The sequence below is a fragment of the Nycticebus coucang genome, chromosome X (assembly GCF_027406575.1).
Source record: "Nycticebus coucang isolate mNycCou1 chromosome X, mNycCou1.pri, whole genome shotgun sequence".
In the NCBI taxonomy this organism is placed as follows: domain Eukaryota; kingdom Metazoa; phylum Chordata; class Mammalia; order Primates; family Lorisidae; genus Nycticebus; species Nycticebus coucang.
The window spans coordinates 148,888,787-149,177,144 of record NC_069804.1 but is presented as its reverse complement, the minus strand read 5'-3'; the positions used below and the strand labels follow the sequence as shown (position 1 = coordinate 149,177,144).

General features: G+C 39.1%; 3 protein-coding genes and 1 pseudogene across 8 annotated transcripts; 1 reads left to right on the top strand and 3 right to left on the bottom strand.

The window, feature by feature from the left end:
- Positions 1–39,816: 39,816 nt before the first annotated feature.
- LOC128578407 (transcription initiation factor IIA subunit 2) lies at positions 39,817–40,594 on the bottom strand. Its single transcript, XM_053581032.1, has 2 exons — positions 40,579–40,594; positions 39,817–40,467 (listed from the first exon to the last, which is right to left on the bottom strand). The coding sequence occupies exon 2, from the start codon at positions 40,415–40,417 to the stop codon at positions 40,088–40,090; it is 330 nt and encodes a 109-aa protein (XP_053437007.1). The 5' UTR covers positions 40,418–40,467; positions 40,579–40,594; the 3' UTR covers positions 39,817–40,087.
- Positions 40,595–75,590: 34,996 nt separating this feature from the next.
- LOC128577448 (protein SPT2 homolog) lies at positions 75,591–78,180 on the bottom strand. Its single transcript, XM_053579679.1, has one exon. It carries the CDS (start codon positions 78,129–78,131, stop codon positions 76,053–76,055), a length of 2,079 nt encoding a protein of 692 aa, XP_053435654.1. The 5' UTR covers positions 78,132–78,180; the 3' UTR covers positions 75,591–76,052.
- A 13,080-nt stretch (positions 78,181–91,260) lies between these two features.
- Positions 91,261–226,593, top strand: THOC2 (THO complex subunit 2). 6 transcript variants are annotated; one of them, XM_053579580.1, is made up of 39 exons: positions 91,261–91,361; positions 114,721–114,779; positions 120,568–120,659; positions 123,489–123,540; positions 128,709–128,779; positions 129,638–129,759; positions 130,411–130,544; positions 140,920–141,086; positions 155,121–155,213; positions 159,184–159,339; positions 159,941–160,113; positions 161,852–162,047; positions 182,067–182,108; positions 182,524–182,654; positions 182,752–182,853; positions 186,693–186,777; positions 187,786–187,879; positions 188,323–188,403; positions 192,018–192,114; positions 193,856–193,973; positions 194,941–195,120; positions 195,988–196,152; positions 200,823–201,098; positions 202,456–202,597; positions 203,038–203,195; positions 204,099–204,227; positions 204,560–204,691; positions 204,771–204,955; positions 205,465–205,643; positions 205,853–205,955; positions 206,567–206,997; positions 207,191–207,249; positions 209,018–209,053; positions 214,193–214,330; positions 214,654–214,723; positions 214,806–214,963; positions 217,237–217,313; positions 217,930–217,975; positions 225,792–226,593. In XM_053579580.1, the coding sequence occupies exons 1-38, from the start codon at positions 91,291–91,293 to the stop codon at positions 217,955–217,957; spliced, it is 4,782 nt and encodes a 1,593-aa protein (XP_053435555.1). In that variant the 5' UTR covers positions 91,261–91,290; the 3' UTR covers positions 217,958–217,975; positions 225,792–226,593. The 6 variants fall into 6 exon arrangements, 5 of the variants coding, with proteins under 5 accessions (XP_053435555.1, XP_053435556.1, XP_053435554.1 ...); XM_053579581.1 differs by lacking the exon at positions 225,792–226,593 and adding an exon at positions 223,469–225,035 and having other exon boundaries at positions 91,271–91,361; positions 206,570–206,997; XM_053579579.1 differs by lacking the exon at positions 225,792–226,593 and adding an exon at positions 223,469–225,035 and having other exon boundaries at positions 91,271–91,361.
- Positions 223,380–225,151, bottom strand: LOC128577036 (tyrosine-protein kinase Fer-like; annotated as a pseudogene).
- Positions 226,594–288,358: the final 61,765 nt, after the last annotated feature.

Here is a 288,358-nt window from a genome sequence, read left to right as displayed (position 1 = left end):
CTACTCACTGAGCCACAGGTGCTGCCAACTCATGATTTCTGAAATATGTACATGTGTATATACACATGGATGTATACATGCGTGCATCCATTTCCTAGCTCTGTCTACTGAAAGAGCCCAGAGGCAAAGAAAACCCAGTAGCAATGAGCACACGTGATATTCAGATCTTAGTCTCTAATACTATTTCCCCACTAAAAGGAAAAGGATCCTCAGAGTAATAGCCAGTTCTAGGCCTGGGGCACAGTAGGGACAAAATAAACATGGATCATCTTTGCATGTCATAAAGTGCTCTAAACAGCCAGAACATGTTATAAGTAGGTAAGAGCCAGCTTAAAGGAGCCTCCCATTGGCCAAATCAGGGAACATTTGAGTGCCAAAAGAGTTAAGTAAAATGATAAATTCCAAATCAATGGAAAAATAGGAATTCATTACTACATACGGACAGTCCACCAATCAATAAAGGAGGAATGAGATTTATTGCTTAAAGTATGATGTCAAGTGCCAACTGATTAATGTAGAGGGAATTCTGGAGTAGGAAAATCAGTGTTCTATAAGTATCATAGTAAAAATTGGATCAGGCAGGGCGGTGCCTGTGGCTCAGTGTGTAGGGCGCCGGCCCCATATGCCGAGGGTGGCGGGTTCAAACCCAGCCCCGGCCAAACTGCAACAAAAAAATAGCCGGGCGTTGTGGCGGGTGCCTGTAGTCCCAGCTACTCGGGAGGCTGAGGCAAGAGAATCACGTAAGCCCAAGAGCTGGAGGTTGCTGTGAGTCCTGTGACGTCATGGCACTCTAACGAGGGCAGTAAAGTGAGACTCTGTCTCTACAAAAGAAAAAAAAAATTGGATCAGGCAAGAATTATCAAAGGATATTATACTTAGAGAGAATTTTCTATGAGGAGAAGGATATTTGCATTATATCTCCCACAAAAGAGAGAGAAGTAGTAATTATACAGCAGACAAATCCAACAAACCCTTGACCAGGTGATCAAAATTAAAATTGCCAATGAAGGACAGATGAACATGATATGCCTCTACATGTGATACCCTAAGGACATAACATCATGTGTGGAAGACTCCAATCAAGAATACATAACTTCGGTCAGGCACAGTGGCTCACGCCTATAATCCTAGCACTCTGGGAGCCCGAGGCAGGTGGATTGCCTGAGCTCACTGGTTCGAGACCAGCATGAGCAAGAGAGAGACCCTGTCTCTAAAAAATAGCGGGTGTTGTGGTGGGCGCCTGTAGTCCCAGCTACTTGGGAGGCTGAGGCAAGAGAATCACTTGAGCCCAAGAGTTTGAGGCTGTTGTGAGCTGTGACGCCATGGCACTCTACCAAGGGTAGCAAAGCAAGACTCTGTCTCAAAAAATACATATACGTGGGCGTCGCCTGTGGCTCAGTGAGTAGGGCGCCGGCCCCATGTGCCGAGGGTGGCGGGTTCGAACCCAGCCCCGGCCAAACTGCAACAGAAAAATGGCCGGGCGTTGTGGCGGGCGCCTGTAGTCCCAGCTGCTCGGGAGGCTGAGGCAAGAGAATCACGGAGGCCCAGGAGTTGGAGGTTGCTGTGAGCCGTGTGACGCCACGGCACTCTACCCGAGGGCGGTACAGTGAGACTCTGTCTCTACAAAAAAAAAAAAAAAAATACATATACATAACTTTGAATTCACATAATGGAATATTATTTGGCCTTTAAAAGTAAGGAAATTGGCTCGACACCTGTGACTCAGGCCGCTAAGCTGCCAGCCACATACACCTGAGCTGGCGGCTTCGCATCCAGCCCGGCCGCCAAACAACAATGACGGCTGCAACCAAAAAATAGCCGGGCATTGTAGCGGGTGCCAGTAGTCTCAGCTACTTGGGAGGTGGAGGGAGGAGGCTTGCTTGAGTCCAGGAGTTGGAGGTTGCTGTGAACTGTGATGCTACGGCACTCTACCCAGAGCAACAGCTTGAGGCTCTGTCTCAAAAAAAAAGTAAAGTAATTATGGCTTGGTGCCTGTAGCTCAGTGGCTACGGCACCAGCCACATGCACCGGGGATGGCAGTTTGAACTGGCCTAGGCCTGCCAAACAACAATGACAACAACAACAACAATAAAAATAGCCAGGCATTGTGGCAGGCACCTGTAGTCCCAGCTACTTGGGAGGCTGAGGCAAAAGAATCTCTTAAACCCAAGAGTTTGAGGTTGCTGTGAGCTGTGATGGCATAGCACTCTACTGAGGGTGACATAGTGAGACTCTGTCTCAAAAAAAAAAAGTAAGGAAATTATGACACATGCCAAAAAATGGATGAAGCTTGAAGACATTATGCTAAGTGAAATAAGCCAGACACGAACAGACAAATATTATAAGATTCCACTTACCTAAAATAGCCAATTCATGGAGAAAGAAAGAATGGTGGTAACTAGGGACTAGGAGTTGGAGATAATGAAGAGCTATTATCTAAATGTACAGAGTTTCAGTTTGGGAAGATGAAGAGGTTCTGGAGACAGATAATGGTGACAGGTTGCTGGTCACTGTCAAAAAAAAAAAAAAACAAAGCCTGTGGATGTGTTCCAGATTAAAGGAGGGTAAAGAGACATGATAATTCAATGTAGCACCTGACCTTGGACCCTTCCTGTATAGGAAGGGAAGAATGCTGTAAAGAACATTATTAGCTCAACTAATAAAACTGGAACATAGGATTATAGGTCAGAAGAATTGTATCAATGTAAAAAATTTCTGAAGTTGATAACTGGGCTGTGATTGTGTAAAAGACCATTGCCATATTCTTTAGAAATATGCACTGAAATACCCTGTTTCCCTGAAAATAAGACAGTGTCTTAGGTGTGCTCCCAAAGATGCGCTAGGTCTTATTTTCAGGGGACGTTTTATTGTTCCTGTAAGTAGGTCTTATTTTCGGAGGATGTCTTATTTTCGGGGAAACAGGGTATTTAGAGGGGAAGAACCGTGATATATAATACTCTCAAATAGTTTAGGAGAAATACATATAAATCTATATCTATACACATACAGATATAGAGAAAGAAAGAGCACAAATAAATGATAAAGCACATGGGGTAAAAAGTTAACACTAAATAAATCTGGGACTCCGGCCTGTTGTTGCATGCCTGTAATTCTAGCGCTCTAGGAGTCTGAGGCAGGTGGATTACCTGAGCTCAGGAGTTCAAGACCAGCCTGAGTAAGAGTGAGACCCACCCCCTACTAAAAATAGAAAAACCAACTGGGCATTGTGGCAGGAGCCTATAGTTCCAACTACATAGCAGGTTGAGACAAGAGCCTTGCTTAGGCCCAAGAGTTTGAGGTTGCTGTGAACTATGACCCCATGGCACTCTACCCAGGGTGATAGAGTGAGATTCTGTCTCAAAAAAAAAAAAAAAACAAAAAAAACAAACAAACAAACAAACAAAAGAAGCAATAAGTGAATCTGGGTAATGTATATACAAGTTTCCTTTATTTTTTATTTTTTTAGAGACAGGGTCTTGCTATATTACCCACAGTAGTCTCAAACTCCTGGCCTCAAACAAACCTCCTGCCTCAGACTCCTAAGTTGCCAGATTTACAGGCCTGAGTCACTACACCCAGCCACAAGTGTCCTTTGCACTATTCTTTTTCTGGGACTCTTTCTATAAGTTTGGGATTATCTCCAAATAAAAAGTTAAAAAATAAAACAAAACAATATGTTCATTAGGTTACTTATATTGCAACTATGGTTCCACTAGTCAGTGAGCAATCACAGACATGGACCGTGTCTTATCCTTACCAGGGACTGAGGTGGGAAGGTGCCATTACAGGACAGGACGAATAGTAGATACACTCTGAATATTTGTTGATTGATTGACTAGAAACATCCACAAATGAATATCCCACAAAGGGTGTGTTGATGGGGATTATTTCTTGAGTGATGTGTTAGATAAGAGTTCAAGGTCAGGTATGCTGGTTTCTGTTTATAATCCCAGCACTTTGGGAGGCCAAGATGAGAGGATTGCTTGAGGCCCAGAATTTGAGATCAGCCTGGCCAACACAGCATGTTTGTCTTTATAAAAAAATTTTTTAATTAGCTGGAAGTGGTGGTATGTGTCTGTAATCCTAGCTACTCTGGAGGCTGAGGCAGTTGGATTGCTTGAGCCCAGGAGTTTGAGGCTGAGGTGAGCTATGATCACATCACTGCACTTCAACCTAGATGATAGAGCAAGATCTTGTCTCTAAAAAATCAAAAAGGGTTCAATAAGAGTTCAAATAAGTTAAGGAATCTCTGCTGGTGCTCCCATCAAAAGCATTTATAGGTTTCTTGATGTTATTTCCTCTTCCCTTTAGGGATTCATTTGTTATTATAGGCACACCCCTGCAAAGCATGTGTTATGGATTCCTCAGCTCTGAGTATGTTAGGGCTTTCCTAAAGTAAAGTCCAAACGATTTTGTGCAGGCTGTGTTGAAATTTACCATATCCTGCTATCTCTATAATTGAGCAGACACCCTGAAAAATTTATGAACACTCCCACAGCACCTTCACGATATGATTGTAAACCACAAAGAGGTCACATGTTTGACTAAGGAGGATATTCAAACAAGTGTCTGCCTCATTATATCTGCCTGTAATTAAGAGAATGACTCATCAGTAATTCATGATGGTTAATTGTTGTTACAACTGCTTCTTCTTTTTTCACTCATTCATTAAATCAAAAGAATATTTGTTGAGTATCTATATTTGAGGGGTACTGCCCTGATCACTGAGGATACAACAATGAGCAAAACAGATAAAGCCCTCTTCTCATGGAGTCTAGTAGGGGAGATAGACATTAGAAAAGTAAGTGCATCAGGGGCGGCGCCTGTGGCTCAGTGAGCAGGGCGCCGGCCCCATATACCGAGGGTGGCGGGTTCAAACCCAGCCCCGGCCAAACTGCAACCAAAAAATAGCCGGGCGTTGTGGCGGGCGCCTGTAGTCCCAGCTACTCGGGAGGCTGAGGCAGGAGAATCGCCTAAGCCCAGGAGTTGGAGGTTTCTGTGAGCTGTGTGACGCCACGGCACTCTACTGAGGGCAATAAAGTGAAACTCTGTCTCTACAAAAAAAAAAAAAAAAGTAAGTGCATCAGAGTTTACCTTTGCAAAACTCAACATTTTAAAAAAGACATTATAGATTCCTCAGTTTCAAATTCAACTGAAGACTCAATGTTCTTGCATAGGATATCTTCATGAAGTTTGGGTATAAACATTTCGTGATTTCACAACATCACACATACACACATATATATGTACATATATAATATAATCGAGGAGCTCTCTCTATAAGCTTTCATTTTTTTTTTTTTTTTTAGCCGGGGCTGGGTTTGAACCTGTCACGTCCAGTATATGGGGCCAGCGCCCTACTTCTTGAGCCACAGGTGCTGCCCCTCTATAAGCTTTCTTGAATTGAATGTTAATGCCTTGTCATTAATAGAAGTAATAGAATTAATTCATCCAGAGTTTTCTCAGTAGGCTCGGCACCTATAGCTCAGCGGCTAGGGTGCCAGCCACATACACCAGAGCTGGTGGGTTCGAATCCAGCCCAGGACTGTCAAACAACAATGACTACTACAACCAAAAATTAGCTGGGCATTGTGGCAGGCACCTGTAGTCCCACCTACTTGGGAGGCTGAGGCAAGAGAATCGCTTAAACCCAAGAGTTTGAGGTTGCCGTGAGCTGTGATGCCATGGCATTCTACCAAGGGTGACAAAGTGAGACTCTGTCTCCAAAAAAAAAGTTTTCTCAGTAATACAAAAACAAGCTCTATATCAGTTAGCATCCGATAGAAAGAGACCACAGGCTCAGCGCCTGTGGCTCAAGTGGCTAAGGCGCAAGCCACATGCACCTGAGCTGGCGAGTTCAAATCCAGCCCTGGTCTGCCAAACAACAATGATGGCTGCAACCAAAAAATAGAAGGGCGTTGTGGCGAGTGCCTGTAGTTCCAGCTACTTGGGAGGCAGAGGCAGGAGAATGGCTTGAGCCCAGGAGTTAGAGGTTGCTGTGAGCTGTGATGCCACCGTACTCGACCCAGGGCAATAGCTTGAGGCTCTGTCTCAAAAAAAAAAAAAAGAAAGAAAGAAAGAAAAAGAAAGAGACCATGCACTTAGTTGTTTCTGGAAGAAGCATTGAATAAAACAACTATATTTTCAACCCTTGGTTAGGACACAGAGTCCACAAGTGATGCCGCAGAACCTGAGTCTAACAAAGTAGGAGGCTGTTTTGTTGTTGTTGTTGTTGTTGCTTCTAAGGAGCAAAACAAGGGAGTGGTTTCTTGCATGTGGGTTGAGGGGGAGCAGGTACCATGTGGAAAGGGCTCCCTGACTGGAGGAACTACAACCTTCTTTAAAGTGAGAGAAAGAGGCTCAGCACCCGTAGTTCAGTGGTTAGGGCTGGTATGTTTGAACCTGGTCCGGGCCTACTACACAACAATGACAACTGCAACAAAAAAATACCTGGGCATTGTGGTGGGCACCTGTATAGTCCCAGCTACTTGGGAGGCTGAGGCAAGAGAATCGCTTAAGCCCAAGAGTCTGAGGTTGCTGTGAGCTGTGATGCCACAGCACTCTATTAAGGATGACATAGTGAGACTCTGTCTCAAAATAAATAAATGAATAAATAAATAAATAAAGTGAGAGAAAGAGCCAGAAAGCTTAAAGAAACCCCTCAGGTGACTGGGCACCCGTAGCTCAATGGTTAGAGTACTGACCCTGTTTACCAGGTGTGGCAGGTTTGGACATGGCCAGGGCCTGCTAAACATAAACCCCTCAAGGAATAAAGTAGGCAATTAATACCCTAACTTCATTTTCCATCATCTCTGCAATTTTTTCCCAGTCCTCCCTATTGGTCAAACCCCATGGGAAGTCAGAGGCAGTGAAGCTCATTGATGCAGTGAATGTGGGTCACACACAGAGCAGGGTAGACAGGGGATTTAGAGAAGCAAATCAATAAAGGCCATGCAGTCCAGGTACCTATTACTCTTTCCTTATTTTTCAATTCTGCCTAGGTCCTAAACTATTTGATTCAATCTATCTTACATTTTATTTTCTGACCAGCTTCTGACTTCACCACCTCATAATCCCTTAACTAGTTTTGTTTTGTTTTGTTTATGTAAAACCAAAGATCACCCTCGGAAACCAATGCTTGTCACTGCTTCTTACTTGTGACTTCTGGCTGCCTTCCTCCCTTATACCTTTGACCAGGATGTATTCTTCTGCTCTGGATAACCTTGCCCAGTATAGCATGTACTCTTTGAGCAAAAGCCCTTATAGCAAGTGCCCCTGCTATACCTGTTTTGATTTTCTGAGTGGCAACTGGATATCACCGAGTGAGATGGGAAGCACTTATCTGTAGCAGACTAATAACTCAATCCCAGTTCCATTTCTGTTTATTTTCATCCCCCTCTCTTGTCTAGCACACCCAGGATTGAGATCACTAAGAACAAAGACTTTGGACTCCAGACAACCAGGTTCAAAGGATACCTCATCAGAGGAGGGACAAAAATGATTGCAGAGACTATAATGAACTTGAAGAGCAAGTATTTCTTGCCCATCCTGGATGATGAAATTTTAAAAAGAAAAAACAAAGCAGGCTAGTTAATAGTTCTGGCATGCATGGAAAAAAGAAACTCCAATTTCAGAATAGTGGTTACCTTTGGAGAGAGAAGAAAAAGAGATCTGGGATAAGTAAGAGGGATATATTCAACCGGGGCTATATTTTCTTTTCTTTCTTTTCTTTCTTTCCTTCCTTCCTTCCTTTCTTCCTTTTTTCTTTCTTTCCTTTTTTTTTTTTTTTTTTTCAGAGCCTCAAGCTGTTGACCTGCGTAGAATACTGTGGCATCACAGCTCACAGCAACCTCCAACTCCTGGGCTTAAGCAATTCTCTTGCCTCTGCCTCCTACGTAGCTGGGACTACAGGCGCCTGCCACAACACCCGGCTATTTTTTTGGTTGTAGTTGTCATTGTTGTTTGGCAGGCCTGGGCTGGATTCGAACCCACCAGCTCTGGTGTATGTGGCTGGTGCCTTAGCCGCTTGAGCTACAGGCGCCGAGCCTATTTTATTTCTTTTTTCTTGTAGAGACAGAGTCTCACTTTATGGCCCTCGGTAGAGTGCTGTGGCCTCACACAGCTCACAGCAACCTCCAACTCCTGGGCTTAAGCGATTCTCTTGCCTCAGCCTCCCGAGTAGCTGGGACTACAGGCGCCCGCCACAACGCCCGGCTATTATTTCTTAATAAATGGAATTCTAAAGCAGATGTAAGAAAATGCTAAGAGTTTAATAATAGTAGTGGGGTATTCCTTGTGAAATTCTTCATCCTTTTCCATGTATGGAGATTACTATTAAGAGGAGAATAGGAAGTCCTATATCACAGATATAACCAAAAAAAGCAGACAGGATGTAAAAAGTAGTGTAATTATTTGTCTGCAGTGTCAGAACGGTGTTCTGGGAGCATATTGCTCCAGTCCAGCCACAGGCTGAGGCCTCAAGGGAGTCTGAAGTCATGATGACAACAGCAGTGTGGAGGCTACTTCAAGTTGGCATTTCTAGCCTTGCTCTACAAAGGAGACAGTTCCCTGTAGTAGACAGGTGCCAGTCCATAGAGCCAGCCTGCCTAGAGTCAAATCTTACTGGCATTTACTGGCTGTGTCACTTCACCCTTCTGTATCTCAGTTTCCTTATCTGTCAATATGATGAGGTTGTCAAGCCATGTCAAAGGATTGCTGTGAGGATTATGACTACAGAGTGACTATATACTATATTTTTGACTATACTGTTTTTATTATATTACTCTCCAAGACAAGATGAACTAATAAGAACAATGCTCTACCACAGGGATGTCCAATCTTTTTTCTTTTCTGTTGTACTTTGTTTTTTATTTTTTTTCCATCCTCAGTAGACTGCCATGGCGTCACAGCTCACAGCAACCTCCAGCTCTTGGGTTAGGGTGATTCTCTTGCCTCAGACTCACGAGTACCTGGGACTACAGGCGCCCGCCACAATGCCTGGCTATTTTTGTTGCAGTTGCCACTGCTGTTTTAGCTGGCCGGGGGGCTGGGTTCGAACCTGCCACCCTTGGTATAGGGGGCTGGCGACCTCCCACTGAGTCACAGGCGCCGCCCATTTTCTGTTGTACTTTTTTTTTTTTCCTTTTTTTAATTAAATCATAGCTGTGTACATTAATGTGATCATGGGGCACCACACACTAGTTTCGTAGACCGTTTGACACATTTTCATCACACTGGTTAACATAGCCTTCCTGGCATTTTTTTAGTTATTGTGGTAAGACATTTACATTCCACATTTACTAAGTTTCACATATACACTTGTAAGATGCACCGCAGGTGTAATCCAACCAATCCCCCTCACTCTTGCCACCTCCCCCCTCCCTCCCCTCCCTTTCCCCCTTCCCCCTATTCTTAGGTTGTATCTGGGTTATAGCTTTCATGTGAAAGCCATAAATTAGTTTCATAGTAGGGCTGAGTACATTGGATACTTTTTCTTCCATTCTTGAGATACTTTACTAAGAAGAATATGTTCCAGCTCCATCCACGTAAACATGAAAGAGGTAAAGTCTCCATCTTTCTTTAAGGCTGCATAATATTCCATGGTGTACATATACCACAATTTATTAATCCATTCATGGATCTATGGGCACTTGGGCTTTTTCCATGATTTAGCAATTATGAATAGGGCTGCAATAAACATTCTGGTACAAATATCTTTCTTATGATGTGATTTTTGGTCTTCTGTGTATATGCCTAGTAGAGAAATTATAGGATTGAATGGCAGATCTATTTTGTTGTCTCAATAATTTAACGAATTTAAAGGCATAACTGTTGTACTTTGAAAGAATAATGGTTGTCTTGAGCCACACATTAAACACACAAACCCTAAATAAAGCTGATTAGTAAAAAGACAAACAAAAAGGACCCTGTATACTTTTTGTGATATTTGATACCACAGATAAGCAAAAATATCTTCACAAAATCAGCATGCAGCGCACGAGCCCCAGGTTGGACACGCCTGCTCCAGCACAAGAGAATTAGCAAACTTTTTTTTTTTTTTTCATTTTTTATTTTTTTTTGTAGAGACAGAGTCTCACTTTATGGCCCTCGGTAGAGTGCTGTGGCCTCACACAGCTCACAGCAACCTCCAACTCCTGGGCTTAAGGGATTCTCTTGCCTCAGCCTCCCGAGTAGCTGGGACTACAGGCGCCCGCCACAACGCCCGGCTAGAGAATTAGCAAACTTTTAAAGGGCCAGGTAATGAACATTTGACACTTTGCAGGCTATACAGTCCCTTCCCCAACTACTCAAAACTGGTGCTGTAGTGAGAGAGCAGCCATGGACAATGCATAAACAAATAGGCATGTCTATGTTCCAGTAAAACTTTTTTTTTTTCTAAGACAGAGCCTCAAGCCGTTGCCCTGGGTAGAGTGCCGTGGCATCATAGCACACAGCAACCTGCAACTTTTGGGCTCAAGTGATCCTCTTGCCTCAGTTTTTCTATTTTTAGTAGAGATGGGGTCTCACTCTTGCTCAGGCTGGTCTCAAACTCGTGAGCTCAAGCAATCCACCGGCCTTGGCCTCCCAGAGTGCTAGGATTGCAGGTATGAGCCACTGCGCCCGTCTCAGTAAAATTTATTGACAAAAATAGGAAACAGGCACATGAGGCTGTAGTGTGCAATGCTTTCTCTAGCATTTCAAATGCTTCAATGTCGAACTTATCTCTTAGAATGGTAGATAGCCTAGACTATTTGGGGTGACTGGTACACATTGCTAGGCCCTGTTTGGACTCTTACAAGACGGTGTACTCTGCCTGCCTTCCAAAAAGGAAGCAATTTCTGTCATGGTGGTTCAAGCCTGTAATTCTAGCACTCTGGGAGGCCGAGGTGGGTGGATCGCCTGAGCTCAGGAGTTTGAGACCAGCCTGAGCAAGAGCAAGAGCCACCTCTACTAAAAATAGAAAAACTAGCCAGACATTGTGGTGGGTACCTGAAGTCCCAGCTACTCAGGAGGCTGAGACAAGAGGATCGCTTCAGCCCAAGAGTTTGATGTTGCTGTGAGCTATGATGCCTCAGCATTCTACCCAGGGTGACAGAGCGAGACTCTATCACAAAACAAACAGAAAAGGAGGCATTTTGTTTCCATGACACAAGCTGGAGACCACATTTCCACCACTGCTACCTTCCCTAAGCAGATTCTGCTTGTATCTCTCCAGTCAAACGGGCTTTCTTCAGTCACACTATTATTGCTTGTGAAAATGCTCCATCCCTGTTGAGGACACATGGGGAGCCTCTAACTGGGGTACTTACAACCTGCCTAGAACTCAGGATACACACAATACTCAAACAAATTCTGTCATATATAATAGTATGAATCCACCATTAGCTAGGTAGAGGCCAGACACAGACCATGAGACAGATATACGCACAGTATAGAAAAGGGCCAGTACAAAAACCACCCCTTCCTAGTGTGTCAGAGAATGGCCAAGACCTGTACCTTCATTTCTAGCATATATCTCAGAATATACACCAGCCAGGATGACATCACGACACAACATCAGTGCCAAGGACATGAGCCACGTACATGCTCACACAGAACACTTTCCAGATCAGCTCATGGCCAAGCCATAGTTTATGGCCAATCCTCAGCTAGACATAGTGAGATACCTGCTCCTGCTTACATTGAGGGGGCAAGATTTGCTGAAAGAAAGATATGGACATTTCCCCACTCAACAAACCATGATACTGGCTTGACACAGGCATGAGCGCACATCCATGCTTAACCCAGTCCATAGTGTATAACTGTAACAAGACGAGGGACTCCCCAAGGCAAACTTGAGCCACATATAGACCCCAGCTCAGGACCAACAGGTTCGTCTCAGCTCATTCTCAGGTCCTTAGGAGTACACCTGCCAAACACAGTGTCCCTATACCAGGGCTGAGACCAAACCCTCCAGAAGAGGGCCCAACCCACGCCACCTCCACCTCCAGGCAGCACCCCCCCATTAGAACCAAATCCAAGCCCATACTCCCACTGGGTACTTCCTGACGGGGCTACAAGTCAGACCAAGACCTCATTAATTTCCTCCACACTGAACAGCAGAAGGGAAGTGTTAGAGGTGAGAGTTCAGGTCTGGGTTGTTCAGTGGACCTGGTTCGGTTCACCCAGCAGAATTATCAAGTTCAGCTGAGTTAAAGGGACATCGAGAAACTGGCGCAGTGGAAAATCAGATAGCTGGGGCTCTAATATAACAGAATAGAAGCAACATTTTTATTTACAGTAAAGAAAAAGAGTAAAGGAAAGCAGAGATAAGAATAGGCTTTTCCAGAGTGAAAAAGGGGTCCCGGTCGTGAGTGAGAGGAGACACCACACAAAGGCAGTACACCAGTACAAGCACTTTCATCCTAATTGCTCCTACATTCATGTACAAGAAGTCCCATTGGTTCCCCTTAGGCCTTCAGGCATGTCGTCTCGGTTTTATTGGTTGTGGATTAGCTCAGTTGTCATAGAAATCCAATTTTCTATACTCTGTATTAATAATATTATTGGTTTTCTTTGAGACAGAGTCTCAAGCTGTTGCCCTGGGTAGAGTGCCATGGTGTCACAGCTCACAGCAACCTCAAACTCTTGGGCTGAAGCGATTCTCTTGCCTCAGCCTCCCAAGTAGCTGGGACTACAGGTGCCCACCACAACAGCTATTTTGTTGTTGTTGTTGTTGTTGTTGTTGTTGCAGTTGTCATTGTTGTTTGGCTGGCTCGGGTTGGGTTCAAACCCGGCAGCCTGGGTGTATGTGGCCGGCGCCATAAGCACTGAGCTTCGGGTTTTTACTAGTGATGGTATGGTGTCTGTTAGTCGCATGATGTTTGTGGCAACCGTGGTGTGCCTTATCTTTGTTTTATGGAGGGATCACGCCTGGGCTAGAGGTCAGGTGTCACAGGTTAGAAGTTACATTTTGTAGGAACAGCATGTAGTTGGTTAACTAGATCACACACACACCAAAAATTGCTTGTTTTGCTTCAAGGCCCTTTCTAACTTTCTTGTCTAGAAGGCCATAATTTTCTGCCACCTCCCTGTAGCCCATTTAACATCCTTCTACCCCTAAACAGGAAAAGAGCCCTCCAGTGCCACCCAGGGTGACCGTGACCAATGGTCCTGGTTTGCTCAGGACTCTCCTAATTTTAAATTGGAAAGTCTGCCTTCCCAAGGAAATGCCCAGTCCCAGCACAACTGGGCCAATTGATGCTAGTCCTCATCCCCGAGAGAGCGTGTGTGTCATCGGCTCCTGTGGAGAGTGCTCCAGTGCTGCCTACAGGGTGGGCGCCCCCCCTCAGTGTCCAGAAGCCATTATGGTCCTGAGATTGGGAGGCCACCACTGCCCTTCTGCTGCAGCTGAGGGCTTCTTTTTACAAGGCGCCGATGCAGCCTCCCTCTCTTCTGCCTGCCAAAGCATCTTCACTAACAGCAGGAATTAAGGGCTCTTCACGCCTCTCATGATGGCTAAGTCTGCAGAGACGCCTCTCAGCTGATTCAACACACATTTACCGAGCCCTTATGAGGCTATTAGAGGTGGCCCTTGCTGCCACTTGCTCAGAGCGGGTCTGATTTGACAGCCGCTCTTGCCTTCTGCAAAGGCTTTTCCCGCAGCAACGTGCAGGCCTGTGTCTCCCCTCCTGCAGTTCATGGGAGCGCAGGAGTTCCACGTGCAGGTGCCAACTGCTGCCTGTGCTTCCAAACCAACAAGGCCTCCAGCTCAAGAGGCGCCCAGTTTGCTGGAGCCCTGGCTCAGAGTCGGGCAGCACGCTTAGTCCTGGGGACCTGAAGAGCCTAAGATCATGAGGGGGCAAGATGGGCACATCCTGTTACACTGTGACAGAGGCAAGTGCCATGGATGGGACCAGCCAAGGCTTCTTTGGGAGTGATACGGGACAGGTGGCTCCCCAGCCAGCTGAGCTGAGCTGAGCTGGAGGACCTGCCACCTTAGCCCTGGCGGTGTTGGTGCAGTGGCATCCGGCAGCGGTACCAGCGGGCTGGAGGGTGGGGTGGGAGGCCTAGGAGGCTCCAGTAGCCAGAGGGGCCAGAGAACTGCTGGGGAGACACCAGCACCTTAGGTCTCCCTCCCCTTGCACTCCAGGCTGAATGGGGAACCCCACCTTTTCTAGGCCTGGTGAATTTCATGTAAGTTTCCTAGGCCCCAGTGAAAGGGATTGTAGCCATTCTTTAAGGGAGTTCCTGCCCCTTGCCGCTAAATGTAACAACTGAGTTCTGGCTGAAGGTAACTTTAGAGGACCCAGCCCCGTTAAATGCAGCAACTGAGTTCCAGATACACAACCCCAAGCGACTATATACACCCCTGAGCAAAGAGACAGAGAGAGGCAGAGGGAACGAGAGAGCTTCCCCCCCCACACACTCCCCACCTGGGTTCTCTCTGCTAGGAACTTGGTGTTTTTGTATTCTTTTTTTTTTTTTTTTTCTGTAAATAAATCCTGTTTTACTACGGAGCTAAGGTCCGTGGATTTATTCTCTGTATCACCGAGACCGAGTACCTACAGAAGACTAAACTCTGGTATATTTGGTGGCCCGTAAAGGGAAAGAAGATTATCTGTGGTAAGTAATGGGACCACTTACCTCTATCCTGCTTTTCTCTATAGTTATAATAATGGAGACTAATAATTTTGATGCCCATCAGCCAGTAAATGTGCAGAGTGTGGCTGCAGACCTCCAGGTCACAGGCAAGAGGCTATTGGGTAATGATCTTTCTTTTCTTTTCTTTCTTTCTTTCTTTTTTGAGACAGAGCCTCAAGCTGTTGCCCTTGGTAGAGTGCTGTAGCATCACAGCTCACAGCAACTTCCAACTCCTGGGCTCAAGTGATTCTCCTGCCTCTGCCTTCCAAGTAGCTGGGACTACAGGCACCTGCCACAACGCCCGGCTATTTTTTGGTCATTGTTGTTTGGCAAGTCTGGGCTGGATTCGAACCCTCCACTCAGGTGTATGTGGCTGGCGCCTTAGCCACTTGAGCCACAGGTGCTGAGCCGGGGAACTATCTTTCTAATTCCCCTTGGCTCCCAAGAGGTGCTGAAGGGAATATTAGAATACTTTTGAACAAAAAAAAAAAAAAGAAAGAAAGAAAAGACTTTTGAACTGTTCTGTGTTTATTCCTTTTCACTGGTTGAGAGCCGAGCAAGGAGTTAGCACCCAAAGGCTCTGGGGTCCCCAGCAATGGTTCTGACCCCAGAACATGGGAGGGCCTTTGGAAAATCGTGCTCTCCCAGCTTTTACTATCTTCTCTTCTCTTCCATGGTCCCAAATTTTTCCTATTTATTCTATAGACCTCTTCTGGTTCTCGCTCTCCTTGATAGTATATATGCTTTGTTTGAAAGTTGGTAAAGGATTGCTTATGTATTTAGTTAATTTTGTACTGGTTTGTTTTGGTATTTTTCAGATGTTTTAAGTGTGTTTCAAATGTAATGTTGTAGGTGTGTTGTAAGGTTTTGTTTATTACTTTTCATTGCAAACCTAAATTCAATTGGCATTTTTATGTGTCTGAGAAAAAAAGGCTTAACCATGTTAACTACAAGTCAGCTCCAAACAAAGGGCAAAAATGACTCCCCTCCACAGCTTGTCTGGGCAACCAGAGGCCTGTGAAGGGAAGACAAGGGCAACTCCCCAAGGCAAGAATGGCCCTAAACCCCTAGCTACAGGTCAGTCTCTTGAAAATAAAGAAAAGCAATGAAGATGACCCTGGGTATTTGATTTCTTCTGGTTTATTGGTGTAAACGGGGAAGTTTAAAATAATTCCAGGTTTCTTTATGATTTTTTCTAATTGTAACTAATTGTAATGCAAAAGTTTCAAGTGTTTCTCAGCTCTGATTTGTCCTTGAGTTTAACTATTGTTGCCTTGCTAACCTTTAGGAATGAAAGGGAGGTTAGATAAACATTTAAGACCTGCTCCTGACAGAAAACCTATTTTCCTTTGTTCCTGGGGATTTGGAAAAAGCTTGTAGAAATTATAAAAGGTTAAATGTGCAAGCACCCCCCACAGCTGTTTTCTCCAGGGTGGGGCTCATCCCCACTTTGATGGATAATCTGGGGCAGGCGCAGAAAGAGGCAGAACTTCCATCAGGTGGGATCAGGCTCCCTGATACCTGATTTCTCAGGCTGTGCTGCCGGCAAGTAATAAGCACAGGAGAACCAGTGGGTACTAAGCGCTACATTGGTAAGAGTGGCTAAATCCAGACAAGCAAAGGAGCTGAGGAGGCCACTCTCCTCAGGGATTCTTTCCCAAGCATTGGAAGGATGCCTTCTTTTGTTTAACCAGAAGGCTTCTTGGGTTGGTCAGAGGATGCTTTGACAACCTAGGAATACAGGGTGGGATTGATTAAGATGCTGGACATTTGTTCTTTCCCACAGATGGGTAACATTTTCTCTCTAAGAGAACACCCAGTTAATGTTCTCTTGCCGAGAGAACTGTCATCAGGTGGCACCGGGCTCCCGGGTACCGGATTTTTGGCCTATACTGCTGAAACACTCTGCTGGGCTATGTTAGGACATGTTTGATCCCCAGACACTGAAAAAAGAATGTATGGTCTTCTTCTGCACCCAGGCCTGGTCTCAGTATCAACTCTCCACTGGTGAACAATGGCCCCCAGAGGGTACTTTAAATTATGATACCGTTTTTCAATTAGATATTTTTGGTAAACAAGAAAGGAAATGGTCTGAATTACATATGTGCAAGCTTTCTCGTATCATATGTAATTTCTCGGGGATGACCCCCAACTGTGTAAAGCCTGTCAGATAGATTCAGCTCTCTTGGCTGTAGTAACTTCCCCAAATGGTCAGGGATTCCCGAGAGAGACACTATCACCACCTAGTTCAAACCCACCACCTACTTCTCCCGCACCTTCCTCCATGCGTTCAGAAAACCCCAGGAAGGATACTGTCCCAAGAGTTTTTTCTAGTCCTACTGGGACCCCCAGAAGGCAACTATATTCTTCTTTGTGTTCCTTGTTTGAGACTGCGGGTGGTGACAGGGGAACTGCGGGAGTATACACTCCATTTTGTCTGACCGATTTAAAGCAAATTAAGGTTGATTTAGGAAAATTCTCTGATGACCCCATAGGTACACAAATGTTCTCCAAAGATTAGGACAAAGCTTTGACCTCTCTTGGAAAGATGTAATGTTACTACTAGATCAAAATTTAACTTTTAATGAAAAAAAAAGAAGTCTTACGTGGGTCAGTATGTCTTCTGAGGAAAGGGACAGATACCCCACGGAAAACAGGCAGTTCCTTTTGAGGATCCTGAATGGGACCTTGAGAAACAAGGTGACTGGTGGCATAAACATTTTCTAACACGTATTCTGGAAGGTTTATGTTGATCCAATAAAAAGCCTATGAATTATTCCAAGTTGTCTACTATTTGCAAGGAGCAAGATGAGAGTCCCTCAGCCTTTCTTGAGCAGCTTAGGGAGGTGATGAGAAAACACCCAGTTAACACCTGACTCCTTAGAGGGTCTAATTATTTATTTATTTTTTTCAGTGGTAAGATAGGACTTTTATTAGAAGTTAGAAAGGAATACAGAAAAGCACCAGAGCTTCTGGAACAGGGAAAGAACTGAAGAACTCCCTCAGGCGTCTCCACGTGGGCTCTTTTACCTAGGGGTCTTAAGTCTAGAGGATTATACATGGCTGGCAGTTGGTCTTTACAGTCTGTCCCTGAGAAGGGATTAGGATGTGTGCTCCTACCCAAGGTGGAACCACCCAAAAATCCATCACAAGGCTGCATTGTTCATGATCTTATCAGAGCCCAGAGGGTGTGTCCTGAAAAAGGCAGTTTGCTTGTTCCTGGAAATGGGAGTCTGACCTCTGAGCTCACTTGGGCCTAGAGAATGGGGGCTCCCTGTCTAGCCCTGAGTGGTAGAATCCTGTATCAATCCTCCCTCTCCGAATAGAAGCTGTTACTGCTGTTACAGAAAAGGGGCGCTGACCGCTCCAAACTGCTTCCTGCTGAAGATGCACAGTGATATGGGGAAGCAGTTAGAGGGTCCTCAGAGGAAGTTGATCCAGGGTTCACAGTAAATAAAAATTGAGGTTGATTCTTCTAGCTTGGGGTAAAATGTTAGTATATTCTCTTCATGAAATTGCCCAGGCCCAGAAAATTGGAGTCCCTTGTCCAGGCTGGAATAAGGGAACCCTGTATCAATAGAAGGGGTCAGTTAGGGTCTCTACAGTTGAGCGGTGATCCAGGGGTCCACAATAGAGTCAGGTCTGGGCTGGAACCCTGTTCTCTGTGGTTTGATGATATTATCTCTGAAAGACATCAATCTGATTAGTACATTCAAAGGCAAGGTTAGAACAGTGAGAGGAGGGGGTTGATTGAGAGAAAACTGCATTAACACTTTCCTTGTTGTCTTCTAAATAATAATTTCACAAGTGTAGGTGGACTGTAGTTGATTCTCTTCTTGGTCTGCTTCCATAGAAGGTGGTGGGTTCCAGGATTTTACTCATGAATGATGTATTCAGGAATCTATTCCCATAACTTTAACAGCTATAGAAGATAAGATAACAGAAAAGGGACCTTTCCAAGTTGGGGTTAGGGAAGGTGAATTAGAGGAAAGAGTCGTGCGAGCCCCAGACTTGCACACATGTTAGACTTCTAACACGTGTGCTCCTGCTCCACCTCCCTGGCATGACGGGCAAGACGGTGGTGTGGCCTTGGCAGACTAGAGAGGCCTCGGGATCCCCCCTCAGCTGGCATGAGCTCCAGCCTTCATCTTCATTGCGCCACAGTGGCTTTCCAGAGTCTGTAAAATCCTGTAATTCCTAAGAAGCCTCAAAGTTGTCTGAGAGTTCAAGGTTTAGGGTGAGTCAATATTGGTTCTATTCTTTCTTTGCCCAAGAGGGTCAAATTATTTTAAAGGACCAATTTATCATTCAGACAACCCCAGACATTCGAAGAAAACTCCAGAAATTGGCTCTAGGCCCAGATCACAACCTGGAGAATCTGCTTACAATGGCCACTGTGGTCTTTTATAACCAAGATCAGGATAAAAAAAGAATGACAGTTTTAGTAATGGCACTCCGACAAACGAGCACCATTCAGGGGCAGAGGGAAGCCAGAGGAGCTAAGAACAAGTGCTTCCAGTGTGGTCAGACTGGCTGCTTCAGGAAGGACTGCCCCCAGCAGCACCACCAGCTGGGCATGCCACCCTGCCCCTGTCCAGAATGCCAGGGTAACCACTGAAGGGTGGCCTGTCCTCAGAGGTGAAGGCCTCTGGTGACAGTGATCCCATCAGCACCCAAACTGGACTGAGAGTGCCCCAGGCAAATTCTCATGGCTCTAGCTTGTGTCATCACTCCTCAAGAGCCCCTGGTCTGCCTCACAGTGGAGGGCCAGGAGACAGAATTTCTTGTGGACACTAGAGCAACCTTTTCTGTACTTCTCTCTAATCCTGGTCTTTTATCCCCCAAATCTTTAACTATACAGGGGGTGTCTGGAAAGCCAGTTACCAAATTTTTCTCTCAGCCTTTCAGCTGCAATTGCAGTGATTGGCTGTTCTTTCACGCCTTCCTAATCATGCCTGAAAGTCCTGCTCCCCTTTTGGGGAGGGATATATTAACTAAAAGCAGGAACAACCGTTTACAGGAATATGGGACAAGAACTTATAATATGCCTTCCCTTATGAGAAACAGAAATTAACCCAGAAGCGTGGGCTACCAAGGGACAGGTGGGAAGAGCAAGACCCAATCCAGACATGATTTATATACAGATGGAAGTTCTTTCATAGAACAATGAACTCGCAAAGCAGGCTATGCTGTAGTTACTCGGTATGCTGTAATTGAGAGTGGGTCGCTCCCTTTAGGAACCAGTGCTCAATTGGCTGAGCTAATAGCTTTAACCCATGCTTTAGACATTGGCAGAAACAAATGAGTCAATATATACACTGACTCAAAATATGCCTTCCTCATTTTACATGCCCACGCTACTGTTTGGAAGGAAAGATAATACTTAACTTCCAATGGCTCCCCCATAAAATATCATCATAAAATAGGTTGTTAGAATCCATTTATGCTCCACAAGAAGCAGCAATTATTCATTGTAAGGGACACCAAAAGAGAGATTTCTGAAGGTAACCAACTTGCTGAAAAGAGACTAAAATGGCAGCATAGAAAGGAATAATCCCCCTTGTGGCACCCCTTGTTTGGGAGGAATCACTTGAGAATCATGCACCTCAATATACCCAAAAAGAAAAGGAATGGGCTTTATCTAGAGACTATTCACTACTTCCATCAGGCTGGTTACAAAACAGAAGGGGACTTTTGCTATTACCTGGTGCAAGTCAGTGGAAAATACTTAAAACTTTACTTCAGTCTTTTCATTTTGGCAATGAAAGTACCTATCAAATAATTAAAGATCTCTTTAATGGAAAAAACTTATTTAAAAACATAAAACAGATAACAAGGACTTATGAAATATGTCAGAGAAACAATCCTTTAAATCACTATCTAGTTCCCCCAGGTATACAGAAATAAGGTAAATATCCAGGTGAAGATTGGCAAATGGATTTCACGTACCTCCCTAAGGTACATGGTATACAATATTTACTGGTATTTGTGGATACTTTTAGTAATTGGTTTGAAGCATTCCCTTGCAGGACAGAAAAGGCCCAGGAAGTTATAAAGGCTTTAGTACATGAGATAATCTCCAGGTTTGGACTCCCTCAGAGTTTGCAAAGTGATAATGGGCCAGCCTTCAAAGCAGCTGTTACACAGGGAATATCTAAAACCCTAGGCATAAAATATCATCTACACTGCTCTTGGAGGCCCCAATCCTCTGGGAAGGTAGAAAAAAAAGAATGATAAAATCAAAGGACAGTTATGAAAACTAACTCAAGAGACTCATCTCCTTTGGACTAAATTACTTTCTATTGTTCTTCTTAGAATAAGAAATTTACCTCGGAAACTCAGTTGTAGCCCATTTGAATTATTATATGGAAGACTTTTTAAATTAACGATTTATTACTAAATCAAGAAACTACTAAATTAGTAAAACCTATTACTTCTTTAGCTAAATTTCAACAAATGCTTAAAAACCTCCCAACTACATTTTCACATTCAACACTAAAAGAGCTTTTCTGTCCTGGAGATCTAGTCATGATCAAAACTCTTCCCTCCAATTCACCTTCCCTAACCTCAACGTGGGAAGGTCCCTTTTCTGTTATCTTGTCTTCTTCTACAGCTGTTAAAGTTATGGGAATAGATTCCTAGATGATATATCATTCATGAGTAAAATCCTAGAACCCATTACCTTCTACAGAAGCAGACCATGAAGAGAATCAATCACAGTCCACCTACACTTATGAGCCTAAAAAAAGTTTAAATTTATTGTTTAGAAGACAGCAAGGAAAGTGTTAATATAGTTTTCTTTTAGCATTACTGACTTTGTTCTTCTAACCTGCCACTGTAATTAACCCCCTCCTCTCACTGTCCTACCCTTGCCTTTTAATGTGCTAATCAGATTTGTGTTTTCCAGAATTGTCATCAAGCCACACACAGTAAAGATGGTTCCAGTCCAAGACCTAATGCTATCGTGGACCCCTGGATTGCTCTCCTTCAGGAGAAACCCTAACTGCACCCTTCTATCATTCAGCAGGAAGCAGTTAGACCTAGTCTTTGCCTTTTTTCCCTAACAGCAGTTAGAGTTTCTACTTGGAGAGGGAGAATTGACAGGTGGTGCCCCAGCCAGCTGAGCTGAGCTGGAGGACCTGCTGCCTTAGCCCTGGTGATGTTGGTGCAGCGGCAGCCAGCAGGCTGGACGATGGGATGGGAGGCCTAGGAGGCTCCAGTAGCCAGAGGGGCCAGACAACTGCTGGGGAGACACCAGCAATTTAAGTCTCCCTCCCCTTGCACTTCCCCTGAGTGGGTAACCCCACCTTTTCTAGGCCTGGTGAATTTCACGTAAGTTTCCTAGGCCTGAGTGAAAGGGATTGTAGCCATTTTTTAACTGGGTTTGCTGCTAAATGTAACAACTGAGTTCTGGCTGAATGGAACTTTAGAGGACCCAGCCCCCCTAAATGCAGCAACTGAGTTCCAGATAAACAACCCCAAGCGGCTATGTACACCCCTGAGCAAAGAGCCCAGAGAGAGGCAGAGGGAACGAGAGAGCTTCCCCCACCCCCACACTCCCGACCTGGGTTCTCTCTGCTAGGAACTTGGTGTTTTTGTACTTTTTATTTATTTATTTATTTATTTATTTATTTATTTATTTATTTATTTTTTGCAGTTTTTGGTCAGGGCTGGGCTTGAACCCACCACCTCGGCATATGGGGCCAGAGCCCTACTCTTCTGAGCCACAGGCGCCACCCTCTTTTTTTTTTTCTGTAAATAAATCCTGTCCTACCACTGATCTGGGAATTCATTCACCAAATCTCCAAGACCAAGAACCTACAGAAGATGAAACTGTAGTATCAGGAGGGGCACCCAAGCAGGGAGGGACTCACAGGTCACCTAGGAGTTGTATGAAGAACGGGGTCTTTGGGGAAGTCTTTGAGGGCCCAGAGAACAGCATCCAGGAGAGCACAGGCCAGCAGGAGGGATGCTCAGAAAAGGGGTGAGGCAGGGGTAGGGTCCAGGGACCTGAAGCACGAGAGTGTTCTAAGTGTCCCATCCCTATCAGGGCCAGCTGGCAGCAGCTGGAAAAGCAACCTTGGGTGCTGAATAATGGACATTATAGAGGAGAAGCCTCGATCCCAGTGAGGATTTCCTATAAGATCAAGGATGGCATGATGGGTCTGCCTGGAGGCTGTCACATCCTTCTGGTCCTTGGCCTGTGAGTGTTTCCTCTGTGGAGCATGGGCTGCGTTTGGATTGTACATGGGCTCTGTTCTCGGTGTGGGCCGTCCCCTAGTCTGCAATGTGACAGCAAGTGATGTGTGTTTAGGCCCCAGGCCTGGCCTTCCCATGATGTGCTTGGCATATATAGAGGCCTAACCCCAGTCTGAGTGGGAGACTGTCTGCTGATGGTACGCCTGTATTGGCCCTGATGTAGACCATGGCCTGCTGGTCTTGGCAGAATCATGGGGCAAGTACAGGATTTAACCTGGGCATGTGGCGTCCCTTTGTGTACTGAGTATTCTGTGGGCGTGGGCTCACGTCTGAGTGGGGTCTGTCCCCTACCTCACCATGTGTGATTGAGTGTGATGTGAGTGAGATTGTGTGTGTGTGTGTGATTGTGAGCTCTGTTACAGGCAGAAGCTGCATAGGCATTTGCTGCTATAACTATAGCTGCTGATAGATATAGACCCTCAGCTGAGAGATCCCCTGTTAGTTTGCTGAAGGTGGCTGTGCTCCAAAGCCTGTCTTTGAAGCAGCACAGAGGTGTGTTTGTTAGGTGCTTTCAGAGAACAAGCAAAAACCAGCTTTGACACAAACCAAGCACAGTGTCTCTAGTTTCATTAGTGGGACAAGAGTCTCTCCTCCCACCCCCTGCATTGCCAAGAGAAGCCTGGCAATGTCTCTCCTCCCACCCCCTGCATTGCCAAGAGAAGCAGTTGATGTTGTAGGACTCTATAAAGGATGGGGAGAGTGAGGACTTGGTTGTCCTTTGGGGAGAGGCACACATCCAAGAAGTGTGAGGCTGGGTGTGACGGAATGACCCTTGAATGGGAACAGCCTCAAAGGGGAGAACTAAGCACTCAAGAGGCGGAAGAAGAGAGAGCTGGGAAGTTTCCCAGATGGGGCGCAGTGTGGGTTATGGAGTTCCTGAGGTAGTGACCTCCTCATTCCTCAGGAGTGCCCTGCAGGGCCTGGTATGCCAGAGCCCCCACGCTGATTATTTCTGGCCAGGAGCTGCCTGTCCATCTACCACAGCATGCCCCCCCACCCCAAGATCCATTTCTATAAGCACCATGGGAAGAAAAAGCCTGGGCGGCTCTGCACTAGGACATGTGTGCCTGAGGCACCACTCCTTATCTTTCCAGCAGCCTGCCTTTGTACAGCTTTGAAACTCAGAAACTTTAACTCCAGCACTGCAGAAGGTCTAGATCAGATAAAACATGTAGGGTAATTCAGAGCAACCCTTTTTCTAAAGATAACTAAAAAAAAAAAAAAGATGGACAAACATGGGGAAAGATATGCTTAAAACCATCAATTAGCTACTTATGTAGTGAGGAATTTATTAGCTCAAGATCCAGGAGATAAGGCTGGCCATAGTGGCTCACTGCCTGTCATTTCAGCACTTTGGGAAGCCTAGGTCAGAGAATTGCTTATTGAAGCCAGGAGTTCAAGACCAATCTGATCAAGAGAGAGCCACTCTCCCAGTTGCCTCCCCCACAGTCTCCACAAAAAAAAAAAAAAAAAAAAAAGAAAGAAATTATCTGGAGTGTTGGTGTATACTGGTAGTTGTAGGTATTTGGGAGGCTGAGGCAGGAGGATCACTTGAACCCAGGAGTTTGAGGTTACATTGAACTATGATCAGACCACTGCACTGCAGCCTCAGTGACAGAGGCAGACCCTGCCTAAAAAAAAAAAAATCAGGAGATAATTAGCTAATAAGGATATTATGAGCAACTTTATTGCTCAGACATTGTCAGACATTTCATTTAAATAAAATGGATAGGCTGGGCCTGGTGGCTCATGCCTGTAATCTTTGCACTCTGGTATGCTGAAGTGGGTCAATTGCTTGAGCTCAAGGGTTCATGACCAGTCTGAGGAGGCGTGAGAACTCATCCATACAAAAACTAGGAAAACTACCCTGGGGTGGTGGTGTATGCTTGTAGTTCTAGCTGTTTGGGAGGCTGAGGTAAGAGGATCACTTAAGCCCAAGGGTTATAGTTGAGTTCTCCTTAACTTAAGAAGAAATAGTTCCAATCTCTTCCGGAGACGAGAAATAGATATAATATCCTCTGATCCCTTTTTTGTGGCACACTGGTTGAAAATCACTGGCCTAGATGTTTCTACTGATGACTCCCTTCTCTGAGCCTTCCCACCTGAGGGGTGGAGGAGGGGAGTTCCCCATGTGCTTTCAAATATAACTTCTTTTTTTTTTTTTTTGTAGAGACAGAGTCTCACTTTATGGCCCTCGGTAGAGTGCCGTGGCATCACACAGCTCACAGCAACCTCCAGCTCCTGGGCTTCAGCGATTCTCTTGCCTTAGCGATTCTCTTGCCTCAGCCTCCCGAGTAGCTGGGACTACAGGCGCCTGCCACAACGCCCGGCTATTTTTTTTTTTTTTTGGTTGCAGTTCAGCCTGGGCCAGGTTTGAACCCGCCACCCTCGGTATATGGGGCCGGCGCCCTACCAACTTCTTCACTGAATTAAGAGGAAGAGTCTGAGAATTCTCTTAGAGAATTCAGCACCAACCAAGCTTCAGGCCACTTTCACACCCACTGAGTAATAAAACATTTCCATTCCCCTAGCTGGGGAAGGTGGGGATGGTTAAACTTAGCCATCCCTATCCTCAGCAAGGCAACTACTGGCCTTTCAGAGATACAGTACTTTGAAACTCATGTTGAAATTTTACCCTCTCCTCCACCACTTTGTGAAAAATTTATGGACTGGATCTCCTCAGAAATTGTTTTTTTTTTTTTTTTCTGGAAGAAAATTTCCCTACCTTATCCCCATCCTTACTTTGTAACCTGGTTATAAGAGGCCATCTGTTTTGTAGCACATTTTTCAAAAACAATTATATAACCTGGTCCCATCTTTCTAGGGCTGGATCTGCTTACACAGCAGGAAGAATAAAGCAGCCAATTTTTACATAGCTCAGCTAATCATGGAAGTATGTCCAGGCTTCAAATAACTTGATTTTTAATATTTTTTTTTCTTGGCAGAGTAATATAAAATTAAATAAGGAAAGATATTCAATACTAAGCTTTTTTTAAAAAGTTGCTCTCGGCTTGGCGCCTGTAGCTCAAGCGGCTAAGGCGCCAGCCACATACACCTGAGCTGGCAGGTTCAAATCCAGCCCAGGCCCCCCGAACAACAATGACGGCTGCAACCACAAGATAGCTGGGCGTTGTGGTGGGCGCCTGTTGTCCCAGCTACTTGGGAGGCTGAGGCAGGAGAATCGCTTGAGCCCAGGAGTTGGAGGTTGCTGTGAGCTGTGATGCCACAGAACTCTACCTAGGGCGACAGCTTGAGGCTTTGTCTCAAAAAAAAAAAAAAAAATTAAATTAAATTAAAAAAAGCTGCTCTCATTGGTATGTGTCTTGATGTAAATACTATGATGATTAATAAAATAAAGTACAGAAGACATTTGACATTCAAAGAGAAAAGTGAATAAAAGTTTGAGTGAAATGGTATATATTATATGAACCTTATTCTTGGTACATGCTGTTTCTTTTTTTTTTTCTTTTTTTTTGCAGTTTTTGGCTGGGGCTGGGTTTGAACTGAGTAAGTTCCTTCCAGTGGGTTTCATTTGAGGGCTGTTCACTATGAGTTTCTTTTTCTTTCTTCAATTTACCTTTTCTGGAGTGTTTTCTTTTTTTCCTTCTGAACCTTGATGTTGAGCTTTTCTGTTCGGAATGTTTTTTATGCAATTCTTGAAATTTATTCCACATATTTAAGGGAATTCCAGAAGGGCATTCTTCATACGTATTTACATTTGCCTCTGTTTCAGTTTTTGATCCATCTGTTGGAAAATCCAAGGTTTCTGTTTTTCTAATGTTTCCATCCTCTTTATTTTCGTGCAAGTTAAGTCCAGAGTCCTCTAATGTGGCTTCATCTTCAGAATTCGACTCAATATCACCTTCATTTAGGCCAGGAGGTAGCAGCCCACTCCACATCCTTTCTTAAGGTTGAAGATTGCAAGAAGGTGACTCGAGAAAGGTACACCTTTTCCTGCTTGGCTGCACCTTTTCCTCAAGTACCACACTCGAATCTCCAAACCGGGAGACTCCCCTCCCGGACACAGAACCAGGCGCCGCAGATCCCGGTGTAGGCTGTCTAGCCTGCTGACATTCCCAGTAACTGGAGCGGGCAGGAAGCGGCGGCCTGGCAGCCATCTTATGACTCCGCTAACATCGTGCTTTCTCCAATATATTCTCTTTTTGAACTGTTTTTTTTGATCAATATAATTTAAGTGTGTTGGGGAAGTTTAACTATAGGTTCAAGTGTGCCGTGAGATGAAAAAGGGCAAGAAACACTGTTACAGGTCATGGTTTAGACTTGAATTTTAATATGCTTTACTGTGGTTTTGAAATAGCTGTGGTCTGGTGGAAATCATGACATAGGTTTAGGCTTTCTGGTTAATTTCTGGCTCATGAGTGAGGCATATATGGTTTGGGCCTGTTATGAGGAGGGACTATCCTTTGCTGAATTGTGGTATGGATACAGACCTTAATCTGGACAGGAGAAACATCCAGTAAGATTTGAGCTTACTTGTGGTCCTGGGTTGAGAGAAGCTGCTTCATGTTGTGTTTGCATTTTTCTAGTCAAAAATTGAGGAATGGCTTTGATGAACAAATCCTCTCTGCTGACCTGCATTGGATGTGTATTGTGAGCAAAACAATAATAATAAAAAAAATACTATGTAGTTTTAAACCACTAAGATTTTTTAACCTCAGTATATTCTAGCCTAAAGATGGTGAATTCTCAAAAGTAGTCCCATAGGAGAATGCCCTGCAAAGATCAAGGGCTATGTACAAATTATAGCTTTGAGTGTAGTGCATCATGAACAAATGCTCAGAAAAGGGTCTGTATGCATACCAGCACTCAGCCTACCTAAAGATAAATTTATAGATTCAGACCAGAGCCCATTCTCATACTGTCCCTCAGCTTAGTGTGAAATAGTCATCAGTGAAACCAGTGCTGGTATCCATACCATAGTTAAGTAAATAAGGGTAAGATGCGATGATTCTGGATTTATATATACTGAACTATAAAGGGCCTATCTTCACACACTTAAAAAAACGAGTTGTCTAGTATAGATATCACATGTAGTGAATAGGTAGGATGAATATAGGTTCCGGTTTTGTGAGTCTTATCTTCTGATTTGCCAAATTGTGGCATGTTTATGAATCATGGTCTAGGAAGATCTTGATTCAGAGCCTACAGAGCAATAGGTTAGGGATATCTGTATAACCACCATTTGTGGGAGTACTGTTTTTTTTTTTTTTTGCAGTGTAGGTATAGAGTTAGGCCTGTATCTTTCTGAGAGGGGGCTTCATAGCCATATTCTTGGAGTTGACTGTCTCATATTTGCTGAGCAGCAGGAATTACTAACTCAGATGATAGCAGATAAATGAATGAATACTGTAGGCTGAATATTTACACATTTGACTGCAAAAGAATGTTATTTCCATAAAGAAATTAGTTTTCTCTGACTTTTCCTGGAAATGTCAGTTCAGAAAATGTCCTTTTCTCATAAATGTCCTCTTTAATATGAGAGAAAAATAAACAGTCTAAGTACAATGATAAATGTTAACTAGCCCCAGGGTTATTCTGGAATTGGAAGGGAATAAAGGCAGCTGCTCCTCTGCTCTAGCTGTACAGGAAAGCAGTCTAGTGTTGCCAGATCTTCTGATTTTCAAGAGACATTTAAAAACACCTAGATGGTGATGATTATTATTATTATTTTAGAGACAGGGTCTGACTATATTGCCCAGGCTGGTTGTGACCTCTTGGGTTCAAGGGATCCTCCTGCCTTAGTCTTTAAGAAGCTGAGATTACAGCTACACACCACTATGTTCCCAACCCCCCAAAATACAGATTATGTTTTTAAAGATGAAATATTCAAATTTTTAAGTCTTGGCTTATTTCTTTTCTTTCTTTTCTTTTTTTTTTTTTTTGAGACAGAACCTCAAGCTGTCGCCCTGGCTGGGGTGCTGTGGCATCACAGCTCATAGCAACCTCGAGCTCCTGAGCTTAAGCGATTCTCTTGCCTCGGCCTCCCAAGTAGCTGGGACTACAAGCACCTGCCACAATGTCTGGCTATTTTTTGCTTATAGTTGTCATTGTTGTTTGGCAGGGCTGGATTCGAACCCGCCATCTCTTGTGTATGTGGCTGGCACCTTAGCTGCTTGAGCTACAGGCACCAAGCCAAGTCTTGGCTTATTTCAAAAAGAAGGGAAGGAGGGGAAAAGGAGAAAGGAAAGAAGGAATGAAAGAAGGAAGGATACAGAAAGAAAACATTGTGTATGGGGAAAAGTGTGCAAGGTGGACCAAGAATCCACCTGAAGATGCCACTTTGCAATTTCTGATATAGACCCTGAATAAGGTCAGTCTCCTATGTACTGAACTATATTAGAGGTTTGGACATTGGCTGATTTTGTATTGTCTGCTTGGAGGATTTTCTGCTTAACAATTTGGGGAGCAAAGATCTGTATAAGGGCCCTGAACTAGACAGGAGGCTGTCTCCCCCTTTTCTGCCTTACTATAGTTAAGAATTGTGGTTTATGTGAGCGTTACTTTGTGTTGGTATGTGAAGGAATCTTGCACTGAGCAGGGACCATGCTTGGCTGTGTTATGTCGATAGTGATGATTTTGTAGGAAAATATCAGTCAAGAAGAAGGGATTGTTCAAAATAAATTTGATGAAATCACTTAAAAATATAACTGCAAAACCTTTAATAAGATACTTAACAAAGAGAATACAGTGGTGCATTGACCATGGCTAACGGGATTTATTCCAGAAATGTGAGGGATGGTTCAATATGATAAACTATATTAATATTATAATATTTATTGTATTAATGGATGAAAGGTAGAAAACCATATTGCTCTTGATATATGACAAAAAGGCATCTGAGAAATTCATGATATTTTTCATAAATAAAAAATATTTTTTAACCTTAGTAAAACAGGGGCATAGATTGCCTTAATGTGATTTAAAAAAAATAGACCTCAAACAAAAAACCAGCATCATCTTTTAGTGTATTTTTTTTCTGAACTACCTCCTATGTGCTCTTTTGTGGCTTGAATAGCAAGTAACTGAGTAAGCCCTAAAGCAAACTGTTAACAATTTAGAATTAAAACCAAATCTTTAAATTTCAGTAATCTCCTGGAGTAGAGAATAACCTTTCAATACCTGGCTCTAACTCAAGGCAGGGATGCTGTCTCTACAGACAAATGTGTGTGTAAATAAAGCCGCTCTGGAAGCCCTCTGGCTGCTGAAGAGGAGCTGGATTTCCTGGCTGGAAGTGGGGCAGCTGGCCCAGCAGGAAGGTGAGGTATTTTTTTGTGGACTGAGCATGTGCGAGGCAGTGTCACCATTAGATTACAAAAGAGAATCAGGAGGTGTTATGTAATGAATAGCCTGTGGTGTGTGTGTGTGTGTGTGTGTGTGTATATGTGCTGGGGTTCATGTACAAGACAGAGTCATCTAGCATAAAGCCAATCTGAAACATGAAATATTTAAAAAATACCACAAGATTCAGAGCATGAGGGAGCTTAAGTGAAGCCATCAACTAGGATAAATGGGGTGGTCTATACTGCAGTAGCTCTTAGTCCTCATCTTCCTTATCTAGGTTTGTACTGTTTAGTTTGCTATTTTATTGTATTTTGGGGAGACAGAGTCTCACTTTGTCACTCTCAGTAGAGTGTCATGAATCATGGCTCACAGCAACCTCCAACTCTTGGGCTCAAGTGATTCTCTTTCCTCAGCCTACCAAGTAGCTGGGACTATAGGTGCCTGTCACAACGCCCAGCTATTTTTTAGAGATGGGATCTCACTCTTGCTCAGACTGGTATCAAACTCCTGAGCTCAGGCAATCCACCCACCATGGCCTCCCAAAGTTCTAGGATTACAGGCGTGGGTCACCGCACCCAGCCAAAATTGTCGTGAGTTCTTTTTTTTTTTTTGTAGAGACAGAGTCTCACTTTATGGCCCTCGGTAACATGCCATGGCATCACACGGCTCACAGCAACCTCCAACTCCTGGGCTTAAGCGATTCTCTTGCCTCAGCCTCCCAAATAGCTGGGACTACAGGCGCCGGCCACAACGCCCGGCTATTTTTTTTTTTTTTTGTCTTTTTTTGTAGAGACAGAGTCTCACTTTATGGCCCTCGGTAGAGTGCCATGGCCTCACACAGCTCACAGCAACCTCCAACTCCTGGGCTTAAGCGATTCTCTTGCCACAGCCTCCCTAGTAGCTGGGACTACAGGCACCCGCCACAACGCCCGGCTATTTTTTGGTTGCAGTTTGGCCGGGGCCGGGTTTGAACCCGCCACCCTCGGTATATGGGGCCGGCGCCTTACCGACTGAGCCACAGGCGCCGCCCCTTGTCGTGAGTTCTTGAAAATTTAAAACTACAGTCTTTGGCTCACACTTTTTCTTTTTCTATTTGAATTTCCTGAAAATGTTTTTTCGCTGTTATCTTACTTGCTATAATTCTGTCAAGTAGTTTGATGGCGCCTGATTTTCTTTTCCTGTATGTAGGTCACTTGGATTTTTTATTTACCTGTAAAACCAAAGGAGTGTGTGTGTGTGTGTGTGCGCGCGCGCGTGCACTTGACAATCTTGCTTTATTTTCCAGGCTAGAGAGTAGTGCCATCATTCCAGCTCTAGTTTGAAACTCAAACTCCTGGGCTGAAGGGATCCTCCTGTTTTAGCCTCCTCAGTAGCTGGTGTGTGTTACCACACACAGCTAAGTTTTCTACTATTTTTTTTCTTTAGAGAGTAGGGTCTTGCTATGTTGCTCAAGCTGGTCATGTACTTCCAGCCTCAGTAACTAATTCTCCCACCTTGGTCTCCCAGCATGCTAGGATTATAGGTAGGTTGACTTGCTGCACCTGGGACCCTGAAGGATTTTTTTTTTTTTTTTAAATCACTGATGTTTCTTTCACTATGCTATCTGTCAGAGGTAATGTCAATATTCTCAAATATACAACAGGGCCTTTAAATATGTAGAATTAGGTGTTCCTTTATTTCTAGAAAGCTTTGTTCAACTTCATCCTCTTGGGTTCAAGTGATCCTCTTGCTTCAGCCTCCAGAGTAGCTGGCGCTATAGGTGCTCCCCTTGTGATTTTAAATATTAGTTCTATTTCATTGTTTGCTTTTCTCTATACCTCTTTATTTTGTTTTGGTTCTCTTAGCTCTTTCTCCTTCCCATTCTTTCTTTCTCTTTTCAACATCTTTTTCAGTCATATCAATTCTCCCTTGGGTAACTTGTAAAATTCTCCCTTGGGTAACTTGTAAAATTCTCCCTTGGGTAACTTGTAATTTACTCTTCTCCTCTGAGAGGATTTTTCCTTTCCTTTCTTTCTTTCCTTTCTTTTTTTTTTTTTTAACACAGTTTCACTATGTCACCCTCAGTAGAGTGCTGTGGTATCACAGCTCACAGCAACTTCAAACTCTTGGGCTTAAGCGATTCTCTTGCCTCAGCCTCCCAAATAGCTGGGACTACAGGTGCCTACCACAATGCCCGGCTAGTTTGTTGTTGTTGTTGTTGCAGTTGTCATTGTTATTTTAGCAGGGCCAGGCTGGGTTCGAACCCATCAGCCTCAGTGTATGTGGCTGGCACCCTACCCCCTGAGCTACGGGTGCTGTTTAATTATTTTTTATTTTTTATTTTTTTTGAGACAGAGTCTTACTTGGTTGCCCTGGTTAGATTGTTGTGGTGTCAGCCCATCTCATAGCAACTTCATCCTCTTGGGTTCAAGTGATCCTCTTGCTTCAGCCTCCAGAATAGCTAGGACTACAGGTGCTCCCCATATGTCCTGCTAATTTTTTTTATTTTTAGTAGAGACAAAATCTTGCTCTTGCTTATTAGGCTGGTCTGAAACTCCTGAGCTCAAGGGATCCTCCTGCCTCAGCTTCTGAGAGAGCTAGGATTACTGGCATGAACAACCATTCTCGGGCCTTGTTTAATTATATTTATGTTTCTCTTTCCTTTGGGATTCTTTTCATTGTAGGGTGTTTCTTTTTATCAGCTGAAAAGTATTAATTTTTCTGTTTAATTCTTACTCCCCTCATCATAGTATCTTTGTGCAGATGTTGGTTCCTTTTTCTAATCATTATAAAGTGTCCTGGATTTTCCTGGTTCAGCAATAACATTCTTATTTATTATATTATGAAGACACCAAACCTTATTTGGTTTATTGATTCAAGAGCACCCTCTTCTGTTGATACAATAAAGTACAGTTTCTTCGATAAATGGTGCTTTTGGAGGAAGGTGTCGTTTGATCTTCTGATTCTGTGATGCTATTCTTCTAGTGGATACTTCTGTCTTTAGGCCCCTTCTGATTGATTCTTAGGCAGTGCTCTGATCCCCCAGGTCTCAAACCTGTTTTTAGTATTTACTTAGGGAGGGATTTTGTCCTTCTGAGTGTGAACTCCATGTAGTGTTATCCTTTTTTACTACTGCCAGCACCCTACAGAAGTCCCTTCTCACAATTCCTGCCTGACATTTCATCTAAATGGAATGATGTAATATGGGTCCTTTGTGACTGGTTTCTGTCGCTTAGCATAATTTCTTCAAGGTTCATCTATGTGGCAGTATGTATCAGTACTTCATTCCTTTTATGGCTGAACAGTTTTCCATTGTATAAATATAACACATTTTGTTTATTCATCAGTTGATGGACATGTGGGTTGTTTCCACTTTTTTGGCTATTGTGAATAATATGAAGATTTGTGTATAATTTTTGTGTGACATATGTTTCTATTTCTCCTGGGCATATACCTAGTAGTGGAATTATTGGGTTATATGGAAACTCTATGTTTAGCATTTTGAAGAACAGTCAAATTGTTCTTCAAAGTAGCTGAATCATTTCAAATTCCTACCAGCAATGTGTGAGGGCTCCTATTTATTCACATTCTGAGCAACACTTGTATTGTCTTTTTGTGGGAATTTTTGGTGCTGAAACCCTCAATCTGTCTTTTTTATTTTTTATTATTATATCATAGCTGTGTACATTAATGCAGTCATGGGGCACAATGTGCTGGTTTTATATACAATTTGAAATATTTTCATTAAACTGGTTAACATAGCCTTCATGGCATTTTCTTTCTTTCTTTTTTTTTTTTTTTTTGTAGAGACAGAGTCTCACTTTATGGCCCTCGGTAGAGTGCCATGGCATCACACAGCTCACAGCAACCTCCAACTCCTGGGCTTAGGCGATTCTCTTGCCTCAGCCTCCCGAGTAGCTGGGACTACAGGCGCCCCCCACAACACCCGGCTATTTTTTGGTTGCAGTTTGGCCGGGGCCGGGTTTGAACCCGCCACCCTCAGTATATGGGGCTGGCGCCTTACCAACTGAGCCACAGGAGCCACCCCATGGCATTTTCTTAGTTACTGTGTGAAGACATTTATATTCTACACTTAGTAATTTTCATATGTACTCTTATAAGATGCACCATAGGTGTGGTACTGTCTTTTTTTTTTTTTTTTTAATTATAGCCATCTTCATGGATATGGAGTGGTATTGATACCAGAATTTCTTCTTCAGTAGGTCCTTGGTCTTGGTGATTCGAAGAAAGAATCCACAGACCACAGATCAGTGGTAAGGCAGGATTTATTTTACAGAAAAGAATACAGAGAAAAAACACCAAAGCTCCTGGCAGAGAGAAAAACCCAAGTGGGAAGAAAGCTCTGTCTCTTTCTCTTTGCCTGGGTTCTTTGTCCAGGGGTATACATAGTGGCATGGGTCCTCTGTAGTTACATTTGGCCAGGACTTGGTAACAAATGAATGAATACAATCCCTTTTGTTCCCAGGCCTAGGAAACTTATATGAAAATTGATCGGGCCTAGGAAATGGGGGGGGGTCCCTGTTCAGCCAAGTGCAAGGGGAGGGAGACACTAAGGCGCTGGTGTCTCCCCAGCAGTTGTCCAGCCCCTCTGGCTATTGGGCCTCCTGTAGGCACCCCCACCCTCCAACCTACTGGTTCCTCTGTCAGCTACCTCTGCACCAACACTGCCAGGGCGGAGGTGGCAGGTACTCCCTTCATTTCAGCTGAGCTGGCTGGGGAGTCATCTGCTCTGTATCAATTCTCCTTTTCTGAGTAGAAACTCTTAACTACTGTTAGGGAAAAAGGGCAAAGATTTGATCTGACTGCTTCCTGCTGAATTGGGCCATGAGAGAAGAGGGAAGTTGGGGTTTCTCTGGAGGGAGAGACATCCAGGGTCCGCAGTAGAATCAGGTCTTGGACTGGAACCATTTTTACTGTGTGTGGCTTGCTGACATCATTTCCGGAAGACACAAATCTGATTAGCACATTAAAAGGCAAGGGCAGAACAGTGAGAGGAGGGGATTAATTACAGTGTCAGTGGTGTCAGGTTGGAAAAACAAAGTCAGTGATATTCAAAGGAAAACTGTATTAACACTTTCCTTGCTGTCTTCTAAATAATAGCTTCAAATTTTCTTTAGGCTCACAAGTGTAGGTGGACTGTGGTTGATTTCCCTTCATGGTCTGCTTCTGTAGGAGGTGGTGGGTTCCAGGATTTTACTTGTGAATGATGTATCCAGGAATCTATTCCCATAACATTAACAGCTATAGAAGACAAGATAACAGAAAAGGGACCCTCCCAACTTGGGGTCAGAAGAGGTTTTTTTGTTTTGAGACAGAGCCTCAAGCTGTCGCCCTGGGTAGAGTACTATAGCATCACAGCTCACAGCAACCTCCAACTCCTGGGCTCAAGCAAGTCTCCTGTCTCCGCCTCTCAAGTAGCTGGGACTACAGGAGCCTGCCAGAATGCCCGGCTATTTTTTGGTTGCAGCCGTCATTGTTGTTTGGTGGGCCTGGGCTGGATTTGAACCTGTCAGCTCAGGTGTATGTGGCTGGCGCCTTAGCCGCTTGAGCCACAGGCACCGAGCCTTTTCGTTCTTTCTTTCTTTTTTTTTTTTTAAAGACAGAGTCTCTTTTTTGTCATCCTTGGTAGAGTGCTGTGGCGCCTTGGGCTTAGGTGATTTTCTTGCCTCAGCCTCCCAAGTAGCTGGAGCTACAGGCACCCGCCACAACGCCTGGCTATTTTTTTGATGCAGTTTGGCCGGGGCCAGGGTTCAAACCCCTCAATATATGGGGCCAGTGCCATACTCAGTGAGCCACAGGCTCTGCCCTGTTCAGGGCATCTTAATAATCTGACCTAACTGCTAAGGAGTCAAACTCATGAATAAGCAAAGGGAAATAACTCATTTAAGGAAGTGTATTAACTAATTGGAGGAAGATTAACTCACACAACTAGATAGGTGGTTTTCATTGATGTGGAGCCACAGGAAAGGCTTGGCGCCTGTAGCACAGTGGTTATGGCCTCGGCCACATACATTGAGGCTGGCGGGTTGGAACCCAGCCTGGGCCAGCTAAACAATAATGGTAACTGCAACAAAAATATGGTCAGGCATTTTGGTGGGTGCCTGTAGTCCCAGCTACTTGGGAGGCCGAGATAAGAGGATCACTTAAGCCTAGGAGTTTCAGGTTGCTGTGAGTTGTGACACCCTCTATGGAGGGTGGCATCCTGAGACTCTGTCTCAAAATAAATAAATACATACATAAATAAAAATTAAAAAAAGATCCACAGGAAAACTCAGTGAGATTTATTAAATGATTGAACAAGTTGATCATTGTAAAATGTTTAAAACACATACTATGTGTCATATACATATTTGTTAAATAACAAATTGTAACAAAAAAGTAACGAGGGCTCTCAAGGATGTGCAATTAGACCATCATAGAACCAGAAAACATGATTTTAGAATAACAAAAATTTAGTAACCAGTTGAAAAAGAGGACAACCAATAACTGAGAATCAAATTGGACGGTAAAGTGGAAGGAATATCTTTCAACAGAAAACAAAAATAGAAATAGGTAAAAATCATGAGGGTCAAAGGATTTGGAGAACAGATCTAGGAGAGTCTAGAAGGACGAAATGAACATAAGGAAGGGAAGAACTAAATACATAAACAATAGAAGAAAAATTCCCCGTGTTGAAGAAAAATTTGGGTTTGCAGATTTATAGTGTTCATTGAATGATAATGAAAAAAAGATACACATCAAAACCCATCTTTGTGAAATCCTTGAATTCTAAGGATAAAGAGAAAGCTTTCAAGCTTTCAGACAGAATACATTCTGTCTTCTGCCTGGCTTTGGCCAATGGGAGGCACTGGTGGAAGACTGAAGACAGGGGACAGGGACAAGCCAGGATATTTCTCCACCTTCCTCTCTGCCTCAAGTAAAATGTCTGGTAGTGATTTGTTTGATATGTTGCTGGATTCTGTTTGTTAGAATCTTGTTGAATATTTTTGCATCTATATTCATTAGTGATATTGGTCTATAATTTTCTTTTCTTGTTGGGTCTTTTCCTGGTTTGGGGATCAGGGTGATGTTTGCTTCATAGAATGTGTTGGGTAGTCTTCCTTCTTTTTCTACCTTTTGGAACAGGTTGAGTAGTATAGGTACTAATTCCTCTTTAAAGGTTTGGTAGAATTCAGACGTGAAACCATCTGGTCCCGGGCTTTTCTTTTTGGGGAGATTTTGTATGGTTGATGATATTTCTGAACTTGATATGGGCCTGTTCAACATTTCCACTTGTTTTTGATTAAGTCTTGGAAGGTGACGTGCTTCCAAGTAACGGTCGATTTCCTTCAGATTTTCGTATTTCTGAGAGTAAAGTTGTTAAAATGTCCATACTACCCAAAGCAATATATAATTTCAACGCAATCCCCATTAAGGCTCCACTGTCATACTTTAAAGATCTTGAAAAAATAATACTTCGTTTTATATGGAATCAGAAAAAACCTCGAATAGCCAAGACATTACTCAAAAATAAAAACAAAGCAGGAGGAATCACGCTACCAGACCTCAGACTATACTACAAATTGATAGTGATCAAAACAGCATGGTACTGGCACAAAAACAGAGAAGTAGATGTCTGGAACAGAATAGAGAACCAAGAGATGAATCCAGCTACTTACCATTATTTAATCTTTGACAAGCCAATTAAAAACATTCAGTGGGGAAAAGATTCCCTATTTAACAAATGGTGCTGGGTGAACAGGCTGGCAACCTGTAGAAGACTGAAATTGGACCCACACCTCTCACCATTAACCAAGATAGACTCTCACTGGATTAAAGATTTAAACCTAAGACATGAAACTATAAAAATACTAGAAGAGAGTGTAGGGAAAACCCTTGAAGAAATTGGGTTGGGCGAGTTTTTTATGAGAAGGACCCCCCAGGCAATTGAAGCTGCTTCAAAAATACACTATTGGGACTTGATCAAACTAAAAAGCTTCTGCACAGCCAAGAACACAGTAAGTAAAGCAAGCAAACAGCCCTCAGAATGGGAGAAGATATTTGCAGGTTATGTCTCTGACAAAGGTTTAATAACCAGAATCCACAGAGAACTCAAACGCATTAGCAAGAAAAGAACAAAGGATCCCATTGCAGGCTGGGCAAGGGACTTGAAGAGAAACTTCTCTGAAGAAGACAGGCACATGGCCTTCAGACATATGAAAAAATGCTCATCATCCTTAATCATCAGAGAAATGCAAATCAAAACTACTTTGAGATATCATCTAACTCCAGTGAGACTAGCCTATATCACAAAATCCCAAGACCAGAAATGTTGGCGCGGATGTGGGGAAAAGGGAACACTTTTGCACTGCTGGTGGGAATGCAAATTAATACATTCCTTTTGGAAAGAGATATGGAGAACACTTAGAGATCTAAAAATAGATCTGCCATTCAATCTTGTAATCCCCCTTCTGGGCATATACCCAGAAGACCAAAAATCACACCATAACAAAGATATTTGTATCAGAATATTTATTGCAGCCCAATTCATAATTGCTAAGTCATGGAAAAAGCCCAAGTGCCCCTCGATCCACGAATGGATCAATAAATTGTGGTACATGTACACCATGGAATATTATGCAGCCTTAAAGAAAGATGGAGACTTTACCTCTTTCATATTTACATGGATGGAGCTGGAACATATTCTTCTTAGTAAAGTGTCTCAAGAATGGAAGAAAAAGTACCCAATGTACTCACCCTTATTATGAAACTAATGTAGGACCTTCACATGAAAGCTATAACCCAGTTATAACCTAAGAATAGGGAGAAAGGGGAAAGGGAGGGGAGGGAGGGGGGAGGGAGGGGGAAGGAGGGGGATTAATGGGATTACACCTGCGGTGCATCTTACAAGGGTATATGTGAATCCTAGTAAATGTGGAATGTAAAGGTCTTAGCAAAATAACTAAGAAAATGCTACAAAAGCTATGTTAACTAATGTGATGAAAATGTGTCAAATGATCTATGAACCAAGTGTATGGTGCCCCACGATCATACTAATGTACACAGCTATGGTTTAATAAAAAACAAACAAACAAACAAAAATGTCTGGTAGTGGTTGCAGCTCCTCTGTAAACCCAGATCCTGCCAGGCTCCCACTGAATAACCCTGACTCCTCAGTAACACCACCTCCTTCCTTTGACCCTCCAGTCTAGGGGCAGTAGTAGATCTCTGCTGTTGTTCATTGCCCTCATTTAGTTTATCAGTTCTTCCATTGTTTGTGTCATTCCCCGGATTCTTCTTCTTCTTCTTCTTTTTTTTTTTTGAGACATAGCTTCACTCTGTTGCCCTGGGTAGAGTGCCATGGCATCACAGCTCACAGCAACCTCCAACTCTTGGGCTTAAGCAATTCTCTTGCCTCAGCCTCCCAAGTGGCTGGGAGTACAGGCACCTGCCACAATGCCCAGCTATTTTTGTTGTTGTTGTCATTGTTGTTTAGCAGGCCTGGGCTGGGTTTGAACCCGCCAGCCCCGGTGTATGTGGCTGGCGCCCTAACCACTGAGCTATGGACACCGAGCCATATTATATTCTATTTTAAATACTCAGAGCATTTTCTATTTTTTGGTTGGATTCTAACTGATATACTTTTTTTTTTCACAGAGTTTTAAAATGAGTTTATTAAAGAATGTTCTTAAGAAGGCAACAATTTTTGATTTGTCATTTAAAAAATGTTATGGTTTTTCATGCTGTATAATAATGGTAAGAGGCTACAGAGTCATAAGCTTCTTTCTACTGGAATTTTCTGATATAACACAGTGTAGTCATTTCAGCAATGCTAGAATAAATTAAAAAAAAGTCTTTTCTATGCTTCTTTTCAAAAAATGATGAATAATAACAAAGGTGGCATAAAAAAGCCATTGCTTTCTATTCATTCTGTAGTACTGGAGCCAGTATTTTTACCATCACAGGCTACAATTTTCACTTTATCCACTTTAATAAGTTCTGTCACCTCTCTGAATTCAACATCATTCAATACAAAAGTCCACACATTATCGCAGAATCTGTACGTATTTAGAGAGCCCCTGAAATTGACTCTGTTCCTGACTCTCTGAGCCAATGCTGAATTTATAGCCTTATCAAACTGAAGTAGAACTTGAAGGGCAAGTTGAGGGGTGATCTGTTGAGACTGTATAAGCTCATCTAGGCTCTCCTGTAGACTGTTTCCCAAAGTGGTATTTCTGTATAACTGATATGCCATGGCTTTAGGAAGAAGAAATTGTTTTTCTTATTCAGGCTTGCATTGATGTCCTGACATTCAATCTGTTAGCCAATCTTTTCAGCTCTTCCTTCTAAATAGAGCCAGAATCTGACTTCTATCATCTTCAATGCTATCATTCTTAAGTCACCATCATCTGTGACTGTGAGAAAGGCACCTCCTGCCGCAGAGCAGACAGAAGCGGCCAGGAGCACAGCAGGACCTTCCTACTTCCCGACCGCCTCCTCACTCGCTGCACAGACGGCTCTAACTGATATACTTAACAAAGAAAAACAAACTAGAATTTGACTTTTCATCTAAAACACAAAAAGGTAGAAGACAGTGGAATACCTTCTATAGAATGTTGGGAGAAAAGAACTGTTAGCTAAAAAACCTACAACCAGCTGTGGTAGGATGCTTCTGAAATGACCTCCACCTCTCAGTATTTACCCCCTGTGTAAACATTTCCCCTTGTGTGTGCTGGATCTAGTGACTTGCTTGTAACAAAGGACTTCGGCAAAAGTGAAGGGATGCCACATCCATAATTATGTTACAAAAGACTGCAACTTCTGTGTCTTGCTTACATTCTCTCTCTGTCTCTTCTTGTTTGATTGCTCTGATGTTGAGGGCCACCTGGTAAGGAACTGAGGCCCTCAGTCCAACAGCCAGCAAATGTGTGAGTGAGCTTGAAAATGCATACTGTCCCAGTGAGCCTCGAAATGAAACCACAGCCCTGCCTGACACCTTGATTCCACCTTGTGAAAGCCCCCAAGAGAACACCTTGATTGCAATATTCTGAGAAATTCTGAAGCAGAAGACCCAGTTATGTCATGCTGGATTCCTAATCCACGGAGAATGTGAGATTATACACATGTGTTGTTTAGGCTACTAAGTTTCATTAGAAAAAAAATGGAATTTAAGATCAAATGCATTAAACGAGACAAAAAGAGGTATAAATAATTCAATCTTTGATGAAGAAATGAATCATAAACCTTTATGTACTAAATTATTTTAGCACCTTAATATTTATTTTGAGACAGAGTCTTACTCTGTTCCCAGTATAGAGTGCTTTGGCATCATGATAGCTCATAGCAACCTCAAACTCCTGGGTTCAAGTGATCCTTCTGCCTCAGCCTCCTGAGTAGCTTGACTATAGGCCTGTATCACAACACCCAGCTAATTTTTCTATTTTAGAAGAGATGGGGTCTTGCTCTTGCTCAGGTTGGTCTTGAACTCCTAAGTTCAAATGATCCTCTTGCCTTGGCCTTCTGGAGTGCTAGGATTATAGGCGTGAGCCACTGCACTAGGCTGTACCTTAATATTTAAAGCAAACTATTAGAAATCCAAGATTTTGATAAGAAACCACCACCATAATGGGAGATTATAATATATCTCCTTTAGATCGTGAATGATCAAGTAGAAAAAATAAGCTAGAGCAGGCATCCTCAAACTTTTTAAACAGGGGGCCAATTCACTGTCCCTCAGACCGTCGGAGGGCCGAACTATAGTTTAAAAAAAAAAAAAAACTATGAACAAATTCCTATGCACACTGTACATATCTTATTTTGAAGTAAAAAACAAAGGGGAACAAATATAATTCACACCGCTTCATGTGGCCCACGGGCTGCAGTTTGAGGACGCCTGAGCTAGAGGATGGATGGTTTGAATAATATAACCAACAAACTCAATGTATAACCACGTGTATGTCCATGCACATTTAAAAATGTAAATCGTTTTCTAATGCCCATCAATTGTGTGCTTCTTTACAGAACAAAACTTCATAATTTTTTTTTTTTATTAAATCATAGCTGTGTACATCAATATGATCATGGGGCACCATACACTTGGTTCATAGAATATTTGACACATTTTCATCTCATTAGTTGACATAGCCCTCCTGGCATTTTCCTAGTTACTGTGCCAAGACATTTACATTCCACATTTGCCAAGGCTCACATGTACCCTTGTAAGATGCACCACAGGTGTGATCTTTTCATAAAAACTTCATAAATTTAAAGAAGCAGAGATACTTAGAAGGTATACATTCTCATTATAATCCAGTAAAAGTAGACTTCAAGTCCAGCAGTTTGCTCCATTGGAGATGCTTTTGTTATTATAGAAGAAAAAAACTGAAAATATGAAAAATAAGTAATATACTAAAAACATAGTAGCTGCAAAGACACAAAATTATCCAAAAGAAAATATAAACAGGGAATTAATGAAAGACAAAGCTCAAAGGAGTGAAATAGAAACTCGTCACAGGTTGGGTTCTTCAGGAAACATATGCTGAGGAGTTAAGGGTGCAAAAGTTTACAGAGAAGTAATGCCTGTGAAGAAAAGAGGGGGGTGGGAGTATTGTTAGACTGTAATGCAGACTTACAAAGTGTCTGCCAGCCCACTGGGGGCTGTGGAGCAAAGACTGTCCATTGGAGGAGTCCTTCATTGCGCAGAAAAGGCTATATCCCAGTACCTCCCTTTGCTTTTCTGTCATAAGTTGTGGACATTCTAAGGGCATGACCTCAGCCCAAAACTTGAGGTGGACCCTGGAGGTACTAACAGCAGATGGCACTAACAGTTAACCACATTCCTTGCAGCTGTAGCTAGACAGTCAAACCTTTCTTGAAGTGGGATCTGAATGGTGCTACACTATTTCTGCTACAAAAACAAACAAAAATGGTTATAGCCCAAAACCAAAATCTGGCTTTATAAGTAAATTCAATCCATTAAAGCTGCCACCATTTTTTGTCTGTGTGCAATTTGCAAAATTGTTCTCCAAGGGGAGTATGTGTGTACGAATTTGCAAAGAGTGGGCATGCACAATCTGTTAAATTGTATATTTAATATTAGACAAAGCAAGTTGCATTCAAAGGGCTGTCTGCCCTAATGGGGTCTTTAAGTCAAAATATTTTGATGCTAGCCTTTTTTCCACTGCTATAATCAAGGAAGAAATTTGTAATAAATTGAAATTTAAAAAGGGATACTCCTACTAGAAAAGAAGAACATTCTATTAGTTTGAGGTTTCAGTGTCCTTCAAGATCAGGAACAATATTTTGGGAAGGGCAGGGCTAGGTTGGGACTGTCAACAGAGTATGAGGACATGCAGTGGCATCTCTGAGGATCCCGAGCTTCAGTGGACTGAGGATGCTTCAGCTACCCAACTCACTGGGCTTCCCTGCCAATTTTCACACTAGTTTGATTAGACATAAGTGAAACAGGAAAAGCTCACAGTTGTTCCAATATTCTGGAACTCCATGAGAGCATTTAGTAATACCTAATGGGATATATTCTACACATTGTATTACAGTATTTCTCCAAATAATTGCTAAAATACATGTGGTCCAATTGCTCTGTAGTTCTGCTACATATTTTTTTTTATCTAGATTAGATTCTAGATAGTCAATAGATTTATAAATCTTTCCTGTAGATTTAGCAGAGTAACTGTTCAGAACCTTTGACCTCAGTGACAGAGAAGAAACTGCACTGTCCAAAATGCTGGCCACCACTGAGCACCTGAAATGTGGTCAGTTCTATTGGAAATGTACTGGAAGGGTAAATGCACAAAAGGTTTCAAAAATTTAGAATAATAAAAAAGATGTAAAATATCCTATACTTTTCACATTGATTATGATATATTTTAGATACACTGTATATATTAAGATTTATTTTACCTATTTAACTCTTAATAATGTAGCTTCTAGAGCATTTAAAATTACACTTGTATGTTACAGTAAGCTATGGTTGAGCCACTGCATTCCAGTGTGGGTGACAGAGCCAGACTCTGTTTCTAAAATATAATAAATAAAATAAAATTACACTCATAGCTCACATTTGTGGCTTATGTTATATTTCTATTAGTGCTACACTAGATATTTACTACAGACCATGGCTTTAACAGTGTAAGGCCAATGCATGTCATACTGTGTTCATCTTCAGTTCTCCATAAATCTTTTGATCAATAGAGAGGTCATACAGAGGTGTCCTGTGTCTATTCACACTGCAAAGTGCACATCGACGGGGGCACTCATGGGAAGGCCATAAATAACAGCAAACAAAAAGACCCAGAATTTAAGTATATCCTGCACTGGGTGTGATAATGGCTCCAGCGTTTTGTTAACTGATCCTGTGAAAGCCACCCCTCTAGCTGTGCTTTCAGCTGAGGTCCTGAGGCTGAGTACCACTGTGTACCGCCTGATCGCTCGGTTAGTCATCTGGCGCAGGAGGATGAACCAAGAGGCGGTGGCGGAAGGAGCGGCTATAGGAGGGACCAGGCACCGGGAGCCCGGCGCGGGAAGGGGAGGAGGAGGCGGCGACAAAGGAGGACGAAATGGCATCCGGGGCGGCGACGCCTGAAAACGGGGCCAGTGGCTGCTTCTCCAAGCCCGGAAAATCCCAGTTCTGGCCTATGGATTCCTCCCTGCTCGAGCTGAGTCCCGGAATCCGTTCCTGCCGCTCCCTTTCCCTGGGCTCAGAGCGACCCCGCCCTAGGAACTCTGTGACAGCTCAGCTCCGGACTTCTGTCTGGTCACTGCCACCCATCCCCCAAAGCCAGTTTTTTGGAAAAGATCAATAAAATAGATAAATTCCTGGCTGGCCTGACTAAGGTAGGAAGAAAGAAAAGGAAGAAGGGAGGGGAAAAGAGGGGAAATGTTAGTAATAATAAAGTAGATAAAAACACAGATATATGATATTTAAAGACTTTTACGCAACTATTATATACTACAAATGTGACTATGTAGAAAGAATAATTGAATTCCTAGCAAACTATAAACTACCAAAATTGACCCAAGAAGTAGGAAACCTGAAGAAACCAGTAAGTGTAGATAAGAATACAAAGTCCAGTTAGGTTTGCAAGTAATTCTAGATGGCCGTTACAGAATAATTTTAAGGTTATTTAGTCCTTTCTAGAGCATTGTCTTTCAAAGTATCTGTAGTGAAGGACGAGTTTATTTATTATTATATTTTATTTTCACATATACATGTGTTCATTAGGCTTCCACTTTTTACCTTCACAAAATTAAAAAGGCTCAAAATTTAACAACAATAACAATGTTTAAGATAGGGACCAGAAACAAAAACCTCACAAAGAACAAACAAAGACAACTTTTTTAAAATTTACAATTACTATAGACATAAACTGTTGTAAATTTCAATAAAAATGACTAGAAAAATTAAATACTAAGCAAAGTGCAAGCCCAATTTAAACATTTTTAGAATCATCAAGAATAAAATTAGATTTTATTAAATATAATCAAAACATTTTTAACATAGGGACAAAGAAGATAATTACAAAAACTGAATACATTATTCATTGCTAAGTACACTGATGACTGCTTGTGTGTCATAACAATGTCAAATTGATATAAAGGTTTCTAAACCCTCTCAATTTCTATATTTATCTCATCATAAATGGTAACAAACCGTTTAGACTGGCACCAGTCCCCACACTACAGAAAAAGATGAAGAGATCCCGAATTTATTTTGTAAAGCTAGAATAGCCTTAAATATGGTGATATATTAAAATATGATAATATTTGTACAAAAGGTACATGTACAAATTCCAAATAAAATATTAATAAACTGAATCTAGCATTGTGGCAGTGAATAACACACCATGACCAAGTGGGGTTTATTTTTTATTTATTTATTTTTTGTAGAGACAGAGTTTCACTTTATGGCCCTTGGTAGAGTGCCATGGCATCACATGGCTCACAGCAACCTCCAACTCCTGGGCTTAAGCGATTCTCCTGCCTCAGTCTCCCTAGTAGCTGGGACTACAAGCACCCGCCACAACACCCGGCTATTTTTTTGTTGCAGTTTGGCCGGGGCTGGGTTTGAACCTGCCACCCTTGGTATATGGGGCCGGCGCCTTACCGACTGAGCCACAGGTGCCGCCCACCAAGTGGGGTTTATTTCTTTTTCTTTTTTGAGACAGAGTCTCACTATGTCACCCTCGGTAGTGCTGTGGTGTCACAGCTCACAGCAACCTTAAACTCTTGGGTTTAAGCAGTTCTCTTGCCTCAGCCTCCCAAGTAGCTGAGACAACAGGCACCTGCCACAATGCCCGGTTATTTTTGTGGTGGTTGTTGTTGTTTTTGTCATTGTTGTTTAGCAGGCCCAGGCCGGGTTCAAACCTGCCAGCCCTAGTGCATGTGGCCAGCACCCTAACCACTTAGCACTGGTGCCAAGCCAAGTAGGGTTTATTTAAAAAATGCAAAAATAATTCAACATTAAGAAATCTATTGTAAATAGCCGGGTGTTGTGGCGGGCGCCTGTAGTCCCAGCTACTCGGGAGGCTGAGGCAAGAGGATCGCTTAAGCCCCAGGAGTTGGAGGTTGCTGTGAGCTGTGTGAGGCCACGGCACTCTACCGAGGGTCATAAAGTGAGACTCTGTCTCTACAAACAAACAAACAAAAAAAAAAAAAGAAAGAAATCTATTGTAAAGTATCACAAGAATGGAAAAGCAAGTATCCAATGTACTCAATACTAATATGAAGCCAGTAGATGATCTAATACACACCCTCATAAAAGAAAAACTCAATTCAATTCAAGTTGGCAGGAGAGGGAATGGGGGGGGAGAAGGGAGAAGGGAGGAGGAGTGGTGTGCTTCCACTTAATGGGCACAATATGGCACACCTCTTGGGTGTGGAACACAACTACAAGAGGGTCTCTACCTAACAAATGTGAACATTGTAACCTAATTGTACTCTCATGTTAACCTGAAATAAAAAAATAAAGAAGTCTGTTAACATAGCTGTGCAGAATGACATAAGAATATTGGAGACTCAAAGGGGAGAGGATGGGAAGAGGGTGAGAAAGAAAGAATTTTACCTATTGGGTACAATGTACACTGTTTGGGTAATGAGTACACTAAAAGCCCAGACTTCACCACTGTACAATTCTTTTTATTTTATTTAATTAATTTTTTTTTTTTTTATGCAGAGCCTCAAGCTATCATCCTGGGTAGAGTGCCGTGGCGTCACAGCTCACAGGCAACCTCCAACTCCTGGGCATAAGCAATTCTCTTGCCTCAGCCTCCCAAGTAGCTGGGACTACAGGCGCCCGCCACAACACCCCGCTATTTTTGGTTGTAATTGTCATTGTTTGGCAGGCCCAGGCTGGATTTGAACTCTCCAGCTCTGGTGTATGTAACTGGTGCCTTAGCCACTTGAGCTACAGGCGCCACCCTCACCACTGTACAATTCATCCATGTAACAAAAAACCATTTATACCTTCTAAATCTATTAGAAAATAAAACAGATTGTAAAAGAAAAGAAAAAAAAGACACCAAAAACCCCCCACATAACTGGTGAGGTGGTACATGTCTGTAGGCTCAGCTACACTGGAAGCTAAGGATAGTTTGAGCCCAGGAATTCAAGGCTATAGTATGCTATGATGACCCATGAGAGTGGCCAGCCTGGGCAACAGAGCAAGACCCTCATATCTACAAAAAAAAAAAAAAAAAAAGTAGTCATGTGTGTAGGCTCAGGTCTGTATTCCTAGCCACTAGGGAGGCTGAGAGAGGAGGATCACTTGAACCTGGAGTTTGACACAGCAGTGAGTTATGATGGAGCTACTTCACTCCAGTCTGGGTGACAGAGTGAGATGTGGTCTCTGAGAAAAACAAGCAAAAAAGAAACCAAAGATAAAAAAATCAAAAATTGGCTCGGTGCCTGTGGCTCAAGTGGCTAAGGCACCAGCCACATACACCTGAGCCGGCAGGTTGGAATCCAGCTGGAGCCCACCAAACAGCAATGATGGCTGCAACCAAAAAATAGCCGGGTATTGTGGCGGGTGCCTGTGATCCTAGCTACTTGGGAGGCGGAGGCAGGAGAATCGCTTGAGCCCAGGAGTTGGAGGTTGCTGTGAGCTGTGATGCCACTGCACTCTACCCAGGGCGACAGCTTGATGCTCTGTCTCAAAAAAAAAAAAAATGAAAAATTTCCCTACTTTTACTTGTACTCACAAAAAACCTTAATAGACTCTAGTTTTATAAAAACTACCAGAATTTAAGTGGCACCTGTGGCTCAGTGGGTAGGGCACCAGCTCCATATACCGAGGGTAGCGGGTTCAAACCTGGCCCCAGCCAAACTGCAACAAATAAATAGCCAGGCATTGTGGTGGGCACCTGTAGTCCCAGCTACACGGGAGGCTGAGGCGAGAGAATCGCCTAAGCCCAGGAGTTGGCAGTTGCTGTGAGCTGTGATGCCACTGCACTCTACCGAGGACCATAAAGTGAGACTTTGTCTCTAGAAAAAAAAAATAGAATGTGATGAAAATGTGTCAAACGATCTCTAAAACCAGTGTATGGTGCCCCATGATCACATTGATGTACACAGCTATGATTTAATAAAAAAAAAAACCCAGAATTAATACAAATTTTTGATAAGGTGGTTAGTTACATGATGATAAAAAATAATTGAATGTCTTTGTATTACCGATAACCAGCTAGAAATAGTAATGGGAACACATTGTATTCACAAAGTTGACAAAAATGTGAAATACCCAGGAATGAATGGAACAGTAGACGTATGTACAGGATTTATATGATGAACATAAAACAAGATTTGAGCAAATTGAAAGGCATTGTAAAAACATTAATCTTTTCCTCAAATAATAAATATAATGAAATTTAAATAAGAATCTCTGTGAAAATCCTGCTTACTATTGAACTGGACAAAATAATTTTATATTATAATTATTATAGAAATAAAAATTTTATTCTTTTGAATGAGTAAAATTCATATGGTTCAAATTTATCCATGTGCAGTGGTACACACTGGTAATCCCATCTACTTGGGTCACTGAGGCAGGAGGATCTCTGGAGCTTAGGAGTTTCAGAGAAGCCTGTGCAAAATAGCAAGGTCTCTATCTCAAAGGAAAAAATTCAAAAGTTACCAAAAGGCATGCAGTGACAAAGCTCTTTTCTGCCCCTCCCCTCACCCACTCAGTTCTCTTCCACATAAGTAAACTAGGTCACTAAATTCTCACATATACTTTCAGAGATATTTGAATTATACTTTTTTTTCACACAAGTTGTAGCACAATATGCATCTGCATATTGCTTTGTCTTAATTCAACTTTGAGGCCAAGCGTGGTGGCTCACACATGTATTTGCAGCGCTTTGGGAGGCTGAGGCAGGTGGATCACTTGAGCCCAGGAATGTAAGGCTGCAAAGAGCTATGGTGGCACCACAACTTTCCAGGCAAGGTAACAGAGCAAGACCCTGTCTCTTAAGAAAAAAAGAATCACAACAATATAACTTTAATAAGTACAGAGCTTGCTTATTGTTTTACTGTGTCCACACATTATTTCATTTTATGGATGCTCCACATGGTTTATTTAACCAGTCCCCTGTTGATGGACAAAATACTCTTTTGCCAATATCCTGCTATTAGAAATAATGTTCAGGGCGGCGCCTGTGGCTCAGTGAGTAGGGCGCCGGCCCCATATGCCGAGGGTGGCGGGTTCAAATCCAGCCCCGGCCAAACTGCAACAACAACAACAAAAAAATAGCTGGGTGTTGTGGCGGGCGCTTGTAGTCCCAGCTGCTCGAGAGGCTGAGGCCAGAGAATGGCGTAAGCCCAAGAGTTAGAGGTTGCTGTGAGCCGTGTGACGCCACAGCACTCTACCCGAGGGCGGTACAGTGAGACTCTGTCTCTACAAAAAAAAATAAATAAAATAAAAAAAAAAAAAAAAAAAGTTCAGTGAATGACATTGTACATACAATTTGGATACCCTAAATATATATATGTAGGATAAGTTTTTAGGTATAGGATTATATTTCTGGGTCAAACAGCATGCACAAACATTTAAAAATGTGATGGCTATTTTCAAATTGTTCTCCATGAATTGTACCAATTTATACTTCCACCAACAGTGTATGAAAGTGCCTATTTCCCTGCACTTCCACAAAAATAGTGTTTCATCAAACTTTTTCTTGTCTTTTCTTACTTGTGAGGTGAAAAGGGTATTTCAGGGTAGTTTAAACAAAATTTTTTTTTTCTTCGAGACAGAGCCTCAAGCTGTCGCCCTGGGTAGAGTGCTGTGGCATCACAGCTCACAGCAACCTCCAACTCCTGGGCTTAAGCGATTCTCTTGCCTCAGCCTCCCCAGTAGCTGGGACTACAGGCACCTGCCACAACACCTGGCTATTTTTTAGTTGTAGTTGTCATTGTTGTTTGGCAGGCCCAGGCTGGATTCGAACCTGCCCACTCTGGTGTATGTGACTGGTGCCTCAGCCGCTTGAGCTACAGGCGCCAAGCTTAAAAATTTTTCTTATGAGTGAGTTTGAATATATTTTCTTTCTTTTTTTTTTTTTTTTGTAGAGACAGAGTCTCACTTTATGGCCCTCGGTAGAGTGCTGTGGCCTTACACAGCTCACAGCAACCTCCAACTCCTGGGCTTAAGCGATTCTCCCGCCTCAGCCTCCCGAGTAGCTGGGACCACAGGCGCCCGCCACAACGCCCGGCTATTTTTGGTTGCAGTTTGGCCGGGGCCGGGTTTGAACCCGTCACCCTCGGTATATGGGGCCGGTGCCTTACCGACTGAGCCACAGGCGCCGCCCCAAGTTTGAATATATTTTCATACATCTAAGAGCCATTTGTATTTAGTTTTATGGCCTGACCTGTATGTTCACATTCTTTCCTCATTGTTACCCATTATGTTTTTTATATTCTTATTGATTTTATTGTAACTCTTTCTAAGTTATGGAAATCTGGTCCTTTGTCATATTAGTTGTAAATTTATTTTACCAGATATTAAAAGTACTATAAAATCACAATAATCAAAACATTACAGTATCATCACATGAATAAAAATGGATTAGTGAAATAAAATTGTCCAGAAACAAAATCCAAATATGCATAGTAAGTTAATATATAACAAAAGCAGCATTTTAATTTGATGGTTTGATAAATAGATGTTGGCATAATTAGCTATTCACATGAAAGAAAACAGAACCAGGCCACTACATTATACCATATCAAAACTATTTAATATATTCTAATATGCTTTAAAAAGGGCTGATTGGAAAAAATATATACATTCTATGGAGGAAGTATTTTAAAAATATATTTATTTTATTTTATTTTATTTTATTTTGAGACAGAGCCTCAAGCTGTCACCCTGTGTAGAGAGCTCTGGCATCACAGCTCACAGCAACCTCAAACTCTTGGGCTTCAGCAATTCTCTTGCCTCAACCTCCCAAATAGCTGGGACTATAGGCACCTGCCACAATACCCGGCTATTTTTTTGTTGTTGTTGCAGTTGTCATTGTTGTTTTAGTTGGCCTGGGTCAGGTTCAAACCCTCCAACCTCCGTGTATGTGGCTGGCACCCTACCCACTGAGCTATGGGTACCGCCAAAAAATCTAATTTTAAAGCAATTTTAGATTTACAGAAAAATTGCAAAGATAGTATAGAGTTTCCATATACTGCACACCCGTTTTCTTTGTTAACACTTTATATTAAAATAAATGGTACATTTTTTGTAGTTTCTTTATAATTAATAAAACAATATTGATACATTTTTATTAACTGAAGTCAATACTTTATTCAGAATTCCCTAATATTCTTTTTCTGTTCTAGGATCCCATCCAGAATATCACATTATATTTAGTAGTCCTGTCTCCTTAGGCTTCTCTCAACTGTTTGATTTTGATGACTTTGACAGCTTTGATGAGGAGTAATGGTTATGTATTTTGTATAATGTCTCTCAATTTGGGCTTGTTTTTATCATAATTAGGCTGATACTTGGGGTTTTAGGGATGAAGGCTGCAGAGTTAATATGCCTTTTTATTACATATCAAGAGTACATATTAACATGACTTAGCATTGTTGATATTAAACTTGATCACTTGTTTGAAATGTTTGTCAAGTTTCTCCACTGTAAAATTACTCCTTTTTATGACTTTACATACTTTGCTTTTTGGAAAGATGTTACAATGTACAGTTTACATCTAAGTAGTAGGGAGTTATGATCCACATTCTTTTTGTTTTTGAGACAGAGTCTCACTTATTAACCCTTGGTAGAGTGCTGTGGTGTCACAGCTCACAGCAACCTCCAAATCCTTGGGTTTAGGAGATTCTCTTGCCTCAGCCTCCTGAGTAGCTGGGATTATAGGCGCCCACCACAACGCCCAGCTATTTTTTTGTTGCAGTTTGGCCAGGGCTGGATTTGAACTCACTACTCTCGGTATATGGGGCCGGTGACCTACCCACTGAGCCACAGGTACTGCCATGATCCACACGCTTGAGGGCAGAGTATATACATAAATTATTTGGAATTCTTCTGCACAGGAGATTTGACTTTTCGCTCTCATTTATTTATTTAATCATTTATCTACAACAATATGGATACATGGATGTTTATTTCATACTCTGGATTATAATCTAATACTACTTTATTTCTTTTGTCCCTTAAGTTGTTCCAACTTTGGCCATTGGGTGCTCTTCCAGTTGGCTCCTGTGACTTTTTTTTTTTTTTTTTTTTTACAGAGGCAATTACCTTTATTGATGACAGCACTGAGAACATCTATTCTTCACATAGCACTTCTTTTTTGTCCTGTGACTCTTTGACATACTTTTTTTTTTTTTTTTGAGACAAGGTCTTGCTCTATCACCCAGGCTAGAGTGCAGTGGCATGATCATATCTCACTGTAACCTTGAACTCCTGGGCTCAAGTGATCCTCCTGCCTCAGCTTCTTGAGTAATTAGGACTACAGGTGCACACCACCACATCACATCTGGTCTATTAAGAGATGGAATCTTGCTATGTTGCCTAGACTAGTCTCAAATTCCTTTCCTCAAGCAATCCTCTTGCTTTGGTGTCCCAAGGTTCTGTGATTATAGGTGTGAGTTGCTGCACCCTTAACTGATACACCGTCTTCTTCTTTTTTTTAGATTTCAGAATATTAGGGAGTACACATGTTTTTTGTACATACTGTATTCTTTACAGATTGAGTCAAGGTTATAAGTGTGCCCCTCACCCAGGTGGTGTCCACTGTACCTAATACTGACATATTTTCTTTATACTTAAAAAAAAAATCTCTTAATTGCAATCAGTGTAACCTGGCTTATTGTACCCTCAATGAATCTCCAACAATAAAAAAAAAAAATCTCTTTCTTACTTTGGGGCATTACAAAATACTCCAGGTTCATCTTGTATATGTCTTACCTAAGTTTCTAAAATCAGCCAATTCCCCAGGGAGTCCTGGTTTGTTTCATTGGAGAATGGCGTCAGAAATTAAGATCTGGGCATTAGGTGTGCTCATTGCTGCTGAGGTGTCATTGCTTTTAGGACATTTCAGCTGACAGAACAAGGAAATATATATGGGTATATTAACCAAAGTCTATATATGTATTTATAAATATGCCAGGCACGGTGGACCACGCCTGTAATCCTAGCACTCTGGGAGGCCGAGGCAGGTGGATTGCCTGGGAGACCAGCCTGAGCAAAAGTGGGATCCCCGTCTCTACTAAAAATAGAAAAACTGGGGCAAGAGGATCTCTTGAGCCCAAGAGTTGGAGGTTGCTGTGAGGTATGAAGCTGTGGCACTTTACCCAGGGTGAAAGCTTGAGACTTTGTCTCAAAATGTATACTTTGTCTCAAAATGTCTCTCTCTCTCTCTCTCTCTATATATATATATACATTTTGTATACATATATATACACAAACTATATATATATATATATACATTTTGAGACAAAGTGTATACATGTATACATATATACATTTTGAGACAATATATACATATACATGTATACATATATACATTTTGAGACAAAATATATATCTATCTCTATATATAGATACATAAGAGTTCATAGTAATGCTGTCACCTCTACTTCATTAGCACACAAATCATTCTAGCTCTCCCAAACTTGTACATCTGTAATGTTGGATGAACAATTTTACGGAAAAAAGAACTGTGAGAAAATTAATTTCTTTTGTTTAAGCTACCTGTCTGTGTTATTTGTTAAGGCAGAGCCCTAGCAAATTAATATAGCTTCCTATCTATTTTGTTTCTAGGAATGTCATAGTTTATTACCCATTTCTACAGACTACTGCATGTCAAAGTTCCATCTTTGACATTCCAGATTTGCTGTCCATTATGGTTATTACATTCACCTTGACTCTGATAGTTAACTACTGCCACCTAGCCTTTGCTGTTTTAGAATCCTATTATTCATGTCTGTCCATTGGCAGAGACCAAGGAGCCTAATTAGATAGCAGTCTCTCCTATCATGAACTCTGACCCATAGAAGAGAGCCACCATCACCAAGTTTTTCAACATTGCCAGTAAGACATTCCTTATTTCCTTAAAAAAAGACTGGGTCTCCCAGGGGTCATCATCAACTGGTGTGTTTTCTGCTTTTACATAAGTAAACACTTTAATTTGCCCACCGCTGTGAACCTTTGACCCTTTTCTCAGTCAAGGCAGTTCCAACAGCTCCATTTAATTTACTGTAGAGGTATTGTTGTTTTCAGTTTCAAGGAGTCATTGTAGCAGCATATTAGGACTGGCTCAAGATACCCTTGCCAGGATGTTAAATCTTGCGTCATAGAAGATTGTTCCAATATCTATAAACTCTCCCATAACCAGCTTTATATTCTTCCTTGGGCCATGCTAAGATTTGTCCTTTTTTTTTTTTTTATTTCAATGTAGAAGTAATGTGCTGAGTTTGAAGCAGATCTTGAGGAAGATAAGCATTGTTCTTCCATGTAACTATACCACTCTCACACTCAATCCTGGGGTCTGATTTTTAGCATGACTTCCCTTTTATAGAAGAGTTGAAAAAAGGTAAAAGTTCCCAGGAAGGCCTTTTTGTTTCACACCATTCCTTGAGTTAATAGTTAACTGATCAAATCAATCATTTTCTTCTTTTAGGTACCTATGGCCATTAATGACAGGAAACCAACTTCATGATTCTTTTTTTTTTTTTTATAAGATGTTTTTATTGCTTTTTTTTTTTTTAATTTTTTTATTAAATCATAAGTGTATACAATGATATGATTATGGGGCATCATACACTCACTTCATAAACCATTTGACACATTTTTATCCCAGTGGTTAACATAGCCTTTCCGGCGTTATCTCAGTTACTGTGCCAAAACATTTATATTCTACATTTACCAAGTTTCGCAAATACCCCTGTAATATGCACCACAGGTGTGATCCCACCGATTCCCCTCCCTCTACCCACCCCCCCCTTTCCCACTTCCCCCTATTGTTAAGTGATCAAAACAGCATGGTATTGGCACAAAAACAGAGAAGTAGATATCTGGAATAGAATAGAGAACCAAGAGATGAATCCAGCTACTTACCGCTATTTGATTTTTGACAAGCCAATTAAAAACATTCAGTGGGGAAAAGATTCCCTATTTAACAAATGGTGCTGGGTGAACTGGCTGGCAACCTGCAGAAGACTGAAATTAGACCCACACCTTTCACCATTAACTAAGATAGACTCTCATTGGATTAAAGATTTAAACTTAAGACATGAAACTATAAAAATACTAGAGGAGAATGCAGGGAAAACCCTTGAAGAAATTGGTCTGGGTGAGTATTTCATGAGGAGAACCCCCCGGGCAATTGAAGCAGCTTCAAAAATACACTACTGGGACTTGATCAAACTAAAAAGCTTCATGATTCTTAAAATCTCCATGTTTCAAGCACTACAGATATTGCATAAATTTTCCTTTCACTTGTACCTATCCCATCCCAATCTCAGCAATTGTGATGCTACAACATGCTGGGGATTACCAACACTCTACTTACCATCAACAATAAGGTTCTTATTTTCACATGTTCTACATGTGACCCAACTCCAGAATTTCATCCAGAGTGTCTACGTTGAAAGACCATTTGTCTTATTTTGGATGAAACAGACACTGAGATAAGTATTTGAGAGTAAGTGGTTTATTTGGGAGGTAATCCCTAGGAAGCAATGGAGAGAAGCCAGAGAAGAAATGGAAAATAATACAAAGCCTGTTAATGAGCAGGTTAGCACTGTGGACAACTGGGACTCTATTCCACTGGGACCTCAGGAAGTCTAAATAAAATATGCCTCAGAGTTTTCCACTTAGGGAACACGGAAGCCGGGGTATTTTCCCTCCATTTATGTCAATCATTGATTTAGGGTTGCTCTTATGGTCCTTAACTTCCTGGCACTTCTGCTCTGCCTTGTCCACTGGCTTTCTGATCTCCTGTGGTCAGAAAGTTCTTAGGCAGAGAGTCGCAGGTGTTTGCAGTAGCAATTCACAGCCCTGTACAGAAACAACAAGTGCCTAGGGGATACTGTTTAGAGCATCAACAGAGTCTACAGGGGTGAGAGGGAATTACTAACTTTTTCTTTATATACGTTTGTATTATTTTTATGGTTGGGGTGAGCATACGTTTATGCACTGGTTGCCAAAGGGCAGAGAGATGGAAGATTTTCTTTTTTAGATTTTTGAAGTAGGTTTGGTACTGCAGTCCACCAAAACTGTACATGATGGGAAATTTTCCCCCAAATAAGGAGGGAGATTGGAAGTTTATTGTTTTTTTTTTTTGCCGGGGCTTGGTTTGAACCCGCCACCCTTGGCATATGGGGCCGGCGCCCTACTCCTTGAGCCACAGGCACTGCCCTAGATTGGATGTTAATAGCAACAAAACAAATAAAAAGCCCACAAACAAAAGAACAAAAATGAAAAACAAGAAGAAGAAAGATAAATTTCATTATGCAATAACTCACACACCTTTCCTGATCTGTTCAAGTCTCTACTATATTCTTTCCTAGCCTTGTGGTACTCTTTTGCTTCTTTTCACTCAGAGATGCTCGCTCTTGCCTGCAACAGATGCTCTTGCCTACAATGGCTTAAAAATATGACCTTATGGGTTTATTTTTTCACAGAACTGGAAGGCTGGAAGTCAGGGGCTGCTGGCATTTGTTCAGCAGCTCAACAATTGCAGGGCTGATACCTTTGAAGTTCTCTTGGCCTTCCCTTCAATGTCACCAGATGTCTTTTTCAGCTTCATATTCAAGGTAAAAATAAGAAATAAGAGGAGGAGACAGCACTTGTATAAGGAAAAGCAAAGAAACCCTGCTTTAGTTTCCTAAACCTGCCATAAGAAATTACTACATGCTTAGTAACTTAAAAGAACACAGATGTAATATCTCATGGTTCTGGACATCAGAAGTCCCAATAACTAGCTGGGTGTGGTGGGTACTTGTAGTCTTAGCTACTTAGGAGGCTGAGGCAGGAGAATCACTTGAGGCCAGGAGTTTGAGGTTGCAGTAAGCCAGGCTGACACTGCTGCACTCTAACCCTGACAACAGAGACAGAACTTGTCTCAATTAAAAAGAAGAAGAAAAAGAAAGTCCAAAATGGGTCTCTCTGGGCTAAAATCATAGAGTCTGCAGGCTGTGTCCCTTCTGGAGGCTCTAGGAGAGCATTCGTTTCCTGCCTTTCCCAGCTTCAGAGGATACCCATATTCCTTGGTTGGTAGCTCCTTTCCATCTTCACAGCCAGCAAATCACATCACTCTGACTTTTGTTTGTGTCACATCTCCTTTTCTGACTCGTCTTCCCCCCATCTTCCACATTTAAGTATGCTTGTGATTATTTTGGGTTCACTTGAATAATCCAGAATAATCTCCCTATTTTAAGATCAGTTGATTGACAACCTTAATTCTATTTGTAGCCTTTGCCATGTAACCTAAAATATTCACAGGTTCTGAGGATTAGGACATGGCCATCTTTTTGGGGGGGCATTATATTACTTACCACAACCTACTATGTCTCATTGGCCAAAATACTAGTTGTAAGGAGGTTGGGGAGAATGGGATTAGGAGTGAGAGTTGGGCAAGTTAAACAATAGTGTCTGCCAATCCTTGCTAGTACTTTTGACATTTTGTAATTATATGTTTATTGTATGATTTTCTCCTCTAGTAGACCACATATTCCATGAAAGCAAGAACCATGTCTGTTTTGTTAGCCATTGTCTTTTTAGCAAATAGCGCAGTCCATAAGACATAGTAGCTGCTCACTAAATTTTACTGCATAAAGAGACAAGTATACACACATATACTAACTGCAGTATTTTGGGGAGTATAGCTAAGACCTGGAAACAATCTAACTGTTAATCTATAGTACACTGACAAAATAAATTGAAATTTTTTCCAAAATAAATCTCTAGTGCATTTAGACAATGAAATATTATACAGCCTTTCTAAATAAGGCAGATTTTTTTTTCAGAAAAAGAATTTAAAGAAATCTAACATTTTTATTATATTTCACATATAATTTTTTTTTAAATTTTAGATTAATAGAAGGGTACAAATGATTAGGTTACACTGTTTGCATTTGCTAAGTAAAGTTCAAGTTGTAGTTGAGCCCCTTGCCCGGGGGTGTGCTGTATATACCCATACAGTGTGCCCATTAGGTGAGCATTTACCAGTCCTCCTCACTTGAATTTAATTGTGTTTTCTTCTTGTGTAGGCATGCAGTTGTTTACCTGTTGGTCTCATATTAGTATTGAGTACATTGGATACTTGATTTTCTTTTCTTTTCTTTCTTTCTTTCTTTTTTTTTTTTTGAGGCAGAGTCTCACTCTGTGTCCTGGGTAGAGTGCTGTGGCATCATAGCTCACAGCAACCTTAGACTCTTGGGTTCAAATGATCCCTTGCTTCAGTTTCCTGAATGGCTGGACTATAGGTGCCCATCACAATGCCTGGTTAGTTTTTATATTTTTAGTTGAGATGGAATCTGGCTCTTGCTCTGTCTGGTCTCCAATTCCTGAGCTCAAGCAATCCATCCACCTTGGCCTCTCAGAGTACTAGAATTACAGGTGTGAGCCACCATACCTATCCTGGATACTTGCTTTTCCATTTCTGTGATACTTTACTAAGAAGAATGTTCTTTAGCCGGGTGTGGTGGCTCATGCCTGTAATCCTAGCACTTGGGAGGCTAAGGTGGGTGGATTGCCTGAGCTCAGAGGTTTGAGACCAGCCTGAACCAGAGTGAGACCTCATCTCTAAAAATATCTGGGCATTGTGGTGGGTGCCTGTAGTTCCAGCTATTGGGGAGGCTGAGGCAAGAGAATCGCTTAAGCCCAGGAATTTGAGGTTGCTGTGAGTTATGATGCCACGGCACTCTACGAAGGGTGACAAAGTGAGACTCTTGTAAAAAACTATGTTCTTCAACTTTCAACTCTATCCCCCAGGTAAACACAAAACATGTAAAGTCTCCATCTTTTTTATGGCTGAATAGTATTCAATGTTATACATGTACCACAGTTTACTAATCCATTCATGTGCTGATGGGCACTTGAGTTGATTCCATGACTTAGTGAGTGATTGTGAATTGAGCTGTAATGAACATTCTAGTGCAAATGTCTTTACAGTAAAATGATTTCTTTTCTTCTGGGTAGACACCTAGTAATGGGATTGCAGGATCAAATGGAAGGTCTACTTTCAGTTCTTTGAGAACTCTCCATACTTCTTTACATAGAGGCTGTATTAATTTGCAATCCAACCAACAATGTAAGAGTTCTCTCCATATCCACACCAGCTTCTGTAGCTTAAGGACTTTGTGATGTGGGCTATTCTTCCTGAAGTTAGGTGATATCTCAGGGTGGTTTTGATTTGCATTTCTCTGTAGATTAGGGATGACAAGCATTTTTTTAATATGTTTGTTGGTCATTATTTTGTCGTCAGAGAAGATTCTGTTCATGTCTATTGCCCACTTGTAAATGGAATTGTTTGCTCTTTTCTTGTTTATTAGTTTAAGTTCTCTGTAGACTGTAGTTATCAGCCCTTTGTCAGATTTGTAGCAGGAAAATATCTTCTCCCATTCTGAAGATTGTGTGGTTTCTCTAGTTGTTTTACCCTCAGCTGTGCAGAAGCTTTTTAGCTTGATCATGTCCCATTTATTTATCTTTAGAGTTGCTGCCATTACCAAGGGGGTTTTCTTCATAAAATCTTTTCCCAGGATGTTATTGGCAAGAGTTTTTTACACACTTTTCCTAGAATTTTTGTTGTTTCATGTATTAAATTTAAATCTTTAACCAGTGAAAATCAATTTTCATAAGTGGTAAGAGAAGTGGGTCCAGTTTCAGTCTTCTACATGTGGCTAACCAGTCCCCCCCCAACACCATTTATTTATTTATTATTACTTTCTTGCCCCCCAGTAGAGTGCTGTGGCATCATAGCTCACAGAAACCTCGAACTCCTGGGCTCAAGCAATGCTCTTGCCTCAGCCTGGCAAGTAGCCGGGACTATAGGTGCTCGCCACAACGCCTGGCTATTTTTTAGAGATGGGGTCTCACTCTTGCCCAGGCTGGTCTCGAAGTCCTGAGCTCAAGCGATCTACCCACCTCTGTCTCCTAGAGTGCAGGTATTAAAGAAATGAAACACCAAGCCAGGCCCCAGCACTATTTATTAAATAGGGATTCTTTTCCCCAGTGCATGCTTTTGTTTGGTTTATCCAAGATCAGATACATGGCTGGGTTCATCTCTAGGTTCTCTATTCTATTCCATGTATCTACGTCTCTATTTTTGTGCTAGTACCATGCTGTAGTGATCACTATAGACTTGTAGTATAACCTGAAGTCTCAAAATGTGATGCCTCCACATTTGTTGTTATTTATTAGAATTGCCTTGGCTATTTGAAATTTTTTCTGGTTCCATATGAAATGAAGTACTATTTTTTCATGTTCTTCAAAGTATGATGTTGGTATTTTGATAGAGATTGAATTAAATCTGTAGATTGCTTTGGGTAGTATAGACATTTTAACAATGTTGATTCTGTCTCAAAAAAACTAAAAGGAATCTATTGGGTTGGCATTTGAGACAGATTTTTTTTTTTTTTTTGAGACAGAGTCTTACTCTGTTGCTCAGGCTTGAGTGCCATGGCCTTAGCCTAATTCACAGCAACCTCAAACTTCTGGGCTCAAGTAATCCTCCTGCTTTAGCCTCCCAAGTAGCTAGGACTACAGATGTACATCAAAACACCTGGCTAAATTTTCTATTATTTTTTTTTTTTTTGATTTTGGCCAGGGCTAGGTTTGAACCCGCCACCTCTGGCATATGGGACTGGCGCCCTACTCCTTGAGCCACAGGCGCCGCCTATTTTTTTTTTTAGTAGAGCCAGAGTCTCACTCTTGCTCAGGATGGTTTCAAACTCCTGATTTCAAGGGATCCTACTTCCTTGGCCTCCTAGAGTGCTAAGAAGTGTGAGCTACTGCGTCTGGCTGAGGTAGTTCTTAAATGTAGTGACGCAAAAGAAAGGTAATAATTTATCATTAAGGGAAAATGCAAGTTGCAGAACTGCATGTATCTTATGATCCTATTTATGTGATAGAGAAGAAATGGAAGCTTTTTGCCTTGGGAAAGGAAGCACACAAAAATCTAGAAAGAACAGGGCGGTGCCCATGGCACTGGCCATATACACCCAGGCTGGCAGGTTTGAACCCAGCCTGGGCCAGCTAAACAACAATGACAACTGCAAAAAAAAAAAAAAAATGGCTGGGCGTTGTGTCAGGCGCCTGTAGTCCCAGCTACTTGGGAGGCTGAGGCGAGAGAACTGCTTAAGCCCATGAGTTTGAGGTTGCTGCGAGCTGTGACACAAAGGCACTCTACCAGGGGCAATATAGTTGAGACTCTGTCTCAAAAAAAAAAAAAAATCTCGAAAGAACAAAGAATCAAATTATTGGCTTTGGATTGCTCCAGGAACACATATCAAGCAAGTTCCTGACTCATGGTCTTTGCACTAATACCTTTTGCTCACATATTAACATATTGATATGTTATCATAATTAATTGCTTGCTCTCTCCATTCATTAATGTCTCTGTTCAACGTTGTCATCTCAGAGATGCCAGATTTGAACACCCTGTTTAAAATAGCAGGCCCTATCATTTTCTATCCTGTTATTTCATTTTACTTTTATGACACTGTATATCCATTTGTTTAATCATTTATTGTATCTCGTCTCCTCTCGAACTTAAGCCCCATAAGGTCAAGGATCTAGGTAATTCTGATGTGGGTTGCTGTAGTACTTCACTTTAGGAATCACTTCTAACATTTAGGGTAGCAGTACTCAAAATACGGTCTCCAGATCAACAGCCTCAGCCTCACTTGGGAACTTGTTAGAAATGCAAATTATCAAGCCCCACTCCAGACCTACTGAATCAGAAACCCTGGGAGTAGGGCCCAGCAGTCTGTTTTAACAAGCCCTCCAGGGGATTCTGATGCATACTAAAGTTTGAAAACAACTGATTTTAGCTTTCTCTGTTAGTTAGCATTTCCCTAGATCTCTTCCTAAGGTATCTAATTCAGGTAGAAAGATGTTGATTCCCACCCCAACCCTTCCATTTTCTCCTTTTTTTGTGCTTCTAAGAATGTTCTAAATAAGATAGGAATTGTTCTACTTAGTAAGACGAGTGAGACTGTCTCAAAAATATAAAAAAGAAATGTTGAAATCTTCTGTTTAACTTAACCTTAAATTTAGCTTAAAAATTTTCCTTCCTTCCTTCCTTCCTTCCTTCCTTCCTTCCTTCCTTCCTTCCTTCCTTCCTTCCTTCCTTCCTTCCTGCCTGCCTGCCTGCCTGCCTGCCAGCATCTCACTCTGTTGCCCATGGCATTAGCCTAGCTCATAGCAACCTTAAACTCCTAGGCTCAAGTGACTCTCCTGCTCCAGCCCCCTGAGTAGTTGGGACTACAGGCTCCCACTGCGACACCCAGCTAATTTTTATTTTTAGGGTCTTGCTATAAGAGGGTCTTGCTCTTACTCGGGTTTTTGCCTCAGTCTCCCAGAATGCTGGGATTACAGGCATGAACCACTGTGCTAGGCCCAACTTAAAATTTTCTTGAAACTTACTGTCTAGAAAAGTGGTTAACAAACTTTTTCTGTTAAGGTCAGACAGTAAGTATTCTTGACTTTGTAGGCCATGGTGTGTTGCAACTACACAACTCTGCCATTGTGGAATGAAAGCAGCCACAGACAATATGTCAATAGATGAGTGTGGCTGTATTTCCATAAAATTTCATTTATGGATACCGAAATTTGAATTGTTGGCAATCTGATGGGCATAATGTAATATGAGGTTATTTTGCATTTCCCTGATTACATTCATTTTTCCTCTCCTGCAAAATGCTTGCCCAGTTTTTTTGTCCTTTTTCCCCTATGCACTGAAGGGAAATCATTCCAAAGGGCAGTATTCTTCATCATTCACTTTGTATGGAGGGAGATGAATATAAAGTAAATTCTAGGTAGTAGCAAATATCTTGATTCACTGGACAGAGGCGTAGAAGGAGCAATGCTGGAATAACAATGGCAAGGAAGTCTGGGAAAGATATGTAGATAGACCCCTGGAAATGGGAAGGTCTCTGTATCTGAAATTAATACCCATAAGAGAGCATCAATTGCAGAGATTCTCAACATCCAGGTGTACAAGATGAACTATCCTGTGGATTTCAGCCAACATTTCTTGGCTACCCCATTACTTGTGCAGTGGGCCCATGAACAGGCAGGTGGTTATGTAGACAGGGATGGAGACTATGCATGGACCCAGAAGAATAGGTTTAATTTCTCTCTCCATGGCTGATTTAGCTATTGCTATTACTGAGTGCCCAAGAAACCAACCACAGAGACTAACGCTCAGTCTTTGATATAGTAACTGAAGGAACACTAGCCAGCCACCTTGTGGTAAGTTAATTACATTGGACCTCTTCCATCTTGGAGGGAACAGTGAATTGTCCTAAATGGAATCAATACATACTTCAGATTTGAGTTTGCCTTGCCTGCCTGTAGTGTGTAATTCTACTGTCTGCTCTTTTCCTTCCCAGGTTTCACTCTCCAGTAAACCCTTTGTGCCCCTAACTCAGTTTCAGCTCTGCTTCCTAAAGAATGCGATTTGCTTGACTTTTTTTTTTTCCTTTCTGCTGCAGGAGGAAATGGGACATTTGTAATGTGCAGCATGCATTGAATAGTGATTACTCAAATTATCACCCATGGTGGCTTGAAATGGGATGTAATTGGAGAACACGCTTTGGGAAATCAAGTGGCTAGAGCACTTAGGCCCTATGGTGACGATGATGAGCGTGAAGGATATGGCTAGGGCTAACTGTTTCTGATGACCCCAGAGAGATTATACAGAAAAGAGGACAAATTGAAAGCCTTGAATGCACAACTCAGATCACAGTGGAAAATCAAAGAGCCTCAATGTCAGTATTAAAGTAATCTTTATTCTCCTGAAGCTGCATGACACATGTGCCTGAAGATCATGCTCAGGGACTGATTATAAACGTTGCAGAGGTACAGCATCAATTAAAGGTACAGACTTGCAGAGGTACAGCATCAATTAAAGGTACAAGACCATTAGTGAAGTTAAGGGCACTCTTGGGGAAAGAACAGGACCCTAACACTTTGGATGGAAATATCTAGGCACAAACAGATGAGGCTGAGAAAAATTTAACTCCCAAATCCCCCTGAAACTTCCTTGCTAGTAGAAGCGGCCCTATATTTCTTATCTAAAGGCACCGGCCTTCCCAAGCATTCAAACCTTTTAGGGTCTTCCATTGAGGTGTTTACCTCAAATAGAATGCCCATTCTCCTCAGGACCAACCCTCCCAATACCTCATTGCCTCCACTTTCATAAGAATTGTTAGATCTCAGCATACATAGATGCCCAAATATCCAAGGAGAAGGGAATGTTGAAGTGTATCCATTATGTGTCACCTGCTCAGTGCTTACCTCCAACTATTCTCTTAGAATAGTAGTTCTCAACCTGTGGGTCGCGACCCCTGTTTAACAATGAAAATACATTGTGGCATTAGGAAGGTTGAGAACCAGTCTTACAAGAATGGGTGGTAGGGTGACACACTGTCTTGGTTTGCCCAGGACTTAAGGGTTTCCTGGGTTATATGATTTTCAGTTTTTAAACCAATTTTCCAGGAAAATTGAAGACAAGTTGATCATTCTACTGGGAGAACACTATTCACTAAGGCATACATTGTTGAGAAGAGTACCAGTATTATTGAAAAGCTCTGTGGAATATCTTCTGTAGGCCAGAGATGACAGTGGGATATGCTTCTGTGGAGCTTGGATCCCTGATTTCAGTTAGAACTGAAGGTAGGTGTAATTAACATGATAAAAGCCAGGGACAGAGTGGTAATCAGAATGTTTTCATCTTCATCTCTTGCTGTGGGTGATAGAAACAGAAAATTCTAGGTCTGGTGGGCAGAAACTTTGCAGAGTCCTGGAATCTTGCTCTGTTCCTAGTTATAGTAAGCCAGTTCACAGATCTGGAGCCCCTTGATTAAAAAGAGGCCAGATCTCTTTGCAAAAGGACCCTGCTGCAATGCTGTCACAGCTGTATACTGTCATCTTCCTCGTATATAGCACTGGGATCTGTGGCCATTTACTAGAGGACCATGACCAATGAAAAGGAAATATCCAGAACTTTCTTGGGTTATCAGATTCTGGCTCTGTATTGATGCTAATTCTTTTTTTTTTTTTTAAGATAAGAGTCTCAAACTGTCACCTGGGTAGAGTGCTGTGGCGTCACAGCTCACAGCAACCTCAAACTCTTGGGCTTAAGTGATTCTATTGCCTCAGCCTCCCAAGTAGCTGGAACTACAGGTGCCCACCAAAATGCCTGGCTATGTTTTGGTTGTGGTTGTCATAGTTGTTTGGCAGGCCTGGGCTGGATTTGAACCTGCCAGCTTTGGTGTATGTGGCTGGCGCCCTAGCTGCTTGAGCTACAGGCGTTGAGCCACTAATTCTTGCAGACCCAGTTCCCACAGTGGTTCATCACAAGAATGAGGACATACGGAGTCAAGTGGCAAGTGAAATGGTCTGAGTCCATTTCATGGGGAACTTGCAGCCATCTTTGCTGAATCACCACACATTGTTTATTTGACTCACAAATCCATGGAAGAGGGCTCTTGTTATAGAAAGTAACATCCCTTGGAACTGTACCTCCCTCTCCTCTTACCCCTTGCTACCAATAACCATTTCTACCAGCAATACCAAATCCCTGGGACAATTGAAGAGATTGGAACCAAAATCAAGAACTGGAAAAATGGAAGTGTGCTGACCACAACCGTATATCCCTCTAACTTTCTAGTTTGACCTATGGGAAAAGCCATGTAGGTTTTGAAGAATGATTGTGGGCTCTTGTTAATTTAAACAAGTGATGATGCCAATCACAACTGTGGTTCCCCAGGTAGAATCTTGTTTTTTTTTGAGACAGAGTCTCACTATGTCGCCCTAGGTAGAGTGCTGTGGTGTCACAGCTCATAGCAACCTCAAACTCTTAAGCTCATTTTAAGCTCAAGAGATTCTTTGCCTGATCCTCCCAAATGGCTGGGACTACAGGCCCCTACCACAACGCTCAGCTATTTTTTTTTTGTTGTTGTAGTTGTCATTGTTGTTTGGCAGGCCCAGGATGGATTCGAACCCACCAGCTCTGGTGCAAGTGGCTGGTGCCCTAGCTGCTGAGCTACAGGCATCGAGCCCCAGGTAGAATCTTTATTGGAGAATCTGTATGGTAGCCTCTGGCACCTACTGATCTAGCAAATGTTACCAGCAAAGATAATCAGAAACAGTTTGTCCCCACTCTCTTACCTCAGGCCTATCTTAAACTATTCTGTTTTCTGTCATAATCTGTTCCAGAAGGACATTAATTGCCTTTTTATCCCACGCAGTGCTGATCCATTACATTGATAACATTATGATAATGATCCCATGAGCAGGAAGAATCAAGCACTCCAGATGCCTTATGGTCAGAGGATAGGCGATAAATGACATGAAAGTTCTCATGCCTGGCACATGGATGACATTTTTGGGGTTTAGTGATCTGAAGCATGTCAGGATATCTCCTCTAAAATAAAAGACAAATTATTTTTCCTTGCATCACCCACCATAAAGAAATAAATCAATACTCGGTGGACCTCTTTACATTTAGAAGGCAACATATATCATATTCGGGCATGCTGCTCTGACCCATTTACTGAGTAACCTGTAAGGCTGCCAGTTTTGAATGGGATCTCAAGTAAGAAAAGGCTCTGCAGAAAATCTAGGCTACAATGTATCCTTCCCTGTTACTTGGGCCTTATGATTCAGCAGACTGATTTTTTTTTTTTTTTTTTTTTATGAGACAGAGTCTCACTCTGTCACCCTGGGTGGAGTGCCATGGTGTTATCATAGTTCACAGCAACCTCAAACTCTTGGGCTCAAGTGATCCCCTTTCCTTAGCCTCCCGAGTGGCTGGGACTATAGGTGTCTGCCACAACTCCTGGCTAGTTTTTATATTTTTAGTGGAGATGAAATCTGGCTCTTGTACAGGCTGATCTCCAACTCCTGAGCTCAAGCAATCCACCCACCTTGGCCTCCCAGAGTGCTGCCTGACAGAATGGTTTTGAATGAGGTGTTCTATGAAGGCCAATAGAAGTCTCAGAGCACAGACCATTATGGGGTTGAAGACTATGCTTTCCTTGTTTGATGATTTTTCACCATTTGAAAGGCAGCACCTGGTTTGCTACTAGGCTCTCGTAGTGACTGAATTTCTGACTATGGGACATTGAGAGACTATGTGACCTGAAGTGTCCATCATGAACTGGGTGTTATCTAATCCATTTGATCATCAAATGGTCATGTGTAGCAGCAATCATTTGTTAAATAGAAATTGTGTGGCTCATGCCTATTGTCCCAGAACTTTGGGAGGCTGAGGTGGAGGATTGCTTGAGGCCAAGAGGTTGATGCCTGCTGAGCAATGTTGTGAGACTTTGTCTATACGAAAACAATTTTTTTGTTTTTTTGAGACAGAGCCTCAAACTATCACCCTGGGTAGGGTGCTGTGGCATCACAACTCACAGGAACTTCCAACTCCTGGGCTTAAGCCATTCTCTTGCCTCCACCTCCAGAGTAGCTGAGACTATAGGCACCTGCCACAACGCCTGGCTATTTTTTGGTTGTAGTTGTCATTGTTTGGCAGGCCCGGGCCAGATTTGAACCTGCCAACTCTGGTGTATGTGGCTGGCGCCCTAGCCACTTGAGCTACAGTGCTAGCTGTAGCTTTAAAGCTAGCTGGGTGTGCTGGTACACACCCATAGTCCTAGCTATTCGAGGGGCTGAGGCAGGAGGATCACTTGAGTCCAGGAGCTTGAGGCTCCATCACCTAGAAACATCTGGCTTGAGAGAATGGTGACACTCAGTTATGGCACCAGTTGGGAGATAGCATCCAGAAAGTTTGGGGTGCTATCCTATTAAACCTAGCATGTGCTTTAAAGCATAGGCCGATATATTATACCATTTGCCTTACAGCCAGAACGTATGGGTCCAAGATTCAAAGGGTAGAGATAGGAGTAATCCTGTCACCGAATAAATATTTGGTTTCCATCCCTATGTGTTAGACTCAGTGGGTTAGGAAGTTCTAGTGCCCAAAGAGAAATTTTTTTCACAAAGAAACATATCAGGCTTCTGATATTTGACACTACTTTCTGGTCAATTTATGGTCCTTATGTTGTTGAACTAACAGGCAGTAAAATGGTCATTGTAATGACCACTATGGTATATCCGTATATCCTTTCTACTACACAATGAAGGCAACGAGGACTAAGTCTAGAACCCAGGAGCTTCAGTGCGGTTCCTCTTACTCTTCTCTTGTTCAATAGTATTGGTCAATGATGAGATGATAAGGACCAAGATCCAGTGGGGATAAAGGTTAGGAAACTTTATCAGGTAATGTATCCTGTCTTACCGAGATGCTGGAAGAGGTTAAGGGGAACATGATGGTAGAAAAAGGAAGCTATCATTATCAACTTAAGGCTTGCTTTCAGTTATGGAAGCAGGGACTGTAGCAACTATGTTTTATGTTAATAGCTTCCCCCTTTCCCTTCTTTATATGCAAGTCACTGGTTGTGGCTAATATTTTAGATTTCATGTGGGAATATGAAGGGATACCACCATGCAATGATGCAGTAGCTGTTGGGACTTGTACATTCTGTTTTGAGGACATGGGTTTTTCAACTGGACAAAAGGCAAGAGTGGATGTGGAGAAGTAAAAGGAATGGTCAGTGCTGAAAATTTCTGTTTTCTCTTTCAAGATCCTCTTTTCATCCTTCTCTATCCGATTCTGTCCTCTGACACATATTAACTGCATTTGCCAACTTCCCTTGCGCTATGGCTTCTAGTAGCCCTCACTAATGGGAGGTATCACTAGGAGATCAGATGGTGAAGGTGAGAAAGAGAAGGGTGGTTTGGCACCTGTATCTCAGCGGCTAGGGCATCAGCCACATACACTGGAGCTGGAGGGTTTGAATCCAGCCTAGAACTGCTGAACAACAATGACAACTACAGCAACAAAATAGCCAGGCATTGTGGCAAACGCCTGTGGTCCCAGCTACTTGGGAGGCTGAGGCAAAAGAATCACTTAAGGCCAAGTGTTTGAGGTTGCTGTGAGCTGTGTTGCCATTACACTCTACTCAGGGCAACAGCTTAAGACTCTGTCTAAAAAAAGAAAGAGAAGGGTATTTTCCAGATATGAGTTGGCAGTGACAATGCTCCTCTGCAGAAATGCGCAGTTCCTGTCTGCTGTCTTGCTAGGGCTCTCACTAGTTTTTGGTAAACACGCCCTTCCATTGTCCCTTAAGGTTTAGGAATGCTAATATCTTCTAGAGTTGTTTCCCTTAAACCTGCCCATACCCTTGCATATGGTTCTTTCATTAATTTTTTTTTGTTAAGCAATAATAATAATTATAATAATGCAAAGAAAGCAACATTCACATTGTCAAACAAGAGTATGTCTACTATAGAATGCTTTGAGATTCAGTATGGAGTCATCAGTTAACTTCTTATTTTTTTTAAGTCTCAAAAAGTAGACAACTAATATTTATAAATAAAATTAAAAGATAATTTCAAAAAACAGATCATGCCAAATCTTATAGACAATAGAAAAAGAAGAATTTTTTTTTTTTGCGGTTTCTGGCCGGGGCTGGGTTCCCGCCACCTCTGGCATATGGGGCCTGCGCCCTACTCCTTTGAGGCACAGGCACTGCCCCATTAAATGTTTTTTGTTGTTGTTGTTGTTGTTGAGACAGGGTCCCACCCTATGCCCCTGAGCAGAGTGCAGTGGGCGTGGTAGCTCACCACAACCTCAGACTCGGGCTGCGGGCACCCCGCTGCCTCAGCCTCCGGAAGCCGCTGGGATTACAGGCGCTCGCCTCGGCGCCCGGCTGGGTTTTTCCATTTTTTTCACGAGTCGGGGTCTCACTCTCGCTCAGGCTTGTCTCGGACTCCTGAGCTCAAGCGATTCTCTCTCCTCAGCCTCCCACAGTGCTGGGATTACAGGCGTGAGCCACCACGCCCGGCCATTAAATGTTTTTTAATTATTGCTTTTGAGTATGTTATCTGTTTCCTGTCATGAACCCATGATACAATTCCTTGTGCTGGTTTACAAGTACTTTCTCGCCTCTTTTCTCTGCTCTGTCTTACTTGAGGTTTGTCAGTTTTATTAGACTTTTTTTTTTTTTTTTTTTTTGTAGAGACAGAGTCTCACTTTATGGCCCTCGGTAGAGTGCTGTGACATCACACAGCTCACAGCAACCTCCAACTCCTGGACTTCTGCGATTCTCTTGCCTCAGCCTCCCGAGTAGCTGGGACTACAGGCGCCCGCCACAACGCCCAGCTATTTTTTTGTTGCAGTTTGGACGGGGCCGGGTCTGAACCCGCCACCCGCGGTATATGGGGCTGGCGCCCTACCGACTGAGCCACAGGCGCCGCCCAGTTTTATTAGACTTTTCAACCAACCAATTTTTGGTTATATTGATTCTTTATATTGGATATTTTCTTTTTCATTAATATTTGCTATTTTAGATTTTTCTTATTTCTATTTTGTTTCATTTGCTGTTATTGCTTTTGTAACTTTTTTAATTGGATGCTTACATAGTTCTTAAATTTCCACTCATTTTTCTTTAATAATATAAATGTTTAAGGGCATAAATTTCTTTCTAAATATTGCTATAGCTGCCACATATATTTTTTCATTAATTGTGATATGTAATATTTTCATTACTGTTTGATGCTAAATATTTTTATTATTTTTGACTTTTTATTTGACCTGTAATTCATTTCAAAGTTTTTTTTTTTTTTTTTCATGACAATTGACTCTCTATCATTTACTGACATGGGTACACGCATGTAATCCCAGGGAATGAAAGCTCTTTATAACCATACTTAGCAAATTTGTAAAGTTCATCTTAAACTCATTTAATTTTGCTTTATGGAATTTGGCATTAATATAAATGCTATTATATGGGAAACAATAAACAAAGTCAAGATTCAATCGTTTCAAGCTGCTAACAATCATCTCCTTTTCTTTTTTCTTTGATACAGAGTCTTACTTTGTCACTTTGGTAGTGTGCCGTGTCATCATAGCTCACAGCAACCTCAAACTCTTGGACTCAAGTCATCCTCTTGCCTCAGCCTCCCAAGTAGCTGGGACTACAGGTGCCTACCACAATGCCTGGCTATTTTTTTTTTTTTTAATATACAGAGTCTCACTCTTGCTCAGGCTGTTCTCGAACTCCTGAGCTCAGGCAATCCACCCGCCTCAGTCTCCCAGGGTACTAGGGGTACAGGTGTGAGCCTCTGCACCTGGCCACCTCATTTTCAAATACAGAAAAGTTTTATGACCTTGTTTTGTTTTCACTGTTAAATTCATTTAAATTTTATTTAAACTTTGTATCAATCCTTTGAGGTAGGTTATCTTAACTCCTTTGAGCAAACTGAGGCACAGTGTATGAATCCACTTGCCCAAGGGGATTCATAGCTTATAAGTAGCTAAGAATAAATTCCAACCACCACCCTATACTGCTCTTTACCCCCACCTCCCCGGCCCAAACATTAAGGTAATGCAAATGCTTTTGTTAACATGGCTTGAGTCAGGGCTGTAAGTGTGCCCAGCACCAAAATAGTGTTCATTGTACCCATTAGGTGGGTTTTGGCCCCACCCCTCTGCTTGATTTCCATTGACTTTTACATACTTTTTGCACTTATGCGCTCATTAGTTAGTTCCACTTTATTAGAGAGTACATGTGATATTTGTTTCTCCATTCTTATTTATTTATTTTTGAGACAGAGTCTCACTCTATTGCCCTGGTTAGAGTGCCATGGTGTCAGCCTAGCTCACAGCAACCTCAAACTCCTGGGCTCAAGTGATCATCCTGCCTCAGCCACCTGAATAGCTGGGACTATAGGTGCCTGCCACGGCACCCAGCTAACTTTTCTATTTTTTATAGAGATGGGGCTTGCTCTTGCTCAGGCTGGTCTCCAACTCCTAAGCTCAAGTGATCTTCCTGACTCAGCCTCCCAGATTGCTAGGATTACAGGTGTGAACCACTGAACCTAGCCTGTTTTTCTATTCTTGAGATACTTTGCTTAGAATAATGGTCTCCAATTCCTTCCAAATGGCTGCAAAAGGCATTAATTATCCCTTTTAAGGCTGAGTAGTACTCCAGCAAATACACATAACACATTTTGTTAATCCAGTCATGAATTGATTGCATTTGGATTGATTTCATATCTTTGCAATTGTGAATTATGTTGCAATAAACGTTCCAGTGCATGTGTCTTTTTGGTAAAATGACTTCTTTTTCTTTGAGTAGATACACAGTAATGGGATTGTTGGAGTGAATGGTATGTCTACTTTTAGTTCTTTGAGAAATCACCACACTGTTTTCTACAGAGATGTATTAATTTGTAGTTTCATCAACAATGTATATATGTTCCTTTGTCTCTACATCTGTACCAGCATCTATTTTTTTTTTCAAAATAAGTTTTTAAGTTTCCAAAGATGGGCATTTTCTTTTTTTGTTGTTATTTATTTCCGATTTAATTGCACTGTGGTCAGGAAACATGAACTGGATAAGACTGAGTTTCTGAAAATTTTTAACTTTTTCTTTTTTTTAAACTTAGTATTTGTTTAAGTTTTGTAAATATTCCATGTGCTGAAGCACCACTAGATGACACATTGCTTTTGTGTGAACTAAGAAAATGGGCCTTATCTTCTAGATTTAGCACTGCACTTGAGTATGTGGTTTGGCAAGTGGAGCATGGTATGAATATTGGCCGCCACTTTAGCTAGATGCCTTCGATTAGTGAATACCAATAGCTCTGTTCATGTGTTCTTGTAAAGGATATTTATTTTTCAGTTGCTAGGTACAGTGTTCTATGTATAGCTACCAGATCAGGCTTATTCATGTGCTGTTCAAATTTTGTATACCATCACTGATTATTTTGTCTCTGCCTTTCAATTTCTGAGAGATGAGTTAAAGATTACATTGTTGTGAATTTGTCCATTTTCCCTTGTAGTTCTATTAATTTTAGCTTCGCTTACTTTTTCTTTTGCTTTAACAAAAAAAAAAATTTGCTGAGGTGGAGCAAGATGGTGGACCAGAAGGATCGTTCAGCTGAGCTATCCTAAGAATGACTGGGGAAAAAGAGAGAACCCCGCCATACCTGGCGTGAGACCTTACCCAGAGTCATAGCTCAGGGAGTACAGTGAGGAGGTGGTGGTGGTGAGGTAGATACAGCATATGATCCAGAGCGGTGGAAATCTGATGAATTAGGCAAGTGATTGGAACTGACTGAGATCATTTGGCCTCCCACAGAGGTCTGGGACAGGAGAAAGCCTTTCTAGAGTTTTTTTTTTTTTTTTTTTTAGAAAAAAGCTCTTGGGCTTAGGTGATTTTCTTGCCTCAGCCTCCCGAGTAGCTGGGACTACAGGCATCTGCCACAATGCCCGGCTACTTTTTGTTGCAGTTTGGCTGAGGCTAGGTTTGAATCTGCCACCCTGGGTATATGAGGCCAGCACCCTACTCACTGAGCCATAGGCACTGCCCCGGAGTTTTCAGTTGTTGGGTGTAGCTGCACTTTGAGTGGAAAGCTTGGTACAGTGGGTAGATTCGAATAGTATACAGCAACTGTATTTGAATGCCAGTTAGAGGAGATTTGCCATAGGTTGGTGGCTGGTGAGGCAGCCATATTGAGAAGGTCTCAGTGGCCAGGGGGTTACCATTGTGAGAGGATCTTGAGAAGGTCTTAACCGGGGCCTAAAGCACAGCTGTCTTAATTCTGCCTGCTGGGATCAGAACTGCACTCTTAGGACAGGCTGAAGGACTCCTGCACCCCACAGGAACTGGAGTCAGTGGGTACTGTGAGACCTGCCCCTGAAGGATTCTTATGAGCTTTAAGATTCCAACTTGGCAGGGTATGAATGCTGAGGAAACAATCAGGCAATTGCCAAGGGCAACTAAGTTTGGAATAAGGTCCATAGAGGTTGCTGGCTATGCTCTCTGTCTGCTGAAAAAAACACAGTGCTATCTGGTGTCCCAGTGACACATGGCAACATATTATCATCAAGAGCAAGGACTTCTGTTTGAAACAAAGTAGGCAGTGAGAAGTGAAAAGGAGACCAAGGAGGTGAACAAGAAGCAAGTACACCTGAGGAGGAACCAACAGAAAAATTCAGGCAACATAAAAAAAAACAAAACAGAGGAACTCCCCCAAGGACATGAGGCAGCTATTGCAGAAGACTCCATCTATAAAGAATTAATGGACTAGTCAGAAAGGGAATTTAAAATATAGATGATAAGGACAATAAAAAGAAAGGATGAGAAAATGGAAAGACAGAACCAAAAGTCAGATGAGAGACATGTAGAATACAAAAATGATATGGTGGAGCTTAAGGAAATGAAGGAGACAAACAGGGAATGTAAGTGTGCAGTAGAAAATATCAAAAATAGGTTAGAACATGGAGAAGAAAGAACCTCAGAGCTAGAGGATAAAGTTTTTAAGTTAACCCAGGTAGTTAAAGAGGCAGAAAAGAAGAGAGAAAAAGCAGAACAGTGGCTTAGAGAACTACAAGACTCCATGAAGTGTTCAAACATATAAATAATAGGGATTTCTGAAGGGAAAGAAGATTGTCCCAAAGGAATGGAAGCCCTACTGGAGACTATCATAAACGAAAACTTCCCAAGTTTTTTTTTTTTTTTTTTTTTTTTTTTAATATAGAATATACTTTATTCTACTTTGCACTTCAAAGTCGCAGGGATGGCATCCATATGATAATTATAAATCCTACTCTACATTTTCTATCTAGAGTAATCCTACTCTAAGTTCTCAACCCAAACTTAGATCGGGACAAGTCACTTTGCCGGCAACATTCATGGGAGGGCCAGGTTCCTCATAAAAAGTTTGGGAGCCAGGCAGTATGCCCTACTCACATATTAGAATTATATTAGTCAAGGGACGATCTTTTTTCTCCTTTCAAAGAGTAAATGAACAACAAAAGATTGGTTGACTGGTGAGCAGTCCCATATTAGAGTGCATAGCTCATTAGGATCAAGGTTGGCATCTGTGAATAATCAACTTCATAAGAGCACGGTGGGCCTTGTATCATCTGCATTACAGATTTCACCCTGGAAAATATTTGAAAATACTTCATGCTCAAATGACAGCCTGCAAATAATAGTCTGCATGCCTTCTCCTTGAGTACCCAAGTATAAATCTACAATGGTAAGGGGGCATCTTCAAGCCTGAAGGAAGGAAATTCTTGCAGCAAAAGGTCTCTGGAATTTCACAAAAACAAAAGCAGCAGCTAAAACCTCTTGAGTTTCTTGGCCTTTCGACGTTGCATTTCTTCTTCTTCACGTCTCATTTCCTCTAAGTCCTCTTGCATACCTAGTCGTAAACTCTTTGCTTCTTCCTTCTGCTGCTCTTTCCAACTACTCTCCATGTAACGTAAGGCATAGTCACTTTCATCTTTGTATTTTTTTCGGTCATAGCCAAAGATTTCTCGAATGTGCTTGGATATTTCTTCCTGAGATTCTCCTTCATCTTCGATAAAATCTTCCATGTCAGAGTCGTATTCATCATCATCTTCCTCTTCATATTCTCGATGCCTTTTGTAACCGGTGGGGAAGGAAAGCCTTTGAGGACCTTGGACAGTTCTGTAGCCAGATAGGGGAGGCTTCATTCCATTCATCTGTCCATTGCTAGACCTGCTAATGATATTCTTGGAAGAAATTGTTTCTGAGACAACAGTGCACTTGGGCTTTATGAGGGGACCTGAGTTACCAGCTGTTCGTCCAGGTCCCAAGCTGCTCACTGGTCTTCCAGGGCCTGAACTATCAATAGTCCGTCCAGCTGGAACTGAGCCACTTACAGATCGCCCAGGGCCATTGACTGACCGCCCAAGAGGGCCTGAGCCACTCACTGGTCTTTGAAGGTCATGTGGACTGCTCACAGGCCGCCCAGGGCCTCCAGAGCTGCACACAGATCTCACAGAACTACCTGAACCACCGACGGGTCGCCCAGGGCTACTTAAGCTGCTTGTAGACCGCCTCAGGCCACCTGAGCTGCTTGTAGGTCGCCCAGGGCCACTAGCAGCACTGACTGTCCGACCAGAGGGATTTGAGTCACTGAATGGCTTTTTGGTCCCGCTGAGGGATCGCTCAGGTCCTAAGCTGGAGCTGCCATTCTGCCGCCTGGGCATAGGGCCAGAACTAACAGTGGGATGAGCAGTTGCTGGGCTGAGCCGACCAGAGGCTGAGTTAGAGCTGCTGCCTGGCTGCCTGACACCTGGACTCTTAATCTTATTGTGTGGAGTGATTACGGGCCTGGAATGGCTAGGATGGGAAAGAGATTTTTTGGCTTTGTGTTCAGTAACAGATTTCTGCATCCCACTAGCAGAAGTCTTTGGGACACTTGATGAATAGGTGCTAGAATGGGCCTTTCCAGCCCCATTGAAAACAGGTCTGTTATGGCCCTCGTGAAGTGAGGGTTGGGAGCTATTGCCAGATCCTGCCTTGGTCCTCTCTCCTGGCATGTATTTGGATGAAGACAAAGCTAAGTGTTTCTCATTGCCAATGCTGAGTCTGGATTTCTTCTCAGCATGAGGAAGGGGCATTCCCTTGGAAGAAGGATGCTTGTCTCCAGAAACTTTGCTAAGTTTGGTGCCCATGCTTTCTTTCTGAGAGGGTGCCTTTTTAGACACAGTTGGAGGTAGTTTTGTGTCTGTCTCAACCTTTTTTTTCCTATGCTTTCGTTCAAGGAATTCTCTCTCCCTAAGTTCTTCTGCAGTCATAGGCCGCTCTTCTGCTTTCTTCACTACCTTGATCTCCACTGGTTCAAACTGCTTTTTCTCAGCCAGCCTCAGTAGATCAGTGAAGTTCATGGGTGGTGGGGCACTTTTAAGGGGGGGAACCTTTGGTTTGCTTTCAACTTTGGGAGGTTCTTGCTCTTCCTCATATTCCTGTTCTGATTCTCCTTGATTGTTTTCATAGAATTCGTCCTCTTCTTCCATTTCATACTCTGGGTCTATTCCCTGGCTGGTGGGCCTTTCCATTGCCTGCCTCTTCTTTGACTTTTCCTCAATAGGAATCCCATCATAACCATGGAAATTATCCTTTGTCCTTTTGGCCATAGCTCTTGCTTTCTTGTCATGTTTGAGCTCAATTCGCTTTTTCACTAATTCTTCTTTTCTCCTTTTTTCCTCTAAGGCTTTTTTTCTGAGTTCTTCTTCTTTCCTTTTAAGAAAAGCTTGTACTGCTGCTGATTGGACACCTTTAACTTTTGGGTCTTTTTTTGGAGGCCCCACTGCCAAACTATACCTTTTCGGCACATTGTTGACACCTTGTCCTTTAGAAGCTATCAGAAGAATTTCCCTGAAGTCCATGTTTGGCCGAGGCGGAGGAGACGGTGCCAGGCACTCAGGAAGGCGTGAGAGCCCAAGTTTTACTAAAGATCCAGACAGACTCTTTTTAGATGGATATCAAAACCTGGGTCATCTCAACTCAAACAGAGCCTCTCTAAGACACACTGTGATGAACCTGTCCAAAATCAAGATGAAAGAAAAAATTCTGCAAGCAGCCAAGAGTAAGCACCAACTGACCTATAGGGGCAGAGAGTCATTAGGATGATAGCAGACTTTTGAACTGAAACCTTCCAAACCAGAAGAGCACAGTCATCCAACTTCAACATTCTTTTTTTTTTTTTTTGGCTGGGGCTCGGTTTGAACCTGCCACCTCTGGCATATGGTGCCGGTGCCCCACACCTTTGAGCCACAAGCACTGCCCCCCAACTTCAACATTCTTAAACAAAACAATTTTCAACCCAGAATTCTGTATCCCGCTAAACTAAGCTTCAAGATTGATGGAGAAATCAAATCTTTTGCAGATATGCAAGCACTGAGGAAGTTTGCCACAGCAAGGTCAGCTCTACAGGAAATATTTAGACCTATTCTTAATATTGACCACCACAATAGACCACAGGCTAAGTAAACACCCAGAAGCTAAAGGTCAAAACATAGCTTCCATAGTGGTGCAAAGGATAAAACTACGCAATGGACTTTCACAAAAGAAGATGATTAGAACTCCGCCACACTTACCAAGTCTCTCAATAAATGTCAAGGGACTGAATTCATCACTGAAGAGGCATAGGCTGGCTGATTTCCAAATGCTATCTCCAGGAGACACACCCAACCTTGAAGGACAAATCAAAACTCAGGGTTAAGGGATGGAAAACAGTATTTTAAGCAAATGGATATCAAAAGAAAGGAGGGGCTGCAATCTTATTTTCAGATACAAGTGGATATAAAGCAACTAAAGTTAAGAAAGGTAGATGGACACTTTATATTGGTCAAAGGGACAATACAACATGAGGACATTTCAATGTTAAATATTTATGCACCCAACTTATATGCTCCCAGATTTATGAAACAGACTTTGATGGGTCTGAGCAATATGCTATACCATAACACCATAATAGTTAGGGACTTTAACACTCCTCTGACAGACCTGGACAGAAACTGAACAAAGATATAAGGACTTAAATTTGACCCTGAACAAATGTGATTAATAGACATATACAGAACACACCATCCCAAAGCTAAGGAATATACATTTTTCTTTTTCTTTTTCTTTCTTTTTGGTAGGGACAGAGTCTTGCTTTATTGCCCTCAGTAGAGTGCCATGGCATCACACAGCTCACAGCAACCTCCAAATCCTGGCCTTAGGCAATTCTGTTCGCTCAGCCTCCTGAGTAGTTGGGACTACAGGTGCCCACTACAATGCCTGGCTATTTTTTAGTTGCAGTTTGGCCAGGGCTGAGTTTGAACCTGCCATCCTTGGTATATGGGGCCAGCCCTCTACCCACTGAGCAACAGCCACCACCTAGGAATACACATTTTTCTCATCAGCCCATGCTACATACTCCAAAATCAACCACATCCTGGGATACAAATCATACCTCAGCAAAATTAAAAGAATAGAAATTATACCTTGTATCGTCTCAGACCACAAGTCAATAAGATGGAACTCAACTCCTACAAAAATGTTCATCCCCACACAAAAACTTGGAAATTAAATAACTTTAGGCTGAATGATAGTTGGGTTCAGGAAGAGATAAAAGAGGAAATCATTAAATTCCTCAAACATAACAATGAAGACACAAGTTACCAAAACTTGCGGGATACAGCAAAAGCAGTCTTCAGAGGGAAATTTATCACATTAGATGTCTACATTTGAAAAACAGAAAGAGAGTCCATAACAAACTCATGAACCATCTTATGGAATTGAAACAAGAAGAACAATCTAATCCCAAACCCAACAGAAGAAAAGAAATAACCAAAATCAGTCAGATTAATGAAATTGAAAATGAAAGAATGATTTAGAAAATTAATGACACAAAAAGTTGGTTTTTTGAAAATAAATAAATAAAATCGATAAACCTTTGAACAGATTAACTAGAAACAGAAAAGTTAAATCTCTAATAACTACAATCAGAAATGATAAATGGGAAATAATAACAGATGCCACAGAGATACAAGAGATCATCTTGAGTACTGTAAGAAACTCTATGCCCAGAAATTTGACAATGTGGAGGAAATGTATCAATACCCCGATCACACTCTCTCCCTAGACTTAATCAAGAAGAAATAGATCTCTTGAACAGACCAATTTCAAGAACTGAGATTGAAGAAACAATAAAAAGTCTCTCTCTCTCTCAAAAAAAAAAAAAATGCCCTAGTCCAGATGGCTGCACACCAGAATTCTATCAAACCTTCAAAGAAGAGCTTATACCCATACTGCAGAAATTATTCCACAAAATGGAGAAGAAAGGAATCTTCCCCCAGCACGTTCAACAAAGCAAACATCACCCTGATACTAAAACCAGGAAAAGACCCAACTAAAACAGAGAACTTAAGACCAATTTCACTAATGCATATAGATGCAAAAATTCTCAATAAAATCCTAGCCAATAGATTATAGCTACACATTACAAAAATCATTCACCACAATTAAGTAGGTTTCATCCCAGGGGTACAAGGCTGGTTTAACATACGCAAGTCCATAAATGTAATTCACCATATCAACAGAAGCAAAAGCAGGACCAGATGATCCTCTCAATAGATGCAGAAAAAGCATTTGATAAAATTCAGCATCCTTTTCTAATTAGAACATTTAAGAATTTAGGCATAGGTGGCTCATTTCTTAACCTGATTGAAGTCATCTACAACAAATCCACACCCAATATTATATTGAAAGGAGTAAAACCAAAAGCTTTTCCACTTAGAACTTGAACCACACAAGGTTCTCCTTTATTGCCACTACTATTCAACATAGTGATGGAGGTTCTAGCCAATACAATCAGTCAAGGGAAGGAAATAAAGGGCATCCAACTGGGTAGAGAGGAGGCCAAACTCTTGCTCATTGCTGATGATATGTTCTTATACTTAGTGAACCCCAAAGACTCAACCACAAGACTCCTGGAAGTGATCAAAGAATACAGCAATGTCTCAGGTTAAAGCATCAGTGTCCACAAATCAGTAGCCTTTGTACATGCCAATAACAGCCAACTTGAGAAGCTAATCAAGGATACAGTTCCCTTCTTAGTAACTTCAAAAAATAAAAAAGAAATACCTAGGAATATACATAACAACAGAGGTGAAGGACTTCTACATAGAAAATTATGAAACCCTACGAAAATAAATAGCAGAAGATATTAACAAATGAAAGAACATACCATGCTTGTGGCTTGGAAGAATCAACATTGTTAAAATGTCTGTACTACCCAAAGCAATCTACAGATTCAATACAATCCCCATTAAAATACCATCATCATACTTTCAAGAATTGGAAAAAATAATTCTTTGTTTTGTATGGAATCAGAAGAAACCCCATATAGCCAAGGAAATTTTTAGCAATAAAAACAAAGCCGGGGGTATCACCCTACCAGACTTTCATCTATAATACAAAGCCATAGTGATCCAAACAACATGGTATTAGCACAAAAATAGAGACATAGACATTTGGAAATGAATAGAAAACAATGAGATGAAACTAACCTCTTACAGCCACTTGATCTTTGGTAAACCAAATAAGAACATACACTGGAGGAAAGAATCCCTATTCAATAAATGGTGCTGGGAGAAATGGATAACCACATATAAAAGACTGAAACTGGAACCGTACCTCTCACCACTTAGAAAAATTGATTCAAGATGGATAAAAGATTAAAATCTAAGGCATGAAACAATAAAAATCCTTGAAGAAAGTGTGGGGAAAACACTTGAAGACATTGGCTTGGGGAAAGATTTTTATGAAGAAGACTTCTGTGGCAATTGAAACAACAGCAAAGATAAGCAAATGGGACTTAATTAAATTGAAAAGCTTCTGTACAGCTCAGAAAACAACAACCAAAGCAAACAGATAACCTTCAGAATGGGAAAAGATATTTGCATATTATGAATCGGACAAACACTTGATAACTTGATAACTGGGTGTATAGAGAACCTAGTTATCAACCAAATTAATCAACCAATACAGAGCCAACAATTCCATCTATCACTGGGAAAGAGAGATGAATAGAACCTTTTCTAAAGAAGACAGACTAATGGCTAACAAACATATGAAAAAATACTCATCGGGTGGCGCCTGTGGCTCAGTGGGTAAGGCGCCGGCCCCATATACTGAGGGTGGCGGGTTCAAACCCGGCCCCGGCCAAACTGCAACCAAAAAATAGCTGGGCGTTGTGGCAGGCACCTGTAGTCCCAGCTACTCGGGAGGCTGAGGCAAGAGAATCGCTTAAGCCCAGGAGTTGGAGGTTGCTGTGAGCTGTGTGATGCCACGGCACTCTACCGAGGGCCATAAAGTGAGACTCTGTCTCTACAAAAAAAAAAAAAAAAAAAAATGCTCATCATCCCTAATCATCAGAGAAAGACAAATCAAAACTACCCTGAGATATCATCTAACCCCAGTGAGAATGGTCCACATCACAATGTCTCAGAGCTGCAGATGCTGGGGTGGATGTGGAGGGAAGGAAACACTTTTACACTGCTGGTGGGACTGCAAACTGATACAACCTTTTTGGAAGGAAGTATGGAGAACCCTCAAAGAACTCAAATTAGACCTCTCATTTGATTCTGCTATCCCATTACTAGGCATCTACCCAAAAGAAAAAAAATATTTTTATCACAAGGAAATTTGAACTAGACTGTTGATCACAGCTCAATTTACAATTGCCAAAATGTGGAAACAGCCTAAATGCCCACCAACCCAGGGATGGATTAACAAGCTGTGGTATATGTATACCATGGAATACTATTCAGCCACTAAAAAGATGAAGACTTTACATCTTTTGTATTAACCTGGATGGAGGTGGAACACATTCTTCTTAGTAAAGCATCACAAGAATGGAGAAGCAAGAATCCAATGTACTCTATTCTAATATGAAGGTAGTAGATGAGGTAATACAAGTGTGGGTAGGGGAATGAGCAAGTGGGGAGAGGGGAGGAGGGAGGGGCACACCTCCTGGGGGCGGGACACAATTATAAGAGGGACTTTATCTAACAAATGCAATCAGTGTAACCTAATTCTTTGTACCCTTAATGAATCCCGAACAATAAATAAAAAAAATTGCTTCACTTATTTTAAAAGTGTAACTGAGTATATTCAAGGTTAAGATTGTTATATTTTCCTGGTCAACTGAAACTTTTATGAATATACAGGGTGTCCATAAAGTTTGTGTGCAATTTCAAATTTCAAATTAAAAAATTAAAAATAAAATTTTGCACCACTGCACTCCAGACTGGGTGACAGAGCAAGACTAGACAGGGCCCTAACCAGTGAACTATGGGCACCGAGCCACTTCTAAATCTTTTGAATCCCTCTCACCAGGTAGTGTGCCCATCTCCTAGCTTTCATGATATTCTTTTTAACATCTTGTGCCACCAACCTTCTTTTTTTTTATTTTTTATTTTAGAGGCAGAGTCTCACTTTGTCACCCTTGGTAGAGTGCTGTGGCGTCACAGCTCACAGCAACCTCCATCTCTGTGCTTAGGTGATTCTCTTGCCTCAGCCTTCCGAGTAGCTGGGACTACAGGCATCCACCACATCGCCCGGCTATTTTTTGTTGCAGTTTGGCCGGGGCTGGGTTTGAACCCACCACCTTTGGTATATGGGGCCAGCGCTCTACTCACTGAGCCAGAGGCGCCGCCCGACCAACCTTCTTAAGTAGACTGCCATGGGACCACTAGAGCTACTTCTTGCTATAAATATGTGGGGAACAGAAGTATCTATGAGTTTTTGTTTCTCCTGGGGTGGCCTATAGCCACTGGCTGACTCATGTGGGAGTGTGAAAGCCCAGCTCCCTTGCCTCAAGCTGGACAAATTCTGGACAACCTATGTTCCAGATCTCCCTACAGGATCAGGCAGAGGCAGGTGCTTCATTTTGTACTCCTGTTTGGCCTTATCCCCTCTCCTTCCCCTTTTTTCTTCCCTCCACCTGTTTTTCCTGGAAGTGCTTCCTTAGTAAACTACTTATCCTCAAATCTTCATCTCAGGGTCTGCATCTCTGAAACTTAATCTGCGGTAGGTCCTATGCATATGACCAAGTTCAAGCTGTCTTATGGTATTAGACAGCCCCCACCCAAAGAAAGGCCTATACATAAGAGCTATACCAATAATTTCTGTACATCACACATAGAGAAAGGCCATATTAAATTATGATCCATGTTTACACCACTGCTCAGTGTTCTGCTAGATGTTACCTCCTATGATTAGGGTCCATATATATGAGAATAGTAATACAATAGTTTATGTATATTTTTGAGACTGAGTCTCACTCTGTCTCCTGGGCTAGAGTGCAGTGGCATCATCATAGCTCACTTCAACTCAAACTCCTTGGCTCAAGCAATCCTCCTGCCTCAGTTTCTTATCCACCATGCTTGAATAATTTTTCTATTTTTGGTAGAGAAGCAGTCTCACTTTTGCTCAGGCTGGTCTCAAACTTAACCTCAAGTGATCCTCCCACCTCGACCTCCCAGAGTGCTGGGATTACAGGAGTGAGCTACTGTGTGAAGCCAACAGTTAATGTTTATCGAGCTTTTACTTACGTGCTGGGGACCATTCTGAGCACACATTACCACATATTATCTCCTTTTACCTTCACAACAGCCATACAAATTAGGTACAGCTGAGGGAAGAATGCACTTCCTCAATCCTGATATATCCTTTTGGTGTACGTCAGAGGTTCTGCTTCATAGATTAATACTACTTGTCTCCCTCTCTTTACTCTCTGCCTCCTTAATTTCTCCACTCTTCCTCTAATTCCCCTCCTTCAGGAGGCATGAGTTACTTGATTGGTCCTTTTGGAAGAAGAAATTGAGCTTGTGTCTCTCAGCCTTCACTGCTGTACTTCATCTTGGGAAGAGAGTAGGTGTTCAGTTTTGTTCTGCTCTGGTCTAGTGCTTCATATGACTGGGTGGGTCGGTCTATTTTTGGAATTTAATATTAGGTGGCCCAATTAGTTGCAGATTTACCACATTTTCCTAGCTACTTCATCCTTTCTTTCAAAAAAAAAATAGTTTGAGGCCGTGTTTGGTGGCTCACGCCTGTAATCCTAGCACTCTGGGAGGCTGAGGCAGGTGGATTGCCTGAGCTCAGGAGTTCAAGACCACCCTGAGCAAGAGGGAGACCCCCGTCTCTAAAAATAGCTGGGTGTTGTGGCAGGGGCCTGCAGTCACAGATACTCAGGAGACTGAGGCAAGAGAATCACTTAAGCCCAAGAGTTTGAGGTTGCTGTGAACTATGACGCCATGGCACTCTACTGAGGGCAACAAAAGTGAGACTCTGTCTCAAAAAAAAAAATTAGTTTAAAATTTGGACAAGGAAGAGGAGTGAGTGATTTTGCCCCCTCCAATCCCAACAGATACTATTAGCCTCATTTTATAAATAAACAGAAGCATAGAGAAGTTAATTAACTTGCTCAAGGTCATGCAGCTAAATGGTAGAATCTGGGTTCAAATCCTGGCAGTGTAGAGTTGTGGACTCTAGGCCAGGCACAGTGGCTCATATCTGTAATCCTAGAACTCTGGGAGACTGAGGTAGAAGTTTGATTGAAGGCAGGAGTTTGAGATCAGCCTTAGCAACATAGCAAGACCTACATCTTTACTAAAATAACATATGTATATAGCCAGGCATGGTGGCACACCCCTACTGTCCCGGCTACTAGGAAAGCAGAGGCAGGAGGATTGCCTGAGCCCAGGAGTTTGGGGATGCAGTGAGCTATGATGACACCATTGCATTCTAGCGTGGGCAACACAGTGAGATACTGTCTTAAAAAAACAACGCTGCTTGAGTTTGAAGTGGGAGAGAAGAGGGAAATTAAATGGAAGGGGGAATAATGAAAAACTGAGAGGAGACAATGAGGGCTTTTATAATCTGGGCTCCATTTACATCTAGTGGACAGACAGGTAGTGCTAACACATCTCAGTTATCAAATTGTGTTTTTTTGGTTTTGTTGTTGTTGTTGTTGTTTGCATTTTTTGGCCGGGGCATGGTTTGAACCAACCACTTCTGGTGTATGGAGCCGGTGTCCTACTCCTTTGAACCACAGGTGCTGCCAATAAACTGTGGTCATTTCTGCCCTGTGACCACAGTTGACAAACCTCTTCCTCACAGGGATCTGGTTCAACTTTTCTGCTGCCTCCTCTTCCCACTCTGTCTCCCCTGTGGGATTCTAGTTCCAACCTGAAGATTTAATTCTGTAACCTGGTATAAATAAAGAAAAAGCCTTTTTCTCATTCAAGGAAGAGTTTGGATAGAATGGAGCCAAGTAACTAGGTTTGGTATAAATGGCCTCAGCATAAAATACAGAAGTTATCAGGTAGATTAGGAAGTTTCTTATTCCAAGGAACTTTTCTTCATTTTGGATCTCAGAAAATCTTTTGCATTCATTCTTTAATTACTTTCTTATTTTGTCTTATTTTACTTTTATTTGCTTCCTTTTTGGTATCATTATCTGTTTTCACTGAGATAGTAACGAGACAGCTTGACTTTACAATAATCTAAAATCAATCCATCACTCCACATATCAGGCTGTCAACAGTGAAACTACTCAATCCCTACCCTTCACCACTGACCTCGATCCCTGACTAGCACATTTGTACCCATGAACTAGTGACATCACCAGGGAAAAATACTCCCAGCTACTGAGACAATACCAGATGCTGATAGCAAAGAATAGCCACGGAGAAGCATGCAAAAGGTATGATAGCTTTGCAATCTCATAGAGCAAAAAGTCAACTAGCTTTGAGTAATTCCTTTTTTTTTTTTGTAGAGACAGAGTCTCACCCTATGGCCCTAGGTAGAGTGCCATGGCCTCACACAGCTCACAGCAACCTCCAACTCCTGGGCTTAAGCGATTCTCCTGCCTCAGCCTCCCGAGTAGCTGGGACCACAGGCGCCCGCCACAATGCCCGGCTATTTTTGATTGCAGTTTGGCCGGGGCCGGGTTTGAACCCGCCACCCTTGGTATATGGGGCCAGCGCCTTACCGACTGAGCCACAGGCGCCGCCCAACTTTGAGTAATTCCTAAAGAAATCATCATACCATGTAAAAATAGCTCTATAGGCTCTGGGAGAAGGGAAAACCAAGGCCTTGAAGGGCATCAGTATAGTCAAGTAATACTACAAGTGTGGGATAATAAGCAGGATGCATACTGAACATAGTTCAGTGTTTGGAAGGAGAAATTATGTGATACATGGTAAGGTAAACCCCAATATAAAAGAATACTGTAACTCAGTGGCTCTCAACAGGGAATGATTTTGTCCTCTATTTAGCATTGTTTGGAGACATGGCTGATTGTAACAACTAGTGTATGTGTGTAGGGGGCTGCTACTGATATATAGGGGGTTAAGGTCAAGAATGTTGCTAAATATCTTACAATGAAGTGACACCCTCTCTCCACAAAGAATTGTCTTGTCAAAAATGTAGATAGTGCCCAGATTGAGAGTTCTTGCTGAAGGTTATACAAAGAAGTATACATAAGTAGTTAGTGCTTTTTGTATCACAGAAGCCACCTTGGAATAATGATTTCAAAAATTTCCAGGAATGGCCATGTGTGGTGGCCCATGCCTATAATCCTCGCTCTCTGGGAGGCCGAGGTGGATGGATTGCTTGAGCTCAGGAGTTTGAGACCAACCGGAGCAAGAGTGAGACTCTGTCTCTACTAAAAATAGAAAAACTACCCAGGCATAGTGGCACATGCCTGTAGTCCCAGATACTTGGGAGGCTATGGCAAGAGGATTGCTTAAGCCCAAGAGTTTGAGTTTTCTGTGAGCTACAATAATGATGATGCCACCATGGTACTCTAATCAGGGTGACAGAGTGAGACTCTATCTAAAAAAAAAAAAAAAAAAAAAAAATTCCAGGAAGGAGAATGATACATGAAGAATCATGATATCATTCTGTTTACTTTGTATGTGCTTGAAATTTCCATAGTAATGAAAGATGAAAAGAACAGGGGGCACTCACTTCTTTGACTTTCCTTGAAATGGCAAAAGTTTTTTAAAAGTAGAAATATGTTTTCTAGTGGGTAGTTTAGAATTTCAAAGTCAGACAGGACATTGGGAGATTAGATATAAGTGGTGAAAACAATAATAAACAATGGAGCATTTTCCCTAGGATGCATTCTGAATGCTATCTCCTCAAGAGTTTTTCAGTGCAAATGAACCAGGGCCATTTGACAAACTTGCCAAATTTAGAAGTCACTAGTTCTAAAATTCATATAGTAATACATATATGGTAGGATTTCTTCATTTGGTTTGTCTATATTTTCCAAAATTTCTGCCAAACATGTATTTTTTTAACACTTTTTATTTCGAAAAGCTGTACCAATATAACAGAGAATCTCACTATGTCCTTCATTACATAGGGGAGGGAAAACATTCCCTCTAACCTCTGAGGATTTGCTAATTGAGACTATGAAATAAACTGAGAGTAGACACATTAACAGGTGAAAAGGTATAAAAATTAATTACATGCATGGGGGTATTACATGAAAGAAAAGTGAATACTCCAAACCACAGTGAGATCTAGAAGCTTACATATTATCTATAGGGGAGGAAGGGCATGTAGGCAATTTAGGGGAGAATAAATTATCTTGGGGAAAGATGAGCCTGTAGAAGAACAAGTGAAATTCTGTGACAAAGTCTGCATGGGTGTAATGTCAATCTCCAGTTTCCTCTCCTATTTAATCTTCTCTGGTTGATGAATTCCCCGGGAAGGGGGTTCATGACAGTGGAGTTAGTTTTGGAGGATCTGTCTTTAGTCAGATAAGGGAAGTTCAGAGAAAGTCCCTCCCAGCATTTGCTGTTTCCCCAAGTGTCCTCAGTTTGAAGTAATCAGCATACTAAAGTGGTATATGTTGGGGTGGTGGTGGTTATTTACAGAACTCTATCAATCCAGATTCCTAAAGAGTCAATATTTTACATTTGCTTAATCATCTTTAATATTAGTTTTTTACTGAAACATTTTAGAGTAATTTGCAAAATCATGCCCCGTTATCTCCAAATACTTCAGTGGGTATTTTCTATCATCTTCTTCATCTTCTTCTTCTTCTTCTTTTTTTTTTTTTTTTTGAGACAGATCCTCAAGTTGTCATCCTGGGTAGAGTGCTGTGGCATTACAGCTCACAGCAACCTCAAACTTCTGGGCTCAAGCGATTCTCCTGCCTCCACCTCCCAAGTAGCTAGGACTACAGGCGCCTGCCACAACGCCCGGCTATTTTTTTGGTTGCAGCTGTCATTGTTGTTTGGCGGGGCGGCCTGGATTTGAATCCTCCAGCTCAGGTGTAGGTGGCTGGCGCCTTAGCCACTTGAGCCACAGGCGCCGAGCTGTATTTTTTCATTTAAGGTTAATATGAGGGTACAAAAGATTAGGTTACACCGTTTGTGTTTCTAAGGTCAAGTTCAAGTTGTAGTTGAATCCTTCACCCAGGGGGTGTGCTGTATACCTTACGTTGTATCCATTACATGAGAGTTTACTAATCCCCCACCCTCCTCTCCTTTTTATTTATTTATTTTTTTTGAGACAGAGCCTCAAGCTGTCACCCTGGGTAGAGTGCCCTGGCATTACAGCTCACAGCAACCTCCAACTTCTGGGCTCAAGCGATTCTCCTGCCTCTGCCTCCCAGGTAGCTGGGATTACAGGCATCCACCACAACACACGGCTACTTTTTGGTGGCAGCCATCACTGTTGTTTGGCGGGCCTGGGCTGGATTTGAACCTGCCAGCCTCAGGTGTATGTGGCTGGCGCCTTAGCCGCTTGAGCCACGGGCACCAAACCCACCCTCCTCTCCTTTTCCCATTCCTCGTGGCTATTTTTTAAAACAAAGATTTTCTCTTACATAACAAGTATTTAAATAAAAAAATTAACAGGTACAATATTATTCCTTAATGTACAGAGATTCAAATTTGGTTAATTGTCCCTACAGTACACCTTATAGCAAAAGAAAAATGTTTTGTTTCTGGCTGGGAATCAGTTATCATGTCTCTTATATCCATTAATCTGGAAGAATTCCTTAGTCTTTCTGTCTTCCATGACCCTGACCATTTTGAAGAGTGAAAGCCAGTAATTTTGTAGACTGTCCCTCAATATGGGTTTGTTTGACGTTCCTTCATGATTAAACCTAAGTTATGCAAATTTTTGGCATGATTAATACTACAGAATTATTTTTCTTAGCACCTCATTACGAGTCACAAACGTTCCGTTTGTCTCATTTATGGGGGAGTTTATTTTCATCACATAGTTCGGATAGTGTCTTGCATATTTTCCTATTGTAAAGTTTCTATTTTGCCCTTTAAAATAACTAGTATCTTTGCGGTGAGATACTTTTGTGACTATGTATACAAACATTTTGTTTCTCATCGTTCTTGCGCCCCCTAGTTTAACTTAAAGTAACTGATAGCAGGCAGACCGACACAGTAAAGTGTCAGAACTCGTGGATCCGCGTGTTTCCCAGGGTTAGACTATCTCATACTAGAATAATGCTTAGCAAAAAGTCAGTGGCTACCCCCTCCCAGATTAATTTATTTCAGCAGTCAGCAGGGCGTACTGTAATTTATCTGCTTATATTTCTGTCTTTCCCACACTGTGAGCTCCTTGAAGGTGGGCATCTACGGCTTATTTCTCCATTCCAGTGTCTAGCACATATTAGATGCTTGGAAAATACATTTCAAATTAGTGGTTTGGGATAGATATCACGGAAGAAGATAAAGGCAACGAGTCGGCAAGGGTATGGCTTTTTGTTGTTGTTCTAAAGGGCGGTAAGAGGCAGGACCGAGGAGGGCGACCAGCATGCTCATATTGCGTACCCACGGCTCTTGTCCACCTAGTTGACTGCCGGGCCTCGGGCTTACGCGGAGTGGGGAGGAAGCTGGGGCGGGAAATCAAAAACCGAACTTGCAGCTCCCGGCATTCCCCGTGGGCGGTGCTCCCCTTTGACCCCTCGCTCGTGTGCTACACATCCGGGCCTCTGCTACTAGCGAGGGGAAGATGGCGTCCGCAACTGTGGTGGTTCCCGCAGAGTGGATAAAGAATTGGGAGAAATCAGGGAGAGGCGAATTGTGAGTGTTCGGGCCGGAGGCGGGCGCACGGCCAGGCAGGGCCAGGGCATAGCCCGTATTCTCCCGTATGGTGGGAGGTTGTGGGGAAAAGATGTGCCCCCTCCCCCACCCGGGCGGCGGGTGTGGATGGTTGGCTAGGAGTTTCGAACTCAGGGAGAAGAGGTGCTGTTAACCGCCCGCTGACCTCCTTTCCCTGGCCTCCCAGAAATCCCTGCTGCCCGTGGCAATTCAGCCTCCTTTAGTTTCTTAGCAGAACTCCTGCTTCACCCCTTTAGGTCCCCGCGCTTCCGCTCGGTTTCTTTTTGTCCCTCTCTTCGCTTGAGCTCACTTGGCTCCTTTCTCTTTATGGGGCTATGCCAGGGCAGTTCGGACTCTCAGTGTCTATGTCCCATTTCTTTACTTTGTATCCGTTCAACTCCGCAGTTTGGAGTCTGGCGCCTCCTCGCCCCCTTCCTCTGCCCGATGTCAAAGGAGGGCGAACCGTCCCAGACTCCCTTTCCTTCTCTGTGCCTGCTGCCGAGAAGCCCAGGGCGTCGCGAAGAGCCGGGCTTGGCGCCTCTCATCCTTCGGGGGAGCGGTCTCTGGGCTTTCCCGGCCTGTCGCGGCGCTGTGGGAAGTCTGGCAGAGATTGCCGCTTTCCCCGAAGACCTACCGGCATTTCTTTGCACTGTCTTTTCACCTTAGAGCTATGTCGGGTTGGATTCAACTTTCATCATTAAATGTTTCCTAAACCCCATTTTATCCTGGGACTGCAACTAATTCTGGCAACTCTCCAAGCTTCTCAAGTATCTAGGATAACGCGTTTCCTTTAGTCATAAAACTTACATTTTCTCAGTAATACAAAATACGGTAATTTGCCATACCCACGGTTTCTGTGTCCAACATTTCAGCCTCCCCTCCCGCCCTAGAAAAAAATCGTTTAAGTAGCAGAACGAACCACAGATTTAAATACAAGTAATTTATTTCTAATTTCTTTCTCTGAATCGCTGTGGAAGCTAAAACTCAACAACCCTGGATGAGATGAACTCGTGTTGGACGTTTTTGTCGTTATTCCCCGCTCCCCGTGCAGCTAGTTACGGTTGCTCGTGCGAAAGATAAAAATCGTTGGAAGTTTGTTGCTTGGAACGAAACGTTAAGAACGCGTTGCCGGATCTTGGGCTTGTAATGTTGCCAGCTTATTATATGGCTTCCTCCCCTGCACCCCTCCTGCCCACTGCTTTAGGGAGTCTTAACTGTGTGAGCTGTAGAATTGCAAAAATAAGCGGTCATCTTAGCTACTTAACTAGCTGAGTGACCTTGGGTAAGCCTTAACCACTTTGTTTCCCCTTGAGTAAATTGGGAATAATAAGCACTCTACTCAAAGGATTGTGAAGGCTGAATAATGCCTGTAAAGCACTTGGCTTATAGTAAGTGCTCAAGTGATAGCTATTAAAAGTAATATTATTCCAACCTTTAGATATTTAAACTTCTCAGGACAGCTCATGCACTTAAAGACTTTACCACTCAGGTTGGCAATTAATTGGTCTCTGACTTCATGTGTATTTACTCTTGCACTCTAATGAATTGAGAGGCTCTTGAAGAATAAGAACTATGGCTCATATTTCTTTTGGTGCAACCCCCTCTGTCAGCATATGCTTAGAATGTTTATTGGTTTATTAAATGACAGAGAAGAATATTTGATGAACATTCATTTTTAACTTTTGGGAACATTTTCCAAATCCTTGCAAGTTCTGGTTGACAAATAGCTGTCAAGTCCCTATTGTGTAGGGAAGACAGGATGGGAAGTTACACAACCAAACCATCATCTTCATCCAAGTTAGGGCAATCCCCCCAAAACTGACAAATTGTTTCACCTTCTTTGTAGTTTTGTTTCTGTTTACTTTTAAAGACAGTTCATTTATTTAGGGGCTCTTTTCTTTGTAGATTGGGAAGCTTTCTCATTTCAGCTGCCATTTTTGACAGTTTTACTATTATTGTTCCCACCTTAAAATCTTAGAATGAATGGTGTTAAGGCTACTAGGTGAAATTCTGCTTGCCTTCTGAATGGCAGTGGTTGGAGAAAAAGTGATAAAGGAGTTTGGAATACCTAGTTAAAATGGAATTTTGGGTTCACTTTATGTGTATTTATATGATCCATGCTACCCATGATTGTTCCTATGTTTCAAGAGATGCTTAAAAACTGTTATAAGGATGTACATTTATGCGCATGGCTTGTGGATTGTGGTTTGAATTATATTAGATTCATATTAGTATAGTCAGTTTTATAATTGTGTTCTGTGTAGAGAATTTAAAGTTGTGTGGAAAGAACTATTTTAAATATTCAAACACATTACCATCTAGTACTTAGTTTTAATATACTCTTTTCCTTCTATGAAAACTATGTAGCCTACTTTGAGAGTTTTCTATCTTTGCTAAAGATAGATGTTGTTTTCATTTTATTAGAACAAATGGTGTTGCAAATATGTTATCCAAAACTTTTCTTTGTCTGAAAACAGTCTCTTAAATATCAAATAATAACTGGAAATGTTAAAAATGAAAGTCATACCACCAAATTACTGGTGAATCTATTTTTAGAATATGACCAGTATTTAAAATTATACGTAAATTTTTCTTAACAAGATAAATTAGCAGATGAGTTTTAAATTGACTGAAAATTATCTTTTAAAAAATATGTGATGTATTTTACAAAGATGTTTGTTTCTTGTTCGACACTTCTTTTTATTTTATTTTATTTTTATTAAATCATAACCGTATACATTGATATGATCATGGGGCATCATACACTCGCTTCCTTCTTACCAGCGAGTAAGTCTTTCTGGGAATGGTAGTCTGCTTTAGTTTTTTTTTTTTTTTTTTTTTTGAGACAGAGTCTCACTATGTCGCCCTCAGTAGAGTGCTGTGGTGTCACAACTCACAGCAACCTCAAACTCTTGGGCTTAAGCAATTCTCTTGCCTCAGCCTCTCAAGTAGCTGGGACTTGTACAGGTGCCTGCCAAAATGCCCGGCTATGTTTTGGTTGCAGTTGTCATTGTTGTTTAGCAGGCCTGGGCTGGGCCCCGAACCCACCAGCCTCAGTGTATGTGGCTGGCGCCCTACCCACTGATCTATGGGTGCCGACCTGTCCAGTAATTCTTATGTCAATGCAGACTCATTCAAATTCTGCAGCATATACCAGATATGTATTTAATCACGTTAATTTTGGAATTAGAGTTTTAGTTTCTGGATGATTTCATGTTAGTATGGAACTTGAAATGATTAATACACTCACATGTACTGGTAGAACCAGTGGAGAATTCTATTTTTAGTAGAAATTATTAGCACAGTGGACTCAGCATTTCTTTGTTTCATGCGTTCTTAATAGAAGATTGATATTTGAAATTCTTAATCTGTACTTCTTTTTCTTTAAAATAATTAACATATCTCATGTAGAAATTTTTATTGTCTTACCTATTTTTTAAAGTTTAAAAAGTTTGTTTTAAAATTTAATTTCCAAATGTTTTGGTTGCCATTCTATTGTATTCTGCTGCTACTAAATAATTTGACGTTCCAAAACTTACCTAAGTAGATTTTAATGTTCAATAAATTTCACCTGACCTGAATTTCTTGGAGGGAATAGAGAGGGAAGGGTAATCATTTTTTTTTTTTTTTTTTTTGGTAGAGACAGAGTCTCACTTTATGGCCCTTGGTAGAGTGCCGTGGCATCACACAGCTCACAGCAACCTCCAACTCCTGGGCTTAAGCGATTCTCTTGCCTCAGCCTCTCGAGTAGCTGGGACTACAGGCGCCCGCCACAACGCCCAGCTATTTTTTGGTTGCAGTTCAGCCGGGGCCAGGTTTGAACCTGCCACCCTCGGTATATGGGGCCGGCGCCTTACCAACTGAGCCACAGGCGCCTCCCGGGAAGGGTAATCATTTTAAGACATTTTATTCTTGGTGGTTGAATCTCTTCCCACCCCTCTAAAACGTTGCTCTAAATTCAGCCTAACTTCTTGATGTCTTAGTTTTCATCTGGCATTTAATTTCTCATTTCAACCTGTATTCATGAGCTAAGTATAAGTCTTAGTCTCTTTTCCTGGGAAGAGAAATGCATTCTTTAGAAAATGTTGAAGCAGTATCAGATCATCAGGTAGGCTACTTCATGTTTTGTTTCTTACAATTATTCTCTAATGCTTAGATGTTAAGGTAGAGCGAGTGCTATTAATATACTTGTGCTTTTCCTACTGTAAGTGCAGGAACTTCTGTTATCTTTTTTAACATTTCCTTTTTTCACAAATGCATGTTTTCACGAGATAAAACTATATTGTTCCAAAATTCATTTCTTTCTTTTTCTTTTTTTTTTTTTTTTTTTGAGACATAGTCTCACTATGTTGCCCTCGGTAGAGTGATGTTGCATCACAGCTCACAGCAACCTCAAATTCTTGGGCTCAAGCGATTCTCTTGCCTCAGCCTCCCAAGTAGCTGAGACTACAGGCGCTTGCCACAACGCCCGGCTATTTTTTGGTTGTAGTTGTCATTGTTTGGCAGGCCTGGGCTGGATTCGAATTCTCCAGCTCTGGTGTATGTGGCTGGTGCCCTAGCTGCTGAGCTACAGGCGCCGAGCCCCCAAATTCATTTTTGTAGGTTATGTCTCTTTTAAAAATGATAATAGAAATAACACTTTGCTTAACTAAATTCAACTCTTTTTGTTGTCTTGTTTTTAAGATTAAGTGAAGCATAGGTGAACATGATCCTTTTATATGTGAAGCCAGCTTTTTTGATGTGAGCTTTATCAAACATTTTAGGCTTTTGTTGTGTTTCCTTTCTATTGGAAAATAAGAGCAAGTAAGATGAGAAGCTAAATACTCATAAGAAGTATTCACAATATACCCTTTAAGTTCTTGGAAGAAATTATGATATTTTATTCAATTTTTGATAGATCTTTGACAGAAAGTAGATTCTGTCCTTGTTCTCAGGACCTGAGACAGTATTTCCACAATAGCACTAACCTCTTTTAAAAGTGGAAAAATGATAAACTCATATTTGGATGTTATTAAGGGGCTAAAATAATAGTTTTAATTTTAACTGAGACAGAAAATATGATTTTTAAGCCATATTAAAATGTGCAACTGTTGGAGGTAGTTTTGTTTGGGCTCCCCTCTATAATTTAGGTTAGAGTACTAAAACTGTTTCACAGATGTATAAATAAGAGAAATGCAACATTTAGAAACAATTGTATATTTAAGGTTACTTTGTGGTCTTGTGTTGGTGGATTACTTAGGGCAGTGGTTCTCAACCTGTGGATCGTCACCCACATGAACTGTTTTAAAGGGCTGCAGTGGTCGTCACCCACATGAACTGTTTTAAAGGGCTGCAGTGGTTCTCAACCACAGGAACTGTTTTAAAGGGCCGCGGCGTTAGGAAGGTTGAGAACCACTGACTTAGGGAGAAGAGCGCAGGTAAGTAACTTACTGGGGGAAAATTCTAAGTGATTGCTTTTAGTTTCCTCCTATAACTAAGGAATACTGTGGAAATACAAGTATCTGTTATTTAAGCAAATTGCCTCATCCTAATAACCCTTCAATGATTCCTTATACTATTTGAGCAAATCTTTGAGATGCTTAATTGATAGTTCATAATGACATTGTCATCTATATTCTAATGAATGTTTTTGGCTTTGCAACTGATAATATAGAATTATATTTTAGTTATTTCTTAAAGTTATGTAATGATGACTGTACTATTAGATTAGGTAGGAGTTTGGGACATTAACAACTCCTCTGAATGGTTGGAAGACTTACCATAAAAGACATGGATTAAGATTGTTAGAACAAATGGAAAATGAAGCTATTGAAATTATGAGGAAGCAAATACATTTGCCATAAGAAGGGATTTTTTTTTTTTTTTTTTGTAGAGACAGAGTTTCACTTTATCGCCCTCGGTAGAGTTCTGTGGTGTCACACAGCTCACAGAAACCTCCAACTCCCGGGCTTAGGCAATTCTCCTGCCTCAGCCTCCCGAGTAGCCGGGACTACAGGCCCCCGCCACAACGCCCGGCCATTTTTTTGTTGCAGTTTGGCCGGGGCTGGGTTTGAACCCGCCACCCTCGGTATATGGGGCCGGCACCCCACCGACTGAGCCACAGGCACCGCCCAAGAAGGGATTTTTTTTTGTTTTTTGGAGACAGTCTCATTCTCTTGCCCAGGCTAGAGTTCGATGGTCACTGAGGAACCTCAGACAGAGCAACCTCAAACTACTGGGTTCAAGCAATCCTCTTGCCTTAGCTTCCAGGGTAGCTGGGACTATAGGGCCTGCCACAATGCATGGCTAATTTTTCTACTTTTTTTTTTTTTACTATGTTGGTCTTGGTAGAGTGCTATGGTGTCACAACTCACAGCAAACTCAAACTCTTGGGCTTAAGTGATTCTCTTGCCTCAGTCTGCCAAGTAGCTAGGACTACAGGTGCCCACCACAATGCCGGGCTATTTTTTTGTTGTAGTTGTCATTGTTGTTTTTTAGCAGGCCTAGGCTGGGTTTGAACCTGCTGGGTTTGAGCTTGCCAGCCCCTGTGTATATGGGTGGTGCCCTAACCACAGAGGTATGGGTGCCAAGCCTGCTTTTTTTTTTTTTTTTGGAGACAGAGCCTCACCCTGTCACCCTGGGTAGAGTGCTGTGGCATCATAGCTGACAGCAGTGTCAAACTCTTGGGCTCAAGTAATTTCTTGCATCTACCTCCTGAGTAGCGGGGCCTACAGGTGCCCTCCACAATGCCTGGCAAATTTTTCTAATTTTGGTAGAGATAGGGTCTTGCTTTTGCTCAGGCTAGTCTTGAACTCCCGAACTCAAGGGATTCTCTGGCTTCAGTCTCCCAGGCTGCTGGGATTACAAGATAAGAAGGGATTTTTAAAAATTATTATTTAGCTTTCTCTCTTTCCCTTTTTCTCTGTTCCTTTCCTTTTCCTTTCTTTTCCTGTTCTCTCCTCCTTTTTTTGTATACAAAAGAATATTTGACCTTGTATTTTGGTAGCCTGAGTACAAAGGGGAAGATGAGTTATTTTATTCTGTTAAATCCTTCTGTCAAAGACATGATGCTTCCTGCTATTACATTCTAAAGGGGATTGAACCTATAGGGGTAGCGAGAACTGCGGCACCTGTGGCTCAGTCGGTAAGGCGCCGGCCCCATATACCGAGGGTGATGGGTTCAAACCCAGCCCTGGCCAAACTGCAACCAAAAAATAGCCGGGCGTTGTGGCGGGCACCTGTAGTCCCAGCTACTTGGGAGGCTAAGGCAAGAGAATCGCTTAAGTCCAGGAGTTGGAGGTTGCTGTGAGCTGTGTGAGGCCACGGCACTCTACCGAGGGCCATAAAGTGAGACTCTGTCTCTACAAAAAAAAAAAAAAGATTGTTTTAATACTTCATAGTAAGTATGGAAGGTAGCAAGAACTGCAAGATTGTTTTAATACTTCATAGTAAGTATCGAAACAAATCTTGATACACTTTCTTGATACAGTTTCTTTTCTTCAGCAGAAAAACTAGATACATTTTTAGGTTATATTCTCTGATACTAGTCTGAAGCAGATGTTACTTCTGTTACCTAGTGGAAGGAAGGTTGATTTTGTTTTATATTCCAGATAGCCTTGTGGTAAGTTTAATATACAGGCTGGCCATAAAGTTCGTGTGCAATTATACTATTTTAAATTGCACACGAACTTTATGGCCACACTGTATTTTGTGAAATTAGAACACTTAATTTTACCATTTGTAAGTTATAGATTATTTTTTTTTCAGTTAGTTGTGGTTAAAAACTAATAACTAAATGGCATTTTCAAACTATGTACATTTAATTTAGTAATTGTTCTTCACTGGACTTTTTATGGTTTTGAAAATAATTTGGTGAGATTTACAAGAATTGTTTACCAGTAGAAGTTTACTCCGTTGACTTTTAACAACCTTACCTTGCTCATCCTGATGAGGGAGTATTGAAATAATCAGAAAACAGAGATAAGCTGAAAGGATATGTGTAATCTGCAAGAAGATAATCTCTCTGTGGATGATTGTAATGTAACATCATAATTAGCCTTAGATGGAATATGTAAGCAGATTTTTTACATCTTAAATGAATAACTAGATATGAGTAAGAAACTGTATATGAATTCATTTGTTCTTTCCATTTTCTTTAATAGCCTTGTGTAACTTGTAAGAAGAATTTTTTTCTAAATTGTGAAATGTAACAAAAATACAGAGAACTGTGTAAAGCCTAAATGTAGAGCTTAATCACTGTAGAATGTACCCCCACTTAATTATACCCCGACCAAGGCAACATAACCTCCCTTCTTAGCAAAATAACTAAGAAAATGCTACAAAAGCTATGTTAACTGATGTGATGAAAATGTGTCAAACGATCTATGAACCAAGTGTATTGTGCCCCATGATCATACTAATGTACACAGCTATGGTTTAATAAAAAAAAAGAAAAAAAACAAACCTTTCCTAGTCTCCCATCCCATGGTAAGTATTGTCTGACATTTATGACTTTTCTCTTCCTTGCTTTTCAGTTTTATTACCCAATGTTTGTTCTTGAACGTCATATAAATAAAATCATTGAGTATGTATTTTATTGTATCTGACTGCTTTTGCCCAGTAATTATATCTTTAGGATCATTAATGTTGTTGAATATTTGCAGTTAATTCATTTTCATATTGGTAAGATATTCTATTGTCTTATGCTGTTGATAAATATTTCTAGAGTTTTGCTATTGCCAACATTGCCAATAGAAACATTTTTTATGCTGTCTCCGTGTATATAAGCATGTGTTCTTGAGGGGTATACACTAAAGTGTAGAATCCCTGGATTATGGATGACACGTAACCTTCAGCACTCTATTAGATACTGCCAAAGTATTTCACAATAGTCTCTCCGTGTATGAGAATTGACTTTGTTTCACATTCTAACATTTACTATTGTCAGACTTAAATTTTTTTCTTAATATTCTATGTAAGTAATGTTATTTTACTGTGGCTTATATTTCATTAGCATCTTTGTATATGTTACTGATAATTTGGTGTTCTCATTTCTTGTGAAGGGCTTCTTTATCATCTCTTGGCCTATCCAGTTGTTTGTATTTCTTTCATTGATTTGTAGGGGTTCTATATGTAGTCTGTATTTGGGCACTTTGTGGGTTACACTGCATGTATTGTAACTAGCTTTTCTCATTCTCTGGCTTATATATCCACTCTTGTAAATGTTGACTTTCAGTGAATGGAAATGATTAATTTTAATGTAGTCAAATTTATCAATTATTTGCTTTATGATTAATACTTTTTGGTGTTTAAGCAGTCTTTCTTGACTCCACTTACTTCTGTAATCTTCTGGAAACTTAATTTTCTTTTCATTTTTAAGTCTTTATCTACCTGGTATTGCTTTTTGCTGTGAGGTAGAGGTTTCAACCTGTTGTTGGGGTTGAAGTATATGAAGGAAATTCAACCTCACACAGGTAAACAGTTGTCAGGAGGAGAATTTTATTAGCCTTTTTGGATAATTGTGCATGTTTTTCTTTGATGTCATGTTAGAATTCATTGAGTGGTAGTTTCTTGATGGTTTGTTGCAACATCGAATCTGAAACCATATCGATGAACTTTTTGTAATTTGTTAAATTAAAATCTATTTGTCTCTCTTTCACTTGGATAAGATCTTTTACCCATGAATTATTTTGCAATATTATGCGTTGGTCTCTTGAAAATCGTTGGTTCACTGAATCATGTAGCTCTTCTGAATACTGACACACTTCATTGTATAATATAAAAAAACACATTTTTTGTTTGTTTTGGCCAGGGCTGGGTTTGAACCCGCCATCTCAGGCATATGGGGCCGGCACCCTACCCCTTTGAGCCACAGGTGCCGCCCAAAAAACACATTTTTGTTATCATCACTGAACTAATCATGCAAGTCTGTCAATTGGGAAGTAGTCAATCCTGTGGTAGCAGAAACAAGTTTCCCAAAATTCTAGTTTTTATGTGAAGCTTAAATTTCATCATTGGCAACACATACTCTGTTTTGAAGTGACAGGCTCACTTGGTTCGTTTTTGAGAAAATGACTGCCAAAGACCCATGTGTAAATAACCATAGTTTATCTGTTAGTGGCCCTTTTAAGTGAAAAATGATGTTCTATAAAAACAAGTTAGGTCAGCTTATAATTCAAACAATTACACAAGTGCTTTGAACTTCTCATCTTGCCACATGAACTTTTTTTTTATTTGTTTTGAGTCTCTGAATCTCACTCTATTGCTCAGGCTAGAGTGTTGTGGCATCACCCTAGCTCACAGCAATTTCAAACTCCTGGGTTCACATGATCCTCCTACTTCAGCCTCCCGTAGCTGGGACTATAGGTACCTGCCACAACACCCAGCTAATTTTTCTATTTTTAGTAGAGACAGGTTCTTGTTCTTTCCTAGGCTGGTCTTGAATTCTTGAGCTCAAGCCATCCTCCTATGTCAGCCCTCAAGAGTGCTAGCATTAAGGTGTGAGCCACTGGGCCCAGTCTTATACTTTTTTTTTTTTTTAAGAGACAAGGGTCTTGGTTTGTTGCCTATGATGGAGTACATTGGCACAATTATAGCTCACTGTAACCTTGAACTCTTGGGCTCAAGTGATCAATCTCACCTCAGCCTCTCAAGGAGGTGGGATTACAGGTGTGTACCACCACACTTGGCTAATTTAAATTAAAAATTTAGGTGGTGCCCAAAGCTTAGTGGGTAGGGTGCCGGCCACATACACCCAGGCTGGTGGATTCAAACCCGGCCTGGGTCAGCTAAAACAACAATGACAACTACACCAAAATAAATAAATAAATAAATAGCCAGGTATTGTGGCAAGTGCCTGTGGTCCGGCTACTTGGGAGGCTGAGGCAAGAGAATTGCTTAAGCCCAAGAATTTGAGGTTGCTGTGAGCTGTGACACCATGGCACTATACCCAGGGTGACAGCTTAAGACTCTTGTCTCAAAAAAAAAAAAAATAAAACATTTAAATACGTTTTTAAAGTTTAATTAAATTTTTTTGTAGAGATTGGATCCCACTGTATTGCCCATGGTGGTCTCTAACTCCTGGCCTGATGTGATTCTCCTACCTTGATCTCCCAAAGTGCTGGGATTACAAGCATGAACTACCATACTCAGCATTCAGCACAGAGACTATTAAAAGGATGCGTTTATTAAAAAAAAAAAAAAAGAAAAAAAGAAAGAAAAAGGAAAGTAAAAAATGACATGCTCTCAGGGCTCAGGATTTAATAAAATTAATAATAGCTTTTAAAATAACTATTATGGTAAAAAACATCTACCTTCTTAACAATTGAACAGTACAGGATTGGTAAGTATAAGCAGAATAGTTACACAGTAGTTCTCTAAATCTTTTTCATATTCCATGCTAGTGTTTTTTATTTTTTATTTTTTTGAGGCCATGGTGCCAGCCTAGCTCACAGCAACCTAAACTCTTGGGTTCAGAGGATACTCCTGCTTCAGCCTCCTGAGTAGCTGGTACTACAGGTCCCTGCCACACCGCCTGGCTAATTTTTTTTATTTTTAGTAGATAATTTTTTCTATTTTTTATTTTTCACTGTTACTGAAGCTGATCTTGGACTCCAGAGTTCGAGGGATCTTCCTGTCTCAGCCTGACAGAGTAATAGGATTACAGGTGTGAGACATGGCGCTGGGCCTCCCTAGCTCAAACTTTATACCTATTAAATAACAACTCCCCATTTCCCCTCTCCCTTCAGCCTCTGGCAACTACCATGCTGCTTTTTGCTTCTATTAGTTTAATTACTTTTGATACTTCATGTAAATGGTATCACGTCGTGTTTGAAGCATTTTCGTTCTTTTTTTTTTTTTTTTGGCTGGGGCCGGGTTTGAACCTGCCACCTCTGGTATATGGGATGGGGCCAGTACCTTTACTCCTTTGAGCCACAGGTGCCACCCAAATCACGTTGTGTTTGTTTTTTTTTTTTTTTTTTTGTAGAGGCAGAGTCTCACTTTATGGCCCTCGGTAGAGTGCCGTGGCCTCACACAGCTCACAGCAACCTCCAACTCCTGGGCTTAAGTGATTCTCTTGCCTCGGCCTCCCGAGTAGCTGGGACTACAGGCGCCCGCCACAACGCCCGGCTATTTTTTTTTTTTTTTTGGTTTTGCAGTTTGGCCGGGGCCGGGTTTGAACCCGCCACCCTCCGTATATGGGGCCGGCACCTTACCGACTGAGCCACAGGCGCCGCCCGTGTTTGTTCTTCTATAACTGGCATATTTCACTTAGCATAATGTTCTCAAGGTTCAGCCATATTGTAGCACATGACAGGATTTCCTTCATTTTTTTTTTTTTTTTTGAGACAGAGTCTTACTTTGTCGCCCACAGTAGAGTACTCTGGCATCACAGCTCACAGCAACCTCAATCTCTTTTGGGCTCAAGCGCTTCTCTTGCCTCAGCCTCCCAAGTAGCTGGGACTACAAGCGCCAGCCACAGGGCCTGGCTAGTTTTAGAGATGAGGTCTCATTCTGGCTCAGGCTGGTCTGGAACTCATGAGCTCAGGTGATCCACCCACCTCAGCCTCCCAGAGTGCAAGGATTATAGGCGTGAACTACAGTGCTTGGCCTGATTTTCTTCATTTTTATGACTGAATGGTGTTTCATTTTAGATGTATGCACATTTTCTTTATTCATTCTTCCTTTGGGGGACATTTAAGATGTTTCTATCTTTTGGCTGTTATGAATAATGCTATAGTGAACAAGGGAATGCAGATGTCTCTTTGAGATTCTGATTTAAATTCTTTTATATATGGCTCAGTAGCCATAGCACAGTGGTTACGGCACTGGCTACATGCACTGAGGCTGGCGGGTTCAAACACAGCCAGTGCCAGATAAATAGCCAGAAGTGGGATTGCTAGATCATGTGATAGTTATATATATGTATTTTTTTTCTATTTTCACTAAAGTATGGCTTTATTTAATAAGTAAACATATTTTTAGTTTTTTTAAAATTAAATCATAGCTGTGTACATTTATGCAATCATGGGGTACCATACACTGGTTTTATATACCATTTGACATATTTTCATCACACTGGTTACATAGCCTTCCTGGCATTTTCTTAGTTATTGTGTTAAGACATTTATATTCTACATTTAGTAAGTTTCACATGTACCCTTGTAAGATGCATCATGAAACTAATTTATAGCTTTCATATGAAAGCTATAACCCAATTATAACCTAAGAATATGGGGGGGAGGATGGGCAGAGGGAGGGTGTTTTTGGCGGGACCACACCTATGATAGTTATATTTTTAATTTTTGAGGAATTTGCATGCTATTTTCCATAGCAGCTGCATCATTTTACATTCCCACCAGCAATGCACAAGAGTTCCAGTTTCTTCACATTCTATCCAACACTTATTTTATGTTTATTTTTTAATTAATATTGATGGTCATCCTGACAGGTGTGAGATAGTATCTTAACTGTGGTTTTACTGTGCCATTTCCCTGATGATTAGTGATATTGAGCACCTTTTCCATATACCTGTTGGCCCTTTGTATGTTATCTTTGGATAAATGTCTGTGCATATCCTTTGCCCATTTTTGATTTTTTGCGTTGAGTTGTTGGAATTTGTTATATGTTTTGGATATTAACCTCATGCCAGATAAGTATTTTCTCTTTTTCTGTTGGTTGCCTTTTCACTCCGTTGATTTCTTTCTTTGCTGTGCTTACTTTCCGGGTCTAGTCTGATGTAGTCCCACTTGTCTATTTCTCCTTTTGTTGCCTGTGCTTTTGATGTCATATTCAAGAAATCATTTCCAAGATTGATATCATGAACTTTACCCCCAAATTTTTCTTCTAGAAGTTTTACAGTTTCAGTCTTAATTCATGTCTTTAATGCATTTTGAGTTTATTTTTGTGTATGGTATAAGAGTTCAGTTTCATTCTTTAACTTGTGAGTATTCTGTTTTCTCAGCACTATTGTTGAAGAGACTATCATTTCCCCATTGTGTGTATTGGCATCTTTGTCAAAGATCAGTCAATTAGGTTTACTTCGGGGCTCTCCATTCTGTCCTGTTGGTCAGTATGTTTGTCTTCATATCAGTATTGTACTGTTTTGATTAGTGTAGCTTTGTAATACATTTTGAAATAAGGAAGTGTGGGTGGCGCCTGTGGCTCAGTGAGTAGGGCGCCAGCCCCATATACCGAGGGTGGCGGGTTCAAACCCAGCCCCGGCTGAACTGCAACCAAAAAATAGCCGGGCGTTGTGGCAGGCGCCGCCTGTAGTCCCAGGTGCTCGGGAGGCTGAGGCAGGAGAATCGCTGAAGCCCAAGAGCTAGAGGTTGATTTGAGTCCTGTGACATCATGGCACTCTACTGAAGGCTGTAAAGTGAGACAAAAAAAAAAAAAAAAAAGAGAAATAAGGAAGTGTAAGGCCTCCAGTTTTGTTCTTACTTCACAAAATCATTTTGGCCATTCAGGCTCTTTTGTGGTTTCAGATGTATTAGGATTGTTTTTTGTGTTTCTGAAAAGAAAATGCTATTGGGATTTCGTAGAGATAGCATGGCAATCTGTAGATTGCTTTGGAGTAGTGTAAAAATTTTAACAATATTAAGACTTATAATCCATGGACCTAGGATGCCTTTTCATTTATTTGTGTCTTCAATTACTTTTAAGAATGTTCTGTAGTTTTCAGGGTACAAGTCTTTTAACTCTTTGTGACATTTATTCTTAAGTACTTTATTCTTTTTGATGCTATTGTAAACGGGATCTTTTTCTTTTCCTTCCTTCCTTCTTTCCTTTTTTATTTTTTCTTTCTTCCTTTCTTTCCTTCCCTTCCTTCCCTTTCCTTCCTTTCTTTTTTTTTTTTTTTTTTGACAGTCTCACTTTTTTGCCCTTGGTGGAGTGCTGTGATGTTGTCATTCATAGTTTACAGTAACCTCAAACTCTTGGGCTCAAGTGATTCTCTTGCCACAGCCTCCCAAGTAGTTGGGAGTGCAGGATCCTGCCACAGTACCTGGCTGTTTTTAGAGACAGGGGTCTCACTCTTGCTCAGGCTTGTCTTGAACTCCTGAGCTCAGGCAATCCACCCACCTCAGCCTCCTAGAGTTTAGGATTACAGGCATGAGTCACTGTGCCTGACAGGGGATTATTGTCTTAATTTCCTCTTTGGTATGTTTATTTTTAGTGTATAGAAGGAAGCACAACTGAATTTTGCATGTTGATTTTGTATCCTACGTTTTTTTCTGAATTATTAGTTCCTACAGTTTATTTTTTTGGTGGAATCTTTAGGGTTTTCTACATAAAACATCATGTCATCTGTAAACAGAAATTATTTTTTCTTTTCTGATTTGGAGGTCTTTTATCTCCTTTTCTTTTCTAATTGCTCTGTCTTAGACTTCCAATATTGTGATGATGAATAAAAATGGCAGAAGTATGCATCTGTGCCATGTTCCTGATTTTAGAGGAAAAGCTTTTAGTTTTTTACCATTAAATATGTTGTTACCAGTGGGCTTTTTATATATGGCCTTTATTATGCTGAAGTAATTTCCTTCTGTTACTAGTTAGTTTAGTGTTTTTTTTAAAAATCATGAAATAGAGTTGAATTTTGTCAAATCCTCTTTCTGTGTCTGTTGAGATGATTGTATTTTTATCCTTTGTTCTATTAATGTGGTATATCACATGGATGGGTTTTCATATGTTGAACAATTCTGGATCCTGGGGATATATCTCATTTGGTCATGGTATATGATCCTTTCAATATGTTGTTGAATTTAATTTTCTAGTGTTTAGAATTTTTTTTTTTTTGTAGTTTTTGGCTGGGGCTGAGTTTGAACTGGCCACCTCCAGCATATGGGGCCAGCGCCTTTGAGTCACAGGTGCCGCCCCATGTTTAGAATTTTTACAATGATAGACATCAAGGATATTGGTCTGTTATTTTCTTGTAACATCTTTCTGGCTTTGATATCCTGGTAATGCTGGCTTCATAAAATAAGTTTGGAAGTGTTCTATCTTCTTCAGTATTTGGGAAGAGTTTGAGAGGATTGGCATTAATGCTTCTTTGAATGATTGGTAAAATTAAACTCACCAGTGAAGCCATTGGGTCCTGGGCTTTGCTTTGCTGGGAGATTTTTGATTATTGATTAAATATCCTTACTAGTTATAGGTCTGTTCCGATTTTCTATTCATGATTTCATCATGGTAGGTTGTATGTTTCTAGGAATTTATCCATTTGTTCTAGGTTATCCATTTTGTTGTCATGTAATTGTTCATAACAGTCTACTTTTTTTTTTGAGACAGAGCCTCAAGCTGTCGCCCTGGGTAGAGTGCTGTGGCATCACAGCTCACAGCAACCTCCAACTCCTGGGCGCAAGCAATTCTCTTGTCTCTGCCTCCCAAGTAGCTGGGACTACAGGCTCCTGCCACAACGCCCAGTTATTTTTTGGTTGCAGCTGTCAGTGTTGTTTGGCAGGCCTGGGCTGGATTCGAACCCACCAGCTCAGGTGTATATGGCTGGCGCCTTAGCCGCTTGAGCCACAGGTGCTGAGCCCAGTCTACTTTTTTTAAGCAACAGGGTCTTGCTCTGTTGCCCAGGTTGGAGTGCAATGGTGTGATTGCGGCTCACTGTAACCTTGAATTTGTGGGCTCAAGTGATCCGTCTCCCTCAGCCTCCCGAGTAGTTGGTATTAAGAGGCAAGCTTTGCTGCATATGGCCTTTTCAGCATTTATATACAAGTTGGGCATGTGCCACCATGCCTGGCTAATATTTTTATCTTTTGTAGAATCAGAGTTTCACTGTGTTGCCCAGGTCTGGAACTCCTGGGCTCAAGGGATCCTCCTGTCTGAGCCTCTCAAAGTGCTGGGGTTATAGATGTGAGCCACCATGCCATGTCTGTTTCTTTTCTTTCTTTCTTTCTTTTTTTTTTTTTTTTTTAAAAGAGATAGGGTATTGCTGTTGCCCAGGTTGGAGTACAGTGGTTATTTTCAGGCATGATTATAGTACACTGCACCCTTGAACTCTTGTCCTCAAGGATCCTCTCACCTCAGTCTTCTGAGTACTGGTGCATTCACTGCATCTGCCTCTTTCAGCTCTTGTATCTTCCCACTCACTCTGGCCTGCAGGATTTCTGCTGAGACATCCACTTACAGTTTTAGGCAGTTTCCCTTGTTTATGACGTGATACTTTTTCTTCTGCTGCTTTTGAAATTCTCTCCTTTGTCCTTGACTTTTGACTGTTGTAATGTATTTTGGTATGGATTTGTTTGGTTTGTCATATTTGGGAGTCTTTAGGCTTTTTTTTTTTTGAGACAGACTCTCACTATGTCATCCTCAGTAAAGTATCTTAGCATCACAGCTCACAGCAACCTCAAACTCTTGGGCTTAAGCGATTCCCTTGCCTCAGCCTCCCAAGTAGCTGGGACTGCAGGTGCCTGTCACAATGCCGGGCTATTTTTTGTTGCAGTTGTCATAGTTGTTTTAGCTGGCCTGGGCTGGATCTAAACCCGCCAGCCTCGGTGTATGTGGCCTGCGTTGTAACCACTGTGCCATGGGCGCCGAGCCTCTTTAGGCTTCTTGAATCTGGATATCTAGTTCCTTCCCCAGACTTGAGTAGTTTTAGGCCATTACTTCTTAAATAAGTAGTCTATGCCTCCTGAAAAACGAATTGAAAAATTCACTACAGTTCAACGGCAGATTTCATCAAGCAGAAGAAAGACTCCATAAACTCAAAAAGACAGGCCATTTGAAATTGTCCAGTCCGAAGAGTTAGCAACAAGTAAAAAGAATGAAAAGGAGTAAAGAAAGTCTAAGGGACTTCTGGGACATTATTAGGTGGGCCAATATATGCGTAATGGACATTTCGGGAAAGGTTTTTTTTTTTTGGGGGGGGGGGAAGACAGAGTGTTACTATGTCGCCCTCGGTAGAGTGCTCTGGTGTCATAGCTCACAGCAACCTCCAACTCTTGGGCTTAAGCGATTCTCTTGCCTCAGCCTCCCAAGTAGCTGGGACTACAGGCACCCGCACAATGCTTTGCTATTTTTTGGTTGTAGTTGTCATTTTTGTTTGGCAGGCTTGGGCTGGGTTCGAACCTGCCAGCCTTGGTGTATGTGGCCAATGCCCTAGCCACTGAGCTACAGGTACTGACCCTCTGGAAAGGTTTTGACAAAAAAGGTTTTGATAAAATTCAACACTATTTCTTGAATACAAGTGCTTGCCCCGAAATGTCCCTTACGCATATATTGGCTCACCTGATGATGTCCCAGAAGTCTCTTAGGCTTTCTTTACTCCTTTTCATTCTTTTTCCTTGTTGCTGCCTCTTTTGACTGGACAATTTCAAATGACCTATCTTTTGAGTTCATAGAGTCTTTCTTTTGCTTGATGAAATCTGCTGTTGAACTGAATTTTTTTTTTCTTTTGCAGTTTTTGGCTGGGGTTGGGTTTGAACTTGCCACCTCTGGCACATGGGGCCGGCGCCCTACTCCTTTGAACCATAGGTGCCGCTCTGAACTGTCTTGAATTTTTCAGTTCATTTTTTCAGCTCCAAAATTTCCATTTTTTTTTCTTTTTAAAAATCTTTGTAATGAAATTATCATTGTGTTCATGCATCATTTTCTTGAGCTTGTTGAGTGTCTTTATAATGGTTATTTTGAATTTTTTGTCAGGTAATTCATATCCTTTGCTTCTTTAGGGTTGGTCTCTTGCGATTTATTTTGATCCTTGTCTATGTTTTCCTGTTTTTTCATGTTCCTTATAACTTTGTGTTGGTATCTACACATTTGAAAAAACAGTATCTTGTGGTCTTTATGAACTGGCTTTATAGAAGAGAAGACCTTTGCCAGTCAGCCCAACTAGAGATTCTGGGTGCTTGAAACCTTTTCTGTGGGCCTTTCAAACCTTTTCTTTGGATGCTGCTTCTCTGGAGTCATGCATATAAATTTCTAATTAGAAGGATTTGCTGGTTTCTTTTTTTAGGAGTTTGTGGCCTCTTGCTCTCTCTGGTGTCGATCTGCTGTACCATAGGTCTTCTGAAGGAGCACCATGTCACTGAGTCAGTCTAGTCAGAAGGCAGTCTCTCAAGCAGTGTCTCCAAAAGCTAGAATACTGGACATATGATCCATTATTTTGTTTCTTTCCTGAGGGTAAGGCTGCTGAGTTGTATCCGCCTTTCTGTTACAGTGTGGGTCCTCTGAAGCAGCAGCCTGTGAGGCATCTAGCTCTTTTCATTCTCTGCAACCCCAAGGCATCTAGACCATTCCAAATTCCATCTTTGTTCCAAGATGGGCAAGACAGAAACCAGTCCCTGGGTCAACCCCTATTCCCCCCAAATTAGACTGTTGGACCTACAGTCCCATCTTTTCTTTCCCTCCTTAGGGAGCCGTTGGTTGCTGGGTATTTTAGCCTTATCTCAGTGGCAGTATGCAACGAGGAGGGATTATTTTTCCTGCTGGCTTCATTGTAGCTTGTTTTGCACTTGTTCTTTCAGCTGTTTTCTGGATTTCTCATAAAGTGAGTTGGTTTGTGTTGGTGTGTTGTTGAGTGGGTGTTTTAGTGAAAGCAAGGAAAGTTTGGGACTTCCTATTTTGCCATCATTCTGACATCATTTTTATCAAGTAAATTCTTGCATAAGCCAGCTTGTGTACATGGCCATGAAAAATATAATTAGTTTGGTGACTTTTATGTGACACTGGCCTTTTTTTTTTGTAGAGACAGAGTCTCACTTTATGGCCCTCGGTAGAGTGCCGTGGCCTCACACAGCTCACAGCAACCTCCAACTCCTGGGCTTAAGCGATTCTCTTGCCTCAGCCTCCCGAGTAGCTGGGACTACAGGCGCCTGCCACAACACCTGGCTATTTTTTGGTTGCAGTTCAGCCGGGGCCGGGTTTGAACCTGCCATCCTCGGTATATGGGGCTGGCGCCTTACTGACTGAGCCACAGGCGCTGCCCGACACTGGCTTTTTTTTATGGTTTTGAGGTTTTGGTCATGAAGAAGTCAGTGAGTTAGGTGCTACTTCCTTGAAACATGCCTAATGTACCAGCAGTCTTACCCTCTATTACTATGGACTATTATTACAAATTACTATACACCAAAAAAGGGAAATGTCTTGGTATTATTATGAATATAGTTATGATCCTACACATCTCCAGAAGTAGTCTTGGGGGTCAGGGGTTTATGAAACACACACTGAAAACCACTACTTACTGAATTAAAGAAACTCCCTTTTATTACTATGTATCTGAAAAAAAAAAATATCTAGATATATATCTAAAAAAAGCATTTTTTAAAATTAAAGTAGTGGCTGTTATATTTTGTTAAATGCTTTTCATGGATCTTTTGAACTGTTGAGTGATTATTATTATTATTTTTTTTGTTGAGACAGAGTCTCACTGTACCGCCCTTGGGTAGAGTGCCGTGGCGTCACACGGCTCACAGCAACCTCTAACTCTTGGGCTTACGCGATTCTCTTGCCTCAGCCTCCCGAGCAGCTGGGACTATAGGCGCCCACCACAACACCTGGCTATTTTTTTGTTGCAGTTTGGCCGGGGCTGGGTTTGAACCCACCACCCTCGGCATGTGGGGCCGGCGCCCTACTCACTGAGCCACAGGCACCGCCCATGTTGAGTGATTTTTAAAAAGACAGTGTGGTTAATTACTTTGAAAGAACATTATGTGTTTGGGGTAAACCCAATTTAATCTTGATGTATTTTAATATTTTTGTTTTATTTCTCTCTATATAAATACATATACATGTATCTATCTCTCTGTATATACACACACACTATACACATATATATGCTTTTTTTTTTTTTTTGAGACTGGGCCTCACTCTGTCTCATGTGCTAGAGTGCAGTGAAGTTATCATAGCTCATTACAACCTCAAATTTCTGGGGTCAAGTGATCCTCCTGCTTCAGCCTCCCAAGTATCTGGGAGACATGTTGTGCCAAACCTGGCTAATTTTTCTATTTTTCGTAGGTATGTGGTCGTGCTATACTGCTCAGGCTGGTCTGGAACGCCTGTCTCTAGTGATTATTCATTTATTTCAGAATGTGCATATATTTATCACTTTTTTCCTCATCATTTCTTACTACAAATCTTAAGATTTTATCTGGAATCATTGTTATTCTGCCTAAAGAAGGTCCTTAAGCATTTTTTTAGTATGTAAACTCAGTTTTTGTTTATCTGAAGTCCAGTCTTTATTTTGCCTTTCTTGGAACTATTTTCTTTGGGTATAGAATTTTAGCTTGGCAGATACTTTGTATCTTTCAGTTGTCTCTAGTGTTTAATGGTTTTCTTGAGAACTCATGTAATGGGCCTGTGAAGATAATCTTTTCCCTTTTTCAAGGTCTTGTGCAATTTTGTCCTTGGTTTTCTGTAGCTCAACTATGATATGCCTACATGAAGATTTTGCTTCAATTCTAAAGAACTGGATTCTTGGCTTTTATTTCTTCAATTATTGCTTTTAACCTAATTTCTTTTTGGAATTTCAGTTAAGTATATCTTCTTTTATGCTATACCCTATATATCTTTCCTTCATTATTGTATATAAATTAATCTAATAAATAGTCAAAGTATTTTTGTTTTTAAACTTTATTATTGGAAAAAAAAATCTTAGACAAGGAAGCAGAACAATATTAATAGCCCCCTAATGAAATCTTCATCCAGCTTCAACTGTTAACTCCTGGGCAATCTTACTTCATCTATAAATCCACCCATTTCCCCATCTTTTGTATTATTTTGAATCAAATAGCCATTTTTTTTTTTTTTTTTTTGAGACAGAACCTCAAACTGTCGCCCTGAGTAGAGTGCTTTGGCATCACAGCTCACAGCAACTTCCAACTCCTGGGCTCAAGCAAGTTTCCTGCATCCGCCTCCCAAGTAGCTGGGACTACAGGCACCTGCCACAACGCCTGGCTATTTTTTTGGTTGCAACCGTCATTGTTGTTTGGCAGGCCTGGGCTGGATTTGAACCTGCCAGCTCAAGTGTACATGGGTGGCTCCTTAGCTGCTTGAGTCACAGGCACCCAACCAACAAATAGCATTTTATGTGGAACTATTTAAATGACTGTCTTTCAAAGAAAAAGATCCCTTTTAAAATATTCCTATTATCTTACAAATGTTTTATTTTTTAACATTAAAAATTTTAATGGTGGGGTCTTACTATATTGCCCAGGCTGGAGTGCAGTAGCTATTCACAGACTGTCATAATGTACCACAACCTCAGACTCCTGGTTTCAGGTGATCCTCTTGCTTTAGCCTCCTGAATATCTGGGCCTACATGTGAGCCACCATGCCTGGTAATGAATGTTAGATTTTTATCTATCTATTTATCTATATATCTCTATTCATTCAAGACAGAGTCTCATTTTGTCACCCTTGGTAGAGTTCTATGGTGTCATAGCTCACAGCAACCTGAAACTCTTGGGTTCAACTAATTTCCTTGTTTCAGTCTCCCAAGTAGCTGGGGCTGAAGGTGCCCACCACAATGCCTGGCTTTTTTTTTTTTTTTTTTTAAAGAGATGTGGTCTCGTTTCAGTTCAGGCTGGTCTTCTGGAACTCTTGAGCTCGAGCAATCCACTGGCTCAGCCTCCCAGAGTGCTAGGATTACAGGCATGTGCCACTGCGCCTTGTCTTTGAATGTTAAATTTTAAAGTAGTTGTTTTAAACAAGATCCATATAAGGAGCCATACGTTGTACCTAAGATGTCTCTTAAGCCTCTTTTATTTAATCTGAGGATTCTCTTATTTTTCCTAGCAATTTATTTGTGAAAGAGACTGGGTCACTGTCTAGTAGTTTCCTATAGTTTGAATTTTGTTATGTTCCCATGGTATCACTTAATATGTTCCTCAGTCTTTATTTCCTGTAAATTGGTAGTTGGATATAGATGGCTTAATCAGATTTTGGTACATGCATTATTTTTAGAGACAATTTCATAGGTGGGCAGTGTGCTCTTTCATCAGTTAGGAGGCCCCTTATGATGTGAACAACCGTTGATAGCTGCCTAGATTCTTAAATTTATTAGGAATCTTAAAATGGTGATGTTCTAATCTTTTCATTCTTTGTTAACTAAAATGGACCAGTACAGAGAAATTTCTTATCTCCTATTGAGTTACTCACTGGCATCCTTTGTATATGAAAGGCAAAATAAATACTTGATTAAAAACATTTTACTTCCCAGTTTACAGAGTAACATGTTGATTCACTAGCATTCTCTAGTTCTGACCAATTAGGGTATTTAGGTTTGTTCTGTCATTATAACTAACATGTTGAAACATACCAGATACATTTACATATATTTTTAGTTGAAATAATTTACTCTATTAGAGTTGTATAGTGTTAGGATTGGAAATTGATACTGATTATTTCTGTTTTATTCTAGTTTGCATTTATGCCGGATCCTAAGTGAAAATAAAAGCCATGATAGTTCGACTTACAGAGGTATGATTTAAAAAATTATCATAGCTATCATTTTTGGCTTGATTAAAATTAATCATCCTGCTTTTTATTCATTGTTATATATAAGATAGTCACATTATATAAAGATTCTGTATCAGTGGTTCTCAACCTGTGGGGCATGACCTACAGGAACTGTATTAAAGGGCCGCGGCATTAGGAAGGTTGAGAACCACTGTTCTATATGAATGCATTATGGACAGGATTAATAAAAATGTAGTAGGAGTATACATCTCTGTATACTGATGTTATTTGACCTTCATTATACTCATATGATACTGCTTGGATTTTGTAATTGGGACTTGGTATATTTAGCTAAATTTCAGCAGTTAGCTATATTAATCATAAATGTGAGAAAAGATAGCATGGAAAGAAAAACTGTTCTGATCTTGTTTGTGCTAGAAAATTTCCAGAAACTGAGGTTCATTGTTTTTGCTAAAGCTGGTTATGTTTAGATGTTATCTGGGGATCTTGTTAAAGGCAGTTGTCATGGAAAACATTAAAACAAGGGAGTTGTTTGTAGTATATCACAAATGTATTTATTAAGGAAAATGTTATGTAATTAAACAGAATGTGAGTTTTCAATAATTTTAGTTTTAAAGGATTTTATGATTTAACATTTTATTAATTTGAAATTAGGCATATGGATTTGGCAAAGGAGGGGAAAAAATGAAAACAATTGTGCCTAGTAAGTTTAAAGCATTTTTATACCTAGCTTTTGTTCGGGGTAAAATCTGTAATTAACAATTTTTTAAAATTTTTTTATTAAATCATAAAGAGGTAGATCATGTATACATTAATGGATTTATGGGGTACATTGTGCTGATTTTATATAAAATTTGGAATGCTTACAAAACATTTTTCATATATAAGTTTACTTTTGTTCTGTCAAATTAAATAATGACCTTAATAAGAGAGGATATACATTTTTTTTTTTTTTTGTAGAGACAGAGTTTCACTGTACCGCCCTCGGTAGAGTGCCGTGGCGTGACACAGCTCACAGCAACCTCTAACTCTTGGGCTTACGCGATTCTCTTGCCTCAGCCTCCCAAGCAGCTGGGACTACAGGCGCCCGCCACAACGCCCGGCTATTTTTGGTTGCAGTTTGGCCGGGGCTGGGCTTGAACCCGCCACCCTCGGCATATGGGGCCGGCGCCCTACTCACTGAGCCACAGGCGCTGCCCGATATACATTTTTTTTTTTTTTGAGACACAGTCTCACTATGTCACCTTCAGTAGGGTGCTGTGACATCACAGCTTACAGCAACCTCAAACTCTTGGGGTTAAGTGATTCTCTTGCCTTGGCCTCCTAAGTGGCTGGGACTACAGGTGCCTGCCATGACACTCAGCTATTTTTTGTTGCAGTTGTTATTGTTGTTTAGCTGGCTCAGGCTGGCCTCGAACCCTCTAGCCTCGGTGTTTGTGGCTGGCGTTGTAACTACCGTGCTAGGGGCGCCAAGCCTCCTCCCCACCCCTTTTATTTTTTGAGAGGCCTTGCTCTGTTACCCATGATAGAGTATAGTGGTACCATCATAGCTCACTGCTGCTTTGAACTCCTGGGCTTAAGGGATCCTCCTGTGTCAGCTTCCTTAAGTAGCTGAAATTACAGGTGTGAGCCACTATGCCCAGCTGGAGAGGATATATTTTTTAAAGAATATTTACAGGTGTGAGTGGAAAGTATTTTCTTACCAAATAAAGAAGGCATTTTTTTCTGTCTTTTGGGTGAGTTTTTTTTTGTTTTGAGACAGAGTCTCAAGCTGTCATCCTGGGTAGAATGCCCTGGTGTCATAGCTCACAGCAACCTCCAACTCAGGCTCAAGCAATCTTCTTGCCTCAGTTTTTTCCATTTTTAGTAGAGACGGGAGGGGGGGTCTCACTTTTGCTCAGGCTGGTCTCGAACTCGTGATCTCAAGCAATCCACCCTCCTAGGCCTCCCAGAGTGCTAGGATTACTGGTGTGGGCCACTGTGCCTGGCCTTTTGGGTAAGATCTTAACATTCCCTAGTCTGCTCTCCTGAAAATTATTTTCTTACCCTGTTTATAAAACTGCATGATCATGCAAAGATTTTTGATGCTGATATATAGTATGTGTTCCTGTTTAATTTGGTTGACTATTAGAAGTGTAAAAATGTGTAAAAATACTTAATTTTTAAAAACACTTGTTTACTTAATCTTTGTTACTTAGTCTTTTCTTCATTTTAAAAATTAGTTTTTAACTTTTCAGGTTAACATTGATGTTTGAAACCTTAAGTGGATAAAGTAAGAGAATTATCATAAAACTATAAAGTAAATAGTATAACACAACATGACTGCTCTTTCACTTTTAAATAGGAGTGTGTGGATTTTTAATTTAGATTATAGTTAATTTGCATGCTTTTTATGATCTCATATGAAATAAGAAATAATTGAGTGTGGCCTCACTGGCTGAATTGCCAGTGCTCTACTTTTCTTATCCCTGCTGTTTCCTCAACACATACAACCTTTGGCAGATTTCATTTGGTTTGAGGGCTCCAGGTCATAGTCAAGAACTGGTTGTAGGCAAGAAACTGAATGTCATTTCTTCAGAATCTGCTTTGATATGTCTTAGGGGGATTGAGTTTGGGTATTGTTCCCTCTGACCTTTCCCTTTCTGCCTTTCCACGTACACATTATTTCTCCTAGTTTCTGTTATGAACTGTCTTCCCCACCAGTAAAAACAACCTTGTAATCATTGCTAATAAACACAAATAGTACTGGTATCTTCAACATTCAAACCCTACAAAGAACTTTTAAAAATCTCTAGCGGTCCCTTCTAGTGGCTATTCTTAAAAACTACTATTTCTGAAATGTTAGTATTAAGATAAAATCGTTCATTGGATTTTTTATGTATAATTATAAGGGTTGTAAGTTTTCTTCCCCTTTGTAAATGTAACCAAAAGTTTTTCAATTTCAGTGTAGATTTTATCAGCTTCTGTGGAGCTAGACTGCTAGTGTTAAAGTGCCACTTAAAGTTTCTATGGATAAAGTGTCAGTTCCTAACCACTCTTAAATAGGCCTTTAAAAAACTTGTGAATTGGAGCCTATGTTTGCTACTTTGTGGTTTATAGTTTTGATTATTTTTATGTCACATTAGTGTCAGCAAAGTGACCCAAGCCATTTGTTCTCTAATCTCCTCCTGTGATTAAGATTAAAATTTCCTATGAACACTAGAGACTGTATTCTTTTTTTTTTTTTTGAGTCAGTCTTGCTCTATCACCTGGGCTAGAGTACCCTGGCCTCAGACTAGTTCACAGCAACCTTAAACTCCTGGGTCAGTCTTCCGAGTAGCTGGGACTACATGTGCAGCCATTATGCCTAGCTAATTTTTCTATTTTTACTAGAGATAGGATCTCATTTTGCTCAGGCTGGTCTCAAACTCCTTTTGCTGCAGCCTCTCAGAGTGCTAGGATTTACGGGCATGAACTAGCATCCTTCCTGGCCTAGAGAACATTTTTTTTTATGGGAACTTAGTTTATATTAATTGGCTGTTTTGTACTGCTGAGCGACTGCTTAAAAACATCTTTATTTGGATAATTTCAAGTAAGTATATAAATGTAAAGCATTTTATTAATGGAAATGCAAGCATGAAATTTACCTCATATTCCTATCATATCAACAAATAGAAGCTTTTCTCTTAGTTTTTATATAGTTTATTTGAAAGCAAAATGAAAGCATAGATGTAAAAAGGGCAGAATATCTTTAATAATGAATTCTTAATAAAGAATTTATAACCAGCTATATTTCTTTAGCAAGTGACTTAATGGACACATTAATTACACTGAAAAATAGTATTTTCTTTGAAGGGGAATTGATGCACATTTTGATTTCTATTATGTTCCTTTTTGTGACCAGTAGTCATACTATGGGAGAAGAATTTTAAATATTTGATTTTTTTTACTTGCTATTTTGCCCTGAAATCTTGATTCCGCTTTAAAGGGGATTATAAATAGATTTTATTTTACATTTGTGTTTTTATTTATTTATTTTTTTTGAGACAAAGGCTCATGTTGTCACCCTGGTTAGAGTGCTGTGGTGTCATAGCTCACAGCAACCTCCAACTCGGGCTCAAGTGATCCTCGCCTCAGTTTTTCTATTTTTTTAGTAGAGAAGAGGTTTTGCTTTTGCTCAGCCTGGTCTTGAATTTGTGAGCTCAAGCAATCCACCCACCTTGGCCTTGCAGAGTACTAGGATTACAGGCATGAGCCACCACATCCGGCCCCTTTTTTTTTTTTTTTTTTTGAGTCAGAGTCTCACTTTGTGGTCCTGGGTAGTGTGCCCTGCTGTTGCAACTCACAGCAACCTCAAACTCTTGGGTTTAAGTGATTCTTTTGCCTCAGCGTCCCAAGAAGCTGTGACTATAGGTGCCTGCCACAATGCCCAGCTATTTTTTTGTTGTAGTTGTCAATGTTGTTTTGGCAGGCCCGGGGCTGGTTCAAACCCTCCAGTCCTGTGTATGTGGTTGGCGCCATAACCACTGAGCAACAGGTGCTGAGCCTTTTTTTTTTTTTTTTAAAAGAGACGGAGTCTGGCTCTTGCTCAGGCTGGTCTTGAACTCATGAGCTCAGGCAATCCACCTGCCTCAGCCTTCTAAGGTGTGAGCCACTGTGCCGGGCCCTTACATTTGTGTTTTTAGAATTGCTTGTTTTCTTACTTTTAAGGATTGGAAGGTAAAGTTTTTAAGTGTATGAGACTAAAGAAAAAGACAAGAAGGAGGAGGCAATCACTTGATTGCTAACTCTCATTCCTCATCAAAACACCTTCAGGAAAGGGGGCTGTGGTAATTAATAGTGAATGAGGCTAATTTGGGCTTGACAGGTCTCAGACTACTGGCATTTTATGTACATATGTATTTTTTGTTTGAATTTTGATGGAAATTGAAGAGAACAAGATTTAGATATGGGGAGAAAATTCTCTGATGAAGGATTTGGATATAGGCTGGGTGTAGTGGCTCATGCCTGTAATCCTAGCACTTTCGAAGGCCAAGGAAGGAGGATCACTTGAGTTCAGGAGTTTGAGACCCACCTGAGGAAGAGTGAGACCCCTGCTTCATTAAAAATAGAAAAAAATAGCAAGGCATTGTGGCGGGTGCCTGTAGTCCTAGCTACTCAGGAGGCTTGAGCCAAGGAGTTGGAGGTTGCTGTGAACTAGGCTGACGCCTGGGCAACAGAGTAAAACTCTGTCTCACAAGAAAAACAAAAACAAACAACAGCAACAAAACCCCCCCTTAGTATTATATTTACTGCTGTTCCTTACTTGTCATTATAGTCCTGAGATTGAACTGAGTATAATCTGAATATATATATAGAAAAATCTGTGAAGTCTGCTGGTGAGGAAGCTAGTTGTTTTAGTTTATATCTACTTGCTAGAGTTCTGCACAGTCATTGAAACTAATTATGGACACTTTAGTAGCATGAAAATGCTTTCAAAAGTGTTTTTTGGGGAATTGGAATACCATATGTGCACAGTGAATTTATATATGTAAAATCTGTAGACATACAGAACAAGTCTAGAAAGGAATGCTCAAACTGTAGTTATATTACAGTAGTGGAGGGACAGTTATTTTTTCTAACGTTCTGATGTTTTATTTTTGTGAAAATAAAAGGAAACTCCTAGAGAAAAGCTTTAGAAGTATATTTTTATTATTGATGTTTATAATAGTTCCAAGAAGGAAATACATAGATTTTTTTTTCCCCCAGAGAGTATGCCTTTCATGTTCAAGAGACTATGTCCTTACACTATTTCTTTTGTGTTTAACAGATTTCCAGCAAGCTCTCTATGAGTTGTCATACCATGTTATTAAAGGAAATCTAAAACACGAACAGGCATCTAATGTTCTTAATGACATTAGTGTAAGTATATGTGTATATATATTTTAAAACCTAATAATTGTGGTATATCTCTTTTTGCCTTTGATGCAGAGATCTTTGAAGTGGATAACTTGCATTTTATTTTACTCAAAATCAAGGTAGTGGCTCCTTTAAGATAATATTGGTAAACCGTTTTGCTAGACAAGAATAAAGATACTATTTTTGTCTAGTTGTAAGTAAAGCAGAAAATATTAGGTAGGCTGGGAGGGCAACTCTCCCTCAAACCTTGCACTATAATAAAATGAAGGTATCCTTAATTAAGAATGCTACTTCAAAAAGTAAATTGGCTAAAATATTTTTCTTCTAGTATAGTACAATAAGCTATTTTTTGTTTGCAATTATGTTTAGAAACTAAATATATTTAAAAAATTCAGGATTAAATTATTTTAAATTGTGTTTGCCTAGCTCTAACATTCACTTGCTACTTTCATCTGCTTGCTGTTTGCTTTTGAAAATATTAACTAGCTTTTAAAAATCTCTAAATGGTTATCTGTTTCACTCTTTAATTTATTGGATAATTTAAATTAGATTCAGACCAGATACTTTTCATGGTGGTTTGGTGTTTGAATTATAAACCTTAGTTAAGCTTAAGGTTTTACAAGTGGTGTGCTATTCTGTTATTAGGCTGTTTTTTAAACTTGTATATAAATTGAATTATCCAGTCCAGAACAGTTTTTATAGTAAGTGTTACTGAAGGGAAATCTGGAGCTTCTTTGTCTCAGTATGAATTTCCCTTGTGTTACATTAAGCCTCTGTAGCTTTTTTCTATTAGGGGAAGTAAGTAAGCTTTACATGATATTTGTGCTTTCCCAGGGATAGTCTTAAGGAAGTTCTAAGTTTAGCTGTTGTTATTTTCCACCCCATATTGGGGTGTATTTGAGCCGTAGGGATCCAGTGAGTTTCCCTTTTATCCCTAAACTGTCTCCAGCTTGTAACAGCAGCATTAGTTTATGTTGGAATACTGTTTCTTATATAACTATATTGTGTTTTTGAAGGCTCTTGTCTTGCTCTATTTCTGGTCTTCATGTAGCCTTCATGTAACATTCAAGCAGACATAGCTGGAGTTCACAGCCTTTAAGAAACTTGATACTAAAATCTGATTGGCAAGTTAGTTATTTCATTGTGTAAAATGGGCATTAGTATAGGTTTTAGTATGTTTTATGGAATTTGATTCTAATTCTTTTTCCACTTATTTAAAATGAATAGTCCAGATGAACATTATGTATGTGTATATGGTTCTTACTTTGCTTCTCCTTTGTTTTGAGTACTTAATAATATACTTCTGCCTACTGCTGTGTGAAGATTGCCTTTGTCATGGCTTTCTCATAGTACTATACCCTGTCCAGTATCTTAGCCACAGAAGAGTATCATGTGTTTTTCCTGGCATCTGTCAGTTTTTGCTTTAGAATTTCCTTTAGTCTTTGAAAATAGGCTATTCTTACAATTGCAACAGTGCCAGCAAGCTACTAATTGCATTAAATGAACTGTAATCATTGTTAATGGAAAATGGCTCAAAAATTGAGCATGACATTGGGAAGTCAAGAGACAAATCTGGAATAATGCTGAATGTTTCATCCATAAGTGGGAGGATTTGGGGCCATTTTCTGCGGAGGATGCAAACAAGAATGAAGAAAAAAAGATAGATTTAGTTCTTTATTATTTTTCATGTTTGGAGAATCTTGGCTTACAGAATAATAGCTTTTTATTCTTTTAAGAGACACGGTCTTGCTCTGTAGCCCAGGCTGGAGGGCAGTGGCACAACCATAGCTCATTGTAACCTTGAATTTCTGGGCTTAAGTGATAGTCCTGTGTGGCTAGGACTACAGGTGTGTGCCACCATGCCCAGCTAATTTATAAAAAAATTGTAGAAATGGGGTCTCAGTATATCGCTCAGGCTGGTCTTGATCTCTTGACCTCAAGTGATCTTCCCCCCTCAGCTTCCCAGAGTGCTGGGATTACAGGCATGAGTCACTGTAGTTGGCCCAGAACAACATCTTTTAACTGGTTTTGTATTTTTGAGATTTTCTATTCTTTTGACACCACTATGGTTTTTGCAGAGATAAGTGATGACTTAGGTATGAGCACAACATTTTAAAGTTTTGGATGAAAAATGTACCTTTTTTTAAAAAAAGTACCAATTTTAACAGGCTTCCTTTTTAGGTAGGTATGAGATACTCTAAATTCCACTGGTTTCTAATATGAAATTTCATTGGAAAAATGTTATTCATTTGTGTTCTTTAGTATTCCAAAGGTGCTTGTTTAGGTTTCTGTTTTTTTTTTTTTTTTCCCAAGACAGAGTTTCATTTTGTCGCTTTCGGTAGAGTGCCATGGCATTAGAGCTCACAGCAACCTCCACCTCTTGGGCTTAGGCGATTTTTTTGCCTCAGCCTCCTGAGTAGCTGGGACTACAGGTGCCTAACACAACGCCCGGCTATTTTTTTTTTTTTTTTTTTTGGTTGCAGTTTGGCTGGGCTGGGTTCGAACCCGCCACCATCAGGTATATGGGGCTGGCGCCCTACTCACTGAGTCACAAGTGCCGCCCCTAGGTTGTTTTTTAATCAGGTTACTTCATGATAGACATTTAAACATTTTTTTCTAACCATTATTTCCTTTTTACTATGAAACTTGAGGAATATTAGTATTTGTCAACATAATGATGTTGGGGTTTTATTAGTTTTTAAATTTCACTGAAGAGTGTAATTCTTTTTTTTTTTTTTTTTTTTTGCCACAACGCCCTGAAGAGTGTAATTCTGAAAGCATAATACATGTGTGCTATTCTGGTATTTACTATAATTATATTTTTAAAATTAGGAATTTCGAGAGGATATGCCCTCCATTCTTGCAGACGTATTCTGCATATTAGGTAGGTATTAAGCCTTTACTTTACCTGTAACATTATGCTGTTTGGTAAATTGATATACTGTTAAATAAAATGTTTTGTTTCAAACTTAAGAATTATATAAATATTTCTGTAAATCTAGAAATTATTTTTATATTACAGAGAATTTTGTATTATAAGTCACAAGGCATTATAACCACTGTTTATAAGCTAGCTTTATAATATAACTCAAATTGAGTTTTTGACAGTGTGTGTGTGCATGTGTGTGTATACACATACACAGATACATGACATACATACAAGTTTGAACTAAAGTCATTCCAAGTAAGCCAAGTTTTCTGACATTATCGAGCTGAATTATTGAGATATTAGTAACTGAATAATCTTATTTAATACAGGTTTTCAGTGAATGATGTCAAAATCTCAAACTTAGGACACTCAGGAGATACTATGCTATTTTACTCTTTTGAGTCTTAATTTTAGAAAGAACAAGAAGAGCCAAAACAATCAAAAGTACTTTTGCTTTGAGAATGAGAAACCAGCTTTGGAAATAGCAACTTCTCTATTTGTTCAGAATAAATAGGAATTCATGTAAGATAATATTTGACTTAAATAAAAGGTAGTGTCCCTGCATAGGAAGCATGGATTTAAAAGGTAATGTGTATTACAAATTTATTTTCTAATTCTAGATCTGGATTGACATAACTTTGAGCACACTTTTCACCATCAGTCTTGTGCTTTCTATAACTTTGAATCTAATAGGAAACATTGCCAGACCTTATCATATTCACTTTAAAATAAAACTTACCCTCTGAGGGTTTGTCAAACTGGAATGAATTATTTTAGTTCATTAATCTTAATTCCTAGAATTAGATAAATTACTTAGATGTCTCGCTGAGAACCTAGAATTTGGTCTCAACAAATGTAACTGCTGGTGCTCTGATCTTTCAGAATGTTTCAGATTTCATAATAGTGGTAATGTTGGGAAAAGGTCAAAATATGTGTGGACCGTGAGTGAGAAATGAAAAGAGTAGACCATCGATGAGATGTCTCACTTTTGTTTTTCTTGTCATAATTATTAATAATCCCCTCTTTTACTCTCAAAACTGTCTTGGTTTTAATGGTAAGGTATATGTTCTTGCTGTTGATTGATTGATCTCTTAGGCTTAAGTTTTGAATTATCTTTAAGCACTAAAGATACTATTTTACAAGTAAATATAACACAAAACAAGTTTCAATTTAAAAATTTATTTTTGCTTTAAATTTGTAAGACTGAGGTTGATTTGTAGGTCACAGTTCGTAGAAGCTGTTGTTCCTTGAGAGTATATTTTATGTCTTTGGGTAATCATCAATTATCATCTTACTGGTTCTAATTACTTCTTTATTGACTTGTTTTATTAGGATATATTTTCCCTTCATAGTTATTTAGCAATATGAATTATTTTTACAAGTCATTGCTTTTTACTAGTGACATGAATTCATGAAGATGATGTTTGGTTGCTCTCGGGAAATTTCTTTTAGCCTATCCAGTCCATTTTTACAAGCAAGATTAGGATGGCAAACATGGAAAGAGAATTTCCCTCACCTGCCCCCTCACTCACCCACCCCCACCCTTGGCAGAAAAAAAAATGATCCAAGGGTGACCCCAGATCAAGGTAGGGGAATTAGGAATAAGAATGTAAGCTATCTCTAATAATAACGATAATGATGATGATTATAATGACAATAACAATAATAGTAATAATAATGATGTAAGTGCTACTTATGGAGCACTATACGTGTTCTAGGTGTTGTGTTAAGCATTTAATTTCATTTTAATCTTCACAGCAACTTCTGTAGGACAGGTGTACAGATGAGAAAAATGAAGTTCAGAGAAGTGGTGATATTTTAAGGCCACGTAGCCAGTAAGGCAGGATTTGAACCTGGATTTCCTTGGCTGGATCAGCTAGTGATCTTTCCCTATGTCATGTTGTCTCTCTGATGTGTTAAGGGTTATAAGGGAAATCAGTGCTGCTGTATGTTTGGGGTTAAGATAGCAACATTCTTTAACAGACTGATGATGTGAGGGTGTGCATGAGAGCTGTAGTAATCTGAAAGAGGGAGTCCGCTATAACCTGATGTGCTGATGGGACCTCTGAGTTGGAGTAGGTAGCTGGTGATACTGGGGACTAGAGCTGAGAATGGCCAAGGGCTTTTAAATAAAATCATAGAAAAAATTTAAGAGAACTTATTCAGGGTGGAGGAGATAGGGACAACAAATGAGTTTATTAGAATGGTGTTATGAGTTAGAACAAAAAGAATAAAGAAAACAGGGAAAGCATAGTTGGAATAATAGAGTCCTATGTTGATTGAGACACCTCAGTTAAGAAATTTACTGAAGTCCTTTAAGACTTTGCTAACATGTTTAGAACCCAAAAGAGAATGGTGTCTTAATCAGGTCAGGTGGCTGAAAGGAGAGCAGACTTGACTTGAAGAGGATGCATCTGCTACCATGTGCCCCGATCTTAGGGACCTTGGGCCTAGATATTAGGGACTTTAGGACCCTGGACCCTAGATAGGTGTTGGATAAAATAATGAGCCCAATTTGGTCTTACTTACCTAAGATTAGTATCCTTGAAGTTTTAGACTGAGGAGGGACTAGAAGACCAGTTAATAAATAGGGTGACAGCAGTGGGTTCCTGGAAAGGATTGATGAGATACACACAGATTAAAAGTTTTATGAGAAACTGAGATTGTATTGCAATTTATGTTGTCTAAAATACACCCTAAAAATTCCTTAATATTCTTGAGCTGTGTGCTTAGCTACATGGCCCGGAGGTTATGGGGAAATGGTAACTATTCAAGGAAAAGTGGAGAAGGGCTAGATAAATATGGATATGTTTGATGATCAGTCTCCACTTTTTTTTCATTTTGAGACAGAACTCACTTTGTCACCCTTGGTAGAATTACTGTGGCATCATAGCTCTGACCATTTTTGTGACCCTGGAATATAGCATACTTTAATTCTGCAACCACTAAGCACTCTTGTATTTGCCCTGATTCACAAAGTTCTCTATCTCATTCCTAACGACTTTATTATCATTAGTAAGCTATCATAAGGAGCTACTTTACTATAACTCCTGAAGACTCCAATTTCAACAATCCTTCATGTGCTGCACATCCTGCATCAGGTTTACTCCTATGTGTAAAGATTCCATGCAAGTTTTAAAATTGTATTTTCCAATTATTGCTATTGGTTTTGAGACAGCATAGGGACAGGACTTCAGTCCTTCATCCCTGACCACGGAAGTCCACACAACCTGGCCCAACTAACCACAAAAAAGTTACAACAAATATTAATAGTTTTCTGACTGCCAGAATTGAGCCCATATTCATATAAGGAAAGAGTGAAACTGTCCTGTAATGTTTTTCGAAACCACTAAAGCAAGACAACCTCCAACTCTTGGGCTGAAGCAGTCCTCTTGCCTCAGCCTCCCAAGTAACTGGGACTATAAGTGCTCACCACAACACCTGGCTATTTTTAGAGATGGGGTTTCGCTCTAGCTCAGGCTGGTCTTGAACTCCTGAGCACAGTCAATCCAATTGCCTCTGCCTGCTAGGATTACAGGTATAAGCCACTGCACCTGGCTTAGTCTCCTTCACTTTTGATTCTCAGTGGTGATAGCAGAAGATGTAGAGGATGGTTTTTATTATTTCACTTAAACCAGTGTGCTTCTCACCTTCTTCTTCTTTTTTTTTTTTTTAAAGACAGTTTCAGTCTGTCACCTTGGGTAGAATATTGTGGCATAGACATAACTCACAGCAACCTCCGTCTTTTGGGTTCAGGGGATCCCCTTGCGTTAGCCTCCTGAGTAGGTGGGACTGTAAGTACCTGCCAAAATGCCCGGTTAATTTTGCTGTTTTTAGTAGAGATAGGATCTTGCTCAGACTGGTCTGGAACTCCTGAGCTCAAGTGATCCATCTTCCATCAGCCTCCCGGAGTACTAGGATGACAGGCATGTGCCCCACCACACTTGGCCACCAGGGCCTTTCTTTATAGCACTTTCTAAATTATCAGTTGACTTTAAAAATAGGTTAATAGTACGTAATTAGTCAGTTAAAACAATAGTTCTGAGATCAGCTTTGTTTGTAATCCTGTCAGTCCTGGCTGAAAAAAAAAAAAAAATTTTTTTTTTTTTTTTTTGAGACAGAATCTTACTCTGTTGCCCTAGGCTAGAATGCACTGGCATCATCCTAGCTCACAGCAACTTCAAACTCCTGCGTTAAAGGGATCCTCCTGCTTCAGCCTTCTGAGTGGCTGGGACTACAGGCATGCAACACAGTTCCCAGCTATTTTTTTCTATTTTTGGTAGAGATAGGGGTCTCACTTTTCAGGTGGGTCTCGTACTCCTCAGCTCAAGGGATCCTCCCACTTCAGCTTCCCAGAATGCTTACAGGCCTGAACCACTGTGCCTGGTCCTGGCTGAAAGTTTTGATGCTTGGCATTTAGTGCTGATTGTTTAAATATCCTCCATACCTCAGATTAGAAAATGTGAATTTTCTGAATAATTTACTGAAACTCAAGGTGTCAGTTCCTAAATATTTCAGTAGGAAGAAATTGAAAATCTTGAATAAAACTGTTTCTTGATTGGAATTATAATTCAAAATAGGATGTTAAAAATTATCTTCTAATAATGTCTTTTCATAGGGTTGGTGGCCAGGTGACTTGGTTAGAACATGGTAGTTTGACCAGGATGGTTAAGATTAAGGGTTTGATCTTTAGGAGTATTAGGATCTTTAGAGTTAGAAGAGCTCTTTGTCATCACCCAGTCAACTTTTCCACCTAAGGAAAAAAAATCTCTTTTTACTCATCTCCAAGGAATGATTATTTAAACTTTGCTTGAATATATATATTTTTTGAGAACAATATTTTTTCGATGGTTTGCTTCCAGTGCCACAGCTGGTAGCTTCTGTGTAATGAACTTAGCATTTTATGGACATGCTTCAGGTCACAGAGTCATTCTCTAATTTCAGGAGAAATTGAAGCATTCCATATGCATATGAAAGATACCTCATGTTACCACAGTTTTAAATTTTTACAAACTCACAATGAGGCATTTTAAAATTAGTTTTTAATAAGTATCTTATTTTAGTGCTGGAGAGAATGGAAAAAAATCAGTCAAATGTTCTTCTTTTTTTCTTCATCATTATAGATATTGAGACAAATTGTTTAGAAGAAAAAAGCAAGAGAGACTATTTTACACAGTTGGTATTAGCCTGTTTGGTAAGTTTTAAAAAATACTTTGTCTTTTAAAAATTCATATTGAATAGTTGTAATTACAGTTAAGTTAATGGATAAAAATATTGATATTCAGTTGACTATTGTAAGGTGAGATTTGGGTTTTGAAATGGAAAATTATTTTGAAATTAGACATTCTATTTCTATGGAATAAGCATGTTATCATATCACATTCTATTTCTATGGAATAAGCATGTTATCATATCACTTATAAGCATGTTTTTATATATATATATATATATAAAACCTTTGGTGATATTCCTGACCTGATAAATAAGGAAAAGGTAAGCATTTATAAAGTAAGTAGAAATGATTGTAGACAGCTTTGAAACTGAAAAGTTTTTCAAAAATTCTGTTTTAGGCGAAGGAGAATAAGTATGAAGGTAGTTTAAAAATACTAGTACTTGTCATAATCGTCTAGTACACCATTTTATGTTCATAAATTTAGAACCAAGGAGAAATGCCATTACTCAGACCTGGAAGAATGTCCTTTGGTGTCCTTTGCTGTACTAGAATTTGAATTACAGTAGAAATTAAAAAAAGGCTGAAGTGCTGTATTAAATGAAAATTCAGTTAAGGTAGACTAAATTTTAATGAGAATTTCATCTGTAGTTCTTGTCATTTGTAGGCTGTGTATAGCATGTGTATTATGTTTTAGTGAAGTTTGAAAACTTTTTATGTGTCTATTTCAGTGTTTAGAGTCATCATTTTTGTTAAAGTTCTAAGCTTTTTTATAAATTATAAGTTGATATATACAGAATATGATTTTTGTATTTGGAAAAAATTATGAATGCATGGTTGGAATGCTAAGGAATAAATGACTTTTAATATTTTTTAATACAGTATTTAGTTTCAGACACAGTTCTAAAGGAACGCCTGGATCCAGAAACGCTGGAATCATTAGGGCTTATCAAACAATCACAGCAGTTCAATCAAAAGTCAGTTAAAATCAAGACAAAACTCTTGTAAGTACACTTACCTTATGTTGCTGATCAAGAAGTTGAGTATAGTTTTTAGTACTTATTTTGAGTACTAGCAATTTTTAAAGGCAGTTTGAAGATTTTTTTTTGGTTCTTGGCCGGGGCTGGGTTTGAACCCGCCACCTCTGGCATATGGGACCGGCGCCCTACTTCTTGAGCCACAGGCGCAGCCTCAGTTTGAAGATTTTTTTTGTATGGTTAATGTGTCTTATTTTTTTGTTTTCTAAAAGTAGCCTGAGTTACCAGTGAGTTTTACCTGGGTAAAACTAAGGTTAATTTTCTCCATATTTGAAGTTAAAATAATATTTAACACTTTCATTGTTAGCAATAAAATAATTTCTGACTATAGCTATACTTAGGATGTATTCTTACTTAGTGATGAAAATTGGGTATTTTATTGTTCCTTGATATTAACAATATCCTTTTCTTGTGTTACTATGTAATTAACATTAGGGTTCATATATAAGCCACTGTTATTTTCTACTCTAAAAATACACAAAGAGGTAAACTTTCAACAACCATTGTTACGATTATTGCAAGTTAGAGATCAGAAAATTCAATGAGATGAATACAGTACTTTGTGGAAGATTAATTGAAATTAATTTTATCCCCTTAATGATATTTATCTAATTTCAGTTATAAGCAGCAAAAATTCAATTTGTTAAGAGAAGAAAATGAAGGCTATGCCAAGTTGATTGCTGAATTGGGTCAAGATTTATCTGGCAATATCACTAGTGATTTAATCTTAGAAAATATCAAATCTTTAATAGGTAAGATATGTCTATATACTATTATTAAGATAAGTTTTTTTTAACTGTTAGAGAATATCCATAAAGACAAAATGAGTGTGTTGCATATAATTTTTTTCAGTTAAGGAATGAGAGAAGTTACTAGTTTGTACCTTTAATATTTTATTAGTAATTCTAAAATTTAACATATTTATGAGAAATCTTTTTGTTACTGTTGCTTGTGTGTTTATATTAGGTCTTCCTCTCTCTAGTATTTCTATATATTTTTTAATTTCAAATAATTTTATTTATATATTTATTTCTTAATGGAAAGCATCACTTTTGCCAGGAAGGGAGTAGACATAGATTTATGAAGGGTAAGAAAATGTCTCCATTCTAAATAACGGTGCTGAATTAATCTAAATGAATCCATCTTAGAGCCACAAAATTTTGTTTGATATCTACCGTCAGTGTTTGCCCAGACTTTGGCTCTCATCCCTGTTTTGAATTTGTATTCTAAGGGAAAGTAAGTCTGTCTACATCTTCTTTCTGACTGTCACGACCATATTCCCTAGAGAACATAAACATTGTTATAAATTAAACATTTTTATAAATACCACTAAACATAAACATTTTATAAATTAAACATTTTTATAAATACTACTAAACCTAATGTCTCTTTGTTACCAAACTTGTTTCAGACATGACTTTCCTTTATTAGTTAACTAGTATGACTTATCTTCCATACGTTATACCTATTTATCTTTTTTTTGTATTTTTACATATACATGTGTTTCTTAGGTTTCCTTTTTTTTGCCTTCACAAAATTAAAAAGGCTCAAAATTTAATAACAATGTTTAAGATAAGGACTAGAAACAGAAACCTTGTAAAGAACGAACGAACATAAATACATTCAGAAAAGGAATCAAACAACTGCTACATTGAAATATTAATAATAATAATGCAAAGAAAGTAACATTCACATTTTCAAACAAGAGTATGTCTATTATAGAATGCTTTGACTCTGAGATTCAGTATGGAGTCATCAGTTAACTTCCTTTTTTTTAAGTATCAAAAAAATAGACAACTAATATTTATAAATAAAAGTAAAAGATAATTTCTAAAAACAGATCATGCCAAATCTTAGAGACTATAGAAAAAGAAGAAATACTTCAAAATCATTCTACTTGATCTGGGTACACCTGATATTAAAATTGGAGAAAATATATTATCACAAAGGGGAAATTACAAACATATGTCACTTATGAATGAGAATGCAGTATCCTAAACAACATATTGAGAAGTTAAATTTAAAATTTAATGTTTAAGTAATGTACTTTGGTCAAATTTAAATCCAGATTATGTGAGAATTAGTCACTATTTTCTTTTCTTGTTTTTTTTTTCTTTTTCTTCTTTTCCTTTCACTCACCCCTTTTCTCTAATTTTATAGAAAAATTATTTCTATAATTTTTAAGTGTTTAATTTTTTTTTTAGTTATCCAAGTAGGAGAAGAATCCTGCCTATTTTTTTTTTTTTTAAATAGAAACAGAGTCTCACTTTATTTCCCTCGGTAGAGTGCCGTGGTGTCACACAGCTCACAGCAACCTGCATCTCCTGGGCTTAGGTGATTCTCTTGCTTCAGCCTCCCTAGTAGCTGGGACTACAGACGCCTGCCATAATGCCTGGCTATTTTTTTTGTTGCAGTTTGGCTGGGGCTGGGTTTGAACCCGCCACCCTTGGTATATGGGGCCGGCACCCTACCCACTGAGCCACAGGTACCGCCCTTAAGTGTTTAAGTGTGTTTTAATTATTTTATAGAAGGAAGAAAAGCAAATATGAAAACTTCATTACAGTAAACTTTCGGTGAACTTTTGAAACCTCTAGATGTATAATTGTTTTAAACTTGATTTTTAAATATTTTACAAGGGTCTTTGATACACATTTTATCTTTGCAATAGTCTCTTAAAGTAAATGCAGCAGATGATGCAAAAATATTACAGATAAGGGAGGTGTTATTCTCACTACCTTTTAAATAGAATTTCTGTAGCATTTTTTTTCTTTTCATTTGCATTGAGCATTTAAAAGAAGTAGTTGACTTCTTTAGAAAGGAGGAATATGTGCTAGAAAAATAGGGTAATCCTGATTTTCCAAGGGTAGAAAAATTTTTTGCTATTATTTGTTGAGTGTTATACTGTTTTAGGAAGATTTTGCAACACTTAGGTGTCTTAAGTTTTGAGATCTGCTAGAGAAGTTGTATTTCCTGCCTCACTACTTATATTTTAGGGGGTGCTTATCCTCACCTTCTCTGTCTGGTTTTGGAGTTTATATATGACCGAGAGAGAGAGAGAGAGAGAATCCCAATCCTTATCCTCTTCTTCTTATGATTTGTGTAGGAACTCAAATAAAACTGTATTCATTACATTCATCCTTATTCTCACCAACAAGCAAGTTAACTTTTAAATTTACCCTTTTCTTTGAAGTTAGTTTAGTTCTGGTGGCTGTTCTATTTTCTTTGCTACTTTTTCCTGTTGTCAATTTAACATGAAACCAGTGGTGGCCCACTAGGGCTGTGGGACTGTTGCTTACCTGTGCGGCAGTAAAGACCCATTAAAAACAAACAAACAAACAAACAAAAACCTCCTTTAGTGGTTCCTTTTTCTTTCCAGGGTAGGCTATACATTTTTCCTGAAGTGTTTTTTGATCTAGTTTGAGAAGCTTGTCAGTACTGCTTTTGTTACAGGTTTCTTTCTTGTATCCTGTCATGTACTTAAGATAGTATTCCACATATAAAATTTCTGTGCTGTGTAAGCTCCTCAATCATTTTTTTTCTTTATCTCTTTTTTGTTGACATCTCTGTTTCTTCAATTTTTTTGTCCTTGTGAGTTTATGCTTTTTTATTCCTTTTTATTTTGGGAACATTTCAAAGAAGGATTTTCTTGTAGGTGTGCTTTTATCTAGCTGGAAAATGCATACTAGTTTTCTTGAACTTTGCTCTCATAGAGAACAGGTTATATTACTGTTTCTGAAGAACAGTCTGACAGTCAGAGCTGCAAGCTCATGACACATGGATATTCGTTCCGTAAGTATAAGCAATTTGATTTCTTGGGCTAAACCTCTATGTTAAGCCATTAAACATACAATAAAGGCACGCTAGGCAAGAAGCACTCAAATGCCACCTTGTCAATGAAGCCTTCCTTGGCCACCACTATCAATACTCCCTATTGTTTCCTGATTATTTTTCTTTTTAGCACGTATCACCATATAACATGATATGTACTCCCTCCCCCATGTATGCTCCATAAGGACAGGGGTTTTTGTCTGTTTTATTTAGTACTTTATCAATGCCTGGTATGTCAGTGCTAAATAAATATGGGATTAAAAATGAATGACTTTCTCCCCTTTTCATGTATAGTTTATAGTGATTCTTAGCTTCTTTTCCCTGACATGGGGAATTTCAGAAAGTTTACCTCCCTGGCTCAGTGTTTGATTCTCTCTGGCTAGAAGATTCTCTCCCTGCATTGTCTTAGAAAGGAACATTTCATTGTTGTGAAAATTGAGGTTAAGACTTAAATTCTAATGAGTATTCCTTTAACATTAGCACTTATTGGATTCCCTCTTAATTATAAACTCTGTCTAGCCTTGTCTCATCTGACCAGAACAGCTCACTGAAACGACATCCTATTTTTTGTGACCTCTTTGGTTGAGTTTCTTTGTGTTTATTCCCATTTTCTCTTTAGGGATAATGTAGATAGGTGATACCTCATATAAAACTATCTTAGGCCTGATCTCCTCCTCTAACCACGTCAGAAACTGATAATCTAGTTTGGGAGGTATGCATTTTAGGTGTACTTAGGTTCATAGTACTTGGACTGATCTTTTATTTTTTAGTAGAAATCTTTTATTTTTTTAGTTAAAAGATAGTTATTTGCTCCCTAATTGATTTTGGCACATCAAAATGTTTATATCCTGCTAGATAGTCTGGGGCTATTTATTGCATATGAGCAAGCAAGGAAGCAGAACCATTATGAATCTGTATGGTGGTTATGTTCTCAACTCTGACACTAAATTTGAACAAATTATTAAATAGGAATTAATAGTGATTAGTAAACTCTTGAACTGCCAAGTCATAGACTCCATAAAAGTGGTCCTTGCTTTAAGATGGTGAAAAGTATCTTTTAGAATTTAGAGGAAAGGATGCCAGAGGTGGATTCCCTTGACTGCTGAACTAAACTATAAGCATTCAATGCTTTTGGATGTCCTTTGAAAAAATTAAAACATTGTAGAGTACACCCTAAATACATATTTAAAAAAAAATGATTGCTAGGTGTTTTTTCCTTTTTCTAAATCAGCGGTTAGCACAAATGTTTTTTGTAAAGGTGACATAGTAAATATTTTTTGGCTTTATGGGCTATATGATTTCTGTTGCAATTACTCAACTCTTCTATTGTGAAAACAGCCATATATAGTACATAAATAATTGTGTGACTGTGTTCTAGTAAAACTTTATTTACAAAAATAGTTGAGTGGATTTAACCCACAGGTCTTATTTTAGTGATCCTTGCTCTAAATCAGAAGTTCTGGTAAAAAAACAAACAAACAAAAAAAAACAACAAAAAAAACTGCTTGTGGAACCTAGATTACTAGAGCTTGGTTTTGAAGAATGAAAATGGTTCTTCTTGGTTTTGAGTTTTCGTGGTCCAGAATCTTTGTGGCCTAGGCTCTAACCCCCTTCTCTTTCAGAATCAGAGCTCTTTTCATCAGTACCTGCACCTTCATTTGTTGTCTGGTGTCCAAAGTTATACATTTGGCTAGGGATAGGGTAGAGTGAGGGTCTTTGCTCCTTTAATCTCACAAGTCATCTTGGTTGCTTGTCAAGTGGCCAGAGAAACAGAAAAGACAAAATCCTAAGCCAGTTTTTATTTTTGGACAGATCATAGGAAATTTAACCCCTTTAGATATAATATTTTAAGTGTATTTAATGTTTTGTCTCTGGATCAATCTAAATATAAGGTCCATTTGGTTTAGATGCATCTCATTATTGTGTCAACTTTCTTCTATCCCATTGAAAGGGAAGCCAGTTGGCAGCAGCCTCTTTTACCTAAATTTTTGCTGTATCAAAGTTATTTGACTATACAACAGAAGTTTTTCCCTCTGCTTTGGAAAAGATGACAGTAATTTGTGTTCTCAAGCATTATTTTTTTTTTCTAGTCATACTTTTGTTAGGTGCATTTTCCTGCATCTTGGCTCATTGGTTCTTGCCTAGAAATGGTTTTTTACCATTGTACTGTACAGGCTGGAGTGCAGTGGCCCTATCATAGCTCACTGTAGCCTTGAATTCCTGGGCTCAAGTGATCCCCACACCATAGCCTCCCAGGTAGCTAGGGCCACACTGGGCTAATTTTAAAAAATGTTTTATAGAGACAGGGTCACATTGTATTTCCCAGGCTGGTCTCGAGCTTCTGGGCTCAAGACTTCCTTCTGCCTCAGCATCCCAAAGGGCTGGGATTATAGGTGTGAGCTACCATCCCTGGCTTGCAAATAGAATTTCTTAGAGATAGTCTAGGGCAGTGGTTCTCAACCTTCTTAATGCTGCGATGTATTTTCATTGTTACAAAGGGGTCGCGACCCACAGGTTGAGAACCGCTGGTCTAGGATATTTTTTTCTTAGTCTGTTTCAAAAGGATTTCTTATAAATGCCAGATCATTTTATTTTGTTAAAAACTAATTTTTCTTTGTCTCCTAAGATCTATTTTGTCAAGAACATGATTGAGGCTATAATTTTATTTTCTTGTCTGAAATTTATAGGCAGGATATCTGTGCCAGTCATGTTTACAGTATTAATTTGATCTTTTATTTCCTTGATAAAAAATCTCAATTTGACCTTATTTCTACAGTAGCCCGTGTCAGTTTAATCTTTTTTTGCTTCTAATTGTAATCACTTTAATATATCGTCCATCTTTGGGGAAACTCCCATTGCTTTTTAGTATATTTCTTCAAAAATGTACATTCAAAAGGTGAATTTCCTCAAGGGTAGGGGAAGCATTTCATTAACCTCAGTATCACAAGCACCTGGCACATATTTAACATTTACTTAAGTGGAGGAATGAACCTGTGGCCATTATAGAGCTGTAATTTCTTTATTTTTTCACTTGTTCTCTTCCAGTATGGTTTTTTATTTGTTCCTCAAAAGACGTTGTGTGTGTGTGTGCCTCTGTGCATTCCTTAATGTAGCTGGTAGTACAAGTGGGGAGCTAGGCTTATTTATGCTCTGACTCAAGATCATGTGACTGTTAATGCTTGGGCTGGACAAAAGCCTTTCTAAGATGCTTGAATACAAGAGTACTTATGTTCTATCATAGCTGCCATGAGGAAACTCTTGGACATGCAAACTTACTGATTATTACTAGAGTCTCACTGTATATGAAATAGCTTAACTGTGTATTGAAACTCTAAGGTTTTAATACTTTTCTAAACCTTCATTTTAGCCACCTTTTCCATCATATGGATGGAGTTGATTGGACTAACTTATGGCACCTGAGATATTTAGTAGGAAACTTATAAGTCACTTTTTTTGTGAAAGATGCAAAAGTTGGTATCTGTTATAAATAAATGTGCATGCCTCAGATTAATGCCTTAAATTATACGCAGAAAGAAATGGATAGTTAACAGTACAGATCACTGATAAAATAGAAGTGATGGAGTAATACTGTTACATCAAACATAATGTCAGTGGTTCATATTTCAACATGTTGAAAATGTAAGCTCCAAAGCAATAAGAATGAAACACTTAAAAGATTTCCGTGTAACATGTTGCTGTTTTAGTTCTTACAGGAAGTCACTGGGTTATGAACAAGATACGTTCTGTATATGTTGAATTTGTATGCAATTTGGAATAGGTACATTAGCCTATTACCTGTAATAGCTTCTGTTTGTCAGTGTGAGGTGTCAGTTGGATGTTTGTAACTTGGGGACTTAGTGTAATAGTCCTTGTTTGTACATCCAACTTGTACATAAGTTGGATGTTTGTAACTCAGGGACTGCCTATATTTACAAATTTTGTGTAAACCAGCAGTTGTTCGAAATTATAATTTTTCAAAATTATATTCAGTGGCTTCTTTGTTCTCTAGGATAGACATAAGTGCGATTGATTTTTACTTAATGGTTTAATTTTTATATTTAGTAAATGTAGGAGAAGTTATATGATTAGAGAATGTGATGGATTTTACATAATCTATTGTCATTTTTATAGTAGTTTGGAGGGATTTTTCCATCTTTATTTAGGCTTAATTGATATATAATCTGCACATATTTAAAATACACAATTTGAGTTTTAACAGATGTATGTATCTGTGAAAACATCAGCACAAGAAAGGTAATGCACATTCCTATCACTCCCCCCTCAAACTTCCTTTTGCTCCTTTGTATTTATCCTTTTTCTACTCTTCCTTTGTCCTCTCTCTGGGCAACCACTGATCTGCTTTTAGCTACTATAGATTAGTTTACTTTTTCTATAATTCATCTATAAATGGAATCATACAGTGTGTACTCTTTTTTTTGTCTTGCTCATTTCATACAGTAGTATAATTATTTTCTGATGATTCCATATTGTTGCCTATATCAGTAGGTCTTCCCTTTTCATTGATGAGTAATATTTCACTGTATATGCTATCCTATGGTATAATTTGCTCATCCATTTACATATTGATAGACATTTGGGAGTGTTTCCTAGTATAAGTAAAGCCTATTATGAATTTGTGTACAACTCTTTATATTGACAAAGACATTTATTTCTCTTGAGTTAATACCTAGGCATGGAATGGCTGGGTCATATAGTACATATAAATTTAACTTTTGAAGAAACTGCCAGTTTTATAAAGTGGTTGTATTATTTTAGATGCACACCAGCAGTATTTAAAGATTTTAATTGCTATTTTGGAGTCATTTTTACATTCATAGACCATACTTTTTGAGCTATAGGGGGAGGCAAAATATTTAGAACTTTCTAGGACTTTAGGAAAATGTCTTTTTAGGAAAATTTGGAGCTCTTGTAAGGAAGACATCACTGCTCCAGTCTTTCTTTTCCTTAGTATAACAAATGGAAGAAAATGTGTGCTTAATTTTGGATCTCATAAGAGGGAAAAATACTTGTATGGAAGATTTGGTTTTCTTTTTTTTTTTTTTTTTTTGGCCGGGGCTAGGTTTGAACCCGCCACCTCCGGCATATGGGACCGGCGCCCTACTCCTTGAGCCACAGGTGCCGCCCAAGATTTGGTTTTCTAAGTGATTGCTAAGATACTATGAAACAGACATTAGTTTTATAGCATTTGATACTAAGTGTGAAGTTAATAGAAGTAACTAGAGATCTTTTCTTGTAAAGGGTTGGGGCAGGGATAGATTATATAAGAATTTTCTTGGAAAACCCCCCTAAATCATCCATAAGGTACAAGTATTTCTTTAGACCTTAGCATATCTTCTTAAGTTCAACATAGTTCTTTTCCCTTGTAATATTAGAAGAAATTAGTGTTTATTTGCTGGTTCAGTGAAGTGGTTAGCTAGCATTTAGAGTCTATGTCTAATGAAAGATACATAATTTAAATTATTAGACTCATTCAACTTGATGAAAGGCATGTGAGAACTGACATAAACTGATAAAACAGATTGACATCTCATGCTCATCCTGAGGCATCAGCATATGTTTTTAAAACGTCATAGTGAGAGGGTAGCAAAAGAATCAAACGGGGAATTCAATCTGTAACTGTGAACAATCAATTGTGATAACTTGTTACCTTTGGACCACTCCATTAACATATTTTATTGAGAGGAATAGTGTATAGCATTGCCTATATCATTTATTATTTCTTCCTCCCTTTTTTTTGCTATGTGCAAATGGTTGAATTCTCATAACTTAAGCTAGGCATGATGGTTCCTGTAATCCCAGCACTTTGGGAGGCCGAAGAAGAGAATTGCTTGAAGCCAGCAATCTGAGACCAGCCTAGGCAACATAGTGAGATCCATCTTTATGAAAAAAAGGCTCGGTGCCTGTGGGTTAATCGGCTAAGGCGCCAGCCATATACACCTGAGCTGGCAGGTTCGAATACAGCCCTGGGCCCACCAAACAACAATGATGGCTGCAACCAAAAAATAGCCGGGTGTTGTGGTGGGAGCTGTAGTCCCAGCTCCTTGGGAGGCTGAGGCAGGAGAATCGCTTGAGCCCAGGAGTTGGAGGTTGCTGTGAGCTGTGATGTCATGGCACTCTACCCAGGTGACAGCTTGAGGCGCTGTCTCAAAAAACAAAACAAAAAAAAATAAAAAATAAATGAGGCATGGTTGTGTGCACCTGTCATCCTAGCTACTTGGGAGGATGAGGTGGGAGGATTGCTTGAGTCGGGGAGTTCGAAGGTACATTGAGCCATGATAGTACCACTGCACTTCAGCCTGGGTGACAGAATAAGACCCTGATTCTTAAAAAAACAAAAAAGGGAAATTCTCGTAACTTAAATGTATATATGGTGTGACTGCACTATAATCATGGTAATAACTGAAGCTGAATTAATACGGCATTAATAATATATTGAGTAGGTTGGTTGGTAGGAATATTTATTAAATCCATGTTCACAAGCCCTTTTTAGTTCTCCCTAGGAGACAGATAAGTAGCCAGGATAAGTAGCCATGCGCACCCATTCAGTGCTGCTTTCTTTTTTTCTGCTCTACTTAAGCTGTTTATTTTCTTCCTTCTCTCTTTGCTTGTGTCATCTTTATTTCTTTGTTATGTCCCCAACTTTCTTAATCTTTGATCTCTTGGGATTAGTAATGTATCATTTTTCTCTTTAGGATGCTGCTGAAAACATGAATATAAATCAGTGGTATAATTATATTTTGTAGCTTTGTTGTATATGTAAACTAAAAATTGATTCTGAAAATGGTGGCCCACTTTCATGAACATGAACTTTTAACCATTTATCAACATTCTAGATACTTCTGCCTGAAACATTTAAAGAAACCTCTTTAGTTGCCTAACTTGTAAAATGCAGTTGGATTTTTGTATTTTGCTAAGAATTAATAGTGTTGGTCTCTTGCAGTAGTCTGAGTAATCAAGAACTAATGACACAGCGTGGTATAGAACGGCATTTGCTTGACTAGTGTCTCAGGTTCTGGGTTCCAGCCCGAGGTCTGTCATTAACCCGCTCTATATGATCCTCGGCAAAAATCACATTTTCATCTATAAAATATGTAGAGTAACTTTGTGATCTTGAAAGTTAGGAAGATTTTCCTCTGGAGAAGGGGAAGCAAACTTGTTAAATAAGTTGTTTTTAAAAACATTTTTATCTTGATATATAAGTTAACTCTGCAAATTAATGGCTTTACTAGAAATGTTGTATAATCACTTTTGAATTTGTGTGTGTCTCATCTGTTGCAGGATGCTTTAATCTGGATCCTAATAGAGTTTTGGATGTCATTTTAGAAGTGTTTGAATGCAGGCCAGAACACGATGACTTCTTTATATCTTTATTAGAAGCTTATATGAGTATGTGTGAACCGCAAACACTGTGTCATATTCTTGGGTTCAAATTCAAGTTTTACCAGGTAAAAAAAAATGTGTATATGTGCATATATAGAGGTTCATTTGTTAATTTTGTATGTATAATTTCATTTGAGTTTTATTTATAAATGATTGGTTTTAGCTCCGACATTCTAGCAGCAGAAGAGATGGATGAATGGATAGTCAATGGTACAATGTCATATATACAATTAGTAGTGTGAATGACAAGATGTGAAAGACTAGAGGAAAGCATAATTAATTTTTGCCTTGGGAGAGGTAGAGTCAGGGAAAACTTTATTTCTTGAAAAATTAGTAGGAGTTAAAGTTTTTCTATGTGTGAGTAACAAACAGTATGAGAGTGAAGATGTGACCGTGCAAACCTACATAACAGATTCAAGAAATGGTCCATACTCTGATGTGGCTGAATTGTAAAATGAGAAAAGGGGTATGAAATGAAGTTGGAAAAGTAGCCATACTTTAGATTGTTACCAGCCTTAAATACAGTGTTAAGAGTTAGGATTTTATTGGAATTTTTTATGGATATGAATATATACTTGAGGCACAACTTATATTATTATTTATTTAAACCACTTACAGCCACCAAGCTAATCTATGCCTCCGATTATTTCTCTTTCACTTAATCTTTCATATTATTACTGATGTTTATTTCTAGAAGAGATCTAACCTAGGTACTTCACTGCTCAAAACCCTTTGCTTATAGGATGAAATTCAAACTTCTAAATGTGGCAGAAAAAGCTCTTCAGAATTTGCTACTGTTCTTTCTTTCCAGCCTTATCTCAAGTCATTTTTCACTTAAATCTATAATAATATTTTGGTCATATCAAATGAATAGTTATTTCCCAGACATAAGTATAGCTATACATTGCTGTGAGCCTTTGTTCACGTAGTTCCTTATATCTAAAATTTTTTTGTCACCCAGCCCTCTCCCTTTTCTTCTCTTTATCTTATTAACTACTATTTATTCTTTAATATCAAATGTTACTTGCTCTGTAAAGTCTTTACTGACCTTTTACCTATGCAAAATTAGTCCCTTCTTGATCTGTATTCTCCAAAAATTTGTCACATGCTTCTAACACTCAGTAAGTTTTGTTAGAATAAACAATCTGTCTCCTTTGCCAGATTGTGAACCATATAGGGCAGATTCTGTGTTTTACAAATTTCTGTGGATTAGGGCGGCGCCTGTGGCTCAGTCGGTAAGGCGCCGGCCCCATATACCGAGGGTGACGGGTTCAAACCTGGCCCCGGCCAAACTGCAACCAAAAAATAGCCGGGCGTTGTGGCGGGTGCCTGTAGTCCCAGCTACTAGGGAGGCTGCGGCAAGAGAATCGCTTAAGCCCAGGAGTTGGAGGTTGCTGTGAGCTGTGTGAGGCCATGGCACTCTACCGAGGGCCATAAAATGAGACTCTGTCTCTACGAAAAAAAAAAAAAAATCTGTGGATTAGTTTACTGCTTAGCTTATAGTAAATGCTCACTAATTGTAAATGAGTGAGCTGTGTTTTAGGAGCATAAATTATCTTGATATCATGGAGGATTTTAATAGTATGATATGGTCTCCATTATCTTTTGGTATAGCCTTCCTGATTTATCTACTTGCCTGGGATATTCAGTTACAAAAGACTCATTCATTGAATGTTTGTGATATGCTTTGCTTTGCTAGGCACTGAATTTATTCTGGTGAAAAGGAGTGTCTATTCCTGTATCCTTGGGGCTTGAGTTTAGGATAAGAAGATTCCTTTCAGGATTCTCAAATGATATGCCACTTACTACTTCTCTTTATCTTTTTTTTTATTTTTTTTTTGAGACAGAGTCTCACTATGTTGCCCTCGGCAGAGTGCCGGGGCATCACAGCTTATAGCAACCTGAAACTCTTGGGCTTAAGCGATTCTCTTACCTTAGCCTCCCAAGTAGCTGGGACTACAGGTGCCCACCACAACACCTGACTATTTTTTTTTGTTGTTGTTTAGCTGGCCCAGGCCGGGTTCGAACCCACCAGCCTTGGTACATGTGGCCAGTACCATAACCACTGCACTATGGGCACCGAGCCTATCTTTTATTTTCTATAATCTGGATGCTCCAGAAGACAGAAGAGAAAGCAGTTAGAGTTTAAAAGCATATAGCTTTTTAGACCAAAAAAGACACATGGCAGAATTTTTGGACAAGAATACTTTTGTTTAAAAATTAGCAATGGCAGCTTCCCCACCAACCCCCAAACAGTCAGAGAATCCACTCTAGTATAGGGAAAGAGAGGTTCAAATATTCCATCAGATTTTAAGAGGCACCGTACTTCCTTTGGGTTTGAGAACATACAGCCAACTGCTGAAGTGATAGGGTGGCAAAATTTAACGTGGGTATAATTAAGAGATTAGGGGCTGTGTGGTGGCTCATGCCTGTAAACCTAACATTTTGGGAGGCCAAGGCAAGAGGAGAACCTGAGTCTAGGACAATGGTTCTCAACCTTCCTAATGCTGTGGTCCTTTAATACAGTTCCTTTGGGTTGTGACCCACAGATTGAGAACTGCTGGCCTAGGAGTTGAAGACTGGTCTTGGTAACATAGTGAGACTCCAGTGTCTTAAAGAGAAAAGAAAAAAAAAATCAGCTGGGCATGGCAGTGTGTGCTTATAATCTTAGCTACTGGAGAGGCTGACACAGGAGGATCACTTGAGCTCAGGAGTTAAGAGTTTATAGTGAGCTGTGATTGCACTACTGAACTTTAGTATAGGTGACTGAGCAAGACTGTCTCCAAAATAAAATAAACCAAAAAAACCCCCAAGCTTAGGACTCTGGATACTGTAGGTTTCAGAGCATATGACAGTTAATAAATGATGATCTATATCACATAACATCAAGTTTTACACTTGGAATATGAGTTTGAGAATTAAAAATCTTCTTATGAAAACATTCCTCACAATGTAACATTTTTTTTTGTTTAATTTTATGCCTGGGGAAGTGAAAATATGTGAATAGTCCTTCTTTTGTAGATAATGAAGGCATTTTTCCTCACAAGAGTCATTCCCAGCTAAGAAATACTTGAGTTCAAAATAACTCCTTGGAAGGAATAAACCTCATGTTGGTCTGTGTAATACCATTCCCTTGTTTTTATTGCCTGAGGTGTCTTGTCATTGTAAGAATCCTCAGTCTTTTTTTTTTTTTTTTTTTTTGTTGAGACAGGGTCCCACCCTATGCCCCTGAGCAGAGTGCAGTAGGCGTGGTAGCTCACCATAACCTCAAACTCAGGCTGTGGGCACCCCGCTGCCTCAGCCTCCGGAAGCCGCTGGGATTACAGGCGCTCGCTGTGGCGCCTGGCTGGGTTTTTCCATTTTTATCATGAGTCGGGGTCTCACTCTCGCTCAGGCAAGTCTCGAACTCCTGAGCTCAAGCGATTCTCCCTCCTCAGCCTCCCACAGTGCTGGGATTATAGGCGTGAGCCACCGTGCCCAGTGAGAATCCACAGTCTTAAGGAGCACTGAGGGAAGGAGAAGAAATATCAGATTTTGATAATTTGTGGTCTGGGAGGGAAATTAAGGAAAGCTGTGAGAATAAAGAACTGCTTAGGGTGTGTGTGACTTTGAGAGTTGGCTTCAGGGCATGTATGGTCAATCTGTGTATTGACCACCAACACCCTTTCCCATCACTACCTGTTTATACTTTATCCCTTAACCCATATTTTGAATAATTGGGAATTATTTGAATGAACAGGCTTCTTTTTCCTCCCTCACTGCTTGCTGGTACTAAGCAGAGCTAATTTTTCTTACTATAATGTCAGAGTGATTTTAATCTAGCATCAACCTGTGATCACCTGGATGTTTTGACTTGGAAGGGTGATAGAGGATATAAGCAACTATAGAGCACATGACCATTTTCAAGAGTTGGCAAGTACATTTTCTTTATTCCCCAACAGAGATTGCTATGGGGTGAACAAATCCAAAAATGTCTAGAGTCCAAAACTTTTTGAGCACTGATATGATTATGAAAGGAAATGCTCATTTCAGAGTTTGGATTTTTGGATTTAGAATGAGTAACCAGTATGTTAACATTCCAAACTCCAAAATTTGAGCCACTTTTGGTCCTAAGCATTTTGGATAAAGGATACTCAATTTGTCCAATAGAGATTCAGGGGCAGTGTGAGGAATAGCACAAAGGTTAGGAAGAAAGATGTACTAGAAAGTGTGAAAGTACTAGAAGACAGACTTTGGTGGAATTACTTTGCCACAAGAAAGGAAGAGGATATGATGGCTCCCACCCATATTATAGCCCCCTGATTTTTGGATTCAGAACACAATAATAATAGCAATTGTGGTATCATGCATAGGCTCTTTATATACTTCCGATTCATTCATTTAAGAAATATTGATTGAGGCCGGGCACAGTGGCTCATGCCTGTAATCCTAGCACTTTGGGAGGCTGAGACAGTTGGATTGCTTGAGGTCAGGAGTTTGGGATCAGCCTGAGCAAGAGTGAGACCCTGTCTCTGTAAATTAACCTGGTGTTGTGGCAGGTGTCTATAGTCCCACCTGCTCGGGAGGCTGAGGTAAGATGATCACTTGAGCCTAGGAGTTGGAGGTTGTTGTGAGCTGTGACACCACGGCACTCTACTGGGGGCAACAAAATAAGACTCTGTCTCAAAAAAAAAAAAAAGAGAGAAAAGAAATATTGATTGAGCACCCCTAATGTGCAAGATACTGTTCCAGGTGCTGAGGCTATACTTTATAAACAAACTGGTATCTTTGCCATTGTGATGCTTTCATTCTAAGTAAATTATATGTGAGAAAGTGATCCATGAGATGGGGAAAAATATAGAATGAGATATGGAACATTATACCTTGCAATTTTAAATAAAATAGTATACCTCATTGAAAAGGTGAGATTTAAGCAAAGATATGAAGGATATGAGGTTGAAAGCTGTAGATATCTGGGGAAGAGCCTTCCAGGCAAAGGAAACAATAGCCATTGCAATGGACCTAAGGTGTAAGCGTGCCTGATGTGTTGAAGAATAGTGAGGAGGCCAGTGTGGATGGATCAGAGTGATGGAATATAACAAGAGGATATAAGGCAGTGTTTTTCAACCTTTTCTATCTCACACTTGAACCTTTAGTTAAACTTATGAGGTACACTTAAATTATGGTGATCAAAAAGAAGAGTAAAAAAAAGAATGTATTTAGTGTGCTTTGAATTGCTTTAAAAATAATTCAATTAATGATCTTTAAAAATTTTCAAGGCACACTGTTTGGAAATCACTGAGATAAGGTCAGTGATAAGGGAGTTGAGATTGAATTAGAGCCAGTGCAGGGTCTTTGATTTTGATACCGTGAAGCCAGTGGAGGATTTTGAGTAGGAGTGTGGTGTGACTAAATTGTCTCTTATTTTTTTCCTTTTATTATGAACATTTTCAAACATAGAAAAGAATGAATAGTGTAATGAATTCTTATAATCCCATCACTCAGAATTAAGTATATTAACATTTTGCCATATTTTAAAAATGTTAACTTACACTATAGGCATATGATCATGAAAATTTCCTTCTAAATACTGTAGTTTGCACTTTTTAAAAGTAAGGACTTTTTTTTTTTTTTTTTTTTTTTTGTAGAGACAGAGTCTCACTTTATCACCCCGGTAGAGTGCCGAAGCTTCACACAGCTCACAGCAACCTCCAGCTCCTGGGCTTAGGCGGTTCTCTTGTCTCAGCCTCCTGAGTAGCTGGGACTACAGGCACCCGCCACAACACCTGTCTATTTTTTTGTTGCTGTTTGGCCTGGGCCGGATTTGAACCCACCACCCTTGGTATATGGGGCTGGTGCCCTTCAATCTGTGACCACATTCTGATTTTGTGAAGCCTTTTTTTTGCTTGTCTTTGGTGTCAGGTATCTCAAAAAGTATACACAGACCTTTTCTTAATCGGCTGTCATTAGTGTTTGTGTATTTACTGTGTGGCCCAAGACAACTCTTAAGTTCCAAGCAATGCTTCACATTGGAAGAGGTAGAGTTGTCTTGGGCCACACAGTAAATACACAAACACTAATGAAAGCTGATTAAGAAAAGGTCTGTGTATACTTTTTGAGATACCTGACACCAAAGACAAGCAAAAAAAAAAAAAAAAGGGCTTCACAAAAATCATCATATGGCCGCAGTTTGAACACCACTAATATAGATGCTAAAGATAAGATGGTGGATGAAATCACCAAGAGTCATGTATGGAGAGGCAAGAGAACCAAAGACTGAGCTCTGAGGCACTCTACTGTTAAGGATCTAGGAGAAGAGAAGAATGAGCAGAGAAGATAGAGGAAGAATAACATGTAGGAGGAAAATAAAAGAGAATGTGGCATTTTATAAATTAAATGGAGGAAGGAATGATTAACTGTCAAATATCTCTGATAGTTTATTTGAGGACTGAAAATTAACCATTTATCATTGGGAGGATCAGAAGTAGCAATTTTGGTGGAGATGGGGTGGTAATTAAGAGAGAGTGAGAAGAGTAGAATTGGAGACAGTGACAATTGTAACTTTATCAAGCAGTTGGTATAAAGGGGTGCAGACAAACCGGGTGGTAGATGGCAGGGAAATTGGTTTCAAGAGATTTTAAGATGGAAGAGAGAATACATTTATATGTTGATGGTAATGATTGAGTAGAAAGAGGAAAACTGGTGAAAGAGGAGAGCTTTATTGGAGCAGTGTTCTTGAGTAGGATAAAGAGAATGGAGTTTAGTGTTTCAATGGATGGATTGACTTTAGGAGCACAGAGAGTTCATTTGTAACGAGGGGGGGAGGTGGCATATGTGGGTACAGTTGTTCGTAGGTGTGTACGTGTGATTGTGGATGTTTGTAAGAAGTCCAATTGATCTTATTTTCCCACAGAAATAGAAAACAAGGTTATCATCTGAGATAGTTTGAGAGAGGAGGTATTGGAGTTTAGGAGAAAAGGGGATATAATCATGTGCCAAATAATGATGTTTTGGTTAACAAAGCACTGTATATATGACAGTAGTCTCATAAGATTATTGTGGAACTGGAATGCATAGCTGAAGAAGAGATAAGAACATAAGAAACTGTGTAAGAGAACTCCTAAGAAAATTCACAGTGAAGGATTCAGCAAAAGCTTTTCAAGACCTCAACAAGCTCCTTAAAAAGTTTAAAAACATGAGCCCCCAACACTGAAAGGTTTTCATTAATAGAGAGGAATGTTTGTGGTGCATTGCCTGGGCCTATTAAGACTTGTGGATCTGGTGGTGACCGACGGAAGAAATAATAAAGTTAGAAATGATGAGAAAGAAAGAGATAAGATACACAGAATCAAATTTCTTTTTTTTTTTTTTTTTGAGACAGAGTCTCAAGCTGTTGCCCTGGGTAGAGTGCCATGATGTCACAGCTCATAGCAACCTCAAACTCTTGGGCTTAAGCGATTCTTTTGCCTTAGCCTCCCAAGTAGCTGGGACTACAGGCACCTGCTACAATGCCCGGCTATTTTGTTGTTGTTGTTGCAGTTGTCATTGTTGTTTTAGCTGGCCCGGGCCAGGTTTGAACCCGCCAGCCTCTATGTATGTGGCTGGCGCCCTACCCACTGACCTATGGGTGCTGCCTCCCCCTTTTTTTTTGTGGTACATTGCCTGGGCCTGTTAAGACCTGTGGATCTGGCGGTGACCGACTGAAGAAATACAAAGAAATATAAAGTTAGAAATGACAAGAAAGAAAGAGATAAGACACACAGAATAGAATTGTCTTTTTTTTTTTTTTGAGACAGAGTCACACTTTATTGCCCTGGGTAGAGTGCCGTAGTGTCACAGCTCACAACAACCTCAAACTCTTGGGTTTAAGCAACTCTCCTGTCTCAGCCTCCCAAGTAGCTGGGACTACAGGCGCCTGCCACAATGCCCAGCTATCTTTTTGTTGCAGCTGCCATTGTTTTTATGTTTTTTCTTTTTTTGAGACAGAGCTTCAAGCTATTGCCTGGGGTAGAGTGCTGTGACATCACAGCTCATAGCAACCTCCAATTTCTGGGCTTAAGCGATTATCTTGCCTCAGCTTCCCAAGTAGCTGGGACTGCAGGTGCCTACCACAACGCCTGGCTATTTTTTGGTTGTAGTTGTCATTGTTTGGCAGGCCCAGGCAGAATTCGAACCCGCCAGCTCTGGTGTATGTGGCTGGCGCCTTAGCCGCTTAAGCTACAGGTGCCACCCAGCAGCTGCCATTATTGTTTTAGTTGGCCCGGGCCGGGTTCGAACCTGCCAGCCTCATTGTATTTGGCCAGCACCCTACCCACTGAGCTACGGGCACCACTCCAGAATAGAATTTTCAAAGGTGGGAACCCAGGGGACCACTGCCCGCTCATTTGTGAGGTTCTGACGGTGGCCCTGAGTGTCAGTTTCACTCAGCTTTTATTGAAGGTTATTTGCTCAGTAGGCCAAAGGGTAAGCCTAGGAAGGGAACACAGATGCCAGCAGTTTCCCTGAATGAGCATATCCGCTCCTATTGTTTCTATAATTACTACATTTAAGGGTCTTAGCAGCCTTGAGAAATCTGGAACCTGAGTCTTGTGTAGGGGCAGCCTCCTGTCTATGGTCACACACACAGATTCCTACGGAGGTGTTAATCTCTGCTAGTTCATTGTGGAGTAAAACACCACTGGTGTCAGTCTCCTCTGAGGAATCAGTGGGAGAGAGGAATTTTCCTCTCACACCACCACAGAGGGTCTTCCTCTGCTATAAGGGATATAAGCCCTCCTACCCATATTTCAGGGCTCCAGCTATTCCCTTGATCTCTGGCCCAGGCAAATACAAATCTCCACAATGAGTATTTGCTTTGACTGTTAACTAGACAGGAAATGGCCTAGTTAATGTATCTTTCCAGGCATTGCCATAGCACTTCTGTGGCCATTATTCCTTCAGAGTGTTTACAGACCCAATAGGGGTATTAGTAAGCTGTCTCCCCAGTAGATCAGAGCTCTGGGAAAAGCAGGAAACTTGCTCAGGTAAGAAATTCAGCAGCAGCTGGCTTAAAGGTAAACTAGCTGACTTTTCTTTGTTCTGCCTCACTCAGTTTTTTTATTTTCCCCTTTTTCTGTGGGTATTTTCCCTTGCCAAGAATGGGGTCTTTGGTCCCCATTCTGTCTGCAGTGCATCATTTGCATACAAACAAGTTTCATGATTAAAAAGAGAGAGACAAATCAAGCAAATCGTCATGGATATATTTTTGAAAAGAGTGACACTCCCTCAGTAAGAGGTTTAGTCAGGTCCTTCAGGTGGTATTTCGGAGGGAGGCATTGTCGTCAGAGGAGATGACACCTCAGTGTCTGTTATTGCCCCTGTAGAACTTCCAGTAGGACAAGATACAGGAGTGGAAAGCAGTGATATTGATGTTCTAAATCTTGTTTAGGCCTAGACTCCTGTGTGTCTTAGTTTTTAATATAAAAGTTTAAAAAGTTAAAAAAATTAAAAATAGAAAAACTAATAATAAGGATATAAATAGAAAATATTTTGTACAGCTGTATAATGTGTTTATGTTTTAAGCTAAGTACTACAAAATAATCAAAAAATTAAGTTCATAGTGTAGGCTGGGAGCAATGGATCACGCCTGTAAGCACTTTGAGAAGCTGAGACGAGAATTGCTTGAGGCCAGGAGTTTAAGAGCAGCCTGAGTAATATAGTAAGATCTTGTCTCTATAAAAAATAAAAAAAACTTAGCTGGGCATGGTAGTGTACATGTGTGATCCAGCTACTTAGGACGCTGAGACAGGAGGATTACTTGAGCCCAGAAGTTTGAGGTTGCAGTGAACTCTGATGAAGTCATTGCAACTCTAGCTTGGGGCAACAGAGTGAGACCTGGTCTCAAAAAAAATTCTGTAAAGTTACAGTGAGCTAAGTTAATTTATTACTGAAGAAAGAAAAAATATTTTAAGAATAAATTTAGTGTATAGTTTTTATAAAGTATACAGTAATGTCCTATGCCTTTACTTTCACTCATTCACTGACTCACCCAGAGTGATTTGTAGTCCTGAAAATTTCATTCATGGTAAGTGCCCTACACATGTGTGTCATATTTTTTAATCTTTTAGACTATTTTTACTCTGCCTTTTCTGTGTTTAGATGTGTTTAGGTACACAAATACTTAGCATTATATTTTAATCGGCCATGACATTCAGTACATTAACATGCTGGATAGGCTTGCTTAGGAGCAATAGGCTTTATTATATAGCCTATGCAAGTCTCAGGCTATATACTCTCTAGGTTTTGTAAGTATACTGTGTGATGAAGTCACCTAAGGATGTATTTTTCAGAATGTATCCCTGTTGTTAATTAATGCATGACTGTAGTTGAGTGAATGGATGGGAACAACAGAACAGAATTGGCCAGCAGCATTAAGGGCCTACTTCAGGCCAGACACATGAAATTGGCATTATGGAGAAGTTGTAACTAAGATATGGAGTGAGTGGTTGAGATATGATAAGGGAAGAAGATCTTTGGAAGAGAAGAGTTCAAGAAAACCCAGAGGCCACATGGTAGAAAGAAATATCACCTACATGTATATGGAAATCTTTAAAAGTTAAGGACGGGAGTAGAGTTCAAGAGAGTGATAGTGAGTCAGAAGCTACGATCATTACAAAATGAAGGGCAGTAACTCAGAGGTCTAAAAATGGCTTGGTAAGGAATTTGAGAGTGCTGTCCTTCATCAAAAGCAGCTGATAAACTGGTAAAAACTTGTCAATTAACTTTGCAGAGCTCTGGAATATAGTACAAAAAAAATCCTTAAAACAACTAAGGAAAAGGCTTAATGAAGAATAAATCTGCAGCTTTGGAGTAAGAGAGTGCTGTGGCATTTTAAATTATCTGCCTACATATTCCTTATGTCTGTGGTGGCAATGATGATAGAAACATACACCTCAGCGCAGGTTGCTAATGCCAGAGGGAGCAAAGAATTGATCTCTATGATTATTCTCTGAAGGAGGGTACAAGGGCCTTTGTTTCTTGGCTGGGAGTTAAAGGTATTGTCTGTAGAAGTTTGGAGTAAGTGACAACATTTGAGTGAAGTAACAGACTAGAAATCCTGAGAAGGAAGACACTAGAAAAGGAGATACATGAGGAATATGGGCTTTTAAAAAGTTCTCACGTAGACCAGGAAATTAAGTCATGTGTATATATATTCACAGCTGGGTATGTGCTTAGAAAAGGCCTGAGAAAACCCTAAGCTTTTTTCTCTGGTTGCTATTCAAGCTCCAAGCAAGCAGAAAGTAAAGACTAAGGCTGATTGATAAACTGGCCAGATGTTGAATGTCTGCAAAAACTGGGAGGATATTTGTGTTTCTGTGTTCTAACTCTCACTTGCACACGTGTGAGCTTGCTCTCTCCCTCCTTACCCCTTCTTTTTGCTCCAGGCCTTTAAGAAAAAGGTCAGTCTGTTAGTTGGTGGCCAAGATAACAGAACATATCTTTCAGTGGCCACACATGACAAAGAATACAGACTTTACAGAGTTTAGAATATTCACTAAATATGCAAACAACTCACAACAAGCAGCATCAACTGACTGGGGGTGGGCTGATTTCCAGAGTTGTCATATAATATTAAATATGTCCAGGTTTTTGAAAATATTAATTTTTTTTTTTTTTTTTTTTGTGATTTTTGGCCACCTCCGGCATATGGGACCGGTGCCCTACTCCTTGAGCCACAGGCGCCGCCCGAAAATACTAATTTTTTTTTTTTTTTTTTTTTTGTAGAGACAGAGTCTCACTGTACCGCCCTTGGGTAGAGTGCCGTGGCGTCACACGGCTCACAGCAACCTCTAACTCTTGGGCTTATGCGATTCTCTTGCCTCAGCCTCCCAAGCAGCTGGGACTACAGGCGCCCACCACAACACCCAGCTATTTTTTGTTGCAGTTTGGCCGGGGCTGGGTTTGAACCCACCACCCTCGGCATATGGGGCCCGCACCCTACTCACTGAGCCACAGGCGCCGATTTTTTGAGGGCAGGATCTCACTCTGTCACCTAGGCTAGAGTACAGTGGCATGATCATATCTCACTGTAACCTTCAACTCCTGGGCTCAACAATCTTCCTGCCTTAGCCTCTTAAGTAGTTGGGACTGTAGAGGCATGCCACCATGCCCAGCTAATTTTATAAAAAACCTTTTTGTAGCCACTGGTTTTGCTATGTTTTTCAGGCTGGTCATGAATTCTTGGCCTCAAGCTATCTTCTTGCCCTGGCCTCCCAAAGTGCTGGGATTATAGGCATGAGCTACTACATTGCAGACTGGGTGTGAGAGTGAGAGTGAGACCAAGACCATGTCTCTTAGTCCCATACCAGTGGGTGGTAATGGTGGTCAGAAACAGTTTGTTTTCATAAATCTCTGAATCCTCATCCATTGGTTTGCAACTTTAAAAAAATAAAGTATTATCCATCTGTGTACTACTATAAGAAACTCACTTTAGACCCAGAGATACAAATAGCTTGAAACAAAATATGGAAACATTCCATAACAGAAGTATGCAAGAGAGATCTGGAGTGGCTATTCTAGTATCAGACAAAATAGACTTTAAGACAGTAATTTTTACAAGAGACAATGCAGGACATTGTATATTGATGAAATGGATAACCATTTGAGAAGATAATAAAAGTTATAAACATGATGTGTACTAAACAACAAATCCCCAAAAGTATATATAGGTCACTGCAAAAGTTTTGAGACAGACTGTGTTAAGGTCCATTATTTCACTTCCAAGAAACACAGTTGACAGCATCCTTTCTGATTCACCTATGCAAGTTTCAACTTGCTTGGCAAATCAGTGTTGCTGGGAGGGCTTCATTTGTTTCTATCCATGTGGATTTTACAGTTTTCAATTTTTGTGTATCTCAAAACTTTTGTAATGACCCACTTATGAAACAAACACTGACAGAATTGAAGGGAACATAAATGTAGTTCTGTAATAATCAGACATTTCCATAACCTCATTCTCATGCTTAGAACTAGACAAAAGATCAGTAGGAAAATAGACTTGAACAGCATTGTAAATTAATTAGACCTAATGTTTATGGAATACTCTACCCAATGATAGAATACATATTCTCTTCAATGTACATCAACACTCACCAGATAGACTATATCTTAGACCACAAAACAAGTCTCAATTGAAATTATACAACATGTCATCTGTGACCACAGTAGATTGAAACTAGATTGCAGCAATGCTGAGAGGGCGTAGAGGGTGAAATGAAATTCAAAGTTGGGAGGGTTTTAGGGAGAATGGAGGGAGAATAGTCTGGAAGCAACAATAAAAATCAAAGAATGCTTCTGTATCACCTGGTAAGGTGAGAAGAAAACAGTCACTATTTTATGGTGATATTCTGAGGGTGAGCCAGGTTCTGTTTGAGCACCAAGGTGAGGGGACCCTTAAAGGGGTAATCTGGATGCCAAGGATGCATCATTAATTCCAGAAGATTAGATGGAAATGTTTCAAGGATGTGGAAAGATAGCATAGGACAGAACAGGGATTGTGCTTAACAATATGTAGATCAGAGTATAGGAGTTTGACTGCGATTCTGTATTTTAAAATGTTGATTTATCCATCTGTAATATGTATGGACACCTGTTTGAAGGGGAAATCAGTTGATAAGCAGATATACTTAGCATAAACTCAAGAAATACAAATATAGGGAGAAAAATATAAAGCAAATGCAGATGATCCTGCACTTTCACATCTGTCAGTCTTGTTTATCTGCCTTTGCCCTGAGAAGTACTTGAGAAAACAAAGAAAACATGCTGATAAACAGAAATGTGTACTAAATATTATATGGATAAAATCTCATTTTATTTACATGTTAACACGCATTTGAAAATGTGTCCATTTTTGAAACTACTTTCCTTGTGTTCTTCAGAAAATGTTCCAATGTGAAAAGGGATGTTGACATAATAATCTTTGTCCTGAATTCAGATGTTTGATATGATAAAGAAGAGCTGTGAAGCTTATTCTTGGCCTAGAGAATTCAAGCTAATTGTTCTTATTTATTGGTAGGTAAAGGATATTGTTTTAATTGTTGTACTTTATGCACTAAGTAGAAATTTTTCTTTTATTTTTCAAGGAACCAAATGGCGAGACTCCATCATCTTTATACAGAGTTGCAGCAGTACTTCTACAATTTAATCTTATTGATTTAGATGATCTTTATGTACATGTAAGTCAAGTGGGCGACTAAGAATATTTGGTTGTCCATCCTAGGGGTTGGGAAGAGGAGTAGGTAGCCATATAGCATTCTAAGGTTGGTTCTAGTCTCATTTTTTAAAGCCCTAATACATTATTGCTTTGTGTTTATTTTATAAAGTAAGTGAATTTAATTATTTTCTTTGGCAAACTATGGAATAGCTTTTCATCACCTTTACAGAGTTCCTAGTTGAATATGAAGTTTAAGTTCTTAACTGTCATCATATTTCTTAGGGAGAGAAGCCAAGTTCTAAGAAACATGATTTTAGGCTTCTCTATTAAATATGAATTATGAGAAATATGGGATTACCAGTATACTACTTCCTTCTCTCTAAATTGAATTTTAAGCATTCAGGATTAATGGAGAACTCTTGTTAGTGTATTTTTAGTTTTAGTATATTAAAAAATATTTTTTCTTGTGTTTTTACTGGATAATAAATGACTACTATTTTGCTTTTATTGCTGGATTCAAGATATAGTGATTGTGATAGGTGACCTCTAGTTTAGTGACAATTTTGCCATCACTTTGAAATATCTAGTATGGTAGTATAGAAATTTTTCTTTTATTACACTTTTCATTAGGATGTCTATGAACTCGTCCAAAGCTTTATGTCATCTTCACTGTTTTTGAAATCAGTTTATAACCTCCTTGCCTAGTGTGGCTACAAAGTTGAGTAAAACTTTATCTTTACCTTGGAAGCAGTCATAGTCTAGCAAAGGATAAAATTTTTTTTTCACTATTTCATAAATATTCTATTGAAAGTATTCACAAATTGCTGTGGGGAGCTCTTATTACATAGTTACCATATCTGTCTGGGGGGATTTTAGAAGACTTTTTCAAACCAGTGATGTTGATACTGGGATATTGATAGATAAGCAGTTGTCATTGTCATTTAGGCTTCAGTGGTGGAAAACTTTGTAGGTAGAATTAACTGAGGATAAAGGCAGGAGACTTGAAAGGGCTTAATTATCCCCTTATGGGAATGTTAGGAAGTTCAGAGTGGTTGGAGTCTAGGGTGGTATAGAGGGGGAATGAGTATGGAATAGATTCCGGGCTAAACTGTGAAGAGTTTAAGTGATAGAGCAAGAAGTCTGGATTTTCTCTTGAGAGTAGAGCGGTATTATTTAAAGAAGAAAAATGTTGTACAAACTGAGAATATGGAAAATTGGTCAGAAAGGGAGAATTTGAAGACATAGTTATCAATTTAGATGGAAGTATAGACTGGCACAACAAATGGAAAGTACAAAATGATGATAGATTTATTACTGATACGTTTCAGTTTAATAATAAATGCAAATGGTCTATGTGCTTCTGTTAAAATGACAAAGATTGTCAAATGGGATTAAGAACCAGTTTATTTTTTATATGAAGCACAGCTAAAACCTAAGGATAAAGAAATGCTGACAGTAAAAGAGTGGGGGGGAATATATTGGGGAAATTATTACTATTGTTGGACATATTAGACTTTTTTTTTGCAGTTTTTGGCCAGGGCTGGGTTTGAACCCGCCACCTCCAGCATATGGTGCCGGCGCCCTACCCCTTTGAGCGACAGGCGCTGCCCGGACATATTAGACTTTTTGGCAAAGATAAAGAGGGTCATAACAATAACCTTGTGTTGACTAGGAAGCTAAAACAGTTCTACTTTACGTGCAGCTAATAGCATATTCTCAAAATACACACAACTAGAAATTGAGAGAACTATAGAAGAAACATACAGTTTTCCCATTAGAGGCAGCTGTACCCTGTTTTCCCGAAAATAAGACAGTGTCTTGTTTTAAGGTGTGCTCCCAAAGAGGCCCTAGGTCTTATTTTCAGGGGATGTCTTATCTTTCCTGTAAGTAGGTCTTATTTTTGGAGGATGTCTTATTTTCGGGGAAACAGGGTAAATGTCCAGGTATAGGATGAGTTACCTATGTTAGCAATATAAGTAAAGCATTATAAATGGGTTTGCATGCCATGGCAATTGTACAGAATGAGAAAAAGTTTTGCTTTCCTTCTACACAGTCCATAGTGACTTCTCTCTCTCTCTTTTTTTTGGACTAATGAGAAGAATTCTATAATATTTAATATTTCACAGTATTTTATTGTTTATTGATTACTTTACATCAGACTTAGTTACTGAAATATATGCATATCTAGGGGCAGGAAGATTTCTTTTATGGCTCATTATAGAATCTAGCAGAAACTACTAAGTAATAATGGTTTGTTACCTGTATCATTCTTTGTATTTGGGTTATTTTATGAAATGTCTACGTTAATCATCTTCCACTCATATATGGTGGCTATGCTTGAGATACTTGAGCCATTTTCTTTTTTTTATACTTTAATGTATTTTAATAGCAAACTTAAAGGAACAGCACAGAAGACAAACAACATTAAAAACATGTACTTGCACGTAGGACAACTCAGAAAAGTATATTGAATGGATGGAATCTACTGTATGATAAAAATGTTACAAACAACATTTAGTTGCTGTCAGTAAGAAATTTACTTGTTTTTAAAAAATCCAAATGCTGGCATTGTCCAGAAAAATTTGTTCACTGAAACATTTTGATTCACATTAGTGCTGTACGTCCTTGCATTTATAAAAATTCACACACAAATGAAAATGGAAAAACTGCCAATACTTGATTTCTATCCCCTATTTTTCTGGTCACAGTCATATACTTAAGTATTTTTTGACCCCATGGGGGGAGGAATCTAAGTTTAGAACTACTAATAACAGGAAGAAGAAAGGTTTTGTTTGTTTGTTTGTTTTTTTGATAATGAAATGTTTTCCCATCATAGTGGATTCCTAGCACGTTCTCCACATGTGGCATGCTAGCTGGATGTCTTTTAAAGGTTGGTGTCTTTAAAAAGGCCAAGCCCCAGCCAAAAACTGCAAAAAAACAAACAAACAAAAAAAAAACAGCCAACCAGATAGGCCTCACTTGCCTCCTGCAAAGCACCAATAGCTGTGCTCTGGAAGTGCAGATCTGTCTAAAAGTCCTGAGAAATTTCTTGTACCAGATGCTAGAAAGGAAGTTTGTGAATCAGAAGTTCAGCGGACTTCTGATAACGTCTAATTTCACAGAGTGCCACCGTACCAGGCCTGTAGCGATGAGGTTTCTTCACCTCTCCAGTAGAGGCGCACTCTTGCACGTGGCTTTTGTAGCCACTTGCTTCCTGTATGCTTTACCACTGGTGGATTAGTGGGCGGACTGCTTTGTTCCAGCTAAGGTATAAAAACCTCTTTATTTACCCTCCTTCTCCTTTGTCTGGAGTTTGGCGAGCTAGAGGTGGTGCTGGTGTTAGACAGCGATGGTGGGGTGGTGGCAGTGGGTGGAGGCGGGTGGTGGCGGTGGTGGCGGGGGGCGGCGGGCGGAGGGCGGAGGCGGCTGCAAACACAATTGAAAGATCGAGACATTCTCATAATGGAGGCTTGACTATGCACACGATACTTTTTGCTTTTTCAATAAACTAGAAACTAGTTTGTGATCTAGGTCAAATAGGTATGTAGAAAATGTGAGATGTCAAGTTATCATTTTTCTACATAAGATTTTTCATTTAGAGGATTCAAATTCATTATGTAATTTAGAAGCTTCCCTTTTGCAGTTTGGATCCATATATAGTACTCTAATTTAGAATTTGTCCTTTAATAGGGTAATCTGTAATACTTTTAATGGATCAGGTATGTATTTTCTTAGGTAACTAATAAATTTAATGGAGATCACTGTTGTGGTATTATATTACTTTAGAACCTCTATCAGAGACCTAAAACTTTTATGCTACCTGCTTTTGAAAAGTATATGAAGTTCAGGTACTTAACCCTGTCAGATTTTAATAACTTATCAAAAGTCTAGACTTCTTATTTAGTTTTATCATCTGAGAATAGTATTTGCTTTTATATGAGGAAGTAGTTGGTATTAGCTGCTTTATGAAATTTTTAATGAACTATTTTTAGCTTCTTCCAGCGGATAATTGCATTATGGATGAACACAAACGAGAAATTGTAGAAGCTAAGCAAATTGTTAGAAAACTTACAATGGTTGTGTTGTCTTCTGAAAAAATGGATGAGCGAGAAAAAGAAAAGGAAAAAGAAGAGGAGAAAGTAGAGAAGGTATGTAAATTGTTCTAGTAAAATTAACATTGTCTCCTGGATTTAGAATTAATGAAATTTAACTTCTAATAGTTGATCAACTTATAGAAGCATAATTTCTTATTTTTAATTATTATGAAATTTGATTTTTGGAATACTAATTTGCAATAGTAGCTTTGTTTTTAATCTGAATGACACTTTCCCCAAAGAGGCGGCCATATCTTTTTTATATAAATTTCAAAATGTATTCTAAGTAAAAATCACAGAATATATTGACTTATATAGCATTCTGTGTTTTAATGTCCCTCAAATTCTAAGAGGAGTCTCAAAGGTGATCAATTCTGGTTTCCTGTGGCACAATATGTTATTAAGTGTAACAATTACAATTTCATACACTATAATGCCTGTCTCTGCTAAATGAAGAAGCAAATCCTATTGTTTGTTCAGTAGCCAAAATCTTGATTGTACTCTCAGGAAAATACTATTCAGTTTCTCCCTAATGGCAGCTATTTTTGATGTACATTATTGTGTTGCTTAGCTCAATGATGTTTTAAGTAAAAAATTATTACAATTTCTTGGTGTCTATACCCTAAGTGTCTTTGCTGTGACTGTTCATTTTTAGCCACCAGACAACCAGAAACTTGGTTTGTTGGAAGCCTTGTTAAAGATTGGTGATTGGCAGCATGCACAGAACATTATGGATCAAATGCCTCCATACTATGCAGCTTCACATAAGCTAATAGCCCTTGCTATTTGCAAGCTCATTCACATAACTATTGAGCCTCTCTATCGAAGGTATGTTATTAGATACTTTCTAATCATTGAGGTAGAAATGGTTTAGGACTACAGTCAAAAGTATGTATATTCATTTTATCTCTTCAAACCAAGCACATGTTTTTGTATGTTTTTATCAAAAGAAAAGAACAGTTCATAGAGCATTTCAGTCTGCCATTTATTAATCAGTGGCTTGTCTCCTAGACCAGATATTCTAGGACATGTACTGCAGTGTAGTCTTAAAACTATAGGTTAGACTTATAGGTTGAGTTGGGTCCATTGAGAGTGAAAACCACAATTTTTTGATTTCTCCTCCTCTCGAAGGGCAGAGAATTCCTAAGGTTTTTATGTGGTATAATTTTTCTCTATCTTGAGTTGAGTACCTCTGAGTTAGGACATTGCCTCTCTTCTGCTTGCCTTATCACTCCAAGTGTATAGGCTTTTGTTTTGGAAATTACTAGTGCAGCCTCCCTCAACATCCCCAGTTACTGTGTCAAGCAGAACTCTAGCCCTCAGCTTACTTTGCAAGATACTTAGGAACAGTATTGACAGCAGCTCTAGCTTTAGCCCCATAGACAGAGCCTGTCTCAAAAGCCCCATCTTTGTGACTCATGCGTAGCTATTGACCGCTGCCTTCAGTGTCACCTGGGCTGTGGACAATTAAGGCTTATTCTTAGAGAGTGACCCTTGTGACTCCACAATGGGACACCTGCCCAGCAGGTGAGAACTCTGGGCATGCTTTTCTTTTTTTTTGTAGAGACAGAGTCTCACTGTACCGCCCTTGGGTAGAGTGCCGTGGCCTCACACAGCTCACAGCAACCTCTAACTCTTGGGCTTACGCGATTCTCTTGCCTCAGCCTCCCGAGCAGCTGGGACTACAGGCACCCACCACAACGCCCGGCTATTTTTTGTTGCAGTTTGGCCGGGGCTGGGTTTGAACCCGCCACCCTCGGCATATGGGGCCAGCGCCCTACTCACTGAGCCACAGGCGCCGCCCTGGGCATGCTTTTCTTTTAGGACACTCTTATCATTATGTGTCTCACCTTTTCTACCACCACCTCCCTCATGTTTGGTCGGGGTATTGGAAACCAGATTGAGAAATGTTGATTGATGTAAATCAGTGTTATATCCACATTTATCTGTTTCATCTGCCAGTCTTTCTGAGGTCCATCCCTTGTTCCCCATTCCTGTATCTTAAATTCCTGATACTGGCCATATTTAACTAAAGACAAACTCATACGATGTATGTTAAATGTTACTTGAATGGCGGTGTACTGAGTAGGGCACCGGCCCCATATACCGAGGGTGGCGGGTTTAAACTCAGCTCCGGCCAAACTGCAACAACAACCAAAAAAATAGCTGGGTGTTGTGGTGGGCGCCTGTAGTCCCAGCTACTTGGGAGGCTGAGGCAAGAGAATCGCCTAAGCCCAACAGCTGGATGTTACAGCACTATTGAGGGCGACAATGTGAGACTCTATCTCTAAAAAAAATTAGTAAATAAAAAATAAATGTTACTTGAAATCTGCACTTTTCTTTTTCTGAGGCAATTAATTTGAAACATTCTTCTCTGATTTCTTATTTTTGTTGTAATGAATATTGTTTTTCTATCAGTTGAGAATTATCTGATTTAATAAAGTTCAGCAGGATTGAAATATAGAAAGCAAGTATGAGCAAGTAAAGTTTCACTTATTAAGGTGACTGTTAACTTAAACTCACAGGTATTGTATAGTGTGTGTATAAATTTTATTTCTTTTTACAGAGTTGGCGTTCCTAAAGGTGCTAAAGGCTCACCTGTTAATGCTTTGCAAAATAAGAGAGCACCCAAACAAGTAGAGACCTTTGAAGATTTGAGGAGAGATGTGTTCAGTATGTTCTGTTACCTTGGTCCTCACCTTTCTCACGATCCCATTTTATTTGCAAAAGTGGTGCGCATAGGCAAGTCATTTATGAAGGAGGTTAGTAAGATTTTCTTGAAAATGTTATGAGTATACTTGTGTTATTAAGTATCTCTAGAAACATAAATATGAACCTAATTTAGGAAAAGGTTATGCTGAGTGAGGTTCATGGAAAGTCCATTGCATCCTAACCATAGAAACACACATAGTCATGTGTTCCTTAAGGACAGGTGAGAAATATGTCTTAAAGCAACTTTATTGTTGTGCAAACATCATGCAGTATAATTACATAGACTTAGGTGGTATAGTCTACTGAACTCCTAGGCTATAATAGTTATATAGCTTATTGCTCTTAGGCTACAAACCCATGTTATTGTACTGAATACTGTAGGCAGTTGTAGCACAGCGAATGCTAAGTATTTGTTTGTATATCTGAATATATCTAAACATAGAAAAGGTTATGCAGTGTTCTACAGTGTTTACTAGGTGATAGGAATTTTTCACCTCCATTAATAATTTAAGGGGATCACTGTCATACATACGCATTCTTTGACCAAAATGCCATTATGTGGTACTTGACTGTGTGTATAACCGAAATCTATAGCTATGTTATTAGTCAGGTCTTCTACTCAGGAAAATAAGCTTTGGAAAAGTGGCTGCTTTTTGAATTCCCTTATAATTAGTGGTTACTTGTGTTCTTTTCCTTTATTTGTCTTATCATTTTCTCAGCTGCAGTTTTGAATCTTTTTGTTTTTTTTTTTTTTTTTTTGTGGTTTTTGGCCAGGGCTAGGTTTGAACCCACCACCTCTGACATATGGGACCGGCGCACTACTCCTTGAGCCACAGGCGCCATCCTGCAGTTTTGAATCTTTAATGTTATTTGAGTAAAGTCTCTTTAACCTCAGATTGTTGAGGACCTATTTTTTGTATTTTTATCGAAATAAAACACATGTACAGAAAAAATGTAGCTCAAGGACTTTTCTCAAACTAAATACCCATGTATCCACCACCAAAATCAAGAAATAGAACAGTATTAGTAACCCAGAGTCTCCTTTAGATTGCATTCTAGTCACTACCCTGAGCATAACTACCCTTAACTACCCATAACAGTGTCTTATTTTAAGGTGTGCTCCCAAAGATGCGCTAGGTCTTATTTTCAGGGGACGTCTTATCTTTCCTGTAAGTAGGTCTTATTTTTGGAGGATGTCTTATTTTTGGGGAAACAGGGTATCTATGCTACATTTTTGTTTTTAAAATCAGCTTTGAGGTATAATTTGCATACAGTACACTCATAATTTTAAGCATATAATTGATTAGTTTTGAAAAATGTGTACAGTTATGTCTGCCACAATCACGATATAAAATATTTTCATCACCCCGGAAAGTTTCTTTTGCTCTGTTGCAGTCATTTTCTTCCTTCCATTGATTGATCCTGGCAACCTCTGATAGACTTTCATTTAATTTTGCTTTTTTTATAACTTCATATAAATGGAATCATATACTATGTACTCTTTTCTCTCCAGTGTCTTTCACTTAGGCTTTGAAATTCATCTAAGTTGTGTCAGTAGTTTTTTTTTTTTTTCCTCTTATTGCTGAGTAGTATTTTATTACATAGAAGTCATAGAACTAATTTAACCACCAGTTGATGGGCATTTGGGTTGTTTCTACTTTTGGGCTGTTATAAACAAAGATGCTTTGAATATTCTTATGCAAGCCTTTTTCTTGGGGGACATATGTTTTTGTGTCCTCAGAGTAGGATTGTTGGGTCATATGAGTAAGTGTATGTTTAACTTTAGAAGATTGTCAAAATGCTCTAAAGTGTCTACCATTTTTGCCTTCTTGGGAGTAGGTGTATGAAACTTCTAAGTGCCCCACATCGTCACCAACCCTTGGCATTGTCACTCTATTAGTCATTTCTAGTGGGTATGTAGTGGTATCTCATTGTGCTTAGAATTTTGTTTCTCTGATGACTAGAGATGTTGAGTATTGTTTATTTGCTATTTACAGTCATCTTTAGTGAGGTGGTGTCTATTTGTATCCCTTGCTCATTTAACAATTGGGTTGTCTTTTTATTACTGATACATAGCCTCCTCCTTTATCAATATCCCCCCACCAGAGGGGTACATTCGTTATAAATGATGAGCCTACAATTGACATATCATCACCCAAAATTCATATTTTACATTAAAGTTCACTGTGTTGTACATTCTAGGGCTTTGGAAAAATATGTAATGACATGACATGTAGTCACCATTGTGACTATACTCTATTATATAGAATATTTTCACTGCCCTAAAAATCTCTGTGCTTGGCCTTTTCAATCCCCTGCCCCTTAGCAACCAATGATCTTTTTACTGTCTCCATAGTTTTTTCATTTCCAGAATGTCAAATAGTACAGTATGTAGCCTTTTCAGATTGGCTTCTTTCATGTAGGACAGGCATCCTCAAACTGCGGCCTGCGGGCCACATGAAGCGGTGTGAATTGTATTTGTTCCCATTTTTTTTTTTTTTTACTTCAAAATAAGATATGTGCAGTGTGCATAGGGATTTGTTCATAGTTTTTTTGTTTAAACTATAGTCTGGCCCTCCAACGGTCTGAGGGACAGTGAATTGGCCCACTGTTTATAAAGTTTGAGGACGCCTGATGTAGGAAAATAATATATATTTAAGTTTCCTCTATATCTTTTCATGGCTTGATGGCTTATTTCTTTTGAGTGTGAAATAATATTCCATTGTCTAGATGTATTACTTCTTTATCCATTCGCCTACTGAAGGACATCTCAATTGCTTCTCATCAGTAAAGCCACTATAGGCATCCATGTTATAGGTTTTTGTGCAGACTTAAATTTTTGTTATCTATTCTGACAATCTGTGTTTTTTTAAAAATTTTCTTTTATTGTTGGGGATTCATTGAGAATACAAGAAACCAGGTTACACTGATTGCATTTGTTAGGTATAGTCCCTCTTATAATTGTGTCTTGCTCCCCAAAAGGTGTGTCACACACTGAGAGCCCCACCTCCTTCCCTCTATTTGTTCTTCCCTTTTCCTGCCCCCCTTCCCTCTCTCTGCTTTTCATTTCCCCCTCTCTGCTTTTCATTTCCCCCTCTCTGCTTTCCCTTTCCCCCACCCTTCTCCCTCCTTTTCTCTCTCTCTCTGCTCTTCCTTCCCCCACCCCCCACTGTGTACTCTAGGTCATTAATTGTCCTTATATCAAAATTGAGTACATAGGATCCGTGCTTCTCCATTCTTGTGATGCTTTACTAAGAAGAATGTGTTCCACCTCCATCCAGGTTAATACAAAGGATGTGAAGTCTCCATCTTTTTTAATGGCTGAATAGTATTCCATGGTATACGTATACCACAGCTTGTTAAACCATTTCTGGGTTGGTAGGCATTTAGACTGTTTCCACATTTTGGCAATTGTAAATTGAGCTGTGGTAAACAGTCTAGTGCAAGAGTTGTTATGGTAAAAGTTTTTTTTTCCTTCTGTGTAGATGCCGAGTAATGGGATTGCAGGATCAAATGAGAGGTCTAGCTTGAGTTCTTTGAGGGTTCTCCATTCTTCCTTCCAAAAAGTTTATATTAGTTTGCACCACCAGCAGTGTAAAAGTGTTCCTTTCTCTCCACATCCACACCAGCATCTTCAGTTTTGAGATTTTGTGATTTGGGCCATTCTCACTGGGGTTAGATGATATCTCAGGGTGGTTTTGATTTGCATTTCTCTAATAATTAGTGATGATGAGCATTTTTCATATTTGCTAGCAATTTGTCTTCTTTAGAGAAGGTTCTATTCATGTCTCTTGCCCACTGATATATGGGATTGTTGGCTTTTTTCATGTGGATTAATTTGAGTTCTCTATAGATCCTAGTTATTAAGCTTTTGTCTGATTCAAAATATGCAAATGTCCTTTCCCATTGTGTAGGTTGTCTGTTTGCTTTGGTTGTCTCCTTAGTTGTACAGAAGCTTTTCAGTTTAAGTAAGTAAGTCCCATTTGTTTATTTTTGTTGTTGTTGCAATTGCCATGGAAGTCTTCTTCATAAAGTCTTTTCTCAGGCCAATATCTTCCAGTGTTTTTCCTATGCTTTCTTTGAGGATTTTTATCATTTCATGCTTTAAATTTAGGTCTTTTATCCATCTTGAATAAATTTTTTGTGAGTGTGGAAAGGTGCAGTTTCAGTCTTTTGCATGTGGATATCCAGTTCTCCAAGCATCATTTATTGAATAGGGATTCTTTCCCCTAGTATATGTTCTTGTTTGGTTTATCGAGGATTAGGTGGCTGTAAGATGTTAGTTTCATTTCCTGGTTTTCTATTCGATTCCAAATGTCTATGTCTCTGTTTTTGTGCCAGTACCATGCTGTTTTGACTACTATGGCCTTGTAGTACAGCCTAAAGTCTGGTATGCTGATGCCCCTGGTTTGTTTTTATTACTAAGAGCTGCCTTAGGTATATGAGTTTTTCCTGATTCCAAACAAAACCAAGAATTATTTTTTCCAAGTCTTGAAAGAACGATGTTGGTATTTTAATAGGGATGGCATTGAATCTGTAGATTGCTTTGGGAAGTATAGACATTTTAACAATGTTGATTCTTCCCAGCCATAAGCATGGTTTGTTTTTCCATTTATTAATATCTCTGCTATTTCTTTTCTCAGGGTTTCATAATTTTTTTTTTCTTTTTCTTTTTTTTTTTTTTTTTTTTTGGTAGAGACAGAGTCTCACTTTATTGCTCTCGGTAGAGTGCCATGGCATCACACAGCTCATAGCAACCTCCAGTTCCTGGGCTTAGGCTATTCTTTTGCCTCTGCCTCCCAAGTAGCTGGGACTTCAGGTGCCCACCACAATACCTGGCTATCGTAATTTTCTTTATAGAGATCCTTCACCTCTTTTGTGAGGTATATTCCTAGGTATTTCATTTTATTTGAAGCTATGGTAAAGGGAGTTGTGTCCTTAATTAGCCTCTTATCTTGGTTGTTATTGGCAAATACAAAGGCTACTGAGTTGTGGACATTGATTTTATATCCTGAGACATTATTGTATTTTTTGATCACTTCCAGGAGTCTTGTGGTTGAGCCTTTGGGATTCTCTAAGTATAAGATCACATCGTCAGCAAAGAGGGAGAGTTTGACCTCCCCTGGTCTCTTTTGGATGCCCTTTATTTCCTTCTCTTGCCTGATTGTATTGGCTAGAACTTCCAGCACTATGTTGAATAGTAGTGGTGATTGAGGACAACCTTGTCTGGTTCCACTTAGAAGTGGAAAAGCTTTCATTTTTACTCCATTCAGTAAAAGATTAGCTGTGGGACAATCTGTGTTTTAATTGGTACAATTAAAGTGATTATTGATATACTTGGATTAGTATCTGTCATATTTATTACTTTTTTGGTTCTTGTTTGTTTTTATTTTTTAGAATTTATTAATGAAGTTACTTGTTTTTTTCTTAAGAGACGGGGTCTGTCTTTATTGCCTGAGCTGGAGTGCAGTGGCACAGTCAGAGCTCACTGTAACCTCAAACTCTCCTGGGCTTACGTGATCCTCCTGCCTCAGCCTTCCATGTAGCTAGAATAACAGGCTTATGTCACCACATCTGACTAATATACAGTATTTTTTTCTTCTTAGTTTCTACAAACAGCATTGAAAAATTTATTTTTTGTAGAGATAGGGTCTTGCTATGTTGCCTAGGCTAGTTTCATCCTGGCCTCCAGCAGTGTTTCTACCTTGGCCTCCCAAAGCACTGGGATTACAGAAGTGAGCCACTGCCCTTTTTGAACTGAGCAATGTGTATGATTCCATTTTCTTCTTCTTTTTACTTTTTTCAGTTGCTGTGGAGCTTGTAGCTTTGTAATAATTGTATATTTACAGTTAATCCAAGTCTACTTTCAAATGCACTATACTGCTCCAGGGGTAGTGTGACAGAATAGTCCTAATTCTTTCCCTCTGACCCATGATGTCATTATGTCATTCATTTTGCTTATCTATAAGCATATATACACAAAATCATACATAATCAAATACATTGTTGTTATTATTTTGAATAAACTGTTAACTGTTATGTCATTTAAGAATAAGTAAAACAGGGATGAAAAATTCCCTGTTGGGGCTTGGTGCCTGTAGCTCAGTGATAGGGTGCTGGCCACATTCACTGAAGTTGGTGGGTTTGAGCCCAGCCTGGGCCTGCTAAACAACAATGACAACTGCAACCAAAAAATAGCAGGGCGTTGTGGTGGGCACTTGTAGTCCCAGCTACTTGGGAGGCTGAGGCAAGAGAATAGCTTAAGCCCAAGAGTTTGAGGTTGCTGTGAGCTGTGATGCCATAGCACTCTATTGAGGGCGACATAGTGAGACTCTGTCTCAAAAAAAAATAATAGTCCCCATTGGTTACAGTGCACATTATTCAGTTAATGGGTTCATCTAAAGCCCAGGATTCACCACTATAAAATTCACCCATGTAACAAAAAGCATTTGTACTCTCTAAAATAAATAATCAGATTTTTATGCAAATAGAATGAGAAAAATAGAAGTTTTGATTTTACCTTCACTTGTTCTTTTTTCATTGCTTTTTTTTTTCTTTATATGACCTGTATCATTTCCTTTCTGAAAACTTCTAAGTGTTTCTTGCAAGGCAAGTCTGGCAGTGAAGTCTCACAATTTTTGTTTGTCTAAGAAAATCTTTATTTCTCTTTCACATTTGTAAGATAATTTCATAAGGCCCAGAATTCTAGGTTGGTGAGTTTTTTTCTCTCAACACTTTAAATATTTCATTCCATTCTCTTCTTGTTTATGTGGTTTCTGATAAGAAGTCTGGTACAATTATTATCTTTGCTTCTGTAAAGGTAAGATGTTCTCATCCATCCTTGGCTTCTTTCAGGATTTATTAGTTTTGGTTTCCTGTAGTTATATGTGTAGTTTTAATGTGAAAACATGATTCTGTATAGTCTTTGTTGGGGGGAGGTATTTATCCTGCTTGGTGTTCTGAGCTTACTGGATCTGTGGTTTGATGTCTGTCATTAATTTGGAGAAATTCTCAGTCATCATTTCTTCAGATATTTCTTCTCTTTCTTTCTCTCTTCTCCTGGTATTTCAATTGTACATATGTTACCTTTTTTTTTTGGTCCAGTTCTTGGATATTTTATTCAGTTTCAGTCTTTTTTCTCTTTGCTTTTCAGTTTTGAAGGCTTCCATTAAGAGATATCTTCAAGCTCAGAAATTTGTCCTTAGCCATGTCCAGTCTGCTAATAGTTCATCCAAGTTCATTTGTTCTGTTACGGTGTTTTTGATCTATAGCATTTCTTTTTGATTCTTTCTTAAGATTTCTGTCTCTGTCCTTACACTGCCCAACTGTTCTTGGATGGAGTCTGTTTTATCCTGTTGAACCCTTAGTATATTGATGATAGTTGTTGAAATTCCTGGTCTAATAATTCAACATTGCTGCCATGTCTGAGTCTGGTTCTGATGCTTCAAACTGTCTTTTTTAAATGGTGTCTCTTAAGAGCAGTGTTTCTTTTTTTTTTTTAAATTTCAGAATATTAAGGGGTACGCAACTGTTTTTCATTTTAATATTCTTTGTCATTTTTTTCTTCATAGCTGGATATGATGAAAGGTGAAAGGTACTGCTGTAAATGGGTCTTTAGTAATGTGGTAGTAAGGTGTGGGGAAAGGGAAAGCACTTTATAGTCCTATAGTTAGATCTTTGTGACCCTGTGCCACTGGATTATGAATTTTACAAGTGTTTCTTAGTCCCTCCCCGCCCTTTAGGTGGGATAGGATGATTAGAATGGGCTGGAGTTGGGTATTTCTCTTCCCCCGGTCAATTAAGGTCTGATAAAACTCAAGCAGGTTAGGGGTTTCTCTTAAGGTTAGACTTTGTTAAAGGAGAACAGAATGCTCTGGTGAATTTTAAAGTGGTCCATTTTCTCTTCTTTTTGCTTAAGACCAGCCTGAGTTGGAGGTAAAACTGAGAAGTGTGTGTGTGTGTGTGTGTGTGTGTGTGTCCACCTGTGACCAGGTCCCACTGCCATTTTTTCTACTCTCAGACTTGTCCATACTAAGCACCCAGCAATTCATCAGTTCCAGTTGGGGTTTTGTATCCTGGGCACTGGTTCCTGCAGAAGTTTCTGCTCCTGTAAGCTGTGACTCTCTGCATTTGCCCACCTGTCTCTCTAATTTGGGGGGCAGTGAGTTGCCCTGTGACCTCACTTTTCTCATATATCCAAGAAGAGTTACTGATTTTTCAGTTTGTCCATCTCTTTACCTGTTAAGACAGAATGGCAAAATTCAGGCATATTACATGCCAATTTGGAACCTGGAAGCCAGAAACTATACAGTTAAAGATGATAAATTTCTTGTTGCTTTTTTTCTATCCAGTTGATCTTAATGGATTAAGTTATTCATGATAGTAGTAACTAATATTAATTGAGCTCTTCCTCTGTGCTACACTCTATTCTAACTGCTTTATTACCTTAATTAGCTAATTTAATCCACATCAAATCCTTTTTCCTCTGCATTACTTGTCCCAGGTCACACAGTTAGTATGGGGACAGAACTGTAATTTCATTCCTTGCATTTTGGCTTCAGATCTGGCCAAGGTCAAAATCATTATGTTCTACTGTCTATACAAATGTAGTACATCTGAAAGTGAAGAAATGATATGTCCTCTAAATTTTGCATTTCTTAATTTAAATTATATCTGTATTAGTGATGCTTGTTATGTTTTTCTCTGTAATCTCCCTTTTCATCCTATTTTTCTCTAAGCTTTTCTTGTTTTGAATTCATTCTCAATACTTTTTTCTATAACCATGTATAGAATCTACCTATGTCCTCTGTGTTGTACTTTCTTCCAGACCAAATTCATCTGGTTTTTATAGGTTGTTTTTGCAATTATGTTTCCATAATTGTCATTTCATTCTTTTCATCTTAATGTGGGTAGCTTTGTTCAGACTTTATATCTTTCTGATATAGGGTGAGTGGATCTTCATACCCTTTTCACCTTATGTGTGATTAGTCCCCCATCCTCCCATGTCTACTGTTTGAATATTGGTTTCTGTTTTCAATTTTTTTCTGTAGTCTAGGATAGGAGAATAAATGAGTTTGGCTGAGGCTAAGTATAGCCCTCAGAGGACTTCAATTTTGTTTTCTCCTTGGGTATCCTTTTACCTACCCTATAGTAGGCACATTCAATCAAGTGTGTATCCAACTTCCTTGGTTTTTTATTTCTTTACACATCTAAGTTCAATGCCTTTGTAAGATAGTAAGCCTTGACAGCTAGCTGGCTTGCTCTTCTACTCAGAAGGGTTTTCCCTAAAGCTACCCTACCGTACTTACCTTGCAGGCCACATTCCTTGCCTAAAGAGTTTTATTGACTTAACCTTCTTTGCTCACTACTACTTCTGGGGATTGGTTAGAAGCAGAAGCAATACCACATTGTCTGTGTTGCCAGAATCATGTTAAGAGTTCTCCGCTCCTGAAGTTAATGGCATAGGTTCCTCTTTTCTTGCTTGGTTTCTGGTGATGAATTTTTGGGCATTAAAGAAAGCATACATTGTTCATTGCATTAGGGATTGCAAGACAGATATTCTGTGTTTATGCCTCTCTCTGCCATCTTAATTCATTTGTCTGGATGTTACCAGTTTTTAAACTCATTGGTTATTGTCTTCTCAAGATTGAAGAATGAAAGCAAGAGACAGTTTTGAAGTGGCAATCAGCAAAGTTTGTTAAAGCAAAAGTTCACTATTAAAGGGGTTAAGCATGGGCACATGTCGGAGCAGGCTGTGGCCCTGGAGTTTCTGTGTCATCCCTTTTTCTCCTGTCTGGCCTTTCTTCGTTCATGATGTTATCTCTTTCACTTTTTTCTTGACCAATGGAGATGTTGTCTCCTTCCTGTCACGGAATAGGGGAGTTTTCCGTCTTACATGGTTAGGCCTAAATGTGTTGTGGTGCCTATGGGTGGGTGACAGGGGAAAATTGTATTATATAATGTGCCTTCTGTTGTTTCTGTTATGTTTCTTGTGACAGTTGTGGTTACCATTATCTTGTTATCATTATGGTATGTTATGTCTTATTCAGTATCCCATTTGTTTATGTTCCTTGCTTTCGTATTTTCTCTGTTCATGTCTCATTTTTTTCTACCGTAACATTCTGTGACATTTGTCTTGTTAATGTTACAGTATGTTCTTTTATTCAGTAGCAGACTGCCCATTCCGTACTTCCCCTGTTCATGTCTTCCTACCTATGTTAACATGGAAAGACTGTTTATATAGCTGTTTCTTACGTTGGCCTTTGGTAAAAGGCAAAGTGCTCTAAATTGATTCACAAAGCCTAGAGAAACATGAAGTCAGGTGGTCAGAATATACCTCTGATTGGGTATCAGCTGGTATTAGAAAATGGGTGTGATAGTGATAATGTGGTAATGTAGAAGAATGTCCTTATTCTTAGGAAATGCATCTTAAATTATTGTGAGATAGTGTCATGTCTGCAATTTTTTTGGTCAGCCTAAAAAGTGACAAAATATTAATTGTTGAATTTACAAGGTAGGTACATCATAGGTTTTTAGTATACTATCCATTCAACTTTTATGTAAATTAGAAATTTTCATAATTAAAAATTGGGTTGCTAGGGGGAGAAGGTCCCTTAGACAAGTGGTTCCAAAGCTTGAGATCATGAGCCAATTGCTTTAGAACTTTGGGGCTGATGTTTTCTATTATTTATTTTTCATTTTCACTAGGTATTAGGGGAGGGAGAGTCCATGATCCTGTTTCACTCTACTTATTTCTTTTCAAAATTGAAAATCCACCTTGGCGCTGTGGGTTAAAGCTGAAAATTGCTCACAGAATAGTTTTCAGACATAAATGTGAAGTTTTTAACTTGCACATGGTACATAGTGGGTACTTAATAAATGGTAGTTAATGAGCAGAATAGGGAATGTGAAAATGCCGCAATTGACACAGATTTAGTTTCAGGTTTTGGTTTAGTAAAAAATCTTAAATATTTTGCTTATGCAATGCAAAATGAATAACATCTACTCAGTCCATTTGCATTGAACTGAGGGATCCCAGCAGGCCAACACTGATACTTTTATTTTTTCTTGTCTGAGGTAAGATATTGTCTTAAGTAGCCTTTGCAATATTCATGGGTTGGAGGTGCTAAAAATAGGTCATTAGGAATACAAAATTTATCTAGTTATGTCTATAACTTTTCCATTTATTCCTTGACCCTCCAAAAAGTCTCTTCTTGGTAGACCTACATTTTTTGAGTGTGTCCAGTACTGTTATTTAGCCTCATTTAACTACCCTGTTTTTGTAGGGCAATATTGGAACCTGTTTTGGGCCATTTAGCTGATGGCCTGTCTAGGCATGAAAACTCAATTGCTAACAGTACATTGGTAGGAATAGTTTTAATCTTTAACAGGTGTCATTTTCTCAAAGATAGGAACTCTGTCCTGCTCATCTTTGAATTCCTAGTGCCTGAGCGCCTAGTCAGTAATGAATGAATGAATGTCTCTTGTTCCCTCTCCCTCCTTTCTTTTTATTTATTTTTTTATTGTTGGGGATTCATTGAGGGCACAATAAGCCAGGTTACACTGATTGCAATTGTTAGGTAAAGTCCCTCTTGCAATCATGTCTTGCCCCCATAAAGTGTGACACACACCAAGGCCCCACCCCCTTCCCTCCATCCCTCTTTCTGCTCCCCACCCATAACCTTAATTGTCATTAATTGTCCTCATATCAAAATTGAGTACATAGGATTCATGCTTCTCCATTCTTGTGATGCTTTACTAAGAATAGTGTCTTCCACTTCCATCCAGGTTAATACGAAGGATGTAAAGTCTCCATTTTTTTTAATAGCTGAATAGTATTCTATGGTATACATATACCACAGCTTGTTAATCCATTCCTGGGTTGGTGGGCACTTATGCTGTTTCCACATTTTGGCAATTATAAATTGAGCTGCAATAAACAGTCTAGTACAAGTGTCCTTATGATAAAAGGATTTTTTTCCTTCCGGGTAGATGCCCAGTAATGGGATTGGAGGATCAAATGGGAGGTCTAGGTTGAGTGCTTTGAGGTTTCTCCATACTTCCTTCCAGAAAGGTTGTACTAGTTTGCAGTCCCACCAGCAGTGTAAAAGTGTTCCCTTCTCTCCACATCCACGCCAGCATCTGCAGTTTTGAGATTTTGTGATGTGGGCCATTCTCACTGGGCTTAGATGATATCTCAGGGTTGTTTTGATTTGCATTCCTGTAATATATAGAGATGATGAACATTTTTTCATGTGTTTGTTAGCCATTCGTCTGTCGTCTTTAGAGAAGGTTCTATTCATGTCTCTTGCCCATTGATACATGGGATTGTTGGCTTTTTTCATGTGGATTAATTTGAATTCTCTATAGATCCTAGTTATCAAGCTTTTGTCTGATTCAAAATATGCAAATATCCTTTCCCATTGTGTAGGCTGTCTCTTTGCTTTGGTGGTTGTCTCCTTAGCTGTACAGAAGCTTTTTTCAGTTTAAGGAAGTCCCATTTGTTTATTTTTGTTGTTGTTGCAATTGCCATGGCAGTCTTCTTCATGAAGTCTTTCCCCAGGCCAATATCTTCCAGTGTTCTTCCTATGCTTTCTTTGAGGATTTTTATTGTTTCACGCCCTAAATTTAAGTCCTTTATCCATCTTGAATCAATTTTTGTGAGTGGGGAAAGGTGTGGGTCCAGTTTCAGTCTTTTACATGTAGACATCCAGTTCTCCCAACACCATTTATTGAATAGGGAGTCTTTCCCCCAAGGTATGTTCTTGTTTAGTTTATTGAAGATTAGGTGGTTGTAAGATGTTAGTTTCATTTCTTGATTTTCAATTCGATTCCAAGTGTCTGTGTCTCTGTTTTTGTGCCAGTACCATGCCGTCTTGACCACTATGGCTTTGTAGTACAGACTAAAATCTGGTATGCTGATGCCCCCAGCTTTATTTTTATTACTAAGAACTGCCTTAGCTATACGGGGTTTTTTCCGGTTCCATACAAAATGCAGAATCATTTTTTCAAAATCTTGAAAGTACGATGTTTGTATTTTGATAGGAATGGCATTGAATAGGTAGATTGCTTTGGGAAATATAGACATTTTAACAATGTTGATTCTTCCCATCCATGAGCATGGTATGTTCTTCCATTTGTTAATATCCTCTGCTATTTCCTTTCTGAGGATTTCATAATTTTCTTTATAGAGGTCCTTCACCTCCTTCGTTAGGTATATTCCTAGGTATTTCATTTTCTTTGAAACTATGGTGAAGGGAGTTGTGTCCTTAATTAGCTTCTCATCTTGACTGTTATTGGTGTACGCAAAGGCTACTGACTTGTGGACATTGATTTTGTATCCTGAAACATTACTGTATTTTTTGATGATTTCTAGGAGTCTTGTGGTTGAGTCTTTGGGGTTCTCTAAGTATAAGATCATGTCGTCAACAAAGAGGGAGAGTTTGACCTCCTCTGCTCCCAATTGGATTCCCTTTGTTTCCTTGTCTTGCCTAATTGTATTGGCTAGAACTTCCAACACTATGTTGAATAGTAAAGGTGACAGAGGACAACCTTGTCTGGTTCCAGTTCTAAGAGGAAAAGCTTTCAGTTTTACTCCATTCAGTAAAATATTAGCTGTGGGTTTGTCATAGATAGCTTCAATCAGTTTTAGAAATGTGCCACCTATGCCTATACTCTTCAGTGTTCTAATTAGAAAAGGATGCTGGATTTTATCAAATGCTTTTTCTGCATCTATTGAGAGGATCATGTGATCTTTATTTTTGTCTCTGTTAATATGGTGGATAATGTTTATAGACTTGCATATGTTAAACCAGCCTTGCATCCCTGGGATGAAGCCTACTTGATCATGATGAATGACTTTTTTGATGATAAGCTGTAATCTATTGGCTAGGATTTTGTTGAGAATTTTTGCATCTATATTCATGAGTGAGATTGGTGTGAAATTCTCCTTTTTGGTTGGGTCTTTTCCTGGTTTTGGTATCAGGTTGATGTTTCCTTCATAGAATGTGTTGGGGAGGATTCCTTCTTTCTCAATTTTTTGGAATAATTTTTGCAGTACAGGAATAAGCTCTTCCTTGAAGGTTTGATAGAATTCTGGTGTGAAGCCATCTGGACCAGGGCATTTTTTGGTTGGAAGATTTTTTTATTGTTTCTTTGATCTCAGTGCTTGAAATTGGTCTGTTCAGGAGCTCTATTTCTTCCTGGCTAAGTCTAGGGAGAGGGTGTGATTCCAAATATTTGATCCATTTCCTTCACATTGTCAAATTTCTGGGCATAGAGTATCTGGTGGTATTCAGAGATGATCTCTTATATCTCTGTGGGATCAGTTGTTATTTCCCCTTTATCATTTCTGATTGAGGTTACTAGAGATTTTACTTTTCTATTTCTAGTTATTCTGGCCAGTGGTTTATCTATTTTATTTATTTTTTCAAAAAAACCAAATCCTTGTTTCATTAATTTTTCTGAATGATTCTTTTGTTTTCAATTTCATTGATCTCTGATTTGATTTTGGATATTTCTTTTCTTCTACTGAGTTTAGGCTTAGATTGTTCTTCTTTTTCCAACTTCATAAGATGGCTTGTGAGATTGTTGATGCGCTCTCTTTCTGTTTTTCAAATGTAGGCATCTAAAGCGATGAATTTTCCTCTCAAAACTGCTTTTGCAGTATCCCACAGGTTCTGGTAGCTTGTGTCTTCATTGTTGTTAAGCTCAAGGAAGTTAATGATTTCCTATTTTATTTCTTCCTTCACCCATCTGTCATTCAACAGAAGATTGTTTAATTTCCACGCCTTTGTGTGGGGTCGAGTGTTTTTGTTAGAGTTGAGTTCCACCTTTAGTGCCTTATGGTCTGAGAAGATACAAGGTAAAATTTCAATTCTTTTTATTCTGTTGATATTTGTTTTGTGTCCCAGGATATGATCAATTTTCGAGAATGTTCCAGGGGGTGATGAGAAGAATGTATGTTCTTTATGAAGTGTTCTATATGCGTCTATCAAGCACAGTTGTTCTAGGGTCTCATTTAAATCTCTTATATCTTTGTTTAATTTCTGTTTAGAGGATCTGTCCAGCTCTGTAAGAGGAGTGTTAAAGTCCCCTGTTATGGTATTATCAGATATCATATTGCTCAGACTGAGTAAGGTCTGTTTCAAGAATCTGGGAGCATTTAAATTGGGTGCATAAGTATTTAGAATTGAAATGTCTTCTTGTTGTATTTTTCCCTTGACCAATATAAAGTGTCCATCTTTGTCTTTTTTGACTTTAGTTGCCTTAAATCCACATGAATGTGAAAATAAGATTGCAACTCCTGGTGGCGCCTGTGGCTCAGTGAGTAGGGCGCCGGCCCTATATGCCGAAGGTGGCGGGTTCAAACCCAGCCCTGGCCAAACTGCAACAACAAAAAAAAATAGCTGGGCATTGTGGCGGGCGCCTGTAGTCCCAGCTGCTCGGTGGGCTGAGGCAAGAGAATTGCGTAAGCCAAAGAGGTAGAAGGGTGCTGTGAGCCGTGTGACGCCACTGCACTCTACCCGAGGGCGGTACAGTGAGACTCTGTCGCTACAAAAAAAAAAAAAAAAGATTGCAATTCCTCTTTTCTTCTGAATTCCATTTGCCTGAAAAATTGTCTTCCAACCCTTGACTCGGAGCTTTAATTTGTCTTTTGAAGCCAGCTGTGTTTCTTGCAGACAGCAAATGGATGGCTTGTGTTTTTTAATCCAGTCAGCCAATCTATGTCTCTTCAGTGGGGAATTCAAGCCATTAACATTTATTGAGATAATTGATAAATGTGGTAGTATTCTATTCATCTTATTTTGTGAGAGTCCATTGCTTAGTTTTATCTTTTGCATCAGTGTGGAGGTTAGGTTCCGTCCTTTGATTTCTGAGTTCTTACTTTGCTGCTGATCCATTGTGGTGGTCAGTGTGCAGAACAGGTTGAAGTATTTCCTGTAGAGCTGGTCTTGTTGTGGCGAATTTCCTCAATGTTTTTATATCCGTAAATGATTTGATTTCTCCGTCAATTTTTAAGCTTAGCTTAGCAGGGTACAGAATTCTGGGCTGGAAATTGTTCTGTTTAAGTAGATTAAAGGTAGATGACCATTGTCTTCTTGCTTGGAATGTTTCATTAGAGAAGTCTGCGGTCACTCTGATGGATTTGCCCCTTTAGGTCAACTGGCGCTTAGTCTTGGCAGCTTGCAGAATCTTTTCTTTTGTCTTGACTTTGGACAGGTTCATCACAATGTGTCTTGGAGAAGCTCGGTTAGAGTTGAGGCGACCTGGTGTCCGATATCCCTCTGAAAGTAGTGTGTCAGAATCTTTGGTGATATTTGGGAAATTTTATTTATTTTTTTTATTTTTTTATTTTTTGTAGAGACAGAGTCTCACTTTACTGCCCTCCAGTAGAGTGCCGTGGCGTCACACGGCTCACAGCTACCTCCAACTCTTGGGCTTATGCGATTCTCTTGCCTCAGCCTCCCGAGTAGCTGGGACTGCAGGCGCCCGCCACAACGCCCGGCTAGGGAGATTTTATTTTATAATATTCTCTAGTACGGCTTCCATTCCTCTGGGGCATTCTTCTTCCCCTTCTGGGATTCCTATAACTCGTATGTTGGAACGCTTCATAAAGTCCCATAATTCTGACAGTGAACGTTCTGCTTTCTCTCTCTTCTTTTCTGCCTCTTTTACTATCTGAGTTATCTCAAGAACTTTGTCTTGTACCTCTGAAATTCTTTCTTCTGCATGGTCTAACCTGTTGCTGATACTTTCCATTGCATCTTTAAGTTCCCTAATTGACTGTTTCAGTTCCTTCAGCTCTGCTATATCCTTTTTTTATTCTTCATATCATTCATCTCTTATTTGATTCTGTTTTTGAATTTCCTTTTGGTTATTTTCCACTTTATTAGCAGTTTCCTTCATTGTTTCCATCATTTCTTTCATTGTTTTCATCATGTTATTCTAAATTCCCTTTCTGTCATTCCTAACATTTCTTTATAGGTGGAATCATCTGCAGTAGCTACCTCATGTCCCTTGGCAGGGTTGTTCTGGACTGGTTCTTCATGTTGCCTGGAGTTTTCTGCTGATTCTTCCTTACAAGTGATTTCTTTTATCTGTTTCCTTGCCCTAATTTTCCTTTCACTTCCTCTTGCTCTTTAAGTTCTCGTTCCTGTGGACTAAGGGTTAGATGAGTCCTTTTGGTACAGAATGAGAAGATTGAAGAGCAAGAAAAGGATAAAAGAAAGGAGGAGTGAATGAAAAGAAAAAGAAAATAGCGAAAGCAGAGGGGGTGGGTAAAAGGAATATTGACAAAAAGAAGAGAGGCACAGAAATAGGGAGACAGAGCAATATAGGTGTACAGTAGGGTACTTTGACACAACCTAAAAAAAAAACCCACCTTCTGGGGGTGCCCAGTTGGGTGGTTCCCTTGAGGTCAGCAGCTCTTTGCTAACCTGATCAGACACAGTATCCTACCTCCACCAAGTAGAGACGAAAGACAAAAATGCTATAAATCAAACCAAAACAAAGCAAACAGAATACTTTACAGGATAAAATTGAGTGAAAAACCAAATAATAGCTGTAGAAACACTAGCAAAAATGAAATTCTAGTTATTGAAAAAGGCAGCAATGGGAAATTATAATTAAACTAGAAAAATTGAGAAAGAAAAAAGATCTGTATGGAAAAGGTTGAAATTAAAAAACAAAACAACATCAACAACATCAAAATAGTCAAAAAAAACAACCAAACAAACAAACAAAAAAAAGAACAAAAAGAACAAAACACAACCAAAAACAAAGCAGTATGTATATGTTATTGAATATTGTCTGGGACAACACGTGGTCTTCTGGGGTATGAGATGTTAATCACAGTTCTGATATGACTGGAGGCTGCTGATTTCTCAAACCCCAGCAGGTAGACACCCTAAATCTCTCTTCAGCCCACTTAAAAGGCACTTCGAACTTGTAAACTTGCTGAGCAGAAGCTTTCCCAGGAAAGTGCTTGTCGCTGGAATCACTGCTGAAGTGGCTATCCATTTACCCAGTGTGCCAAAACCGGTCTCACTCTGCCCCTGAGGGTTAGGGCTGCAAGGCGGCTCAGACACCCCCCCCCCCTTAGGTTACTCAGTCGCTAGGTTACCAGCTTCCACCCAATTCTAGCTCTGCGACCCTGAGGGCGAAGCTTGCCCGGGCAGATCACTCACAATGGCTCCCTGTGGCCCACAGCCAAACACTATTAGCTCCATCTGGCTCAGTGGCTCAGACTTGGGCCCTAGACAACTGCCAAAGTTCTCCGCACTCCTGCTCAGGCTCTCCCCAAGGCAGTTCAACTGAGTGCCAAGTCCAAAGACACCAGAACAGTTCACAGGTAAGGCCTTTCTGGTTTGCAGTCTCGGTGGTGCTGAACTTACAGTTGCGGGCAGTTTTAGACCGATTGAACACACGTGACCACTTGCCGGTTTTCCAGTGTTTTAGTCCTCCTCTTGGGGTCCATAAGTCTCTCGCTAACTCCGTGTATCCTCACAGGGGTGATGATAGGCAAATCCCACTAGCCAGAGATGCCTGGAGTCCTATCTCCCCAGACTCACGGTGCCCAGATGCAAGGAAGCTGTTACTCAGCTGCCATCTTGCTCTCCAACCCCTCTCCCTCATTTCTGTCCCTGTCCTTTTTCCACCTGGCATGCAATGAAACTTTTAGTATTGTATTATATGAAAGGAGACTCTCATATTTACTCTGAATTAAAGAGCAAATTAAATTCAGAATGCATTAAGAGAGTGGAATTTATCTTCTTACCAAATAAATACAAAATTGCTTTTATTTGCGTGTAGTGCTTGATTTTTTTTTTTTTTGTATATCCTTGCTATGTTTAAGAATTTGATAGGAAGGCCTCTTATTGATCTAGGTGGTTTCAGTTTGCTTCCTATATTTCTTTCTTTCTCTTTAAACTTTTCTTATAAAATTGAAAAAATAGACACATAGACATTAGAAACTCGTATGAGTTACCTAGAAAGGGAATTAGAACAGCTTAGTAACTAAGAAAATGTTTTATTTTTATGGGAAAACCATGTGTGGTTTTATTTCATATCTTTGATTCATAGTATACCAGGAAAAGAGTAGCTTAACTGCCTTAATCTCCAACATAATATATCATAAACCTAGTTTTTCAATTATGACATTCCTGTATTTCTGCCTTCCAGTGTACACCGATATGCCACGAGAATTGTGTGTTTCCCCCTAAAAAACTGGGTAGCTTTTTTTTATCAGCTAGGCTACTCCTTAGTAATACAATTCCTTATTTGCTGACCAGGATAGATATGTATATATATGTTGACTTATTAAATTGTTTCTGTGATATGGAACCATACCTTTTTAACCTGCCAGTTAAATAAAAAAGTGAATGTATATATTTTCCTATTAGAGTAACATGGCAGGCCCCAAATTAGCATTATGTTAAAGTGTATCACTGTTTCATTTTGAATATTCATTCATGTTGTTAAACATCACTTCAAGGGCCCATCTGCACATCATTAGTATTATATGGACCCAGGCTTTCCTTCCGTCTACAAGTTAAGCAATAGTTTTGTCTTTGTCAACAATGTTGTTAATATTTTGGGCTTATCTTTTATTCAGGGATTTGGTAGTAGTGAATTACAATATAGCTTTACATTTCTTTGTGTTTAATTTTGGTTTTGTTTTCATTGCTTTAGTATTTGATTTTCACTAATCCTGTAGAGGAAAAACTCTAGAGAAATGTACATGCATTATCATGAAATTATGGTGCTGGTTATAATTTTATAATAAATACTTAGATAGTTTTAAGATGCTTTGGATTGTGATGATTGAGGTTGAGAAAGATTGGCTTATAAAATTGACACATTTCTAACCTAAATCGTTCTTGATATCCATGAATTTTAAGTGAAATTTAAAGATGTTAATTGACAACAGGCTACATTTAAAAACCTTTGTGTGTGTAAAAAGATAACAGTTCACAACCACATGCAACTCAAATATTTTTCAAATGAGAAACTAAATGTGACAATATAATTTTAACCTTTTTGCATTTTACTAATTCCTTTAACTTTAGTTTCAGTCTGATGGAAGCAAACAAGAAGATAAAGAGAAAACGGTAAGAGACTAGAAAAATCAAATTTGCCTAAGTACAGCAAACTATAAATTTTACTGTGAACATGCTTTAATTATCTGTGTGAATAACTATGTTATACTGTAGATGCTGAATGTGGCTTTTGGCAGCTTATACAAAGTTACCTTTTAAGGTGTATGAGGATGAACATGTTGAGAAAGGAAGAAGGATAAAAGACCCTTGTTCCCTTGCTACCCCTTTCCTTCCCTCACCTCATTTTCTGTCTTAGATGGAGAAACTCAGATAAGCATTGTATTAAGGGCAGAGATGGGGTGGGGAATTAAATATTGCATATTAAGAGATTAAGAAATATTATTTTTCCCAAGGCTATCATAAATTTATTGTTGAATGGATTAATATGGACTGCTTACTGAAATAATTTTTCTTCCTTTCTTCTTAGGAAGTTATCCTTAGCTGTTTACTTAGCATTACTGACCAGGTACTACTTCCGTCTCTTTCTTTGATGGACTGCAATGCTTGTATGTCTGAGGAACTGTGGGGAATGTTTAAAACATTTCCATATCAGCATAGGTAAATACATATTATTTTCATGTTTTTAATAACTAGTAATTCTAGTATGTTAACTGCTAACAGCTTTTTCTAATTCTTCATTCCATTATTTTTTAAGATACCGTCTGTATGGCCAGTGGAAGAATGAAACTTATAACAGTCACCCACTTTTAGTAAAAGTTAAAGCTCAAACAATAGACAGAGCGAAATATATCATGAAGTAAGTTTTAATTTATTTTTTCATATTAATCTAAAATATGTCTAGATCTGTTTCACTTTCTTTCAGTTAACTTACATTTGAATTTCAGTTTTGCGAAAGGCTGTGAATATTTGCTAATGGTGTAGCTGATGATATATACTACAGGCAGAATGACTATCAATTGTGGTTTTAGCTCATTTTGATTACCAAGTTAATGTTTTCATAGTTGTCATTTTATATAGGTTTAAAATCTGGGCGGTGCCTGTGGCTCAGCGGGTAGGGCACAGGCCCCATATACCGAGGGTGGTGGGTTTGGGCCTGGCCCTGGCCAAATTGCAACAAAAAAATAACCAGGCGTTGTGGTGGGCACCTGTAGTCCCAGCTACTCAGGAGGCTGAGGCAAGAGAATTGCCTAAGCGCAGGGGTTGGAGGTTGCTGTGAGCTGTGTGATGCCACTGCACTCTACTGAGGGAGATAAAGTGAGACTCTGTCTCTACAAAAACAAAACAAAAATCTAATAAAAATCCTCTTTAATGCATCACATAAGGTGGGTTTTTTTTAAAGACAGCATGCTGTGGCCTTTGTTCAATTTGCATATTACATTTAATGGCTTGTGCAAAGTAGAGTTCTAGGAATTTCCTCTGCTACAAGTGATCATAATAAATATTTTTAATTTCTTAGGAAGCTGTAATAGAATTATGTAAAACTATCTACATAGGGAATCAATTCTTAGGAAATTTCATTTTTCCCTATTTGTGTGCTTTAATTTTAACATCTTTAAAAACATTAGAGTGATGTTAATTCTACTTTCCGGTGGACTATTTGGAGTTTAATTATGAAAATTATATACTTCAGATTAGAATCAGCTTAGATACTAAAATACTCTGCTGCATTGCAAGTATTCCCAACAAAGTTATTTATTGTCATTTGTCACTTATATAAATTCATGGCAGTGGTATGGTTGATCTAATCAAAAGTAGTTCATTCTCTAGTTTAGCTAGATTTAATAGTATGTGATAATATTGTCTTTGTCTAAATGATACTGTTTCTGGTGATAGTCCATTGAGAAAACAGGTATATGCCTGATCACAGTCTGGTTTAATAGGTGCTCTTACACAGTAGGTACAAAGTGCTATGGGAGGATCAACACGAGAGTGAATGATTTCACCCTGGGGAAGTTATGGGAGGAGATGATATTAGATCTAGTGCATCTGAAAGACTTTCCAGATGCAGTTTGAGTTTAACAACAGCAGCTACTATTTGTGGAGCCATTACTACGTGTGCCAGACATTAAACTAAGAATGCTGTGTGGATTATTTTATGATATTATTAAATTCCTTAAATTGGTCTCATTTAGTTTCTCTACCACCATACCTTAGTTTTTTTATCTAGAATATTACAGTGATTTGTATGTTCTCTTAAAAATCCTTTGGTGACTGACCTTTGCCTACAGGTTATATGTTAAGCTTTATGGCATAGGGGTGATGTAAGCAAGAGATCTTCCTTGATCTGTCCCTCTCTACATCTAGTCTCATTGCCTGCCAGTTCTACCTCTGGCTGTACTGAGCCTACTTAGGTTTTCCTAAGTATACCATGATCTCTTTAGCTTCTCTTGGTTTGCATATATTTTTTTGTTTCCTATTGGTAGAGGTTTTCCCTCACCTACCTTTTCCTTCTCCGTCTGATGACATCCTCAAAGAATAAGCTCCAGTGTCACCTCTGTGAAGCCTTCCCTAGCACCAAGTGCCAGACACAGTTGATCTTTATTTGTGCTACTACTGTTCCTTATGCATGTAATGCTATCAACAACACTTGGTTATATTGCTATGATGGTTTTTCTTTTTTTAATTATCTACTTTCTTGACTAGTATATACATTTAAACAGTTAAATTTTAGTAAATATAAAAAGTAAAAAGTCTTGGACTGGGTGTGGTCACTCATGTCTGTAATCCCCGTGCTTTGAGACCAAGGTGAGAGGATTGCTTGAGGCCAGGAGATTAAGACCAGTGATTTAATATTAATTAAAAAAAAGACCAGTTTATACAACACAGTGAGACTTGTGTCTACTAAAAAAAAGTCCCTTATTGAAAACATGAGCTTGCTATAGGGCATTCAGTAATTTACAAATGCTTATTGTGTTCCATATGCCAGATACCATGGTAGTTGGAGGGAAAAACATAGTCGAGAAAATATTCCTTTAATTTTTGTTTTTTATTTTTTTCCTCTTTCAGAGTGATGGAGACAGAAAGGAATGGAATAAAACACATAGAGGAGTTAGCCTTAGCAAGTAAGGGGGAGGTACTTGATACAGTAGGATTAAGTTTGAAGGCAGGACAGAATACTGTATAGCCAATGTTTAAAACTAATGGTCTCTCTTCTCTGTGAAACAAAATGGAAGAAAACAAATTGGCTATGGAGAATGGGAAAGGGATCCAGTTGACAATAAAGTAGTTTTCATTGATGGTGTCAGTTTTGTCATAAGAAGCTTCTTAAGATGATTATAGCAAGTTTGTCACTTGGAGAGTAGCCCCATTCCATGAATTATAAACTGAATTTATAATTTACTTCATTATGTTTTCATTCCCACTTTCTTCCTGTCACTGTAACTTTTTCAGATTTCTAGATTTATTGTGTAATATTGGCATCAGAATAGTTTAAGATCTTGTTTAATTTTTTTTTTTTTTTGAGACAGAGTCTCAAGCTGTTGCCCTGGGTAGAGTGACATGGCGTCACAGCTCACAGCAACCTCAAACTCTTGGGCTTAAGTGATTCTCTTGCCTCAGCCTCCCAAGTAGCTGGTACTGCAGGTGCCTGCCACAATGCCCAGCTATTTTTTTTTTTTTTTTTTTGGTGGTGTTGCAGTCGTCATTGTTGTTTTAGCTGGCCTGGGCCAGGTTCGAACCTGCCACCCTTGGTGTATGTGGCCGGTGCCCTGCCAACTGAACTACAGGTGCCTGCCTTGTCTAATGTTTTTAACTGAGAATTTCATAGATACACATTTGCAGAATGTTGGTCAACGAATTAACAGAGTAAAAAATGGAAAGGAAGAAAAGAAACAGAACTTAGTTTTTTAAAAAATATTTAAAGGCCAGTCTTGGTGGCTCACGCCTGTAATCTCAACACTCTGGGAGGTTGAGGCAGGAGTTTGCTTAAGCTTAGGCATTCAAGACCAGCCTGAGCAAAAGTGAGACCCCGGCTCTACTAAAAATAGAAAAAAAACATAGGCATTGTGGCTGGCGCCTATAGTCCTAGCTACTTGGGAGACTGAGGCAAGAGGATTGCTCAAGCCCAAGAATTTGAGGTTGCTGTGAGCTACGATGATGCCACGGCCTCTACCTGGGGCAACAGAGTGAGACTTTGTCTCAAAAAAAAATTATTTTGAATATGAAGCAGATAACTTTCCATATTCAGGATTGCAGTATTAGCTATTACTCTGTTAGGGTAGCTGAGCCATATGGCTTGAGATATTTCATTGTGTTACACCAAATTTGATATATTAATCCCTAAACTGATAAATTAGTTCTAAATATAAAATAATGATAATTCTCTAGAAGAAGAGTTTTATGTACCTGTGGAGTACATTAAGAATTTTAAGGATTATTAGACTATTATTATAAAGTGGAAATACATTGATATGTATAATTTATTTGATAAATGTTAAGCATTTAACATAAAATCTCAATACCTTCTGGGAGAATCCCTAACCAGAATAGCCCATGCCCTGTCATAAAGTGTATGATGAATGTGATTGTTTATGACATTTGGAAAATAATTGCTTTCCCCCATGATGTGAAAAGCTATTAGTGTTGTGAGAAATGTTACTTAAGGTGATTGTTGACGCTTTTTTTATTCCCTTGTAGGCGCTTAACAAAGGAAAATGTGAAACCTTCTGGAAGACAAATTGGGAAGTTGAGCCACAGCAATCCAACCATTTTGTTTGATTATGTATGTTTCGAGGTTAATATTATTTTAAGGGATTTCTTATTTTGTTTTAAAATCAACACAAGTGGTAATACAATAAGGTTAGCAAATGAAGCATTGTAAGGTTATGCTAAAATAAAATTATTACACAATATGTTTAACACATTGACCCACTTTTCTAGGTCTCTGTAACAGTGCTACTATTATAGTCTAATGTTATCTTATTTACCACATTTTGATTTCTAGAAGCATTACTTGTTTTTAGTTTTTAGAAATATTTGAATTACATTTGATTGTGATTCAGATGTGACACTATTCATATTTAGAAAGAGATTTCTAAAACACTTTGATTTTAGACTAGCCTCTGTCATGTCAAAATCCAAGTTTAAATTCCCTGAAATTATTTTCTATTTGGAGAATGTAGCCTGAAATATTCTCTAAGGCAACAATAGAATGGTAGTTTTTATATAAACATGAAATGATAGAAAATCTCTTTTTTGAGTCAGTCTTGCATTTATTAAATGGAACCTGAACATAGTGCAGTTTCTTATAGGATAAGACTGTGATTAGTGCATTGTATTTTATTAGTATCTCTGAAGCCTTATTCATATTTGGTACTGGCCTATATAATGAAATTTTATACCAAATTGGAAAGTTGTTACAACCAAGATTATTCTGTAAAATACCAGCAACATAAAATCAAATCGGAAGCTATAAAAATAAACTAATATATATCTAGATTCTTTGAAAACATAGCTGATACAGTTTGTTAGTGTAGCACAGTGTTTAGGGCACTGGTCTTTGTACCCAGTAAAGCCAGGTTTGAGTCTCCCCTCTGCCTCTACCCAGCAGATAATTTAACCTGTCTGTTTATAAGATATCTACTTCTGAGCTATGAAAACCAAGGAAACCACTTTAATTATAAGCATTCTTTTTTCTTTTGAAAAATAAGAAGTGTAAGCCATTGCTTGGTGCAATAAAAGCCCTCCTTTGATCAGTTAATGTCATCTATTCTTTGTTTCCGTCTTTCAGATCTTGTCACAAATACAGAAGTATGATAACTTAATAACACCTGTAGTAGATTCATTGAAATACCTCACTTCATTGAATTATGATGTCTTGGCATGTATCCTTTCAAGTGAAGCAATACATAGATTTTACTTTTCATAAATCTTAATGGTAAACATTTTTATTTTCATTGTAAGTTCCTTTAGTAACCATCTGAGGTTGATTCAGGTGGCAGATCTGAAGTTTGGCCAGTTGATAGTAGTGTGAGAGTGAATGAATGAATGTACACGTTTGTGTGTGTCTTTATGTAGTATAAAGTGAGAGATGTTAGGTTTACCAAAAATCTTCGTATAGGTAGAATCTACTTTGCTTGCTAAAAGATGGGAAAGAGACTAAAGAACAGTTGGCAAAGAAGAAAGTTGGCACTATAATGAGTGTATTTTTCAAAAAATTTTAATAACCTGAAGCAAACAATCTTATTTTTTAAAAGATGTGCCATATTATTTTTTTAAGGGTCTTTGTTAGAGATGTAATGGCTTAAACTTTCTTAATGTATGAAAGATTGTATCATTGAAGCTTTAGCTAATCCAGAAAAGGAGAGAATGAAACACGATGACACAACCATCTCAAGCTGGCTTCAAAGTAAGTGTTTTTATTTTTCCAAAGATGAAATTACTATCTGTAGTAATTTTCCAGTTAGATGTTCTATTACCTATGCTTACAGATGTTTAAGAGCTTATTTGTTAGGAGTTTTGAGAATATCTAGCCACTCATCTTGTTCTACAGAATGATCAAGTCACTTGGCTGTATAAGAAGATTCATATCATAGTTACTCATTTTCATAATTCAAGAGACTATAATAGAATTTGGATAAGCATTACTGGGGAGGTGAAAATCTCCTTAACATTATTTTAGAAGTGTTGATCTTAAGGGAATTAGCCTTACTTTTTCCTATTTCATCCTAAGGTTCCAGGTATCTTTTTTTTTTTGGTAGAGACAGAGTCTCACTTTATGGCCCTCGGTAGAGTGCCATGGCCTCACACAGCTCACAGCAACCTCCAACTCCTGGGCTTAAGCAATTCTCTTGCCTCAGCCTCCCGAGTAGCTGGGACTACAGGCGCCCGCCACAACGCCCGGCTATTTTTTGGTTGCAGTTTGGCCGGGGCCGGGTTTGAACCCGTCACCCTCGGTATATGGGGCTGGCGCCTTACCGAATGAGCCACAGGCGCTGCCCCAAGGTTCTAGGTATCTTAAAAGAACAAAAAATCTGGCCACAGTTCTTTTTTTTTTTCAAAATGCCGTTGGTTGACGTGAAAGATCTCTACAAAGAGAACTATGAAACTTTAAGAAAAGAAATAGCTGAAGATGTTAACAAATGGAAAAAACATACCATGCTCATGGCTGGGAAGAATCATCATTGTTAAAATGTCTATACTACCCAAAGCAATATATAATTTTAATGCAATTCCTATTAAAGCTTCATTGTCATATTTTAAAGATCTTGAAAAAAATACTTCGTTTTATATGGAATCAGAAAAAACCTCGAATAGCCAAAACATTACTCAGCAATAAAAACACAGCAGGAGGAATCACACTACCAGACCTGAGACTGTACTATAAATCGATAGTGATCAAAACAGCATGGTATTGGCACAAAAACAGAGAAGTAGATGTCTAGAACAGAATAGAGAACCAAGAGATGAATCCAGCTACTTACTGTTATTTGATCTTTGACAAGCCAATTAAAAGCATTCAGTGGGGAAAAGATTCCCTATTTAACAAATGGTGCTGGGTAAACTGGCTGGCAACCTGTAGAAGATTAAAACTGGACCCACAGCTTTCACCATTAACTAAGATAGACTCTCACTGGATCAAAGATTTAAACTTAAGACATGAAACTATAAAAATACTTGAAGAAAGTGCAGGGAAAACTCTTGAAGGAATTGGCCTGGGTGAATATTTTATGAGGAGGACTCCCCAGGCAATTGAAACAGTATCAAAAATACACTACTGGGACCTGATGAAACTAAAAAGCTTCTGTACAGCCAAGAACATAGTAAGTAAAGCAAGCAGACAGCCCTCAGAATGGGAGAAAATATTTGCAGGTTATACCTCCGATAAAGGTTTAATAACCAGAATCCACAGAGAACTCAAATGTATTAGAAAAAAAGAACACGTGATCCCATCTCAGGGTGGGCAAGGGACTTGAAGAGAAACTTTTCTAAAGAAGACAGACGCACGATCTACAAACACATGAAAAAAAGCTCATCATCCTTAATCATCAGAGAAATGCAAATCAAAACTACTTTGAGATATCACCTAACCCCAGTAAGAGTAGCCCACATAACAAAATCCCAAAACCAGAGATGTTGGTGTGGATGTGGAGAAAAGGGCACACTTCTACACTGCTGGTGGGAATGCACACTAATACGGTCCTTCTGGAAGGATGTTTGGAGAATACTTAGAGACAGAAAAATAGACCTGCCATTTGATCCTATAATTCCTTTACTAGGTTTATACCCAGAAGACCAAATATCACAATATAACAAAGACATCTGTACCAGAATGTTTATTGCAGCCCAATTCATAATTGCTAAGTCATGGAAGTTGCCCAAGTGCTCATTGACCCACGAATGGACCAGCAAATTGTGGTACATGTATATCATGGAATATTATGTAGCCTTAAAGAAAGATGGAGACTTTACCTCTTTCATGTTTACATGGATAGAGCTGGAACATATTATTCTTAGCAGGGTATCTCAGGAATGGAAGAAAAAGTATCCATTGTACTCAGCCCTACTATGAAGCTAAATTATAGCTTTCACATGAAGGCTATAACCCAACTATAGCACAAGACTATGAGGAAAGAGCCAAGGAAAGGGAAGGGAGGGTAATGGGTGGGGCCACACCTATGGTGCATCTTAGAATGGGTACAGGCGAAACTTATTAAATGCAGAATACAAATGTCTACATACAATAACTAAGAAAATGCCATGAAGGCTACGTTGAACAGTTTGATGAGAATATTTCAGGTTGTACATGAAACCAGCACATTGTACCCCTTGATTGCAGTAATATACACAGCTATGATTTAACAATTAAAAAAAAAATGCCTTCGGTTTCTAGCAACCTGTTCTTTCAAGCTATTGTATCTTTCAGCCTATTATAACTGAATCGTTTTTGTTGTTTTGTAACTGAATCTTGCAGTGACTCCCTATTGTCCTTTAAAGTCTGAAATCTTTAAAAAGTCACACGAGTAAAGTTCTTTTGAAAAAGGGTTCTTAATCACTATTTTAGCCTCTTCCTCCCCCCAATCTTCTAGGTTCCATTAATATTGAACTACTTGTACTTTACATGGTCCTTTGGCACATGTTATTTTTTTCTATTGGTAATAATCTTCTATGGCTAGTTATCTCCCCCATTCCATGTTCTTTTTATTATTATTATTATTAGATTTCAGCTTAGCGATCACTTCCCTTGGAAAGCTTTGCCTGTTAATGCTGTCACCCACAGGTCTGAATTAGGTGCTTTCCGTTTGTACTCCCATGGAACCTTTTACTCATCATAGTTATTTCAGTTTACTTTTCTATATCCTTCACTAGATTGAGCTGAGTGAGGGAAGAACCTGTGTTTTGTCCGGTATCATTTAGGTGGTTAACAAAAAATTGTGGAATAAGCTATAGAGTACTTGACTTTACTAGAATCTCCTACTCTTTTATTGACTGGGGTTTCTTCCTATTAATGATAAGGACTATTGGTTAAAATCAGTCTCTTACCTCCCTATAGGTCTTGCAATACTTGGCCTATTTCCATGCTACAACTAGTAGCATGTTTCTTGATTAAAAGAGAATTTTTTCTTGACTCCGACATCCAAGGGGTGGGCGTTTTGCTGTTTTAAGTATCTGAGTCATCTGTAGCATTTCATTGTGTTCTAATGTCATAGATTTTGGAATTAGGCTACATAGGTTGAATCACTGTTCTACTTTATACTGAGTACATGACCATGAGCAAGTTATGTGACATATCTGTTCTGAATTTACCTCACCAATAGCTTTATACCAACCTAACATGATAGTTGCAGGGATTAAATGAGGCAGTCATCATAAAGTGCTGGGTGCAGTGCTTAGCACATGTATGTTCAATAAATATTAGTTGTTATTAATTGTAAAATTCTATTCAATGGCATCAGCTATATAATATGTGCCTTTTCTTTTATAAACTGTTCTTACTCCTATTTTGTAATTTTTTTCATATAGGTCTGGCTAGTTTCTGTGGTGCAGTTTTTCGTAAATATCCAATTGATCTTGCTGGTCTTCTTCAATATGTGGCCAATCAGCTAAAGGCAGGCAAAAGGTATTCATAACAAATTATATGTAAATGAAATTCAATAGAGTACTTCTGATGGTATTAGGGTATTGAGATTGCTCTTATTCTGAAAGACTGCTTACAGTTGTAGACTCAAGTACAATAGTTGCTCATTTACATGATAGCTTAATACATAAAGAGTTTTTTTAAGAATAAATGTTATATTTGGCTATATGTATTAACTCACTAAATTTATTGGTTATATATGTTAATGCACTTTTAATTATTTTGACTACCTGTTAGGCTTTTGAGTACATGACTAATGTGGTATATGTATTGTATATCCTCTTATGACAAATTGTACTGCACTGTTGACTACGCTGATGGACAGTGATTGGACTTTATTACATTGATTATCTAGTAGAAACAATTTGTTTATTTGGAGGGGGTATATAGTATTTTTAAGGCACAATTTTTTGAATTTGAGCTTTAGAGATATGTAAGGCTTACATACCTTTTGGATGGTGTCCTCTTTTCTTTATAAATACTGAAGCTTGGCTAGGTGCCCGTAGCTCAGTGGTTAGGATGCTGGCCACATGCTCTGGGGCTGGTAGGTTTGAATCCAGCCCGGGCCTGCTTTTAAAAAAAAAAAAAAAAGTTGGTCATTGTGGTGGGCACCTTGTAGTCCCAGCTACTAGGGAGGCTGAGGCAAGAGAATCACTTGACCCCAACAGTTGGAGGTTGCTGTGAGCTATGACACCACTGCACTCTACTGAGGGTGACAAAGTGAGACTGTCTCAATACGGAAAAAAAAAATGAATAAATACTGAAGCTTCTTTTTTTCCAGGCTGATACTGGTGCTTAGAATTTGAATTATTATGTATGTGTATTAAACTTCACCAGCAGTAAACTGACTAGAATCAAAGAACTGGAGATTGTTTTCAAGATCTTTTTCATAGAAAGTAAACAAAAACTTACAAGCTCTCTGGTGTTCCAAACGAGTATTACCTAAACAGTTCTTGAAAGATTCTTATTTTGGTTTAGGGAAAACTTAAAAAAAATATTTAGGCTCAGGATTTTATCAGCATATTGCTATCAGTCATTTCTGTACATTTTACTCTTCTCTGTTTATAGACCAGGAGAACATGTTATTTTAGTCTATAACTCTGTTTTCTTTATTGTGAATACTGTTTTATGACCATTAAATTAGAACATAATTTAAAGAAAAATTAAAATCATTTCATTGGTACTGGCATTCTAATTTGCACGTGGGTCCTGTCTTTTATAAACTATCTTAAGGATAAGTGAGGCAAATTGAGAGAACAAGCACTTGATAAGAATCTTAGAAAACTGTTCCTTTAGAGAATGTATTTTTAGGAATTTTAGGAGTAAAAGACCGTGGTTTAAAAAAAAGTGTGTGTGTGTGTGTGTAGACTGAGAGAGGGGAGGAGGAGGGAGGGAGGAAAAAGAAATGATAAAACAAACATAAGTACAAATGTTAATAGGTAAACTTAGGGTAAAAGGTATGTGGGTGTGCTTTGTACTATGTTTTTTGTATCATATCTGTAAGTTTAAAATTATTTCCAAGTAAAAATAGTTAAAACATATGTATCAAGTTATTTTTCAGTTATAGTTCTAGGAATGCTGTTCCTTAGAAACCACTTAAGCCTATTCTCTCATATTTATATTAAGTAATGTAGGAATTCTCAGGATATTAATTATAATATATTATCACATTTATATTTGAAGTTTTAACCATAGACTGTTCCTGATTTTTTTTTTGGAGTAGTTTTGACCTGCTTATATTGAAAGAAGTGGTACAAAAAATGGCAGGAATAGAAATTACAGAGGAAATGACAATGGAGCAATTAGAGGCCATGACTGGTGGAGAGCAGCTAAAAGCTGAGGTGAGAGTTGCTATTTTTGTTGATCAGCTTTTTAAACTTGTAGTGTGTGCATTGTCATAGTAAAGAATCCAAATAATATATGAGTACATAAAACCAAATATCAGAGCCATATATATACTTTCCTTTCAAAGCCACCCTTAACCTCTCTTTTTAAAAAATGAGATATGCATTTGGGAAGATGAGGCAGGAGGATCACTTGAGACTGAGAGTTTGAGGCTGTGGTGAGCTATGATTGCACCATTGTACTCCAGCAGAGAGAGAAATACTAGTTATTTTAACCTCTTTTAATAACTAAAAGTGTAGGCTCAGCGCCTATAGCTCAGCGGCTAGGGCGCTGGCCACATACACTGGGGCTGGTGGGTTTGAACCCAGCCTGGGCCTGCTAAACAACAATGACAGCTGCAACAAAAAAATAGCCAGGTGTTGTGGTGGGCACCTGTATTCCCAGCTACTTGGGAGGCTGAGGCAAGATAGTCGCTTAAGCCCAAGAGTTTGAGGTTGCTGTGAGCTATGACGCTACAGCACTCTACTGAGGGCAACATAGTGGGACTCTGTTTCAAAAAAAGAAAAAATCTACAAGTGTAAAAGATAGTAAGTAATATATCTGTAAGGAAAATAAATACCAAATTTGTGATCCTTGATATATGTAAGTGCTGTAAATTTTAACATAGTTGCTGTGTTGAATCTCTTCCATACTAAATGAAGACTAATCCTTTATGAGGGATTATGAGGTTGAAAATGTAAAATATGCAGAAGTTTAAATACAGTTGACAATTGTCTTTAAGCCGGTGACTATAATCAGTAATAGTGTCACTAAAATAAATTTGTGAAGAAGAGGAAGGAATGTAGAATATAGGAGTTTTTTAATATTAAGTATTACAACTCAACTTTTTTCTGTGTCTTTTTCAAATCAGGTAGCATGGATTATGAATTGTACACTGGTAAATTTGTGTTTTCTCTTGTGTAGGGTGGTTATTTTGGCCAGATTAGGAACACTAAAAAATCCTCTCAGAGGCTAAAGGATGCGCTATTGGACCATGATCTTGCTCTTCCTCTGTGTTTGCTTATGGCTCAGCAAAGGAATGGGGTAATCTTTCAGGAAGGTGGAGAGAAGCATTTGAAACTTGTGGGAAAGCTCTATGACCAGGCAAGTTAAAGTGGGTTTTATATTTACGTAGATTTTTTTTTTAGTCCTGACAAAGGAAAATAGAGAATGTGATATAATTTGAAAAATGTCATTTTTCTGCATATTGTAAGTGCAAAACAGCTCTAATGTAAAATAGACATTCTGGAAATAGGGCCTGTTTCTGTGCAAATATGGTAATTTAGGAGATGTTCTAGGAGATGTTATATGTAAGACTTTCAATTAGGAATTCTAGCATTAAATAAGAGATAAAATTGCTCTTATATCTTTCCAATATCTGAAATATGAAATTTTAATCATAATAGAGATGTTATTTCCTTTTCTCCCTTTTTATTGTAGTTGGTGATAAATATATTTTGTGGCTAATCATAAATATTGGTACTTAACATTTATAAATATGTCGGGCAGTGCCTGTGGCTCAAAGGGGTAGGGCGCCGGCCCCATATGCTGAAGGTGGCAGGTTCAAACCCAGCCCCGGCCAAAAAAAACTATAAAAAAAATACATATATATATATCCTATAAATAGTTTTTCTCTTTTAGAGATGAAGGAATTGATTTCTATGCCTATGGTTACTATGTGATTTGGGTAGATAAATTCTACTAAAAGTGATGAGCAATGGCTTGGAACTTAAGAGATCCAGTTGGCTATTAAAGCCTTGGATTATACAACCTATGCGGACTGTGGCATCTTTTTTGTAATGTAATTATTTTTATAGGTGGTTTCTAAAGTCCCCTTAAGTTACAGAATTGGGATTATTCTTTATTAATCAAGATATCGTTAAAATGTGTCTTAATCATTTTCTGAAATAATTTGTTGATTTTGTAAAATGTTGGCACATCTTTTGTTTTTGTCTTATTTTTAAAATTTAGTGTCATGATACCCTGGTACAGTTTGGTGGGTTTTTAGCATCTAATCTAAGCACAGAAGATTATATAAAGCGAGTGCCTTCAATTGATGTGCTCTGTAATGAATTTCATACACCCCACGATGCAGCGTTTTTCCTGTCTAGGCCAATGTATGCACACCATATTTCGGTAAGTACAAGTATCTTTGAAGTCATTCAATTATGATTCCAAATTATTTAACTTTATTTGTAAATGCATTTTAGTTTGACATAGATATAGTTTATGTCCTTTGGAGAGTTATTCTTTTGTTAATATTCATTTTGAGCAGTATATAATATAAATGTCTCTTTTTAACCCTTTGACTGCAGAGAGCTCAGAAATGAAATGTACGGTTAAAATAGGCCTTACTGGTTCATTAACTTTGCTGTTACTTTTCTACCAGTTTTTCAGGTTGATGTCTTATGGATCCTTTAGAACTCTAGTTCTCAAGTGTTAGTACAGATGAAAATTGCTGGAGAAGCATCTTAAAAGCTCAAAATTTCATATCTCAAACTTCTAATTCAGCAACTTAAAGGGAGCCTGGGAATTTTTTTTTTTTTTTTTGAGACAGAGCCTCAAGCTGTTGCCCTGGGTAGAGTTCTGTGGCATCACAGCTCATAGCAACTTCCAACTCCTGGGCTCAAATGATTCTACTGCCTCCACCTCCCAAGTAGCTGGGACCACAGGCGCCCGCCACAACACCTGGCTATTTTTTGGTTGCAGCCATCATTGTTGTTTGGCGGGCCTGGGCTGGATTCGAACCTGCCAGCTCAGGTGTATGTGGCTAGCACCTTAGCCACTTGAGCCATAGGCGCCGAGCTGAGCCTGGGAATTTTTTAATTTATTATTATTTTTTTGTTTTAAAATAAGCAGTAGGGGATTCTGATGCATGTAAATCTAGGTATATTACTCTGAAGAATACCCCTTTTGACTCCAGGGAGTCCTATTTCCTCCATGATAATATCCCTGTCAGGTGGCTGACTTGCTGTTACTTATACTGCTTTCAAAGAAAGATGAACAGAAAGACTTAACCCTTCTAGCCCTCTAAAATGTTTTACCTTCTCTATTATGTAGCTTCTAGAAAGGTTATGTTCATGGTTCTTATTTCCTTTCCACTTAAATGAAATCATTCCAAAAAGTCAACCAAAACAAATAAAAAACTAGAAGTACACTGGAAACTTCCCCATCATAGCATCCCAGTAGTGACTGTACTGAGAGTCAAGTAAGGATGTAGGGAGGAAAGAGATAGTTCATCCTCATCTGTCACCTGGACTGTTCTGCAAAGCAATAATCTCTCATGGGAATTTACTTTTCCTTTCCCCTCAAGGCCTTGGTCAGTGCTATGGAAACTGTGGTACTTTTCTACTCTTGACTAGAGCCCCAGCATATTTTTTTATTTTTCTGAAGGCTTGGATTCTGGCACTTCTGTTTATTTGTTGTTTTTAAGATGGTACTGTAGAAGATTTTCACAACAGATTTTGGGGCAGATCTTGCTCCTTTCTCTTCCACTATAATTACTTCTTTGTTCTTAGTAAGGGTATAGAACTGTGTAGTAAGTAGAGGTATGCAAAAAGATGCTGAGAAATTTGGAGTCTAAATTGATCATTTAGTTAAGAATCTGCTGTTAGTGTTTATGTATCAACTGCTACAGCCTCCCACTTTCCTTCAACTAACTGTTATTTGACTTAATTATCACTTTATTAACATTACACAACTATTCCTGTGCTGTAAAGGTGAAAGGAGGATAAGGGAATGGTGTTAGGCCTTGTCTTCCCCTTTAGAATCTCTCAATCTAGAGAATTATATGCTGTCTTTGTGTAGTTTGTATCTTGTGTTGTTGCCCCACCGCACAGTAGACCAGTCTCATACGACAGGGAACCTGATTTCTAGAAGGACCGAGGTGGGAGAATTGCTTCTTCTTAGGAATTTTGACCTGCTTTGTGCTATACTGAGAAGTGAACACACTAATCAGCGATATTGAACCCTAGCAAACAGGAACACTTTACCTAAGGTTGGCTGAATTTTTCCAGGTCAGAAAATGGAGCAGATCATTCATACTATTAGCTACCTTTTCTCTAGCCTGTGTAAAATATTGTTTTTGTCTTTTAAGAGATATAAAAATCTAAACAAAGAAATGGCCTTTCCTTCTCAGGGTTGAGGAAGAAAACACTTCTTTTACTTGTAGCCCACACTCTACTCTTTGGAAGGGGAGTTCCTTGCCAGCCTTAGTTGTATAGGATGGATGTCCAAGCTGCCCTGGGGATCCTTGCCTTGGGTGAAAGCCTCTCTTGAAGAGCCTTCATATTAGATGACTGTGAGGTCCTCTCCATAAATTGACTACCAGCAGGCTCTCATGAGAATAATTGAGCCAAACACTGCTCAGATTCTTAGGCCAACAAGAGATCTTTGAACAGTAATCAGAAGTTCAGCAATAATTATGGATTTTAGTTATATTCCACACATCTAGTTCCCCAGGTGATTTGAGATATATGGAAGTTTTATACCTCTTCATTTAACTGAAGATGTGAACTTGAAGTAGGAGTTAAACTGACTTTAGGCAAGGACAAGTATAGCCATACTTTCCGATCAAACCTGTTTTTCTAACTAGATAGGGATTAGGCAGGTGCCTAGGTATAGAAGTCACAGATTTAGAACGAGAGGACTAAGGAGACTGGAGCCGTGATAACAACCCTCTCATAACTACCACCTAATTTTTAGTTTTAATTGTTGAGACCCATCTTGAGACAAGGGTCTGAAAGAGAGGGTCTTCCCCAGTTTATATTCTAGATTTTGCCCAAATCAGATAGCTAGGCGATCCTTATGCAGGTAGTGTCAGCACAGTTGTATTCCATGTTTCGTTAGAACTTTAGCAGATGTTGTGTTGCTTACCTAGATTCCTATTAATTATCTTCAATAAGACTGCTCTTTAAATTAAAAAAAACCTTTGTTATCCCAGCTATTATTTTCTATTTCTCAGCTATTATTTTCTTATTGTCTGATGTAATTGGGACCCCTCTCTCATAAATAATTTTTTTTTGTAGTTTTGTCACTTGTGTAGTTGTAGTAGTTATCAGCATGTGCTCTAAAATGGGGATAACAGGAGTTAAGTTTTCCTACTACTATCTCATGTTCTGCTTGAGATACCCTTTGGAACAAAGAGAACTTGTTTGGTACACTTTCAGTCCAGGGAGGCTGTGAATATAACCACACTCAAGGTACTCAGGAAGGCAGGCAGGCAACTGGGCCATAAGTTACTGAGACACTTTTTCCTATCAGAGTGCAGAACTGGAAGCAGAACATTTGACCTCTGTCTATCTAGTTTTGGGTTGCATGTTTAGACAGACTGAATGATTTATGTGATTTTCTAACATTAAAAAAAAAAAAAAAACAGTCGTTTTAGAACCTAGTGTTTTAGGTTCATCTTAAGGATGATGTATAAGCCAAACAAAATTTTCTGGGTCAGAGCTCTTTTATTTTAAAGGGACTAAATGACATGAAACAATAGCAACAACTCTTCTTTGTGTTTTCTTTGTTTTATGTTTGGCACATATGTATCTATGAACTAATAATGCAGCCCCCCCAGGCTAACATTTTCTTTTATACAAGTAAGAGTAAGGCCTTTCTTTGACTCTTCCCCCAAATTAGGATAAACCAGTCAGGCCAAGGAAGCTGTAGTGTCAGTCCTCACATGTTCTAAACTTCAGTATACCTCAGCCTTTCATGGAAAATTTTATTCGGCTTAATAGTAGGGTAACCAGCTGATCCTAGTTTGTCTGGACTTTGCTACTTTTAGCATTAAACCATTGCATCCTTGGAAACTCCTAAATCCCCGGCAAACCCAGACAGTTGGTCACCATATTTAGTAGTCTTATAGTGACTCTCTCATAACTTTTCTTAGTACTGATCCAGCTTCTTAATTGATAAATTATGATAATTGGTAGGGATCATATGTAGTGATACTACATTTTGTTCTGGTCGGCTGTTACTAGTTCCATTCTGCCTCTTTGCTAATGTTAAAACCGTCTGTTTGATTACCTTGACTATCTCAAAAGCAGGACTGGAAGCACTGCATGTTCAATCCCCAATACAACAGTAACTAAGAAGGAGTGGGGTAGGGACACATATACCCTATTCACTTACTCAGCAGATCAGATTCAACAGAATCTTCTGAAAAACTTCTAGTCAGCACACAGGACTTAGATTGGAACAGTCTCCAGGGATGATTTATCTTAAAATAAATGTGGGTAAGAAACTAGAATTTATTTTTTTTTATTTTTTTATTTTTTGGAGCTCTTCCCTTTTTTTGTTTTAATTTTTGACCAATAAGAAAACCTTGTCTATTTACCCAGAAAATGAATATACAGAAGGTGCAAAAAAGTGTAAACACATTTTAAGAAAGTAAAAAAAATTACATATTCAATTTGTAATATTCAAGACACGTTTGACTTCTGCAAGAGATACAATATAGAAGATAAATGTTATCAGCATGTTTTCTGTATTACAATTTTAATACCATTTTAAAGAGCCTACTATTTGAGAGAAATTCCCTGGGAGGTTTTCTGTTTCTAAGGCCTACTGAAAATTGATGACTGAGTCTTGATAATCTTTTGATTCTTTAAAAAGGAATATGGATTTTTTTTGCAGTTTTTGGCCGGGGCAGGGTTTGAACCCGCCACCTCCAGCATACGGGGCTGGTGCCCTACTCCTTTGAGCCACAGGTGCCGCCCGGGAATATGGATTTTTATACCATGAAAGTCAAAGCTATAAATTGTGTTGTATAAATGTATATGTGTGCATGTGTTTTTGCTTTTTATCTCCAGTCAAAGTATGATGAACTTAAAAAATCAGAAAAGGGAAGTAAACAGCAACATAAAGTTCACAAGTACATAACATCATGTGAGATGGTGATGGCTCCTGTCCATGAAGCAGTGGTCTCCTTACATGTTTCCAAAGTCTGGGATGACATCAGTCCTCAATTCTATGCCACATTCTGGTCATTGACAATGTATGACCTTGCAGTTCCACATACCAGCTATGAACGAGAAGTCAATAAACTCAAAGTCCAGATGAAGGCAATTGATGATAATCAGGAAATGGTAGGTTTTTGTTCTAGTAGTTTAAGCACAATAACTTTATGGTATGAATTCAGTGCTACCCAGTAGCTCAGGTTCCTTAAACCTAAGATTTTGTTGGTACATAATATTTTCTTAAGTAGGTTTAGTGGTAACCTTTCAGTGGGTTGGCAGGGACTTGGTAGATGGGTGGGGTTATGATTAATCAAAGAGTATTTGCTTTTCTACTGATGACTATGCTAGTAACTTAAAGTGATCTGTATGACTTTAATTGTAAGAGCAGTAGAAGTTCCTAAGAGGAGAAAACATATTGAAAAACTGAGTCTTGAGCTGGGCAGGATTTGAAGGTAGATTAGGTTTGGAAACACAGAGGCAGATAGGTAGGTCATTGCTGGGTCCCAGCAAAGGCAGGATGTAGTGTAGGGTTTAAGGACGCCACTTTTTTTTTTTTTTTTTTAAGAGACAGAGTCTCACTGTACCGCCCTTGGTAGAGTGCCGTGGCGTCACACGGCTCACAGCAACCTCTAACTCTTGGGCTTACGCGATTCTCTTGCCTCAGCCTCCCGAGTAGCTGGGACTACAGGCGCCCGCCACAACACCCGGCTATTTTTGTTGTTGTTGTTGTGGCAGTTTGGCCGGGGCCGGGTTTGAACCCGCCACCCTCGGCATATGGGGCCGGCGCCCTACTCACTGAGCCACAGGCGCCGCCCTAAGGACGCCACTTTTACTGTAGTTGAGTATGCTTAGTGATACATTGGAATAGTTAGGATGGGGCCAGATAATGTAGGGCATTGAAAGTCAGGTGGGAAATTGCACTTGGTAAAATTGAGAGCTATTATAGATGTGTGAGCAGGGAAGTGATAATGGTAAAAAAAAAAAATGATGTTTTTAAAAGATTATTTCAGCTAGCTGCTTAGAGGTAAGGGGAAAAAAAGACTATTTATGATAGCAGTACGAAGAATGCTTTTTTACTGGGAAAGGGACTAGCATTAGGCTAAAGACCAGCTAGGTGGCTTTTTGGGTAATACATTATGTGAGGTATCTAAAGCACAGACTATGGTGCGGGTAGTAGGAATGCCCAAGACTTGTAAATAAGTAGGATACAGGAATAAAGGAGAAGGAAGAGTCAAAGAAGACTGTATGCCTAAGACTAATAGTACCAGCAGTGGGAAGGTAGCCTGATTTGAGAGTGTGTGAAGACTTGATAACAATAATGTGGATGTGTTGAATAGAGATGAAAGCAGTACATTCAAGTGGACCTACCATGCATCCATGTTGAAGTAATTATGATGTATCAGCATTTATCTCTTCACATTTTTTAATTAAAAGAAAGATGGTAGTGTGCATATAATTAGAAAAGTATCTGACTTATACTTTGTAGCCTCCAAATAAAAAAAAAAAAGAGAAGGAGCGCTGTACTGCCCTTCAGGACAAACTGCTTGAAGAAGAAAAGAAACAGATGGAACATGTGCAGAGAGTCCTCCAGAGATTAAAACTGGAAAAGGACAACTGGCTTTTAGCAAGTAAGCTGTTGGAATTGTTACAGTACTGTTGCTGGTAAATTGACAAAAGCAAAACTTCATAACTTTGGAGGTGCTGAAGTGTATTTTGTTTGTGTTTCAACTCAGTGTTCACCATTCCATTCTTATTCATTAATGCAGAATCACATGTTCACTGAAGGAACTTAGTTTGCTGATAAAATTAATCATAACCACAATACTGGCAGCATCTTTCAACTTTTCTGTATAAGATCAAATTTCTGGAGAAATTATAGATAGAAAAATGTCCACAGAGTAAAAGCAATATAGTCTTATCCCAGGCTTGACCTTTTGGTTACAAACTATAAATAGTTTGTGGTTTTATAGCAATCTCTACACTAAAGTTAATATGTTGTCATGTTTAGTGGCCTTGAGGCACATGAGGAAGAAGTTTACCACTTAATATATTCTTCCCTTATTTTTAGAATCTACCAAAAATGAGACCATCACAAAATTTCTACAGCTGTGTATATTTCCTCGATGTATTTTTTCAGCAATTGATGCTGTTTACTGTGCTCGTTTTGTTGAATTGGTACATCAACAGAAAACTCCAAATTTTTCCACACTTCTTTGCTATGATCGAGTAAGTTCTTTTTATTGCAACCTTTAAAACAATTCTCACACAAAGATAGCTAAACATTATAATCTATAGAGGTATTAATTGTGTGTGTGGTTAAAAGCATGAACTCAAGAGCCAAGTGCCTGAACTTGAATCTTAGCCCTGCTACTTTCTAGCTGTATGATCTTTGGCAAGTTATTTAACCTCTCTGTGCCTCAGTTTTCTTATCTTTAAAATGGGATAACATCTGCTTCACAAGATTGTGAGGATTAAATGAGTCACTACATATAAAAAGCAATTTGAGTAGTACCTAATATGTATATAAGCATTCAAGGCTAAACTGTTAACTCAGCATTTGAGTTTACATATTGTGTCATAGTAGGTAAAAAAAACTCTCTTCACCCTTAACCTTCACTCCTCAAAAAACAAAAAAGCTTACACCTTTGTTTGCATTTACATAAAAGCAGGGAAGCTTTTCAGTATGGTCATATTCACAGATTTTGCATCTGGCTTTTTTCTTACATTAAATTACTATAATTTTTGGTTTAAAAACATCATGTATGGTACAGCATGCCAGCTTCTAATTTCTGTCAGCTTTGCCTCTGCTTTCTGTCCCCCTATTTATAGTAGTATAACTAAGTCTTTAAGAAGTTATCATGTAATAATAATGATAGTGTTTTTCCCCTGTCATTGTAAATCAACTTCCTGTATAAAAGTTCTTTTTGGGGGGAGGGGTTGCTTTATGAATGTGCTCTTTCCCCACAAAAAATAAAATCTCCAAATGTCTCTGCAAGTTTGAATAAAGGGGACAATATATTTTGACTAAGCTTAACTGTTTATTAATATTTGCTATAACATGATCTTTTAATATTTTCTAACTGATTTTGACTCTGATTTGCTTATATTTTTAAACATTTTTTCCTGTAGGTTTTCTCTGACATAATTTACACAGTTGCAAGCTGTACTGAAAATGAAGCTAGTCGATATGGGAGATTTCTTTGCTGCATGTTAGAGACTGTGACCAGGTGGCATAGTGATAGAGCCACGTATGAAAAGGTATGACTAATAAAATCTCTACTGTTTTACTCATGTGCATAACGACTACTTCCAGTAATCTCCAGATCGTTCAGTTTTAGAAAGAAGCTGAAGATTCAGCTATAAAATACTGTTTAAAAGTGCAATTAGTTCATTATTAAAAGTGTTATAGTCTCAAACTGACATTCCAAACTAAATACTATTGAATAAGCTGAACCTTTCTGTGAAAATTGCTTGTCATCCAAATAAGCATGGTGTTCTTACATGGAAACATTGCTCTATTCTAATGTTTCAACTTCTCTTTTGTAGGACAATTTTTTTTCTTTAAAAGTGACAAAACTTTTTTCTCTTAGGAATGTGGAAACTATCCAGGATTCCTTACTATATTACGGGCAACTGGATTTGATGGTGGAAATAAGGCTGATCAATTAGACTATGAAAATTTTCGACATGTTGTACATAAATGGCATTACAAACTTACTAAGGTAGAAATTGGATTTTTCAAAAGTGATTTTTTTCTCTTTAATACTTTTGTAATAATAGAACTTAAAATGTTTGTTGTAGGCATCGGTGCATTGCCTTGAAACAGGCGAATATACTCACATCAGGAATATCTTGATTGTGCTAACAAAAATACTTCCTTGGTACCCAAAAGTTTTGAATCTGGGTCAGGCTTTGGAAAGAAGAGTGCATAAAATCTGCCAAGAAGAAAAAGAGAAGAGGCCAGATCTATATGCATTGGCTATGGGGTAACAACATTATACTTTAATGTGATTTATAAGACTAGATGACAGAAGGATTCTGAAGACTTTAAAAATGTTTTACAGTGTTGAAGTTTATCTTCTGCCTTACTTCAGGAGATTATGGGAGATTATGCGATCATGTCCCCACAGGCTGGTGAGAGTTGTCACTTCTGATTATCAAATTCCGGTCTATACTGGATGATAGTTTCAAAAGTCATATATAATATTTCTCAATTGGGAGAAAAATATAATTTAGTCATTGCAGTGGAATTATCAGAGCTTTAAGAGCAGAGAGAAAAACGTCCTCTTAGTTTATCGATTAGTTCATATTGAAATTTTTATTTTTAAGGAAGTAGAGCTTTCTATAAAAACCTTTAAGAACATACTGAAAATTATTTTTTATTCTCTAGGACCAGCTAATAGAGTGAATAACTTGCTAATTTTATACTTTTAAACCTCATATTTGTGGTTTTTGATTTGTATTTGTATATTTAAACACTTTGTGCGACTTTCAGCTACTCTGGGCAGTTGAAAAGTAGAAAGTCATACATGATACCTGAAAATGAGTTTCATCACAAAGACCCCCCTCCGAGGAACGCAGTTGCCAGTGTACAAAACGGGCCCGGTGGTGGGCCTTCATCATCATCAATAGGAAGTGCATCTAAGTCGGATGAAAGCAGTACTGAGGAGACTGGTATGCTTATTTATAGAAACTCATAAGTAACACATTTTGTTTAAACTAAGTGAAATGTTTTCTATCCAAGTACAATGTACAAGTACAATGCTGGCTTAGTATCATGCTGCTGTCTTTTTTCTAATTATTCTATAATCATTTTGTGTTGAAATTAAAGTTTTTTTACATTTGGGGCCTGTTAAATAAATAAAAACTTACTTTTATTTCAGATAAATCAAGGGAAAGATCTCAGTGTGGTGTGAAAGCTGTTAATAAAGCTTCTAGTACCACACCAAAAGGGAATTCAAATAATGGAAATAGTGGCTCTAACAGGTAGGATCACTGTGTTGTGTATCATGATTCTAAATTCTTAAATGATTAGCCTCATGAATGGAAGGGGGATGGTGGTTGAGTTATGTGAAAGTCATTTGTGTTGGACTTTGAAATTTTGTATGTACCCTGTTTTTAGGATATGCTTAACATCCGGATTATATTCTGTATAAGGACTTTGTTTTCTCTACTGGGATATACAGGAAATGTAGGTGTGAAGTTAAAAAAAAATTAGGATAGAGTGATTGCAATGAACCGTCTGAGTAAGGAGTGTTAATGTGAGAAAAGCTTTTATACTAATTTAGAATTGTGATCGACCCAGCTAAGAAATCCATTTCCTGATAGTAGCTCCCTTGCTTGGTTAGTAGGATGTATTTTTGGATATTATCTTGGACATTATTTTAATCATTATTTTTAATCTGCTATTTATGGATCTGTTTATTATTTACTATGTAAGGAAGTACTTCCTTCTTGTCTTAAAATGGTCCTTTAATTTTCATAGGATTTTTCATAGTTCTAGTATTTCAGAAATCAGTAAGAAACCCTTTATGATTTCAAACATGTTATATATTTTATGATTATTGGTTTTAAAAGCCTATGTTTTTATTCTTAAGCAGCAAAACTGTTAAAGAAAATGAAAAAGAAAAAGGGAAAGAGAAAGAAAAAGAGAAAAAAGAAAAGACTCCAGCTACTACTCCAGAGGCCAGGGTACTTGGTAAAGATGGTAAAGAAAAACCAAAGGAAGAGCGGCCAAATAAAGACGAAAAAGCAAGAGAGACCAAGGAAAGAACACCTAAGTCTGACAAAGAGAAAGAAAAATTCAAGAAGGAAGAAAAAGCTAAAGATGAGAAATTCAAGACCACTGTTCCCAATGCAGAATCAAAATCAATTCAGGAAAGGGAAAGAGAGAAGGAGCCATCCAGAGAAAGAGATATAGCAAAGGAAATGAAATCAAAGGAAAATGTTAAAGGAGGAGAAAAAACACCAATTTCTGGGTCCTTGAAGTCACCTGTTCCCCGATCAGATATGGCAGAGCCTGAAAGGGGCAAGTGTACTTTCTTTATATGTATTTATGTTTTATTATTTTAATGTTCAGTTCGTTATTGTCTCCTTGTTTTGGTGAGTTATTTGGGGATTTTGTTAGGGGAACTGGGTGGCCTTAAAAGTTGCGGATTTTAAGTTTTGGGAAAAGCTACAAGTGTTCTTTATTCTGACTGACTGACTTTTTGTCCTAACAGAACAGAAACGCCGCAAAATTGATACCCACCCTTCTCCATCACATTCCTCCACAGTAAAGGTTAGTATAGCCTGAGGAAGGCAGCGTCCATGTTAGGCTCACCTGTTTGGAATACCAGTGTCCTGACTTCCTTCAAGTCTTGTGCCAAGTATTCACTGGAGCCACTGGAGGTTTTACATTGCATTAGAAAATGAATTTTTTCTGTATTGGTGGACTGATTTTTTTTCCTATTGAGTGTTTTTATTATAAAAATGTTAAAACTTCAAGGACCTAGCATTAATTTTATAGTGTTTCAAAGTGCAAGAGAAATTTTACCCAGAAGTGCCTCAGCTGCTTTAAGCAGTCTTTTTTGGAGTGCAATGGTAGCTACAAGCAAATGAATCTTTTCAGCAGAATGAAGCTTATTTTTCGGCATTAATATCGAAGAATATATAGTACTGAAGACTTCCTGGATGATACAGGATAAACAAGATACCTCTGAATTCATCAAGCTTCTTGATGAGCATCATACCGATGTGTGCCTTCTAAGAAGGAATCTTGAAAGGAGTTCCATTTTAAAGTCTCCTTGGTGATCAGTTCTCCTGTAGTTGTGTATATTCAGTGAGCATGCAGCTTCTGTTGTATCTTCCCTTGGAGGTTTGTTTATACCCATTGGGTTCCCAACAAGTCGAACCTTGCGTTACGATAAAAGCAGATGTGGCATCCAATCCTACCACCCAGCAAAGAGAAACCCCAGGCATTCAACTGCAGCACAAAATCGTGGGTGTAGCCTTCTTGAAGACTCAGGGTAGCCATTCCTTGTTCCATATTTAATTTTAATTCTAAAGTCATCTAATATCATGGAATCTTTGAATTTGCAGTACGTTGAACTTTTAAAACTGTAAGTTACTAATTCTTCATCAAGAACACTGTGGTGGAATACCGTAATTGATTTATTTTTCTTTCTTTTTCTTAAAAATCCTTTTTTTTTGTGTGTGTGGGAGGTGTGAGATTCATAGTAGGTACTTTGCACAAAAAAAAGTGATTACTTTTATATATTTTGTTTTCTTGTTAATATAATGCCACTGAGTTTTCCAGCTAGGATTTAAAAATGTGTATATTTATATTAGAGTTATGAGTAAAGTAAAATTTGAAACCTCCCAATTAAAGAAAAGCTTATAGGCTTGGTGCCTGTGGCTCAAGCAGCTAAGGCACCAGCCAAATACACCTGAGCTAGCAGTTTCGAATCCAGCCCAGGCTCGCCAAACAACAATGACGGCTGCAACCAAAAAATAGCCGGGCGTTGTGGCGGACGCCTGTAGTCCCAGCTACTTGAGAGGCAGAGGCAGGAGAATTGCTTGAGCCCAGGAGTTGGAGGTTGCTGTGAGCCGTGATGCCACAACACTCTACTCAGGGTGACAGCTTGAGGTTCTGTCTCACACACAAAAAAATAACTTGTAACTTAATGCTGCTCTTCCACAATGATCTCCACTATTTTAAACTTGTGGAGAAAAATATTTTTGTTTTCTTGAAAGCATCTTAAGTTACCAAAAGCTTAAGTGTAGAGATGTAAAAAATGTGGCATTAACATTTAAAAAAAATTCTGAGCAGAAAAATATTTTTATTTCTTACATTGAGTGCATATAATTTAGTTTTTTAACATTACAATTCCATTACATGGTTTTGTTTTTGTTTATATTGTTGATATTCATAGTGATATTGACATCATAAAATTTATCCTCACAAGAAGTAGCTGGTTTATTTCCAGGTTACAGCCATACTTCCCAAAGTTCCTCTGAATTCTGAGAACTATGCCAGCTCACCTGTCATCTCCATTCATTTTCTACAGGACAGTCTCATCGAACTCAAGGAGTCTTCAGCAAAGGTTTGAGTCTTTTAAAATCATCATGCCTAAGTAAACCAAAAAGATTTTTACTTCTTTTATTTAGTAGATACCCTCACCCTGGTAAATTTAGCAGGCAGGTGGGAAAATGAGACTAACCTTTTAAAATACTTATCGCAAACTGAGAGAACAGATGACAATGGTCCCTTTTAATGAGATTGTTATAAAATGTGTGTAATGTAGCAACATTTCTATAAATCTCTCCTTGCTTGCTGTGTTATCCATTTTCCTTTGATGCTTAAAACGTTGGAAATAAGCTTAACAGTTGGGGAAAGGGTTAATTGGTTTGTTTTGGGGAGTAGACTTATTTCATTTCTCAAGACAAATCTCCAAGGTTGTTACCCAAGTGCTTTTTAGACAACTCAAAAGACAAAAAAAAAAAAAAATAATAATTTGATCCATTCACAATCACAGAAGTGTTTTATAAACTGAGCTCATTTTAGTTCATAAAATTCTTTATATATCCTTTGCTGGAGTAACCTTTTTGGTAGATGTGCATAGATAGTATCAGGAGATAGAGTTAATTTAAAATAATCATTCCCATGGAGGGGACTATTCAACTTGGTGTTGTGTTTACATGTCAGTATTACTCTTCCCTATTACTCCATTTTCTTGAGAATTCTTTTAAAAATAGTGTGCAGTTTGTCTTATTATGTAATGGGTTCATTTCAGCATTATAGCGGAATTGTTCATTGTTCATGTTATTTTGTCTTTATTATTATAAAATTTGTACTCTCCTTTGGTTTTCTGCTTTGCCTCCTTTTATAAGTTATAAACAAATGAATCTTTCCAACAGAATGAACCCTTTTTTCAGCATAAATATTCCTAAGCATGATTTAAAAAGTAAACCTGCTAAGCACGAGTTCTTTACTGATAGACCAAATGAAATTTTGAAACAGAGCCATATGATATTACTAACTGATTTTTTTTAGATCTGTAGATTAATAGTGAAATATCTGTGGATATTGGGCAGACTAAATACTAATTTTTAAAAATTTAGATTAGCCAACATGCCTGTACTCTAAAATTGTAGCATCGTTTTTTAGAATATACTGTATTAATCAAAGGAGTCTCAGCTGTACTTGTGAGTACTTTTGTTTAAGATAAAACCTTTTATTGGCTAAATTAAATATGTATTGCAATATAGTAGGTTTTCATAACCAGTTTGAGATTGTATATGTCAGTCTTAACTATCAGTGGCTTGTGTGGACTATTTTAAATTAATGGGTTAATGATGTTAATTTGTGAGTATTTACTGAGATGTACTTTGAGGCAGCTTGCAACCTGCTGTTAAAATTAATTGGATTTTCTAATGAGTGATGAAGATTATGGTTCTTCACATCTGTGAAAGCCTTTTGAAAGTAAAACATTTTGAGGTAGCATACCCTATTTTAATTCATGCTCATAACAGTACTTTGAGGTAGATAGGGTATGCATTAGTGTCTTTTTGACAAATGAGAGGCAGAAAAAATTATTGAGCCTTTCTCAGTGGCAGTTAACTTGTTAGTACCAAAATGAGAACTAAAATTAAGGTTCCTTGATTATTACCACCCATTTCAACAATAATTGAAAGAGTCCTTAGTTCCTTTAGTGTATTTTTTAAATTAATGATCCAATCTCCCCTTCTGCTCATATATTTAAAAAAAAATGGCAAGGCTGGGCGAGGTGGCTCACACCTGTAATCCTAGTACTCTGGGAGACTAGTGGGTGGAGCTTAAGCTCAGGAGTTCAAGACAAGCCTGAAAAAGAGCAAAATCACTGTCTCTACCAAAAATAGGGAAACTAGATGAATGTTGTGGCTGGCTCCGGTAGTCCTAGCTGCTCAGGAGATTGAAGCAAGAGGATTGCTCAGGCCCAAGAATTTGATTTTACTGTAAGCTGTGATGCCATGGCATGTATCTCAACTTCTGCCTCAAAAAGAAAAAAGTGATTTTATGACCGTTTGAAATTTGATGGATTTATTCTACACGCTTCCAGAAAAGTTTGAAAATGACATATAAATTTACTTCTAAAATTATTTGTGACTCATACTACTTTTCAGATCCTTAGTGCTTAACATGGTGCCCAGCAATAAGGTTAGGTATTCAGTAACTGAAATAACCTCTTGTTATGACTTTGATAAAGCATCAAAAGTACTAGTTTGTACAGTAGCTGATGTTGAACTTTTGAATATCTAGAAAGTTTAATAGTGTATGAATATTTTAGGAAAAATTTTTACTGGACTTTGATGTCCAAAACTGATTATCTGTAACCTCACGGTTTCTGGGGTAGCTTTTCTTTTCTAGAGGGTTTGGAAGATATGTATCTATTTTCATGTTATCTTGTCACCTGGAAATACAAAATTGTTGCTTTAGTTTGACTTTTTAGTTATGCTTTGTCTCTGAGATTCTCTTTTTTTATTATTATGTTCATCTAATCTGATAAAGGTAATATGCGGATTTGGCTTTTCAAATGGGATTAGTTCAAGGGACAAAAATCTAGCTTAGTATCCCCATTTTTTCAGTCATTTCACTCTCCATTGCTAATTTCTAAGTAGCATATTTCCAGTTTAGATCAGTTGTATTTTGACTTAGCAATTCTAGCAGCTACATTTGATGAAGAAAATGTTAAAAGCATGCTCCACTAAGTTTCTGTGTAATTTAGGAGGGCAGTAGTAACTACCTTAAGGCAGAATTCAGATTTTATTTCCCATCTTAAAATGGGGATTTACAACTAAATTTAGGCCTAAAAGTGAGGCCATCTTTATACTATTGAAACCTTGATAAAGTCAATGGAGCAGTGTTCTACAGATCTTGAAAATCAGTTAGATACTTTTTCGGACCTTTATGATCCCAGTGTCAGGAGTAAAAGCAAATCAAGAGCAAAATCCAGCTACGCTACATTCAGATCAATTTAATGAATCATGAGTTTTATTTGGCAAACAAGTATAGAATACTCACTGTGTGTACAAGGCACTAGGAAGTGTTTAAAAGTAGAAAAGATACCTTAACTCTAATAACTATGTCATGGACAAAAATAATTGACATGAAATTATTTGGGAATACCTATAAAATAATGTAAGAATTCACTAGAAAGTAAGTTGCAGAATTGAGGGTAGTTGAATGCTGATGACTTTTGAGCTATCTTTGAAGGCTAATTAGAATTTTAAGAGATTAAGGTAAAAGTGAACTACCATTGTAGTAAGGAGAACTGCTGGAAAGGAAGAATGTTAGGGAGCAGTGTTAGCCACAACATAGGATGTAATCAGTGGTCGTATCATAAGATATAATTGTGAAAACATGATGGAGAGCTTAGAATGCCCAAGCTAAGGTATATGCAATTTTATTCATTAGGCAATGAGAAGCTTTATGTTTTTGTGGAAAAGAGTATTATCAAAATTATTCTTAGAAGGATAGAAAGAAGGCATTGAATTGGGGGCATTTTTAAACTAAGAATTTCTTATTGTGTATCAGTTATTACACTTTTATGTTAAGAATGAAATATTTGAGTGTGTGTGTATGTGTATGTATTAGTGAATCACAAACCTTTTTTCCCCCTTTTATTGGGAAAAATTAAGCATTACTTCCCTTAGATAAATCTTCTTTGAGTATTGCAATAATGTATTATTTCCTTTGCCTTAATCAGTTTCACAAGTAACATTAAGATAGTAATAAACCACAATTAGAAAAATCTTGAAGTCTCATTTAAGGCATTATTCTCAGCAAGAGTATCGTTTAAACAAGTATTTTTATGACTGTTTATCATTCTCTTGCTCATTATTATTAATAAAAATTTTATATGTTTCAGTTTATCATCAACTTTTTTAAACATTGAGATTTTAAAGAGTCTGCTTCATTGCTATGGCAATATTTCTGAACTGATGTTCGGTGGTGTTAAAAAATAAGTGTTTATGTCTCAAACTCTAATGTTCTTCTTTTTTCATGTATTCCTTTGACTACCAAAGGATTTCTTTATGTAAAAGTATTTGACTTTGGACTCACCATTCTGCTTATTCCTAATGTATATATTTAAAATATGTACTTAAGTAATGAGTTATGTTCAGTGTTTTGATGCCTAATACTTTTAATGTCTTAAACATTAGCTTGTAGTACAGTTATAAATACCATTGGTTTAAGTATCTGATTATTTTCTTTGTACTTCTTAATATTTTCTTTTATGATGCATTTTGATATTTACAACTTACATAAAGTAGGGTTATCTATCAGTTATGTAGAGTTGGAATATCTTTGACATTTGGCTGTTTTATTGCCTTTGGGCCTTTTGGCAGAGAAAGAATAGGCAGAGGAGAATATTGGTTCATCATTCTTCAGTCTTTTGAGTTGTTTAATCATCCTCAGCTGACTTAATTTATGAGCTGTTTAGAACTTACAAGACAAATTTTGCAGTCGGTTGTGGTTATTTGATAGAAATTAGAGTACCTTCAGAAATAGACACTATTCTGCCTTTATTTTTACAAAAATAATTTAGGATAACCTGTGTGGTTCACATTGAGGCAGAAAAGACGAGTAAAGTAATGGTTTTATTTTGATACTTTTGCTCATTGTCCTCATTAACTGCTTATCAGTGGATGGTAAGAGTCTTTAAAATTTCCATAATTACAAAGAGGCTTTTCCCCCTGTATTTTATTTCTGTTACTTAAAGAAAAATGTTTAAGACCAAGCATCTCTGTCTTACTATGGGATAGCGTTAGAAATAGTTATACATCAAATGCTTTAAGCAGAAAGAATAATAATAAAATACTTCAGTTATAATAATACCTGCATTTTGGTTTTCTTTTTTTACAGTAGAGAATTTCAATAACTTTTTCGTACATGTACTCTTGTATTGATGATTATAAGTCTTTATAAGAGAACTCTAAGGAACACTGTAGCTTATGAATTTACTAATTAGTCTCAATTTAAGTAGTAATGAATTGATGGAATTTAAATGGTAATTTTTATAATGCAGGACTAAAAAGTCTTGTATAATTTGTGCCGTGCCTTTTTATTTTACCTTTCATAATCCAGATATGTGATCAGTTTTGACTTTGGGTCTAACTGTCAATTGTCTTTCATTTAATAAGCAAGTGATGTTGATACTGGAAAACTAATAATCTTTAGTAATATTGCCTTAATTTAACAGCTCTACATTAACCATACTCCTCCACCACTATCCAAGAGTAAGGAGAGAGAAATGGACAAGAAAGATTTGGACAAGTCAAGGGAGAGATCCAGAGAAAGAGAGAAAAAAGATGAAAAGGACAGGAAAGAGCGGAAAAGGGTTTGTAATTTTTTAAAAACTAGTTTGGAAAGCTCTTTATCATGTACGGTAGTGTGTTTATTGCCTTTTAAAAAATATTAGTTTGTTCCTTAGCAGTCTGTTATTTTGGGTTTTAACTGGTATTTTCACCCTAAAGTGTGTTTGCATCTTCTACAGTAATAAGTATCTTCACCCTAGTAATCCCTCCCAGCTCTGCTTATTTTTCATGCCATTTTACCAAGTTTGTGACACTCTTCAATGCTAGTTAGCTGTACCCTTCTTGTATAAAAGTAATGAAAAAACATAAGCCTTTGGTCAACGTAGTTCACAATTCTTGGTTTTAGGATCACTCAAACAATGACCGTGAAGTACCACCGGACTTGAACAAGAGGCGAAAAGAGGAAAATGGAACAAGTAGGTAGACTTATTAATACCTTTGAAACAATTGTCAGAATGAACTGGAAAAGGCTTTCATGAGTCTCTTTTGTAATTTTAGTGGGGATTTCAAAACACAAAAGTGAAAGTCCATGTGAGTCTCCTTATCCAAATGAGAAAGACAAGGAAAAAAATAAGTCAAAATCTTCAGGCAAAGAAAAAAGTGGTGATTCATTTAAATCTGAGAAAATGGATAAGATCTCCTCTGGTGGCAAAAAGGTAAATTAGGAAAATAAAGGAATAATAGGCTTTTTCTTTAAAAAAATAAAAAAACCTTTGAGGATATAGCGAACATTTGGGGTTTGGAAAAGGAGGCACTGGGAGAGAGCAAGTTACTGGTTTGGAGAATTTGTACCAGTTCAGCCCCAAATTCCTGGGAGAGTTGTGTTAGTGTACTCTTGAGATTCCTTTCTTTTCTATTCCACTCCTACCTATTTCTGTTCATTGAATTTCAGTCTTTCTTTGTATTTTCTCTTTCTCCACTAATTTTCTGCTTTTAGTTTCTCTTTATTCTTAAAATTAAAATATGGTCACATGCATCTTCCCTCACCATCACAACGTCACAGAGTCTTTATTAATTGTAATTTGAAACTTTTTGTAACGTTTTCTTCTGCTAAACTCATTTTTTGAAACTTTTATGTGATTTTAAAATTAAGTATAAGGTATATGCTCTTACATATTAATGTATATTTAAAATCTCATGCATCTACCATAAAATAATAAGCCATCATTAAAGTGTAAATTGTTTACAAAGTATTATTGTGTATAATCAAAGTATATACCATATATTCATGGTTCATAAAAGCAGTTTTAGAGCATTATAAGGTGAACATTTTAATTCTCTATGCTTTAAAAGATAGGCTACTTGGGTGGTGCCTGTGGCTCAGTGAGTAGGGTGCCGGCCCCATATACAGAAGGTAGCGGTTTCAAACCCGGCCTCAGCCGAAGTGCAATTAAAAAAAGCTGGGCGTTGTGTTGGGTACCTGTGGTCCCAGCTACTCAGGAGGCTGAGGCAAGAGAATTGCCTAAGCTCAGGAGTTGGAGGTTGCTGTGAGCCGTGATGTCACAATACTCTACAGAGGGTGACAAAGTAAGACTCTTTCTCTTAAAAAAAAAAAAAAGAAATACATATATATATATATATATAAAACTAACCATTTTAAAGTGTACAATTCAGTGACATTTAATATATTTATCATATTATGTACTCATCATCTCTATCTAGTTCTAAAACATTTCAGCACCCCAAAGGGAAATTTTCTATTTATTAAGTAAAGAAATTTACTCCCATTTCCTCCTCCACTCAGCCCCTGGCAACTATAAATCTGTTTTTCTACAGATTTATCTCTTCTGAGAATTGTTTTTATTAAATTATAAACACATAGATCATGTATACATTAATGCATTTATGGGGTACAATGTGCTGATTTTAAATACATTTTGGAATACTTACATCAAACTAGTTAATATAGCCATCACCTCGTTTACTTAATTACTGTGTTAAGACATTTATACTCTATGCTTAATAGATTTGACATGTACCCTTGCAATATGCACCATAAGTGTGGTCCCACTGTTTATTCTCCTGAGTATTTATATAAATGGAATTGTACAGCAGTGTGGCCTTTTGTGTCTGTCTGCTTTCACTTAGTATGTTTCTGAAATTCTTCCATGTTGTAGCACATATAATTAATATTACATTATGTGAATATACCATGTTTGTTTATTCATTTGTTCATGGATTTTTGGGCTGTTTCTAGCCTTTGGCTATTACGAATAGTGTTGCTATGAACATCTGTGTGTTGCTACAAGTATTTATGCAAATACTTGTTTTTAGTTTTCTTGGGTATATAACCCGGAGTAGAATTTCTGGGTCATATGGTAATTCTATGTTTAACTTTTTGAGAAACCACCAAATTGTTTTCCATAGTGGCTGTGCCATTTACATTTGTACCAGCACTGTATCAGGACACAAATTTCTCTATCTCCTTGTCAACACTGGTTATTTTCTGGTTTTATTTTTTTATTGTAGCTATTCTAGTGAAGTGGTATCGCATAGTGGTTTGACTTGAATTTTCTTAATGACTAATGATGTTGAGCATCTTTTCATGTGCTTATTGGCCACTTATATCTTTGGAGAAATCTGTTCAGATATTTTGGACATTTTAAAATTGGGTCATTTGTCTTTTTGTTGCTTAATTGTAAGAGTTCTTCATATATTTCAGATACAACATCCTTATAAGATATATGATTTGCAAATGTTCTCTCCCATTTTGTAGGCTGTCTTTCCACTTTGATGATAGTGTTCTTTGATGGATGAATGTTTTTACATTTGGTGAACTCCAGCGTATCTTTTTCTTGCTTGTGCTTTGGTGTCACCTTAAGTAAATTTTTGAAGAAAAATTATGGCTGGGGGGTGATAAAAAGGGATTTTGAACTTATTTTTATATTTGGATTTTCCTTTTCCCAACTAATTTCACCATTCCTTATAGGAGTCCAGGCATGATAAAGAAAAGATAGAAAAGAAAGAGAAACGGGACAGTTCAGGAGGAAAGGAAGAGAAGAAGCAATATCCTTTTCATCTTACTGATGTTTTCAATCAGTGTAATGGAAAGCTTTGATACTGGTCATTTTAATTTTATTTTTTATTTATTTTTATTTTTTTTTTTATTTTTGTAGTTTTGGCCGGGGCTGGGTTTGAACCTGCCACCCTCGGCATATGGGGCCGGCGCCCTACTGACTGAGCCACAGGTGCTGCCCGATACTGGTCATTTTTAGAATTGTACCCTTGTAGTATCTTGTCTAAATGCCTAAGGGCTTATTTGTTTATAAATGGTCTTTCCAGTTAATCCTTTCAAATTTACGAAATCTGAAAGTGGGAGACTTGATATTCTTGATTTAAAAAAAGAAATTCTGTAGTGACTGAGGTGTTCTATGTCACCAAGCAATTTATGTTTCTTCTGGCTGTAATATCACTGAAAGGAAGAAAAGAAAGATAGTCCCTTAGGTTGGAGGCATAGGGAATAGAAGAACAAAATGATGTGGCAGATGAGCAGAGCTGGTAGAGTGTGGTTGGGGCTACCAGGCTGGTCAGGGCCAATGGCCCTTGCAAGCTAAGGCATTGGACTAAAAGGTGAGACACTTTCCCCCTCCTCAAAGTTGTTTTCCCTTAATTTGTCATCTACTCATAAGTCCTCGGACAAGCACAGATAATGAAGACTTTCAGTCAAGGTGAGTGTTCTCTCACCTTTTTTCCATTTAAAGATAGAAACATCAAATGAGGTCTGATAATATTGAAGAAAGTGGATTCATTTTGCAAGATACACTACTTGAAATTTTCTCCTTAATATTATGACCAAGTTTTTGGGTATAGATGCAAAACAAGATTTACGGTCATTTTGCAGCTATTTTCATTTTAAGCTTGCTGATTAGCCATGATTTTTTTTTTTGTTTTTAAGTACTAAGATATATTTAAGAACATCTGGCTTTCTCTTCCCCACTCATTCGCATCTTCTCTGGATTATTACTCTTTTGAATGAAGTACCTATAGCTCTGTAAATAAATGGTGGTGGTATCTGCATTTTATAGGTGAAGAAACTGAGACTCTGAGAGGTTAAGTTGACGAAAGTCACAGAGATACTAGTTAACAGAGCCAATACTCAGACTATGTCTTCTTATCCCTGGTGTTCTCTGCTTTCTTTTTGCCTTCTCATGCATACATGTTATCCAAAGATTTTTTGCTTAAGTTTTTGTGCTGCTTTTTCTAACACTGTTCATGTTTTACAAAGCCGAAAAACATGGTCTGCACTTTTAGTTTTGGAATTTTAAAGTGTGTGTCTTTGTTTTTAAACCATTTAAAATAAAGTGTCCATTGTAGTAGACAGATAGCCTTTTTTTGAGCACTTAAAATCTTCTGGATAGTAATTGTTTGGTGGTGCCTTAGGGTTATTGAAGTAAATAGGACAATTTGCCCTTTACATGTAATGGTTCCAAATAACTGTATTTGGAGTTGCCGACTCTGCTTTTTTATAGTCCATTTTCTTGCTTCCATATTAGCTATTACTTCTTAATATATTAAATATACTTGCTGTCTATCCTTTCTCCCTAATATTATTGGTGCATCTAATCTTTTATGAAGCTAGGTAGATAACCAGGGCTCTTTACTGATGTTTAAATAGAGTGAGAAATGTCTGAGAGAGTTCTATAGAAGCATATGAGCCATTAGAGTTTGGATTCAGCACCTGAAGAGTGGTGTGCTTTTTCTGCTTTGTTATTCTGTGCTTGTTTTTTAAGTAGTAGAGTAGGATAAACAAGAGTTTTGAAAGCATCTAGAATTTAATAATTAAAAAAAATCAGATGGTAAAAGAAATATTACTGCTCATTCTGCATTCTTGTTGCCTCTTGCCACCCCCACCCCACCCAAACAACTACCTGTCTTCCTTGGAGAGCTAGAAACTCTTAATTTTTCATTGGATTTTTATTCTTTATCTTAACCTTTCTTTTAATTCGACATTTTGTTTCACATGTGGTTTCCCTATTAAAAAAAACCAAAAAGCTTACATCTCATATCTTCATTCAGAATGGGTCAGTCATTGTCACTGACAGTTTTGATTATGATTTTACACATCTTTTTACTCAGTACCTAAACATTAATCTTTTGTATGTGAAGGTTATACTACAGATTTGAATTTCCTTACCCTGGCCATGAATTTATACCAGTTTATGTATTTTCTTAGGAACAAAGGCATGAAAAGACTGGCTAAGTTAGTTGTTTGGCTGGTGGTTTTATAGAAGCTTCTAGATTATGATATCCTTTTAAAGATGCATTTAGTTTGATGTTCACCATGCAACGTCTTGTTGACAACTTTGTAGTATCTTCTTGGGTAGACTCTTAATTTTGTGAAGGTTTGGTTGATATTTTCCTTTTTCTGACTTTTTTTGGATGCCTCTATTTGTATACTAGGCTTGATCAAGTCTTTCTGTTTTTCTTCCTTTTCTTCTAGAGGTCTCATCATTCTGATTAGCACCATACACCTATAGGCTACTTCTAAATCTGCTATCTGCCTGCTCTCCCTTTTTTCTACTCTATAGAAAGGAGAAATCCTAAATATGTCACATTTCCATGATTAAAAGACATCATTAATTGGAAGATTTCATTATTGGTTTTGAGAACAGTTTTTTGAGGGAGGTGGGTAGAGAAATGACATTGATTTGTAACTATCCTGATTCAGAAACATTAAAATGATCACATCGGAATTAAAAAATACAGTATATAAATGTGACCCAGATTAAATTTCTTCCAGTCTTATGTCTTTTTCTTTTGTCTTCTATTTTTAGTTGCAAAACTTTCTGCCTCTTTGCTGTATCCTCTGTTACCTGTGAAGTCTTTTTTCAAATTGATCTTAGCTCTCCCTGAGTTGATATTTTGAATATTATTAGCCGATTTGCCTTTAAGATTTTCTCCTACTTTAAATCTTTTTTAAAAAGTTCCCGCCTATTAAAATTGTCTTCCAGAATCATCTTTGACCTCTCAATTTTTATTTGGTACATGTGGTCCTTAACTCAGCAACCTTTGGAGAGTCCTTTAGTAACCAGATGCTGTCCTAAGTTGATACTTGCTCCCAGTCCTTGAGAAGTGTGATTTTTTTTTTTTTTTTTTGAGACAGAGTGCCACTATGTCACCCTTAGTAGAGTGCTGTGGCGTCACAGCTCACAGCAACCTCAAACTCTCGGGCTTAAGTGATTCTCTTGCCTCAGCCTCCTGAGTAGCTGGGACCTGAGTAGCTGGGACTACAGGTGCCCGCCACAATGCCTGGCTATTTTTTTGTTGCAGTTGTCATTGTTGTTCAGTTGGCTTGGGCTGGGTTTGAACCCGCCAGCCTGGGTGTATGTGGCTGGTACCCTACCCACTGAGCTACGGGCACTGCCCAAGAAGCACGATCTTGTTTTTTGTTATTTTGGATTTATGACTTTGATTTCCAAGAACATTAGCAGTTAGCTCTGTCCTATCCATAATCTGTATTTTTAATCTGTCATATTCCTGTTATAACTCTCTATTCCAGCAAAGCCAAATATACTTTCCAAGTCCATTTCTCACCTCTAGTCTCACGTGTGTAACCTAACTTGTATCCTGTAAACCCAAGTTTGCAAGTTCCCAGCCCATTGGTAGAATGTGGCTTGTTAAGATGTACCATCTTGGCCTTATACAATGTTTAATTTTTTAATTGCCTTTAAAAATCAAAAGAATTAAAAAATCCAAATTTCAGTTTCTCTTAAGGAATTGGAGTATTTGGTAATATCATGCTCTGATTTCTGCATGGCCACAGTCAGCTAGGCCTGCCTCCTTCCTGCCTTTCTTTAGATCAAGCAAGGTCCGCTCTTCTCCCCTCCCTTCATTTCTTTCCCTTTCTTTTCTTTTTCTTTTAGTTTACTTCATTTGTTTCCATTACATTCCTGGCCTCTGTAGACAATTGAGTTTTGTAATTCTTGCTCTAAGACTTTTTCTTTTTTCCTCCTTCAGCCTATATTGGAAACTAACCTCCTAAACTCTCAAAAATTTATTATTTTAGAAATGTGTTGCCATTTTAAGGCATATTTCTAGATGCTGATAATAAATGTTGGGATAGAGAGTATTTAGGTTTTTTCCTTAGTAGCTTCTCATTGTTTACATTTGTGCTTGAGGGCTTGCTTGTTACATATTCTCATACCTACATTGTGATTTTTGTTGAAGGCAGTAACTGCATGCCTTCCTTCTAATCAACCAAGTATTTTTCTTTATTATCTGCCATTCAGTTAACTTTACATAGAGTGTTAATTTACAGAGATATTAAGTGTGTCACTTTGGGGTCAGTGTGCATGATAAGGAGGAGTAACAATGACTTTCTTTTCTTGGCCATCAAAAGAAGATTCAGTTTACGCCATTTGATAGAAAGGAAAACGATACTGATTAAAAATAAGTTTCTTTGTATGCTGCAACATATTTTTTGAGGGCAGGTTTAATCTGTATGTAGTAACCATCAAATGCGTATAAAATTCTTGTTAGGTTGAAATAATAGACAAATTTATTTTTTCCTCTTCATTATCTTTTATGCTTTTTAAAAGTATTAAGTGTAAGTTCTGTGAAGTAATATTCATAGACATGAAACAGTTGAAGAGGGCACGAAGAATTTTCTATTTCCTTGCATTTCTGCTTAAGGTAGACCAAATAGTTACTAAGGTTCTGGGGTTCTTTTTGTTTGTTCGTTTGTTTTTAATATGGGCATACATGTGGACACTTATAAAAGGCTCCCATGCCACATTTGTCCCTGAGTTTATCTGTCCCCTATCTACATATTTATCCTGAGAGGCATTTCTGGGTGCAGTTAAGATTCAGCTTAACAGAATTCTAGTTTTAACTTTCTTGTTACATTTTGTACACATAAAAATATCTCAGGAACTGTTTGCTGTAGGAATTCCTAAGTTACAGTATAAGGAATAAATGAAGAAGTGAAGTGGAATTAGGATGGCTGTTCCTGTGTCTTTCTCCTTATAACTTCTTTCTTCCTCATAAATGTTTGTTTCACTTATAAAATGCCAACTTCATCCTTCTATCCTTTTTTACTGGGGGAGTGAGTGAGAGGGAGAGAAACTAAGATCAAGAAATCCTGACAGCTTCAAACAGTAGCAAAAATGTCGGGAATGCAATTCTGGGATGCCTCCTTTGAGGTGAAAACTACTTTACCAAAAGTAAGCTGTTAGAGTTGCTCTTAAAGTTTTGTTGTTGTTGTTGCCATCACCATCAAGAGCATTCTTTTATGAGAAATCTGTGAACTACTGAAACATTTCTTAGGACCTTTTTGATGAATTTGATAAAATTTAAAAGTGTGCATGTTTATAAGGACATACCTCCGATAAGATGGCTGATTTTATATTTGCCTTTTCTTCTCTACTTTGATTACCACCCTATTGTTCTTTTTTATAGACCACCCTAATTTTCAAACTTAATTCTTGCTGTCGCAACTCCCTATAATAACATCATTTAAAATCAGCAGCCTCAACTCTTTGAGGATATTTGTACATAGGAGGGCAGGGTGGAACATAAGAAAACGACAACCTTACTAATACAGCAGGATCTAACTGTTTCTGCTCCCCCCCAAAAAAAAAGTGGGGTGAAAACTTAGGAGGTCCAGATAATTACCAGTCCGAAATGATATTTACAAATATAGTCTTGTCTCAGCAGAGTGGAACATGACCTTTTGTTGGAATATATCCTGCACATGTAGTATTATCAGTACAATTTATAGCACCAGTAGAATATAGGTGTCTGTGATAGAGGACAGAAGATTGTGAACTTAGCCTGAAGTAGAAAATTTTTGAGGAACGGCAATTGCACTAGCCATGAAAAAGATAGACCTGTGTGACCCCCTTACATTTAGAACCTGTGGGGTTTTTTTTGTGTACAATGGTTAAAGGAGCACATATTTTAAAAGTTGTTAATAAAAAAAAAAGCTTAGGAGAATGTTGCAGGTAGTGTGTAAAAGCTGAGTTTAGCACTGTTTCATCACAATGTGGCTTTCTTCTTGATGGCAGCTAGCTTTTTCTGAAGTTCACTGAATTTGGGGGTGGTTTTCAAGTTTGTAATCCCAATACTTCAGCATTATTTTATACTCTCTGGACTCTGCTGAGAGACTGACATCCAGTATCCTCTTTCCACTTGCTCTTGTGCTTGCTGATTTGTCATTCCAGGGTATGGACAGACCCCTAAGCTGAAGGTCTCCCAGAGGAGGATGCCAAAGCGCCATGCGTCACTCTCAGAACGATATCTCCCATAATTAAGAGCTTCTGGTGCTGTCCATTTAATGGGAATCTGCTTTAAGTCAGAAGATGAATACACACCACCATCCTCTTGATGAGACATTCCAAAGTCACTGATTTTCAGAACATTATTTCAGCTCCAGGCAGTTTCTTGCAGCAAGGTCCCTGTGTATACAATTTTTATTCGAGATACGCCACCCAGAAGCAGCATCTAACGAAAATTTCACTAACTGAGTTATAGCTCATCCTTCTTTCTCAGAAAGGAGAGGAAACTGCCCCCTGGAACCAGTTCTCTAATGATGTAGATAGGCTGTCTTTGTGTGCGAACTCCTATATAAGTTTGACAATATTGGGATGATTATATTTGCTTGAGGATTTTGGCTTCTTGTAAAAATTTTAATTTCAGTTCCTGGGAAAGATCTTCTTTACATGTTTTAACAGAAAAAACAATTTTATCCTTTAATGTACCCTTAAATACATCATCAAATTCCCTTGCCCTGCAATTCTCCTAATGTGACATCTTTATAATTGAGAACCCATTTCTTAACCTCCTAGTTACGGCCAGACAGTGATACCACGATGCTCTTAATTGGAACATTGACCTTTTTTATTTGCAATTTAAAAAATTGAGATAAAATTCATATAACATAAAATTCGCCATTTTAAAGTATAGAATTCAGTGGTTTTAGCATATTTGCTATGTTATGCAACCATCGCCACTGTCTAATTCCACAACATTTCTGTCACCCCAAAAAGAAACTCTATGCCTGTTAGCAGTCACTCCAAATTATCCCCTTCCCTCAACCCCTGGAGACCACTAATGTATTTTCTGTCTATGGATTTGCCTATTTGGGACATTTCATATAAATGGAATCATGCAATATGTGACCTTTATGTCTGGGCTCTCATCATGTTTTCAGGGTTCATTCATGTTGTAGCATGTATGTACTCCATTCCTTTTTATGGCTAAATGATATTCCATTATATGGTTGTATACCACATTTTGTTTATCCATTCATTAGTTGATGGACAGGAACAATGACTTTTAAGTATTAAATTATAAGTTCAACATTAGTATATCTGCAATTATAATTGATAATGTCAAGATTATACATGGTGTGAACAGAATGCTGTGTAGAAATGGTATGTAAATTATTTGTCAGCATTTCATGCAAGTGTGATTATTTTCTAAAGCCCCTTCTGGCTCTGGTTTTATGAAATATGTGAATGTAGTATTTTCATCAATAAAACTTAATGCATTATGCATTAGTTTAAATTTTGAATGAGAACAATGTTAGGCAGATATGAAATTATTTGCCACATGTTGTAATGATCATGTTTTGAATTTATTTCAATATGCAGTATTTGAAAAATGTCAATACATAAAGGAAAGGATATGAGTATAATTGAGTCAATATATTTTTAAAGCAATTTTTATAATTTAGCAGACATTGCATCTTAATATAAGTCACTATTAAAATTGTGTCCTTGTGAAAAATGTGATGTCATTTTTCTTTTTTTGTTGATCATGTAAAATATTTCCTTTTCTTTACTACATGTTGTTTACTTTTAAAAGCTATTGCTTACCCCTGTGGAATGTTTTACTTGTTTCATCTCCTCGGTTCTATGTCTTTCTTTTTTTTTAAGTCATCATACTGTGTCCATATTTAATGGCTTCTAGGAGTGGACAATAAGAAATACATAAATATTTTACCCTTTTCTGGGGACTTAATTTAAGCTTTTGTTATTGGCTCATTAACTTCTTTCTTTCTTTTGTTCTTTCTTTCTCTCTTCTTTTCTCTCTCTCTCTTTCTCTCTTTCTTTCTTTCTTAAAATCTACATCTCCCCCCTCCCTCTCTCCCTTTCCCCTTCCCCCCTCACCCTTTGCATTCCTCCTATCTCTCCTTTCTTCTCTTCCTTTTCTTAATTCCATCTCTTCCTCCTTCTACCCCCTCTTCTCCACCTCCCGCTCTTCTCCCCCCTCCTTCCCTCTGTCACTTTCCTCCTCTCTTTCTGCCCCCCTCCTCCATCCCTCCCTCTCTCTCTGTCCTCTTCCCTCACTCCTCCCCATCCTCCCTCTCCCTCACCGCTCCCACTCCTCCTTCCCTCTCCCTTCCTCCCTCCCCCTTCCTTCCTTCCCACTCCTCATCCTCTCTCCCCCTCCTCTGCCCTGCTCCCTCACCCCTCCCCCTCCTCTTCCCTGCCCCACCCCTTCCTTCTTTGTCTATCAATATAATCACTTTGTTTCTTTCAGGTGAGATTGGAATGAAATGAAAGTGTTCAGCTGTGACCAGAAATTTATTTTCCTGAGTAGATTGCCGAGAATTATGAATGAAGAGGGCCCATTTGCATCTCCTTAAATTATTGAGTTATCTGCTTTATTGCTCCATGTGGAAAACTTAAAATTGTTGAGTTGTGCATTACTGTATTTCAACTTGTTGCTTAGTTTCTTCATGTTTTTATTTCAGTAATGGCTGAAAGTGTTAACTGTTTCATATTTTTAGCACAATGTGCTGCATACAATTCTCAGCAAGCAAATAAGGTTACATGTGTACAGAATTTCACTTTAGGTTAATGAAATATTGCTTGGGTTTAGTTTTTTTTTAATTCTGAAATGCTTTCTTTTTATTGTTTGAAACTGAAAATAAACAGTTTTTGAACCATTTTGAATTTACCTCATTTTAAAACTCAGTTTTAATTTATTATTTGGCCTGTTTTTAATATTAGTTACTAAAAACAAAATGGGAGCACTGTTTTATGCAGTGCTTAGAAATCATTTTTATATAATACATGTACATTAAAACTTATTTAAAAAAGAAAAAGGTACCAGTACTCACTTGTCCCTTGCCATTTTTTCTTGTAATTATGTTAGAAAAATCTTGGTGTGTGTGTGGGGGAATCAAAAGTTAACTGTGTTTTAATTCTGCAGCTACAGGAGCTTTGTATTGCTGAACTTTCATCTGGAAAAGTTTAACAGTAACATTTTTAAAACAGATTTTTTTATCTACTGAATTCTACCAGTGTAAGCTTTTTTTCTAAATAAACAATAGTTTTCTGAAATGATTGTATATTATTGTGTATGTTGTTGCTTATTCAGAATAACTCAGCAAACATAATTTAACAAGGTACCTAGTTCTTCTCAATTCTGTCTTACCAATGGGAAAAATACCATTTGATTACCTCTGTACCTAAACAGTGGACTGATATCACAGCTAGATTTACATACTTTGTCTTTAGTTCCTTGGAAACAATGATACCTAAACAAATTAAAATTTTCAGAGAATGATGGAAAGGATGTAAGTTTTTAAAGCATTGAGAAGTGCTGAGTATATTTTATTATTAGCAAAGGGGGATAAATTCTGATGCCTCTTTTCAGTAATTGTAATTGCAAAAATTGGTGAGCAGAGTATTTATGGGAGGGTGATCTATTCACTGACTATTGATTACCCATAATGTGCCTGGCATAAAACAGGTATTTTGTTAGAGTGGTTTTTGACTTTTAGAAAATAACTTTGGTTCATCTTAAAATCCTTAGCCTGAAACATACTAGGAAGAACTTTCCAGTTATGTCTTATTTATATTTTTAAAGATTAAATGATTGTGATTTTGAACTAGAAAATTTGCTAATTAGTTAGCATTGGTATCTTTTCTCTCTGTTCTCCTAAATTGTTAAACACAGCTAATTTTTGGTTGTGGCCTGGCTAGAAATGCATTGATGATGGAAAATACTACCTTTAGATTTAATTATGCAAAAATAATTTATGTTGGAAGTAGGAAATCTGTATTTGTATGGTGATAGCTATTTTTGAGCATCTACTCTGTTCTAGATAGAAAAACTCAACTCCTGTTTTAAGGATGCTTCCAGTCTAGCTTGGAAAATACGGGCCACATGAGTGTAATAGAGGGCCAGCTAACTTTGTAAAGGGCCAGATAGTACAAATATTTGAGTCTTTGTGGGCCATGTGGTTCATGTTGCAACTACTTAGCTCTGCCATTGTACCATGAAAACAGTTATAAATAATACGTAAATGAATAAGCATGGCTAAGTTCAGTGAGACTTTATTTAGAAAAACACATGGAAGCCTGTATTTGGCCTGCAGGCTGTAGTTTGCTGACCCATTCTGTAGAGTGCAGAGAGTCCTGTAGGAGATTAGTTCAAAAAATGTTTGAGTGCCTCTTAATTGATCAGAGAGAGGTACAGCCATGAGCGAAACAATTTCCTGCCTTCATGGAGTTTCCATTCTAGTCAGTAGACAGGCAATAAATATGTAGGAGGAGGGGGATGCTCTGAGGAATAATAAACCTTGGTAAGGAGGCTGAGTGAGGCAGGGCTTATTACTGTTACTAGTTTACATACACATAAGGGAGTAAAGATGAGAAAGGCTCAGATTCTCTGGAGGTGGGGGTCTGGAATATTTTTTAAAAATAGTTCCTCAGGTGATTCTAATACAGGGATGGCATTTGGGCATCACAGAGTTTAACCAGCATGCAATCTAAGCATCTCTGTTCTTACATTAATTTGAGACAGAAGCCAGCCAGAGGGTTCTTATATCTGGTGGTGATAAGTATATTAGGTCCCAGATACAACCAATGCCCAGAAAGGAATATTTTAAAATCAGGAACAGCAGCCTCTGTCCTGGGATCAGAGTTCATCACGTTTACCAGCCTATGTTGCTCTTGTTCACTGAACTTCTGCATTCACCAGCCTGCCGTCATTGACCTTTCAGATGTACCCTCTTGTGGCCTGTATGTGCATTGTCAGCAAGCATCTGCTACCAAGATAAGCACCTTGAAGTTCAGAACGTCTTCTGAAACCGCTTATACCTCTTCTGTAACTTTTATCTGTAGTGGTTCACTTTTCTGTGATTGGAGTTGTGTTCAGGACTGGATTTTGTCCTCCATTCCTTGTTTTTCCTTGCAAAATATACTGATGGTGAGTAGGGGTTAGTAATAAAGACCCTCACCTCCAGAGAATCTGAGCCAATATATTTAAGATGGAGCCCTCCTAGAGTTTCTCAATTAATGATTCCCAATATTACCTCTAATGACAACAATCACTTCACTACTAGTTATTGAGTACTTGTATTAGGCCCTGATTTAGGTGTTTTACATGATTTAATTCGTTAGCAGAAGGGCATTGTGAAGGCCAGGTGAGGAAGTATAAGTAGTTTCTGTGGAATTCATTCCCACTCAGAAATAGAAATGGACAAGGAAAGTCATCTTGTCATACAGATAATAACTCTTCAGTTGCTTGTAAAGATATAAAAAATGTGATTAACACATTAAAACAATAAAAAGACTAATGATGTCAGGCTTAGTTATTTTTAAAAAAATATAAAAATATAAATGCCAATTAGGTTGTGTTAATTGTGTCCCAGTCTGTCAATTGTTGAGAAAAGCATATTGAAATCTGCAAGTTTGTAATTGTGGATTTGTCTTATTCTCTTTTGTCATTTTTTTGCTGTTTTTAGGTATGTTATGTGCTCTTGAATTGACCCTTCTATCAAAATGAATTGTTTCTCTTTATCCATGGTAATATTCCTTATTCTAAGGTCTGCTTTGATATTAACATAGGCTCTCCAACTTTCTTTTTATTATATTAGGATGGTATAATTTTTCATCCTTTTTCCTTTATACTAACAATGGATTTCTTTTTAATCCAGTTTGACAATCTCTGCCTTTTAGTAGGGGTATTTAAAACCACACATTTAATGTCATACATTCTTGGGTTTAAGTCTGATGTCTTGATATTTTTTTCTATTTTTCCTATCTTCCTTTTTTCGTGTTCTGCCTTCTTTTAAGATGGATTGCACCTCAGTTTTCTCACTTATAAAATGAGGCTAATAACCATTTCATAAGATGGTCTTAAGAGTTAAATGGGTTAATTTATACAAAGTGCTTAAAATGCCTGGCAAATATTTATATAGAGATTGATACTTTTTTTAATAACAAGGGATGGAAAACTCCTTGGGATATAGACACTTAAAATGCTTTGGGTTCTAAACCCTGTTATGTACATATGTAGGCAACATAGGTAGTTGTCTATAAGTGTAGTTTGGGTGGAGCCTGAAAGGCCTTGGCTCCAAAATGTTTACTAGCTAGCTATGGTATGTGAAATTTTCACTTAAGCACTTTGCAGGGACTTCTGGAAATGTGCATATTCATAAAGCTAAGGTATTATGTGGGGCACAATTAGTTCTCTCACTAAGACTGAAACAAGAGTGATTTCTGATGATACCCCATAATCCTCCTCCTGTGTTCACTAGGAAAGCACTGGGAGGGTTGGGCAGGTAAGTATCTAGGCAAAAGTCAGAGAAAAGGACACCTCTTGATCTTTGAAAGGAGCCACAGTAAGCAGCCAAGATGGCTCCTTGAAGGTAAAAGAAAAACGGGGAAATTTGCCAAAAAGGACCTAGCCCAGTTGGTGGTTTTACCTTGGGCTGATCTATGAAGTTCAATTTAATCAGTTAAAACAGGTTTTGTATTTGCTTGGTTTCCTCCAATTTCATTGTAGGCAGACTACATTTATGTCACGATATTTAACTGACTCTTGAATAGTTGACTTCGTCATACTTTATAATTTACGTACCTCCAAAACATGAGTTGGCTGGTTTAGATGTCTAAGTGGTACTGGATTTGGAACAGCTGTGCTTTTCCCTCTTTTGCCTGTTCATTGAGGATTTATTTGATCCCTCTGAACTCTTCCACAGTGATCTAAAATAAAGTTCCATGAGAGCAGAGACTATAAAATACCAGCATCTAGCATCATGCATGGCATATTTTAGGTATTCAGTAAGTATTTCTTGAAAGAATGACCTATTTTTCATTTCCTCCAATTGAAAAAAATCTTTTTTGTTTGTTTTTTTTTTTTTTTTGTAGAGACAGAGTCTCACTGTACCGCCCTCGGTAGAGTGCCGTGGCGTCACACAGCTCACAGCAACCTCCAGCTCCTGGGCTTACGCGATTCTCTTGCCTCAGCCTCCCGAGCAGCGGGGACTACAGGCGCCCGCCACAACGCCCGGCTATTTTTTGTTGCAGTTTGGCCGGGGCTGGGTTTCTCGGCATATGGGGCCGGCGCCCCACTCACTGAGCCACAGGCGCCGCCCGTTTGTTTGTTTTTTGAGACAGTCTCACTCTGTTGCCCTGAGTAGAGTGCTCTGGCATTGTAGCTCACAACAACCTCAAACTCTTGAGCTCAAGGGATCCTTTTGCCTCAGCCTTACAAATAGCTGGGACTACAAGTGCCCACCACAACTACCAGCTATTTTTTAGAGATAGGGTCTCACTATTGTTGGTCTTGAACTCCTGAGCTCAGGAAATCTACCCGCCTTGGCCTCCCAGAGTGCTAGGATTACAGGAATGAGCCTCTGCGCCCACTGTAAAAAAATCTTTTTAAATCAACTCAACAGATTATTATTATCTGCTTGACTCCTTTCTCTCATGGATGTTCGGTTCATCTCATTTGGACCATTATCCTCCTTTAAATTGAGCCCCAAACTTAGACTTTGGGTCTAATCTTGTCCCTGGGCTGAAGTATAAGAAATGCTAGATGAATCCATTTTTTTTAACAGCTCAGAATTAGCCTTGCTGCTGGTCCTGCTTTAGCAGCAGGTACAAATTTTGGTAATAAGATTTTTTTCTCTCGGCCATTTTGGCTAACCCCACCTGTGCACCCAAGTTCTATAAGCAAAGTCTATGTTATTCTAGAGTTGTTGTCCATGTCTTACAAAACAATGTAGCTGGGTCCCTAATACATGCTGCCAAGCCTACTGTCCTTTCTCCTAAAACACAACCAAAACTGAGGGTTATGGTAGCCTTGAGGGGTTTGGGAGAGGAATATTAGGATAACAGAGGGTGCCATACTAAGCTTGACATTTTGGAAATTTTTTTTCTGAAGGTTCTGCAACAGGAAGGAAATGGAGACCCTTTTCCTCTTCTCTCCTGTACTGCAACCTATTGCTGTTAGGACCTGGAATACAGACTAGCACTAGGAGTCCCATAGTTGAGGTAGATTTGTAGTTCATAGGCTTTGGGAAGCTGATCTGAGACCCTAACTCCTTTCCCTTTGTTCTTATGGGAAAATAAATTTCAAACAGTTGACTTAACAAATAAATTTGGAACACAGCTTATTGATAAAGTAGAAATGGCTGTTAAGCTACTCAGATATTCTTTTCCACTAGGGATCCTGAGTCAGTGGATTTCTAGGTTGGTATCTGCATCATAATGCATGCCATTCCTTTTCTGTAACTCTGGAAAAATAACAGAGGTTTTTTTCTTTTTCTTTTAAAGATTGGTATAATTATTTTTTGACAGGAAATAAATTGGGTAGATAAAATTCTCTTGTTACTTTTGGTGTTTTGGGAAAGATGTTACAGCAACTTTTAAACACATTTGAGTTTACGTTGTTTCAAATACCTTTTTTCTTCTTTGTAATGAAAATAACACTCGTTGAGACAATTGAAATAAATTCTCCCAGGGTTTATTTAATTCTTCAATTCTGTTGGCTAACTTAAAATGCAGGTGTCTAATGTTCTGTGAACAGGAATAAGCTAACCTTTGAAGAAAGAACATTTTGGGTAATAAAAGACTAGAGGGACCTCTCATGCAGTCCTTCACTCAATCATTTCAGAGCCAGTACGTTGAAAGATCAAGTCATTAGGAGTATTTCAAGAGCCACATCCCACTGTTCCCTGCAGGATATGTCCAGGGAAGTTGTCACTCCGTCTTCTGGCCCAAATAAAGTCTTCATTTTTCCTTAAAGTAACAAACATGTTCAACATGAACTCTCTGGCTTGGTGGAGCATTAAAGTCACTGAGGTATGAAATAAGTCATTTCCTTTTATTTTTAGATAGCTTCCTTAAGACATTTTTAAACCATAGTTCACTTAACAACTTCATTTGTCGACTGTATTTGGAAAATATGCTTTGATAGCTTAAGTGAGATATGCTAAAATTAAAGTGGTAAAGATGTCCCATTAAGATTCAGATTAATGTAGCTTAGTTAAATGTTAACATTATTAACAATATGCTCTTTCGAGAAAGGCTGGGGGGCAGGTGTTAAAAGGGGATGGTACACCTGGACAGGGTGAAAGTGAAGTAAGATGGCAAACATTCTTACAGAATTTATTCTCCCCTCTTCCTTTTTTAATACAAGGCATTTAGAGGATTAGAGAACTATTACACTTTAAGCAAAACTTCATTACCCTGGTACTCTTGGTTTACTTTACATAATAAACATGTTCCTGGAAATCTCTCTCAGGTGCACATGCACAAATCAAATAGTTTTCTTATTGACTCACACTTTCACTTCTGATCTACCTTTGTCAGCAGATTCTAAAACTAACCCACTCAGGTGGTTAATAAGAGGTGGTTATATCACTAGTGAATTATTTTTGGGAAATAAGCTTTAGCAAAGTGAATGTACACACACTCCTGTAGCTTAAATTTGATTTTCATATGTTGGTTCTCCTAAAAGTAAGGACCAGCTATACTGTATTTTTTTCTCTTCAATTTTCCCCCTTAACTATTACATCTATTGTGATAATCCCTCCTGAATTCTATAGGCCAAGTTTTCTTGATTCATTTATTCTTTTAATTATTTGCTATCACCTTGTAAAATTAAAAAGTATCATTTATTTTATAAACATTGATCATGTATGATGTGAGAGAAACTTCAATTGATCCTGCAGACACGGTCAAGTAAGGGAACATCTGTCAAGGTGCTCAGTCTGGCAAGGGAGGAGATAAGTTAATAGGTAATTCCTACGCAGTGTGAATAGTGCTTTGATAGGAAAAGTACAGGGGGCTGTGGGAGCACAGAAGGTGGGTAGGAGGTTGAGGGTAGAGAGGGTTCAGGGTTTTATGATGTCTATGAAAGCAGGAATCTTAGGCAAAGTCATTTGTTACCACACGTCAAAATTTTATTTTATTTTATTTTATTTTTTTTTTCTATTGATGATTTAGGTTTTATTTTTTTATTTTTTATTTTTTATTTATTTATTTTTTATTAAATCATAACTGTATACAATGATATGATTATGGGGCATCATACACTCACTTCATAAACCATTTGATACATTTTTATCACAGTGGTTAACACACGTCAAAATTTTAATGACAAAACCATCAGGTACACAAGAATACTGGTTCAAAGAGCATTTGCAAAACAGATTCATGTAGTCAGTTGGGGAGAAAAAAATACCAAAACAAGATTACTAAGTCACATTTAATTCTGGCTAATGTTTTATTGTGCAATAAACTGAAAATTCTAGGGTTATCTACTGCATCGGGTTTCACCACTCCCCCAAATTAAATCACATCTCAGTGGTTTTCTGCAAGTTAACTCCTAACTTTGTAAGACTAAAATCTTTGGGGCCATAATTGTGGCTAGTCTTAAGCTGCAAACCTTGTGAGAGTCAGGTGGCTCACAGACATTAGAAAATGTACTTTCGTGATATTTAACAAGTCATGCAATTATCATTTTTCCTTATTTCAAGTTTTGTTTTGTTTTTTTTTGAGACAGGGTCTTGCTCGGTTACCCAGGCTACAGTATAATAGGTTGTAGCTCACTGTAACCTCCAACTCCTGGGATCAAGCAATACTTCCTCCTCAGCCTCCTGAGTAGCTAAGACTATAGGTGCATGCCACCATGCCTGTCTAAGTTTTTCATTTTTTTGTAGAGAAAGGGTCTCACTATGTTGCCCAGGTTCTGGCTGGTCTCAAACTCTTGGCCTCAAGTTATCCTCCTGCTTTGGCCTCTGAAAGTGCTGGGATTGTACATGTGATTGTCAGCCATCCATTTTCAAGTTTTTTTAAATAAGTTTTCCTTTGTCATCTTCTCTGTGACCTTGGGCAGTTTCTAAAGAGTGGTCTTGCTCACAAAAAATAGCTGGTCTCATTGTGTCTTTGTGTTAAAATCATTAATTGAACTTATTACTTAGTTAATAATTTTCTTTAGTTCTTAGAGGCAGTGGAAATTAGACTTAACAGGGTTGATGATGATACTATTCATAGATATTCTTACTTTTCCTATAAGAGGAACATATATACCTGTCCACTGCCTAGTGACTTGCTGTGTCTCTTGTGAGAAGAGCATAGGTCCATGTTTTATTGATTTTGGGCTCCATTGACATGCTTTGGCTAACAGAGTGTGAGCAAATATGAGATATGCCATATCCAAGTAGAGATTAAGGTGATTATGTGCTTTGGCTTGGTCTCTTATTTTCGCTCTCTGCCAAGAGAATAATATAACCCGGATAAGACCTTGAACTTGATCCTAGAATGAAACGACATCTATGTCTACAGAGTAAAGCTAAGAAGGACTGAGCACATTTGCAAATGACTTGCAGTCTAACCATAGTTTACATGTAATATAAGCAAACAATAAAGGTCATAAGTCACTGAGATTTCCCCGTAAGGATAAGAACAAGACAAGAATGTCAAGCTCATGCCTAGGATCAGTTGATATCACAAAAAAGAAAACTTGAACTTCCCAATAACTATAGATGCAAAAATCCTCAACAAAATACTAGCAAACTGAATCCAGCAACATATAAAAAAGTTATACATGATGACCAAAAAATGTAAGGTTGGTTTTATAACAAAATAAATCTGTGTAATGCACCTTATTAATAGAATGATGAAAAAAACAAATGATCATCTCATTAGATGCATAAAAAGCATTTGACATAATTTCACATCATTTTATGATAAAATAATCCACAAACTTGGAATAGAAGTGGACTTTCTCAACCAAGTAAAGACATTTATGGAAAACACACAGCTAATATACTTAATTGCAAAAGACTAAAACCTTTCCTCCTAAGATCAGAAACAAAGATATTCATGCTTATCCCTTCTGTTCTACATATACTGTAGGTTATATCCAGGGCAAATGAGCAAAAATATAAATGGCATCCATATTAGAAGGAAGAAGTAAAGTTACTTCTATTTGTAGATGACATAATCTCCGACATGGAAAATTATAAGAAATTAAAACTATTATAACAATTCTGTAAGATTAAAGGATACAAGACCAATGTATCAAAATTAACTGTACATCTATGCATCGAACAATCCAAAAATAAAATTATAAAAGCAATTCCATTTACGATAGAATAAAAATAAAGTATTCACTAATACATTTAATAAAATAAGTGAAATACTTATAAAATCACAAAACATTGTTGGAAAAAATTAAAAACATAAATGGAAAGACATTTGTATTTATGTTTTGGGAGATTTAATAGTGTTAAGATGGCAGTACTTCCCAAATCAATGTAAAGATTCAATAGTATCCTTTTGAGAATCCCACCAAAACCATTTTTTTCAGAAATTGGCAAGAGGATCTTTAAACTTATGAGAATGTGAGGGACTCAGGATAACCAAAACAATCCTAAAAAAGAAAAATAAAAGGAGGACTCACATATCTTGATTTCAACACTTACTTCAAAGGTCCAGTAATCAAGACAGTATGGTACTGGCATAAGGATAGACATATAGGTAAATGGAATAGAATTGGGAATTCAGAAATAATTCCATATATCTATGGTCAATTGATTTTAGATGAGAGTGAAAAGACAATTCAATTAGGGAAAGTAGTCTTCTCAACAAATGGTGCTGTGAAAGCTAGATATTCATTCTTTTATGACAGAATGAAATTGGACCCTTACCTCCCACCATGCACAAAATTAATTCAAGTGGATCATAGATCTAAATGTAATAGTAAAAATTATAAAAGTGTCTGAAGAACACATAGAAGTAAATTTTTACTTCTATGGGATAGAAAATTTCTCAATGATTTCTTATATATGACATCATAAGGATTAGTAACAAAAGAAAAAATAGATAAATTGGGTTTTACAAAATTAAAACTCTTGTGTTTTAAAGGACAGTATCAAAAAAGTAAAAAGATAGCTCAAAGAAGGGGAGAAATCTTTACAAGTCATATATTTGATAAGGAACTTGTATCTACAAGGTATTAAATGACACAAATCAATAATTATACATAACCCCAAGTAAAAAATGAGCAAAGGATCTAAATAGACATTTCCCCAAAGAAAGTATACAAATGATGATCAATAGCACATGAATGCTCAACATCATCAATCATCAGTGAAATGTAAATAAAACCCACAGTGCACTAGATGGGCAATAAAAAGTGTTGATGAGGATATAGACAAATTGATATCCTCATGTACTGCTGGTAGGAATGTAAAATGGTGGAGCTCTTTTGAAAACAGTATAGTGGTTCCTCAAATGGTTAAATACAGAGTTACCATATGATCCAGCAATTCAACTGCTAGGTATGTACTTAAGAGAAATGAAAACATTTGTTTACACATTAACTTGTACATGAATGTTTGCAGCAGTATTGTTTATAATACACAAAGAGTGTTAACCCAGATATCAATCAACTGATTAATGTAGAAATAAAACTTAGTGCAGAATGAACAACATAGATGAATCTTTTTAGCATTTTTGCTAAGTGAAAGAAGCCGTCCTTTTATATGAATTGTCTAGAAAAGACAAATTAATAGAGATCAGTGATTTCCTGGCACTAGAGGTAAAGGTAAGGATTGACTGCCAACAGGCAATAAATAGTTTCCTGGGATGATAGAAAGATTCTTTTTTTTTTTTTTTTGTGGTTTTTGGCTGAGGCTGGGTTTGAACCCACCACCTCCAGCATATGGGACTGGCGCCCTATCACTTTTAGCCACAGGCACCACCCGGATGATAGAAATATTCTAAAACTGGATTATTGTCATGGACCAATCTTGACATGCAGTGGGTATACTTCCTTGTGGCCTAGTGGTGCATAGAGACCAAGGAAAATTGTTAGTGAAATTTATTCATGAGTGTTATAGAGAATTACTAGAGAAATAATAGACACAGACAAAGGAATAGTTTTAAGGGCAGTGGGGCTTAGGAGGTGGCACACACTTCTTGATGAGGCTTCCATTATGCTGCCCCAAATATCAGGCTAGCTATTTATTTCATATATAAGTGTTATGATCATAAATTTTATAAAAGCAAGGCAAACAATCCTGTCATGGTTTTTGCTACATTTATATTTTTATAATTAGACTAACTCTACAGCTGATTATATTAATTATATGGATTTACTTAACTACATTTTAGTGTTTTAAGATATATGATCTTAATGTAAACAAAGTCTTGATAAGGCAGCCAATTAGAGGCTGACTCAAGGACCAAATCCTAGCTGACCCACAGTTACAAACCACAGATGTGATGCTTTAATACTCTGACAGACTTGTGTCCAAACAGATAAACTCCTCTGGCCCAATCAAGGTGACAGAAGAAAAGAGATCTTTCTTCTCCTTATCTGGTCTGGAGCAAGTCTTCCTGTGTTAGACAAAATTTTAAAAATTTATATTTTTAATTTCCCAAAACACCAGCCTCCCAGAGCACCAGCCTCACCCTGGAAAAAAGCAGCTTTATGGCCTTCAGCCAGCTGCATGCAGCGCCCGGTGGCTGTAAGGGAGGGGGGAGATATACAACACGCCAGACTTTAAAATTTTTAAGTGACAGGATCTCACACTTTGTGCTCAGAGCCAGGATAATAAATAATAAATAATAAATCTAAATCGACCCTCCAATTACTATCTCCCTTTGTTCAGACTCTATTCCCTATTCCTAATAATATTTTTAATTAACAATAATTAAATATTGATTTCAAACTTATAAAATCATTATTACTAGTAATACAAGTACATCAAGATATGACTCTTCCCTTAAGTATTCCCACATTCACTCTTCAGATTATGTTGATGGTTGCACAACTATAAATTTAGTAAAATCATTGCACAATCACTACTGGTGAATTTTATGTTAAAGTGCCAGTTTGTTTTTAAACCCCTTGTCCCTACACCTGAGTGAGAGTAACTACCATAAGAGAAAGTAGATCCTCGTTAGTATAGTGGTTATTAAAAAAAAAAAAAGAGAGAGAGAAAGTAGAAACAGTCTTACAAAACATTATTCCTCCTCTTTCTCCTCCTTCTTTCTCTCTTCCTCCTATTCCACTACCTTCTTCTTCCCTCCTTCTTCTATCCTCCTTTCTCTCTTTGTTTAACAAAAATATTTTATTGGATGTGTTTTGTTTTTCCATCCAAATGAACACTGTGTTTGACCATGCCCTTTTTTGTAGTGATGTTAGCAAGTATTAATTGATGAATAAATTTATTAATTAGGTATTGCAAAATGGATGATATGTTAAATCTATCATTCCATTTTCATTTATAAGCTTCTATAAGAAGTTGAACTCCCCTATCTATTGTTCGCTTATTGAGTGGTGCAGTTTCAATAGGAAAGGTAGGATAAATGTTTGATTTTATCCTCTATTTACCAGTTTAACAATAATGAGTAGTTCACTGGTATCCTGCAAAATAACCAATAAATGATATTTGAGTATCATTATTAACTCATGGAATTAAACATACTTATTTTTTCAATGTATTACAGTTGTTATTCTTATTGATTCTCAAACTGTTCCATCCCTTTCAGCTTGGGTCTTCTGTCTTTTTGACATGACCCCTGTAGTGTTTGATGACTTCCTTGCTTTCTGGTATGACAGCAGTTTCCAGACTCATTTTGTATACTACCTGCCCCATTCCTGGAATCAACTATTTTCCCAAGAAGCCCTGATTTCTTTTGGTTGTTGGTTTTAAATTTTCAAGTTGCTTAATGTCTAGAAGGCTTTTATATATTATGTGTTATTTGCTAAAGGTATACTAGAAGGAATAAAGGTTGCAAGTCAAGGGACTTTACAATAGGTTCTTAAAATTTTGTTGTGCTCAGAACTGGAAGAACACATGTGACACTTGGAAGGAGAAATATTGAGGTCATAGGTTAATAAACATCCAAAGGCTGATTTACAAATCGAAATATATGCCTGTCAGATTAGTACTCTTTCTCTTACCTAGTCACACACAGTTTGTGTGATGTTTATATGGCCTAAATCTGTAGCAGTATTATAAGTCGTGACTATGTGTATGAAGTCGCATGTTTTATGCATCCTAACATACTGGACTATGTTTTAGTATATACAATTCATGTTGTCCAGATGAACTTTGACAGTTCTGCATGGGGCAGTGTGCAAAATTGCCACTAATGCAACCAAATAGCTTGAAGAAACAAATGTACCAGTGGCAAAGCACCTACACATCAGTACTTCTGTGTATGGGAGTATCATAGTAATTCAATATAACATGCCTAATTACATAATTCAATATAATGCAGTAATGTGAATTGCTCTTGTAAATGCATTCATTTTATATTAATTTTGTGCATTTAAAAAAAAACATTGACTGACAGAAATTTAACATGACAAGAAAAAGTATCCTAGTGGAACTCAAAAATAAAACCTAAAGGAAAGGAAACTGGTAGAAACTTCAATATGATAAAAACTCTCTTATTGGATCACAGTGGAAACTAAACACTTGAAGATCAAAAATCATGAAATTAAGGAAAAGGACTACTAATAGCCAAGGCAATATAGATAATAGAAATGACAACAGAAGAAAGAAAACAAGATTGGAGATATCAGATAAACCTCAATTAGAATGGAAAAACCTGAGAATGAAGTTAATAATAAAGTAAAACAATTTTTATGGTCAATAGACCATATATGAAGGTTAGAATACATTGACTTCAGTAAAACTGTGATCTTTCATTTTGGTTTATGATGAACAATAATTTTATTAAACATTGTTTAATGAAAGACATATTTTACCTTGTGATCCCAATAGTATTTATAGAGAATCAAACAATATAAAATGACATTATAAATGGGTAAATTAAGCTGTCATGATATTCTCAGTCTATTCCAAGATGAAAAATTGTGTTGCTTATAGACTTTTCAACAAAGCATACTGGATGAATACATTAAATTATGAAGACTCCACAAAACACCAGAAGGCTATCTTTACTTGGAATATCTGAAAAATTAAAAATACACTAAACCAATATTTTAAAGAACAGATAAGAGAAAAAAATCAGTATTATTTTGGAATGCTAAAAAGTAATTGTAGTTATTACATTTTTAAGTGAAAGAGGCTTTCCCTTCAAAGGTTACAGTGAAAGTGGTATTCTTCAATAAACCCAAAAGTTTCATGGGAATCATTAAATAAATTGCTGGATTTGATCAATTATTACATAAGCACTTGGAAAAATGTAAAAATTATTGAACAAATGTGACTTATTTATTCAATGTGGTTTACAAAGAATTAATAGAATCAATGAGAAAATGAAGTGGGAAATGAATAATACAGACACCAAATACTATCCCATTATTGTAGATTCTGCATTAGATGTGAACAACACCAATTAATTGGTTATTATTGGGGACTATTGTTATTTTAACATTGTATATCAGTGACTTTATTCAATACACTAAAACAAGTCCTTGAATGGTTGTAAACTACCATGGAATAACATTTGCAGTCAGTAAGACAATGCAGCTATTAAGAAAGGCTAGGACAGGGGAGGAGGCAAGATGGCCAACTGGAGCCAGCTTTCCACAAATGCTACCATCCAGAAGGAGAGTTAAAGGACAGAAGTAAGCTGATGGTTTGGAGCTGAGCCAAGAGAGAAGATTGAAGTGCGCATATCACCCCTACTGAGGTGAACTGAAACCACAAGGAAACAAACAATAGGTACAAAACCCATTGCAAAGTGGATGGCAGTCCGCTCCCCCATGAGAACAGCTCACAGTGTACTTTCTACAAACAAGCGAGCAGAGTTCAGATCTCTTTTTTTTCTATTCCATTGGAGAGAGTTGCTAAAAGCTGGATATTCTTCCCCAAAGAAGACCCACTAGTGTGCCATGGCACTGTCCTGCAGGCATAAAACTAAACATATACTCTACCCACAGTTCTGAACTCCCAGCACTCCCCTCCACTCCCACCCTGAGGTCTGGAAGCCTGTCCCTCACAGAGTCCAGACTCTTGGGCATTTTCTTGAGAAGTATGGACAAGGCATGGGCTGTTACAAGTCTGTGCTGAATCAGTGGCACAGTGGTAAAGCAGGGACTGTGGTGTGAGGGAGGCATACAGGGGAGGGAGAAACAGTGCCCCACGGTACGGCATAGCAGTGGTGGTGGTGGTGGCAGCAATAATAAGGCTCACACCACTGGTCATATTTTGGAGAAACACTTCCCATCTGTCTTAGCAACCAGAGGGAGTCAGGCCTCTACTCCAGTGGCAGCCATGGAAACACAGGCCCCATGAACAAAAGGTATGGCTGAGGTGGTACCTGCCTGGGCAGGGCGTGGCAAGGATGGAGACTAGAATATGCATGTGCAGAGGCCACAGACTCCCAGGGCAGGGTTGAGTCAGAATTGCTGCTTTTGTGAGCCCAAGATACACCCGGTCCCCAGTAGAGCATAGCTGGGACAAAAGCAGGTGTGGCAACAGCATCAACTCAGAGAGGGGCAGGAACCGAGAGCCCTTTGTGAGGTCTAACTGCGCCTGCCCCAACACAGAGTACAGTGGAGACAGATGCCAGCTCTGTGAGAATTGGCACAGCAGCAGCAGCACAGGGCAGTGCTTAGTTGCAGTTTCTGTGAACTCAAACAGTGCCCACCCTGCAGCGGAATACAGCCAGGATAAAAGTGCAAATTCTGTGAGAATATAAGTGGCAGCAACATCAATCTGGGGTGGGGCTGGAACTGAGTGACACTCTCCAGCTTCCATTAAGCACCTGAGGTAGTCAGACTTCAGCTCCACCTGCAGGCTGGTGGCAGAGGGCGGTGGCCTGGCCGAGGAGACATAGATCTCCCAGTGACTCAGGGAGGCCCAACTCCCTAGCACATCTGCTCATTGGAGGGGGTACCAGTGACTGGGTGTGACAGAGGTCTAAGGTAGGGAAGGAGGCATCAACCTCCCTAGACTAACTCATTTGCTGGGAAGGCCCTTCTGACTCCATGGAGCACTGGAGCCAGCCACACTCAAGCTGCCAGTAGACTCCTGCTATCTAGTTGCTGGAGACCTTTTGAACTCTCTCACATGAGACTTGGTGCTGACTGGGACAATTGATTTGGAACTCTTGACCTGGGCCAATCACCCGAGGATCATCCAAGGTGGTACCCTGATTGTGTTGTTGTGGGAAGGTTTGATTTTCATTGTCCAGTTGTTGCCCATGGGGGGCGGGGTGTCTTAGTTGCTTGTATTTCTCCACAGCTGCGACTTCAACCCAGAGTTACTGATTCACTAGGATTGGACAGAGACCAGCTGAATACAAGACACAGCCACCTAACCCCACCAAACCAAGCAGGTCCCCAGTGTCTCAGGCTGTAGTACTGTATGGGTCCTTTGCAAAGCTATAGGGGAAAAGCTGTAGTCACCAGTCCCAGCTCTTGGGCAAAGGGTTGGTTAATCACTATTCTAGGAGCCCCCAATCCGATTTCACCTTACCTGCTCATCTAGCAAAACAGTGAAAAATACTCATGGGGCAGAATCAGCAGAAATACTCTGGGAACATGAATAATCAGAGTAGATCAACTTCCCCAAGGAAAAATAAGGCAGACATACCAGAAGATCCCATTCATTATCAAATGGCTGAGATGTCAGAAATCAAGTTTAGAATTTGGATGGCAAATAGGATTAACAGAATGGAAACAAAGTTGGAATTAGAAATTCTAGGAATAATGCAAAAGTTGTCTCAAGAATTCAATGAATTCAAAGACAAAATCACCAAAGACTTTGACACACTGAGAAAAGAATTTGCAGCCCCCACAGAGCAGCAGCCGTTTTTGGCAACAATAGGGCTCACTCTTGGATATTCCGAAGCCACACTCCCTGTCTCCCTGGGCAACCAGAAGAGGCCGGGCATCTTCTCAGGTGGCAACCACCTTGGAACAGATCTGGGATGGAAACGCAGGCCCCATGAGTAAAGGGTTTGCCTGAGGTGGTACCGGCCTGGGTGGAGCACCGGGACTAGGAAATGCACGCTCAGAGCTGGGAAAATCCCAGGGCAGGGCTGACCCAGAGGACAGCTTTACTGAGCCTAAGATGCACCCGACCCTCAGGGGATCATCAGCCTATAGACAAAGGAAGGCAGGAGGCTAGAACTGACAGCTAAGCGTGCTGCAAATACAAACCTGCAGGAGCAAAGACAGGGCCTGGGGTGCAGGCTCTGGGAACTCAAAACAGCTTCTCTTCTGCAGGGGAATTTAGCAGGGACAGAAACAAATTCCCGCAGAGTTGTTCTGTTCTGTTCTGTCAGTAACATCAATCAAGGGCAGGGCTGGAACTGAACACCCCCGAGCCTCCATCAAGCACTCGAGGTTGTCAGGCCTCACCTCACCCAGATGGATAGAGGCAGAGCGCAGTGGCCTGGCTGAGCAGATATATATTTCATTGTGATTCAGGCAGGTGCAAACCCCTGGAGTATCTGTTCACTACAGGCAACGGGGTCACAGCCTTGCAGGGCTATCAGTGACTGGGTGTGACAGAGGTGCAAGGTGGGAAAGGAGGCATCAACTTTCCCAGACTAATCTATTTGCTGGGTGGGTCCTCCTGACTTCACGGAGCACCAGAGCAAGTCATATCAGAGTTGTCAACAAACCCCTGCGATGCAGTTGCCAGAGACCTTTTAAACTCTCCCACCTGAGACAAGTGCTGACTGAGACTATTGATTTGGACCTTTTGAACTGAGACAATCGCCTGAGGACAATTCAAGTGGTGCCCTGGGTGTGTGGTTGTAGGAAGGTTTGATTTTCCTTTTCCAATTGTTGCCTGTGAGGGGCAGGGTGACTTAATTGGTGGTATTTCTCCACAGCTGAGACTTCAACCCAGAATAACTGTTTCACTAGGGTCAGACAGAGACCAGCTGAAAACAAGACAGAACCACTTAGCCCCACCACACCAGACAGGTCCCCAGTTTCTCAGGCCATAGCACTGTACGGGGCCTCAACAAAGCTCCAGGGGAAAAATCAAACCGTGTAAAACAATGATGGGGCAGAATCAGTGGAAAAACTGTGGTAACACGAATAACCAGAATAGAACAACACCACCCAAAGAAAGATATGGCAGATGTAACTGAAGATCCCATTCATAAACAGCTGTCCGAGATGTCAGAAATCCTATTCAGAATTTGGATTGCAAACAAGATTAATAGAATGGAGGAAAATTTGGAATTAGAAATTTGAGGAACAATTCAAAAGTCAGAATTAGAAATTCAAGGAGAAATTGAAAAGTTGTATCAAGAATTCAAAGAATTTAAAGACAAAACCACCAAAGATTTTGATGCACTAAAGCAAGAATTTGTAGCCCTCAAAGATCTGAAAAATACAGTAGAATACCTCAGGAACAGAGTGGAGCAAGCAGAAGAAAGGATTTGTGACATTGAAGACAAAGCTCCCAAACTCTCAAAGAGGAAGAGAAATGGAGAGCAAAAATGGATTATTCTCATAGAGCTCTGGGATAATTCGAAGAAGGCTAATATCCACCTCAGTGGAATCCCTGAAAGTGATGAAGTGGCCTCACAAGGCACAGAGGCCCTTCTCCAAGAAATTATGAAAGAGAATTTTCCAGACATGCCAAGAGATTCTGAAGTCAGATAGCAGACAGTTTCATAACCCCCGGCACGACACAATCTGAATAAGACATCCCCCGGCATATCATAATTAACTTCACTAAAATTAATATGAAGGAGAAAATTCTGAAAGCAGCTAGACATAAGAAATCCATTACCTAAAAAGGGAAGACTATTAGAATGACTACAGATCTTTCTGCTGAAACTTTTCAAGCCAGAAGAGGGTGGTCATCGACTTTTAATCTCCTAAAGCAAAATAACTTTCAACCCCGGATCCTGTATTGAGCTAAACTGAGTTTCATTTACGATGGAGAAATTAAATACTTTAATGACATTCATATGTTGAAGAAATTTGCCATAACCAAACCTGCTCTTCAGGATATTCTCAGTCCTATCCTCCATAATGACCAGCCCAATCCTCTACCACAAAAGTAAACTAACTCAGAAACTTTTGATCAAATTCCAACTTCCACAGTGATGAAAGGATTAAAAATTTCCACTCGACTTTTGAAAAACTTGATACCTCAAATTCTACCAGGCTTATCAATATTCTCCATTAACGTGAATGGCTTAAACTGTCCTCTAAAGAGGCACAGATTAGTTGACTGGATACAGAAACTCAGGCCAGATATTCACTGCACACAAGAGTCACATCTTACCTTAAAAGATAAATATAGATTCAGGGTGAAAGGATGGTCATACATATTTCAGGCAAATGGTAGCCAGAAAAAAGCAGGCATTGCAATTCTATTTGCAGACACAATAGGCTTTAAACCAACAAAAGTAAGGAAGGATAAGAAGGGTCACTTCATATTTGTTGAGGGTAATACTCAATATAATGTGATTTCAATTATTAATATTTATGTACCCAACCAGAATGCACCTCAATTTATAAAAAAAAACTCTAACAGACATGAGCAAAATGATTTCCTACAGCTCCATAATAGTCAGAGATTTCAACACTCCTTTGGCAGTGTTGGATAGAACCTCCAAGAAGATGAGCAAAGAAATTTTAGATTTAAACCTAACCATCCAACATTTGGATTTAGCAGACATCTATAGAACATTTCATTTCAACAAAACTGAATACAAATACTTTTCATCAGCCCATGGAACACACTCCAAAATCGATCACATCTTAGGTCACACATCTAACCTCAGTAAATTTAAAGGAATAAAAATTATTCCTTGCATCTTCTCGGACTACCATGGAATAAAAGTTGAACTCAGTAACAACAGGAATCTGCATACTCATACAAAGGAAGTTCATACATACTCATGGAAGTTAAATAACCTTATGCTGAATGATATAGCTAGGTCAGAGATGAGATTAAGAAGGAAATTGCCAAATTTTGGGAACAAAACGACAATGAAGACATGAATTATCAGAACCTCTGGGATACCTCAAAGGCAGTCCTAAGAGGGAAATGTATAGCACTGCAAGCCTTCCTCAAGAGAATGGAAAGAGAGGAAGTTAACAACTTAATGGGACATCTCAAGCAACTGGAAAAGGAAGAACATTCCAATACCAAACCCAGTAGAAGAAAAGAAATAACTAAAATTAGAGCAGAATTAAATGAAATTGAAAACAAAAGAATTATACAACAGATCAATAAATAAAATAGTAGGTTTTTTTTTTAAAAGGTCAATAAAATAGATTAACCTTTGGCTAATATATCCAGGAAAAAAAGAGTAAAATCTCTAATTTCATCAGTCAGAAATGACAAAGATGAAATAACAACAGAATTCTGAGAAATTCAAAAAATCCTTATTAATATTACAAGAAACTTTATTCTGAGAAATATGAAAATCTGAAGGAAATTGACTAATACTTGGAAGCATACCACCTTCTAAGACTTAGCCAGAATCAAGTGGAAATGTGGAACAGGCCAATATCAAGTTCTGAAATAGAATCAACCATACAAAATCTCCCTAGAAAGAAAAGCCTGGGACCAGATGGGTTCATGTCAGAATTCTACAAAACCTTTAAGGAGTAACTAGTACCTGTATTACTCAACTTGTTCGAAAATATAGAAAAAAAGGGAAGACTTCCCAACATGTTCTATGAAGCAGCAAACATTACCCTGATCCCCAAACCTGGAAAAGACCCAAGTAGAAAAGAAAATTATGGACCAATATCACTAATGAATATAGATGCAATGCATGAAACAAATTATGCATCATGACCAAGTCCATTTTATCCCAGGGTCTTAAGGCTGGTTCAATATGCATAAATTTATAAATATAATTCAGTACATAAACAAATTGAAAACCAAGACCACATCATTCTCTCAATTGTTGCAGAAAAAGCTTTTTTTTTTTTTTTGTAGAGACAGAGTTTCACTTTATTGCCCTTGGTAGAGTGCCGTGGCATCACACAGCTCACAGCAACCTCAAACTCCTGGGCTTAGGTGATTCTCCTGCCTCAGCCTCCCGAGTAGCTGGGACTACAGGCGCCCGACACAACGCCCGGCTATTTTTTTGTTGCAGTTTGGCTGGGGCTGGGTTTGAACCCGCCACCCTCGGTATATGGAGCCGGCGCCCTGCTCACTGAGCCACAGGCGCCGCCCGTAGAAAAAGCTTTTGATAATATCCAGCATCCCTTTATGATCAGAACACTTAAGAAAATAGGTATAGAAGAGACATTTCTTAAAATGATAGAGGCCATCTACAGCAAACCCACGGCCAATATCGTATTGAGTGGAGTTAAATTGAAATCATTTCCACTCAGATCAGGAACCAGACAAGGCTGTCCATTGTCTCTGCTGCTCTTTAACATTGTAATGGAAGTTTTAGCCATCGCAATAAGGGAAGAAAAGGTGATCAAGGATATCCGTATAAGGTCAAAAGAGATCAAACTGTCGCTCTTCGCAGATGATATGATTGTATATCTGGAAAACACCAGGGATTCTACTACAAAATTCTTAGAAGTGATCAAGGAATACAGCAGCATCTCAGGTTACAAAATCAACATTCATAAATTGGTAGCCTTCATATATACCGACAATAGTCAAGCTGAGAAAACAGTTGAGGAGTCTGTTCCATTCACAGTAGTGCCAAAGAAGATGAAATATTTGGGAGTTTATCTAACAAAGGATGTGAAAGATCTCTATAAAGAGAACTATGAAACTCTAGGAAAAGAAATAGCTGAAAATGTTAAAAAATGGAAAAACATACCATGCTCATAGCTGGGAAGAATCAACATTGTTAAAATGTCCATATTATGCAAAACAATATACAATTTTAATGCAATCCCTATTAAAGCTCCACTGTCATACTTTAAAGATCTTGAAAAAAATAATACTTCGTTTTATATGGAATCAGAAAAAAACCTCGAATAGCCAAGACATTTCTCAGAAATAAAAACAAAGCAGGAGGAATCATGCTACCAGACCTCAGACTATACTATAAATCGATAGTGATCAAAAGAGCATGGTAGTGGCACAAAAACAGAGATGTTGATGTATGGAACAGAATAGAGAACCAAGAGATGAACCCAGGTACTTACTGTTATTTGATCTTTAACAACCCAATTAAAAACATTGAGTGGGGAAAAGATTCCCTATTTAACTCATGGTGGTGGGTGAACTGGCTGGCTACCTGTAGAAGACTGAAACTGGACCCACACTTTTCACCATTAACTAAGGTAGACTCTCACTGGAGTAAAGATTTAAACTTAAGACATGAAACTATAAAAATTCTGGAAGAGAATGCAGGGAAAACTCTTGAAGGAAGAGGTCTGGGCAAATATTCTATGAGGAGGAGCCCCCAACCAATTGAAGCAGCTTCAAAAATACACTCCTGGGACCTGATCAACTAAAAAGCTTCCACACGGCCAATAAAACAGTAAGTAAAGCAAAAAGACAGCCCTCAGAATGGGAGAAGATATTTGCAGGTTATGTCTCTGACAAACATTTAATAACCAGAATCCACAGAGAACTCAAACGTATAAGCAAGAAAAGAACAAGTGATCCCATCACAGGCTGGGCAAGGGACTTGAAGAGAAACTTCTCTGAAGAAGACAGGTGCATCACCTACAGACATATGAAAAAATGATCATGATCCTTAATCATCAGAGAAATGCAAATCAAAACTACTTTGATATATCATCTAACTCCTGTAAGATTAGCCCATATCACAAAATCCCAAGACCAGAGATGTTGGCCTGGATGTGGAGAAAAGGGAACACTTCTACACTGCTGGTGGGAATGCAAATTAATACATTCCTTTTGGAAAGATGTTTGGAGAACACTTAGAGATCTAAAAATAGATCTGCCATTCAATCCTATAATTTCTTTTCTAGGTATATACCCAGAAGACCAAAAATCACATTATAACAAAGATATTTGTACCAGAATGTTTATTGTAGCCCAATTCATAATTGCTAAGTCATGGAGAAAGCCTAAGTACCCATCAATCCACGAATGGATTAATAAATAGTGGTATATGTACACCATGGAATACTATGCAGCCCTAAAGAAGGATGGAGTCTTTACCTCTTTCTTGTTTACATGGATGGTGCTGGAACATATTCTTCTTAGTAAAGTATCTCAAATATGGAAGAAAAAGTATCCAATGTGCTCAACCCTAGTATGAAACTAATTTTTGGCTTTCATATGAAAGCTATAACCCAGTTATAACCTAAGAATATTGGGAAGAGGGAGAGGGAGCGGAGGGAGGGAGTAGGATGGGCGGAGGGAGGGTGATGGGTGGGATAAAACCTATGGTGCATCTTACAAGGGTACATGTGAAACTTAGTAAATGCAGAATATAAATGTCTTAACACAATAACTAAGAAAATGCCAGGAAGGCTATGTTAACCAGTGTGATGAAAATATGTCAAATGGTCTATCAAACCAGTGTGTGGTGCCCCATGATAGCATTAATGTACACATCCATGATTTAATTAAAAAAAAAAAAAGAATCAGATTTAACAGACATCTACAGAACATTTCATCCCCACAAAACTGAATACACATTCTTCTCATCAACCCATGCAACATCCTCCAAAATAGATCTCATCTTAGGTCACAAGTCTAACCTCAGCAAATTTAAAAGAATAGGAATTATTCCTTGCATCTTCTCGGAATATCATGGAATAAAAGTTGAACTCAGTAACAACAGGAATCTGCGGACTCATACAAAAACATGAAAACTAAATGACCTTACACTGAATGATAACTGGGTCATAGATGAGATTAAGAAGGATATTGCCAAATTTTTGGAACAAAACGATTATCAGAACCTCTGGCATACTGCAAAGGCAGTACTAAGAGGGAAATTCATAGCACTGCAAGCCTTCCTTAAGAAAACGGAAAGAGAGGAAGTTAATAACTTAATGGGACATCTCAAGCAACTGGTAAAGCATTCCAACCCTAAATCCAGCAGAAGAAAAGAAATAACGAAAATTAGAGCCGAATTAAATGAAAAAGAAAACAAAAGAATTATGCAATATATCAATCAATCAAAAAGCTGGTTTCTGAAAATGTCAATAAAATAGATAAACCTGAGGGGGCAGAGGCAAGGTGGCTGACTGAAGCCAGCTTTCCACAGAGGCTCCCGTCCTGAAGGATAGTTAAAGGACAGAAGTTTAGCAAGTAACCTGGTGTATTAGAGCTGAGCAAAGAGAGAAGGTTGAGGAACACACATCAATCCTGCTGAGGCAAACTGCAACCCCAAAGATACAAACACAAGGTGCAATTATCCATCGCGGTGGACAGGAGTCCTGTACTGCATACAGGAGTACTGTGTGCAGTACTCCATACAAACAAGCGAGCAAAGTTCAAAAGTCCTCCCATTATATCCCATGGGACAGACCCTCTAAAAACTGGACCTACTTCCCCTACTAGAGTGCCACGGCACTCTCCTGCCAGGCTTAAAACTGTATAAACCTGAATATATTCTCTATCTGCAATTCTGAACTCCCAGAACTCCCCTCCACTCTCACTCTGAGGTTTGGAAGCCTGTCCCCCAGGAGTCCAGATTTTTGGGTATTTTCTCAAGAGGTGTGGACAGGGCATGGACTGGTGCTGGTCAGTGCTGATGCTGTGGTACAGGAGTAAGGAGAGGACAGTTGGCTGAGAGGGAACTATACAGGAGTGGCAGTGCCCCGAGGCACAAAGCAGTAGCTACAGCAGCAACAATAGGGCTCACCCCTGGATATTCTGGAGTCACACCCCTGTCTCTCTGGGCAACCAGAGGAGGCAAGGCATCTTCTCTGGTGGCAGCCACTGGCAGAACAGATCTGGTACGGAAATGCGGGCCTCAGGAGCAAAGGGTTTGCCTAAGGTGGTACTGGCCTGGGTGGAGCATGGGGACCAGAATACGTGTGCATAGCCGGCAGATTCCCAGTGTGGGGCTGACCCACAGACCCCTTTGCTGAGCCTAAGACACACCCAGCCCTCAGGGGATCATTAGCTGAGACAAAGGAGGGCAGGCAGAGGCTGCAACTGACAACTAACCATGTTGCTCAAATACAAACTGCAGCCAAGACTGGGCAGTGGCACAGACAGGGCCTGAGTTGCAGGTTCTTTGAACTCAGTATCTGTTCTTCAGGGGAATATGGCAAGGAAGGGCCTGAGTTGCAGCTTCTGTGAACTCAGTGTCTGTTCTTCAGGGGAATATAGCCAGGAAAGAAACAAATTTTGCAAAATTTTTCTGTCAGTAACATCAATCAGGGGCGGGGCCGGAACCGAGTGAACATCCCCAGTGTCCATTAAGCACCCGAGGTTGTCAGACCTCACCTCCCCCTGCTGGATAGTGGCAGAGAACAGCGGCCTGGCTGAGGAGACATGGATCACCCTGTGATGCAGGCAGGTGCAAAACCCTGGAGTATCTGCTCATTGGAGGCAACTGGTCACAGCCCTGCAGGGTTATCAGTGACTGGGTGTGACAGAGGTACAAGGTGGGGAAGGAGGCATCAACCTTCCCAGACCAATCTATTTTCTGGGTTGGTCCTCCTGACCTCATAGAGCACCAGAGCGAGTTGTATTTGAGTTGTCAGCAGACCCCTGCGATCTAGCTGCCAGAGACCTTTTGAACTCTCCCACCTGAGACAGCTGCTGACTGAGACAATTGATTTGGACCTCTTGAACTGGGCCAATTGCCCGAGGACTATCCAAGTGGTGCCCTGGGTGTGTGGTTGTGGGAAGGTTTGATTTTCCTTTTCCAATTGTGAATGGCTTCACATCAGAATTCTACCAAAACTTTAAAGAGGAACTAGTACCTATATTACTCAACCTGTTACAAAATATAGAAAATAAAGGAAGACTACCCAACACGTTCTATGAAGCAATCATCACCCTGATCCCCAAACCAGGAAAAGACCCAAGAAGAAAAGAAAATTATAGACCAATATCACTAATGAATATAGATGCAAAAATATTCAACAAGATTCTAACAAACAGAAACTGTGGGGTGCAGGGTGACTTAGTTGCTGGTATTTATCACAGCTGAGAATTCAACCCAGAATTCACTAGGTAGGACAGAGACCAGCTGAAAAAAAGACAGAGAAATGTAGCCCCACCACACCAAGCAGGCCCCATTTTCTCAGGCCGTAGCAATGTACAGGTCCTTGGCAAAGCTCCAGGGGAAAAGATAAAGACACCACACCTAGCTTTTGGGCAAAGCGCTGGTTAATCATTGCTCCTGGAGCCCCCAACCCAACTTCTCTTTATCTGCTCATCTAGTCAAACGGTATAAAATAATCATGGGTGGAATCAGCCAAAAAACTCCGGTAACATGAATAACCAGAGTAGATCAAGCGCCCCAAGGAAAGATATGGCAGACACAACTGAAGATCCCATTCATAAACCGTTGGCTGAGATGTCAGAAATCAAATTCAGAATTTGGATTGCAAACAAGATTAATAGAATGGAGGAAAAGTTAGAATTAGAAATTCCAGGAGCAATTCAAAAGTTGTCTCAAGAATTCAATGAATTTAAAGACAAAATCTCCAAAGATTTTGACACATTTAGACAAGAATTTGCAGCTGTCAAATATCTGAAAAGTACAGTAGAATCCCTCAGTAACAGTGTGGAGCAAGCAGAAGAAAGGATTTCTGACATTGAAGATAAACCTTTTGAATGCTCCCAAACTCTCAAAGAGGAAGAGAAATGGAGAGCAAAAAATAGATCATTCTCTCAGAGAGCTCTGGGATAATTTAAAGAAAGCTAATATTCGCTGCATAGGAATCACTGAAAGCAACGAAGTGACTTCACAAGGCACAGAGGATCCTCTCCATGAAATTATGAAAGATAATTTCCAGACATGCCAAAAGATTCTGAAATTCAGATAGCAGACAGTTTTATAACCCCAGCACGACTAAACCCAAATGACATCCCCCAGGGACATCATAATTAACTTCACTAAAGTTAATATGAAGGAGAAAATTCTGAAAGCAGCCGGAAGTAAGAAAACCATTACCTACAGAGAGAAGATATTAATTAATATTAATATTCTAATACAGAATATTAGAATGACTGCAGATCCCTCTGATGAAAACTTTCAAGCCAGAAGAGGGTGGTCATCAACTTTTAATCTCCTAAAACAAAATAACTTTCAACCCTGGATCCTGTATCCAGCTAAACTGAGTTTCATTTATGATGGAGAAATTAAATACTTTTAATGACATTCACATATTGAAGAAATTTGCTATAACTAAACCAGCTCCTTAGGATATTCTCAGACCTATCCTCCATAATGGCCAGCACAATCCTCTACCACAAAAGTAAACTCACTCAGAAACTTTTGATCAAACTCCAACTTCCACATTGGTGAAAGGGTTAAAAATTTCCACTGGACTTTGGAAAAACTCGATACCCCAAATTCTACCAGGATTATCAATATTCTCAATAAATGTGAATGGCATAAATTGTCTTCTAAAGAGACACAAGTTGGCTGCCTGGATACAAAAACTCAGGCCAGATATCTGCTGCATACAAGAATCTCATCTTACCTTAAAAGATAAATATAGACTCAGGATGAAGGGAAGGTTGTCTATATTTCAGGCAAAGGGAAATAAGAAAAAAGCAGGTGTTGCAATTCTATTTGCAGATACAATAGGCTTTAAACCAACAAAAGTAAGGAAAAATAAGGATGGTCAATTCATATATGTTAAAGGTAATACTCAAGATGATGATATTTCAATTATTAATATTAATGCACCCAAATAGAATGCACCTCAATTTATAAGAGAGACTCTAACAGATATGAGCAACTTGATTTCCTCCAGCTCCATAATAGTAGGAGATTTTAACACTCCTTTGGCAGTGTTGGATAGATCCTCCAATAAGAAGCTGAGGAAAGAAATTTTGATTTAAACATAACCATTCAACATTTGGATTTAACATACATCTACAGAACATTTCATCCCAACAAATCTGAATACATATTCTTCTCATCAGCCCACAGAACATATCCCAAAATCAATTATATCTTAGGTTACAAGTCTATCATCAGTAAATTTAAAGGAATAAAAATTATTCCTTGCATCTTCTCGGACCACCAAAGAATAAAAGTTGAACTCAATAACAACAGGAATCTGCATACTCATACAAAAACATGGAAGTTAAATAACCTTATGCTGAATGATAGCTGGGTCAGAAATGAAATTAAGAAGGAAATTGGCAAATTTTTGGAACAAAACGAAAATGAAGACAAGAATTATCAGAACCTCTGGGATACCACAAAGGCAGTCCTAAGAGGGAAATTTATAGCACTGCAAGCCTTCCTCAAGGGAACGGAAAGAGAGGAAGTTAACAACTTAATGGGACATCTCAAGCAACTGGAAAAGGAAGAACATTCCAACCCCAAACCCAGTAGAAGAAAAGAAATAACCAAAATTAGAGCAGAATTAAATGAAATTGAAAACAAAAGGATTATACAACAGATTAATAAATCAAAAAGTTGGTTTTTTGAAAAGGTCAGTAAAATAGATAAACCTTTGGCTAACCTAAACAGGAAAAAAAGGCTAAAATCTCTAAATTCATCAATCAGAAATGACAAAGACAAAGTAAAAACAGACTCTTCAGAAATTCAAAAAATCCTTAATGAATATTACAAGAAAATTTATTCTCAGAAATATGAAAATCTGAAGGAAATCGACCAATACTTGGAAGCACGTCACGTTCCAAGACTTCGCTAGAATCAAGTGGAAATGTTGAATAGGCCTCGGACCTATTACATTCTGAAATAGCATCAACCATACATAATCTCCCTAAAAAGAAAAGCCCAGGACCATATGACTTCACATCAGAATTCTACCAAACCTTTAAGAGGAACTAGTACCTATATTATTCAACCTGCTCCAAAATATAGAGAAAGAAGGAAGACTATCCAACATGTTCTATGAAGCAAACATCACCCTGATCCCCAAACCAGGAAAAGACCCAAGAAGAAAAGAAAATTATAGACCAATATCACTAATGAATATAGATGCAAAAATATTCAACAAGTTTTTAACTAACAGAATCCAGCAACACATCAAACAAATTATACATCATGACCAAGTCGGTTTTATACCAGGGTCTCAAGGCTGGTTCAATATACATAAATCTATAAATATAATTCAGCACATAAACAAATTAAAAAACAAAGACCATATGATTCTCTCAAAAGATGCAGAAAAAGCTTTTGATAATATCCAGCATCCCTTTATGATCAGAACACTTAAGAAAATTGGTATAGAAGGGACATTTCTTAAACTGATAGAGGCCATCTACAGCAAACCCACAGCCAATATCGTATTGAATTGCATTAAATTGAAACCATTTCCACTCAGATCAGGAACCAGACAAGGCTGCCCATTGTCTTCACTGGTCTTTAACATTGTAATGTAAGTTTTAGCCATCGCAATTATTAGGGAAGAAAAGGCGATCAAGGGTATCCATATAGGGTCAGAAGAGATCAAACTTTCGCTCTTTGCAGATGATATGATTGTATATCTGGAAAACACCAGGGATTCTACTACAAAACTCTTAGAAGTGATCAAGGAATACAGCAGTATCTCAGGTTACAAAATCAACACTCACAAATCGGTAGCCTTTATATATACCAACAATAGTCAAGCTGAAATAAACAGTTAAGGACTCTATGCTGTTCACAGTAGTTCCAAAGAAGTTGAAATATTTGGGAGTTTACCTAACAAAGGAAGTGAAAGATCTCTATAAAGAGAACTATAAAACCCTAAGAAAAGAAATAGCTGAAAACATTAACAAATGGAAAAACATACCATGCTCATGGCTGGGAAGAATCAACATTGTTAAAATGTCCATACTACCCAAAGCAATGTACAATTTTAATGCAATCCCTACTAAAGCTCCCCTGTCATACTTTAAAGATCTTGAAAAAATAATACTTCGTTTTATATGGAATCAGAAAAAAAAACTTGAGGGTGGCGCCTGTGGGTCATTGAGCAGGGCGCTGGCCCCATATACCGAGGGTAGCAGGTTCAAACCTGGCCTTGGCCAAACTGCAACCAAAAAATAGCCAGGCGTTGTGGCGGGCACCTGTAGTCCCAGCTGCTCGGGAGGCTGAGGCAAGAGAATCGCATAAGCCCAAAAGCTGGAGGTTGCTGTGAGCTGTGTGACATCATGGCCCTCTACAGACGGCAAAGTGAGACTCTGTCTCTACAAAAAAAAAAAAAAAAAAAAAAAAAAAGGAAAAAAGAAAAAAACCTCAAATAGCCAAGACGTTACTCAGAAATAAAGACAAAGCAGGGGGAATTACGCTACCAGACCTCAGACTATACTATAAATCGATAGTGATCAAAACAGCATGGTACTAGCACAAAAAACAGAGAAGTAGATATCTGGAACAGAATAGAGAACCAAGAGATGAATCCCGCTTCTTACCGTTATTTGATCTTTGACAAGCCAATTAAAAACATTCAGTGGGGAAAAGATTCCCTATTTAACTAATGGTGCTGGGTGAAGTGGCTGGCAACCTGTAGAAGACTGAAACTGGACCCACACCTTTGACCATTAAGTAAGATAGACTCTCACTGGATTAAAGATTTAAACTTAAGACATGAAACTATAAAAATACTAGTAGAGGGTGCAGGGAAAAGCCTTGAAGAAATTGGTCTGGGCGAGTATTTTATGAGGAGGACCCCCCCCCCAGGCAATTGAAGCAGCTTCAAAAATACACTATGGGGACCTGATCAAACTAAAAAGCTTCTGCACAGCCAAGAACATAGTAAGCAGAGCAAGCAGACAGCCCTCAGAATGGGAGAAGATATTTGCAGGTTATGTCTCCGACAAAGGTTTAATAACCAGAATCCACAGAGAACTCAAACATATAAGCAAGAAAAGAACAAGTGATCTCATCTCAGGCTGGGCAAGGGATTTGAATAGAAACTTCTCTGAAGAAGACAGGTGCACAGCCTACAGACTTATGAAAAATGCTCATCATCTTTAATCATCAGAGAAATGCAAATCAAAACTACATTGAAAAACCATCTAACTCCAGTGATATTAGCCCATATCAAAAAATCCCAAGACCAGAAATGTTGGCATGGATATGGAGAAAAGGGAACACTTCTACACTGCTCATGGGAATGCAAATTAATACATTCCTTTTGGAAAGATGTTTGGAGAAAACTTATAGATCTAAAAATAGATCTGCCATTCAATCCTATAATTCTTCTATTAAGTATATACCCAGAAGACCAAAAATCACATTATAACAAAGATATTTGTACCAGAATGTTTAGTGCAGCCTAATTCATAATTGCTAGTTCATGGAAAAAGCCCATGTGCCCATTGATCCACGAATGGATCAATAAATTATGGTATATGTACACAATGGAGTATTATGCAGCTTTAAAGAAAGATGGAGATCTTACCTCTTTCATGTGTACATGGATGGAGCTGAAACATATTCTTCCTGGTAAAGTATCTCAAGAATGGAAGAAAAGGTATCCAATGTACTCAGCCCTACTATGAAACTAATTTATGGCTTTCATAGGAAAGCTATAACCCAGTTACAACCTAAGAATATGGGAAAGGGGGAGAGGGAGGGAAGGGGGGATGGGCAGAGGGAGGGTGATTGGTGGGATTACACCTGCGGTTCATCTTGCAAGTGTACACGTGAAACTTAGTGAATGCAGAATATGATTGTCTTAACACAGTAACTAAGAAAATGCCAGGAATGCTATGTTAACCAGTGAGATGAAATGTGTCAAACTGTTTATAAAACCAGTGTATGGTGCCCCATGATTGCATTACTATACACAGCTATGATCTAATACTAATAAAAAAAAAGAAAATGGTATAGAACGGACATTTCTTAAACTGATAGAGCCATCTACAGCAAACCCACAGCCAATATCTTATTGAATGGAGTTAAATTGAAATCATTTCCACTCAGATCAGGAACCAGACAAGGTTGCCCATTGTCTCCAATGCTCTTTAACATTGTAATGGAAGTTTTAGCCATTGCAATTACAGATGAAAAGGTGAACAAGGGCATTCATATATGGTCAGAAGAGATCAAACTTTCACTCATCGCAGATGATATGATTGTATATCTGGAAAACACCAGGGATTCTACTACAAAACTCTTAGAAGTGATCAAGGAATACAGCAGCATCTCAGGTTATAAAACGAACGTTCATAAATCGGTAGCCTTTATATATACCAACAATAGTCAAGCTGAAAAAACAGTCAAGGACCCTATTCCATTCACAGTAGTGCCAAAGAAGATGAAATATGTGGAAGTTTATGTAACAAAGGATGTGAACATTCTCTATAAAGAGAACTATGAAACTCTAAGAATTAAAGAAATAGCTGAAGATGTTAACAAATGGAAAAACATACCATGCTCATGGCTGGGAAGAATCAACATTGTTAAAATGTCCATACTACCCAAAGCAATGTACAATTTTAATGCAATCCCTATTAAAGCTCCACTGTCATACTTTAAAGATCTCACAAAAATAATACTTCATTTTATATGGAATCAGAAAAAACCTCAAATAGCCAAGACATTACTCAGAAATAAAAACAAAGGAGGAGGAATCATACTACTAGACCTCAGACTATACTATAAATTGATAGTGATCTAAACAGCATAGTACTGGCACAAAAACAGAGAGGTACATTTATGGACAGCAAAGAGAACCAAGAGATGAACCCAGCTACTTACTGTTAATTGATCTTTGACAAGCCAATTAAAAACATTCAGTGGGGAAAAAATTCCCTATTTAACTAATGGTGCTGGGTGAAGTGGCTGGCAACCTGTAGAAGACTGAAACTGGACCCACACCTTTGACCATTAACTAAGATAGACTCTCACTGGATTAAAGATTTAAACTTAAGACATGAAACTATAAAAATACTAGAAGATACCTAACAATTGCATTCAGTGTAACCTGGCTTATTGTACCCTCAATGAATCCCCAACAATAATAAAAAAAAAAAAAAGAAAAATAAACAGAAGCTTGAAAAAAAAATACTAGAAGAAAGTTCAGGGTAAACTATTGAAGAACTCAGCCTGGGTGAATATTTTATGAGGAAGGACCTCTGGGAAATTGAAGCAGCATCAAAAATACACTACTGGGATCTGATCAAACTAAAAAGCTTCTGCACAGCCAACAACACAGTAAGTAAAGCAAGCAAACAGCCCTCAGAATGGGAGAAGATATTTGCAGGTTATGTCTCCGACAAAGGTTTAATAACCAGAATCCACAGTGAACTCAAATGTATTAGCAAGAAAAGAACAAGTGATCCCATCACAGGGTGGGCGTGGAACTTGCAGAGAAACTTCTCTGAAGAAGACAGGTGCATGGCCTACAGACATGAAAAAATGCTCATGATCCTTAATCATCAGAGAAATGCAAATCAAAATTACTTTGAGATACCATCTAACTCCAGTGAGACTAGCCTATATCACAAAATCCCCAAACCAGAGATGTTGTCGTGGATGTGGAAAAAAGGGAACACTTCTACACTGCTGGTGGGAATGCAAACTAATACGTTCCTTTTGTAAAGATGTTTGGAGAACACTTAGAGGTCTAAAAATAGACATGCCACACGATTCTATAATTCCTCTTCTAGGTATATACCCAGAAGACCAAAAATCACATTATAACAAAGATATTTGTACCAGAATGTTTATTGAAGCCCAATTCATAATTGCTAAGTCATGGAAGAAGCCCAAGTGCCCTTCGATTCATGAATGGATTAATAAATTGTGGTATATGTACAGCATGGAATATTATGCAGCCTTAAAGAAAGATGAAGACTTTACCTCTTTCATGTTTACATGAATGGAGCTGGAAAATATTCTTCTTAGTAAAGTATCTCAAGAATGGAAGAAAACGTATCCAATGTACTCAGCCCTACTATGAAACTAACTTATAGCTTTCATGTGAAAGCTATAACCCAATTATAACCTAAGAATATGGGGAAAGAAGTAAGGGAGGGGAGGGGAGGCAGAAGGATTTGCAGAGGGAGGTAATTAGTGGGACCACACCTATGGTGCATCTTACAAGGGTACATGTGAAACTTACTAAATATAGAATATAAATGTCTTCACACAATAAATAAGAAAATGTCAGGAAGGCTATGTTAAGCAGTGTGATGAAAATATGTCAAATGGTATATAAAAGCAGTGTATGGTGCCCCCATGTTTGCATTAATGTACACAGCTATGATTTAATTATAAATAAATTAAAAACATAAAATAGACAAACCTTTGGTGAACCTAACCAGAAAGAAAATAGTGAAATCTCTAATTTCATCAATCCGAAATGACAAAGATGAAATAACAACAGACTTTTCAGAAATTCAAAAAATCATTAATGAATATTACAAAAAACTCTATTCTCAAAAATATGAATATCTGAAGGAAACAGACCAATACTTGGAAGCATGTCACCTTCCTAGACTTAGCCAGAAAGAAGCGGTAATGTTGAACAGGCCTATATCACGTTCTGAAATAGCATCAACTATACCAAATCTTCCAAAAAAGAAATGTCTGGGACCAGATGGTGTCACATTAGAATTCTAGCAAACTTTTAAAGAGGAACTAGTACCTATATTACTTAATCTTTTTCCAAAACATCGAAAAAGATGGAATACTTTCCAGTACATTCTACAAAGCAAATATCACCCTGATCTCCAAACCAGGAAAAGACCCCAAAAGAAAAGAAAATTGCAGACCAATATCTCTAATGAATATTGATGCAAAAATATTCAATAAGATCCTAGCAAACAGAATCCAGCAACACAGCAAACAAATTATATACCATGACCAAGTGGGTTTTATCCCAGGATCTCAAGGCTGGTTCAATAACATAAATATATAAAGATAATACATCACATTAACAAAATAAAAAACAGAGACCATGTGATTCTCTCAATTGATGCAAAAGAAGCGTTTGATAATATCCAGCATCCTTTAATAGGCATAGAAGGGACATGTCTTAAACTGATAGAGGCCATCTACAGCAAACCCACAGCCAATATTATATTGAATGCAGTAAAACTGACAACATTTCCACTCAGATCAGGAACCAGGCAAGGTTGCCCATTGTCTCCACTGCTTTTTAACATTGTAATGGAAGGCTTAGCCATCGCAATCAGGCAAGAAAAGGCAATCAAGGGTATCTACATAGGGTCAGAGGCGATCAAACTTTCACTCTTTGCACATGATATGATTGTATATCTGGAAAACCCCAGGGATTCAACTACAAAACTCTTAGAAGTTATCAAGGAATACAGCAGCATCTTAGATTACAAAATGAATACTCACAAATCTGTAGCCTTTATATATACCAACAATAGTTAAGCCAAAAAAACAGTCAAGGTCTCTATTCCTTTTACAGTAGTGCCAAAGAAGATGAAATATTTGGGAGTTCACCTAACAAAGGATGTGAAAGATCTCCATAAAGAGAACTATGAAACTCTAAGAAAAGAAATAGCTGAAGATGTTAACAAATGGAAAAACATACCATGCTCATGGCTGGGAAGAATCAACATTGTTAAAATGTCCAAACTGCCCAAAGCAATAAACAACTTTAATGCAATCCCTATTAAAGCACCAGTGTCATACTTTAAAGACCTCAAAAAAATACTTCGTTTTGTATGGAATCAGAAAAAACCTTGAATAGCCAAGACATTACTCAGAAATAAAGACAAATCAAGAGGAATCATGCTACCAGACCTCAGACTATAGTATAAATTGATGGTGATCAAAACAGCATGGTACTAGCACATAAACAGAGAGGTAGATGTATGGAATAGAATAGAGAACCAAGAGATGAACCCAGCTACTTACTGTCATTTGATCTTTGATAAGCCAATCACCAAGAGTCAATTTTTGTTAGAGGAGAGAGGTATGGGTCCATTTTCAGTCTTCTAAGTGTGGCTAACCAGTTCTCCCAGCACCATTTATTAAATAGATTTTTTGCTCCAGTGTATGCTTTTGTTTGGTTTATCAGAGGTCAGATGGTCATATGTGGCTGAGTTCATCTCTAAGTTTTCTATTCTATACCATAAATCTATATTTCTGTTTTTGTGCCAGTATGATGCTGTTTTGATCACTGTACACTTGTAATATAACCTAAAGGCTGATAATTTGATACCTACAGATTGTATTTATTACTTAGAATAGCATTGGCTATTCAGGTTTTTTTTCTGGTTGGATTTGAAATGAAGTACTATTTTTTCAAGTTCTCCAAAGTATGACATTGGTAATTTAATGGGGATTGAATTATATCTGTAGATTTCTTTGGGTAGTACAGACATTTTAATTATGTTGATTATTCCCAATCATGAGTATGGTATATTCTTCCATTTGTTAACATCTGCTATTTCTTTTTTTGGGGTTTTGTAGGATTCTCTGTGAAGATCCTTCACAACCTTCGTTAGGTTATTTCCAGGTATTTCATTTTCTTTGAAGCTACTGTGAAGGGTATTGTGTCTTTGATTTGATTCTCAGTTTGGCTGTTACTGAAGTTTATGAAGGCTACTAATTTGTAGACATGGATTTTGTATCCTTGAAACGTTACTGTATCCCTTGATCACTTCCAGGACCCTTCTGGTTGAGTCCCTGGTGTTATCTAAGTAGAAAATCTTATTAACAGCACAGAGTAATTTGTGCTCTCCCAATTTGAATACTCTTGATATACTTCTCTTGCCTGCTTGCATTGGCTAGAAATTCCAGAACTATGTTGAGTAGCAGAAGCAATAGTGGATATCCTTGTCTGGTTCCAGTTCTAAGTGGAAATGCTTTCAATTTTACTCCATTCAGTAGATATTAGCTATAGTTTTGTTGTAGATGGCATCTATCTGTTTAAGAAATATCCTATCTCTCTGTATTTTCTTAAGTGTTCTTGTCAAAAAAGGATACTGGATATTGTCAAAAGCCTTTTCTGCATCAATCGAGATAATCATATAGTCTTTGTTTTTGCTTCTACGTATGTGGTGAGTTACATTTATGGATTTACGTATGTTGAGCCAATCTTCCATTCCTAGGATAAAGCCCACCCGATCATGATGTATACTTTATTTGATGTGTAGCTTTATTTTGTTTGCTAGGAGCTTATTGAATATTTTTGCATCTATGTATTTTTCCCCCCCTGGAAACCTTTATTATGGAATCTTAGATCTGTAAGATGATGTGAAAATCATTTAGTATAACTTTTCCATTTTCTGGATAATGAAGCTGAGGTCCAGAGAATACATATGAGGTTCTTGAAGTCACATATTATTCACTTTAAACTCATCAAACAAAATTTAGTAATACTAGAATATTCAGCTTCTTTTTTTTTATTAAATCATAGCTGTGTATATTGATATATTCATGGGGCTTCGTTCACTAGTTTCACAGACCGTTTACCAAGTTTCACATATACCCTTGTAAGATGCACCGCTGGTGTAATCCCACCAACCCCCTTCCCTCTACCCACCTGCCCCCTCCCTCCCCTCCCTTTCCCCCTTCCCCCTATTCTTAGGTTGTAACTGGGTTATAGCTTTCAAGTGAAAACCCTAAATTAGTCTCATAGTAGGGCTGAGTACATTGGGTACTTTTTCTTCCATTCCTGAGATACTTTACTAAGAAGAATATGTTCCAGCTCCATCCATGTAAACATGAAAGAGGTAAAGTCTCCATCTTTCTTTAAGGCTGCATAATATTCCATGGTGTACATATACCACAATTTATTAATCCATTCGTGGATCGATGGGCACTTGGGCTTCTTCCATGACTTAGCAATTATGAATTGGGCTGCAATAAACATTCTGGTACAAATATCTTTGTTATGATGTGATTTTTGGTCTTCTGGTTATATGCCCAGTAGAGGGATTACAGGATTGAATGGCAGATCTATTTTTATATCTCTAAGTGTTCTCCATATCTCTTTCCAAAAGGAATGTATTAATTTGCATTCCCTCCAGCAGTGCAAAAGTGTTCCCTTTTCTCCACATCCACGCCAACATCTCTGGTCTTGGGATTTTGTGATATAGGCTAGTCTCACTGGAGTTAGATGGTATCTCAAAGTAGTTTTGATTTGCATTTCTCTGATGATTAAAGATGATGAGCATTTTTTCATATGTCTGAAGGTCGTGCGCCTGTCTTCTTCAGAGAAGTTTCTCTTCAAATCCCTTGCCCAGCCTGTGATGGGATCCCTTGTTCTATTCTTGCTAATGCGTCTGAGTTCTCTGTGGATTCTGGTTATTTAACCTTTGTTGGAGACATAACCTGCAAATATCTTCTCCCATTCTGAGGGCTGTTTGCTTGCTTTACTTACTGTGTTGTTGGCTGTGCAGAAGCTTTTTAGTTTGATCAAGTCCCAGTAGTCTATTTTTGAAGCTGCTTCAACTGCCCGGGGGTCCTCCTCATAAAATACTCGCCCAGACCTATTTCTTCAAGGGTTTCCCCTGCACTCTCCTCTAGTATCTTTATAGTTTCATGTCTTAAGTTTAAATCTATGATCCAGTGAGAGTCTATCTTAGTTAATGGTCAAAAGTGTGGGTCCAGTTTCAGTCTTCTACAGGTTGCCAGCCAGTTCACCCAGCACCATTTCTTAAATAGGGAATCTTTTCCCCACTGAATGTTTTTAATTGGCTTGTCAAAGATTAAATAATGGTAAGTAGCTGGGTTCATCTCTTGGTTATCTATTCTGTTCCAGACATCTACTTCTCTGTTTTTGTGCCAATACCATGCTGTTTTGATCACTATCAATTTGTAGTATAGTCTGAGGTCTGGTAGCGTAATTCCTCCTGCTTTGTTTTTATTTCTGAGTAATGTCTTGTATTCAAGTTTTTTTCTGATTCCATATAAAACGAAGTATTGTTTTTTCAAGATCTTTAAAGTATAACAGTGCAGCTTTAATAGGGATTGCATTGAAATTATATATTGCTTTGGGTAGTATGGACATTTTAACAATGTTGATTCTTCCCAGCCATGAGCATGGTGTGTTTTTCCATTTGTTAATATTTTCAGCTAATTCTTTTCGTAGTTCTCTTTATAGAGATCTTTCACATCCTTTGTTAGATAAATTCCCAAATATTTCATCTTCTTTGGCACTACTGTAAATGGGATAGAGCCCTTAACTGTTTTTTCAACTTGACTATTGTTGGTATATATAAAGGCTACGGATTTATGAATGTTGATTTTGTAACCTGAGACGCTGCTGTATTCCTTGATCACTTCTAAGAGTTTTGTAGTACAGTCCCTAGTGTTTTCCAGATATACAATCATATCATCTGCGAAGAGCGAAAGTTTGATCTCTTCTGACCCCATATGGATACCCTTGATCCCTAATTGTGGTGGCTAAAACTTCCATTACAATGTTAAAAAGCAATGGAGACAATGGGCAGCCTTGTCTGGTTCCTGATCTCAGTGGAAATGATTCCAATTTAACTCCATTCATTATGATATTGGCTGTGGGTTTGCTGTAGATGGTCTCTATCAGTTTAAGAAATATCCCTTCTATACCGATTTTCTTAAGTGTTCTGATCACGAAGGGATGCTGGATATTATCAAAAGCTTTTTCTGCATCTTTTGAGAGAATAATATGGTGTTTGTTTTTTAATTTGTTTGTGTGCTGGATTACATTTATAGATTTACGTATATTGAACCAGCCTTGAGACACTGGGATAAAACCGACTTGGTCATGATGTATAATTTGTTTGATGTGTTGCTGGATTCTGTTTGTTAGGATCTTTTTGAATATTTTTGCATCTATATTCATTAGTGATATTGGTCTATAATTTTCTTTTCTTGTTGGGTCTTTTCCTGGTTTGGGATATCAGAGTGATGTTTGCTTCATAGAACGTGTTAGGTAGTCTTCCTTCTTTTTCTACCTTTTGGAACAGGTTGAGTAATATAGGTATTAATTCCTCTTTAAAGGTTTGGTAGAATTCTGACGTGAAAGCATCTGGTCCCGGGCTTTTCTTTTTAGGGAGGTTTTGTATGGTTGATACTATTTCCGAACTTGATATGGGCCTGTTCAACATTTCCACTTGATTCTGGCTAAGTCTTGGAAGGTGATGTGCTTCCAAGTATCGGTCAATTTCCTTCAGATTTTAATATTTCTGAGAATAAAGTTTCTTGTAATATTCATTAAGGATTTTTTGGATTTCTGAGGAGTCTGTTGTTATTTCGTCTTTGCTGTTTCAGATTCATGAGATTAGAGATTTTACTCTTTTTTTCCTGATTAGGTCAGCCAAAGGTTTATCTATTTTATTGACCTTTTCTTTTTTTTTTATTTTTTTATTAAATCATAACTGTATACAATGATATGATTATGGGACATCATACACTGACTTCATAAACCATTTGACACATTTTTATCACAGTGGTTAGCATAGCCTTTCCGGCGTTATCTCAGTTACTGTGCCAAAATATTTACATTCTACATTTACCAAGTTTCACAAATACCCCTGTAATATGCACCACAGGTGTGATCCCACCGATTCCCCTCCCTCTACCCACCCACCCCCTTTCCCACTTCCCCCTATTGTTAAGTTGTAGCTGGGTTATAGCTTTCATGTGAGAGTCCCAAATTAGTTTCATAGTAGGGCTGTGTACATTGGGTATTTTTTCTTCCATTCTTGGGATACTTTACTAAGAAGAATATGTTCCAGCTCCATCCATGTAAACATGAAAGAGGTAAAGTCTCCATCTTTCTTGAAGGCTGCATAGTATTCCATGGTATACATATACCACAATTTATTGATCCATTCGTGGATCGATGGGCACTTGGGCTTTTTCCATGACTTAGCTATTATGAATTGGGCTGCAATAAACATTCTGGTACAAATATCTTTGTTATGTTGTGATTTTTGGTCTTCTGGGTATATGCCCAGCAGAGGAATTACAGGATTGAATGGCAGATCTATTTTTAGAACTCTGAGTGTTCTCCATATATCTTTCCAAAAGGAATGTATTAATTTGCATTCCCACCAGCAGTGCAGAAGTGTTCCCTTTTCTCCGCATCCACGCCAACATCTCTGGTCTTGAGATTTTGTGATATAGGCTAGTCTCATTGGAGTTAGATGATATCTCAAAGTAGTTTTGATTTGCATTTCTCTGATGATTAAAGATGATGAGCATTTTTTCATATGTCTGAAGGCCGTGCGCCTGTCTTCTTCAGAGAAGTTTCTCTTCAAATCCCTTGCCCAGCCTGCGATGGGATCCCTTGTTTTTTTCTTGCTGATGCGTTTGAGTTCTCTGTGGATTCTGGTTATTAAACCTTTGTCAGAGATATACCCTGCAAATATCTTCTCCCATTCTGAGGGCTGTCTGCTTGCTCTGCTTACTGTGTTCTTAGCTGTGCAGAAGCTTTTTAGTTTGATCAAGTCCCAGTAGTGTATTTTTGAAGCTGCTTCAATTGCCCGGGGGGTTCTCCTCATGAAATACTCACCCAGACGAATTTCTTCAAGGGTTTTCCCTGCATTCTCCTCTAGTATTTTTATAGTTTCATGTCTTAAGTTTAAATCTTTAATCCAATGAGAGTCTATCTTAGTTAATGGTGAAAGGTGTGGGTCCAATTTCAGTCTTCTGCAGGTTGCCAGCCAATTCACCCAGCACCATTTGTTAAATAGGGAATCTTTTCCCCACTGAATGTTTTTAATTGGCTTGTCAAAAATCAAATAGCGGTAAGTAGCTGGATTCATCTCTTGGTTCTCTATTCTATTCCAGATATCTACTTCTCTGTTTTTGTGCCAATACCATGCTGTTTTGATCACCATCGATTTGTAGTAAAGTCTGAGGTCTGGTAGTGTGATTCCTCCTGTTTTGTTTTTATTTCTGAGTAATGTCTTGGCTATTCGAGGTTTTTTCTGATTCCATATAAAACGAAGTAATGTTTTTTCAAGATCTTTACAATATGACAGTGGAGCTTTAATAGGGAGTGCGTTGAAATTATATATTGCTTTGGGTAGTATGGACATTTTGATAATGTTGATTGTTCCTAGCCATGAGCATGGTATGTTTTTCCATTTGTTAACATTTTCAGCTATTTCTTTTCTTAGAGTTTCATAGTTCTCTTTATAGAGATCTTTCACGTCTTTTGTTAGGTAAATTCCCAAATATTTCATCTTCTTTGGCACTACTGTGAATGGGATAGAGTCCTTAACTGCTTTTTCAATTTGACTGTTGTTGGTGTATATAAAGGCTATCGATTTATGAATGTTGATTTTGTAACCTGAGACGCTGCTGTATTCCTTGATCACTTCTAGGAGTTTTGTAGTAGAGTCCCTAGTGTTTTCCAGATACACAATCATATCATCTGCGAAGAGCGAGAGTTTGATCTCTTCTGACCCTATATGGATACCCTTGATCGCCTTTTCTTCCCTAATTGTGGTGGCTAAAACTTCCATTACAATGTTGAAAAGGAATGGAGACAATGGGCAGCCTTGTCTGGTTCCTGATCTGAGTGGAAATGATTCCACTTTAACTCCATTCAATATGATATTGGCTGTGGGTTTGCTGTAGATAGCCTCTATCAGTTTAAGAAAAGTCTCTTCTAGACCAATTTTCTTGAGTGTTCTGATCATGAAGGGATGCTGGATATTATCAAAAGCTTTTTCTGCATCAATTGAGAGAATCATATGGTCTTTGTTTTTTAATTTGTTTATGTGCTGAATTACATTTATAGATTTACGTATATTGAACCAGCCTTGAGACCCTGGGATAAAACCAACTTGGTCATGATGTATAATTTGTTTGATGTGTTGCTGGATTCTGTTTGTTAGGATCTTGTTGAATATTTTTGCATCTATATTCATTAGTGATATTGGTCTATAATTTTCTTTTCTTGTTGGGTCTTTTCCTGGTTTGGGGATCAGGGTGATATTTGCTTCATAGAACGTGTTGGGTAGTCTTCCTTCTTTTTCTACATTTTGGAACAGGTTGAGTAATATAGGTACTAATTCCTCTTTAAAGGTTTGGTAGAATTCTGACGTGAAAGCATCTGGTCCCGGGCTTTTCTTTTTAGGGAGGTTTTGTATAGTTGATGCTATTTCTGAACTTGATATGGGTCTGTTCAACATTTCCACTTGATTCTGGTTAAGTCTTGGAAGATGGCGTGCTTCCAAGTATCGGTCTATTTCCTTCAGATTTTCATATTTCTGAGAATAAAGTTTCTTGTAATATTCATTAAGGATTTTTTGGATTTCTGATGAGTCTGTGGTTATTTCGTCTTTGTTGTTTCTGATTGATGATATTAGAGATTTTACTCTTTTTTTCCTGATTAGGTTGGCCAGAGGTTTATCTATTTTATTGACCTTTTCAAAAAACCAGCTTTTTGATTTATTAATCTGTTGTATTATTCTTTTGTTTTCAATTTCATTTAATTCTGCTCTAATTTTGGTTATTTCTTTTCTTCTACTGGGTTTGGGGTTGGAATGTTCTTCCTTTTCCAGTTGCGTGAGATGTCCCATTAAGTTGTTAACTTCCTCTCTTTCCGTTCTCTTGAGGAAGGCTTGCAGTGCTATAAATTTCCCTCTTAGAACTGCCTTTGCACTGTCCCAGAGGTTCTGATAGTTTGTGTCTTCATTGTCATTTTGTTCCAAAAAATTGGTGATTTCTTTCTTAATCTCATCTCTGACCCAGCTATCATTCAGCATAAGGTTATTTAACTTCCATGTTTTTGTATGAGTATGCAGATTCCTGTTGTTAATTCAAGTTTTATTCCATGATGGTCCAAGAAGATGCATGGAATAATGTCTATTCCTTTAAATTTACTGAGGTTAGACTTGTGACCTAAAATGTGATCAATTTTGGAGTAAGTTCCGTGGGCTGATGAGAAGTATGTGTATTCAGTTTTGTTGGGATGAAATGTTCTGTAGATGTCTGCTAAATCTAAATATTGGATGGTTAGGTTTAAATCTAAGATTTCCTTGCTCAGCTTCTTTCTGGAGGATCGATCCAACACTGTCAAGGGAGTGTTGAAATCTCCAACGATTATGGAGCTGGAGGAAATCAAGTTACTCATGTCTGTTAGAGTTTCTCTTATAAATTGAGGTGCATTCTGGTTGGGTGCATAGATATTAATAATTGAGATCTCGTCATATTGAGTATTACCCTTAACAAATATGAAGTGACCATTCTTGTCCTTCCTTACTTTTGTTGGTTTAAAGCCTACTGTATCTGCAAATAAAATTGCAACACCTGCTTTTTTCTGATTACCATTTGCCTGAAATATGGATGACCATCCTTTCACCGTGAGTCTGTATTTGTCTTTTAAGTTGAGATGTGACTCTTGTATGCAACAAATATCTGGCTTGAGTTTTTGTATCCAGTCAGCTAACCTATGCCTCTTTAGAGGACAGTTTAAGCCATTCACATTGATGGAGAGTATTGATAAGTCTGGTGGAATTTTGGGTATCGAGTTTTTCAAAGGTCCAGTGGACATTTTTAATCCTTTCGCCAGTGTGGAAGTTGGAGTTTGATCCAAAGTTTCTGAGTGAGTTTACTTTTGTGGTATAGGATTGGGTTGGTCATTGTGGAGGATAGGTCTGAGAACATCCTGAAGAGCTGGTTTACATATGGCAAATTTTTTCAACATATGAATGTCATTGAAGTATTTAATTTCTCCATCATAGATGAAACTCAGTTTAGCTGGATACAAGTTCCTGGGTTGAAAGTTTTTTTGCTTTAGGAGATTAAAAGTTGATGACCAGCCTCTTCTTGCTTGAAAAGTTTCAGCAGAGAGATCTGCAGTTATTCTAATATTCTTACCTTTGTACGTTACAGTTTTCTTTCACCGGGCTGCTTTGAGAATCTTCTCTTTCATGTTAACTTTAGTGAAGCTAATTATGATATGTCTGGGAGATGGCTTATTGGGGTTGAATCGTGCTGGGGTTCTGAAGCTGTCTGCTATCTGAATTTCAGATTCTCTAGGCATGTCTGGAAAATTTTCTTTCATAATTTCATGTAGAAGGGCCTCTGTGCCCTTGGCAGCCACTTCATCGTTCTCCGAAATTCCTATAACCCTTATGTTGTTGTTTTTCGAATTATCTGAGAGTTCTCTGAGTGAGTGATCCGTTTTTGCTCTCCATTTCTCTTCCTCTTTGAGAGATTGGGAGCGTTCGAAGACTTTATCTTCAATGTCAGAAATCCTTTCTTCTGCTTGCTCCATTCTGTTACTGAGGGATTCTACTGTATTTTTCATATCTTTGAGGGCTGTAAGTTCTTGTTTCAGTGTGTCTAAGTCTTTGGTGGTTTTGTCTTTAAATTCGTTAAATTCTTGAGACAATTTTTGAATTTCTCCTCGAATTCCTAATTCCATTTTATTAATCTTGTCTGCAAACCAAATTCTGAATTCGACATCTGACATCTCAGCCAGTTGTTTATGAATGGGATCTTCAATCACATCTGCCGTATCTTTTCTTGGGGGGGTTGATCTATTCTGGTTATTCATGTTACCAGAGTTTTTCCGCTGATTCCGCCCCATGGTTTACTCCCTTTGGTTTTTCCCCTGGGGTTTTATCGAGGGCCCGTACAGTGTTGTGGCCTGAGAAACTGGGGCCCTGTCTGGTGTGGTGGAGCAAAGTGGTTCTGTCTTGTTTTCAGCTGGTTTCTGTTCGATCCTATTGCAACTTCTACTCTGGCTTGAAGTCTCAGCTGTGTGGAAAAATCAGCAATTAAGTCACCCCGCCTGCCCACCTCTGGCCCCAGTTGGAAAAGGAGAATCAAACCTTCCTACAATCGCACACCAAGGGCACCGCCTGAAAAGTCTATTAGCCCAGTTCAAAAGGTCCGAATCAACTGTCTCAATTGGCACTTGTCTCGGGTGGAAGGGTTCAAGAGGTCTCTGGGAACTGGATCACAGGGGCCTGGTGACTCCTCTGACACAGCTCACCCCAGTGCAGCGTGGAGTCAGGAGGAGCCACCCAGCAAACAGAGCAGTCTGGGAAGGTTGACGTCTCCTTCCCCACTTTGCCCCTCCATCGGACCCAGTCACTGGTATCTCTGCAGATGGCTAACCCAGTTGCCTGCAGTGAACAGACACTCCAGGGGTTTGCACCTGCCTGAATCGCAAGGAAGTCTGCCAGGCCCCCGCAGACTGCCGCTATCTAGCAGGAGGAGATGGGGCCTGACATCTTTGAGTGTTTGATGCAGGTGATGGGAAGGAGGTGTTCACTCAGGCTTAGCCCCGTCCCTGATGGATGCTGCTAACAGAACAGAACAGAACAGACAACTTTGTGAGGTTCTGTCTCTGTTCCTGTCGTCGCCTACAGAAGACGGGCTGTTTTGAGTTCAAACGTCTTTGCTGCTGGAGAATTGCGTCTGAACACCTCTCTGGGTCGGCCCTGCCCTGGAAGCTTCCCGGGTTTGTGAGCCGTGTCACCGGTGGCCTCCTCTGGTTGCCCAGGGAGACAGGGGGTGTGGCCTCAGGATATCCAGAAGTGAGCGTTCTGCCGTTAAAGAAAAAACGGCTGTTGGTCTACCTCCAGGGAACTGCTGCTCTGGTGTGGGCACTCAGGCGACCCTTTTCTCCTCTGTCCCGCGCCCCAGTGTCAGCACTGAGCGGCCGCAGTTTGTGCTGGGTCCACACCCCTTAAGAGATCCCCCAAGAATCAGAACTCTTGGGGGATGGGCCTCCAGACCCCGATTGGGAGTGGGGGGGGAAGCTAGAGTTTCATTCAGTGTTACGCAATACTGCGATCCGGGGAGGGCTCCTGCACTGCACCGCAGGGAAGTGCCGCCAAGGCTTGATTTCCCCTCAGCAGAGTGCCCTCTCCTCGCTCACGTATCCCAGAGTCAGTGCTGACCTGACGCAGCTCAGGCACTGTGCACTCCCCTCGAGAAATCACCCAAGGAGCCGAACTCCTGGGGGATAGGCCCTCAGACCCCGAGTGAGAGTAGGGGTTCTCAGCTCTCAGCGGGGAGGCCAGAGTCTGATTCAGTCTTGGGCCCCGTATGCCCGGGGAGGGTTGGTGCACTGCACCGCAGGGAAGTGCCGTGAGGCGTGACTCCCCCTCAGCCTGATGCCCTCTCCTCACTTGCGCGCCTCAGAGTCAATGCTGACCAGTCGCAACTCGGGGACTGTCCACTCCCCTTGAGAAATCACCCAAGGATCCGAAGTCCTGGGGGACAGGCCTCCAGACCTCAGTGGGCGGGAGGGGAGCACCGGGGATTCAGGGTTGCCGGCAAAGGATTCCCAAAGTTTTATTCAGCCCTATGTCCAGCAGGAGAACGCCACGGCACCCCAGTAGGGGAGGTAGGTCCAGTTTTTAGAAGGTCTCTCCCGTGGAGTGTAGTGGGAGGGCCTTTAATTTCTGCCCGCTTGTTCAATTGTGGGGCTCTAGAGCCAGTCTCATGGGGGAGGGGGACTCCCGTCCGCTTGGTGGTGGATTTTGTACCTTTCATTTGCGTCCTTGTGATCACAACTTGCCTCAGCAGTGTTGATGTGCGTTCTTCAGCCTTCTCTCTTGGTGAGGCTCAAGTCCACCAGGATACTTACTAAATTCCTGTCCCTTAACTCTCCTTCTGGACGGGAGCCTTTGTTGAAAGCTGGCTTCAGTCCGCCATCTTGTCTCCAGCCTTTTATTGACCTTTTCGAAAAACCAGCTTTTTGATTTATTGATCTGTTGTATTATTCTTTTGTTTTCAATTTCATTTAATTCTGCTCTAATTTTGGTTATTTCTTTTCTTCTACTGGGTTTGGGGTTGGAATGTTCTTCCTTTTCCAGTTGCTTGTGATGTCCCATTAAGTTGTTAACTTCCTCTCTTTCTGTTATCTTGAGGAAGGCTTGCAGTGCTATAAATTTCCCTCTTAGAACTGCCTTTGCACTGTCCCAGAGGTTCTGATAGTTTGTGTCTTCATTGTGGTTTTGTTCCAAAAAGTTGGCGATTTTTTTCTTAATCTCTTCTCTGCCCCAGCTATCATTCAGCATAAGGTTATTTAACTTCCATGTTTTTGTATGAGTATGCAGATTCCTGTTGTTACTCAGCTCAAGTTTTATTCCATGGTGGTCCGAGAAGATGCATGGAATAATTTCTATTCCTTTAAATTTACTGAGGTTAGACTTGTGACCTAAGATGTGATCGATTTTGTAGTAAGTTCCATGGGCTGATGAGAAGTATGTGTATTCAGTTTTGTTGGGCTGAAATGTTCTGTAGATGTCTGCTAAATCCAAATGTTGGGTGGTTAGGTTTAAATTTAATATTTCTTTGCTCGACTTCTTGTTGGAGGATCGATCCAACACTGCCAAGGGAGTGTTGAAATCTCCGACTATTATGGAGCTGGAGGAAATCAAGTTGCTCATGTCTGTTAGAGTTTCTCTTATAAATTGAGGTGCATTCTGGTTGGGTGCATAGATATTAATAATTGAGATTTCATCATATTGAGTATTACCCTTAACAAATATGAAGTGACCTTTCTTGTCCTTCCTTACTTTTGTTGGTTTAAAGCCTATTGTATCTGCAAATAAAATTGCAACACCTGCTTTTTTCTGATTACCATTTGCCTGAAATATGGATGACCATCCTTTCACCCTGAGTCTGTATTTGTCTTTTAAGTCAAGATGTGACTCTTTTATGCAACAAATATCTGGCCTGACTTTTTGTATCCAATCAGCTAACCTATGCCTCTTTAGAGGACAGTTTAAGTCATTCACATTAATGGAGAATATTGATAAGTCTGGTGAAGTTTTGGGTATCAAGTTTTTCAAAAGTCCAGTGGGCATTTTTAATCCTTTCACCAGTGTGGAAATTGGAGTTTGATCCGAAGTTTCTGAGTGAGTTTACTTTTGTGGTATAGGATTGGGTTGGTCATTATGGAGGACAGGTCTGAGAATATCCTGAAGAGCAGGTTTGGTTATGGCAAATTTCTTCAACAGATGAATGTCATTAAAGTATTTAATTTCTCCATCATAAATGAAACTCAGTTTAGCTGGATACAAGATCCAGGGTTGAAATTTATTTTGTTTTAGGAGATTAAAGGTCGGTAAACACCCTCTTCTGTCTTGAAAAGTTTCAGCAGAGAGGTCTGCAGGCATTCTAATATTCTTCCCTTTGAAGGTAATGGTTTTCTTTCTCCTGGCAGCTTTGAGGATTTCCCCCTTCATATTAACTTTAGTGAAGTTAATTATGATATGCCTGGGGGATGTCTTATTGGGGTTGAGTCATGCTGTGGTTCTGAAGCTGTCCGCTATCTGAATTTCAGAATCTCTAGGCTTGTGTGGAAAATTCTCTTTCTTAATTTCATGCAGAAGGGCCTCTGTGCCCAGCGAGGCCACTTCATCTGTTTCTGGAACTCCTATGATTCGGATATTCGCCTTCTTCAAATTATCCCAGAGCTCTTGGAGAGAATGATCCATTTTTGCTCTCCATTTCTCTTCCTCTTTGAGAGTTTGGGAGCATTCAAAGGCTTTATCTTTGATGTCAGAAATCCTTTCTTCTGCTTGCTCCATTCTGTTGCTGAGGGATTCTACTGTATTTTTCATAATTTTGAGGACTGCAAATTCTTGCTTCAGTGTGTCTATGTCTTTGGTCGTTTTGTCTTTAAATTTGTTAAATTCTTGAGACCACTTTTGAATTTCTCCTCGAATTCCTAATTCCACTTTTTTTTTTTTGTTGTTGTTGTTGGGGATTCAATGAGGGTACAATAATCCAGGTTACACTGATTACAATTGTTAGGTAAAGTCCCTCTTGCAATCATGTCTTGCCACCATAAATTGTGACACACACCAAGGCCCCACCCACCTCCCTCCTTCCCTCTTTCTGTTTCCCCCCCCCATAACCATAATTGTCATTAATTGTCCTCATATCAAAATTGAGTACATAGGATTCATGCTTCTCCATTCTTGTGATGCTTTACTAAGAATAATGTCTTCCACGTCCATCCAGGTTAATACGAAGGATGTAAAGTCTCCATTTTTTTTTAATGGCTGAATAGTATTCCATGGTATACATATACCACAGCTTGTTAATCCATTCCTGGGTTGGTGGGCATTTAGGCTGTTTCCACATTTTGGCGATTGTAAATTGAGCTGCAATAAACAGTCTAGTACAAGTGTCCTTATGACAAAAGGATTTTTTTCCTTCTGGGTAGATGCCCAGTAATGGGATTGCAGGATCAAATGGGAGGTCTAGGTTGAGTGCTTTGAGGTTTCTCCATACTTCCTTCCAGAAAGGTTGTACTAGTTTGCAGTCCCACCAGCACTGTAAAAGTGTTCCCTTCTCTCCACATCCACGCCAGCATCTGCAGTTTTGAGATTTTGTGATGTGGGCCATTCTCACTGGGGTTAGATGATATCTCAGGGTTGTTTTGATTTGCATTTCTCTAATATATAGAGATGATGAACATTTTTTCATGTGTTTGTTAGCCATTCATCTGTTGTCTTTAGAGAAAGTTCTATTCATGTCTCTTGCCCATTGATATAAGGGATTGTTGGCTTTTTTCATGTGGATTAATTTGAGTTCTCTATAGATCCTAGTTATCAAGCTTTTGTCTGATTGAAAATATGCAAATATCCTTTCCCATTGTGTAGGTTGTCTCTTTGCTTTGGTTATTGTCTCCTTAGCTGTACAGAAGCTTTTCAGTTTAATGAAGTCCCATTTGTTTATTTTTGTTGTTGTTGCAATTGCCATGGCAGTCTTCTTCATGAAGTCTTTCCCCAGGCCAATATCTTCCAGTGTTTTTCCTATGTTTTCTTGGAGGATTTTTATTGTTTCATGCCTTAAGTTTAAGTCCTTTATCCATCTTGAATCAACTTTTGTGAGTGGGGAAAGGTGTGGGTCCAATTTCAGTCTTTTACATGTAGACATCCAGTTTTCCCAACACCATTTATTGAATGTGGAGTCTTTCCCCCAAGGTATGTTCTTGTTTGGTTTATCAAAGTTTAGGTGGTTGTAAAATGTTAGTTTCATTTCTTGGTTTTCAATTCGATTCCAAGTGTCTACGTCTCTGTTTTTGTGCCAGTACCATGCTGTCTTGAGCACTATGGCTTTGTAGTACAGACTAAAATCTGGTATGCTGATGCCCCCAGCTTTATTTTTGTTACAGAGAACTGCCTTAGCTATACGGGGTTTTTTCCGGTTCCATACAAAACGCAGAATCATTTTTTCCAAATCTTGAAAGTACGATGTTTGTATTTTGATAGGAATGGCATCGAATAGGTAGATTGCTTTGGGAAGTATAGACATTTTAACAATGTTGATTCTTCCCATCCATGAGCATGGTATGTTCTTCCATTTGTTAATATCCTCTGCTATTTCCTTTCTGAGGATTTCATAGTTTTCTTTATAGAGGTCCTTCACCTCCTTCGTTAGGTATATTCCTGGGTATTTCATTTTCTTTGAGACTATGGTGAAGGGAGTTGTGTCCTTAATTAGCTTCTCATCTTGACTGTTATTGGTGTACACAAAGGCTACTGACTTGTGGACATTGATTTTATATCCTGAAACATTACTGTATTTTTTGATGACTTCTAGGAGTCCTGTGGTTGAGTCTTTGGGGTTCTCTAAGTATAAGATCATGTCGTCAGCAAAGAGGGAGAGTTTGACCTCCTCTGCTCCCATTTGGATTCCCTTTATTTCCTTGTCTTGCCTAATTGTATTGGCTGGAACTTCCAGCACTACGTAGAATAGTAAAGGTGACAGAGGACAACCTTGTCTGGTTCCAGTTCTAAGAGGAAAAGCTTTGAGTTTTACTCCATTCAGTAAAATATTGGCTGTGGGTTTGTCATAGATAGCTTCAATCAGTTTTAGAAATGTGCCACCTATGCCTATACTCTTCAGTGTTCTAATTAGAAAAGGATGCTGGATTTTATCAAATGCTTTTTCTGCATGTATTGAGAGGATCATGTGATCTTTATTTTTGCCTCTGTTAATGTGGTGGATAACGTTTATAGACTTGCGTATGTTAAACCATCCTTGCATCCCTGGGATGAAACCCACTTGATCATGATGAATGACTTTCTTGATGATAAGCTGTAATCTATTGGCTAGGATTTTGTTGAGAATTTTTGCGTCTATATTTATGAGTGAGATTGGTCTGAAATTCTCCTTTTCGTTTGGGTCTTTTCCTAGTTTTGGTATCAGGGTGATGTTTGCTTCATAGAATGTGTTGTGGAAGATTCCTTCTTCCTCAATTTTTTGGAATAATTTCTGCAGTACAGGAATAAGCTCTTCCTTGAAGATTTGATAGAATTCTAGAGTGAAGCCATCTGGACCAGGGCATTTTTTGGTTGGAAGCTTTTTTATTGTTTCTTTGATCTCAGTGCTTGAAATTGGTCTGTTCAGGAGCTCTATTTCTTCCTGGCTGAGTCTAGGGAGAGGGTGTGATTCCAAATATGGATCCATTTCTTTCACATTGTCAAATTTCTGGGCATAGAGTTTCTGGTAGTATTCAGAGATGATCTCTTGTATCTCTGTGGGATCAGTTGTGATTTCCGCTTTATCATTTCTGATTGAGGTTACTAGAGATTTTACTTTTCTATTTCTAGTCAGTCTGGCCAATGGTTTATCTATTTTATTTATTTTTTCAAAAAACCAACTCCTTGTTTCATTAATTTTCTGAATGATTCTTTTGTTTTCAATTTCATTGATCTCTGATTTGATTTTGGATATTTCTTTTCTTCTACTGAGTTTAGGCTTAGATTGTTCTTCTTTTTCCAATTCCATAAGATCTCTTGTGAGATTGTTGGTGTGTTCTCTTTCTGTTTTTCAAATGTAGGCATCTAAAGCGATGAATTTTTCTCTCAAAACTGCTTTTGCAGTATCCCACAGGTTTTGGTAGCTTGTGTCTTCATTGTTGTTATGCTCAAGGAAGTTAATGATTTCCTATTTTATTTCTTCCTTCACCCATCTGTTATTCAACAGAAGATTGTTTAGTTTCCATGCCTTTGGGTGGAGTCGAGCATTTTTGTTAGAGTTGAGTTCCACCTTTAGTGCCTTATGGTCTGAGAAGATACAAGGTAAAATTTCAATTCTTTTAATTCTGTTGATAATTGTTTTGTGTCCCAGGATATGATCAATTTTGGAGAATGTTCCATGGGGTGATGAGAAGAATGTATATTCTTTATCTTTGGGATAGAGTGTTTTATATGCGTCTATCAAGCACAGTTGTTCTAGGGTCTCATTTAAGTCTCTTATATCCTTGTTTAATTTCTGTTTAGAGGATCTGTCCAGCTCTGTAAGAGGAGTGTTAAAGTCCCCTGTTATGATGGTATTATCAGATATCATATTACTCAGACTGAGTAAGGTGTGTTTCAAGAATCTGGGAGCATTTAAATTGGGTGCATAGATATTTAGAATTGAAATGTCTTCTTGTTGTATTTTTCCCTTGACCAATATAAAGTGACCATCTTTGTCTTTTTTGACTTTAGTTGCTTTAAATCCACATGTATCTGAAAATAAGATTGCAACTCCTCTTTTCTTCTGAATTCCATTTGCCTGAAAAATTGTCTTCCAACCCTTGAGTCGGAGCTTTAATTTGTCTTTTGAATCCAGGTGTGTTTCTTGCAGACAGCAAATGGATGGCTTGTGTTTTTTAATCCAATCAACAAATCTATGTCTCTTCAGTGGGGAATTCAAGCCATTAACATTTATTGAGATAATTGATAAGTGTGGTAGTATTCTATTCGTCTTATTTTGTGAGAGTCCATTGCTTAGTTTTATCTTTTGCATCAGTGTGGAGGTTAGGTTCTGTCCTTTAATTTCTGAGTTCTTACTTTGCTGCTGATCCATTGTGGTGGTCAGTGTGCAGAACAGGTTGAAGTATTTCCTGTAGAGCTGGTCTTGTTGTGGCAGATTTCCTCACTGTTTGTATATCCGTAAATGATTTGATTTCTGCATCAATTTTGAAGCTTAGCTTAGCAGGGTGCAGAATTCTGGGCTGGAAATTGTTCTGTTTAAGTAGATTAAAGGTAGATGACCATTGTCTTCTTGCTTGGAAAGTTTCATTAGAGACGTTTGCGGTCAGTCTGATGGATTTGCCCCTGCAGGTCAACTGGCGCTTACTCCTGGCAGCTTGCAGAATCTTTTCTTTTGTCTTGACTTTGGACAGGTTCATCACAATGTGTCTTGGAGACGGTTGGTTAGAGTTGAGGTGACCTGGGGTCCGATAGCCCTCTGAAAGCAGTGTGTCAGAATCTTTGGTGATATTTGGAAAATTTTCTTTTATAATATTCTCTAGTATGGCTTCCATTCCTCTGGGGCATTCTTCTTCCCCTTCTGGAATTCCTATAACTCGTATGTTGGAACCTTTCATATAGTCCCATAATTCTGACAGTGAACGTTCTGCTTTCTCTCTCTTCTTTTCTGCCTCTTTTACTATCTGAGTTATCTCAAAAACTTTGTCTTCTACCTCTGAAATTCTTTCTTCTGCATGGTCTAACCTTTTGCTGATACTTTCCATTGCATCTTTAAGTTCCCTGATTGACTGTTTCATTTCCTTCAGCTCTGCTATATCCTTTTTATATTCTTCATATCGTTCATCTCTGATTTGATTCTGTTTTTGAATTTCCTTTTGGTTATTTTCCACTTTATTAGCAGTTTCATTCATTGTTTCCATCATTTCTTTCATTGTTTTCAACATGTGTATTCTAAATTCCCTTTCTGTCATTCCTAACATTTCTGTATAGGTGGAATCCTCTGCAGTAGCTACCTCATGGTCCCTTGGCGGGGTTGTTCTGGACTGGTTCTTCATGTTGCCTGGAGTTTTCTGCTGATTCTTCCTCTTGGGTGATTTCTTTTATCTGTTTCCTTGCCCTAATTTTCTTTTCACTTCGTCTTGCTCTTCAAGTTCTCGTGCCTGTGGACTAAGGGTTACAGGACCAGAAGGGTGAGAAGGTTTAAGAGCAAAAAAGGGATGAAAGAAAGGAGGACCGAGTGATAAGGAAAAAAAAGAAAAATAGAGAAAGGAGAGGGGGTGGGTAAAGGGAATATTGACAAAAAGAAGAGAGGCACAGAAAGAGGGAGACAGAGCAATATAGGTGTACAGTAGGGTACTTTGATAGAACCTTAAAAAAAAAAACACCTTCTGGGGGTGCCCAGTTGGGTGGTTCCCTTGAGGTCATCAGCTCTTTGCTAACCTGATCAGACACAGTACCCCACTTCCACCAAGTATAGAGGAAAGACAAAAATGCTATAAATCAAACCAAAACAAGCAAACAGAAAACTTTACGGGATAAAATTGGCTGGAAAAACCAAATAATAGTGGTAGAAACACTAACAAAAATGAAGTTCTAATTATTGAAATAGGCAGCAATGGGAAATTATAATTAACTAGAAAAATTGAGAGAGAAAAAGGATCTGTATGGAAAAGGTTGAACTTAAGAAACAAAACAACAATCCACAACATCAAAATAAACAAAAAAAACAACCAAACCAAAAAAAAAAAAAAAAAACACAACCAAAAACAAAGCAGTATGTATATGTTATTGAATATTGTCTGGGCAACACGTGGTCTTCTGGGGTATGAGATGTTAATCATAGTTCTGATACGACTGGAGGCTGCTAGTTTCTCAAACCCCAGCAGGTAGACACCCTAAATCTCTCTTCAGCCCACTTGAAAGGCACTTTGAACTTGTTCACTTACTGAGCAGAAGCTTTCTCAGGGAAGTGCTTATTGCTGGAATCACTGCTGAAGTGGCTATACACTTACCCTGTGTGTCAAAACTGGTCTCCCTCTGCCCTCGAGGGTTAGGGCTGCAAGGCGGCTCAGACCCCGCCCTTAGGCTACTTGGTCGCTGGGTTACCAGCTCCCACCCAATTCTAGCTCTGCGACCCTGGGGGCGGAGCTTGCCGGGGCAGATAGCTCACAATGTCTGCCTGTGACCCAGAGCCAAACACTATTAGCTCCGTCTGGCTCAGCGGCTCAGACTGGGGCCCTAGACAAAGGCCAAAATTCTCCGCACTCCTGCTCAGGCTCTCCCCAAGGCAGTTCAGCTGAGTCCCAAGTCCAAAGACACCAAAACAGTTCACAGGTAAGGTCTTTCTGGTTTGCAGTCTCACTGCTACTGAACTTACAGTTGCGGGCGGGTTTAGATGGATTGAACACACACGACCACTTGCTGGTTTTCCACTGTTTTAGTCCTCCTCGGGTCCAGAAGTCTCTCGCTGACTCCCTGTATCCTCTCAGGGGTGATGATAGGCAGATCCCACCAGCCAGAGATGCCTGGAGTCCTATATCCCCAGACTCATGGTGCCCAGATGCAAGGAAGCTGTTACTCGGCTGCCATCTTGCTCCGCCTCCTCCCTAATTCCACTTTGTTAATCTTGTCTGCAATCCAAATTCTGAATTCGATTTCTGACATCTCAGCCATTTGTTTATTAATGGGATCTTCAATTGCATCTGCCATATCTTTTCTTGGGGGGGTTGATCTATTCTGGTTATTCATGTTACCAGAGTTTTTGCACTGATTCCACCCCATGGTTGTTTTACTCCCTCTGATTTTTTCCCCTGGGGCTTTGTCGAGGGCCTGTACGGTGTTGTGGCCTGAGAAACTGGGGCCCTGTCTGGTGTGGTGGGGCTAAGTGGTTCTGTCTTGTTTTCAGCTGGTTTCTGTTCCACCCTAGTGAAAGAGATACTCTGGATTGAAGTCTCAGCTGTGGAGAAATATCAGCAATGAAGTCACCCCACCCCCCATCAGCAAACAATTGGAAAAGAAAAATCCAACCTTCCTACCACCATGCATCTAGGGCACCACCTGATTTGTCCTCAGGCGATTGGTTCAGTTCAAAAAGTCCAAATCAATTGTCTCAGTCTGCACCTGTCTTGGGTGAGAGAGTTTAAGAGGTCTCTGGGAACTGGATCACAGGGGTCTGGTGACTACTCTGGTGTGGCTTGTTACAGTGCTGCGTTGAGTCAGGAGGAGCCACCCAGCCAATAGATCAGTCTCAGAAGGTTGATCCCTCCTTCCCCACCTTGTACTGCTGTGACACCCAGTCACTGATAGCTCTGCAATTGGCTGACCCAGTTGCCTGTAGTGAATGGGTACTCCAGGACTTTGCAGCTGCCTGAATCACAAGGAAGTCTGCCAGGCCGCTGCGCTCTGCCTCTCTCTAGCAGGAGGAGGTGAGGCCTGACAACCTCGGGCGCTTGATGAAGGTTGGGGGGTTTCCACTCAGGTCTAGTCTCGCCCCTGATTAATGTTACTGACAGAACTGAACAGAACAACTCTGCGGTTCCCCTGCAGAAGAGAAGCTGAATTGAGTTCCAAATCAGCTTGTCTTTGCTCTTGTATTGTCTATAGGCTGATGATCCCCTGAGGGCCAGGTGCTTCTTAGGTTTAGTAAAGCGGACCTCTGGGTCAGCCCCACCCTGGGAATTTCCCTAGTTTGCAAGTTGGAGTAGCCTCAGGCAAATCCTAGACTCAGAGTCTCTGGTTGCCCAGGGAGACAGGGGGTGTGGTTTCAGAATATTCAGTAGTAAGCCATATTGCTAGCAAAAGAGGGCTTCTGTTTTATGGCCCAGGCAACCGCTGCTCCGGTGTAGCTCCCTTCTGGCCAACCGTCCTCTCTCCGCTCCCATACCCCAGAGTCTGCACTGACCGGCTGCAGCCCAGCACTGTCTACACCCCTCGAGCAATCGCCCAAGAGTCTGGGCCCCTGGGGGACAAGCCTCCAGACCTTGGAGCGAGAGCAGAAGCCAGTGCGGGGAGCGCTGGGAGCCTGGGGTTGCGGGCAGAGAACACACACAGCTTTACACAGTTTTATGCCTGGCCATATTGTCACCAAAAGACGGCTGTCGCACTGTGCCTCAGGGAACTACCACTCTGGTGGTCCCCTCTCCGCCGACCAGGACTGGCCTCCAGACCTCAGTGTGAGTAAAGGGGAGTGCTGGGAGCTCAGAATTCCAGGTAGAGACTATATACAGTTTATACATTTTTATGCCTGGCAGGAGGACGCTGTGGCACCCTAGTAGGGGAGGTAGGTCCAGTTTTTAGAGGGTCTCTCCCATGGAGTGTAGTGGGAGGACCTTTGAACTCTGCCCGATTGTTTGTGGGGCACTGAGCCATTCTCATGGGGGAGGGGACTCCTATCCGCTTGGTGATGGATTTTGTACCTTTTGTTTGTATCCTTGTGGTCGCAGCTTGCCTCAGCGGGGTTGACGTGCGTTCTTCAACCTTCTCTCTTAGTGCAGCTTAAATCCACCAGGTTACTTGCTGAATTTTGTCCTTTAACTCTCCTACTTGACGGGAGCCTCTGTGGAAAGCTGGATTCAGTCAGCCATCTTGTCTCCTCCCCTCTGCATCTATATTTATTAATAATATTGGTCTGTAGTTTTTGTTGGGTTCTTTCTTGGTTTTGGTATCAGGGTGATATTTACTTCATAGAATGTGTTGGGGAGGATTTCTTTCTTCTCTCTGTTTTGGAATAGTTTCTGCAATATAGGCACTAGCTCCTCTTTGAAGGTTTAGTATAATTCATGTGTGAAACCTTCAAGATTTTTTATTATTTCTGGTTGAGTTCAGGGAGGTGGTGTGATTCCATCTGTTGGTCCATTTCCTCTACATTTTCAAATTTTGGGACATAGAGTTTTTCATAGTAACCAGTGGCAATCTTTTGTATCTTAGTGGTATCTGTTACTAGTTCACCTTTTTTGTTTCTGATTGAGTTTATTAGAGACCTTACTTTTCTGATTCTACTTAATCTGGCCAAGGGTTTATTGATTTTATTAATCTTTTCAGAGAACCACCTTTTTGTTTTGCTGATCTAATGAATGATTCTTATGTTCTCAATTTCATTTAATTCTGATTTAATTTTGATTATTTCTTTTCTTCTCCTAGGTTTGGTATTGGATTGCTCTTCCTTTTACAGCTTCTTGAGATAGTTCATTAGGTTGTTGGTGTGCATTCTTTGTTTTTTAAATGTGGGCATTTAAATTTCCTGCTTACAAGGGTATATGTGAAACTTAGTAAATGTGGAATGTAAATGTCCTAGCACAATAATTAAGAAAATGCCAGGAAGGCTATGTTAACCAGTGTGATGAAAATGTGTCAAACGGTCTATGAAACTAGTGTATGGTGCCCCATGATCTCATTAATGTACACAGCTATGATTTAATAATAATAAAAAAATAAATTTCCTTCTTAGGACTGACTTTGCAGTATTCCACAGGTTTTGATAGCTGTAGTTTACTTATCATTTTGTTTGAGAAACCTAATGATTTTCTTCTCTATCTCCTTCTTGACCCAGCTGTCATTCAGCATAAGGTTGTTTTAGTTTCCATGCCTTTTTGTGGGGATGAAAATTTTTGTTGGAGTTGAGTTCTGCCTCAATTGCCTATGGTCTAAAAAGATAAAGGTATAATTTCAATTTTGTTGAGGTTTGATTTGTGTCCTAGGATATGAACTATTTTGGAGACTTATCCATGGGCTGATGAGAAGAACATATATTCATTAGCCTTGGGATGGTATGTTCTGAATATGTCTATTAAGCCCAATTGTTTTGAATTCTGTTTGTGTCATTTCAATAATTTCTCTGTGGATGATATTTTTAGCTGTATCTCCCTTGTAATCTCTTGGGGGAGTTGATCTCTGATTTTTCATGTTACCAGGCTTCTTCTGCTTATTCCTCCCCATGTGTAAATTCAGTTTATTTACATACTTATTATATATTTTTTAAACTAGAATGTTAGGTTGTCTCTAAATTGTTACTGAGAGATAATCTAGCTGGAGTCCCTTACATAGCACCTAGAAAACATGTTTTTAAAGAAAAACTATTGGGCTGAAATTAGATCCAGAGTTCCCAAGATATGGGGCTCACTGTTCCCCTTCACCACTGACTGATTGGACAATCCCCCATTACACCTGTGGTCCCTCCTACACACAGCATTTCAAAGCTCCCCCTTAGGGCTGAAAAGTGTGAGGGTCCCTGGGAACCCACTTTTGCATGTATTGGTTTGGCAGAGGTGGGCCTGGGGTAGGACCCCCAGGTGAACCTCCTAGACCAGGGCTCCTGGATAATTGAGCCCAGCTGAACTATTCTAGCCCAAGTGCCAGCCCCAAGTACAAACAAATTCAAAAAGTCATGGTCTTCACTGAAGTCTGGGCCACACTTTTGCTTGTGGTTGGAGGAGGGAGATTTATATCTTGCAGTCTGCTTCCTGGGGATTTCCTAGAGTGGGGTCTCCTGAGACTAACCCCACCCATCTCCACATCAACAGGAGGCAAGTTGGGGGCCAAACCACAGGGGCCCACTGGCCTCCAGACAGCACCTGTCCAGTGGGTAAAGTTCCCCCCTAGCAGGAGGGATACTCAGGAGAGACTCCGCCTTGACAAAGTTAGAGTAGTTTAGCTACCATTTTCTTCCTCAGTGGGGTGCATGCTGCACTCAGTTCACTGGGCCATACAGTGCAGTGGTCTATCAGAGTTCCTGCCAGACACGTTGGGGCAGGGGGAGCAGGGCCTGTCTCCCTTTCATCCTGTGGCCAGCTAAGGCTCCCACCAGTTGCCAGTGACAGAGTGAGTGGTCTCTGTAATCCTTACTTCCTCAGTTGCTATGGAGGCTGGGTAGGGTTCAAAGCTCCTTTACCTTTCTGGTACCTGGGTATGGGGCAGCCTGGCTAGGCTCTGTGGGATGGGTGGCACTCTGCCTCCATTGGGAAGTAAGCCTCTGCAGGGCTCAATCTGTCAGGCAACCCAAGAAAGATAGGGTATGGGTTGTGGAAAGGTGATTGGAGCCAAAGTTGTTCACTATTCTGCCAGGTTCCCCCACAGGAGGACCCAAAGGAGGATATTTGCAGAGGAGAACTAGGTCTTTCTTCTCTCATGGCACTCTTTGATGAGATGAGAGCTCCTGTGGTTTGCTGCTTAGAGAGCCCCACGGTAGGAGAGGGATCCCCCTTACCCTTCTGTTCTTCTCCATTCTGGTCCACTTCATATCTGTCTTCTGTTCTCTTCCTTCCTCTTTTTCACCTTTGTCTTTGTAGTTTGTCTCAGTGGGTTTTTGAACACCTTGATTTTTTTCTCCTTGCAATCTACCTCCACAATTTATTTATTTATTTTTATTAAATCATAACTGTGTACCTTAATGCATTTATGGGGTACAATGTACTGCTTTTATATACAATTTGGAATGCTTACATCAAACTGGTTAACATAACCGTCACCTCACTTATCTGTTGTGTTAAGACATTTATACTCTACTCTTAATAGTTTTGACATGTACCCTTGCATTGTGCACATTAGGTGAGGTCTCAGCAACTACTCTTCCTCCTCTCAGCCTCCCCCTTCCCCTCTTCTGTCCTTCCTCTTCCCTCCTTCTTTCTGGACTATAGTTATGTTTTACCATTCCTATGAATGTATAGGTGATTATATACTGATTTCATAGTAGTATTGAATACATTAGATACTTTTTTTCCATTCTTGAGATACTTTACTAAGAAGAATATATTCCAGCTTCATCCAGGTAAATATAAAAGTTGTGAAGTCTCCTTTTTTATGGCTGAATAGTATTCCATGGTATACCTATACCACAGTTTGTTAATCCATTCAAGGGTTGATGGGCACTTGGGCTGCTTCCATGACTTGACAATTATGAATTGGGTTGCAATAAACTTTCTGGTCCAAATATCTTTGTTGTAAAATGATTTTTTTGTCATCTGGGTATATACCTAGTAGAGGAATTGCAGGATCAAACAGTAGGTCTACTTTTAGTTTCCTAAGTGTTCTCCAAACTTCTTTCCAAAAAGGATGTATTAGCTGGCATTCCCACCAGCAGTGTAGAAGTGTTCCCTTCTCTCCACATCCACACCAACATCTGTAGTTTTGGGATTTTGTGATGTGGGCTAATCTTACTGGAGTTAGATGATATCTCAAAGTGGTTTCTTTTTTATTAAATCATAGCTGTGTACATTAA

Excerpts from the sequence above, each read along its gene's own strand:
- THOC2 (XM_053579577.1), top strand. The coding sequence starts at position 91,291 with ATGGCGTCCGCAACTGTGGTGGTTCCCGCAGAGTGGATAAAGAATTGG. Across the intron at positions 204,228-204,559 it reads ATAGAGCCACGTATGAAAAG|GAATGTGGAAACTATCCAGG; the intron begins GTATGACTAATA and ends TTTTTCTCTTAG. Across the intron at positions 204,692-204,770 it reads GGCATTACAAACTTACTAAG|GCATCGGTGCATTGCCTTGA; the intron begins GTAGAAATTGGA and ends TGTTTGTTGTAG.
- LOC128578407 (XM_053581032.1), bottom strand. The coding sequence starts at position 40,417 with ATGGCATATCAGTTATACAGAAATACCACTTTGGGAAACAGTCTACAG.
- LOC128577448 (XM_053579679.1), bottom strand. The coding sequence starts at position 78,131 with ATGGACTTCAGGGAAATTCTTCTGATAGCTTCTAAAGGACAAGGTGTC.